The sequence below is a fragment of the Scomber japonicus genome, chromosome 18 (genome assembly GCF_027409825.1).
Source record: "Scomber japonicus isolate fScoJap1 chromosome 18, fScoJap1.pri, whole genome shotgun sequence".
NCBI lineage: Eukaryota > Metazoa > Chordata > Actinopteri > Scombriformes > Scombridae > Scomber > Scomber japonicus.
Window position 1 is genome coordinate 29,593,418 of NC_070595.1, and position 205,643 is coordinate 29,799,060.

A 205,643-nucleotide genomic window follows, 5' to 3' on the forward strand; every position below is an offset into this window, starting at 1 on the left:
ATCTTAATTGAGGTAATTGAGACTAAATTTAATTTTCTTCCAAACAAAGAGATCACAGTTGTAGTTGCTGCTGTTGCTCAGTGATCTTATTATGATTCAGGACTCGGGACTGACTTCAATACTAACCTTCATCATCTTTTTATTGTTATGAAAAGAAATGAAACCATGACTTACTTTAACACAGTCACATGACCCACTCACTTATTAGTCATAAAGCACTTTGCTTTAGATCACACGTCTTTTAGCTTCATGTCAAAGCGGTATAATAATTGTAATAATAACAGTTTCAGCTCCTCTGATATGACTGCTGACACTGATAAATGTGTCTGCTGGTTTCTGACAGCAGACACCTCGAACCTCTTTGGAGAACATATATAAATACATAATATTTATAATTGTTTTCCAATCACCTGTCAACTGTAAAAGTAGGAACTTATTCAGCCAACAGAGGAACCTGTATTATAGAAAGCATGTCTGCAGCAGTTTAGAGGAGGAAGTCTTAATCTAATTGTGGAGATGTGTCAGATGTGTCTGTGTCAGTGGTGTAACAGATTGAACATATTATAATGTACTGTAGTAAATATAGCTCAGAGATTAGAATAATTATTGAGCACAGGTGAAGGATTCAGGTTAATCAGAATGAATTCATTTCCGGGAACAAACAAACAAAAACAAACAGTGATCAGTTGAGTCAATTTGTCCCAATGCAGTAGGTGGCAGTGTGCACCTTTTACATTGGTTTGTGATCTACCAATAAAGAAGAAGTGTCACACAGGTGGCTGCAGGCGAGGTAAGTGTGTGGCTCTCAGCAGTTGGAGCAGCAATCAAGGTACTTTTGTGCACTCAGGTGTTGCAATAAGTAGACATCACTGTTCAAGGATATCACTGACCATCATACCCACCACATATAAACGCCTGTAAATCTGAATAGAAATCACAGAGAAAAAAAGAGGCTTCAGCTGCCTGAGAATCATCATGTTTTAAAGTTTTCTTCAATCAAAGTAATCAGTGATAGTTGTTTGTACATCCATGTGACACTGCAGACAGCAGCTGCTAAAAATGAATTCAGCATACTTTTAATGGAGCCAGTTGGTCAAAATGTAAACAAATATGGACTAGAATTAATTTTGTGAAAGCAGTTAGTGTGCTAATGATGGGATGGTAGTTTAGTCCAGTGGTTCCCAACCTAGGGGTGGGGCCCCTCCAAAGGGTCAGCAGATAAATGTGAGGGCTGCTGAGATGATTAATGGGAAAGAAGAAAAAACAAAGTTCTGATTCACAAATGTGTTTTCAGTTTTTGGACTTTTTCTCTAATCTTTGATTTATGCTGAAATATTGGATCATTTGAACATTTATTGAAATGAAAGCATGTGAGAAGTTTAGAGGGAAGAATCAGTATTTGGTGGAGCTGTTAACAACTCATAGACATCTGAAATGTGAGCCGACTACACACTGCTGACTGGTTTCATCTTTAACAATGTGTTGTATTTTAAAAGCTTGTTATATTTTCCATTGAGTCAAATCTGCATCTGAAAAGTAACTAAAGCTGTTCAATAAATGTAGTGGAGTAGAAAGTACATCACATGGAAATACTACAGTAAAGTACTAGTACCTCAAACTGTACTACAGTAAAGTAGTAGTACCTCTAACTGTACTACAGTAAAGTACTAGTACCTCCAACTGCACTACAGTATAGTACTAGTACTTCTAACTATACTAAAGTAAAGTACAAGTACCTCAAACTGTACTACAGTAAAGTACTAGTACCTCAAACTGCACTACTGTAAAGTAAAAGTACCTCTAACTGTACTACAGTAAAGTACTAGTACCTCTAACAGTACTACAGTAAAGTACTAGTACCTCAAACTGTACTACAGTAAAGTACAAGTACCTCAAACTATACTTCAGTAAAGTACAAGTACCTCAAACTATACTACAGTAAAGTACAAGTACCTCAAACTGTACTACAGTAAAGTAACTCTATAATTTGCTCTCTTGATGACCTGGTTTGGAAGATGGTGGTGCGTTCAGGTACAGCAGCTTTACTCTGTGGATTTTTGTTAGTTACGTTGGTTCATTTGTCATCCAGCAACCCTACACTCAGTGGTGTGAAAACTCAATAACTGCAGTTGTCTTTGGATCATCTGGTCACCAGGAATGGACGTCTAAACCTTGCAGTGCGTCTATGAGGTACAGAGGAGACCGATGAAGAGAAAAATATATTTGAGGAGACAGTTGGAGAGAATTACAGTCAACCTTGAGGGATTTCATTAGCCTCCACAGACTGAATTAGCTAATCGATGAATTGAATTAAAGAGGAGCCACCTCTTCTGCCTGATCTGCATGCTTGGCTGCTCCGTCCTGATGTCCTCTGTGATAACTCTGCAGTCCTAATGACAACGTGGCAACCACAACGCATGAAGCTGCTTCATTTTCAGAGCAGTTTTTTTATTTCATAGACTTCAGGTGTACGTCTGATCAAAAGTCTTCTAGCAAACTGCTGCTTTAGAGCATGTTCATCAGTGAAGGCTAAACGATCCCACATACTGGAAATTCAAGTGTACATCTGATCAAAAGTCAACTCCAAATATCTGTATATAAAGAGCCACACCTGTGCTTTTTAATGTTTTAATGGAAATGCTCTTTCTTGCTTCGAGCTAAATCTTCAGATGCAATGCATGTCTGTATGCTAAATATGAAGGTAACAGCTAAGTAACTTGGTTTAGCTTAGCATAAAGACTGGAAACAGCTAGCCTGGCTCTATTCAAAGACAATTAAAGGCAACAAAATCCATCAACCTGCACCTCTGAAGATGGCTGATTAACTCTTTATATCTAGTTTGTTTCTTCTGTACAAAAACAACACTGTGAATATGACAGTTTGGCATTTTATAAAGATTATGTGTTGCTGGTAGACAGTAGAGACTCTAAGAAATATAAGCGTTAATAAAAATGAACATTATTTTATGTAGCAGAAATGTTTATTTCCTTTCCTGTTGACCATCACAACCTCTCAGATCCTTCTAGCAAACCGCTCCTTGTTCATCAGTGAAGCTAAACGGCCCTAAATACTGGAGATTTCCATGTTTCACTTGCACACCCACACACACACACACACACACACACACACACACACACACACACATTCATATTCAACAGTATCATTATCAATAGAGAAACCATAAATTGTCTTTTTCTAAATGGTAGAGCTCCATCTAGTGGACTGATGAGGAACTGAAAGTATCTCAGACAAAAATCCATTTCTCTTATATAATAATGTAAAGTGCCTTGAGATAACTTTGTTGTGATTTGGGACTATACAAATAAAAACTGATTGATTGATTGATTGAATAATGTGTTCACACCACAATAACACACTATAGTCCAGGGATCCTCAAACAGTGGACTCCGGTCCCGGCCGGACCGCGGGACAACTATCTGCGGACCCTGGTCTAATCTTAAAAAAAGAAAAATCTTACATAAAATATTATTCTTATTATTTTCTTATTATTATTATTATTATTATTAAATACGAGTGTTGGCGCGAGTCGGAATGACCCGTTTTATCCATAGATTGTAGGTTTTATCTCTGGTCTGGATGTGTGACTCCAGTCCGTCACCGTGTGTACTTTGGTCTCCATGGCAACAGTGAGCTGACAGGCTGTGACGTGTTGGGCATGCGCAGTAGCAGCACTAAGAAGTTAACAGCGCTGTAGTTCTTTCCTCCTTTCTTGTGTCCTTTGTGTCTGTATTCTGTATTTTAAAAGAAAAGTGTTGAGATTAGTTTTTGTATTATTTGCAGGGGTTATGAATTTATTTTTGTTTTATATAAATATTTATTTGAATTTATGTTAAAACGGAAAATAAGTTTTGAGATTGAATGTGAGTATTTATTAGATTTTTGTTGTTTTTATGAAAAGGACATTTTGTTTTGTTATTAAAATTAAAAATACATTTTATAGTTGAGTCATATATTCTATTTTTCTACTAGACACCACTGTGTTGTTAAGTTGGTTGGTGGTGGATACATTGATTTGTTGGCTTCACCGACTAATAAACGGATCTTTGACTCATTGAAAAAAACTTTTGTGGACTTTTAATATTTGTATTTGAGGAACACTGCTGTAGTCAGTGCTGCACAGTGGAAAGTTTAGTACTGTAGATATTTCTGAGCTGCATCGCGTCTTCTCTCACATTGAATCTTTGTTGTGTAGTAGTTTGTGTATTTTATGAAGGATTTATTGGAGTTGTTTCTTTTATATGTCAAGTTTTGGACAAACACTGATGAGCAGTTTTCCTCTTAATCTTCATTTTTCTCTATTTTTTTCATGTATTTATTTCTCCTCGTGTGTTGTGTCTGTATGAATTGATGTTTTCTTCTCTCATCACTTGATGGCGTTGTTTCCTTATTTGAATATTGTACTTGAGTTCAGCAATTAAGTTTAACAGTAAAGAAAACAGATAATCTAAAGTCAGCAAATTTCCTGGAAAGAACCAAAGAACCAAATACATTAGCACTAATTTATAGATCAAATAAAGACATTTAGTCAGTTCACAGCAGCTCAGGCAAACATGCAAACATACAATTATAGATATATGAGAATATAGTTTCCAATAATAAATGACTGATTAATAAATATTAACTCATGTGGAAATAGAAATCTATGAATATCATCAAATTACACAATTCTGTCCTGGAAACAAAGAACACAGATTCAATCAAATATGATTCATTTATAAACAAAGACAGAAAAATAACTACAGTAGAAAGATATGTTATACATGAAGCTGAAGCTCCACATTAGAATGTGGTCTTTGTTTAGTATCACCATCATCCCACCACCTTCCCTTCAGATGTGTATAAAACTTCCCAAAGCAATGTTACACAACGCTTTACACAAAACTAACAAACATACAGCAAGAAAATAAACCTGAAAAACACACAAAAGAATCAAATTTAAGATGTAAAGCATATAAAACTAAATAACTGGTAGATCAGTGGATAAAGATGAGTTTTAAAAAGTGATTTAAATGAAGATAAACACGTATCAAACAGGTTGATTAGAGCCCTGACAGCAAAGACCAGGCTCCATATTTATCTGTGCTGATTAACAACACTAATTCATTTCCCTCCACTCAGTGTGAAGTTAGAGAACAACGAGCTGTATTCATGCAAAACATGGCTTAATTTATTGAATGCTTGATGTGTTTAACCTGCTGATGGCAGAGATATAATACAAAGAGCTGTAAGGACACATCAGTCAACAGGAGGTTCAGCTGGAGATGAGTTGGACCGTAAAGATACATTTCATGTTTTTCATGTTTTCATCATTCTGGCTGTGTGCAGTGTTGTGCTATACATGCAAGATGCTGCACTAATGTAGAAAAAAAGATGTAATGGATGCGATTTGATAGGCCTGAGTCACATGATCTCACCAACAAATTTAATTTATAAACTTATTGTTGAAGACGCCTGATTGATTGACCAGTGTTTTAATTTACAATTTGGTGTAAATTACTTGTTATATATTGTTCTGAGACATAAAATATTCATTTAGCATATAAAAGCTAGACACCTTTAATGTTTACACACAGAAAAACTGTTCTGCATCAAACAGCTCATGTACAACTCATCTGTAAAGTGCTGACTTCAGCTAAATCCAGAGATAACTGTTCAGTTTGGAGTCAGTTAAGAGACTTAAGTGAAGACGACAAAATCCAGATCCAGACTCCAGATGCATCATCAGGATCCAGCTGATCCTCTCTCAACACTCCTGGATGTTCACTCTCACTCTGACAGAGATCATCACCAGCTGATGAGAGAAGAAGAAAGAACAGACGAGATAAATGAGTGTTTAGTGAGACTCACTTGATCAGCTGTCAGTCAGTGATGCAGCACATCCAGTATAAAGAGCAGCAGGGACTTCAGTCCTGTTCAGACCAGAAGTGGAACAGCTGTGCAGCGTAGCTTGCTTCCTTTCAGCTCTCATGTTAACGTGTTGGAGGGAACACACTGAGCTCCAAGCTCACACACCTGCACACACTTTTACTATCAAGTGTGTTTCCTCTGCAGATTTCACTCAAGTACACAGAGGAAATAAAGTGCTGAGAATCATGAACACATCATTACTGCAGAAACAGAGACATTCACTCATCAGTTTACTGATGGATTTACTGCTGATACATGTCAACTCTTATCAAAGTTTAAAGCTACAGAGTCTCTGTGGGATATGAACATGTTTCCTGCTGTTAAATCATCACATGCAGCCTGGTCGCCACAATAGTTTGTTTCTACAAACCAAGAACATGAATCTCTACGTTTCAACATATGAATCATATCAACATTTGTAAAGTGATGTAGATCAGGTTTGATGGTGTGACAGTTTGATGATGAAGACCACTGTCTCTATACATCTTGTAAGGCTGTCAGCTGTAATCCAGCTTTATTTCCTGCAGACCTCAACACAACAACAACAGCCGTCTTCACACATCAACTCAAACACATGATCACAACGAGCTTCTGGCTCATCTGATTCTCTCTCTCTCTCTCTCTCTCTCTCTCTCTCTCTCTCTCTCTCTCTCTCTCTCTCTCTCTCTCTCTCTCTCTCTCTCTCTCTCTCTCTCTCTCTCTCTCTCTCTCTCTCTCTCTCTCTCTCTCTCTCTCTCTCTCTCTCTCTCTCTCTCTCTCTCTCTCTCTTGTTTTACTTACATACTGACTGTTTAATATAAAACTGCTGAAACCAGCACAGACTGACTCCAACTCTCTACTGACCTCAGAAACTCCAGTCTGCAGCGTGGACTCTTCTTAAGATCAGACAGCAGCATCACGTCTGAATGCTTCAGGTTGTTGTAAGTCAGATCCAGCTCTCTCAGATGGGAGGGGTTGCACTTCACAGCTGCAGCCAGATAACCACAGCTGATCTCTGACAAACTGCAGTCCATCAGTCTGAATAAAGAATAAAAGATGTCACTTTAAAAGACGATGATTGAACTCATTCAGTGTTTCATTCTGTTCAGAGCTGAAGAAGTTTAGAAAATAGAAACTCCATCAACAGGATGCAGGTTAAAAATTGTCAAATACAAACAGTGAAAAGGAGCTCTCATTAATATTAATGACAACATGCTGCTACTTCAATAAAGACGTAGTGACTTCACCTCTTAAACTCTGCAGCTCCACTGACTCCATCTATACTAACTCATGTTGTGCAGCCAAAACAAGTAAAACCCCCAAAATACTGTAAAATAATGTATATTTTTAGACCTACAAGTGCAAAAAAGATGAGCAAGAATAATAAAAGACCAACATCACTTGCAGTGGTGGCTAGTAACGAGTTATAAGTAACACAAAAGTAGTTTTTAGTACTTTTCATGTACTACATTCTGATCTCACCTGCACAATCTGCTTCTTTGGGATGTTGTTAATTTTATTTGTTTGTTGTATAGTGCAAAAAAAAATAATAAAAACATTGGGTTAAAATATGTTCATACATTTATTACCTGTTGCTTCCAGTAAGTTTCACAATAAAAGCACACTGCCGTTTCCTCAGCAGGAGGATTTTAATGTGAAGTGTACACAGCAGGAAGTGTTATTCCAACATTAGCACTAACTTTACACAGTGATAACATGTTTGGAAACCTGTGAAATCCATCGCCCCTCTAAAAAAGAAGGTAATTAAACAACAGAGAACAGCTCCATGGTACAATTCCCAAACCAGACAATTAAAACAAACTTCACGAAAATTAGAAAGACTATGGCGTTCTACTAAATCAGAAGAATCTCACTTAGCCTGGCAAAACAGTCTTAAAGCATATAAGAAGGCCCTCCGTAACGCCAGAGTCGCCTACTACTCATCACTGATAGAGGAGAATAAAAACAGTCCAAGGTTTCTTTTCAGTACTTTGGCTAAACTGACAAAGAGCCACAATACTACTGATCCATGTATTCCTTTAACTCTCAGTAGTGATGACTTCATGAGTTTCTTTAATGATAAAATTGTAACCATTAGGGACAAAATCAATCACCTCTTGCCCTCAATAAACTCCGATTCATCTTCTAACACAGAATACCCAGACATCGCTGTTAAACCTGATACCTTAGACTGCTTCTCTCCAGTCAACCTTACAGAATTAACTTCAATGATTACTTCATCCAAACCATCAACTTGTCTCTTAGACCCGATTCCAACTAGGCTGCTCAAGGAAGTATTCCCCTCAGTTAGCACTTCCTTGTTAGATATGATTAATCTGTCTTTGGTGACAGGTTATGTACCACAGTCCTTTAAGGTAGCTGTAATTAAACCACTTCTTAAAAAGCCTACTCTTGATTCAGAGGTTCTAGCCAACTACAGGCCGATATCAAACCTTCCCTTTCTCTCTAAGATCCTTGAGAAAGCAGTTGCTAATCAGCTGTGTAACTTTCTCCATAGTAACAGTTTATTTGAGAATTTTCAGTCTGGATTTAGAGCTCATCATAGCACAGAGACCGCACTAGTAAAAGTTACAAATGACCTTTTAACCTCATCAGATAATGGACTTCTCTCTGTTCTCATCCTGTTAGACCTTAGTGCTGCCTTTGATACTATTGATCATCAAATCCTGCTGCAGAGACTTGAACATTTAATTGGCATTAAAGAAACCGCATTGAAATGGTTTAAATCATATCTATCTGATAGATTTCAGTTTGTAAATGTTCATGATAAATCCTCCATGCAAACAAAAGTTAGATATGGTGTTCCTCAAGGCTCAGTGCTTGGACCAATACTATTCTCCTTATATATGCTTCCTTTAGGAAACATTATCCGGAATCACTCAATAAATTTTCATTGTTATGCAGATGATACTCAATTATACCTATCAATAAAGCCTAATGAAACTAACCAATTATCTAAACTACAAAAATGCATTAAGGACATAAAAGCCTGGATGACCTGCAACTTCCTGTTATTAAACTCAGAAAAAACTGAAGTTATTGTGCTTGGCCCTAAACCACTTAGAAATTCACTATCAAACGACATAATTACTCTGGATGGCATTACTCTGGCCTCCAGCTCCACTGTAAGGAACCTAGGAGTTATCTTTGATCAGGATCTGTCCTTTAATTCCCACATAAAACAAATTTCAAGGACTGCCTTCTTTCATCTGCGTAATATTGCAAAAATTAGACATATCCTGTCTCAAAATGATGCTGAAAAACTAGTCCATGCATTTGTTACTTCTAGGCTGGACTACTGCAATTCATTATTATCAGGCTGTCCTAACAAGTCTCTAAAGACTCTCCAGCTGGTCCAGAATGCAGCTGCCCGTGTTCTGACAAAAACTAGAAAGAGAGATCATATTACTCCCATCTTGGCTTCACTGCATTGGCTTCCCGTAAAATTCAGAATAGAATTCAAAATCCTCCTCCTCACCTTCAAAGCTCTTAATGGTCAGGCCCCATCATATCTCAAAGAACTGATAGTACCTTATGTACCTACTAGAAGACTGCGCTCCCAGCATGCAGGTCTACTCGTGGTTCCTAATATCTCTAAAAGTAGAACAGGAGGCAGAGCCTTCAGCTATCAGGCTCCTCTCCTGTGGAACCATCTTCCAGATTTGGTCCGGGGGGCAGACACCCTCCCTACATTTAAGAGTAGGCTTAAAACTTTCCTTTTTGATAAAGCTTATAGTTAGGGCTCTTTGAGCTCTTAACTTATGCTGCCATAGGCTTAGATTGCCGGGGGACCCCCACCCCCATGATGCACCGGGCCTCTCTCTCCTCCTCCTCCCTCTCTCTCTCTCTATCTATCTATATCCATTAACACTCATGTTCTATTAATGCATTCAATAACCTAAACTTCTTCCCCGGAAGTTGTCTTTCTGGTTTCTGGTTTCTGGCTCTGCTTTCTCATCCTACAGGTAATCTGGGCCTGTAGACGTCCGGATGACGGATTCCAGTCCCGGACCATCTGGCTCCATTGTTGATTTTCATTGTGCCTCTCTCCTCTATCCTTCCTTTCTCTCCTCTCAACCCCAACCGGTCGAGGCAGATGTCCGCCCACTTCTGAGTCTGGTTCTGCCTGAGGTTTCTTCCTGTTAAAAGGGAGTTTTTTCTCGCCACTGTTGCTCATGTGGGAATGTTGGGTCTCTTTAAAGTTAAAACCTGAAGAGTTTGGTTTAGAACCTGCTCTATGTGTAAAGTGCCTTGAGATAACTTTGTTGTGATTTGGCGCTATACAAATAAAGATTGATTGATTGATTGAAATGAGTGTCACTTTGATTTTTTGACAATGTAAAGGAAGAGAAAAATGTACTCATAGTAATCTGATTACTTCCTGATATTATATTATTATTTACTGAATATAAGTCTGGTAATATTATGCATATTACAGGATATGGGTAATATACACTGAACAACAATATAAATGCAACCCTTTTGTTTTTGCTCCCATTTTTCATGAGCTGAACTCAAAGATCTAAAACATTTTCTATATACACAAAAGACCTATTTCTCTCAAATATTGTTCACAAATCTGTCTAAATCTGTTAGTGAGCACTTCTCCTTTGCCGAGATAATCCATCCCACCTCACAGGTGTGGCATATCAAGATGCTGATTAGACAGCATGATTATTGCACAGGTGTGCCTTAGGCTGGCCACAATAAAAAGCCACTCTGAAATGTTCAGTTTTATCACACAGCACAATGCCACAGATGTCGCAAGTTTTGAGGGAGCGTGCAATTGGCATGCTGATTGTAGGAATGTCCACCAGAGCTGTTGCCCGTGAAGAAAGAAGAAAGTAGCCTTTCCCATTAAGACATTCAGTGTTGATCAGCATAATATCAGCTTTATGTCTGCAGGTTAGTGTCATCACAACTGTCACATCATATTATTGTAAACACAGAAGAAAAAAAAAGTTGTCTGACCTCAGAGTCTCCAGTCTGCAGCGTGGACTCTTCAGAAGATCAGACAGTAGCTCCACTCCTGAATCCTGCAGCTTGTTGTTACTCAGATCCAACTCTCTCAGATGGGAGGGGTTGTACTTCAGAGCTGAGACCAGAGAAGCAAAGCTGATCTCTGAAAAACTGCAGTCCCTCAATCTGAATAAAGAATAAATGATGTAGATTAAAATCCATTTATAATCCAATCAGATGTGTTCAGATTTTACATGTGTAGTTCAACATTACTACAAACATCATTTAAATGTCACCACAACATTCAGATACATATTGATGTCAACATGAATCATAACAATACTAAACACCTGTATTGGTGTGTGTGTGTGTGTGTGTGTGTGTGTGTGTGTGTGTGTGTGTGTGTGTGTGTGTGTGTGTGTGTGTGTGTGTGTGTGTGTGTGTGTGTGTGTGTGTGTGTGTGTGTGTGTGTGTGTGTGTGTTCTGAAGGGTCAATATCAATGATCAGATAGTATTCATTAAAACACATTAAAGAATATAATAGAAAGAAGAAATCAAGTAAACTTGATCAGTTTCAAACAGATATTAGTTGAGAGGATCTTCTGTGTACAGATGTGACTCTTGACCAACAATTATAAACATTCATTTACTTTAACAACTAACAGTAAACATTTTCTACAGTTTCTTTCAGTGTCAGTTATCTTTTATAACTACAGACTAAACTGTTCAATAAAATACTGAAAGTACAGAAAAAAATAATTTAATAGAAGTTATTTATGAGCATGAATAAGTTTCAGTTGTTAAACTTTAAGATCAACAATAGTAACAGACAGTGAACTGACCTCAAACGCTTCAGTCTACAGTCTAGACTCTTCAGAAGATCACAAAGCAGCTGCACGACTGAATCCTGCAACTTGTTGTTACTCAGATCCAGCACTCTCAGATGGGAGGGGTTGTCCTTCAGAGCTGAGACCAGAGAAGCACTGCTGGTCTCTGACAAACTGCAGCGCCACAATCTGAATAAACAATAAATTATCTGGATTAAAATGTTTTTTTTAATACTGTATTTGTTGTTATCAGATACATAAGAACTTAAATACACAAGATGTAAACCTCAAATGGAAAATGCAAAGAACAAAAGGAAATCATATGTGGGTAACAGAAAAGGAAAAACTAAAGACAAAAGATAAAGCAAAATACATGAATTAAAATTAATAGACTTTCAAAAAAAGACAGTTGCCACAGTAATGAATATAAGTGGAACAGTCTGATCAGGTACCACACCCACAAGTAAGGCTAGCCAGGTCAGAGTTAATGTAAATGAGTCTTTGTGACATTGTGTCAGGAAGGGACCCCATATTTTCTAAAATCTTTTCTGTGTGTTAGTTCTGTGCAATCGCATGTAAAACAGACAGCATCTCCTTGAGCCAGTGTGAGAATGGGTGGAGTAATGGATTTCAAAGTCAGAAGAATGAGTTTCTTAGCCACCAACATTCCTAGATGTAGAGCAGTTTGCACATCATGTGGCAGCCAAAAAAGTCTCTGTGGAGCATCGCCAGATGGCAAGCTTCTGATCAGGCTGAATGTTTCTATCATAAGCCTTTGAAAGCCACCCTAAAATTGCAGTGCAAGCTGTATAGCGAGGGGCAATACCAGGACAGTTGTGTTTCTGAGCCCAAGGCAGAGTAACACCTTTCACATTCAGGAGACACAGATGGGAAAATGCAATTCAGTTTGGTTTGTAATGCAATCTGTGCGTCACCTTGTACTGGATCAACCTGTACCATGAGTTGATAGAGCAGTGGTGAATCTGAGACGCTGCCTCCTCCCAAAGTTCATATCTCAAATCCATGGCCCAGGTTTCCCTAATAAAGTTTGTAGGGGCCACAGAGAAAACAGTTCACAACTGTTGTTATTAGCTGCTTGGAGTCTGGAGGGAGCAGGAGATTTTCAAGAAATGGGGGAGTGGTGGAAGTGGGTCTGAAATGTGGGCATTCTTCTTTGACACAGTGTCTGACTTGGAGGTAGCAAAACAAGTGTGATTCTGGAAGATTAGACTTCGTACTTAAAGCTGCAGTTGGTAACTTTAAGGAGAGAGAGGACTTAGTATCAAATTTGAAGAAGTAAAACTGTCAGATCCCTCCCCCTCCCTCTCCGCTGCACTCCTGCCCTGCCTCCAAAGTCCCTCCCCCAGAGGAGGCTGACGTGCACACGACCACGTACACAGGACCATGTGCATGCGACCGGTAATACATGAACTACACTTCACACCGCTAGATATAAAACGCTTTACAGTGACTTTCACATGGCTATACCTTACCTAGAAACTCGGAGATATGAGCTTGACCGAGCTGAGGAGGAAGGGGAGTTGCTGTGATGAAGGGGAGGAGCCTGTGAAGGGGGAGGGGCTGTGAGGATCAATGGGGAGGAGCCTGTGAGGAGGAATGGGAGGGGGCTGTGTGTGTGAGCAGTGATCGACAGCTGTCAGACTCTCCATCAGACAAAATCCTGGCTCTGATTGGTTCTTTTTTCCGGTCGCTGTGGATTCTGGCAATTTGCAGTAGGAGCAGTAAGCGGAGCTAAATGAGCCTGGATTTTTTTTTTTTTACAGATTACTAGTTTCATGTAATGCTGTCTTTACATAGTGACAGTGCTTTTATAAGACTTACCAACTGCAGCTTTAATTGAGCAAATGACACAAATTGGCCATCAATGGGCCAGATGCAAGAATCTGTGTGCCACGTCGTATTCATCACTCATTCAACACTCATATCACCAGAAAACAGTTGTAAATGACATTCGTAAACATGATGAATCCCACCTGTTCTAAATGAACGCGCGTTCCAGAGAATAATAAATTATGAACAACGCCCCCAAAATACCATCTAAGGTCAGACGTCCGGCAGGTTGTAGAGAAGCTCCATTAATAAAAATGACACTAAAGACTAAGAAGAAGAACTGTAAGAGCTCTCAGACTGAGGTCCTGCTCTCAGAAATAGATAAACAGAAACACAGATTATTATTTAGTGTAAATGGTGGAATTAAAGGTTCAGAGAAAGACAAAGAATGAGGAGAAATTACTTGTGCTGTGAACTACTTTTGCAAACAGAGTAATGTCATAATGATTATGGACGCTTTGCTCTCACACGCGCTGCATTTATAGTCACACAAACACACGCTGTCACTCTCTAGTGCACGCTCTTGCTCATTCACTCCAGATTCCGGGAGATTACGTCTCATTTGCGGTCATCATGGAGACACTATCAATAGACTCCCGGAGCTTCCGGGAGAGTTGGGATGTCTGCCCACAGTGTAAGATGACCGGCTAATGTGTATGTTATTATTACTCATTGTTGAACGTAACCGCTGTGAAACAATCAGAAAATAACGTGTTATTAATCTGATTCACCGGCTTCTTACGGTCACCACTACCTCTTCATCCTCTCTACCTCACTCACCGCTCACTCACCGCTCCCTCCCTCTTCATCCTCTCTACCTCACTCCACCACAGTTAACACAACATCGTCTTGTAGTCACTCTCTGACAAAGCAACTCTGTCCTCCATTCAGTGTTTTGAACTTTTATAAATAACAGGGAGGTGGAATAAAGTAGTAGTATACCCGCATTGAACAGACTGTCTGAGAGCAAAGGAGAGCGTTACCGTCACACACACACAGACACACACACAGACACACAGACACACACACACACACACACACACACACACACACACACACAGTGAGTTAGCTGCTCCTGTCCTCCGTATCAGCGGGTGCAGCTGAGTGCTGTGTGACAGACAGTGGTGTAGAGTTGTAAATTTTCAGCCGTCTCCATCTTTCAAAGGCATCTCCTATACATACCCTTTTGTTTCTCAAATTGTCATAACGTATTTGAGAGTCATAACGAGCCTTTTTTGGTTTTGTAACATCAGACATGATCTGCAATATTCCTAGCTTCAGCTCAGTGGCAACTGGCAACCTGGATGCTGAAACGCTACTGACTTTGTGACGCATCAGGCCAAAACACAGAATGACAACATAAACATTACTTGTGGGCTGCCACTTGGCTTTTCAAATGTGAATATCCTGGCTGGACTACTACTGTCAGTGATATCAGTGTTTGAAAGTGAAATGAAAAATGATTCCTTAATGTGATGGTGACATATCAGGGCCATTTTATGATTACTTGGAATATATTTCTTACATACGGCTACTTTCATAACTAACAGTGAACAGTTTCTTCAAGAATCAGTCATCTTTTATAACTACTAAACTGGACAGATAAATAATTAAAATATTAACATAATCAATATTAGTTATGTATGTAAATGAATTAGGTTCAGTTGTTAAACATTAAAATCAACACTAGTAACAGACAGTCAGTGAACTGACCTCAGAGCCTCCAGTCTACAGGCTGGATTCTTCAGAAGATCAGACAGCAGTTTCAATGAATCCTGCAGCTTGTTGTTACTCAGAACCAGCTCTCTCAGATGGGAGGGGTTGCAATTCAGAGCTGAGGCCAGATAAGCACAGCTGGTCTCTGACAAACTGCACTCATTCAATCTGAGTAAAGAATACATGATGTAGGTTAAAATCCATTTATAATCCAATCAGATGTGTTCAGGTTTTAAATGTGTAGTTCAACATTACTATGTTTTCATCAATGAGCTTTTCCCTAAAATGAGCAGAGTGACTTTGTCATTGTGTTATTGTGGATCATTATAATGTCAGCTTTCTACAGACATCATCCAAATGTTACAACATTCAGACACATATTCATGTCATAAAAATATCTAAAACACCTGCATTTATTTGTGTGTGTGTGTGTGTGTGTGTGTTTGTGTAAGAACAACAATAACAGACAATCAGTGAACTTACTCAAGTGTCTTCAGTTTACAGTCTAGACTCTTCAGAAAATCACAAAGCAGCTCCACATCTGAATCCTGCAGCTTGTTTTTACTCAGATCCAGCTCTCTCAGATGGGAGGGGTTGCACTTCAGAACTGTGACCAGAGAAGTACAGCTGGTCTCTGACAAACTGCAGCCCCACAATCTGAATAAAGAATAAATTATGTAGATTGTCATTGTGGATCATCATAATGTCAGCCTTCTACAGACATCATCCACATGTCACCACAACATTCAGATATATATTATGTCAACACTGAGTCATAAAAATACTTTAAACACCTGCATTGATCTCTCTCTCTCTCTCTCTCTATGTGTGTGTGTGTGTGTGTCTTCTGAAGGATCAATGATCAGACATTATTCATTAAAACCCATTAAAGAATATAATAAAGAAATATTTCTCCTTCATGAAGTATATTTGATCAGTTTCAAACAGATCTTAGACTCAGAGGGTGTGTGTCAATGGGAGCATGTCAGATGTTCTTTTCCCCTGTGCTTTTCTCTCTCTTTACGAATGATTTTGTGATAAATGATAATGATTTTAAACTGGCTAAATATGCAGACATGGCCTTAGTTGGGTTTCTACAAAAAAACAACTCTGTTAGTGAAGCTGCATATTTAGCTAAGGTAAAAGCTTTCGAAACCTGGTGTCACAGCAGCCAGCTTGTCATTAATGTGGATAAAACAAAAGAACTGGTAGTCTACAAAACAGAATGTGATCATTAAAGCCAGAAGCTAACACAGCACCAAGCTAATCTGGATCATCATAATTGAAAGTTTATAGCTTAACTGAATCGCAATCTCAATCGCTTAGTTACATGTCTTAACTGCCATGGAGCCTTAGTACTGATTTGTAGGACTACAACTACTTTTTTCTCTCTTGCTTAATTGAGGATGTCGGGACTTATCCACGGTTCGGTCTGTAGAAAATTTGGACTCTGACGCGTGGCCAACCTTTGAAGGCCCCACCAACAACACAATCTCAGGCAAAGTAGATGGAGTTGTAATAACATTGTGTAATGTTTATGCCCCTCCTGGAAGTCATTTTGCTTTTTATAGAAAGATGTTTGACTTCATGATAGAGGCAACAGGAATTGTTATATGCGGTGGAGATTGGAACATCCACCTTAACCCCACCATAGACTCGTCTGAAAATCAACTGCTACATCACTACATAAGAAAATTAACATCTTAATGTCAGAACTGGGCATATTAGACCTATGGAGGGATCTTTATCCTACAAGTGGTGATTATACCTTACAGAGAGATCGCCATAGAATACGTAGTTGTGATATTGGGTGTATTGATATCTCTGACCATGCTCCTCTAGCCTGCACTATTCATATTAGTAATAATCCAGGAAGATCACAATGGAGACTAAATACAGGTATCCTAAAAAACCCAGAATTTATGTCCCAAATGAGAGAGGAAATAAAGGTGTTCCTGGAAGAAAATGATACAGGGGAAGTCGGTCGAAAATGATATCCTTTTGCACTCATGAAAAGAAAACAACACAGTTACATCTACTAGATCTTGATAACATCTTAAAGAATTCAAAGATCTTGAGACACAACATAAGCAGATACCAAACCCAAACCTGATAAGAAATTTAGGAATAAAATAAATACACTATATTCACAGGAAATTGAAAAAAAGATATTTACAATACAGGACCTGTAATGCTCTTGTATTTTTGTACCTCACACTTTTTATGTATGTATTTTAAGAAACAATGTTATGTAATGTTATGGATTCTATGATATTTATGTAATGATAATACAATATATACTGTATGTCTGTTATTGGTGAGTCAAAGACAATTTTCCACCATCGTGCACAATAAAGTTTTATTCTATTCCATTCTATTCTATTTACTTTTACAACTAACAGTGGACATTTTCTACAGTTTGTTTAAAAATCTGTCATCTTTTATAACTACAGACTAAACTATACAGTAAAATACTGAAAATATTGGAGAAGAAAAATTACTTCAAGCATTTAAGTTATTAATGTATATGAATTAGATTCAGTTGTTAAACATTAAGATCAACAATAGTAACCTCAGAGTCTCCAGTCTCTGGTGTGGACTCTTCAGAAAATCACATAGCAGCTCTACGTCTGAATCATGCAGCTTGTTTCTGTTCAGATATAGCCATCTCCGATGGGAGGGGTTGGACTTCAGAGCTGAGAGCAGAGAAGCACAGCTGGTCTCTGACTTACTGCACTCATCCAATCTGAATAAAGAATAAATAATGCAGATTAAAATGTTGTTTTTTTAAATATTGTATTTGTCGTTTTCAGATTCTTAAGGAATTCAAAACAGAAGATGTAAACTTCAATTGGAGAATACAAGGAACAAAAGAGTGCAGGAAACAATAAAGGACAAACAAAAACAAAAAACAAAAGATAAGGCTGCCAGAGAATTTGACTTTTTACCAACATTTATAAACATTACAACAGTGAACATTTTCTACAGTTTTAGAATCAATCATCTTTTATAACTACACACTAAACTGTACAGTAAATCAAGAAAATATAGAACCATGGATGTAAGTTATGTATGTACATAAATTAGGTTCAGTTATTAAACATCAAGATCAACAATAGTAACAGTCAGTGAACTTACATCATAATCTCCAGTCTGCAGTTTTTACTCTCTTTGAGATCGGACAGCAGCTTTATGTCTGAATCCCGCAGCTTATTGTTTCTCAGATCCAGCTCTCTCAGGTGGGAGGGGTTGTCCTTCAGAGCTGAGGCCAGAGAGTCACAGCTTTTTTTTGACAACCTACAGTCCCTCAATCTGAATAAAGAATAAATGATGTAGATTAAAATCCATTTATAATCTAATCAGATGTGTTCAGGTTTTAAATGTGTAGTTCAACATTACTATGTCCTCATCAATGAGCTTTTCTCTTCTACAGACATCATCTAAAAATCACCACAACATTCAGACACATATTCATGTCAACACTGAGTCATAAAAATACTTCTACTCCTGCATTGATCTGTCTCTACATGTCTGAACCCCCCATCCGTCTCCCTTCCTGGAAGTCATATGTTTGCGTGTGTGTGTGTGTGTATGTTGTAAAATTAAATAAGCAACAAATTGTTGTATAAATTTAATAAATGACTGAAGTAAGATCACAGTTTTTACCTTGTAATTGTGCTGTCTTGTGGAATGTACTCTTTGCTATTAATCAGAAGTCTACTGCTACTTCCTCGTCTTGGTATATGTCTGAATTTTTGGATGTGTGGATTTATGACCGCTGCTTTGACCCTGTAATTGTGTGTGTCCTGAGCGATGCTCTCATTGACTACATTAAAGGGCCCGATTGTCACCAGGTTCCTGACTTGTGTCCTAATAACCTGGGGTCTTGGAAAGGGCAGGAACTCTAAGTAACACCTTTTTAAGTGAGGAAAAGGGGTTAAATTCCTGAAAATCTTTAATTCAACAAATTTGAGCTCAAGCAAATCCTGAAAATCTATGAACTAAACATTTGAAACTTCAGTGAAAGCTTTTAAATGGCTATATGGGTACAAATTTACCAAAGCTACAGTCAGTGAACTGACCTCAGAGTCTCCAGTTTACAGTTTGGACTCTCCAGTCCAGCACACAGAAACTTCATCTCTGGATCATACAGGACGTTGTAGCTCAGGTCCAGATCTGTCAGATGGGGGTTGGTCTTCAGAGCTGAGGCCACAACTTCACAGTGAGTCTTTGTGACATAACAGCGAGAAAGTCTGTAATGACACAAATATTACAACATATATTATCATGAAAGAGGACACTTTATATTTACTTCATGCATTTGATGATGAAACAGTTTGAAGTGAATAAATCCTTTAATGAAAAGCAACAGCTGAGAGATAAACAGGAGTCTCCCGCATATTGATAGCGGCTCCTTGAAGCCGCAAATGAGACACAATGTCCCGGAATCTGGAGTGAGCAAGCAAGAGCGCGCACTAGAATGACTGCGCGCGTGCACAAAAAACATCTATCGCTTTTGCGCTTCATATCAATGATATAATGTCAGTGTGTGGATCATTAACCTTGTTGCAGTGTGCTCCCTGGTTGTAGTTAGTGAACTATCGGCTTCTACCTGCTCAGATCTCACAGTCAGCAGCAGGAGATGAGGAGAGCAGCAGGATATTCTAGCGCACATGGGGCCTGATTTACTGTGTAAAAACGTGTGCAAACTTGACATCACCCTCACAAAATGTGCAAGCTGATCTACTAACGCAGTGCACTGAGGTTTGCGTCTTTCAACTGTGCAAGATAGGCACGCCCTGTCCATTTAGTACTTTTGCCATAATGAATATGTAATGTGTGGCGTTTCAACCCCACAGTGCAAAATACAGGGAGGAGAAAATGTAGCATGTGCATTGTGATTTGTGATGCTAACTGCATCTATAAATTAGGGCTGGGCCAAAAAATAGATTTTTATATTAATCGTGATTTTTTTCTGAAGATTCTCATATGAGAATCGATTTTTATTTATTTTCTTTTATTTTTATTTTTGAATTTTCTAAAGACCAGCTAAATGTAGCGGTGTAGTTTATTGTAAGATGTTGGCGGATGAGAATGTTTTTTGTGAGGGCAGGTCTCACAAACTGATGTGATGTGTGTATCATTGTTTTTTGTAAATATGACTTATGATGTTTTATCAAGTGTTTGGTTCAACCTGTTCTTGTTTAAGGAAAGAAAATCACAATAATTTAAATATAAAATCGCAATACTTGTTTAATCACAATCGCAATTTAAATCGAATTGGGACCCAAAAATCGTTAGAGAATCGAATCGGCACAAAAGCATATCACCCCAGCCCTACTATAAATAATACCTTTGAAGGGCAGGTATTAACCGGCTGTGCACTGCACTCAGATGACTTCTGTTACTATGGAGACGAGGAGACGGAGGCACAATGACAGAATACACACAGGACAGTTTTTCCACCTGTGTTATAATTTTGAAGTGGAATATATTTGGTTTTACAAACAGCATTGACTTTGTCACAAATAATCTCCCATATTTCAGTTTTTCTGGTAATATTAGTTTTTGTTCTAACTCAATATATTAGTTATCCTCTTCCACTAGAACCTGATCATATTTCATTTTGTGCTTGCAGCTTTCTGCTCGTCCAAACTCTCTATAAAGACACAAAACCCTCATTTAAATACTGCTGTCTGCACCCTGTTGCACCTGTTTTCATTTACGCATTTATTCTTAGTAGATCACCCTTGCAAAACACACGCAAACGAAACACGCAATCTATCGCCCTGTGTACGCTATTTACTACCCACTATTTGGGATCTTAGTAAATCAGCCTAATGATGGAAAAAATCACACTGGTAACTACAAAAATAAACCATTATTATTACTTTCTTCATTTCATTGTCTTCATCTTTCATTTACAGAAAATACCTATTTTTGTGTAGCATACATGTGTATGTTATTTTGTTAAAGCTATCAGACATTGACATTTAATCTTTTTGTTTAAATTATTATTTATAATTTAAAATTACTGCAGCTCAGGGACGTCCAAGCAACAACATGTTGTTTGAGCACTTTTTTGCATTGTCAATTTGAAATAATGTTTTTGTTTTTGAATGAAGGGGTGGAAATTAAAGGTTTTTTTTTACCCGATTCATCGATTAATCGAAAAAATAATCGACTGCTTAATCGATTATCAAAATAATCGTTAGTTGCAGCCCTATTATTTTTCAAAAAAATTTTCTGGGGAAGCATATCCCCCGGACCCCCCTAGTGTTGCTAGGTTACCGACACACAGCACCGCGGCTACAAACATTTCTAGGGGAAACACTGTATAATGTTAATCACATCTGGACTTACCGAGCCTTTCTGCAGTTCCTCACAGCTGGGATCAGTCTCTGTCGTCCCTCCAGTGATATGTTGTAATTCTCCAGGTCCAACTCATCCAGAACCTCCTGTGATATCTGCAGCATGTAGGCCAGAGCTGAGCAGTGGATCTCAGAGAGTTCCTCTGATCTGTTCTCTGACTTCAGGAACTCTTGGATCTCCTGATGTACTAAGCCATCGTTCATCTCCATCAGACAGTGGAAGATGTTGATGCTTCTGTCAGGAGAGATATCCTCAGTGTTCATCCTCTTCAGGTTGTTGGTGACTCTCTGGATGGTTTCTGGACTGTTCTCTGTCTGATCCAGCAGGTCTCCTAAGACACTCTGGTTGGACTTCAGAGAGAGGCCATGAAGGAAGCGAACAAACAGGTCCAGGTGGCCATTTTTACTTTGGAGAGATTTCTCTGCGGCTCCCTTCAGGAAGACATCCAGAGATGAGTCACTGTAGTCTTGTCCCAGGAAGTCCTCCAGTACCTTTGTGTTCCTGCTGATGTAACAGTGGTACATGTAGACTGCAGCCAGAAACTCCTGAACACTCAGATGGACAAAGCTGTAGACTTCTTTCTTGAAGATCACATTCTCTCTTTTGAAGATCTGTGTACAAAATCCTGATAACACTGTAGCCTCTGTGACATCAAGACCACACTGCTCCAGGTCTTCTTGGTAGAACATGATGTTTCCTTTCATTAGCTGTTGAAACGCCAGCCTCCCCAGCTTCAGAAGAAGTTTCCTTTCAGCCTTCTTTAGCTCCTGTGGACTCGTCTCATGTCCCCCATTGTACTTGTTCTTCTTCCTCTTCATCTGAACCACCAGGAAGAGTGAGTACATATCAGTCAGGGTCTTGGGCAGCTCTCCTCTCTGGTCTGTAGTCAACATGTCCTCCAGACTTGTAGTAGTGATCCAGCAGAAGACTGGGATGTGACACATGATGTGGAGGCTCCTGGATGCCTTGATGTGTGAGATGATTTTGCTGGACTGCTCTTCATCACTCAATCTCTTCCTGAAGTACTCCTCCTTCTGGGGGTCAGTGAAGCCTCGTACTTCTGTTACCCTGTCCACACATGAAGGAGGGATCTGATTGGCTGCTGCAGGTCGGGAAGTTATCCAGACGAGAGCCGAGGGAAGCAGCTTTCCCTCAATGAGGTTTGTCAACAGCACGCTGACTGATGTCTTCTGTGTGACATCAGACACGACCTCACTGTTGTTGAAATCCAGTGAAAGTCTGCTTTCATCCAGGCCGTCAAAGATGAACAGAACTTTACAGACAGCGAGCTTCTCTGCTGTGAGCTTCTGTAATGTTGGATAGAAAACATGGATCAGCGTGAGCAGACTGTATTTCTTATCTTTGATCAAGTTCAGCGCCCTGAACGAGAACAGAATCAGCAGACTGATATCTTGGTTTTCGGAGCGCTGCGCCCAGTCCAGAGTGAACTTCTGCACTGAGAAGGTTTTTCCAACGCCAGCGACGCCGTTCATCAGAACCACTCTGATGGGTTTCTGTTGGTCAGGTAAGACTTTAAAGATGTCCTGACACTTGATTGGAGCGTCAAGGAGGGTCTTCATCTTGGAAGCTGTTTCAAGCTGCCACACCTCATGTTGGGTATTAACCTCTTCACTCTGTCCCTCTATGATGTGGACCTCAGTGAAGATGCTGATGAGGAGGATTTCACTTCCTGCTTCATCAGTTCCTTGACTCACACATTCACATGTGCTGCTCAGACTGATATGATGTTCATCTAAAAGCTCCAGCAGACCACTTTCTGCTGAAAGAGAAGAAAAAATGGTAGATTTAAACAGAAATCAGTGTGAGTGTTAATGTAGGATAGAGGAGGTAGATTCCTGTTTTCAGAGATGATGACATCAGCAGACAGATCTTCAGTCTTACTTTGTACAGTGCTGATCTGACTGTCTGTCTGCAGTCCAGGTCTGGTTCTGGATCTTTCTGCACACTGGGGACAGGAGGAGTCTCCTGATGAAGCAGACTGGTCCCAGTATGAGGTGATGGACCTGAGGAGTCTCCTGAACCAGTGTCCACTGCTGGTAGAGACTGGATCCTTCAGGACGTTCTGACACAAAGAACAGCAGGACAGCTGCTCCTCCACAGAAACGGCCCTCCTCTTCCTCTCTCTGTGGACATGAACACGTTCTTTATGATACATGACATTAGTGGAGGCCAACCGACAGCTCACAAGCTGCATGCAGCTCTTTCCCCACATAAACAGTCCAGACTGTCAGTATTTACACTGTGTTCTTGTTCTTCAGGAGATTCAACACATTCAATTTGAAATAAAATACTATATACATAAATTCAAGTTCAAAAGTAATTAGGCAGACACAACAATATGCCAACAAAGGCAGAGAAAAAGAAGAAACTGCAGGCTATGCAGGATAGTAAAATTTTGTTTATACCGGAACGATTTTGAATATTTAGCTAATTTTACCCACATTTAGTTCATTTGTTCTTTTGAGACATGAATTAATGTAAAACAACATGTTATATATATAATTGTTAAAAATGAATCTAAATCAAAATGTTAAATCGGTCGCAGAATGTAAAGCTAAATATTTATAAAATATGCAAATTATCTAGGTCAATGCTCTGGTCCACAGCCCTTGTGAACAAGACTCTGAGATGATCGACCGTCATCTGAGAGAGGAAATGACCTGATGAGCTGATCAGTGCAGCTTTTTGGTGATTTACTGCTAGCTCTAATGTGTAGCATATTGATATATGATAGGGGAGAATGGGGTTGATAGGTACACTTTTTATTTTCCTTTGAATTCCTCATAAACATATTTCCTTTCAGTGGGAAATGGAAGCCTGAAGTGTTATTCTCCATAAGCTGATTCTGTTCAGAAGATATGGACCATCGAATATGTCTTGTACACTCGTGACAACTGTCCCCATGGTGAGGTTGGTAGTCTCACACTATGGGTTTGGTTGTCCCTGTGTTATTTTAATGGGAAAATTTAAAATGTAGGCAATCTTAAAAAAATAATTTAAAATGTTAAATTTCATTAAAATATAACAACCTAACACATCGCCTGCATCAAGAGAACATAAACAGGAAAGAAAATTCCTATAAGTGCATTTTTTACGTCAAGTGTTTACTCCAGAAATGACCTTAAAAGAAACATTTCAACCAAATTCAGAAATTTTCAGAAGCAACATTTTTAACAGCACCCTCTAAAGACCAACAACTATTTAAATGTGACAGTAAACCCTGTTCTCCTCTATAATTCCCTTTGGTCTCACAGATTCAATTTAACAGTTGTAGCTGCCTGTCGACATGACATGCCAACTTTATTGTCGAAGTTTCTACTTTAATCTTGACATTTCAAGTTTAATGTCGACACGCTGACTTTAAAGTCATCATGTCGAGTTTAATCTCTTAATCTATTTTTCCTCATGTGGCCCTAATACTCTGTCGTATGCTCATGTACAAGCTCTGTCCAAGTTAGAAATATACACATTTTTAACAATTATATAACATGTCTTACATGAAATTGTGTCTCAAATGAAAGAATTAGGTAAATATGAATAAACTGAGCTAAACATTCAAAATCTACGACCTCCTCCCATATTTAGTGTCTTTGAACAGGAACACGTTAACCACTTAACACACGCCCCTGTTTTTTATGCTGTTAGCCTAAACGACATGCCCAAGTTGTGAGCAGCACAGATCCCACATAGTTTGAGACTCAGAGATGTGTCTGGTATCATTGGAAAGGAAACACTCTCAGGATTCTTGTAAAAGTGTCTGTGTGATTCTGTGACTTACTGACAAAGAGTGGCAGAGGTTACAATGATGGGGTTGTGTCCTCGCCCATAGGTTTGCCTTTACAATGACGTGTACAGACATTCAGGGACCTCTCAGCAGGATATAGACACAATGAGGCCACAGCCACAGGTCTTGGCTTCATGCAGTCCAAATGTGGAGTCAAAAGACCAAAAGATGAATTTTTCAGAGTTATTTTTCAACAGGTATGTCCATGCGTTTTCCTCAGGTCCTTTTTGGAGACTCCAAATGGACACTTGGTTACCAAAGCTGTATAACCACAATCAAACACCTATAACTTCACATCCCCTTTGCCTACAATCAAAATCTTGGTCTCTAATGAAAGCTGACGCCATATTATTATTATTATTAATATTATTATTATTATTATTATTACATATAACCATATTTTTTTGTTTGGCCATATCTATCTATCTATCTATCTGTTTATTTTGGTATAAGTCATATGTTAAGTCGAAGAAGAACCAACCGTGTACCAAAATGCAGAGTGCGTAATGATATATGGTTCAACTCTTTTACGCACCGGGCGCACGTCGGTTACGCTTGGAGTTTGTTTATGGACAGCCAAACTTAATAGCTTAGTGTCATACACCGTTGGAAACCTCTGACTGAACCTCCGAATATTTCCATAGGCTGGAACAGCAGTCAATCAAAGCCATGTCGTCATTGTTGTCGGTCACATGTCCTCATTGGCTTTGGAGACATGTACTGCCTAATCCTAAACACCGATTGGCTTGTGTGTGGTGTCGTCAGAAGCAGGAGAGGCTCACGGTCGTAAACATCTAGTCACGTGTACTCTGAGATGGACGTGCAGGTCAGGAAATGACGTAAACGGACCGTGAATGGTTTGTTATTTGTGTTATTATGTTACGTGTTGGAATAAATACATGGACATATTGAGGAAAGTATTTCGGTTTTATGGAAACGGATTTCATATTTCACAAGAATGGATATTTGGCGAGCTGTACAGAAAGTGCTGAGTCATAAGATGATCGTTGTGGATAAAGAGAAGACTTGGAAGGTATGTAGGCATTATAGCTTTTCTTACTTAGCTGAGTGGCTAGCCGAGCTAATCGCTAATACTATTACGGCTGTGAGCAACCATATGAGTCGTGAGTGGTCTTGAATGAATCAGGAGAATCTAAGCTTTCCAACGATGTACGGCATGAATATATATGTTTAAGGGTTGGTGTTTAAAACATTCAGAAGAACTTGTGGCTACCATCTAACATCCGTCCCGTCCCGTAGACGGAACAGCGTGCGTTAAGTGGTTAAGACACAGTCTGTATTACATGAGAGCAAACATTGTACCTGCAGTCCTTTAGTAAATAAGGACAGACACAGTTTGACTTGTTAGTAAATCCTTAGTAAATATCACCCTGGGTTACCTGCTGCTACTTTACATTTATTGACTGGAAAATCAAACAGCAATAGCAGCCCTGTCTCTGTCTCTGGTTAACATGAACATGAAGATCTGTTGGAGATTACAGCTGAATGGAAGCTACTTCATTATTTCATTCCTTCATATCTACACTACAACCTTCATGAAAGCGTCTCACTGAATCATCTTCAGCTCAGTTTACAGTAGAAACAGTCTCTTACTTTGTGTCTGAGGGTCCAGGTTCATTACTGAACTCTGGAGGATGCTCATTGGACCAGTCACTCTTCATAGACACACAGCTGGATACTCCGTCATCCTCTTCCTCCTCTTTCTTCATCTTCCCCAGGTGCCCCTCCATCACTGTTGGAAATGGTTGATATTCATATATACACATATACAATATTATAGTAGAATTGTTTTCTTATCCAAAACAACATTTTACTGTGATTTGATATTTGCTGAAGGTGCACTGAATGTAATTTTTATTTAAGTTATTGTATTATTGTATTATTTTATTGAGATGTATTAGTTACCACAGGGATTTCTGATTTTCTTCTGTACTCTTGAACGTGACACCTAACGAGCCCTGTGTGTTACGGTCTATGCACTCATGGTAAGTAAATTTAGACTGTGCGTCAAATGCGTTTTATTTGCCATATAAGTTGAAATACACTCCTGACAACACTAACTAATGTTCTGTGATGATGTTGGGTGGTTGAAATGTTTGTGGAGCAAGTTGGCGTACACGTTACTGCAACATGTGGCGCGTGGGGGTGTATTATCACCCAATAATAAGAGTGAAAACTGTACCTGTTAATATCTGTTGGCCACTTTCTTTAATATCCAGGGATACAGAACATTTTTAGACTTGGTCATAAAAGTTTTTCATTAAAGATTATTATTATTATTTGGTTTTAAATATATATTTACTTGCATTAAGACATTTTGAGTGTGTATAGTTCGTCATTATTTAGCTCTAAGCAATTAATGCATGCAATATGTCATATTGTATGAGAGCACAATTTAATAGATAAACTGTTGCAATAATGTTATATTCATTGTGTGACCAGACACTGCGCCTGGTGACCAGTCAGATCATGAAGATGTGGACCAACAGGAGTCTGCCCCAAGGTGTAGCAGCAGTGACACAGAGTACTGTGCCAACCGCAGGGTATGTAATCTAACCATTGTTTTAAGATTAACAAGGAAAGTGTGTTTTCTAGTCATCACAAAGAGAAACTTTGACTTTGGTTTAATTCAAACAGACTTCAGATAAACATGTGTGAGCTTCTTAACTGTGACTTCTCTCTATTTAGAGCTCAGCAGTGAGTCACGTTACATCACTGTGAGGACGCAGAAACCAGGGAAAGAACAACAGGAAACTACTTTTGAAGACGTCAAACTGTGTAATAAACTGTGTATTTTTCTGACAGTTTAATCAACTAAATAATTAAACTTAAAAATAATCATCAGATTGATGAATAATTACTGTGCAAATGTCCCTGCTCTGTCTCACCATCGGGCAGTAGGTGTGCTAATCAAACAGACCCAAAGACTGTTACGTTACTCGTCATAATGGTGGATTGAGTGAGAGATAAACAGGTCGTCAGATACATTAAGTTATGCGTGTTACCTCATGCATCATTACGAGTTGATCAATAATAACAGTAATCATTATTTACAGTCCTGATATTAACACTCACCTGCCTCAGATTTGTTTTCCTTCTGCTCTGATGACTGTGAAATGAAGTCTGTACTTGACATTTTGACATTCACCTTTACTCCCTCCCTGTCTGCTTCCTTCTCTCTTACTGGAAGTCACATGTGTGTATTTATTACTTTATGGGGACCGTTTCTTGTATAATCATTAACCTTGTTGGGATCAGTTGTCCTCATAGGGAACAAAGTCTGGTCATAATGAGGCAGATACAGTTTATCTTTATGGATTATATTGATGCTGAATTGACAATCTGACAAAATTCAGAAGATTACACAGTCAGTGCCTTCATACCAGGTACAGGATATGTAATGTCTCTTTGTCCACTTCAAATCAATTAACTAAGTATGACAATTTTATCCAATCAACTATAAAACCTAGAGGACATTATAAAACATCTGAAATCCTCTTGCTTCCCAAATAATTGGCCTGCAGGCATTTTCAAAATTGTCTCCAACTCTATGACCTCAGATCTTCTACAGACTGTCAACACATCTCTTCTCTCAGGTGTCTTTCCACAGACTGCCGTCATCAAGGCACTCTTAAAGAAGAACAATTTAGACACTTCACTAATGAGCAAGTGTAGACTCATATCAAACCTCCTTTGAGTAAAATCATCGAAAAAAGCAGTTTCTTCTTGGCACTAAACAACAGTTTTGATGTCTTCAGTCAGGATCTCAACCACAGCTCTGATACTGCTCTTGTTAAAGTCTTCAATAACATACGCTTAAACACTGACAGTGGCAGAATGTCAGTGTTAGTACTACTGGATCTCAGAGCTGTCCACCACAACATATTACTAGATCAACTGGAAAGCTGGGTGGGACTTTCTGGCACGGTAATAAACTGGTATGAATCATACTTAAAGGACAGGGACTACAGGGAAGGAGAAATAAAGAGTTCCTCAAGGCTCCATTGTGGGGCCTCTTCTGTTCAACATCTAAATACTCCCTCTGGCTCTGATTAAAGAAAACAACAAAACATCTTGCCAAAATTATGCAACTCACAACTTTTTATAATTATATGACCAGGAGACTATGGTCCAATACAAGCACTGATTGGATGTGACAGAATTTTCTGCAATTAAACAAAGATACAACTGAAGTTATTATTTTTGGAGAAATAAACAATTAAAAGTCAGCATTCAGCTTCAATCAGTGATGTTAAAACACACGAAGCAAGCCAGAGATCTGGGTGTAGTCATCAACTTAGACCTGAATGTCATCAATCACATTAGGACAATTATAAAATCAACCTCCTATCACCTGAAGAATGTATCACGAATTAAAGAACTTAATGTCTGAGCAGGACCTGTCTACTTCTCACCCTTCTCCATTACAGGAAGTCACGTGTGTGTGTGTGTGTGTATGTGTGTGTATTCATTACTTTATGGGGACCGTTTCTTGTATAATAATTAACCTTGTTGGGACCAGTTGTCATCATAGGGAACAAAGTCTGGTCATAATGACGCAGGTACAGTTTATCTTTATGGATTATATTGATGCTGAATTGATCAGAAGACTTTGGACATATGAAGCCTTTTATCTTGTTTCTATTGTTTTATGTTTTTGAGGAAAATTTAATTTATCATATTTCTTAAAGAGAGTTTGGTGTCATATTGTGTTATCTATAGTTTTTATCTTCTACATGTTTGAGGACACAAAGTCTGACATGCAGGCTGTTAAAATGCCAAATAGTAAAGAAATATTTCTCTCACTTTATTTATAGTTGTACAGCGTCAGCGTGTCTCTGTCAGACTGAAGCTCTGTCACACATTCACATTTTATTCAGTTTGAAGTTTTATGACACACTTTTATGTTTTAGTTTTAATCTGGTTTAAAGTTTTCAGTCATCAGATGTTTGTATTTTTAACTCCATGACCTGACTGCAGAGGCCAGCAGTGGACACATTTAGAGATATCAGGCTGAAAATCACAGGACTGAGCTGTTATAGGGAAACAAGTCAGCAGGTTGCTCTTATTTACTGAAATCATTTTAAATGCTGTCTCATTTTTCATAGTAATCTGACCTCTTTTCAACACCTTGGTTTTATGGTTCACTATAAAGATCCATTATTCATTTTAATCCACTAACAAGAGTTTGCTGAGTTTTTACATCACTGTGAGGACGCAGAAACCAGGAAATGAACAACAGGAAACTACTTTTGAAGACGTCAAACTGTGTGATTTCATATTTTTCTGACAGTTTAATCAACTAAACAATTCAACTTAAAAATAATCATCAGATTGATCAATAATAACAGTAATCATTATTTACAGTCCTGATATTAACACTCACCTGCCTCAGTCTGGCTGTTAGCCTGCTCCAGACAAGGCTAACAGCCAGGTTTGATTAATCCTGGTGTATTATTTATTCAGTCAGCTGTCACTCCGATAGGAAATAAATGTGTTTTAAAGTTATATCATTCACGACTGCTTGGCCAGGTCTACTACTAATCACATTGTGAAGTATGCAGACAACACAACGGTAGTGGGCCTCATCCGGGACGACAGTGACCTGGCCTACAGAGAGGAGAACCAACTGATGGACTGGTGCAACAAAAACAACCAGGCCTTGAATGTTGAAAAACAAAGGAGATCTTTGTCGACTTCAGGAGAAACCGGCACAGTCACATACCACTCCTCATCAACAACAGACCAGTGAAGGTAGCTCCTGGGGGTGCAGATAAGAGATTCACACCAAAGCTCTTGTAAAGAGAGCTCAGCAGCACCTGCACTTTTTGCGCTGCATGTGGAGAGCACACCTCCCCTTCCCATCCTCACCACTTTCTACAGAGGCACTACAGAGAACATACAGCTCTGTTTGATCTGGAGCCTGCAGTGTCTCAGACTGGAAGTCCCTGCAGAGAGTGGTGAGGACAGTGGAGAAGATCACTGGGACTTCACTTCCTCCCATCTAGGAGTTTGCACCTAAACACTGTCTGATCAGAGCTAACAGCATCATCAGAGACCCCTCCCACCCCCAACATGGACTGTTCTCCCTGTTGGCCTCTGGGAAGAGGTTCTGCACCGGCGGGGAGTTCCGGTCCTCTGAAATGAGGCCGACACAGAAGTAACTTAGAGCTGCATTCTATCAAAAGGCCACCAGGGGGCGACCGTCTCTATACAAGTCAATGGAGAAGTAACTTAGAGCTGCATTCTATCAAAAGGCCACCAGGGAGCGACCGTCTCTATACAAGTCAATGGAGAAGTAACTTAGAGCTGCATTCTATCAAAAGGCCACCAGGGGGCGACTGTCTCTATACAAGTCAATGGAGAATTCACCAACTTCTCACTTGATTTCTAACCTCAGTAAACGTTTTCAAAATGTGTTTATGGTCTCAATCGCTAGTTTAAAGCCTTCTTCAATGCAGTATGATGTTCATTTGGGACATTTTGGCCTCCCTGATTTTATATGTGACGATAAAGCAGGGTATGCATTAGGGCGTGGCTACGTCCTGATTGACAGGTTGATTGACCAATGTCCTCGAGATCCAGCCCTCGTAACCATAGCAACCTCCCCGCTCCGCCCATGCCCCCGCCTCATGCCCATATAAGAAGAATCCATGTTTTTATTTTTCCCAGCATGCATCTGAAATTTTCAAGATTGCGCAGCCATTGCTACGAAGTTTCGTTTGGATGTGCACTGTATAGTGTGTAACTGCCGACATGTCAGTTCATTTAATTCTCATTTATTTATTTATTTCTTAGTTCCTACCTGCGTTTCAGTTGAGGCGGACGCATTGTTTTGTATTTGTTTCTACACGGTACTAATTTAGTGACACACCACCTGGCAGGGCATGGCAGGGAAACCACACGGTTGGTTGTCTCCACACTCGGTAAAGTTGATTTGAGTTGAGTTACGACATTAAAGGTAAATAAAGAAGACAAAGACAGAAGAAAGGACAAGATTCAGCCCCTTTGGTAGTGTGCAGCCTACGAGGTGTGTTTTATTGGTGTATATGTGTAATATTATTAAGCTGCAAGCTCTGAATTAGCGCATGTATTTACCAGATTGTTTGTTTACTTTCATCTTCTTTAGTTCTCACGGGTTGGTCGGTGAATAAAATTAAACCCTGTCTTGAAAACGAGCTCGGGTCTCATGCTTTACTACCGAGAGGAGCTACAGTGAGAACTCGACTGCTTCGCGTGAGTAGCCGAGGAAAACGCCGCTGGAGCACGGTGATCCACGGGCGGGATGAAGCTTATCCACGTTGCGGGTGCGCCGTTTATTGCCGTCCTCACAGCAACCAAGGAAGCAGCCAGGAGGCTTAAGGTGTTATCGTGTGGATTTGTATGAATAAGAGACTTTGAGTGCTTTGCACAAGAGATTGAAACATTTTTGCATTTTCAAGTTGTACTTACCTTTCACAGCTGAAGTCTGTTGACATTCATTGATGCAAATAATGAGATTGTGTTTATCGATAGTTACACTGTAAAAAATGTGTCAAAACAAGTAATGTTAATATTAAGATAACAGCGCCACAGTAATTTAAAGGCGCATTGCAAGTGTTTATTACATTTCTAACTTACCTGTGCTAGAGTTAACACTCACTGGTGGTAACAAGAGTATAAGTGAATAAGCCAAACTATTGAACAGAAAGGCATAACTATTGCTACATGTTAAAACTGAGTTTGATTCAGCTACGCTAAGGTTATTTTAGTCATTCTGTAAGTAACTACAAGGCTAAGAGTAGTATCACATTTAAATCTAACTGAAGTAATCAAAGTAAAATGTCACACATACAATCTTTCTCTGAGAGTGAGAGAAATGGTGGTGGTGAAGACATACAGCAGCATGGAACAGACACACAACCACAAGCATCTGAAGGCATCGAAGCTGCTAACCAGGCTTCTTCGTCAGAGCCACAAAGAAGTCAAAGAGCTCGCAAGTTAACGGAAAAGGGCCAAGAATTGCACAAGGAGCAACTTAAAAGGGTTGAACACCGTTTCATCAAGAGCTATGACAAGTGGAAAGCAGTCATTAAGGATGCTAAAGGAGTGCTGAGTGAAGAGTGCCCAAACAGCCTGCTGCATGAACACATTACTAAGGTGAATGATGCTGCAAATGATCTGAACGATGTCTATGAAGAGTTGAGACACATTGACATTCCAGACCCTGACACACGTCGCAGAATAGACACCTGTGAAGCAGTAACAAAGACAATAATTAAAACTGCTAAAGGTTATCTACACACAGAAACTGATGAAGATCAAGGGATTGAAAAACAAGACAGCAAAGAGAGAGATGGAGAATCTGTGTTTAAGTCTGCAGCATCAGATAGAACAAGCATCTCTCACCATACCAAATCCATGTCCGCCAGGTCTTCAGTTCATTCTCGAAGTAACTCAAAGGTCACATCCAGACGCTCAAGCCAGTATTCTGCTCACAGACGGGAGGCTGCTGCTGAAGTCGCCGCCAATGAAGCTGCTTTGCAGGTACTGTTAGAGAAAGAATGTCATATCAAAGAACTCGAACAACTTGAGGCAGAAAATGCAGAGAGGCAAAGGGCACTAGAGGCCAAGCGACGAGAAGTGGAACGATTGGAGACAGTGAAGAAGTTAAAGGTTGCCAAGGCACGTCAGAAAGTCTATGACGAAAATGAATGTTCAGATGATGAAATAGATCAACTGCTCCATCAACGTGTCTCCCTAAAAGAGAAGGAAGAAATTAAAGATGAAAGTAACCTGTCTCAACGTCAGCCTCCACCACAAGCGGTGACACTGCTAGGGAGAGAAGACAGCACAGCAGCTCTTGTGAGAGTGTTTGCAGAGTCCATCAGTGCAAGTCGTCTTCCTATACCTGAACCAACAATATTCAGCGGTGATCCACTCAGATTCAATGACTGGAAAGTTTCATTTCAGACACTCATTGACAGAAAAACCATACCAGGTGAAGAAAAGATATATTACCTGCGAAAGTATGTGAGTGGCACAGCCAAGAAAGCCATAGAGAGCTACTTCCTGCTAGGCACAGAGTCAGCCTATCGTGCAGCATGGACTATCCTAGAAGAGAGATATGGCAATCCATTCCTCATCGCCAAAGCTTTCAGGGACAAGCTTGATTCATGGCCCAAGATAAACTCCAAGAGCAGTGTGGAACTTCAAGAACTTGCTGACTTCCTCCGCAGCTGTGAGGCAGCCATGTTTCAAATCAAGGGCCTTGAAGTACTCAATGACTGTAATGAGAATCAGAAGATACTCGCTAAACTTCCAGATTGGCTGACCTCTAGATGGAATAGGAAGGTCATGGAAGTACAAGAGCAAAGTCACAAGTTTCCAAGCTTCAGCAACTTTGTTCAGTTCCTCACACGTGAAGCCAGAATCGCTTGCAACCCAATAACATCTCTCCATGCTCTCAAGCCAAGTGAAAGTGAGAAGAACAAGGTTTCAAGGAACAGAGCCCCTGGAGCAAAGGTGCTAGCAACAAACTCAGGTGAAAAAACTGTTGTTGCCAGTTGTGCTTTCTGTGAGAAGGCAGGTCACAGTTTACTCAAGTGTTACAAGTTCATGGATGAAACAGTCTCTTCACGAGTTAAGTTTGTTCAGGAGAACAAGTTGTGTTTTGGTTGTCTACAATCTGGCCATCGCTCAAAGGAATGTGAAAGGAGACAGACCTGCAACATATGTGAAAAAGGACACCCAACTTGCCTCCATGACAATCGCACTAAAGAAAGAAAGATGCTAACAAGGGCTAATGGAGCAGGTAACCATGACAAGCGGAAGGACGGAAGCACTGAACGGCGACAAGACAAAGCAGTGAGATCCTCATTTGAGGCAATGTCAAACAGAGTCATACAGAACATAAAAGACACTCATACATCCACTATCATTCCGGTGTGGGTGTCAGCCACAAGTGAGCCTGACTGTGAAATTCTTGTGTACGCACTTCTAGATACACAGAGTGACACAACCTTCCTCCTTGAAGAAACTGCAAAGGCTCTGCGCACAAAGAATGAACCAGTTCAGTTAAAGCTGTCCACCATGGCTTCAAGAAACACCATCGTGCCATGTGAAAGAATTACTGGCCTGCAAGTAAGAGGATTTTACTCAAACAAGGTAATTCCTCTGCCAGTTACCTATACAAGAGACTTCATACCTGCAAATAGAGAACATATTCCCACACCAGAGACGGCTAAAGTTTGGCCTCACCTTGAACACATTGCAGCTGAGATAGCTCCTCTTCAAAGTTGTGATGTTGGCTTGTTAATTGGCTACAACTGTCCTCAAGCTCTCGTTCCAAGACAGGTGCTGCCTGGCGAAGGAAATCAGCCGTTCGGACTGAAAACAGACTTGGGCTGGAGCATTGTAGGCTATGGCAACTTCTGTCTTGATTATGGAGATGCAATAGGAGTAAGTCACCAAGTTGTTGTGAAGCAAGTCATTCCAGATTGTCAGTTGGCTTCAGACGTGACAAGTGAAGTGCATTATGTCTGCAGAACACAGATCAAGGAAGTAGTCTCACCTGTAGATGTCATTAAGGTCCTCGAGTCTGACTTCGTTGAAAGAGCTTCAGATGACACAAACATCTCACAAGAAGACCTTCGATTCCTGTCGCAGATGCAAGGGAGCATCCGGCTCAACGATGATGGTCACTACGAGATGCCGCTACCTTTCAAGAAGGAGAGACCTAACTTGCCAAACAACAAGGTATGCGCCATCCATCGTCTCAGATGCTTAGAAAGGAAACTGAAAAGAAATGAACAGTACTACAAGGACTACAAAACCTTCATGGATGACATCATAGCTCGCGGAGATGCAGAAAGGGTTCCTGAAGAAGACATCAACAAGACTCCAGCGTGGTACATTCCCCATCACGGGGTGTATCATCCGCAGAAGCCCGGAAAGATCCGCGTCGTCTTTGACTGTTCTGCAAGGTTTCAAGAGACTTCCTTAAACGACCATCTACTAACTGGCCCGGAGTTGACAAACAACTTAGTCGGAGTTCTTTGTCGTTTTCGTAGAGGTCCTGTGGCGATAATGTGCGACATCGAGCGCATGTTTCATCAATTCTGTGTGAAGGCAGAAGACCAAGATTACTTGCGTTTCCTTTGGTGGGAGGAAGGAAATCTGGAAGCTCAACCATCTATCTACCGGATGAAAGTCCACTTGTTTGGAGCAGCTTCTTCCCCAGGCTGCGCCAACTTTGGACTAAGACATCTTGCTGATGAAGGACGGGGAAGATTCAGTCAAGACACAGTTCAGTTCATCAAAAGAAATTTCTACGTTGATGATGGGCTGGCAAGTGTCACATCTCAAAGGCAAGCCATCCAACTAGTGAAGGAAGCTAGAGAACTCTGCAGCACAGGCAAACTCCGGCTGCATAAGTTCATCTCAACTAGTGAGGAAGTCATGGCCACAATTCCTAAGGAGGAATGTGTTGAGGCTGCCAAGGATCTGGACATGGCGTTGGGTGAATATCATATGGAAAGAGCTCTTGGCATTCAGTGGTGTGTGACCTCAGATGAGTTCCAGTTCCGAGTAGTTGTCAAACAGAATCCACTCACCCGAAGAGGAGTCTTGTCCACAGTCGCCTCAATATTTGACCCACTGGGATTTGTAGCACCGTTCATCCTGGTAGGGAAAAGGATTGTCCAGCAGATGTGTCGCGACAAGCTCAGTTGGGATGACACCTTACCTGACGACCTTCGACCTCTGTGGGAATCCTGGCTCCTAGACCTGAAAAACCTGGCTGGTGTGAAGATCCAGAGGTGCTACGTTCCACCAAACTTCGAAGTTCTGCACTATGAGTTACATCATTTCTCCGATGCCAGTGTGTCAGGATATGGAGAGTGTTCATATCTCAGAGTGATCAGTACATCGGGTGAAGTGCACTGTACTCTAGTCATGGGAAGATCAAGAGTCGCTCCTACTAAGGTGACCACCATACCAAGACTAGAGCTGTCAGCGGCAGTAGTGGCAGTCAGAGTCAGCGACATGCTCAAAAGAGAGCTTGAAGTGGATTGTGTGCAAGAAGTCTTCTGGACAGATTCAAAGATTGTTCTGGGCTACATCAGTAACGAAGCCAGAAGATTTCATGTGTTCGTAGCTAATCGTGTAGAACGTATCAAACAAAGTACAGAATCTGCACAATGGAGGTACGTTACTTCGGAAGAAAACCCGGCAGATCATGCCTCAAGAGGTCTCTCAGCTGACCAGCTGTTAACATCTAACTGGTTCACAGGCCCAGACCTGCTTTGGCAGAAAGAGTTACCAACTGGAGATGTCAAGGTGGGAGAGATCCCAAGTAGTGACCCAGAGCTCAAGAAGGCCCAAGTTTATGACGTGCAGGCAAAGGAGGTGAGGTCACTGTTGGATCGTCTACACAAATTCTCAGATTGGTCAAGGTTGGTGAAGGCCATTGCTAGATTAAAGCGCCTTGCTAGAGAAGTCAAAGGTCTGAAGTCACGGTCCTGTGAAGCCACAAGCCTAGAGGAAAGGAGGGAAGCACAGTTAACCATAATAAAAATGGTTCAAGAAACAAACCTCTCTCAAGAGATCCAGTATCTCCAGCATCATAAGGAGACACCACCGAAGTCTAAGCTGCACAGACTGAGTCCATTCCTGGATGATCAGAGTATCATCAGAGTTGGAGGCCGCTTGACTCATGCTCCCTTACATCCACATGTAAAGCATCCGGCGGTTCTTCCAAGAGACAGTCACATCTCATCATTGCTGGTCAAGCACTATCATGAAAGAGTGCACCATCAAGGTCGGGGAATGACCACAAATGAGCTCCGTTCTAATGGCATATGGATCCTCGGATGCAGCCACCTGGTCTCATCCCATATCTACAAGTGCACCAAGTGCAGGAAATTCAGAAGAGGTTTGGAACAACAAAGGATGTCAGATCTTCCTGTAGACCGAACAGAAGCAACACCACCATTCACTTTCTGTGGCATGGATTGTTTCGGTCCGTTTTACATCAAGGAAGGGAGAAAAGAGTTAAAGAAGTACGGACTGTTACTCACCTGTATGTGCTCCAGAGCAATTCACATTGAAATGCTCGATGACTTGACCTCGGATGCCTTCATTAACGCTCTGCGTTCATTCATCGCCATTCGTGGAGCAGTGCGGCAGATCAGGTGTGATCAGGGGACAAACTTCGTTGGTGCGAGGCGAGAGTTTGTTGAAGCATTGAGAGAGATGGATCAAGAGGAACTCAAGGAGAGGGGATGCGAGTTCATCTTTAATACCCCAGCCTCAAGCCACATGGGCGGAGTCTGGGAAAGACAGATCCGCACCATCAGAAGTGTTTTGATGTCTATCCTAGAAGAGTCTGCCAAACAACTTGACTCCTCCTCTCTACGAACATTCCTATATGAGGTCATGGCAGTAGTGAATAGCAGGCCACTGACTACAGATAACCTGAATGATTCATCCAGTCCAGAGCCATTGACACCAAACCACATTCTGACCATGAAGTCCACAATCATATCACCCCCCCCTGGGAAGTTCATCAGGGAAGACCTTTACCTGCGGAAGAGATGGCGTCGAGTTCAACTCCTGGCCAACAACTTCTGGTCACGTTGGAAGAAGGAGTATCTTTTACATCTCCAAAACAGACAAAGGTGGACTAAGGATCGCAGAAATGCACAGGTCAACGACATTGTTCTTCTGAAGGATGATGGGATACCACGAAACAGATGGAAGTTAGCCAAGGTCATGCAAGTTCATCCTGGGAAGGATGGGAGAGTGAGGACGCTCACGTTGTTACTCAGTGATCCAACACTGGATAAAATGGGAAGACGCACTTCCAAACCAGTCTACCTGGAGAGGCCTATTCAGAAGACAGTTACACTGTTGGAAGCAGACTAAAGACCACAGTGTACCATTCTCGCACTCTCAGTGTTATTAGCTGGCCTTATTGATTGTTATTGACTTGTTACATGATAGTATTTGAAGTAATGTTCATATACAGTATATATGTCTCCCATAAGTCGTTCTAAGAAAATCACTCGTGATTTGGTGGGAGTGTAACTGCCGACATGTCAGTTCATTTAATTCTCATTTATTTATTTATTTCTTAGTTCCTACCTGCGTTTCAGTTGAGGCGGACGCATTGTTTTGTATTTGTTTCTACACGGTACTAATTTAGTGACACACCACCTGGCAGGGCATGGCAGGGAAACCACACGGTTGGTTGTCTCCACACTCGGTAAAGTTGATTTGAGTTGAGTTACGACATTAAAGGTAAATAAAGAAGACAAAGACAGAAGAAAGGACAAGATTCAGCCCCTTTGGTAGTGTGCAGCCTACGAGGTGTGTTTTATTGGTGTATATGTGTAATATTATTAAGCTGCAAGCTCTGAATTAGCGCATGTATTTACCAGATTGTTTGTTTACTTTCATCTTCTTTAGTTCTCACGGGTTGGTCGGTGAATAAAATTAAACCCTGTCTTGAAAACGAGCTCGGGTCTCATGCTTTACTACCGAGAGGAGCTACATAGTGTATAATCTGAATGACAAATAAAATCTATCTTATCTGCCTCATTTTAAATGGCCACAGATACATTGTCATTCAGTTATTTTAACTATAGCTAACAATTACGATTTTTATAATCATACACGTCAGTCATTATTAGTTAGGCTTACTGCCATATCATTTTAATGAAGATTGCGGTTCATACTGCGGTCTGAGATGAATATTACTGCAGTTTTTGAGATAATTACAAACGGCTGATAAAGCAAAGGTGGATTCAGTGAAGTAATTGAGTGTAACAGATTAGGTCACATTACGTGTTTCTTTCTTCACAACAGCCTGCCCTTGTTTGGATGTTTGGATGTCAACGTGTTGAATGAAGAAGCTCTAATACTGAGAGGAGCTTTCTGTGCAGACAGCTGGGACACAAAATTCAGTACAGCGCAGCGCGGAGCCGTCACCATCCACATTCTTATATTCAGTTAGAGATGGTGAAAATCTGAATAAAGGCACTATTTACAGCTCTATCACATTTGGTATTGAAATCACTGGTGCACAACTTCCCTGGTCACGCCCTGTAATTCATGCACACACACACACACACACACACAGAGAGAAAGAGAGATTTGCGCATATGGTTGTAGTATATTCTTTCATTTTTGATAAGTGTTTGTTATTAGTCTTTATGGTAAATTTCCTGAGTAACATTAACTTCCACTGCTCAGTATGAGAGCTTCTTCATCCAACACATTAACATACAAGGGCAAGCCATTGTAAAGAAAAAACACACGTTAATGTGACTTTAAGTATAACGCTCACTAACTTCATTAAATCCATCTTTGCTCATCAGCCGTTTCTAATCATCTGTAAAGCTGCAGATAATATGTATTCATTAAACCTCTATGTAACAACCAGAAGTAGTTTTAAAATGAGCCTCTCTATGACACAATGAGAGGATTCAACACACAGTTTGGACCAGCATCTCAGAAGAACAAGATTCACTCGGGTGAAATGGGCGTCAGGCAGCAAAGGGAACATAAAACACTTATTTATTCTTTATTTATTAGTTCTCTTTTTTTTCTTAGATTTTCTCAAGATAACGTTCACCACATATAACAATAACAATACCACATATGTAAAAATGAATATAAATAAATACAAAAAATAAATAAACTTGTCCCTCTTTTTATTTTTTTTATTTAATCAAGAATCCAACTGTCAGGTAAGTATCTCATTTGTGTTCATAATTATTTAGTTTTCATTTAGTTTTAATATTAAGTGTTGAATTTATTTCTGTCTGATTAAAATGTTTATGTTTTGTTTTGTTTTACTAATTAGGCTATAATTAAACTCTTTATATTTATTTTGGTTTGATCAATCCTATTTTAGTTGTCTCTACCCCACAGGTGGTTCGTTCAACCCTATTCTTCCTTTTCTAAACCCCCAAAAAAACCACTAAATTATCAATAAAAAGTAACAAAACACAACATCAAACTGTTCTGACAGGCTCAGGGGTCGACTCACCACTTCAGTCCTAACTTTGATGTTCACTACAGGAACCAGCTTAGCTGAAGAATGAAGATCTGAGGTGATGAAGAGGATGACGAGGATGAAGAGGATGACCTGCCATTGTAACCACAAAGCCAGGAAAACCATCATTACACAGATAAAATTCTTTTTTTCATTTTCAAAATCACAGTTGTTCTATATTTACAAATTATCATTTGATTTAATATTATTTTAATAAACTAAACAAAATAAAAACTTGCATTCTTCCTTAACATCTTGTCATGTTTTCTCTTCTGTCTTTTTTATCATTAAAACATTAAAAATCAATAATACAATTACACACAAGTTACATAAATTTAGCTTCAGCCCACAAAATATCTTGATCACGGTATAACTAATAAAACTTTAACTTATATAAAAACTGATTTTTATAAACACACACTACTTAAAATAGCTGCTAGTCAGTTTCATAACCAGTAACAGGCTTAAAATACTCAATAATCAAAAATAACAATTGCTAATGTTAGCGCCGTTAGCACCAACGGTTGTAAACGGTTGCTAACGTTAATGGTTGACCTCCTTAACACCCAGGTCATGTTTCTACAAATCTTTGAACCCATTGATTCACAGATTAACATACTCAGGGCTCTCAACTGACGGAGTATTTTCCTAATTTACCCAGCAACAAGAAATACTACTCTCTGATTGGCTGGTAGGTCTCACAAAGTTAATATAAAGTAATAAAAACTCTCACCTACTGTCTTTCTCTCAGAGGACACACGGTGGCGCTGTCTGTTGGGAACCGTTACAGCCGTTACATGTTAAATGATTGAACCTTCCTGCAGGGGGCGCTCTTCTCTCCTCCTTCCTCACTGTCTCTGTACAAAGGCGACTTGGAGATGGTTTTGTCTTTACACATTACACACATACCTTTATAAGATGTACACACATTTATAAAAAATCACAATCTCTTGTTCACAGCATATGGTGCTTAATTTAGGATATGAGACCCCCCTCCTCCTCCTGTAAAATGGTCCCACCCACTTTTCTACTTTTAAAAACCAGCACATTGAATCAACATTGATTTAATGTTGGCATTTCAACCATAAAATTCAACCTTAATTCAAAGTTGATTCAATGACATTTCAACAGTAAAACAATTGAAAGGTTGATTTTTGGTTGATTTCTGACCTTAAACAAAATTTAATCTAAAGTCAACCTTACTGACCACAATTCAACGTTGAATTAACAGCTTTTGCTATGCGGGTACAATACATTATATGTTACAGATAAATAATGCATTTTAATTCATTTTGGGTTTTTGTCTAATGTTAATGTGGGACATAAACTCAGATGGCGTTTCCTGGTGGTTCAGCAAAAAAATCAGATCCACAGAAATCCAAAACAAAGAAGAACACAGATTCAATCAAATATGATTCATTTAAAAACAAAGACAGAAAAATAACTACAGTAGAAAGATATGTTATACATGAAGCTGAAGCTCCACATTAGAATTTGGTCTTTGTTTAGTGTCACCATCATCCCACCACCTTCCCTTCAGATGTGTATAAAACTTCTTAAAGCAACGTTACACAACGCTTTACAGCAAAACTAACAAACATACAGCACGAAAATAAACCAGAAACACACACAGAAGAATCAAATTTAAGATGTAAATCATATAAAACTAAATAACTGGTAGATCAGTGGATAAAGATGAGTTTTAAAAAGTGATTTAAATGAAGATAAACACGTATCAAACAGGTTGATCAGAGCCCTGACAGCAAAGAGCAGGCTCCATATTTATCTGTGCTGATTATCAACACTAATTCATTTCCCTCCACTCAGTGTGAAGTTAGAGAAAAACAAGCTGTATTCATGCAAAACATTAATTTATTGAATAATTCATGTGTTTAACCTGCTGATGGCAGAGATATAATACAAAGAGCTGTAAGGACACATAAGCCTACAGGAGGTTCAGCTGGGGATGAGTTGGACCGTAAAGATACATTTCATGTTTTTCATGTTTTCATCATTCTGGCTGTGTGCAGTGTTGTGCTATACATGCAATCTGCTGCACTAATGTAGAAAAAAAGATGTAATGGATGCGATTTGATAGGGCTGAGTCACATGATCTCACAGACAAATTTAATTTATAAACTTATTATTGAAGACGCCTGATTGATTGACCAGTGTTTAATTTACAATTTGGTGTAAATTACTTGTTAAATATTGTTCTGAGACATAAAATATTCATTTAGCATATAAAAGCTAGACACCTTTAATGTTTACACACAGAAAAACTGTTCTGCATCAAACTGCTCATGTACAACTCATCTGTAAAGTGCTGACTTCAGCTAAATCCAGAGATAACTGTTCAGTTTGGAGTCAGTTAAGAGACTTAAGTGAAGACGACAAAATCCAGATCCAGACTCCAGATGGATCATCAGGATCCAGCTGATCCTCTCTCAACACTCCTGGATGTTCACTCTCACTCTGACAGAGATCATCACCAGCTGATGAGAGAAGAAGAAAGAACAGAGGAGATAAATGAGTGTTTAGTGAGACTCACTTGATCAGCTGTCAGTCAGTGATGCAGCACATCCAGTATAAAGAGCAGCAGGGACTTCAGTCCTGTTCAGACCAGAAGTGGAACAGCTGTGCAGCGTAGCTTGCTTCCTTTCAGCTCTCATGTTAACGTGTTGGAGTGAACACACTGAGCTCCAAGCTCACACACCTGCACACACTTTTACTATCAAGTGTGTTTCCTCTGCAGATTTCACTCAAGTACACAGAGGAAATAAAGTGGTGAGAGTCATGAACACATCATTACTGCAGAAACAGAGACATTCACTCATCAGTTTACTGATGGATTTACTGCTGATACATGTCAACTCTTATCAAAGTTTAAAGCTACAGAGTCTCTGTGGGATATGAACATGTTTCCTGCTGTTAAATCATCACATGCAGCCTGGTCGCCACAATAGTTTGTTTCTACAAACCAAGAACATGTTGAATCTCTACGTTTCAACAATATGAATCATATCAACATTAATAAAGTGATGTAGATCAGATTTGATGGTGTGACAGTTTGATGATGAAGACTTTTGTCCAGTGTTTCCCACACATTCATTTATTCGTGGCGGCCCGACACGAAAGAGTTACGTCCGCCACAAATACATTTTTCGGCTTTTGACCTCGCTCATAAAAGCATTCTAATGGGACTCTGTCTGTGAATGTAGCTTGTCGTTACAATTCCAGTGCAGTAGTTGGCGGTACTATGCAGTAACTCCTGCTATAAAACCAAAGAAGACACATTTAATGCACCTGGTTGACCAGAAGATGACGACGACGATGAAGAAGAAGAAGACCGGAAGCTATCTATCTGTATGTCTATTTATCAATATATCTAATCTGTATATAAATATGTACATGAAGTTTTGTAGTTCTATTCAAACTCTGCTGAACTCTATACAAAACTGCTGAAACCAGCACAGACTGACTCCAACTCTCTACTGACCTCAGAAACTCCAGTCTGCAGCGTAGACTCTTCTTAAGATCAGACAGCAGCTTCACGTCTGAATCCTTCAGGTTGTTGTAACGCAGTTCCAGCTTTCTCAGATGGGAGGGGTTGGACTTCAGAGCTGCAGCCAGAGAAGCACAGCTGGTCTCTGACAAACTGCAGCGCCTCAATCTGAATAAAGAATAAAAGATGTCACTTTAAAAGACAAAGTTCATGTTTGAAATCATTCAGTGTTTCATAATCTGTCCAGAGCTGAAGAAGTTTAGAAAATAGAAACTCCATCAACAGGATGCAGGTTAAAAACTGTCAATACAAACAGTGAAAAGGAGCTCTCATTAATATTAATGACAACATGCTGCTACTTCAATAAAGACGTAGTGACTTCACCTCTTAAACTCTGCAGCTCCACTGACTCCATCTATACTAACTCATGTTGTGCAGCCAAAACAAGTAAAAACACAATAATACTAAAAAATATGACACATGTATATTTTTAGACTATAAGTGTAAAACAGATGAGCAAGAATAATAAAAGACCAACATCACGTGCAGTGGTGGATAGTAACGACTTATAAGTAACACACAAGTAAAAAGGAACGAGAACTTTTCATCTTCCTTTTTTAAACTGTACTTCTACTCTTTACTCAAGTATATTTTTGAGATAAAATCTAAGTTTTACTTTTCTACATTTGCCATTCATAGCTTCATTACATCTAGTCTGCTGTAAATGTGGGGACTGAGTGTAGACCAGAGTTTACGCTCCTTTACGACCTTTTTTATGGCTCCGACCATACAGAACAACTACCGCTCATATACATATGTTAAATACAGTACAGAGCTCCCTGGGGTCACATGCTTTAAAAAAACAAAAACTCAATGAGCATTTAAACTGTGCGCACGGACCTGCATGATTGCAGTGAGAGTGAATGACAGAGTGAGAGAGAGAGAGAGAGAGAAAGAGTGTGTGTGAGAGAGAGAGAGAGAGAGAGAGAGAGAGAGAGAGAGAGAGAGAGTGAGAGAGAGAGAGAGAGAGAGAGAGAGAGAGAGAGAGAGAGACAGAGAGAGAGAGAGAGAGTGTGTGTGAGAGAGAGAGAGAGAGCGGTGGTCCGGTGAGAGTGACTGACAGAGAGAGAGAGAGAGAGAGAGAGAGAGAGAGAGAGAGACAGAGAGAGAGAGAGAGAGTGTGTGTGAGAGAGAGAGAGAGAGCGGTGGTCCGGTGAGAGTGACTGACAGAGAGAGAGAGAGAGAGAGAGAGAGAGAGAGAGAGAGAGAGAGAGAGAGAGAGAAAGAGTGAGTGTGAGAGAGAGAGAGAGAGAGAGAGAGAGAGAGACAGAGAGAGAGACAGAGAGAGAGAGAGAGAGTGTGTGTGAGAGAGAGAGAGAGAGCGGTGGTCCAGTGGGAGTGAATGACAGGAATAAAACAGTTTCCTGATTAATGATGGTTTAATGTATAAACACAGCTGTGTATGATTTTTTATCCGGCCCATAACGGATCCTTCAGATATAACTGTGAAACGCTCACATTTATTTGCAGCGTGATTTCTAAGTGCTGCAGTCAGTGACATGATCAAACAGTTCTCAATGAAACACACACAACTTTCTTGTTGTCGTCAAGGCAACATATCTTATAGGTTATATCACATAATATCATATGATAATATTAGTAGTGAATATGTTATAAAGTTTATACATTATTTATTTATTCAACCTTTTTCCTGCCGGACATTTTGGCCGTTGATATTTTAATCTGCCGCCAATTACACATTATACCGGCCAAAAGCCGCCATATACCGGCTAACGTAACCCTGGTGTAGACTGTGTTCAAGCTAACCGCCTTATAAATTCTGTTGCACTGTTACTTCAGTCATTACGGTAGTCTGCATTGCCTTTAGGCTACCGTAATTTCTGTAGTACCAGCAGTCTGGAAGAAAAATAAGCCCCAGCCACGAGATAGCCTACTTAAATGATACTCACAGTTTACTCAAAAATTCTTTATAATTTTAATATATTTAAAGTTTATGTACGTTTCATGTACGTGTAGCCCTGTCTAAAATCAGTGCATAAAATAAATAACAGCATAAATAGTTGTAGCATTAATAAAGTTCATAAGATTAAAAACTGGTTAAAATATGTGTTAAAATGCATAAATATATGAACAGGTTAAAATGTTAAATATTGTTAAAAAGAATTGAGCTATGTTCCTTTAAAATCCATTGTGGAGAAAAAAGCTTTTTTTAAAAATCTAAAATCAGCCGTGCAACCTGACCTGTCACCACCTTAATGTCAATCAATCTGTTTTTGTGTTGTAATTGGGTCATTATCAAATTAACAGCCAATCTAAGTCGTTTCACCAAAAAAGGGGCGGGACATGTGGCGCAGGTCACGGTGGTGTGTTTTTGCTGTGAGCAGATGTAGTCATAGATATATATAGATGTACTGTTGTCTGGTGAAGGGAGAGAAGAGCAGAGTGTAACGGAGAGTTTTATGAGTTTTATCTGGAAGGTGGACTACCCGTTGGTCCTGATAATAACTTGTTTCATAACCAGAAAGAAGGTAATTAAGTGTATACTTTTTATTCTGTTCTGTAACTAACAGTTATAGTGGTAAAAACATGATTATGTGATGTTAGTTAGCGGCCTGCTAGTTAGCTTAGCATATCATGTACATGTGCTTGATAACGTAGCGTTATTGTAGCTGTAATGTAATGTTAAAACAGTCTTCACGTTAATTTGTCATGAAATAGCGGTGGTATTGTGTCTAAATCTGGTTAATATGCTTAAAGGACGTGTGGAGAGAGAAGAGAGGTCGGAGCGTTTTTTTTTCTTTTCCTGGTCTCCCTGCGGATGGATCCGCGTATTCCCGGTTTCTTCCTGCCATGCCTGTGATCCTGTGATGATGTGTACATGCTTACTGGTGACTGCCATTGCCCCTGTGACTACTATCCTCCACTAACAGTTCATTTGGATTCGTGAGTACTAACTGAACTTGCTGAATTTGAACGTGCTTTTATTTTCTGCTCTTATTGAGTGAAGCGGCCATTACAATTTTTAGGCCTCACCGCACCCCAGCTTCAAATCAGGCCTGCAATGTTTTTATTTGAGTGATTAAAGACTGAAGGTGTGTGTGTGTGTGTGTGTGTGTGTGTGTGTGTGTGTGTGTGTGTGGGCCCACAGGTACATTTTACGGTGGCCGAGAAGGGTCATAACACATGCAAACTCAGAAAACACCTTCATCGATGGTAAAAATATTCACAACACGAGCAAATAAGGAAACGAACTGCAAACTAGGTGAAAACGGAAATGTTTCCAGGGGGACCGTAATCAGCGACGGACCCACACGGGGGAAACAGCGCCCCCTATAAACTAAAAACGAATATAGTCATATGACACACCGTTTTGAACGTTTAACAATTATCTGAGTACTTAATATGTTGGAATTACACATTACACTTACCTCTCTGGAAACAGGATGTGGGTCCGTCGCTGATTATGGTCCCCCTGGAAACATTCCCGTTCTCACCTAGTCTGCAGTTCGTTTCCTTATTTGCTGGTGTTGTGAATATTTGTAACATCGATGAAGGTGTTTTCTGAGTTTGAAGGTGTTATGACCCTTCTCGGCCACGGTAACATTTGAGTGATTGTGAGTACATTTGAATATTTAAAAAGTTACTTAAAACATAAACTCTGATTTAAAAAGATATTCATTTTAGTAAAAAGGTACTTATTGATCACTGTTAAAAGAAAGATAAAAAAGGTATTTTGATACTGAACTTAAAGGTGTAAACTTGAGTTTTTGAAACTTAAAGGGTTAAGGTTTAAACAACTTTAAAAAGCCTGATATTTCATTTTGTACATTTTATTTAAAATATTTTGAGTATTTTATATTTAATATATTATTTCATTAAGAGTTACCAATTATTATTTCATTTTGTAAATAAATGACTGTAAAAGGATTATTGCATTTAAAGGACAGTTGTGTGGTGTCATTAATCTGGTTGAATAAGAGTCAAGAGATAAATTAAAGGGTAACACATAACAAACAGTTCAATAATGAACTCAGGCCCGTTCCATAGTACTAACCACTCTAGATAAATTATTATAAGCTACATGGGACCTGGGTTACATACGGATAGAATATTTTGTTATATTACAAAATAATATCTCTCAAAGACAGAAATTCAGATCAGCTACTCAGAGGTTACTGAACTTTATTTATTATGCCTCAATTGTAAAAAAGAAAAAAAAAAAGAAAATTTTATATATATATATACACACACACACATATATGTATATGTATATATATGTACATATATATATATACACACACACACATATATGTATATGTATATATATATATATATAGTACATAGTACCCCGGACGGGACGTAAAAAGTGGACATGTCCGGGTCAGCCTAATGCCAAATTCAACATTAAGGTCATTAAATGTATCCACTCTGGGGCAGATAAGGAAATAGAAAAGGAGAAGGGGAGGTGAGGAAGAGATGGAGAGAGAGTGTGGTTGTTTATATCTCAGTTGTATAGGCTATCTTTATTTGTTTGATCAGCCTACATGCTCTACGTCAACAAGTGCTGTTTTTTCATTATTTTGCACTGGCCCACACAGCCAAAATATTAAAATTAAATGTTGTAATTTATTAACCAGGTACTTTTGTTACTTTACTTTGAATCATTTTTAATGGGAGTACTTTTACTTGAGTATTGATTTTCAGTACTCTACCCACCACTGATCACTTGCAAGGGCTTCATCATTATGCACATTTAAAACACATGAATGCTATCCCATAAAGCAACACCTGGACTGTCAGCAGCTGCTGTTTCAACTTTCTCACCCTGAGCACAGACAGCAGAAACTGAAAGTTACATGTTAGATTGTTAAATATTGTTCTGTTCTCTGTCTGATAAGCTGTCAGGTGTCTGATTCAGTGCTGCTAAGTTATATAGTTATATTGTTAGTGACGTCACGCAGGTAAAGGTCAGTGATTGGCTACAGGTGAGCAGTGCAGTAATTTATCTGCTGTGTTACTTTAGTGTGAGCTCAGAGCTTATTGGTTCATGTGTAATAATCACTATAGCAACGATAGCCGGTTTCATGTCGGCTAATTAGCACCGTTAGCTCAATGGACTCTGCATGTTGAGTTAAAATATGTTCATACATTTATTACCTGTTGTTACTACTTCTAAGAGAGTTTAATGACTGAGCTGAGATACGAAGTGTTGTTATCTGTTTTCTAACTCAGTGACAGGATGTAGCTTCCAGTAGGTTTTCACAATAAAAGCACCCTGCCGGTTCCTCAGTGGGAGTTGTTTCTTTGACAATGTAAAGGAGGAGAGAAATGTAAGCATAGTAATCTGATTACTTCCTGAGATTACATTATTATTTACTGAATATTAGTCTGGTAATATGCATATTATAGCATACAGGTAATATATGTATGTGTTATCCTTTCTTTATTGAAAACCACACAACAATAGCATCTCAGGGCTCCAGACTGCAACCAATTGGTTGCATTTTTTTATTTTTTTTATTCTAGTTTGTGAACTAGCAGGATTCTACCTGCTGAGAGGATCTTACAGTCACACACAGTGGCAGCTCGTTATGACGAGCACATACTAATTTTTGACATAAACACTACATAATAATCAAAAAAATGTGAATAATTGCTACTTGCACACCTAATATTTTCAGTAAGGGGCTACAGTGCTCCTAGTATAAAAAATGAATGTGGAGCCCTGCATCCAGCTGTTACTGCATGTGTCTCTGTATGTGTTGTTGCTAAAGGAGAAGTACAGGAAATAAACATCACATCTACTTCTCTCAGCCCTTTATTCATCCATACTCTGGAAACATGGCCTGAAGTGTTCTGGCCAACACAGCGGGGTGAACCTAGAGACTAAACACTGAACATCCAGGCTGCTCATTTTATTATTAGCTCCACTACACAAAGTCTGCTCATTAGTTAATGTGCACTGATACTGCAGACAGCTGCTGGCTGCCGTTAGCTCCCCTGCAGGTAGAGACACACTGAATACAGTAGTGTCTGATCACTGTTCAGTCCACTTCCACAGTTTCACATCTAGTAGTCAGAGATAATATAGCTCAGATCAATGAGTGGAGTCTTTTCTCAGTCTGCTCCTCTTGTAGATGTGATCTGTAGATCTTCAACGAGACAGCCAGAGTCAGCTGATCATCCTGAGTCACCACAGTCTCGTAAACTGCAGCAAGTCCACAGACTGAAACTATTCACATCACAGTTTACAGGACAGTCATGACTCAAGATGATTAATATAGCAGCTAGCATCTACGCTACTTTTTGTTAAATTGATAATTAAATGTTAATTTGTGTGTGTGGGGGGGGGGTTGGTTAATTTGAGTTCTGGTTGATGCTTTTGTTTTGAAGGTAGTGGGCAGCTTGGGGCACAGAGGTGAATGTATTTCTATAGATAGACAGGTAGAGGACCAGCAGGCACCAGGAAGGACATATGGTTTTATACCAGGGGAAGAGAGGCAGCAGACGACATTGTTCTTTGTCTGTTTGCTAAATGTTCAAATAAAAAGAAACTTCGTGCTTGCCTGGACATCGCACTTTTTCCTCCTGAGTAAGATTCATTCCTGAGGTGCCTCAGTGGCCGTTTGATCTTCAGTTTATTTATTTATTTCAAGTTAAGGACAAATCTCCACTACAATGCTGCTCTAACTGAAACACTGCAGACACACAACACAGTGCACATGTACACTAGTTTACTGAGTAAAGGCACAATGCAAAGATCCATCTCTGGATCTCAAGAATTGATTACTGATCATTCAAATAAGAATCACAATTAATCTGGAAATCTATTTTTTTGTCCAGCCCTGAAGTTTAGAAGATGGAAACTCCAAAGATCTGAACCCAACAGGATGCAGCTTAAAAAATGTCAAATATAAAATACAAAAAAACAGTTTGAGAGGTTCAGAGTGAAGTATCCAGTGTAGGATTTTATCAATGGACTAAACCACTGAAGAAGAAAGTAGACTTTCCCATGAAGATATTCAGTGTTGATCAGCATAATATCAGCTTTATGTCTGCAGGTTAGTGTCACCACAACTGTCACATCATATTTAAGTCAACACAGAAGTAAAAAATGGTTTCTGACCTCAGAACCTCCAGTCTGCAGTCTGGACTCTTCAGAAGATCAGACAGCAGCTCCACGTCTGAATCCTGTAGCTTGTTGTTATCCAGATCCAGCTCTCTCAGATGGGAGGGGTTGCACTTCAGAGCTGAGACCAGAGGAGCAAAGCTGGTCTCTGACAAACTGCAGTCATCCAACCTGAATAAAGGATAAAAGATGTAAACTTGATCAGTTTCAAACAGATATTAGTTGAAAGGGTCTTTTGTATACAGATGTGACTCTTTACTGGAGGTCAACCAATTAATCAGCCTTTTATCAATAATCTGCATTGGCCAATATAGGGGCATATTAACCCTAACCCAGGCGCATCTGCAGAAAGCCCAGTGTTGTTGTTGCTGTGGGACACATGTGACCAGCCGAGCAGGACTACGGTGAGGCCATCAGAACTTTTGGAAGAGTTTGAACAACGTTGTTCCTGGGAGAAAACGGTAAGGCTTCATTTTTTATCTTTCAAAGGAAGTTCTGTATATTTAATTGGTTAGCTCTGAAATGCTACTTTCAACTTATAGAGCGAAAATTCAGATACAGAGTAATCTTAGGCTGTGTGCAGGCCAGAGCTGGCCACACACCCACACACACACACACACACACACACACACACACACACACACACACAGAGTAGACTCACAACGATGTAGCAGAAAACTAAATGTTCAAATGTGTGATTTCACTTCACTAGAGTTGATGCTGACATTGCCTCATAAATGCAACCAGTCGTTTGCACGTGAGAGAGGAAGCTCAAGCAGTTTGTAGAAATATCTTTCAAAAAGTGCTCATGACTTAGTGCAGTTAATTTATCTCATTAAAGTGCCTGTCTGTGGCTCCTATATACAGTAGCTTCTACAACACCATCACTAGTGGATTATGTAGTCCTTGCATCAGGCTGTGTGATACGAGTAAACACTTATTTTTTTGTGATCACTAGGTTATGGCCACTTGGCTTGTAACAAAAACTAAAAAACTTTCTCCAGGACAGTTTTGTGATGAAGATTTAAACGTTTTCAGTCCTGTACTATAACTACTATTAAGATTAACTGCACCCTACTATACATTTGCTCTAATTCTTTAAATCAGCAGTGTTTTTCAAAATGCATTAGATTGTAATGTGCATAGAATAATGGAATTATTAATGGAGTTATATTAGGGGTGGGACGATATGCTTTGGTCACGATTCGATTGTATCACGATTCTTGATAATTGTGATTCTATAAGTATTGCGATTCATAATTATTAATAATTGCAATTTTCTTTTCCTTCTTAAAAAACAAACAAGTTGAATCATACACTTCTAGAGATGATAAACCATGAATGACATTCCCATAATCAATGCACATCAGTCTGTGTCAATGTAATGAATTGTTCAATAGATGAACTGATATGTTTAAAAATAACAAGTAAAGTGCTCTGACTACTCAGTGCTCTCTGAAGTAGTGTAATGTCTAATAGCTTTAACAAAATAACATACACATATATGCTACACAAAAAGAGCTATTTCCTGTTGTTCAGTCGACCTGAGCTGTAAATAAAAGATAAATAATAAAAGATAAATAATAATAATGGTTTATTTTTGTAGTTACCAGTTTTACTTTTTTCATCATTAGGTTTCCATACGTAGCTACTAGCTGCTGCTCTCCTCATCTCTCCTGCTGCTGACTGTGAGATCTGAGCAGGTAGAAGCTGCACTAACTGTGCTCTCACACTCGCTGCATTGATAGTGACACACACACACGCGCACAGTCACTCGCTCCAGATTCCAGGAGGTTGTGTCTCATTTGCGCCGTCAAGGAGCCGCTATCAATATGCTGGAGACTCACAGGACGTCCAGGAGAGTTGGATTATGAAGGGAAGAGGCACGTTGTGTTATGAAGGGGGGGCAGGTTGTGTTATGAAGGGAGGGGCAGGTTGTGTTATGAAGGGAGGAGGCAGGTTGTGATATGAAGGGAGGGGGCAGGTTGTGTTATGAAAGGAGGGGGCAGGTTGTGTTATGAAGGGAGGGGGCAGGTTGTGATATGAAGGGAGGGGGCAGGTTGTGTTATGAAGGGAGGAGGCAGGTTGTGTTATGAAGGGAGGGAGCAGGTTGTGTTATGAAGCGAGGGGTCAGGTTGTGTTATGAAGGGAGGGGGCAGGTTGTGTTATGAAGGGAGGAGGCAGGTTGTGTTATGAAGGGAGGAGGCAGGTTGTGTTATGAAGCGAGGGGTCAGGTTGTGTTATGAAGGGAGGGGGCAGGTTGTGTTATGAAGGGAGGAGCAGGTTGTGTTATGAAGGGAGGGGCCAGGTTGTGTTATGAAGGGAGGGGGCAGGTTGTGTTATGAAGCGAGGGGCAGGTTGTGTTATGAAGCGAGGAGCAGGTTGTGTTATGAAGGGAGGGGGCAGGTTGTGTTATGAAGCCTACATTGAAGCCAAAAGCAAGTTATATGGTTAACTAGCTGCTAGCAACTTCTAATGAAATCGAGCAAGTGATCAACATAGTTAACGTCATGTTACTTCAAGAACAGTCATTTTTGTAGCGGTGCTGAGAAGGTAGTGCTGTAAGGTAATAAAATAAAACACTTAGCCAAAATAGAGCCTCTAAAATAAAATAAAAATCGATTCCGGGGAGAAAAATCTATTTTTAAAACCACCCTATAAAAAATCGTGATACGTACATGAATCGATTTTTTCCCCCACCCCTAAGTTATATCATACTAAACATGCTAACATTGTTCTTTTTTTTCTTTCTTTTTTAGTAATTGCAGTCTGGCGGCTGCACAAAAATCCTTTATGGCAGCATTTCACTGAGTCAACACCAGAGAAGGCCAAGTGCTATATCTGTGCTGCTGGGTTCTACTGTGTGCAGCAGCACTATTGTTAATATTGGTAATTTATTTTATTTATTTAAGGTTACATATTTGTGCTCTCTGAAACTTGATAAATGTTGCTAAGTACACTAAACTTTATTTTTTGATACAAAAGATTTTTGATGACCAAGAAAAAAATCATATATCGGCCATCAGTTGACCCCGATTTCTAAATATCAGCATTAGCATTGGCCATAGAGAAACCCACATCGGTCAACATCTATTCTTTATCAAAAACTATTCACTATAACATTAATTTACTTTAACAACTAAAAGGGAAAATTTCCTACAGTTTCTTTAAGAATCAGTCATCTTTTATAACTATTGCTTTCTTAAATATTTTATTATATTATTATATTATCTGCATTCATTCATATTTCTAACTCCACTGGGGAGAAGTAGGAGGACTGAGCCCTTTGTGTCTTCCTGTTGCCATGGTGAATCATGTTATCTGTGCTCCATTGATGAAGGCTTAGTATCTCCTCTTGTACCAGCTTCACTCAGAGTTACTTTAACTGAGAGTTGATTGAACTAAATGTTATCACCTGTTCTGAAAGTTAGTCCACTTAGAGTTCAGCTTTTAACTCAGAGTTTGTTAAACCTGTTTTCTGAAACAGGCCCCAGGACACAGTATACATCTACGCTGATTTTATCTGAAGTTCAGTTTAGTTTCAGTTAGTTTTGCATTGTTGTAGTTTTTCATTTTATTTATACTGTCTTTTATTTTTATTTCAGTTCACAACATTTGTTTTTACTGCTAGTTTTAATTTTTGTCTCAGTGTTCATTAACTATAATAAAGCTGGTACAGACGTGACTCTTTACCAAAAATTATAAACATTAATTTACTTTAACAGTGAAAAAGAAGAATCAGCCATCTTTCATAACTACAGATTAAACTAGTAAAAAAAACGAATAAAGGAAAAAAAATGAATTGATGTAAGTTATGTATGAACATAAATTTAGGTTCAGTTGTTAAACATTAAGATCAACAGTAGTAACAGACAGTCAATGAACTTACTGCAGGTCGTTCAGTCTACAGTCTGGATTCTTCAGAAGATCAGACAGTAGCTCCACAGAGGAACTACTCAGCTTGTTGTCACTCAGATCCAGCCATCTCAGATGGGAGGGGTTGGCCTTCAGAGCTGAGACCAGCGAAGTACAGCTGGTCTCTGACAAACTGCAGTCCCCCAATCTGAATAAAGAATAAATGATGTAGATTAAAATCCATTTATAATCCAATCAGATGTGTTCAGATTTAAATGTGTAGTTCAACATCTAGTTAGGACGCCTCCCTGGTGAGGTGTTCAGGGCACGTCCCACCGGTAGGAGACCCTGGGGAAGACCCAGGACACACTGGAGAGACTATGTCTCTCGGCTGGCCTGGGAACGCCTCAGGATCCCCCGGGAAGAGCTGGTGCCCCCGCGACCCCACCCCGGATAAGCGGCAGAAGACGGACGGACGGTTCAACATTACTATGTGTTATTGTAGATCATCATAATGTCAGCCTTCTACAGACATCATCTAAATGTCACCCCAACATTCAGACATATATTCATGTCAACACTGAGTCATAAAAATACTGTAAACACCTGCATTGATCTCTGTGTGTGTGTGTGTGTGTGTGTGTGCGTGTGTTCTGAAGGATCAATATCAATGATCAGACATTATTCATTTAAACACATTAAAGAATATAATAAAGAAATATTTCTCCTTCATCAAGGAAACTTGATCAGTTTCAAACAGATATTAGTTGATCTTCCGTTTACTGCAGGTTTATTATACATGTGAAGTTTTTAATTCGTTTTTATTTTTATTTAGTTTTTCAGTTTCCTTGTTTCTTTAAATTTCAGTTTAGTTTTAGTTAGTTTACAAGTGACAAAGTACTTTTAGTTGAGTTTTTATTGAGTTGTAGTTTCTCAGGTATCAGGAGGAAAGCTTTGATTTGTAGAAGCTGAAAAAGATGAAAGAATGAAGAAGAATTTAACAAAACATGCTTAGTCTTGCTGGTGGGAGGAAGGTAAAAGGAAGCAGATATCGTTTGCTCCATCCATCAACACACACAGTCAGTCTCTCTGACAATATCTGTCAGTTTTTCATGGGTGTTTTCATTTTTAACTTGGGCAGACCCTGGAGCTAGAGGTTAACTCGGATCGGGCCGACAGAAATTACCCGGCCCCGACCCGAGACCCGTACGGGTCCGGGTCCATTTTTTCTGTAGTCAACTAGGGTCCAGGTCGGATTGGATTTTACAACCTCGGGTCCCGGATCTGTTCGCTAAAATGTGTCAAACCGAGAAAACCCGAGAGACAACTATTACGGGTCTGACTCGGGTCAGTCTGTGTAGTTTTATGTCAGCTATGTACAGTCATAGTGGTGCTGGTCTGTTTATATATTCGTTTTTATATCAGATGAGGCTGTTGCACTTTCTTTGCACTAAAGTTACTGTTTTATGCTGTGTTTTTTGTCTTTTGGCCAAAGTTAGCCTCGGGTTATTACGAACCTAAAACGTACACTAAAGCGGTTGTTATCATTATAATGTTGCCACATCACAGCCAGATAAAATATGAATGTTTAGTCAATAAAGACTTTGATGATCAAAGTAATCGTCTGCCTATGTTAACTACATGAAATACAATAAAGTGTAGTCTATTATTAGTTATAGTCTGCACAGATAGTTATAGTTCAGACAAAGTACAGTTACAACAATTATTCATCCTTTTTACGGGTCGGGCATAAATTATCTCAGAACTACTCGGACATCGGAACATATTTCACAGGTCCATAACATCTCGTAAGAGTTGTTAAAAACTAATAAAATCAGTCATCAGAAAAAGTTAAAAGAGAATCCATTCATAAACAGATAAACTATAAATGTAAATATACTTTTCATATTCCATAAAGGGTTAAGATACTTCAGTTATGTGAAAAAGGTTAAAATGGTTAAAAATGAGGTGAAACAGTTATGAATATACCAGATGAGTTAATCTGTGATCGACCTGTTGAACTCTTGATCTAGAATGATTAGTTTTCCCTGCAGAGGTGGGAAGGGGGAGCTCTTGGCCAATATGCTTCACTCCTGATGAAGCTGCCGGAGAGGAAGCCTTGTGTCCGAGTAGTTCATTGATATATTTCCCCTTTTTCAGTGTGTATCAATGGCACTTTGTTTGAAACTGTCAAATGTAACAGAGGGTAAATTCCTAATTTGAAAAACCTGTAAAAACTAACTGATGTCTCTGTGCGTTCCTGTGTGGGTATTGTTGGAGCCAAAATATGTTTTGTTTATGTTTATATTTGCTTCAGCTGCACGTATTGCGTCACATGCATTGATTGACACATGGGTGTGGTTTCCCCTTATTTTACCTGTTCACCTGGGTGGCGGCGGGAGTTTTGGACAAAGGGAAGTTAGTAGAGCTCCGATATTTTCTGTTGACCGTCACCATCGTCATCATCATCACCATCGTCTTTCATCACTTTATTCTTACAGTCGGATCATATCAGGGTTTTTATATGTTTGTGGAACAGCTCCTTGTCGGTCCTTTTTGATTTTTTCATTCAAATAAACTGCAGTAAAAACGTCATCTGGACTTCAATATGATTTTGTGGACGTGTCACAGATAAGAGCCTACTAAGTCTCTCAGCGGCCTTTCAGAAAAGTAGTCGCTACAGGTTTGATTAACTTTTCTCTCCCTTGCAGGTGAAGGCTGGTTGCAGTAACTCAGAGCCCTGCAGCTTATTAGTGACTCTTCTCATTCATGGAGATGCTGTGTGAGAGCTCAGACCTCCCTGTTAACCTTCTCCCCTCAGACCCCACTGTTGGTTCCCAGATATGCAGCTTTAAATCATAGTGATTTTGTCTCCTGTTCCTTTCACAACACACACACACACACACACACACACACACACACACACACACACACACACACACACACACACACACACACAGCATCCAACTCCTACACTAATGATGTTCATACTTCATACATTACTTCCTGTAATTTGGTTTATTTTAGCTTAAATAAATACCTTCTGTTAACAGTCTGCCATGGTGTGTCTCCCTTTTGTTGTGGCCAGTATAGCCGGGTCATAACACTTATTTAAGGTTTCTGAGGAATATGTATTTTTGTAAGGTTTTCAATGTAATAAGAAAAGATGGTAACAATATTTCTTTTTCTTTTTAGCTCTTACAGTGTGTTCACATGTTCAAGGTGTAAAATAAGAACAAGGAAAAGGAAATAAAGTCAAATAAACTTCAGTGATCCATCAGTAAAAAAGAGTCAGACCATCATTCAGGGAGAGCTGCAGGCAGAATTGTTTGAATGAAGTATTGTCTCACAGTCTTGTGGAAAGCTCAGTGTCAGTGAACATTTGAACCACTGCCTGCTCACACTTATGATGATGTACTGTCCTGTAAAGCACTGAGGTAAGGTTTGCTGTGTTTCTGACTGTGAGCTTACGTTAGCTGGACTTTCACATTAGTGGGATTTTTCCCTTTTAGCTATTATCCCACAAATGTTCCCATCACTCTTCATCACCATCATCATCACTCTTCATCACCACACTGTTATCTACTGCGGGCTCAGAGTCTAACTATTCCCTGTTTTTTTTTTTTTTAATGAATAAAATAAAATAAAATAAAACCTCCTTCATCCAGGTTTTATGAACCAACAACATAACATTTATCTTAACTGGATGGCCTAATGCTCAAATAAATTTTAACCTAAAGTAGGACTTCACACACTATAGTCAGTATTTACAAAACTGAAAGGTAGACATTCATTTAAGGGGTCTTTGCCCCCTCTTGCCCTTGTGTAGAGCCGACCTTGTTGGGCTGTGTGTTTTCTGGCGGGGACTTCTTCTTCTTCTTTCTAGAATATTGTAAATTGTACGTCAAGCATCTCTTCTAGTGCGTTACGCAGCAGCAGACGTCCGTTCTGCTGCCCCCTACTGGAAGAAGCCCGTTATCTCAAGAAGTCAAACTGAACTGTTTCAGAAAGCAGGTTTAGTAAAAACTCTGAGTTGACTTAGAGTTGAAGGAAACTCTGGTTTTCCAGCCAGTCTCTCTCTCTCTCTCTCTCTCTCTCTCTCTCTCTCTCTCTCTCTCTCTCTCTCTCTCTCTCTCTCTCTCTCTCTCTCTCTCTCTCTCTCTCTCTCTCTCTCTCTCTCTCTCTCTCTCTCTCTCTCTCTCTCTCTCTCTCTCTCTCTCTCTGCTCACCATAAGTCAACTTGGAGTTCAGCTTTTAACTCAGAGTGTGTTAAACCTGCTTTCTGAAACAGGCCCAAGGAGTACAGTACACATCCAAGCTGATTTTATTCTGAAGTTCAGTTTAGTTTCAGTTAGTTTTGCATTGTTCATTGTAGTTTTTATTCATTTTTTGTTTTATTTATAGTCTTTTACTTTAATTTCAGATCACTACATTATTTTTTGACTGCTAGTTTAAATTTTTGTCTCAGTATTCAGTAACTATAATAAAGCTGGTACAGGTATGACTCTTTACCAAAAATTATAAACATTAATTTACATTTGAAGAATGAGCCATCTTTTATAACTACAGATAAACTAGTAAAAAAATGAATAAGGAAAAAGAATTAAATGAATAGATTAGATTAGACATTTTCTACATTTTCTTTAAGAATCAGTCATCTTTTATAACTACAGACTAAACTGTAAAATACTGAAAATATAGAAAAAAAAAAAATTAGGTTCAGTTGTTAAACATTAAGATCAACAGTAGTAACAGACAGTCAGTGAACTGACCTCAGGTTGTTCAGTCTACAGTCTGGATTCTTCAGAAGATCAGACAGTAGCTTCACAGATGAGCTACTCAGCTTGTTGTTACTCAGATCCAGCCATCTCAGATGGGAAGGGTTGTCCTTCAGAGCTGAGGCCAGAGAAGTACATTTCTTCTCTGACAAACTGCAACCCCACAATCTGAATAAAGAATAAATGATGTAGATTAAAATCCATTTATAATCCAATCAGATGTGTTCAGGTTTTAAATGTGTAGTTCAGCATTACTATGTCCTCATCAATTAAGCATTTCTCTAAAATGAGCAGAGTGACTTTGTCATTGTGTTATTGTGGATCATCATAATGTCAGCCTTCTACAGACATCATCCAAATGTTACCACAACATTCAGACACATATTCATGTCAACACTGTGTCAAAAAATTACTTAAAACACCTGCGTGTGTGTGTGTGTGTTTGTGTGTGTGTGTGTGTGTGTGTGTCTCAAAAATTTGACCATAAATCAATGTTCCTCTTTTGTTGACATTTTGTTGTTGATTTTAAAATATATATTTGTTTTTATATATATTTTTATGGGAAGATTTTGTTTTATTAATTGTGTTTTTATTGTGTGACCTTTGACTTCTCTGTGACATCACTTCCTGTTGCTTTGTGTCTCAGGACTTGCTGAGGAAATAAGCTGACAGGGATGCTCCTGTAAATAAGATGCTAAAATGAGCTAAAAAGTTAAACAAAGGCATGAATATTGTTTTGTGTCACACATGCTGTTCTTTTTTAGAGGAATGTATGTTAGTGTGTATTTTTTATGTACAGCACTTTAGCAGCATAAGTTACAATCTTAGGCTAAGTTAAGTGTTTCTCATACAGTCTGCTGTTTTCTCTTCTCCCTTAAAGTTGTGTGTGAGAACATGTATATATGTATGTGTTGTTTCACACAGGTATGTGAGCTCCCTTATATTTTTGTGTAATGATGTTTATTTTGATTATTTTTATACATATTGTGTATGTTCATACATCTATAAAATACAAAAAAATACCAATAATGGTTGGGAAAATAACTATTAAAAACATTATTGTAATTCAAGCATTAAGCGTTAATGGGCCGCCACTGCCCCGCCCCCAAACAGTGAAATGTGTCGTATGTGCATGTCGGTGCAAATCTGTAGGAGGAGTTCATTAAAGTATGAGGCGTGGAAATGGGGAAAAATAGCGTCAAAATGGCAACTTTGAATCAAAATGGCCGACTTCCTGTTGGACTTAGGGTATGGGTCCAAGAGGCTTTTTTGTGCGTCCGGTCATCATACACATGCTTACCAAATGTTGTTTATGTAGGTGCATGTTGATGTTCCAGAGGGCGCTGTGGAGCCGTTGTGATTCTTGATAAATGTGCAAAATTTGGCGTGTGTACAAAATGCGAAAAGGCATAAGGGGGCGCTACTGAGCTGTTGTGCCACACATAGGGTTATTAGGGTTAAATTAAATTACTCATTAGTTTGAACCTACGTGCCATGTTATGTGAGTCTGTGAACAATATAAATTCCTCTTAACAGTGTCAGAAAAATTAAAATTGATCCATGAAATTCAAGATGCCTGACTTCCTGTTGGGTCAAAAAATTCCACAAAATGAATTTCCAGGTCTACTGATGACACATTTTTAGCCAGGGTCAGGACAGACGAGCTAAGCGTGTGTACTTCTGAGGGACAACATTACTAACTCACAAATTTATATACCACCTCTCAAGATTCAAGATTCCCATTATTGTCATTGTAAAAAAAAAAATACAAAGAAATTTCACTGCACCAAGTGAGGACGGCTCTCACAGCTATAAATACTAAAAAATATAAAACTAGATAAATAACATCTCACTAACCAGTCAGAGACTAAGAGCCACATTTTTTACTGTGTTACTGTGAAGAGCCACTTCATACACACGGGCACACACGCACATCCCTTCCTCTCTGTCTCTCTCTCACACACACACACACACACACACACACACACACACACACACACACACACACACTTTAGGCGAGCTGGGGCCTGTATGTTTGGTATTTGAGACTCTGCTTGTTATCCTAAATGTTACTGTTGCATCACTTCCTTGTTTCCAAACTACAGACCAGAACAAGGGTCAAACACAACATGCACATTAAAGTATATAATAAATATGTCAGTTTCAAACAGATATAAGTTGAGAGGATCTTCTGTATACAGATGTGACTCTTAACCAAAAATGATTAACATTCCTTTTGTGTGTGTGTGTGTCATCCTGTGGCGTGGACACATTTGCAGGGTAAAACCTCCCCAAAAAAACATTATATGGACTTTTTACATTTTCCTGCTTGCCAGGTGTTGCGTTTTTACTGCATTCTCATCTTCATCAAAAAAACTAACAAGGACATTGAGGACTTTGTCCATGTTCTGGTTGGTGGCTTTATCGATATTTAAAGAAAACATGCCGTCTTTTAGCTTTTCCCAAATACGTCTTTTAAACTCTGGTGTTATGCCGTGTGTGTTCAAACAGCTGGCATGCTGGTTGGATATTGACAGTTTTGTCAGATCAATTTTGTCTTTGTCTGGCTATTTTTTGGTATGAATTTACCAGGTGTTGGGCGAGCTGAAAGACAGATCGTGCTCTGTGATGAACGTGCACACGCGTCAGTTATTGACGCCGGTACATCAGCTGTGGTTGTTGTTCCCGGTAACCGCAAAGTGTGTGTGAGAGCGCGAACAGCTGCACTGTGAGCCAGGTCTGATTCATGTGGTAGCACTTTTCTCTGCTAGTTGTGTATACTAGCTTTCTGGAGCATAACGTGCAGGAGCAAGCATCTGCTTCTCCTAACTTTTTACACCAGTTACCAAAAGGCTTATCGTCTTTTCAGACCTCTTCTGTCCACGCTGCCCAGCGCCATTTATTTTTAAATCCTTCATCAACTAGGAGGGCATCTTCCCCAGGTTTCATGAACTTGCTCTCCATCCTACTGTCCTTCGATATGACGTAGTCGTGACCCGATATGAGTCCCTGTCGATGGCATCTATGCAGCATGGCTAATAATGCTAGTTTGAGATATATCATTGGCAGACGAACTCATAAACTCGAAAGTGATGGTGACGATATCAAGACGGTCTTTTTTAAAAATATAATACTTATTTTCCCGCAGCCAAACGCTGCACACTGGAAATCCGGCATGGTGCCGTAATACTTTAAGCCCTGTAAGTTATGTATGTACATAAATTAGGTTCAGTTGTTAAACATTAAGATCAACAATAGTAACAGACAGTCAGTGAACTTACATCAGAGTCTTCAGTCTGCAGTCTGGATTCTTCAGAAGATCAGACAGTAGCTCCACGACTGAATCCTGCAGCTTGTTGTTACTCAGATCCAGATGTCTCAGATGGGAGGGGTTGCACTTCAGAGCTGAGACCAGAGACGTACAGCTGGTCTCTGACAAACTGCAGTCCCTCAATCTGAATAAAGAATAAATGATGTAGATTAAAATCCATTTATAATCCAATCAGATGTCGTCAGGTTTTAAATGTGTACTTCAACATTACTTATGGAAAACCACAAAGGTCACTGGAAAAAGGAATAAAGCATTTCATTAGTTAATAACTAATTGTACAATTTAAAAAGAGGAATTATAAAAAGGGATTTAAAACAACATTTAGGAAATACATTAATGAATTCAGTCCATGTATCATTTCATCATTTTGAGAATTCAAAATCAAAACATCAAAAAATGGGTTGTTATTTTATTATTTGGTTATGATTGTGAAACAAAAGAAGGAAGTTAGGATTTGTTTTTCAGACTTTTGATTTTAGGCTCAGGTCAAAAAAAGATATTTAATTTTTCCAATTTCTGTGGCCTAGAAGTTATTTATTGACTTCTTCTTCAGATGTGTGATGGACTGTATGACACATTCAGGTGCACAGCGGGCGCATTCACAGACTCACATTGAACTTAAAGGTTGGCAGGTTTACACACTGTGGTAATCCCAAAGACAAATGAGTTAAAGAGAGCCTGACTTTATGACAGCTTGTAGTGTACATTACTGCTCTACACTGATATGACTGTGTGTGTTATATTGTTCAGAGCGGAGCGGTGTTTCATTAGAGGCTTTCTCTGAGAATGTTACAGCACTGTGAACTATTTTCACCTGCAGTCTGCTGCTTTTATGGATCTACCCACAAATGATTTTGCTTTAATCTGCAGCTGAGAGCAACACACGGCTGTCTGTATGTCACAGTCAGCTGCAGCTTCATACAGCAACTGAAACAATAAGTGAGTCTCCAAACTGAGAAGGAGGCTGTGCACATTTACGCATGCGGTGCAACGGGTAAATTCATTAACACCAGATAATCAGAATCTAACAGTGATTAATATTCTATGTTCTGCTGCCCATCTATACCGACTCAGGTTTATATGTGTGATTGTTTATAATAAAGCAGAACTTATAGATGAACCCTGAGCTCCAGGATATTTCTATTTTTGAGAGAGAGAGAGACAGAGAGAGAGAGAGAGAGAGAGAGAGAGAGTCTGCGCAGTTTAACACCATCTCTCTGAACACATTAACATCTCCACAGCTGGTGGTAAATAAATAACCAAAGAGCTGCATTGATCAGTTCATCAGATCTTTTTCTCCTTCAGATGATCGGTTCATCATCTCAGAGTCAGATCAGAGGCTGCTAACAGCTGAGATGAGCGGCTGGCTTTACGCATGTCTGAAAACGTCACAGCAGATTTACAAACAGGAGAAGAAGAAGTCAATAAATAACTTCCGGGCCACAAGAATTGGAAAAATTAAATATCAAAAATAAATTTGGGTATTTTGTTAATTTCCCTTTTTTGACCTGAACCTAAAATCAAAAGTCCGAAGAACAAATCCTAATTTCCTTTTTTTTGGACAAAGTCAGAATCGATGCCTATATCTGGATTATGCAATTCAAACTCACTGACAAATTCCGGCTTTAAATGGACATCAAATCGGAAGACATACTTGGGAATCAAACTAAGCAGTGAAGCGCAAAAAAATAAAACTAATTTGGATAAAAGGGGGAAACTTAAGCTTACATTGTGGGGGAAGGTCAATGTGATAAAATGTGCTCATGATGTTGCCAGTAACTATATCTCCTCAGATCTTTAAACAGTATGATATAACAATTAAAGAATTTCTATGGGACAGGAAAAGACCCAGAATTAAATTCAGTAAAATGTGCTCTCCTAGGGACAAAGGAGGTCTGGGGCTGCCAGACCCGAGATTATACTATGTCTCCTTTGAAATGGCCAAACTAGCCAAACACTGGAATAAAGATAATCAGCTAGAGTGGGTTAACATTGAAAATAACCTGTCATCTCCTTTTACTCCAATTGATTATCCCAGTCCTCACATAATGTACTGAATCCTATTGATGAAGGGGAGTTCATGTATTCTCTGACGTAAAAAGAAAATACAGTCTTGAGGGAAAGGAATGTTTTTGGAAATATCTGCAGATCAGGGACTGTATTACCTCCAGGATTCAGTATAAGGATGGAAACCACATCATGGACTATCTCACGTTACCTGCTGAGTGGCACCAAGCCTCTATATTTTATAGAACAACCAACCAACTGCTCAGCGATGGCTGTCAGAGCCTGAAAACAATATGGGAGAAAGACCTGGGATGTCTGATGACTGACGAGGAATGGCTGAGAATTATATCTAATAATGGGAAATACATTAGGGAAGATAAAGGTACATTTACACAACACTAATTAACACACAGGTATTACTTGACACCACAAAGACTCAACAGAGCAGGTATAACAGTAACCTGTGATGGAAATGTCAGAAGGACATAAGTACTCTGTTACACTGCATCTGAGAGTGTCCTGTCATTCAACCTTTCTGGAAAACGGTTGTGGGCAACTTGAGCAACTGGTTGGGAAGTGCCGTACCATTATCTCCCAGATTATGCCTCCTAGGGGACAGAAGCCAAATACACAACATATCAAGTGGAGAATACACTGTAATCATGGCAGGGATTACAACGGCTGCCAGGACAATACTTAAATTATGGAAAACACCCAAACCCCCTGAACTGAAAGAGTAGGTAAACATTATGATAAAAACAGCTTCATACGATTTGATGCTCAACAGGATGAACAACAGAAACAAAAATAAGGCACCAATCTGGGATTTGTTCTGGACTCAAATCACACTGCCTGATGAACCTGCAGCATGAACACCTTCCGCTGAATGGATCCAACATTATAATCTGCTGTGAGGATATTCTACCTAGTTATGTAACTATCAACATACCCTTTACATGAGTGGTTTTATTTATACTGTATTTTTATTTTATTTTTGTTTTTCTATGCAACTGATGGTACATGTAGCGTGTATAACAAGAAATGTCTCACGATGTAAAATGTTGTTAAACTGTCAAACACCAAAGAGAAAAGAAATAAAAACTTCAGATGACTGAAAAATCACTTATCTTTTATAATTACACACTAAACTGTAAATTACTGAAAATATAGAAAAAAATAACTTCATAAATTTAAGTTATGTATGTATATAAATTAGATTTATATGTTAAACATTAAGATCAACAATAGTAACAGACAGTCAGTGAACTCACTCCAGGTCCTCCAGTCTGCAGTCTGGACTCCTCAGAAAATGACACAGTAGCTCCACGTCTGAATCCTGCAGCTTGTTGTCACTCAGATTCAGCTCTCTCAGATGGGAGGGGTTGGACTTCAGAGCTGAGACCAGAGGAGCACAGCTGGTCTCTGATGAACTGCAGTCCTCCAATCTGAATAAAGAATAAATGATGTAGATTAAAATTCATTTATAATCCAATCAGATGTGTTCAGGTTTTAAATGTGTAGTTCAACATTACTATGTCCTCATCAATGAGCTTTCTCTACAATGTGTGTGTGTGTTCTGTATAGATGTGACTCTTTACCAAAAATTATAAACATTCATTTACTTTAACGACTAACAGTGAACATTTTCTTTCATAAAAACACACAAAACTATAAATTACTGAAAATAAAGAAAAAAATAACTTCATGGATGTAAGTTATGTATGTATATAAATTAGCTTTAGTTGTTAAACATTAAGATCAACAATAGTAACAGACAGTCAGTGAACTTACAGCAGATCCTTCAGTCTGCAGTCGGGACTCTCCTTAAGTTCAGACAGCAGCTTCACGTCTGAATCCTTCAGTTTGTTGTTTCTCAGATCCAGCTCTCTCAGATGGGAGGGGTTGCACTTCAGAGCTGAGGCCAGAGAATTACATTTCTTCTCTGACAAACTACAGCCGCACAATCTGAATAAAGAATAAATTATGTAGATTAAAATCCATTTATAATCCAATCAGATGTGTTCAGGTTTTAAATGTGTAGTTCAACATTACTATGTCCTCATCAATGAGCTTTTCTCTAAAATGAGCAGAGTGACTAGTGTTATTGTGGATCATCATAATGTCAGCCTTCTACAGACATCATCTAAAGGTCACCACAACATTCAGACACATATTCATGTCAACACTGAGTCATAAAATGCTGCTGAGTCATGTCTGTCATTAGAGAATCATTGATAATCAGACACGTTAGACTAAAAACTTGTTCATTATCATCTTTAACAGCCGGTGGCATGGTCAAACACATCCTAGCAACCACAGATCATCTGGTATGTGACTCAGTAATCTTAAATTTGTCAATGTTCAGTCACAACCAGTCTCTCTTACCTGTTGCAGAATCACAACAGCTGAAATGAGCTCTTTTAAATATCAGATCATTGGTCAACAAATCCTTTCTGCTTAATGATCTGATAACTGAAAGGAATTTGCATTCTATGTTTTGAGTTGATATCTGGTTCAACAGCACGACTGGTGCAGCAACACTGATAGAGGCTTGTCCTCTAAACTATCTTTTTTTTATATTTTTGGGGCTTTTTGCCTTTAATGGACAGACAAGTAGAGAGAGACAGGAAACTGGAGGCAGAGAGGCGGGAATGACACGCAGGATAACCGGGGTCACCTGTAGTGAGGACTGTAGCCTCAACACATGGGGTGGGTGCTCGACCCACTGAGCTAAACAACACCCCTAAACAATCATTTTTTATCAGTCAAACAGGAGAGGAGGAGACATCGCAGCCATTTTCTCTACACAGTTTGTATATCATGACATTGACCTGGGTGGATTTACGTCATTTGAATATCTTGCTCTGAGCCTCCAAGCAGAATTATTAGTACTTATTATTATTACATTATACCGATCACCAGGATATTCATCATTATTCCTACAGGAATTCTCAGAGCTGATCTCACTTAGTGTCACTAGGTATTAGGGTTGATTCATGTACATATCACGATTTTTTATAGGGTGATTTTAATAATTTATTTTTCTACCCGGAATCATTTGTTTTTGCTATTTTAGAGGCTCTATTTTGGCCAAGGGTTTTATTTTACTACCTTACAGCTCTACCTTCTCAGCACCGCTGCAAAAATGACAATTTCATTAGAAGTTGCTAGCAGCTCTATGTAACTCTGCTTTTGGCTTCGGTGTAGGCTTCTCAACAAAACATGCCCCCTCCCGTCATAACACAACCCAACCCAACTCTCCTGGACGTCCTGTGAGTCTCCAGCATATTGATAGCGGCTCCTTGACGCCGCAAATGAGACACAATCTCCCGGAATCTGGAGTGAGCAAGCACTGCAGTGTGACTGCGCATGTGTGTGTGTGTGTGTGTGTGACTATCAATGCAGCGTGTGAGAGCACAGCGTCCTGATAGTGTGTGTGTTGCTGCTTATTAGACCAATCACACCTAAATCTTCTAAAGTGTAGGAGCAGTTCACACTACGTAAAACTACAAAGTGTGCACGTGCATCCTGCGCACGTATACACGCGCACAGAAAGCTATGGGTTTTCTATCGTTTTTGCGCGTCATATCAATGATAAAATGTCACTGTGTGGATCATTAACCTTGTTGCAGTGTGTCCCTGGTTATAGTTAGTGAACTATCAGCTTCTACCTGCTCAGATCTCACAGTCAGCAGCAGGAGAGGAGGAGAGCAGCAGCTAGTAGCAACGTATGGAAGCCTAATGATGGAAAAAAGTAAAACTGGTAACTACAAAAATAAACCATTATTATTATTTCTCTTTTATTATTTAACTTTTATTTATAGCTCAGGTCGACTGAACAACAGGAAATAGCTCTTTTTGTGTAGCATACATGTGTATGTTATTTTGTTAAAGCTATCAGACATTACACTACTTCAGAGAGCACTGAGTAGTCAGAGCACTTTACTTATTATTTTAAAACATATTGGTTCATCTATAGAACAATTCATTACAGACTGATGTGCATTGTTTATGGGAATGTCATTCATGGTTTATCATCTCTAGAAGTGTATCATTCAACTTGTTTGTTTTTTAAGAAGGAAAAGAAAATTGCAATTATTGATTATATCAAATCACAATTATCAAGAATCGTGATACAAATAGAATCGTGACCAAAGCATATCGTCCCACCCCTACTAGATATGGTCATCTACTGGACAGTTTTGAACTCACTCAACACAATGAAGCCACTCATCAGCATGTTAACACTAGACCTAGTTATCACAAAAGGGCTGAACACTGATAATGTGCCAGTCTCTGACCATCACTGTGCTCTTTGATACCAACCTAACCTTATCCAAGCCTAAAAGGGAATTCTTGTTTCAAAAGAGATTCCCAGATGACGAGGCTGAAATAATGTTTTCTGATGTTATGAGATCACTGGAGCCATACAGACTGCTCTTTAAACGACATGGTCGAGAAGTTCAATATTGCTTTGTCCTAAAATTGGATTATTTATACTAAAAATAATAAAAAGTCGACTGACTGAATCTCCCCATGGTTAAAGTGTTAATGAGATCAAGTGAAGCTGTCGGACAGCTGAAAGAAAATGTAGGAAAACTAGACTCACAGTTCACTGTGATGTATAAGGAGGCTATGACAGCATAAACAAAGCTGTACGTCTGGCCATGGATCGTTTTTCCAAGATTATTACAGAAGATTCGAGGAGGAGAGAGAGACTAGGTGTGTGTGTGTGTGTGTGTGTGTGTGTGTGTGTGTGTATGCGTGTGTGTGTGTGTTGGTGTAAAGATACTATTTCAACGATGACTTTTACTTTGAAATAGTATCGTTGACACTCATCACAACACACAAGCTGCACAAACTTGGCACGATGGATGTGTTGCTGACGTGTTGGATGATGTGCGAACACGTCAGCATTAGAAAATCCCATTGGACACTAGCGCTGTCCATCACAGATTCTGCATCGTGATTGGTTTATTTTGAATCACTTAACGTGTGCGGAAAGACAGCTGGGAGGGATAACGGGAAAAAAAACACGAGTGGACGTCGAGAAAGAAGCGACATTGTTGTTAGTTGTAACTTGAGTGAATTGTTTATAACATTTAGAGGGAAAGTGTTTCCCTATGATGGTATGTAGAGGGAATTTATTTGTAATTTGTGTTTTCTGTCATTCTTGCAGCTCACATCATGCACTGACATCGGATGAGAGGACGTCAAAAAAACTTTGATAAACAAACGAGGGCTGCAAAGAATTATTGAATGTGGCACATTAGAGGGAATAATATTTGTTGAGGTGACCATGGTCAAAAAAGTCATCATGCACTAATGCTCCATAGAGACTATAAGTAGTTAAATGCTTTGCATTGTTGTGCAGACACTTCTTAAATAAGTTTCACTGAGAAGAGACACATTTATAAAGTGTCTTTAGACTGCTATCTGAAACAGTCAGTTGTTACTGGTCTGAAGAGATCACCATTGTCAGAGATTATAAGTCTTATAACGTTTTATGAAGTGCTGCTGTGTTGTATACTAATTTTATATTTTAATATTTTAATAGGGCTTTTTTCAACATTTGTGTTGTTGATGTAGATGACTCTATAATAGCTGTAGTATTGCTTATTTTATTTCCAAAGGAGAAATAAAGGTCTCACCTATTCACTATTTCTCCTTATGAGTTTTAGGAGAAACATATCAGACAAAATAGAGACTAACATGAGAATCAGTTTTTTCTCCCTGAGCTGTAGAGGAGAAGCTTTGAGCAGTAAAAGTTTCCTCTGAGACTGTCTGTGATAAATTACTGCCAGCCAGCAGGAAAGGAAGTTTTCAGTTATTTAAACTGCATGTGCTCAGTGCTGCATCCACAGCTATGTTTAGTCAGTCCTGCCGCTGAATAAAACTCTACACTATACCGTTTGCTGTCTGAGTGGTGTAACACTAACACCATGACAGAAGTTAGTGCTACCAGTTAGCAGGCCCGCTAGCAGCTAAGCAGTACTAAATAATAACAGCTGAAACAGTCAAGCTGTCAGATTAACATGATGTGCAGCAGGTGAGCCGAGCAGGACATTAAAACAGCTGCTGTAGATTTCACCACCAAACGGGAGATGAAGTACGAGGCTCTCGCCGTGTATGTGCTGCTATCTGTTAGCCTCCTGCTAGCAGACTGCGCTGCGTCATGGAGCTGAACTGAAACACTGTAACTGTAGCACGATGCTAACGATCTGTAGAGGCTCGTGGAGACATTTTAAATGTTAAATATTACGTCTTAAATATTACTGCTGCTGCTTATATAAACACAGATTATCAGTAAATCCTGTAAAACTGATATATGCATTATATTAACTGAGTTATACAAGACTGTTAGTGAACGTAACTGCTCCACCTCATGTACTGACCCTGCACCCACAGCATTTATTAAGCGGGTGTTTGACAGTGTTTCAGGTCATGTCTTGAACACCATAAATACGTCACTTCAAAACAGACATCCAGATGCCTTTAAAACAGCTGTGGTTAAACCTTTACTAAAAAACCCAACCTAGATGTTAACGCTCTGTCCAGCTGCAGGCCGATATCCAACCTTTCAGTGCTAATAAACTCCTTTCATGTCAGTCTTGGAGATCACGTGACTGAGGAACATGACAACAGCTTTGAGCTTCCACAGAGGAGCTGCCACTTGGTGACATCATCAGAGAGCATAATGTTTCCATAGTTACGCAGATGATACACAACTGATACCTGTAGCCATAAACTCCATTACAGCCTGTCTCCTGGCAATAAATACATGGATAAACAATACTTTACTACTCTAGTCGGCCCAAAGACTAAAAGAGAAACACTGTACAATAATCTGGGGAAATTAACTTCATGGATTAAATCTGAGGTCACAAGTCTTTGTGCTATTTTAGATTCAGATTTAAACTTCAGGTCTAGTGTTAGTCTTAGTCCAGTGTCAAATGCCCTTATTGGTTTTTGCCGTATTTAGTCATTAAGGTCTTTAGTCTGATTTTAGTCAAAAGAAAAGTATTTTAGTCTAGCTTTAGTCCATGGAACTCATTTTAGTATTTCTTAAACAGATTAATCTTAATTAACATTTCAGTTAATCTAGTACAGTGGTCTCCTGGAGAGCTACTGCATGTTTTAGGTTTCTCTCCACTCTAACACACCTGATCCTGATAATTAACTCGTTATCAAACCCATTGACGAGCTTCAGCTGCTTGATAACGAGTTCATAATTAGAATCAGGTATGTTAGAGTGGAGAGAAACCTAAAACATGCAGAGTTGGAGACCTCGGTTAGACCTGAGGGGTATTGCACAAAAGGAAATCCAGGATAACTGAGCAAGCGCAGCTTGATCTAGTCTGACCGGCGCATCTTGGCTTATTCGGTTGCACGTTTGCTGAGCCAGGATGAAAAGGCGCGGCTATGTCAAGCCAGGTGTAGATAGTTGGGATAAGTGCGTGTTTACGGCATTCTCAAATAGACCCATGGCATCGATCACAGAATCACAGAAAAGTGTTGCGCGTCATTCTTCACGGCCGCTGAACAACCGCTCCTGATGGAGTTTCATGATGAGGTTAAAGAAATTATAAGAAAAAAAGGCAACACAAGCACAAAGCACTGTAATCAAGGAAAGGGAGAAAGCCTGGCAGACAATCGCGGACCGGCTCAATACGTAAGTAGTGCAATTAATATACAATTATTGGGTTAAGCATAGTTCAGTAGATAGAGCACTCGCCCCATGTGTTGAGGCTACAGTCCTCGCTGCAGACGACCCCGGTTCAATTCCCGCACCAAGTACTCCTATCCTGCATGTCATTCCCCCCTCTCTGTCTCCAGTTTTCCTGTCTCTCTCTACTAACCTGTACATCAAAGGCAAAAAGCCCAAAAAATATACTTTTAAAAAAAAAAAGTGCAATTAATACAACAGTGCTCCACTAGAATTGTCAAAATTACAATTAAAGGACTAAAGAAGTTACTGTCTAAGCCCACTAATCAACAGTTTTGATTTAAATTAAATTAAACACTTTGATTTAAATGTGGCAAGTAAAAGTGCATGCTTCTCAGGAAATATAATTAAGTGCAAACAATTATTATAATTATGTGTAGGGCAGGGGGAAGGCACATCTGCAGCTGCAGGATGCACTTCTGCAGATGAGGAGACAGTGTTGCTGGACTCCAGGCTTGAGGTATCATGTCTGGCTCATTTAGCCCATAATGGATATGAAGTCAGCGATTTGGTGCTAATAGAAAATAACGTGTAACAGGACCCAGATGCTGCTCAGCCTCAGAAGCAGCCAAGTAACATTGTGAGTATCAGCTAGTAAATAGTACAAAGTAAATCTACTGTACATTATACACAATAATGATACCACATGAATGACTATAAAATGACTGTTGCAATTAAACAGTCAACAGACTTTAATGAAACAACAATATAGTCTATTATATCAACATATTTAGAAAGACCATGGAAATGCTGTAAAACCCATTAATTTGTCACACGATCGACAGTAGAACTGCCAGATGAATCCCTGAGAATAATCTTAGCCTGGTTGTTAGCCTGGTCTGGAGCAGGCTAGCTGCAGAGAATAAATCACCATAGTAACTGGGCCGGGTTAAATTTAACCTGCTTTCATGCAACCGACTTGAGGCTAAATAAAGCCAGGATAACTAACATATCCCGGCTTAATCCCTTATCCTGGTTTCGTGCAATACCTCTCTGATCTAGTCTAACCAAGAGATGTCATTTTAGTCTTTTTCTTACTCATCTCCCAAGATTTGTTATAATGATGAAGTAGCTACACATGTTGAATGATTAAAGGCGTCTGGTCTGTTAGTCACAGAAATACATCCAGATATTAAACATCTTCTGATTTGCATATTTAGAAAAAGGAACCAAATATCCAGTCGTCTTTTTCTTCCTACTGTTGCTGTCATCAGAGAAAACGTCAAGCTCAACAGAGCAGATCGCACCAGACAGGAAGTCAAACACAGAATCAGCATAAATCACTTCCTGTCAACTGTCAAAATAAAACAACCTGTGCAGCCTCCCGATCGTATTTCAGCAACAAACATAAATAAAACAGATAAAGACAGCATTTATCTACGTAGCTACTGACCCACAATAGAAGCACAAAAATCAGAGAAAAAGACCAAATCAACTAAATTTGAGCAAGTGAACAAAATCGGACTGTTTAGTTGTGCTGCTACTCCAGTAATTACGGTAGCCTAAAGACACTCGTTCAGTTTTTATTGCCATAATTACTGTATTAACAGAGCAACTTTATTTAAAAGGTGGGTTGTTGCCGTGACTACCTCCACTGCTGTAATGCTCCCGGTGGGGTAGGAGGACACCGGGCAGAGGATGGAGCGTTGCCTGGGTAACGCTGTTCCTCACAGAGTCACACACGTCACCATGCACGAGCACAGGAAGCTAAACTAACACACATCCAATGAATGCACTGTTTGGATTGTCATTTAGAAGGAGAGAAACTATTTAATTTGTTTATTTAACTTTTTATTTAATGAAGTAGAGTCTCGTCATCGTCTCGTCTCAGAAATAGAAAAAACGGTCGTTGATGAATATATTTAGTTTCATCTGATGAAATGACCACTATTCAGGGCCTTTTCATCTTAGAAATAGTTAAATGTGACCGTTCATAAAAAACCAAACTGATTCATGCTTTTATCTCAAGCCGACTTCTTACTGAGAGGCTTCAGCTCATTCTAAACTCTGCAGCTCAAATATGAACCAGAACCAAGAGGAGAGAACACAGGAGTCCAGTTTTAGCTTCCTGTCAGTTTCAGAGCTCTTTACATACAAAGCTCTTAATGGACTATAGGACCAAACTACACGGAGAACTGCATGTTAGCTGTTTGCTTTCTATAACACTGCAGCCTTGGTTAATAACTATAGAACAAACTACTTTTAGATATCAGGAAGCAGTTTGATATCAATATTTTTAAGAGGAAGCCAAAAACTTGTCTTTTCACTTTAGCCTTTAATTTTCTCTTCTATCAGTCACTACTGCACTTCTTTTAATAGTTGTATTTTACTTTAATATTTTGTTTTTATTCTTTTTTCTACCTTTACTATTTGTGTTGTTATTTTTATTCTTATATTCCATCATATATTTCATTCATGTTTTTATTCTTTTCTGGGTTTTTATATTGTTTTGTGCTTTTTATGTGAAGCACTTGGTGTGTCATTTCTTTTGTGGTCTAACACAGCTACACTGTAGGAAATGACTTCATAAGTTCATCTGAAGCTAATATGAGGCTTTAACAGTCTGGTAGACTCACACTTGATTTGTCTCGCTCAAATATTTAGTAAAAAACATATTTGATATGTGGAGCTCAGACTCCTGAAGCCTCATATTAGTTTAAACTCTGGAAGTCATTTTTACACACAACAAGACTGTGGATTTTAAATTCCTGAAAACATTTAATTCTACAGATTTGAGCTAAAAGCAAATCCTGAAAATCTATGAACCAAACATCTGAAACTTCAGTGAAGGATTTTAATTGAATATATAGAAACAAATCTAGCAAAGCTACAGTCAGTGAACTGACCTCAGAGTCTCCAGTTTACAGTTTGGACTCTCCAGTCCAGCACACAGAACCTTCATCTTTGAATCAAGCAGGACGTTGTAGCTCAGGTCCAGATCTATCAGATGGGGGTTGGTCTTCAGAGCTGAGGCCACAACCTCACAGTGAGTCTCTGAGAGTCCACAGTCAGAAAGTCTGTAATGACACAAATATTACAACATATGTTATCATGAAAGAGGACACTTTATATTTACTTCATGCATTTGATGATGAAACAGTTTGAAGTGAATAAATCCTTTAATGAAAAGCAGCTGAGAGATAAACAGGAAACAAGAAGAGAGAGACAGAGAATCACATGCAGCCAAGCTCCACTGCTGGAACTGAACCACTGACATTGTAGTTATAAGATATGTGTCTTAACCAGTAAGCTACCAGAACACTCCCAGTTCAGCTAATTGTATCTCAGTGTGTTTAAATGAAACAATCATTCTCATCACTCTCTCTCAGACCTGCAGACTTTAATCTTTGTTTAGCTTGAATCTTGCAGATGAAGGAGAGAACATGGAGTTACATTGAGGCTTCCACAATGTGCACAGTGTGTGTGTGTGTGATCTGATCCCATGTCTGTCTCCACTAAGTTAATATGAGGACATCTTGACTAGAAAACCAGTTTTACTGTCCACTATGTTTAATGTGACTGCAGGATATTTAGACTCAGTTCAGCTCAGTGAACAGTTCCAGTTGATAAAGATCATCTCTCTTTGCTACCTGCTGCTGTCAGCTTCACATCCATAAGCAGCTACATTTACTGACTGATGATGGTTTGACAATATATACACACACACACACACACACACACACACACACACACACACACACACACACACACACACACACACACACACACACACACACACACACATCTATTATCCTGTTCTGGTATTGCAACGGATTACAATGAAATCAGCACTTAAGACACAATAACTAAAATGTATATAGTGGCGTCTCTTATGCACATAAACTTCTGTAACTTCTCATTTTAATAACTCTTCTGTAATAGTCAAAATTACGTCATATTCATATTTTTGTCTTGTACAGCCTTTTGAACCCTTTACAATATGATTACTATTAATTGTTTTCTCTCTTTTATTATCATCTCTTTTTATCATTATGAACTCTCATTGTCCTTCGCAGAGATTCTCTCCATTCCATGGTGGTGCAAGGCAGCAGCTCTCTGCCAACAAAGAGGCGTGGCACACTCAGCCCATAGGAGCATCAAAGGATTGCAGGATGTCACACTGGAATTTAGTATTTTTTATTTTAATGTTTGCCGACTTTTTACTAACCTATGTTTTATATAGGTTGAAGTTGCAACAATGTAAACCTATTGTCTTTTGCCATTTGTTTCATGGTATTAAAGGCCTTCCACAGTAACAGCAGCTCTATAATGGAATTACTCTACTCTTTTTATGACTTCATAGAATATAGCAGTGGCAATAAAATGGCTGTAGTAGTTCCATGTTTAGAAATGGAACTGTTGCCTGTTGTAACTTTAGGTGATGTGGGTGAAATGGGCATCTTATCATGTCTAAATATTTATTTTTATTCCTCTCTCTGTAGATGTGGGACACCATACTGGGATACACCCAGGAACGCTTCTCCTTCACAGACCACCTCGTTAGTGTCACCTTGCTGCTTGGAGACAGGTTTGAGCAGTACAAGGCAGCATTTCCTGAAGATGCACTCAGCAACACCCTGAAAGCTTACCCCATGCTAAATGGAAGCAAGCTAAAGACAGAGCTTGGTCTCCTGTACAGGAAGGATGAGTTCCAAGCCTGTCGTGGTGCTGTGGACTTGTTCCAGTTATTCATGGAGAACAATCTTGAAGAGGTCTTTTCAGAGACTGTCACCCTCCTGAAAATCCTCATCACCACACCCATGACCACCCATTAAGCTTGGAGGTGCTTCTCGACATTGAAAAGAATTAAAACTTTTCTAACACCATGACCCAGGAGAGGCTAAATGCACTGGTCATGCTGTCCATGGAAAAAAGACTGGTGACAGACATGACTGACTGCAATCAAAAAGTCATTGAGAAGATTGCTGGCCAGAAGGAAAGGAGGGCAAAATTTATGTTCAAATAGTGCTACTGGCCTTTGTTTAGGCAACTTTACTGTTAGTTGTATTCTTTTTAGATTGGTTTTACTTTCTGTATTTTTTAAATTTGTTTGGTGAAGTAAGACTGGTGCTACTGTTTGTTTGTTACTGGTATGCAGTAAGAAAAGTAATTGAACAGTATTAAAGTTGATATGGCCTGTATTGGATGCTGTTTGAAGCAACTGAACAGTAGCTGAATGACCTGTGGGAAAACTTCAAAGCTGCTGATGAATGAAGAATCTCAAATCGCCCAGGCCAGAACAAGTCCCGACAAAACCAAGAGTTGGGTGCAGCGGTCACCAAAACAGAGAAGCTGTACCACCATTGTGATAGGTGCTAAGAAGATGAGACCATGTTTTGAAAGAAAGCTGATTAGTTGAAATTGGGGGAGTTGACACCACGGTGGTCAGCAATATTATTGGTATAAAAAGAAACTTTTATCTTAGAGCCATTGTATCATTTCTGCATAGACTCTGTGTGTGTTTTGGTTCCAGGTTTTGCTGCAATAAAGCTCTACTGCACTCAGCTGGTGATGTCTGACTGAATATTCTGAGACTCCAAAACCTTTTGAACAAGTATTTAACAATTTGACCTATAATGTTAATCACATCTGGACTTACCGAGCCTTTCTGCAGTTCCTCACAGCTGGGATCAGTCTCTTTCGTCCCTCCGATGATGTGTTGTACTTCTCCAGGTCCAACTCATCCAGAACCTCCTCTGACATCTGCAGCATGTAGGCCAGAGCTGAGCAGTGGATCTCAGAGAGTTCCTTTGATCTGTTCTCTGACTTCAGGAACTCTTGGATCTCCTGGTGTACTGAGCCGTCATTCATCTCCATCAGACAGTGGAAGATGTTGATGCTTCTGTCAGGAGAGACCTCCACAGTGTTCATCTTCTTCAGGTTGTTGGTGACTCTCTGGATGATTTCTGGACTGTTGTCTGTCTGACCCAGCAGGTCTTCTAAGAGACTCTGGTTGGACTCCAGAGAGAGGCCATGAAGGAAGCGGACAAACAGGTCCAGATGGCCATTTTTACTTTGGAGAGATTTCTCTGTGGCTCTCTTCAGGAAGTGATCCAGAGATAAGTCACTGTAGTCTTCTCCTACCAGGAAGTCCTTCAGTACCTCTGTCTTCCTGCTGGTGTAACAGTGGTACATGTAGACTGCAGCCAGAAACTCCTGAACGCTCAGATGAACAAAGCTGTAGACTGCTTTCTTGAAGATCACATTCTCTCTTTTGAAGATCTGTGTACAAAATCCTGATAACACTGCAGCCTCTCTGACATCAAGACCACACTGCTCCAGGTCTTCTTGGTAGAACATGATGTTTCCTTCCATCAGTTGTTCAAACGCCAGCCTCCCCAGCTTCAGAAGAAGGTTCCTGTCAGCCTTCTTCAGCTCCTCTGGACTCGTCTCATGTCCCTCATCATACTTGTTCTTCTTCCTCTTTGTCTGAACCAGCAGGAAGTGTGAGTACATGTCAGTCAGGGTCTTGGGCAGCTCTCCTCTCTGGTCTGGAGTGAACATGTCCTTCAGAACTGTAGCAGTGATCCAGCAGAAGACTGGGATGAGACACATGATGTGGAGGCTCCTGGATGTCTTGATGTGTGAGATGATTCTGCTGGACTCTTCATCACTGAATCTCTTCCTGAAGTACTCCTCCTTCTGGGGGTCAGTGAAGCCTCGTACTTCTGTTACCCTGTCCACACATGAAGGAGGGATCTGATTGGCTGCTGCAGGTCGGGAAGTTATCCAGACGAGAGCCGAGGGAAGCAGCTTCCCCTCGATGAGGTTTGTCAACAGCACGCTGATAGATGTCTTCTGTGTGACATCAGTCACGACCTCACTGTTGTTGAAATCCAGTGAAAGTCTGCTTTCATCCAGGCCGTCAAAGATGAACAGAACTTTACAGACAGCGAGCATCTCTGCTGTGAGCTTCTGTAATGTTGGATAGAAAACATGGATCAGCATGATCAGACTGTACTGCTCATCTTTGATCAAGTTCAGCGCCCTGAACGAGAACAGAATCAGCAGACTGATATCTTGGTTGTTGGAGCGCTCTGCCCAGTCCAGAGTGAACTTCTGAACTGAGAAGGTTTTTCCAACGCCAGCGACGCCGTTCATCAGAACCACTCTGATGGGTTTCTGTTGGTCAGGTAAGACTTTAAAGATGTCCTGACACTTGATTGGAGCATCATGGAGGGTCTTCATCTTGGAAGCTGTTTCAAGCTGCCTCACCTCATGTTGGGTATTAACCTCTTCACTCTGTCCCTCTATGATGTGGACCTCAGTGAAGATGCTGTTGAAGGGGATTTCATTTCCTGCTTCATCAGTTCCTTGAACCACACATTCACATGTGCTGCTCAGAGTGATATGATGTTCATCTAAAACCTCCAGCAGACCACTTTCGGCTGAAAGAGAAGAAAAAAAAGATAGATTTAAACAGAAATCAGTGTGAGTGGTAATGTAGGATAGAGGAGGTAGATTCCTGTCCTGTTTTCAGAGACGATGACATCAGCAGACAGAACTTCAGTCTTACTTTGTACAGTTCTGGTCTGACTGTCTGTCTGCAGTCCAGGTCTGGTTCTGGATCTTTCTGCACACTGGGGACAGGAGGAGTCTCCTGATGAAGAGACTGGATCCTTCAGGACGTCCTGACACAAAGAACAGCATGTCAGCTGCTCCTCCACAGAAACAGCCCTCCTCTTCCTCTCTCTGTGGACATGAACACATTCTTTATGACACATGACATTAGTGGAGGCCAACTGACAGCTCACAAGCTGCATGCAGCTCTTTCCCCACATAAACAGTCCAGACTGTTAGTATTTAGACTGTTCTTGTTCTTCAGGCTCTGAGATTCAACACATTCAATCCATCCATCCATCCATCCATCTTCTTGCCGCTTATCCGGGGTCGGGTCGCGGGGGCAGCAGCCTAAGCAGGGAAGCCCAGACTTCCCTCTCCCCAGCCACTTCGTCCAACTCTTCCCGGGGGATCCCGAGGCGTTCCCAGGCCAGCCGAGAGACATAGTCTCTCCAGCGTGTCCTGGGTCTTCCTCGGGGTCTCCTACCGGTGGGACGTGCCCTGAACACCTCACCAGGGAGGCGTCCGGGAGGCATCCTGACTAGATGCCCGAGCCACCTCATCTGGCTCCTCTCGACGCGGAGGAGCAGCGGGTCTACTCCGAGCTCCCTCCGGATAACTGAGCTTCTCACCCTATCTCTAAGGGAGAGCCCAGCCACCCTACGGAGGAAGCTCATTTCAGCCGCTTGTATCCGCGATCTTGTTCTTTCGGTCACTACCCAAAGCTCATGACCATAGGTGAGGGTAGAAACGAAGATCGACTGGTAAATCCAGAGCTTCGCCTTTCGGCTCAGCTCTCTCTTCACCACGACGGATCTGTGCAGAGTCCGCATTACTGCAGACGCCGCACCGATCCGCCTGTCGATCTCCCGTTCCATCCTTCCCTCACTCGTGAACAAGACCCCGAGGTACTTGAACTCCTCCACTTGAGGCAGAATCTCATCCCCGACCCGAAGAGTGCACTCCACCCTTTTCCGGTTGAGGACCATGGCCTCGGATTTGGAGGTGCTGATTCTCATCCCGGCCGCTTCACACTCGGCTGCGAACCGATCCAGTGAGAGTTGGAGGTCACGGTCTGATGAAGCCAACAGGACCACATCATCTGCAAAAAGCAGTGACCCAATCCTGAGGTCACCAAACCGGACCCCCTCTACACCCTGGCTGCGCCTAGAAATCCTGTCCATAAAAATTATGAACAGGATCGGTGACAAAGGGCAGCCCTGGCGGAGTCCAACCCTCACTGGAAACAAGTCCGACTTATTGCCGGAAATGCGGACCAAGCTCTGACACCGGTCATACAGGGAACGGACGGCCCTTATCAGGGAGTCCGATACCCCATACTCCCGGAGAACCCCCCACAGGATCCCCCGAGGGACACGGTCGAATGCCTTCTCCAAGTCCATAAAACACATGTGGACTGGTTGGGCAAACTCCCATGCACCCTCAAAGATCCTGCAGAGGGTGTAGAGCTGGTCCACTGTTCCACGGCCCGGACGAAAACCACACTGCTCTTCCTGAATCCGAGATTCGACTATCGGACGGACCCTCCTCTCCAGCACCCCCGAATAGACCTTACCAGGGAGGCTGAGGAGTGTGATTCCCCTGTAATTGGAACACACCCTCCGGTCCCCTTTCTTAAAAAGGGGGACCACCACCCCAGTCTGCCAATCCAGAGGCACTGCCCCCGATGTCCACGCGATGCTGCAGAGTCATGTCAACCATGACAGCCCCACAACATCCAGGGCCTTGAGGAACTCAGGCCGGATCTCATCCACCCCCGGGGCCCTGCCACCGAGGAGCTTTTTAACCACCTCGGCAACCTCAGCCCCAGAGATAGGAGAGCCCACACCCGAGTCCCCCGGCCCTGCTTCCTTACCGGAAGGCGTGTCGGTGGGATTGAGGAGGTCTTCGAAGTATTCCTTCCACCGATCCACAACGTCCCGAGTCGAGGTCAGCAGCGCACCGTCCCCACCGTACACAGTGTTTACGGCGCACTGCTTCCCCCTCCTGAGACGCCGGATGGTGGTCCAGAATCTCTTCGAAGCCGTCCGGAAGTCTTTTTCCATGGCCTCACCGAACTCCTCCCATGTCCGGGTTTTTGCCTCAGCGACCGCCCTAGCTGCGCTCCGCTTGGTCTGCCGGTACCTGTCTGCTGCCTCCGGAGTCCTACAGGCCAAAAAGGACCTATAGGACTCCTTCTTCAGCTTGTCGGCATCCCTCACTGCCGGTGTCCACCAGCGGGTTCGGGGATTGCCGCCCTGACAGGCACCGACCACCTTGCGGCCACAGCTCCGGTCAGCCGCCTTAACAATGGAGGCACGGAACATGGCCTCCCCCGGTACATGGTTGAAGCTCTCCCGGAAGTGTGAGTTGAAACTCTCTCTGACAGGAGACTCTGCCAGACGTTCCCAGCAGACCCTCACAATGCGTTTGGGCCTGCCAGGTCTGACCGGCATCCTCCCCCACCATCGGAGCCAACTCACCACCAGGTGGTGATCAGTTGACAGCTCCGCCCCTCTCTTCACCCGAGTGTCCAAGACATGCGGCCGCAAGTCCGACGACACAACTACAAAGTCAATCATCGAACTGCGGCCTAGGGTGTCCTGGTGCCAAGTGCACATATGGACACCCTTATGCTTGAACATGGTGTTCGTTATGGACAATCCGTAACGAGCACAGAAGTCCAATAACAGAACACCGCTCGGGTTCAGATCGGGGGGGCCGTTCCTCCCAATCACACCCTTCCAGGTCTCACTGTCGCTACCAACATGGGCGTTGAAGTCCCCCAGCAGAACGAGGGAATCCCCAGGGGGAGTGTTTTCCAGCACCCCCCCCCCCAAGGAGTCCAAAAAGGCTGGATACTCTGAGCTGCTGTTTGGACCATAGGCACAAACAACAGTCAGGATCTGTCCCCCCACCCATTTTTCAACACATTCAATTTGAAATAAAATACTGTATACATAAGTTATCAAAGATTCAAAAGTTATTAGGCAGACACAACAATATGCCAACAAAGGCAGAGAAGAAGAAGAAACTGCAGGCTATGCAGGATAGTAAAATTTTGTTTACAGTTTTATAGCGGAAAGATTTTGAATATTTAGCTCATTTTACCCACATTTAGTTCATTTGTTCTTTTGAGACATAAATTCATGTAAAACAACATGTTATATATATATAATTGTTAAAAATGTGTTGACATTAAAAATGAATCTAAATCTAAATGTTAAATCGGTCGCAGAATGTAAAGCTAAATATTTATAAAATATGCAAATGATCTAGGTCAAAGGTCCACAGCCCTTGTGAACAAGACTCTGAGATGATCGACCGTCATCTGAGAGAGGAAATGACCTGATGAGCTGATCAGAGCAGCTTTTTGGTGATTTACTGCTAGCTCTAATGTGTAGCATTTTGATATATGATAGGGGAGAATGGGGTTGATAGGTACAGGTTTTTTATTTTCCTTTGAATTCCTCATAAACATATTTCCTTTCAGTGGGTAATGGAAGCCTGAAGTGTTATTCTCCATAAACTGATTCTGTTCAGAAGATATGGACCATCGAATGTGTCTTGTACACTCGTGACAACTGTCCCCATGGTAAGGTTGGTAGTCTCACACTATGGGTTTGGTTGTCCCTGTGTTATTTTAATGGGAAAAATACAAATGTAGGCAATCTTAAAAAATTAATTTAAAATGTTTAATTTCATTAAAATATAAAAACCTAACACATCGCCTGCATCAAGAGAACATAGACAGGAAAGAAAATTCCTATAAGTGCATTTTTTATGTCAAGTGTTTACTCCAGAAATGACCTTAAAACCCTCTAAAGACCGACAACTATTTAAATGTGACAGCAAACCCTGTTCTCCTCTATAATTCCCTTTGGTCTCAGATTCAATGTAACAGTTGTAGCTGCCTGTCGACATGACATGCCAACTTTATTGTCGAAGTTTCTACTTTAATCTCAACATTTCAAATTTAATGTCCCCACACTGACTTTAAAGTCATCATGTTGAGTTTAATCTTGTTGAGGAATTTTATGTTTTTTTCCTCATGTGGCTCTGTCGTATGCTCATGTACAAGCTTCTTGCAAGTTAGAAATATACTAGGGCTGTCAGCGTTAGCGCGTTAATCGCGATTAGATTAATGCAATCCATAACGCGTTAATATTTTTTAATCGCATTTTAATGTTGCAAGCCTTTTTGTCCCTTCTACTCCCCCGTAGACGGCTCCTCTAGCTGTAGCGCTATGCTTTGAAGTGGCCTCCTGCAGTAAACCTACCGCGCTGATGGAAAGTAAGAGAGCTACTGGACTTTTGAACGGCTTGTTTAACTTTAAAACACTTCCAGACGCTTCAGTTGACAAGTCAAAAGTAAAATGCAACCTGTGTCAAACGGAGTTTAACTACCACCGGAGTACGTGGAGTTTGAGTTAGCACCTCCACGCTAAACACCCAGGTGCAGCCAAGCCAGATTCAGCTCCACCAAAGGACCATTTTGGAGTGTGGGAGTCGCAGCAGAGCCGTGATTGATTCCCAGTTAAGACACTCTGGTAAGAAATGCTTTACATTATGGGCTTAAAACTGCCTTCAAATGGAAAATAAGAGGATTTAAACCCTTCAACAGGCAGGGATGGAAAATGAGATGTAAGTAAAATATTTCCACTCATATTTTTAATATATTGTAACGTCCCTCAATAAACACCGAGACGTTAGCCGGTTTAGCTAGCTCTTTATTCCTTTTTATTACCCAGGCTACTGTGGGCCGTAGCCAACACCAAAACAACCAAACCTAATGTAGTAGCTCCTTAGCCACACACGTGCTGCCGTCTTCTTCTCAGAGGCTAAAGCCCAATTTCCACTGAGTCCGGCAGCGGCGCGTTACAGCTGCGCCGCGGTCACCGGAGCTGATAGGTAACACTATAATCAATGAGAGTATCTCCACCGGGAACGTCTCAGCAGCGTGTCAGCAACGGCTCAGCAGCGGCTCCCGCGCCGCAGCGCTATCGATAGGTAGCATTTCTATTTTTGACGGAGCCGTTGCCAACTCGCGACAAGCTCAACAGAGCAGATTGCACCAGACAGGAAGTCCGACACTGAATCGGCATAATAAAACTTCCGTTTTTCAAAATAAAACAACCCGTGCAGCCTCCCGATCATATTTCAGCAACAAACATGAATAAAACAGACAGATAAAGACTCCATCTAGCTACGTAGCCTACTGACAGATGGGATAAGTACATAAATCAAAGCAAATTACCAAATCAACCAAAATTGAGCAAGTTAACAAATCCGGGCCATTTAGTTGTGCTGCTACTACAGTAATTACTGTAGACTAAAGGCACTCGTTCGGGTTTGATTGTGCTGCCGTAATTACTGTATTAACAGTGCAACGTCATTTTAAAAGGCAGCTTTCTCTACCAGAGCATGCTCCGGTCCGCTGCTGTAACGCTCCCGGTGTGAGTTGACGCCGGGCAGAGGACGGAGCTAAACCGTAGCACAGCCGTTCCGCGCCGCTGACGGACCCAGTGGAAATCCCCAGTTACAACAACAACACACCTGCACGCTGCAAGTCTCACTCTCAAGACGCGTTCACAGACACTCGGGAAAAACAGCACTTTAACTGAACAGAACAGAAACTGGCTTAAACTCTCAAATTTTATAACACAAAACAGTAACATGCCCAGTTTGTTACAATATTTTGGATTTCATGAGTTGTATCTCCACCAGGATGCTTTGCCCTTATTAAGGTATAAAATGGTGATAATGATTAAAATACTTACAAGTGTTATTTAACATAGAAAATTGATACAATCTGGTCATTAATATCACACATACTAGTTTCTTAACTGATTTTTATAAATTCTATCAAAGTATAGACCTACCACAAGCTTCAACATGATGTTAAAGACTCTGTATCTCCTGGTGCATGCTGCCTGTTTAAGGGTTAAACATGCAATTAAAAATGCGATTAACTATGGGAATTCTGCGATTAATCACGATTTTAAAAATTAATCGTTTGACGACCCTAAAATATACACATTTTTAACAATTATATATAACATGTTTTACATGAAATTGTGTCTCAAATGAAAGAATTAGGTAAAATATGAATAAAGTAAGCTAAACATTCAAAATCTATGACCTCCTCCCATATTTAGTGTCTTTGAACAGGAACATGTTAACACACAGTCTGTATTACATGAGACCAAACATTGTACCTGCTGCTGCAGTCCTTTAGTAAATAAGGACAGACACAGTTTGACTTGTTAGTAAATCCTTAGTAAATATCACCCTGGGTTACCTGCTGCTACTTTACATTTATTGACTGGAAAATCAAATAGCAATAGCAGCCCTGTCTCTGTCTCTGGTTAACATGAACATGAAGATCTGTTGGAGATTACAGCTGAATGGAAGCTACTTCGTTATTTCTTTCCTTCATGTCTACACTACAACCTTCATGAAATCATCTCACTGAATCATCTTCAGCTCAGTTTACAGTAGAAACAGTCTCTTACTTTGTGTCTGAGGGTCCAGGTTCATTACTGAACTCTGGAGGATGATCATTGGACCGGTCACTCTTCATAGACACACAGCTGGATATTACAGACTCTGCTCCGTCCTCCTCTTCCTCCTCTTTCCTCGTCTTCCCCTGGTGCCCCCCCATCACTGTTGGAATTGGTTGATATTCATATATATACATATACAATATTATAGTAGAATTGTTTTCTTATCCAAAACGAACATTTTACTGTGATTTGATATTTGCTGAAGGTGCACTGAATGTAATTTTTATTTAAGTTATTGTATTATTGTATTATTTTATTGAGATGTATTAGTTACCACAGGGATTTCTGATTTTCTTCTGTACACTTGAACGTGACACCTAACGAGCCCTGTGTGTTACGGTCTATGCACTCATGGTAAGTAAATTTAGGCTATGCGTCAAATGCGTTTTATTTGCCATACAAGTTGAAATAAACTCCTGACAACACTAACTAATGTTCTGTGATGATGTTGGGTGGTTGAAATGTTTGTGGAGCATGTTGCTGTACACGTTACTGCCACACGCGGCGCAGGGGGTGGGGGGACTGGATCTTTCATTAAAAGCCCAAGATCTTTTTTAAGATTGATCGATTAATTATTATTATTATTATTATTATTGTTATTCTTAAACCATCCTCAGACTGATTAATGGCTCAAGAACATAACCTATTACAGGGAAAATAAGCCATCCATCAATCATACCCCTATTATAAAGAAAACCAAAAGAATAAAATAAATTTGCCACGCTGAACAAAACTGCACCAACTAAACAAAGCCTGATTAAATACCAACATGTCCATCGAGCCTCACGTCAGTCTGCTGTAGCTTAAGTCACTGTCTGATCTTTCTCAGTCATTGAGTGCTCATCACTTCATCAGTCAGAATGGACATAAGGAAGTGTTTCAAGATAACTCCATCCAGTCGCTGTGTTACCAAAATAATTACCTGATATTAACACTCACCTGCCTCACACTTGTTCTCCTCCTTCTGCTCTGATGACTGTCAAATGAAGTCTGTACTTAACATTCACCTTTACTCCCAACCTGTCTGCTTCCTTCTCCCTTACTGGAAGTCACATGTGTGTAGGCTACGTGTAATTATTAACTAATGGGGACCGTTTCTTGTATAATAATTAACCTTGTTGGGCTCAGTTGTCCTCATAGGGAACAAAGTCTGGTCATAATGAGGCAGATACAGTTTATCTTTATGGATTATATTGATGCTGAATTGATCAGAAGACTTTGGACATATGAAGCTTTTTATCTTGTGTTTCTAGAGTTTCATGTTTTTGAGGAAAATGTAATTTATCATATCATATTTCTTAAAGGGAGTTTGGTGTACAGCGTCAGCGTGTCTCTGTCAGACTGAAGCTGTCACACATTCACATTTTATTCAGTTTGAAGCCAAAGTTTTTTTAATCTGGTTTAAAGTTTTTAGTCATCAGATGTTTGTATTTTTAACTCCATGACCTGACTGCAGAGGCCAGCAGTGGACACATTTAGAGAAAAATTAACAAGAGTAGAGAAAGAAATTAAGATAAATAAATAACATGTAGTATGTTAACACCAATGTAAATCGCACAAATAAAAAATAATATTAAAAATAATCCTTTTTTTGCATTTTATTTATTTATTTATTGCATTTTCACATAACCCAATAACTTACATGTAGCTATAACGGGTCTGTATTAATTTTATAAATGTATTATTATTTATTTGGAAGCTGCAGTTTGTGTTGTGTGGCCTGGGATCATAATCATCAGGTCAGTCTATCCCCCCCCCCCCCCCGGGTCATAATCATCAGGTCAGTCTATCCCCCCCCCCCCCCCGGGTCATAATCATCACAAGTCAGTCTACCCCCCCCCCCCCCCCCGGGTCATAATCATCATAGGTCAGTCTATCCCCCCCCCCCCCCCCCCCGGGTCATAATCATCACAAGTCAGTCTATCCCCCCCCCCCCCCCCCGGGTCATAATCATCACAAGTCAGTCTATCCCCCCCCCCCCCCCCCCCGGGTCATAATCATCACAGGTCAGTCTACCCCCCCCGGTTCATAATCATCACAGGTCAGTCTACCCCCCCCCGGATCATAATCATCACAGGTCAGTCTACCCCCCCCCCCGGATCATAATCATCACAGGTCAGTCTACCCCCCCCGGATCATAATCATCACAGGTCAGTCTACCCCCCCCCGGATCATAATCATCACAGGTCAGTCTACCCCCCCCGGTTCATAATCATCACAGGTCAGTCTACCCCCCCCCCGGATCATAATCATCACAGGTCAGTCTATCCCCCCCCCCCCCCCCCGGGTCATAATCATCACAGGTCAGTCTATCCCCCCCCCCCCCCCCCGGTCATAATCATCACAGGTCAGTCTACCCCCCCCGGTTCATAATCATCACAGGTCAGTCTATCCCCCCCCCGGATCATAATCATCACAGGTCAGTCTACCCCCCCCCCCGGGTCATAATCATCGCAGGTCAGTCTACCCCCCCCCCCCCCCCGGATCATAATCATCACAGGTCAGTCTACCCCCCCCCCGGGTCATAATCATCACAGGTCAGTCTACCCTACGCCCCCCCCCCCCCCGGGTCATAATCATCACAGGTCAGTCTACCCCCCCCGGGTCATAATCATCACAGGTCAGTCTACCCCCCCCGGGTCATAATCATCGCAGGTCAGTCTACCCCCCCCCCCCCCCGGGTCATAATCATCACAGGTCAGTCTACCCCCCCCGGATCATAATCATCACAGGTCAGTCTACCCCCCCCGGGTCATAATCATCGCAGGTCAGTCTACCCCCCCCCCCCCGGATCATAATCATCGCAGGTCAGTCTACCCCCCCCCGGATCATAATCATCACAAGTCAGTCTATCCCCCCCCCCCCCCCCCCCCGGGTCATAATCATCACAGGTCAGTCTACCCCCCCCCGGATCATAATCATCACAGGTCAGTCTACCCCCCCCCCCCCGGGTCATAATCATTACAGGTCAGTCTATCCCCCCCCCACCCCCCCCGATCATAATCATCACAGGTCAGTCTACCCCCCCCCCCTTGCTTTTCCTCTGAGAGTGAGACTCACTCACAACCTGCTCACAACCTCTGCAGTCGCAAGTTGACCCCACCCCCCGCCCCCCCCCTTTGCCTTTTCTTCTGACACACACAACCTGTATACATGACTCTCAGCAGCACGTTGACATGATAGTAGGGGCGCCTCATCGCCCACTGCACCAACGTGATGTGGAAATGAGCGTATTAGTCTATTACTCCAAAAACTGTCGATTTTTTGTTTTTTTTCTTTTTTGAGAGCGCTCGTGCGCCCCCAAGTAGATAGCGCCCTGGGCGGTTGCCCACTTTGCCCCTAGCAAAAACCACCACTGAATCCACTAACAAGAGTTTGCTGAGTTTTTACATCACTGTGAGGACGCAGAAACCAGGAAATGAAAAACAGGAAACTACTTTTGAAGACGTCAAACTGTATGATTTCATATTTTTCTGACAGTTTAATCAACTAAACAATTCAACTTATAAATAATCATCAGATTGATCAATAATAACAGTAATCATTATTTACAGTCCTGATATTAACACTCACCTGCCTCAGACTGGTTTTCCTCCTTCTGCTCTGATGACTGTGAAATGGCGTCTGACTGAATACTTTCAACTTTAACTTCCTCCTTTCTCCCTTACTGGAAGTCACGTGTGCCTGTGTGTGTGTGTGTGTGTGTGTGTTAGTGTGTGTGTGTGTCTTATAAAAACTTGATATATTTGCGCGCCTCTACATGTTTGAGAACACAAAGTCTGACATGCAGGCTGTTAAAATGTCAAATAGTAAAGAAATATTTCTCTATAACTTTATTTATAGTTGTACAGCGTCAGCGTGTCTCTGTCAGACTGAAGCTCTGTCACAAATTCACATTTTATTCAGTTTGAAGTTTTATGACACACTTTTATGTTTTAGTTTTAATCTGGTTTAAAGTTTTTAGTCATCAGATGTTTGTATTTGTAACTCCATGGCCTGACTGCAGAGGCCAGCAGTGGACACATTTAGAGATATCAGGCTGAAAATCACAGGACTGAGCTGTTATAGGGAAACAAGTCAGCAGGTTGCTCTTATTTACTGAAATCATTTTAAATGCTGTCTCATTTTTCATAGTAATCTGACCTCTTTTCAACACTTTGGTTTTATGGTTCACTATAAAGATCCATTATTCATTTTCATTTTTAAGAGTTACTGCAGTTAAGATGACTGACAGGGTGCCACCATATATCCAATCTCTGCCGGAAGTCCCAAGCGGAAGTTTCTTCTTCGTGTAATGTAATGCTTTTTCGGTGTCCATAATACATCCATGGTCCATATCGATTAGCGGTTAGCACCATGGTTAGCACGTTATCTAAATATTGCACAGTGATGGTGATAATGGTGATAATGCAGTGAGTAATGGGTATGGACAATGAGAGTAAAGATATTACACAGTATTAAATTACATTAAATATTATGAAGTATTGATAAATTAATATTCATGTGAAAGTAAGTATGACATTTGTTGTGAGTGTGTGTGCATGTTGCAACTGCTGCCTAATCTGAAAGTGCTCAGTTCATTTGGTTGTTTAAATATTTTATTAATCCTCGTTTTATTTAATCTGAGAACTCTTCAATCTTAGTTATTACTCAGTCCTATAGTGAGTGTGTGTGTGTGTGTGTGTGAACTCCCCCTACCACCATCACCGCCACCACCACACAAACATAATATTCACATTTGTATTCATAATTTTGATATTAAAGTTAAATCCATGAAACGTTAACATTATAACTTGATTAGTGTAGGCTTCTAACTAACTTCTGAGTTTTACAGTAGCCTATAAACTTGTGGAGTCAATTATACCGTTACGATAAACATGTAACTGCAACAAAGTTCATAGAATTATGTTTAAAGGTATGTGGGGGTTTTTAGGCTTTTATTTTTGTTTTCGCTCGGAGCAGCGATTGACTTCTGCCTGACACTTTCGGCAAGGATTGGATTTATGGCGGCGCTCTTGCCCAAGAGGTCCTGGCTGCAGGCCTCCACTGTGAGGTCGCTTCCGGTGCAGGCTCCACTCTCAAGCCGCCTCCACTGTGAGGCCGCTACCACCGCAGGCTACTCTCAAGTCACCGTCACTATCAGGACAGGAAATGCACGGGATACGTTTCAAAATAAAATCGCGAGTGCACTTCCGGTTGATCTGCCGGCCATCTTTACTGCAGGAAGGTAAATTTGTGGTTTACCCATAGACATATAGATGCCGCATTGTCTGCTGCTGCTGATTGGAGCGACGTGCCTACACTCCGGCCATGTACAGGGACACTCGCTCCTGATCATTCATCGCTCAATTGTAATAAAAATAGATAAATAAATAAATAAAATTGCTCAATTGTCAACATATATTACCACGTGTTGTCTGTTACAAATTTCAGACAGATAGATAGACAGATAGATAGACACGTTTTTAACAAATCAAACCGTTTGGAAATCGGTCGAGACTTCAGTGAATAATTCTAGTTTGAAACTGTAGAGTACCTCTTACCTCCATTGCTCCATAGAGATTCATGCACTACTGCCTCTGCTAGCCCTGTACCAAGATGGCGGCGCTTTAGGCACGCCTCTCCACAGTCAATGCGGCGTCTACGTATACATGTCTATGGTTTTACCTGCCCCGGGGGGTTACAGGTGTGTATATCGTAGCACCGAGAAGCTTTTGTCGTGGTAGCAGGAGACTTTAACCAGGCTAAACTGACGGACATTTTGCTATGCTTTCGCCAACACGTCTCCATAGCAACCAGGGGAAACATTACGCGGGACTGTGTGTACCATAGACATAATAATCTTTATCTTTAATCTTTAACTGTTGACATGATAACGGTAGCTTCAGTAGTTCTAGACATATTTCTACAAATCTTTGGTTTATTTTACAGTCCATCAAACCCACTGATTCACAGATTAACATACTCAGAGCTCTCAACTGACGGATTTATTTTCCTAATTTACCCAGCAACAAGAAATACTACTCTCTGATTGGCTCGTAGGTCTCACTGTATATAGTATATTAATTTCTGTGCGGTGGGATCTATCTCTACTCAGCGTGAGAATGTCAAGTAAAGTCACCTTTAGGGAAAAATATCTGTCACCATATTCAAGCAAATGTTATCTTATCTCCACATTAAATCAGCAAGGGTAACACTGGCTGCTGCTGCTGCTGTTAAAAAGTGTTAGCGACGTTAGTTAGCGCTAATGCTAACATCAAAGCTTCAAATACTTGATAACGAGACCCTGTTTAAATCTGCAGTGTGAAACGTTTGTCTTCGTCTTATTATCAACATAAGTACATAACAATGTGTTGATTTATCACAAAGTTAATATAAAGTAATAAAAACTCTCACCTACTGTCTTTCTCTCAGAGGACACACGGTGGCGCTGTCTGTTGGGAACCGTTACAGCCGTTACATTTTAAATGATTGAACCTTCCTGCAGGGGGCGCTCCTCTCTCCTCCTTCCTCACTGTCTCTGTACAAAGGCGACTTGGAGATGTTTTTGTCTTTACACATTACACACATACCTTTATAAGATTTACACCATAGACTGTATATAAGAAACAAACACATTTACACACATTTATAAAAAATCAAAAAGCTGTTGTTCACAGCATATGGTGCTTAATTTAGGATATGAGACCCCCCCCCCTCCTCCTCCTGTAAAATGGTCCCACCCACTTAAACGAAGTTAAAAACCAGCACATTGAATCAACATTGATTTAATGTTGGCATTTCAACTCTAAAATTCAACCTTAATTCAAAGTTGATTCAATGACATTTTTTCAACAGTAAAACAATCAAAAGGTTGATTTTTGGTTGATTTCTGACCTTAAACAAAATTTAACCTAAAGTCAACCTTACTGACCACAATTCAACGTTGAATTAACAGCTTTTGCTACGCGGGTATATTTACATTACAGATAAATAATGCATTTTAATTCATTTTGGGTTTTTGTCTAATGTTAATGTGGGACATAAACTCAGATGGCGTTTCCTGGTGGTTCAGCAAAAAAATCTAACAGATCCACAGAAATCCAAAACAAAGAACACAGATTCAATCAAATATGATTCATTTATAAACAAAGACAGAAAAATAACTACAATAGAAAGATATGTTATACATGAAGCTGAAGCTCCACATTAGAATTTGGTCTTTGTTTAGTGTCACCATCATCCCACCTCCTTCCCTTCAGATGTGTATAAAACTTCTCAAAGCAACGTTACACAACCCTTTACACAAAACTAACAAACATACAGCAAGAAAATAAACCAGAAAAACACACAAAAGAATCAAATTTAAGATGTAAAGCATATAAAACTAAATTACTGGTAGATCAGTGGATAAAGATGAGTTTTAAAAAGTGATTTAAATGAAGATAAACACGTATCAAACAGGTTGATCAGAGCCCTGACAGCAAAGAGCAGGCTCCATATTTATCTGTGCTGATTATCAACACTAATTCATTTCCCTCCACTCAGTGTGAAGTTAGAGAAAAACAAGCTGTATTCATGCAAAACATGGCTTAATTTATTGAATAATTCATGTAAGTAAGTAACTCAAATTTGTTTATAAAGCACTTTTCTTAGATATAAGTCACAATGTGCTTTACATAGGCAAGATAAAACATACAGAAAAGAAGATACAGCAATCCACACTCACACAAAATGTCTCTATATACATATATACACATTCCTATACATATACATACCTATACATAGGATTATAATAATAAGTAAAAGTAATAAAAATGAAAGGCTGAAGCTTGGTAACTACAGGTTATCCAAACACCTGTCTAAACAGAAGCTGTTTTAGCTGTTTTTTAAATGCATAAAGAGAATTAACAGCCTCAAAAGCTCGATCACCACAGGGCCTTAGGCGGCTGCGTGGAACACAGAGTGAATCTAACATGTTTGACCTCAGAACGTGAGCTGATGTGTAGAAGGTCTGCCACATATGCAGGAGCCTGACCGTGAATTGGATTCTAAATGCAACAGGAAGCCATGTGTTTAACCTGCTGATGGCAGAGATATAATACAAAGAGCTGTAAGGACACATCAGTCAACAAGCGGTTCAGCTGGAGATGAGTTGGACAGTAAAGATACATTTCATATTTTTCATGTTTTCATCATTCTGGCTGTGTGCAGTGTTGTGCTATACATGCAAGCTGCTGCACTAATGTAGAAAAAAAGATGTAATGGATGCATTTGATAGGGCTGAGTCACATGATCTCACAGACAAATGTAATTTATAAACTTATTATTGAAGACGCCTGATTGATTGACCAGTGTTTAATTTACAATTTGGTGTAAATTACTTGTTAAATGTTGTTCTGAGACATAAAATATTAATTTAGCATATAAAAGCTAGACACCTTTAATGTTTACACACAGAAAAATTGTTCTGCATCAAACTGCTCATGTACAACTCATCTGTAAAGTGCTGACTTCAGCTAAATCCAGAGATAACTGTTCAGTTTGGAGTCAGTTAAGAGACTTAAGTGAAGACGACAAAATCCAGATCCAGACTCCAGATGGATCATCAGGATCCAGCTGACCCTCTCTCAACACTCCTGGATGTTCACTCTCACTCTGACAGAGATCATGACCAGCTGATGAGAGAAGAAGAAAGAACAGAGGAGATAAATGAGTGTTTAGTGAGACTCACTTGATCAGCTGTCAGTCAGTGATGCAGCACATCCAGTATAAAGAGCAGCAGGGACTTCAGTCCTGTTCAGACCAGAAGTGGAACAGCTGTGCAGCGTAGCTTGCTTCCTTTCAGCTCTCATGTTAACGTGTTGGAGTGAACACACTGAGCTCCAAGCTCACACACCTGCACACACTTTTACTATCAAGTGTGTTTCCTCTGCAGATTTCACTCAAGTACACAGAGGAAATAAAGTGGTGAGAGTCATGAACACATCATTACTGCAGAAACAGAGACATTCACTCATCAGTTTACTGATGGATTTACTGCTGATACATGTCAACTCTTATCAAAGTTTAAAGTTGAATCTCTACATTTCAACAATATGAATCATATCAACATTAATAAAGTGATGTAGATCAGATTTGATGGTGTGACAGTTTGATGATGAAGACTTTTGTTCAGTGTTTCCCACACATTCATTTATTCGTGGCGGCCGAAAGAGTTACGTTCACCACAAATACATTTTTCGGCTTTTGGCTCGCTCGACCTCGCTCATAAAAGCATTATAATGGGACTCTGTCTGTGAATGTAGCTTGTCGTTACAATTCCAGTGCAGTAGGTGGCGGTACTATGCAGTAACTCCTGCTATAAAACCAAAGAAGACGCATTTAATGCACCTGGTCGGCCAGAAGATGACGACGACGAAGAAGAAGAAGAACACCGGAAGCTATCTATCTGTAAGTCTATTTATCAATATATCTAATCTGTATATAAATATGTACATGAAGTTTTGTAGTTCTATTCAAACTCTGCTGAACTCTATACAAAACTGCTGAAACCAGCACAGACTGACTCCAACTCTCTACTGACCTCAGAAACTCCAGTCTGCAGCGTAGACTCTTCTTAAGATCAGACAGCAGCTTCACGTCTGAATCCTTCAGGTTGTTGTAACGCAGTTCCAGCTTTCTCAGATGGGAGGGGTTGGACTTCAGAGCTGCAGCCAGATAATCACAGCTGATCTTTGATAAACTGCAGCTCCATAAACTGAATAAAGAATAAAAGATGTCACTTTAAAAGACAAAGTTCATGTTTGAAATCATTCAGTGTTTCATAATCTGTTCAGAGCTGAAGAAGTTTAGAAAATAGAAACTCCATCAACAGGATGCAGGTTAAAAACTGTCAAATACAAACAGTGAAAAGGAGCTCTCATTAATATTAATGACAACATGCTGCTACTTCAATAAAGACGTAGTGACTTCACCTCTTAAACTCTGCAGCTCCACTGACTCCATCTATATTAACTCATGTTGTGCAGCCAAAACAAGTAAAAACACAATAATACTAAAAAATATGACACATGTATATTTTTAGACTATAAGTGTAAAACAGATGAGCAAGAATAATAAAAGACCAACATCACGTGCAGTGGTGGATAGTAACGACTTATAAGTAACACATGAGTATAAAGGAACAAGAACTTTTCATCTTCCATTTTTAAACTGTACTTCTTCTCTTTACTCAAGTATATTTTTGAGATAAAATCTACTTTTTACTTTAATACATTTGCCATTTATAGCTTCATTACACCTAGTCTGCTGTAAATGTGGGGACTGAGTGTAGACCAGAGTTTACGCTAGACCTTTTTATGGCCGGTAATATTCCAGAACTCCGACCATACAGAACAACTAGCGGTCATATACATATGTGTAATACAGTACAGAGCTCCCTGGGGTCACATGCTTTAAAACAAAAAAAACTCAATGAGCATCTAAACTGTGCGCACAGACCTGCATGACTGCAGTGACCTCAGTTGATTTAGCTTTGATTCTACAAATATATTTTATTAAAACGTTTTTAAAAGAATGAACTCTAAACTAACTTGTTGAACTGAGCATAGACTATAATCATAAAATCAAACAATTAGCCATGCTCCGTCAGCGAAGAGAGCTCTGTACAAGCAGCTGCTGTGAGGGAGGACAGAGCCTTGGATGACGTGGGTACATTTATATTAGTTTGATGAAGTTAAAAGTGAAGTAGGCTTTGTTGTTGGCTTCCTGTTTTACTTTAAAAAAGACGAGAGATAGAGAGTGAGAGAGAGAGAAAGTGTGCGTGTGCGTGTGTGTGAGAGAGAGAGAGAGAGAGAGAGAGAGAGAGTGTGTGAGAGAGAGAGAGAAAGAGTGAGAGAGAGTGAGAGAGAGAGAGAGTGAGAGAGAGAGAGAGAGACAGAGAGTGAGAGAGAAAGAGTGAGAGAGAGAGAGAGAGAGAGAGCGGTGGTCCGGTGAGAGTGAATGACAGGAATAAAACAGTTTTCTGATTAATGATGGTTTAATGTAAGCCTATAAACACAGCTGTGTATGATTTTTTATCCGGCCCATAACGGATCTGCAGATATAACTGTGAAACATTTATTTGCAGCGTGATTTCTAAGTGCTGCAGTCAGTGACATGATCAAAAAGTTCTCAATGAAACCGAAGGAAACGAAACTTTTCCACAACTTTGTGTTTGTTGTTGTTAAGGCAACATATCTTATAAGTTATATCACATAATATCATATGATAATATTCGTATTGAATATGTTATTAATGAGTTTATACATTATTTATTTATTTGACCTTTTTCCTGTCAGACATTTTGGCCGTTGATATTTTAATCTGCCGCCAATTACACATTATACCTGCCAAAAAATAAATAACAGCATGAATAGTTGTAGCATTAATAAAGTTCATAAGATTAAAAAACTGGTTAAAATATGTGTTAAAATGCATAAATGTATGTACAGGTTAAAATGTTAAATATTGTTAAAAAGAACTGAGCTATGTTCTCTGTCTGATAAGCTGTCAGGTGTCTGATTCAGTGCTGCTAAGTTATATAGTTATATTGTTAGTGACGTCACGCAGGTAAAGGTCAGTGATTGGCTAGAGGTGAGCAGTGCAGTAATTTATCTGCTGTGTTACTTTAGTGTGAGCTCAGAGCTTATTGGTTCATGTGTAATAATCACTATAGCAACGATAGCCGGTTTCATGACGGCTAATTAGCACCGTTAGCTCAATGGACTCTGCATGTTGAGTTACAATATGTTCATACATTTATTACCTGCTGTTACTACTTCTAAGAGAGTTTAATGACTGAGCTGAGATACCAAGTGTTGTTATCTGTTTTGATGCAGAAGCTATTCTAACTCAGTGACAGGATGTAGCTTCCAGTAGGATTTCACAATAAAAGCACCCTGCTGGTTCCTCAGTGGGAGGATTTTAATGTGAAGTGTAGACAGCAGGAAGTGTTATAGTGTGATAACATGTTTGGAAACCTGTGTAATGAGTGTTTTCAGTTTGTTTCTTTGACAATGTAAAGGAGGACAGAAATGTAAGCATAGTATGTAATAGTAATAGTATGCATATTACATAATACAGGTAATATATGTATGTGTTATCCTTCATTCAGTTTTATATGTTTATCATTTCTTTATAGAAAACAACACAACAATAGCATCCAGCTGTTACTGCATGTGCTACTTCTCTCAGCCCTTTATTCATCTCACTCCTTAAGTGTTCTGGCCAACGCAGCGGGGTGAACCTAGAGACTAAACACTGAACATCCAGGCTGCTCATTTTATTATTAGCTCCACTACACAAAGTCTGCTCATTAGTTAATGTGCACTGTTTGTATTTGTGTTGACATCAGTCTGATACTGCAGACAGCTGCTGGCTGCCGTTAGCTCCCCTGCAGGTAGAGACACTCTGAATACAGTAGAATCTGATCACTGTTCAGTCCACTTCGACAGTTTCACATCTAGTAGTCAGATAATGTAGCTCAGATCAGTGTGTGGAGTCTTTTTTCAGTCTGCTCCTCTTGTAGATGTGATCTGTAGAGCTCCAACGAGACAGCCAGAGTCAACTGATCATCCTGAGTCACCACAGTCCCATAAAATGCAGCGAGTCCACAGACTGAAACTATTCACATCACAGTTTACAGGACAATCATGACTCAAGATGGTGAATATAGCAGCTAGCATCTACGCTACTTTAAACTTTTTTTGCACATTATAATAACTTGGCTTCCACAAAGTAGACATTTTACACACCATGCTTGTTGGAGGTATATATTGGTTTTGTTAAATTGATAGTTAAATGTTAATTTGTGTGTGTGTGGTGGGGGTTGCTTGGTTAATTAAATTATAATATAAGTATCATTTTGGTTAATTTGAGTACTGGTTGATGCTTTTATTTACTTATATACTTATTTTGATGCTTTTATTTTGCTTTTATTTTTACATCAAACAAATACAAATCAGGTGACATTTAGTGCAGAGATAAAGAATAATGAAAGAAAGAAAATAAATAAATAAATAAAAATAAAAATAAATATGAACGTGACTTCAAAGTGCATTAATATAATGAAGATTGCATAGTTAATGGGAGATAGAGTAGGCCACTCTGAATAGGTGTGTTTTCAGGCGGGATTTAAAGGTAGAGACAGAGTCTGAAGTGCGAATGTCAGGTGGGAGAGAGTTCCATAGGCGAGGGGCAGATCGGCTGAAAGCTCTTGACCCCATGGTGGTTACTGTAAGTTGGCAGATGGAGCGAAGAGCTGGTTGGCAGAGGAGGATCGGAGAGTTCGAGAAGGTGTGTAGATGTGAATAAGGTCAGAGAGATATGATGGTGCCAGGTTGTGAAGGATCTTGAATGTGAGGAGTAGAATCTTAAAGTCAATGCGGGATTTGATAGGGAGCCAGTGAAGTTGCTGCAGAGCAGGAGTGATGTGTTCAATGAAGGGAGTTCTGGTTATGATACGAGCGGCTGCGTTCTGTACAAGTTGGAGTTTGTGGAGAGATTTCCGCGGAAGACCAAAGAGGAGAGAGTTACAGTAGTCCAGACGAGATGTGATCAGGGTGTTTACCAGGATAGCGGTGCAGGTTGGTGAAAGTGAGGGACGGAGACGATTGGTGTTACGTAGATGGAAGTATGCAGACCGAGTAACGCTATTGATGTGGGCTTCAAACGATAGTGTGCTGTCCAGGATGACACCCAGGCTCTTTACTTGAGAGGATGGAGGAACAGTGGTATTGTCGATGGACATGGAGAAAGTATTGAGTGTTGCTAAGGTTGATCTGGTACCGATGAGGAGGACCTCAGTTTTTTCGCCGTTAAGTTTAAGAAAATTTAGTGAGAGCCATGATTTAATTTCCAGTAAGCAGTCGGATAGAGCTGTGGGTGGCAGAGTGGAAGTAGGCTTAGTGGAAAGATAGAGTTGGGTATCATCAGCGTAACAGTGGAATTGTATGTCAAATTTCCTGAGAATGTGACCAAGAGGCAGAAGATAAATAATGAACAGGAGGGGGCCAAGGACAGAGCCCTGGGGAACACCACTAGAGACTGGAGAGGAGCCGGATCTCAGGTTTTTGATTTGAACAAACTGAGTGCGGTCAGAGAGATATGATGTGAACCAAGCCAGAGGGATGTCAGTGATTCCAATGTAGGCTAATCTGTCCAGGAGGATGTCATGAGAGACGGTGTCAAAGGCTGCACTCAGGTCGAGGAGAACCAGAATGGAGAGAAGTCCAGAGTCAGATGCCATCAGGAGGTCATTGGTGATTTTCACTAGGGCTGTCTCAGTGCTGTGGAGGGGACGGAAGCCTGACTGAAATTGTTCATAAAGGTTGTTGTCAGACAGATGGGTGTGGATCTGAGCTGCAACCGTTCTTTCAAGTATTTTGGAGAGAAATGGCAAGTTAGAGATGGGACGGAAGTTGTTCAAGTCATTTGGATCAGCGCCAGGTTTCTTGAGTGTAGGAGTTATTGCAGCAGTCTTTAGTGATGATGGAACAACACCAGAAGTCAGTGAGGAATGAATGATGTCAGTTATTAACGCAGACAGGGCAGGTAGGCAGCTTTTGACCAGGTGGGTAGGTAGTGGGTCTAACTGGCAGGTAGCTGACTTGGCTTTATGAATGAGACCACTTATTTCAGAGACAGTTGGCAGTGTGAAGCTGGTGAGCGGAGAGCTGAAGGAAGATGTAGGCCAAGAGTGCAGAGAGGATGCAGAGTTTTTACTAGCAGTCAGTGTCTGGTGGATATTTTCAATTTTGGCATTGAAGAAGGTCATGAAGGTATCACACTGTGTAACTGTGAGTAGATGAGGTGGTAGAGCATCAGGTGGTTTCAGAATGTTGTTAAGAGTTGAGAATAGGGCTCTAGTGTTCCCATCAGCTGTCCTGATTAAGGTTGTGTAGTATGTGGTCTTGGCTGAGGAAAGAGCATCCTTGTATTCGAGTATGTGGTTATAGTACATGTCTTTGTGAACTGCAAGGCCGGTTTTGATATAAAGGCGCTCCAAGCGACGGCCTTTAGTTTTGAGCTGGCGTAGGGCTGGTGTAAACCAAGGAGCAGAGTGAGTAGGGTGCAGCTTGGGACACAGAGGTGAATGTATTTCTATAGATAGACAGGTAGAGGACCAGCAGGCACCAGGAAGTACATCTGGTTTTATACCAGGGCAAGAGAGGCAGCAGATAACGTTGTTCTTTGTCTGTTTGCTAAATGTTCAAATAAAAAGAAACTTCGTGCTTGCCTGGACATCGCACTTTTTCCTCCTGAGTAAGATTCATTCCTGAGGTGCCTCAGTGGCCGTTTGATCTTCAGTTTATTTATTTATTTCAAGTTAAGGACAAATCTCCACTACAATGCTGCTCTAACTGAAACACTGCAGACACACAACACAGTGCACATGTACACTAGTTTACTGAGTAAAGGCACAATGCAAAGATCCATCTCTGGATCTCAAGAATTGATTACTGATCATTCAAATAAGAATCACAATTAATCTGGAAATCATTTTTTTTGTCCAGCCCTGAAGTTTAGAAGATGGAAACTCCAAAGATCTGAACCCAACAGGATGCAGCTTAAAAACATACAAAAAAACAGTTTGAGAGCTTCAGAGTGAAGTATCCAGTGTAGGATTTTATCAATGGACTAAACCACTGTAAGTAGACTTTCCCATGAAGATATTCAGTGTTGATCAGCATACTATCAGCCTGGTGTCTGCAGGTTAGTGTCACCACAACTGTCACATCATATTAAATAAACACAGAAGTAAAAAATGGTTTCTGACCTCAGTGTGTCCAGTCTGCAGTTGGGACTCTTCAGAAGATCAGACAGCAGCTCCACATCTGAATCCTGCAGCTTGTTGTTATTCAGATACAGCAGTCTCAGATGGGAGAGATTGCACTTCAGAGCTGAGACCAGAGAAGCAAAGCTGGTCTCTGACAAACTGCAGTCATCCAACCTGAATAAAGAATAAAAGATGTAAACTTGATCAGTTTCAAACAGATATTAGTTGAGAGGGACTTTCGTATACAGATGTGACTCTTTACTGGAGGTCAACCAATTAATCAGTCGACCAACTGATTTTTGGCCTTTTATTAATAATCTGCATTGGCCAATATGGGGGCATATTAACCCTAACCCAGGCGCATCTGCAGAAAGCCCAGTGTTGTTGTTGCTGTGGGACACGTGACTAGCCGAGCAGGTCTACAGACTACAGAACTTTTGGAAGAGTTTGAACAACGTTGTTCCTGGGAGAAAACGGTAAGGCTTAATTTTTCATCTTTTAAAGGAAGTTCTGTATATTTAATTGGTTAGCTCTGAAATGTTACTTTCAATTTATAGAGAGATTAGTAATCTTAGGCTTTGTGCAGGCCAGAGCTGGCTACACACACACACACACACACACACACACACACACACGCACACGCACACGCACACGCACACGCACGCACACACACACACACACACACACACACACAGCTGCTCACAACAATGTAGCAGAAAACTAAATGTTCAAATATGTGATTTCACTTCACTAGAGTTGATGCTGACATTGCCTCATAAACGCAACAAGTCGTTTGCACGTGAGAGAGGAAGCTCAAGCAGTTTGTAGAAATATCTCTCAAAAGTGCTCATGACTTAGTGCAGTTAATTTATCTCATTAAAATGTCTGTCTATGGCTCCTATATACAGTAGCTTCTACAACATCATCTCTAGTGGATTATGTAGTCCTTGCATCAGGCTGTGTGATACGAGTAAACAGTTTTTTGTGATCACTAGATTATGGCCCCTTGGCTTGTAACAAAAACCAAAAAACTTTCTTCAGGACGGTTTTGTGATGAAGATTTAAATGTTTTCAGCCCTGTACTATAACTACTATTAAGATTAACTGCACCCTACTATACATTTACTCTAATTCTTTAAATCAGCAGTGATTTTCAAAATGCATTAGATTGTAATGTGCATAGAATAATGGAATTATTAATGGAGTTATATTAGGGGTGGGACGATATACTTTGGTCACGATTTGATTTGTATCACGATTCTTGATAATTGTGATTCTACAAGTATTGCAATTCAATATAATCAATAATTACAATTTTCTTTTCCTTCTTAAAAAACAAACAAGTTGAATCATACACTTCTAGAGATGATAAACCATGAATTACATTCCCATAAACAATGCACATCAGTCTGTGTCAATGCAATAAATTGTTCAATAGATTAACCAATATGTCAGGGGTCGGCAACCTTAGGAACGCGTGCCACGGTTGACACTGGCAAAAGCAGTTTCCTCTCGGCAGCATTTAAACTCACCTGTTTACCATGGCACCTGTACGGAAGAGGATCAGGGCCACTGTGGAAAAAAAGTGAGTTCTGACTTTTTTCTCAGAATTCTGACTTTCTGAGAAAAAAGCCAGAACTCATTTTTTTCCCCCTAATCCTCTTCCGTACACCTGCTCCATGCGTGGTCTGTCTTCTTTAGTTGACAGGTGCGATACAATCGGTCTAATAAGCGGCAACACAGAGCTATAAAGACGCTTTGCTCTCACACGCGCTGCACTGATCGTCACACAATCACACGTGCACGCATCACCCTCCAGTGCACGTTCTTGCTCGCTCACTCCAGATTCCGGGAGATTGGATCTCAGATTTGGGCGTCAGAGAATATGCAGGAGACTCCCAGAATTTACGGGAGAGTTGGGATGTCTGTAACAATGTGCAAACATCTGCACTTGATCAAGGAGCCGTTATCAATATGCTGGAGACTCACAGGACAGGAGGGGGCAGGTTGTGATATGAAGGGAAGGGGCAGGTTGTGTTATGAAGGGAGGAGGCAGGTTGTGTTATGAAGGGAGGGGGAAGGTTGTGTTATGAAGGGAGGGGGCAGGTTGTGTTATGAAGGGAGGAGGCAGGTTGTGTTATGAAGGGAGGGGCAGGTTGTGTTATGAAGGGAGGGGGCAGGCTGTGTTATAAAGGGAGGGGGCAGGCTGTGTTATGAAGGGGGGGGGCAGGTTGTGTTATGAAGGGAGGGGCAGGTTGTGTTATAAAGGGAGGGGGCAGGTTGTGTTATGAAGGGAGGAGCAGGTTGTGTTATGAAGGGAGGGGGCAGGTTGTGTTATGAAGGGAGGAACAGGTTGTGTTATGAAGGGAGGAGGCAGGTTGTGTTATGAAGGGAGGAGGCAGGTTGTGTTATGAAGGGAGGGGGCAGGTTGTGTTATGAAGGGTGGGGCAGGTTGTGTTATGAAGGGAGGAGGCAGGTTGTGTTATGAAGGGAGGGGACAGGTTGTGTTATGAAGGGAGGGGGCAGGTTGTGTTATGAAGGGAGGAGGCAGGTTGTGTTATGAAGGGAGGGGCAGGTTGTGTTATGAAGGGAGGGGGCAGGTTGTGTTATAAAGGGAGGCGGCAGGTTGTGTTATAAAGGGAGGGGGCAGGCTGTGTTATGAAGGGGGGGGCAGGTTGTGTTATGAAGGGAGGGGCAGGTTGTGTTATAAAGGGAGGGGGCAGGTTGTGTTATGAAGGGAGGAGCAGGTTGTGTTATGAAGGGAGGGGGCAGGTTGTGTTATGAAGGGAGGGGCAGGTTGTGTTATGAAGGGAGGGGCAGGTTGTGTTATGAAGGGAGGGGCAGGTTGTGTTATGAAGGGAGGGGGCAGGTTGTGTTATGAAGGGTGGGGGCAGGTTGTGTTATGAAGGGAGGAGGCAGGTTGTGTTATGAAGGGTGGGGGCAGGTTGTGTTATGAAGGGAGGGGGCAGGTTGTGTTATGAAGGGAGGAGGCAGGTTGTGTTATGAAGCCTACACCGAAGCCAAAAGCAGAGTTATATAGAGCTGCTAGCAATTTCTAATGAAATCAAGCAAGTGATCAACATAGTTAACGTCACGTTACTTCAAGAACAGTCATGAGAAGGTAGTGCTGTAAGGTAATTAAATAAAACACTTGGCCAAAATAGAGCCTCTAAAATAAAATAAAAATCGATTCCGGGGAGAAAAATCAATTTTTAAAATCACCCTATAAAAAAGCGCGATATGTACATGAATGAATTTTTTCCCCCTCCCCTAAGTTATATCATACTAAACATGCTAACATTGTTCTTTTAAATCCTTTATGGCAGCATTTCACTGAGCCAACACAAGGGAAGGCCAAGTGCTATATCTGTGCTGCTGGGTTCTACTGTGTGCAGCAGCACTATTGTTAATATTGGTGATTAATTTTATTTATTTAAGGTTACATATTTGTGCTCTCTGAAACTTGATAAATATTTCTAAGTACACTAAATTTTATTTTTTGATACAAAAGATTTTTCTACGACCAAAAATAAAAATCGGCATCATATATCGGCCATCAGTTCACACCGATTTCTAAATATCAGCATCAGCATTGGCCATAGAGAAACCCACATCGGTCGACATCTATTCTTAATCAAAAACTATTCACTATAACATTAATTTATTTTAAAAACTAACAGGGAAAATTTCATACAGTTTCTTTAAGAATCAGTCATCTTTTATAACTATTGCTTTCTTAAATATTTTCTCATTATCTGCATTCATTCATATTTCTAACTCCACTGGGGAGAAGTAGGAGGACCGAGCCCTTTGTGTCTTCCTGTTGCCATGGTGAATCATGTTATCTGTGCTCCATTGATGAAGGCTTAGTGTCTCCTCTTGTACCAGCTTCACTCAGAGTTACTTTAACTCAGAGTTTGTTAAACCTGCTTTCTGAAACAGGCCCCAGGACACAGTATACATCTAAGCTAATTTTATCTGAAGTTCAGTTTAGTTTCAGTTAGTTCTGCATTGTTGTAGTTTTTATTTATTTTTTCATTTTATTTATACTGTCTTTTATTTTTATTTCAGTTCACAAAATTTGTTTTTACTGCTAGTTTTAATGTTTGTCTCAGTGTTCATTAACTATAATAAACCTGGTACAGATGTGACTCTTTACCAAAAATTATAAACATTAATTTATTTTAACATTGAAAAAGAAGAATCAGTCATCTTTTATAACTACAGACTAAACTAGTAAAAAAAATGAATAAAGAAAAAAAAATGAATTGATGTAAGGTATGTATGAACATAAATTAGGTTCAGTTGCTAAAGATTAAGATCAACAATAGTAACAGACATTCAGTGAACTTACTGCAGGATGTTCAGTCTACAGTCTGGATTCTTCAGAAGATCAGACAGTAGCTTCACAGATGAACTACTCAGCTTGTTGTCACTCAGATTCAGCCATCTCAGATGGGAGGGGTTGGTCTTTAGAGCTGAGACCAGAGAATCACAGCTGGTCTCTGACAAACTGCAGCCCTGCAATCTGAATAAAGAATAAATGATGTAGATTAAAATCCATTTATAATCCAATCAGATGTGTTCAGATTTAAATGTGTAGTTCAACATCTAGTTAGGACGCCTCCCTGGTGAGGTGTTCAGGGCACGTCCCACCGGTAGGAGACCCTGGGGAAGACCCAGGACACGCTGGAGAGACTATGTCTCTCGGCTGGCCTGGGAACGCCTTGGGATCCCCCGGGAAGAGCTGGTGACCCCGCGACCCGACCCCGGATAAGCGGCAGAAGACGGACGGACGGTTCAACATTACTATGTGTTATTGTGGATCATCATAATGTCAGCCTTCTACAGACATCATCTAAATGTCACCACAACATTCAGACACATATTCATGTCAACACTGAGACATAAAAATACTGTAAACACCTGCATTGATCTGTGTGTGTGTGTGTGTGTGTGTGTGTGTGTGTGTGTGTGTGTGTGTGTGTGTGTGTGTGTGTGTGTTCTGAAGGATCAATATCAATGATCAGACATTATTCATTTAAACACATTAAAGAATATAATAAAGAAATATTTCTCCTTCATCAAGGAAACTTGATCAGTTTCAAACAGATATTAGTTGATCTTCTGTATACAGCAGGTTTATTATAGATGTGAAGTTTTTCATTAGTTTTTATTTTTATTTAGTTTTTCAGTTTCTTTGTTTCTTTAAATTTCAGTTTAGTTTTAGTTAGTTTAACAAGTGGCAAAGTACTTTTAGTTGCGTTTTTATTGAGTTGTAGTTTCTCAGGTATCAGGAGGAAAGCTTTGATTTGTAGAAGCTGAAAAAGATGAAAGAATGAAGAAGAATTTAACAAAACATGCTTAGTCTTGCTGGTGGGAGGAAGGTAAAAGGAAGCAGATATTGTTTGCTCCATCCATCGACACACACAGTCAGTCCCCTAGCCTCTCTGACAATATCTGTCAGTTTTTCATGGCTGTTTTCATTTTTAACTTTTTAACCCTGGAGCTAGAGGTTAACTCGGATCGGGCCGACAGAAATTACCCGGCCCCGACCCGAGACCCGTACGGGTCCGGGTCCATTTTTTCTGTAGTCAACTAGGGTCCAGGTCGGATTGGATTTTACAACCTCGGGTCCCGGATCTGTTCGCTAAAATGTGTCAAACCGAGAAAACCCAAGAGACAACTATTACGGGTCTGACTCGGTCAGCTATGTACAGTCATAGTGGTGCTGGTCTGTTTATATATTCGTTTTTATATCAGATGAGGCTGTTGCACTTTCTTTGCATTAAAGTTACTGTTTTATGCTGTGTTTTTTGTCTTTTGGGCAATGTTAGCCTCGGGTTATTACGAGCCTAAAACGTACACTAAAGTGGTTGTTATTATTATAATGTTGCCACATCACGGCCAGATAAAATATGAATGTTTAGTCAATAAAGACTTTGATGATCAAAGTAATCGTCTGCCTATGTTAACTACATGAAATACAATAAAGTGTAGTCTCTTATTAGTTATAATCTGCACAGATAGTTATAGTTCATACAAAGTACAGTTACAACAGTATTCATCCTTTTTACGGGTCGGGCATAAATTATCTCAGAACTACTCGGACATCGGAACACATTTCACGGGTCCATAACATCTCGTAAGAGTCGGAACCACTCGGATCTCGGAACGAATTTCCTCGGATCCGTTCGGGTTCGGGCACATAATTTTTTTTTAATGTCGGACTCACTCGGATCTCGGAACAAATTCTCTGGGTCCGTTACGGTTCGGGTCTCTCATTTTGTACCCGAGTTAACCTCTACCTGGAGCTCTAAACCTGTGCTCTAACAATCAGCAGTGTGAATGAACTTTAATGCAGCCCAACTTACCCGCAGTATTTACTATATTAATGTTTTGTAAATTATGGCCATTGATAATTTCATTAGTTTATGTTTTGTATTTGATGCCCTTATTTTGAAAGGTTAATATCGCACTGAGCCAAAAACCTGTTAAAAGACCCGTAAAGTGTAACAGTGATGTAAAACCAAGGAAAGGTGAATCGCTGAATTGTTTGCATCAGAAACGTCTCCTGATTGTCAAATACCAAAAAGGTTCAGTATCTGGCTGATAACACAGGGTTGCTTTATTTTAGTTTCTTTTGTTTAATTATTAATTGCTTTGCTTTGTTTTCAATTTATTAGTTGAAATGTGGTATGCTACAATATGGCCACCATGTTAGCGTGTTGCTAAACAATCATGTAGATCTAAACAGAGTAGGTGTGAAGGTTGATTAGCTCCCTGTTTTATTCATGTTTCAGTGATACAACCACTGTTAAAAGTGTGTTATTGTTTTTATTTAGTTTCAACTGTGTATGTAATATGTAAAGGAACAGTAAATGGAGTTAAATATGATTGATAGTGTGATAAGTTGATTTTATAAAAAGTGTTAATTCATAAGGCAGTGAAAACAGTCATTAAAAACAGTCATCAGAAAAAGGTAAAAGAGAATCCATTCATAAATAGATAAACTATAAATGTAAATACACTTTTCATATTCCATAAAGGGTTAAAATACTTCAGTTATGTGAAAAAGGTTAAAATGGTTAAAAACGAGGTGAAACAGTTATGAATATACCAGATGAGTTGATCTGTGATCGACCTGTTGAACTCTTGATCTAGAGTGATTAGTTTTCCCTGCAGAGGTGGGAAGGGGGAGCTCGTGGCCAATATGCTTCACTCCTGATGAAGCTGCCAGAGAGGAAGCCTTGTGTCCGAGTAGTTCATTGATATTTCCCCTTTTTCAGGGTGTATCAATAGCACTTTGTTTGAAACTGTCAAATATAACCTGGTACAGATGTGACTCTTTACCAAAAATTATGAACATTAATTTACTTTAACAGAATCAGCCATCTTTTATAACTAAACACTGAACTGTAAAATACTGAAAATATAGAAAAAAAATAAATTAGGTTCAGTTGTTAAATATTAAGATCAACAGTAGTAACAGACAGTCAGTGAACTTACCTCAGGTTGTTCAGTCTGCAGTCTGGATTCTTCAGAAGATCAGACAGTAGCTTCACAGATGAACTACTCAGCTTGTTTTTACTCAGACTCAGCCATCTCAGATTGGAGGGGTTGCACTTCAGAGCTGAGACCAGAGAATCACAGCTGGTCTCTGACAAACTGCAGTCAGCCAACCTGAATAAAGAATAAATGACGTAGATTAAAATCCATTTATAATCCAATCAGAGGTGTTTAGGTTATCATTGTCATTATCGTTGTCATTGTGTTATTGTGGATCATCATAATGTCAGCCTTCTACAGACATCATCTAAATGTCACCACAACATTCAGACACATGTTCATGTCAACACTGAGTCATAAAAATACTTAAAACACCTGCATTGATCTGTGTGTGTGTGTGTGTGTGTGTGTGTGTGTGTGTGTGTGTGTGTGTGTGTGTGTGTGTGTTCAGTAAAAACTTTTCTTTTAAAAAAAATGTGACCATAAATCAATTTTCCTCTTTTGTTCACATTTTGTTGTTGATTTTAAAATATATGTTTGTTTTTGTATATTTTTTATGGGAAGCTTTTATTTTGTTAATTTTGTTTTTATTGTGTGACCTTTGATCTCTCTGTGACATCATTTCTTGTTGTTTTGTGTCTCAGGACTTGCTGAGGAAAGATAAGCTTACAGGGATGCTCCTGTAAATAAGATGCTAAAATGAGCTAAAAACGCTAAACAAAGGCATGAATATTGTTTTGTTTCACACATGCTGTTCTTTTTTTAGAGGAATGTATGTTAGTGTGTATTTTTTATGTACAGCACTTTAGCAGCATAAGTTACAATCTTAGGCTAAGTTAAGTGTTTCTCATACAGTCTGCTGTTTTCTCTTCTCCCTTAAAGTTGTGTGTGAGAATATGTATGTTGTTACACACTGGTATGTGAGCTCCCTTATATTTTTGTGTAATGATGTTTATTTTGATTATTTTTATACATATTGTGTATATTCATACAGGTATTGTTGGTTTAATGTTCATCTATAAAATACAAAAAAATACCGATAATGGTTCGGGAAATAACTATTAAAAACCTAATTGTAATTCAAGCATTAAGTGTTAACGGGCCGCCGCTGCCCCGCCCCCAAACAGTGAAATGTGTCGTACGTGCATGCCGGTGCATGTTGCAGTCGCAGGGCAGACACAGCGGGCACGTAGACTTCTTGACACCCAGGCTTTTAATGAACATTGTGTGATGGGGCTAAGTCACATTGCATGTGTCCACTAGGTGGCGCTAGAGATCACCCACCAATTATATGTCATGTTGCAGTGTGTGATGTGGAGAACACATCCTGTAAATTTCATATAAATCGGATGTTTGTCATATGAGGCTGACTTCCTGTGTCCAGTAGGTGGCGCTGTGTATCTGACACAGTATTGATGCATAGATGTGTTCAGGGCGGGACCCTCTACATGCGTGATGAATTTGGTGTAGACGGGACAATGTCTGTAGGAGTTATAAGGACTTCCTGCTTTATGGCGAAGCATCAACATTGTCAGTGCTGCCACGCACAAAAGGTTTAACGCACGCAAAAGATTTTTGATAACTTTTCATCTTTTCATGTCTGAGGATGATACTGACTGAATGTGAAGTCTGTGGAATCAAATCTGTAGGAGGAGTTCATTAAAGTATGAGGCGTGGAAATAAAAAATAGCGTCAAAATGGCAACTTTGAATCAAAATGGCCAACTTCCTGTTGGACTTAGGGTTTGGGTCCAAGAGGCTTTTTTGTGTTGTTCATGTAGGTGCATGTAGGAGGCGGGGCTTCAATTTTAAATGTTCCAGGGGGCGCTGTGGAGACGTCGTGACTCTTGATAAATGTGCAAAATTTGGCGTGTGTACCAAATGCGAAAAGGTATAAGGGGGCGCTACTGAGCTGTTGTACCACATTTTGGGACAGTTATCAAAGGTAGGTATCAAATTAAATTACGTGCCATGTTATGTCAGTCTGTGAACAATATAAACTCCTCTTAACAGTGTCAGAAAAATGAAAATTGACCCACGAAATTCAAGATGGCTGACTTCCTGATGGATCCAAAAATTCCACAAAATGAATTCCCAGGTCTACTGATGAGACATTTTTAATCAGGGTCAGGACAGACCAGCTAAGCGTGTGTACTTCTGAGGGACAATATTACTAACTCACAAATTTATATACCACCTCTCATGATTCAAGATTCCTATTATTGTCATTGAAAAAAAAAATACAAAGAAATTTCATTGCACCAAGTGAGGACGGCTCTCACAGCTATAAATACTAAAAAATATAAAACTAGATAAATAACATCTCACTAACTCAGGGGTGGCCAACCAGTCAGAGACTAAGAGCCACATTTTTTACTGTGTTACTGTGAAGAGCCACTTCATACACACGGGCACACATGCACATCCCTTCCTCTCTCTCTCTCCCTCTCTCACACACTCACACTCACACTCACACACACACACACACACACACACACACACACACACACACTTTAGGCGAGCTGGGGCCTGTATGTTTGGTATTTGAGACTCTGCTTGTTATCCTAAATGTTACTGCTGCATCACTTCCTTGTTTCCAAACTACAGACCAGAACAAGGGTCAAACACAACATGCACATTAAAGTATATAATTAAGAAATATTTCAGTTTCAAACAGATATAAGTTGAGAGGATCTTCTGTATACAGATGTGACTCTTTACCAAAAATGATTAACATTCCCTTTGTGTGTGTGTGTGTGTGCGTCGTCCTGTAAAAAAACCCCAAAAAAAACATTATATGGATTTTTTACATTTTCCTGCTTGCCAGGTGTTGCGTTTTTACTGCATTCTCATATTCATCAAAAAAACTAACAAGGACATTGAGGACTGTGTCCATGTTGTGGTTGGTGGCTTCATCGATATTTAAAGAAAACATGCCGTCTTTTAGCTTTTCCGAAATACGTCTTTTAAACTCTGGTGTTATGCCGTGTGTGTTCATATAGCTGGCATGCTGGTTGGATATTGACAGTTTTGTCAGCAATTTTGTCTTCAGCCATTTTTTGGTATAAATTTACCAGGGGTTGGGCGAGCTGAAAGACAGATCGTGCTCTGCAATGAATGTGCACGCGCGTCAGTTATTGACGCCGGTACATCAGCTGTGGTTGTTGCTCCCGGTAACCGCATAGTGTGTGTGAGAGCGCGAACAGCTGCACTGTGAGTCGGGTCTGATTCATGTGGTAGCACTTTTTCCCCGCTAGTTGCGTATACTAGCTTTCTGGAGCATAACGTGCAGGAGCAAGCATCTGCTTCTCCTAACTTTTTACACCAGCTACCAAAAGGCTTATCGTCTTTTCAGACCTCTTCTGTCCACGCTGCCCAGCGCCATTTATTTTTAAATCTTTCATCAACTAGGAGGGCATCTTCCCCAGGATTAATGAACTTGCTCTCCATCCTACTCTCCTTCGACGTGATGTAGTCATGACCCGATATGAGTCCCTGCCGATGGCATCTATGCAGCATAGGACATTTTTCCAAGACCCGTCCCATTCTACTTCTGATTGGCTAATAATGCTAGTTTGAGATATATCATTGGCAGACGAACTCATAAACTCGAAAGTGATGGTGATGATATCAAGACGGTCTTTTTTAAAAATATAATACTTATTTTCCCGCAGCCAAACGCTGCACGCCGGAAATCTAGCATGGTGCCGTAATACTTTAAGCCCTGTAAGTTATGTATGTACATAAATTAGGTTCAGTTGTTAAACATTAAGATCAACAATAGTAACAGACAGTCAGTGAACTTACTGCAGGTTGTTCAGTCTGCAGTCTGGATTCTTCAGAAGATCAGACAGTAGCTCCACGTCTGAATCCTGCAGCTTGTTTTTACTCAGACTCAGCTGTCTCAGATGGGAGGGGTTGTCCTTCAGGGCTGAGACCAGATAAGCACAACTGGTCTCTGACAAACTGCAGTCCTGCAATCTGAATAAAGAATAAATGATGTAGATTAAAATCCATTTATAATCGAATCAGATGTCGTCATCTCCACAGCTGGTGGTAAATAAATAACCAAAGAGCTGCATTGATCAGTTCATCAGATCTTTTTCTCCTTCAGATGATCGGTTCATCATCTCAGAGTCGGATCAGAGGCTGCAGCTGAGATGAGCGGCTGGCTTTACACATGTCTGAAAACGTCACAGCAGATTTACAAACAGTAGAAGAAGAAGTCAATAAATAACTCCTGGGCCACAAGAATTGGAAAAATTAAATATCAAAAATACATTTGAGCGTTTTGTTAATTTTCTTTTTTTTGACCTGAACCTAAAATCAAAAGTCCGAAAAACAAATCCTAACTTCCTTTTTTGTATCACATTCATAAACAAATAAAATAAGACATTTTTACATTCTTTCAAATAGAATATCAAATGAATGAATGATGCACGGACCAAATTCTCAAATTAATAACTGAATTAAGGTAACGACAAATTAAAGAATACAACTACTCTCACAGTGAGACAGTGAGAGTGGAAATGAATCAGCAAATCCATTTTCAAAAAGAATAAGGAAGAGCAAGAAGGAAATAGGAATGTAAACAGAAAAATAAATTTACATTTTAAATGCCTGATTAAAAGTTGTTAATTCAGTTATTAATTTGAGAATTCATTCATGTTTTTTTTCTAAACGGTGTTTTCAGTGACCTTTGTTGTTCTCCATAATTACCATGTTCACTTTTCTTTACTTTACACACCTGTGTGTGTGTGTGTGTGTGTGTGTGTTTGCGTGTGTGTGTGTTCTGAAGGATCAATATCAATGATCAGACATTATTCATTAAAACACATTAAAGAATATAATAAAGAAATATTTCTCCTTCATCAAGTAAACTTGATCAGTTTCAAACAGATATTAGTTGAGAGGATCTTCTGTTTACAGATGTGACTCTTTACCAACAATTATAAATATTCATTTACTTTAACAGTGAACATTTTCTAGTTTATTTAAGAATAAGTCATCTTATACAAAATTAACTGGACAAAGTCAGAACCTATGCCTATATCTGGATTATGCAATTCAAACTCACTGACAAATTCCAGTTTTAAATTGATAATGATGACATACTTGGGAATCAAACTAAGCAGTGAAGTGCAAAAAATTAAAACTAATTTGGATAAAAGGGAGAAACTTTAGCTTACATTGTGGGGGAAGGTCATAGTGATAAAATGTGCTCATGATGTTACCAGTACCTATATCTCCTCAGATCTTTAAACAGTATGATACAATAATTAAAGAATTTCTATGGGACAGGAAAAGACCCAGAATTAAATTCAGTAAAATGTGCTCTCCTAGGGACAAAGGAGGTCTGGGGCTGCCAGACCCGAGATTATACTATGTCTCCTTTGAAATGGCCAAACTACAAAACACTGGAATAAAGATAACCAGCTAGAGAGGGTTAACATTGAAAATAACCTGACATCTCCTTTTACTCCTATTGATTATCCCAGTCCTCACATCATGTACTGAATCCTATTGACGAAGGGGTGTTCATGTATTCTCTGACATAAAAAGAAAATATAGTCTTGAGAGAAAGGAACGTTTTTGGAAATATCTGCAGATCATGGACTGTATTACCTCCAGGATTCAGTACAAGGATGGAAACCACATCATGGACTATCTCACATTACCTGCTGAGTGGCACCGAGCCTCTATATTTTATAGAACAACCAACCAACTGCTCAGCGATGGCTGTCAGGGCCTGAAACAATATGGGAGAAAGACCTGGGATGTCTGATGACTGACGAGGAATGGCTGAGAATTATATCTAATAATGGGAAATACATTAGGGAAGCTAAAGATAAATTTACACAATACTAATTAACACACAGGTATTACTTGACACCACAAAGACTCAACAGAGCAGGTATAACAGTAACCTGTGTTGGAAATGTCAGAAGGACATAAGTACTCTGGTACACTGCATCTGAGAGTGTCCTGTCATTCAACCTTTCTGGAAAATGGTTGTGGACAACTTGAGTAACTTGAGGTTGGGAAGTGCCATACCATTATCTCCCAGATTATGCCTATTAGAGGACAGAAGCCAAATACACAACATATCAAGTGGAGAATTCACTGTAATCATGGCAGGGATTACAACGGCTGCCAGGACAATACTTAAATTATGGAAAACACCAGTGTTTCCCACACATAGACTAATTCGTGGCGGTGCGCCACAGATTCAACACCGGCCGCCACATATTGCGTTTCGTTATTAATTATGTTTTTAACGCTATTTAAAAAATACGCATCGTATTCGTTAAGCTGCATTTCCTTTCCCTGCTCTCCTTGCGTCTCTCTGTCACTCACGCGTCTCTCTCACATAGCCTACACACACACACACACACACACACACACACACACACACACACAGCCCCTCCCCTCCGTGCACACCGTGTGTCTCCATCAGCGAGATCATCCCTAGAAGCGTGGAAGCTGTGCCTTAGTGCAGAGAAGACGGCTGGTGAAATTCAAGAAAGATTGGTATCACGTGCACCTTTATAAAATCACACATTAAAAAGTCCTATAAAATATTTTATATTTTGAATACAATATTGTCCCGACCCGACTCGACCCTTACACCACCTTTATAAAGTTAATTAGTCGCAAGTTTGCGGTAAAATGTAGTTGGGTTGTCGAGGTCAAAACACTAGCAGCTGTGAATCAAATAAAGTTGTTATAAGTACTGTTATGTAGTTTTTTTACCCTTACACTGAATGTTTGCTGCTTCAATCCAGATCCAGAAAATATTTTCCGCGATTGAAAAAGAGACGTGTTGAGGATGAGGACCAGCCTGAACCGGAGGTATCAGTCTGAAACAGAGCTGAACAGTCCGACCAGTGTAATTAGCTATGTTATTAATTTGTTTACAATATTTTCAGGCTTCAACCAGTGCTGCTCAAGCAGAAAGACAGGGTCAGGGAGAGAAAGAGATAGATTCGTTAGGCATTGAAGAAAGAGTAGGAGAGGAGGACAGCATAGTATAGTATTTTGTAGAGGTAAAGACATTTGAATGGGGTGTGAATAATTTGTGATTAATATGATAAAGTTGTGTATGACCAATTATTAATGAAGGAATCAGTGGGCGGTTTACAAAATGTAGCATAATAGGTGTTGTGAAGGTGTGAATATTAATACAATAAAGTTGGGTGTGTTATTAACGAAGGAATTATTATTATTATTATTATTATTATTATTATTATTATTTTTACCCCCCCCCCCCCGGTCGGCCAGCACACAAACCCCCCCCCCCCGGCCTACCACCACACATTGCCTTCAGATCTGTGGGAAACACTGAACACCCAAACCCCCTGAACTGAAAGAGTAGGTAAACATTATGATAAAAACAGCTTCATACGAACTGATGCTCAACAGGATGAACAATAGAAACAAAAATAAGGCACCAATCTGGGATTTGTTCTGGACTCACATCACACTGCCTGATGAACCTGCAGCATGAACACCTTCCTCTGAATGGATCCAACATTATAATCTGCTGTGAGGATATTCTACCTAGTTATGTAACTATCAACATACCCTTTACATGAGTGGTTTTATTTATACTGTATTTTTATTTTATTTTTGTTTTTCTATGCAACTGATGGTACATGTAGCGTGTATAACAAGAAATGTCTCACAATGTAAAATGTTGTACTGTCAAACACCAAAGAGAAAAGAAATAAAAACATGAATTACAAAAAAAATCAGTTATCCTTTATAACGACACACTAAACTGTAAATTACTGAAGATATAGGAAAAAAAACGTCATAAATTTAAGTTATGTATGTACATAAATTAGGTGTATATGTTAAACATTAAGATCAACAATAGTAACAGATAGTCAGTGAACTCACTCCAGGTCCTCCAGTCTGCAGTCTGGACTCCTCAGAAAATGACACAGTAGCTCCACGTCTGAATCCTGCAGCTTGTTGTCACTCAGATTCAGCTTTCTCAGATGGGAGGGGTTGTCCTTCAGAGCTGAGACCAGAGGAGCACAGCTGGTCTCTGATGAACTGCAGTCCTCCAATCTGAATAAAGAATAAATGATGTAGATTAAAATTCATTTATAATCCAAACATGTGTTCAGGTTTTAAATGTGTAGTTCAACATTACTATGTCCTCATCAATGAGATTTATCTAATATGTGTGTGTGTGTTCTGTACAGATGTGACTCTTTACCAAAAATTATAAACATTCATTTACTTTAACGACTAACAGTGAACATTTTCTACAGTTTCTTTAAGAATCAGCCATCTTTTATAAAAACACACAAAACTGTAAATTACTGAAAATATAGAAAAAAATAACTTCATGGATGTAAGTTATATATGTACATAAATTAGGTTCAGTTGTTAAACATTAAGATCAACAATAATAACATACAGTCAGTGAACTTACATCAGAGTCTCCAGACTGCAGTCGGGACTCTCCTTAAGTTCAGACAGCAGCTTCACGTCTGAATCCTTCAGTTTGTTGTTTCTCAGATCCAGATATCTCAGATGGGAGGGGTTGGACTGCAGAGTTGAGATCAGAGAAGCACAGCTGGTCTTTGTTAAACTGCAGCCGCACAATCTGAATAAAGAATAAATGATGATGTAGATTAAAATCCATTTATTATCCAATCAGATTTGTTCAGGTTTTAAATGTGTAGTTCAACATTACTATGTCCTCATCAATGAGCTTTCTCTAAAATGAGCAGAGTGACTTTGTCATTGTGTTATTGTGGATCATCATAATGTCAGCCTTCTACAGACATCATCTAAATGTCACCACAACATTCAGACACATATTCATGTCAACACTGAGTCATAAAATGCTGCTGAAGTCAGTCATGTCTGTCATTAGAGGATCAATATGATAATCTATGGAGTTAGATTTGTTTCATAATGTTGTGTGTGTGCAGATCGACAATCTGTGTGTAAATGTGTAATCTGTAAATATAAACACCTTCCACAAATACAAAAAAAAGATTTGTATACTCACAAAAATATTTTGCAAATATAAAACGGATCTGCAAATACACAAATTCCACAAATATAAAAAATGCATTAAATTAATTTTGTGAACTCAGTTTTTATTTGTGAATCGAAAAAACATTTGTGGATCTCAGTTCTACGCTTGTGGATTTGCTTTTTACACACACAGAGTTTTGAAACAAACTTTCCGCCGGTCCGAACGAAAATCCACTCGTATCACTCGGACATTTTCGGATAGCAAGTGATCGCCTACTGGTGACGTCATTTCCGAATCAAAGTAAGAGCACGCAGTCTTTCTATGAGCTTTTTTAAATGTTTATCAGCGATAAGTGACGTGCATTCATGGTTTCATGTTAATGTCATACAGTGATTATTAGTGTGTGTTTATTTGTTCTATGTATATTATCTAGCACACACTTTCATATACATTTCTGTTTGAGTATGAAAGGCACCAGGATGCTTGTGGGCAATGTTCAGACAATTTTTATCGTTAAAGGCGGGAATGACACGCAGGATAACCGGGGTCGCCTGTAGTGAGGACTGTAGCCTCAACACATGGGGTGGGTGCTCTACCCACTGAGCTAAACACCGCCCCGAAACAATCATTTTTTATCAGTCAAACAGGAGAGGAGGAGACATTGCAGCCATTTTCTCTACACAGTTTGTATATCATGACATTGACCTGGGTGGATTTACGTCATTTGAATATCTTGCTCTGAGCTCGAAGCAGAATTATCAGTACTTATTATTATTACATTATACTGATCACCAGGATATTCATCATTATTCCTACAGGAATACTCAGAGCTGATCTCACTTAGTGTCACTAGATATTAGGGGTGGGGGAAAAAAATCGATTCATGTACATATCACGATTTTTTATAGGGTGATTTTAAAAATTTATTTTTCTACCCGGAATCGTTTGTTTTTGCTATTTTAGAGGCTCTATTTTGGCCAAGGGTTTTATTTAATTACCTTACAGCACTACCTTCTCAGCGCCGCTGCAAAAATGACTGTTCTTGAAGTAACATGACGTTAACTATGTTGATCACTTGCTCAATTTCATTAGAAGTTGCTAGCAGCTCTATACAGTATAACTCTGCTTTTGGCTTCGGTGTAGGCTTCATAACACAACCTGCCTCCTCCCTTCATGACACAACCTGCTCCTCCCTTCATAACACAACCTGCCCCCTCCCTTCATAACACAACCTGCCCCCTCCCTTCATAACACAACCCAACTCTCCTGGACGTCCTGTGAGTCTCCAGCATATTGATAGCGGCTCCTTGACGCCGCAAATGAGACACAATCTCCCGGAATCTGGAGCGACCAAGCACTAGAATGACTGAGCGTGTGTGTGTGTGTGTGTGTTTGTGTGTGTGTCACTATCAATGCAGCGCGTGTGAGAGCACAGCGTCCTGATAGTGTGTGTGTGTGTGTGTGTGAGTGTGTTTGTGTGTGTGACTATCAATGCAGCGTGTGTGTGTGTGTGACTATCAATGCAGCGTGTGTGAGAGCACAGCGTCCTGATAGTGTGTGTGTGTGTGACTATCAATGCAGCGTGTGTGTGTGTGTGACTATCAATGCAGCGTGTGTGTGTGTGTGTGACTATCAATGCAGCGTGTGAGAGCACAGGGTCGTGATAGTGTGTGTGTTGCTGCTTATTAGATCAATCACACCTAAATCTTCTAAAGTGTAGGAGCAGTTCACACTACATAAAACTACAAAGTGTGCACGTGCATCCTGCGCACGTATGCACAAGCACAAAAAACGATGGGTTTTCTATCGCTTTTGCGCATCATATCAATGATATAATGTCACTGTGTGGATCATTAACCTTGTTGCAGTGTGTCCCTGGTTATAGTTAGTGAACTATCAGCTTCTACCTGCTCAGATCTCACAGTCAGGAGCAGGAGAGGAGGAGAGCAGCAGCTAGTAGCTACGTATGGAAGCCTTATGATGGAAAAAGTAAAACTGGTAACTACAAAAATAAACCATTATTATTATTTCTCTTTTATTTACAGCTCATGTTGACTGAACAACAGAAAATAGCTCTTTTTGTGTAGCATACATGTGTATGTTATTTTGTTAAAGCTATCAGACATTACACTACTTCAGAGAGCACTGAGTAGTCAGAGCACTTTACTTATTATTTAAAAACATATTGGTTCATCTATTGAACAATTCATTACAGACTGATGTGCATTGTTTATGGGAATATCATTCATGGATTGGTTTATTTTGAACCACTTATCGTGTGTGGAAAGACAGCTGGGAGGGATAACGGGAAAAAAAACACGAGTGGACGTCGAGAAAGAAGCGACATTGTTGTTAGTTGTAACTTGAGTGAATTGTTTATAACATTTAGAGGGAAAGTGTTTCCCTATGATGGTATGTAGAGGGAATTTATTTGTAATTTGTGTTTTCTGTCATTCTTGCAGCTCACATCATGCACTGACATCGGATGAGAAGACGTCAAAAAAGCTTTGATAAACAAATGAGGGCTGCAAAGAATTGAATGTGGCACATTAGAGGGAATAACATTTGTTGAGGTGACCATGGTCAAAAAAGTCATCATGCACAAATGCTGCATAGAGACTATAAGTAGTTAAATGCTTTGCATTGTTGTGCAGACACTTCTTAAATAAGTTTCACTGAGAAGAGACACATTTATAAAGTGTCTTTACACTGCTAGCTGAAACAGTCAGTTGTTATTGGTCTGAAGAGATCACCATTGTCAGAGATTATAAGTCTTATAACGTTTTATGAAGTGCTGCTGTGTTGTATACTAATTTTATTTTTTAATATTTTAATAGGGCTTTTTTCAACATTTGTGTTGTTGATGTAGATGACTCTATAATAGCTGTAGTATTGCTTATTTTATTTCCAAAGGAGAAATAAAGGTCTCACCTATTTCTCCTTATGAGTTTTAGGAGAAACATATCAGACAAAATAGAGACTAAAATGAGAATCAGTTTTTTCTCCCTGAGCTGTAGAGGAGAAGCTTTAGCAGTAAAACTTTCCTCTGAGACTGTCTGTGATAAATTACTGCCAGCCAGCAGGAAAGGAAGTTTTCAGTTACTTAAACTGCGTGCGCTCAGTGCTGCATGCACAGCTATGTTTAGTCAGTCCTGCTGCTGAATAAAACTTTTTCTACACTATACCGTTTGCTGTCTGAGTGGTGTAACACTAACACCATGACAGAAGTTAGTGCTACCAGTTAGCAGGCCCGCTAGCAGCTAAGCAGTACTAAATAATAACAGCTGAAACAGTCAAGCTGTCAGATTAACATGATGTGCAGCAGGTGAGCTGAGCAGGACATTAAAACTGCTGCTGTAGATTTCACCACCAAACGGGAGATGAGATACGAGGCTCTCGCTGTGTCGGCGCTGCTATCTGTTAGCCTTCTGCTAGCAGACTGCGCTGCGTCATGGAGCTGAACTGAAACACTGTAACTGTAGCACGATGCTAACGATCTGTAGAGGCTTGTGGAGACATTTTAAATGTTACGTCTTAAATATTACTGCTGCTGCTTATATAAACACAGACTATCAGTAAATCCTGTAAAACTGATATATGCATTATATTAACTGAGTTTTACAAGACTGTTAGTGAACGTAACTCCTTCACCTCATGTGCTGACCCTGCACCCACAGCATTTATTAAGCGGGTGTTTGACACTGTTTCAGGTCATGTCTTGAACACCATAAATACGTCACTTCAAACAGACATCCAGATGCCTTTAAAACAGCTGTGGTTAAACCTTTACTAAATAACCCAACCTAGCTGGTAACGCTGTGTCCAGCTGCAGGCCGATATCCAACCTTTCAGTGCAAATAAACTCCTTTCATGTCAGTCTTGGAGATCATGTGACTGAGGAACATGGCAACAGCTTTGAGCTTGCACAGAGGAGCTGCCACTTGGTGACATCATCAGAGAGCATAATGTTTCCATAGTTACGCAGATGATACACAACTGATATCTGTAGCCATAAACTCCATTACTGCCTGTCTCCTGGCAATAAATACATGGATAAACAATACTTTCCTAAAGTTAAATGAGGACAAAACTGAGATCCTTCTAGTCGGCCCAAAGACTAAAAGAGAAACACTGTATAATAATCTGGGGAAATTAACTTCATGGATTAAATCTGATGTCACAAGTCTTTGTGCTATTTTAGATTCAGATTTAAACTTCAGATCTAGTGTTAACTTTGTCAGCATTTTTTAACTTAGTTTTAGTCTTAGTCCAGTGTCAAATGCCTTTATTGGTTTTTGTTGTATTTAGTCATTAAGGTCTTGGCATTTTAGTCTGATTTTAGTCAAAAGAAAAGTATTTTAGTGTAGTTTTAGTCCATGGAACTCATTTTAGTATTTCTTAAGCAGATTAATCTTAATTAACATTTCAGTTAATCTAGTACAGTGGTCTCCTGGAGAGCTACTGCATGTTTTAGGTTTCTCTCCACTCTAACACACCTGATCCTGATAATTAACTCGTTATCAAACCCATTGACGAGCTTCAGCTGCTTGATAACGAGTTCATAATTAGAATCAGGTGTGTTAGAGTGGAGAGAAACCTAAAACATGCAGAGTTGGAGACCTCGGTTAGACCTGATCTAGTCTAACCAAGAGATGTCATTTTAGTCTTTTTGTCACTCATCTCACAAGATTTGTTATAATGCTGAAGTAGCTACACATGTTGAATGATTAAAGGCGTCTGGTCTGTTAGTCACAGAAATACATCCAGATATTAAACATCTTCTGATTTGCATATTTAGAAAAAGGAACCAAATATCCAGTCGTCTTTTTCTTCCTACTGTTGCTGTCATCAGAGAAAACGTCAAGCTCAACAGAGCAGATCGCACCAGACAGGAAGTCAGACAGAATCAGCGTAAATCACTTCCTGTCAACTATCAAAATAAAACAACCTGTGCAGCCTCCCGATCGTATTTCAGCAACAAACAGGAATAAAACAGATAAAGACAGCATTTATCTAGGTAGCTACTGACCCACAATAGAAGCACAAAAATCAGAGAAAAAGACCAAATCAACTAAATTTGAGCAAATGAACAAAATCGGACTGTTTAGTTGTGCTGCTACTCCAGTAATTACGGTAGCCTGAAGACACTCGTTCAGATTTGATTGTAATTACTGTATTAACAGAGTAACTTAATTTAAAAAGGTGGGTTGTTGCCGTGACTACCTCCACTGCTGTAACGCTCCCGGTGGGGTAGGAGGACACCGGGCAGAGGATGGAGCGTTGCCCGGGTAACGCTGTTCCTCACAGAGTCACACACGTCACCATGCACGAGCACAGGAAGCTAAACTAACACACATCCAATGAATGCACTGTTTGGATTGTAATTTAGAAGGAGAGAAACTATTTAATATGTTGTCTCTTTGTTTTTTGATGAAAAAAGAAAGATAGATATTATATTTAAGTTTTATTTAATGAAGTAGAGTCTCGTCATCGTCTCGTCTCAGTTATAGAAAAAACGGTCGTTGATGAATATATTTAGTTTCATCTGATGAAATGACCACTATTCAGGGCTTTTAAATGTGACCGTTCATAAAAAAAATGGATTCATGCTTTTATCTCAAGCCGACTTCTTACTGAGAGGCTTCAGCTCATTCTAAACTCTGCAGCTCAAATATGAACCAGAACCAAGAGGAGAGAACACAGGAGTCCAGTTTTAGCTTCCTGTCAGTTTCAGAGCTCTTTACATACAAAGCTCTTAATGGACTATAGGACCAAACTACATGGAGAACTGCATGTTAGCTGTTTGCTTTCTATAACACTGCAGCCTTGGTTAATAACTATAGAACAAACTACTTTTAGATATCAGGAAGCAGTTTGATATCAATATTTCTAAGAGGAAGCTAAAAACTTGTCTTTTCACTTTAGCCTTTAATTTTCTCTTCTATCAGTCACTACTGCACTTCTTTTAATAGTTGTATTGTTGTAATAATATAATAATAATAATAATGTTGTAATATAATATATTGTTTTTATTCTTTTTTCTACCTTTACTATGGACTATTTGTGCTGTTATTTTTATTCTTATATTCCATCATATATTTCATTCATGTTTTTATTCTTTTCCTCTTTATTTTCTGGGTTTTTATATTGTTTTGTGCTCCTTTTTATGTGAAGCACTTGGTGTGTCATTTCTTTTGTGGTCTAACACAGCTACACTGTAGGAAATGACTTCATAAGTTCATCTGAAGCTAATATGAGGCTTTAACAGTCTGGTAGACTCACACTTGATTTGTCTCACTCAAATATTTAGTAAAAAACATACTTGATATGTGGAGCTCAGACTCCTGAAGCCTCATATTAGTTTAAACTCTGGAAGTCATTTTTACACACAACAAGACTGTGGATTTTAAATTCCTGAAAACATTTTATTCTACAGATTTGAGCTAAAAGCAAATCCTGAAAATCTATGAACCAAACATCTGAAACTTCAGTGAAGGATTTTAATTGAATATATAGAAACAAATCTAGCAAAGCTACAGTCAGTGAACTGACCTCAGAGTCTCCAGTCTACAGTTTGGACTCTTCAGTCCAGCACACAGAACCTTCATCCTTGAATCATCCAGGATGTTGTAGCTCAGGTCCAGATCTGTCAGATGGGAGGGATTGGCCTTCAGAGCTGAGGCCACAACTTCACAGTGATTCTCTGAGAGATAACAGCGAGAAAGTCTGTAATGACACAAATATTACAACATATGTTATCATGAAAGAGGACACTTTATATTTACTTTATGCACTTGATGATCAAACAGTTTGAAGTGAATAAATCCTTTTAATGAAAAGCAGCTGAGAGATAAACAGGAAACAAGAAGAGAGAGACAGAGAATAACATGCAGCCAAGCTCCACTGCTGGAACTGAACCACTGACATTGTAGTTATAAGATATGTGTCTTAACCATGGTCTTAACAATAGATATATATACTGTATCTATGGGTCTTAACTAGGGCTGGGGCGACGCGTCGTTTGAAAACAAAAAATGGCGGAAGCGGGTAGCAGTAGAGGCAGCAGCAACACCAGTGAGTCAGTTGACTCTGATCAATGTAAAAAACGAACTCGTAATTCTGTACCTGCCACATCAACACCATCTGAAAGGCTTTTTTCAGTTGCTGGAAACATTGTCACATTCCTCCACTCCAATGCATGACTACATCATGTCTTGGATTAAACACACACATAGACACACACTACACACCGTATTCTAGAGTGAAAAGGCAGAGTGTATGTTCCTGTGAATGAAGAGCAGTTCATCCTCTGTTAAGAGGATGAACCGCTCTCCTCTGATTGCGGGATCAGTCGATCTCAGATCAGCACCCGCCTTTTGCTCCATAGACTGAATGCACAGATAGTTCTGCACCACATATCTCAGTGGAGGCGCGGTTTGTGATTTGTAGTTGAAGGAAACAGAATCTGTGACTCGTGTGGAAGATTCGAGCAGTTGTACTTGTCGATTTGTGTTTGTGTTTTAAAAGAACACAAACATTTTCGTGAGAAATTATTTTAAATAATTTGAATATTTATTGAACTTATTCAAATTTTATCCACGACTTCACATTTTTTGTTACAGGTACACAAATATGTTTTGCACCAAATGTACTACAACAATAGGAGCAAAAATGTGAGCGTGTCAGTTTTTTAATCTGTGACTTATAAAATAGGATTTGTGCACCTGTAATTAAGAATTTGTGAATGTGTAAGTGTTGTGTTGTATTTGTGGAGAGAAAAAAAATCTACAAGTACACAACTCATAGAGTATGTGACCTCAAATTTACTGACACACATACACAATCACTGTACACAACTACAAATTCCACTGTTACAGGTGCTCAAACCTTTTGCACCAATAATACCTTCATAGGCGTCTCTTATGCACATAAACTTCTGTAACTTCTCATTTTAATTAATGAATTGTGCCCAAACTCATCTGTAATAGTCAAAATTACTTCATATTCATATTTTTGTCTTGTACAGCCTTTTGAACCCTTTACAATATGATTACTATTAATTGTTTTCTCTCTTTTATTATCATCTCTTTTTATCATTATGAACTCTCATTGTCCTTCGCAGAGATTCTCTCCATTCCATGGTGGTGCAAGGCAGCAGCTCTCTGCCAACAAAGAGGCGCGGCACACTCAGCCCAGAGGAGCATCAAAGGATTGCAGGATGTCACACTGGAATTTAGTATTTTTTATTTTAATGTTTGCCGACTTTTTACTAACCTATGTTTTATATAGGTTGAAGTTGCAACAATGTAAACCTATTGTCTTTTGCCATTTGTTTCATGGTATTAAAAGGCCTTCCACAGTAACAGCAGCTCTATAATGGAATTACTCTATTCTTTTTATGACTTCATAGAATATAGCAGTGGTAATAAAATGGCTGTAGTAGTTCCATGTTTAGAAATGGAACTGTTGCCTCTTGTAACTTTAGGTGATGTGGGTGAAATGGCCATTTTGTCATGTCTAAATATTTATTTTTATTCATCTCTCTGTAGATCTGGGACACCATACTGGGACACACCAATGAACGCTTCTCCTTCACAGACCACCTCGTTAGTGCCACCTTGCTGCTGGGGGACAGGTTTGAGCAGTACAAGGCAGCATTTCCTGAAGATGCACTCAGCACCAGCAACACCCTGAAATCTTACCCCATGCTCAATGGAAGCAAGCTGAAGACAGAGCTCGGTCTCCTGTACAGCAAGGATGAGTTCCAAGCCTGTCGTGGTGCTGTGGACTTGTTCCAGTTATTCATGGAGAACAATCTTGAAGAGGTCTTTTCAGAGACTGTCACCCTCCTGAAAATCCTCATCACCACACCCATGACCACCCATGAAGCTGGGAGGTGCTTCTCGACACTAAAAATAATTAAAACTTTTCTATGAAACACCATGACTCAGGAGAGGCTAAATGCACTGGTCATGCTGTCCATGGAAAAAAGACTGGTGACAGACATGACTGACTTCAATCAAAAAGTCATTGAGAAGTTTGCTGGCCAGAAGGAAAGGAGGGCAAAATTTATGTTCAAATAGTGCTACTGGCCTGTGTTTAGGCAACTTTACTGTTAGTTGTATTCTTTTAAGATTGGTTTTACTTTCTGTATTTTTTTAAATTTGTTTGCTGAGGTATGACTGGTGCTACTGTTTGTTTGTTACTGGTATGCAGTAAGAAAAGTAATTGACCAGTATTAAAGTTGATATGGCCTGTATTGGATGCTGTTTGAAGCAACTGAACAGTAGCTGAATGACCTGTGGGAAAACTTCAAAGCTGCTGATGAATGAAGAATCTCAAATCGCCCAGGCCAGAACAAGTCCCGACAAAACCAAGAGTTGGGTGCAGCGGTCACCAAAACAGAGAAGCTGTACCACCATAGTTATAGGTGCTAAGAAGATGAGACCATGTTTTGAAAGAAAGCTGAATGGTTGAAATTGGGGGAGTTGACACCACGGCGGTCAGCAATATTATTGGTATAAAAAGAAACTTTTATCTTAGAGCCATTGTATCATTTCTGCATAGACTCTGTGTGTGTTTTGGTTCCTGGTTTTGCTGCAATAAAACTCTACTGCACTCAGCTGGTGATGTCTGACTGAATATTCTGAGACTCCAAAACCCTTTGAACAAGTATTTAACATTAATTTGAGACTTTTCACATAGAAACTCAACATTCTCAATATATGACCCAATATATTATTTATATTTAAAGAACTAAACTACTAATCTACACTGATTTATAATGTTAATCACATCTGGACTTACCGAGCATTTCTGCAGTTCCTCACAGCTGGGATCAGTCTCTGTCGTCCCTCCCGTGATGTGTTGTACTTCTGCAGGTCCAACTCATCCAGAACCTCCTCTGACATCTGCAGCATGTAGGCCAGAGCTGAGCAGTGGATCTCAGAGAGTTTCTTTAATCTGTTCTCTGACTTCAGGAACTCTTGGATCTCCTGATGTACTGAGCCGTCATTCATCTCCATCAGACAGTGGAAGATGTTGATGCTTCTGTCAGGAGAGATTTTACCACTGTTCATCTCCTTCAGGTTGTTGGTGACTCTCTGGATGGTTTCTGGACTGTTGTCTGTCTGACCCAGCAGGTCCTCTAAGACACTCTGGTTGGACTCCAGGGAGAGACCATGAAGGAAACGGACAAACAGATCCAGGTGGCCATTTTTACTTTGGAGAGATTTCTCTGTGGCTCTCTTCAGGAAGTGATCCAGAGATGAGTCACTGTAGTCTTGTCCCAGGAAGTCCTCCAGTACCTCTGTGTTCCTGCTGGTGTAACAGTGGTACATGTAGACTGCAGCCAGAAACTCCTGAACACTCAGATGAACAAAGCTGTAGACTTCTTTCTTCTGGAGTTTCTCTGTTTTGAAGATCTGTGTACAAAATCCTGAGAGCACTGCAGCCTCTGTGACATCAAGACCACACTGCTTCAGGTCTTTTTGGTAGAACATGATGTTTCCTTCCTGCAGTTGTTCAAATGCCAGCCTCCCCAGCTTCAGAAGAAGTTTCCTGTCAGCCTCCATCAGCTCCTCTGGACTCGTCTTATGTCCCCCATTGTACTTGTTCTTCTTCCTCTTTATCTGAACCACCAGGAAGTGTGAGTACAGGTTAGTCAGGGTCTTGGGCAGCTCTCCTCTCTGGTCTGGAGTCAACATGTCCTTCAGAACTGTAGCAGTGATCCAGCAGAAGACTGGGATGTGACACATGATGTGGAGGCTCCTGGATGTCTTGATGTGTGAGATGATTCTGCTGGACTGCTCTTCATCACTGAATCTCTTCCTGAAGTACTCCTCCTTCTGGGAGTCAGTGAAGCCTCGTACTTCTGTTATCCTGTCCACACATGAACGAGGGATCTGATTGGCTGCTGCAGGTCGGGAAGTTATCCAGACGAGAGCCGAGGGAAGCAGATTGCCCTTGATGAGGTTTGTCAACAGCACGCTGATAGATGTCTTCTGTGTGACATCAGTCACGACCTCACTGTTGTTGAAATCCAGTGAAAGTCTGCTTTCATCCAGGCCGTCAAAGATGAACAGAACTTTACAGACATCGAGCTTCTCTGCTGTGAGCCTTTTTTGTAATGTTGGATGGCATTCCTGGATCAGCATGATCAGACTGTACAGCTTATCGTTGATCAAGTTCAGCGACCTGAACGAGAACAGAATCAGCAGACTGATATCTTGGTTTTCGGAGCGCTCTGCCCAGTCCAGAGTGAACTTCTGCACTGAGAAGGTTTTTCCAACGCCAGCGACGCCGTTCATCAGAACCACTCTGATGGGTTTGCTTTGGTTGGGTAAGACTTTAAAGATGTCCTGACACTTGATTGGAGCGTCATGGAAGGTCTTCATGTTGGAAGCTGTTTCAAGCTGCCACACCTCATGTTGGGTATTAAGCTCTTCACTCTGTCCCTTTGTGATGTGGACCTCAGTGAAGATGCTGATGAGGAGGATTTCATTTCCTGCTTCTTCAGTTCCTTGAGTCACATGTTCAGATGTGCTGCTCAGACTGATATGATGTTCATCTAAAAGCTCCAGCAGACCACTTTCTGCTGAAAGAGAAGAACAAAAAGATTTAAACAGGAATCAGTGTGAGTGTTAATGTAGGATAGAGGAGGTAGATTCCTGTTTTCAGAGATTATGACATCAGCAGACACATCTTCAGTCTTACTTTGTACAGTGCTGGTCTGACTGTCTGTCTGCAGTCCAGGTCTGGTTCTGGATCTTTCTGCACACTGGGGACAGGAGGAGTCTCCTGATGAAGAGACTGGATCTTTCAGGACATCCTGACACAAAGAACAGCAGGACAGCTGCTCCTCCACAGAAACAGTCCTCCTCTTCCTCTCTCTGTGGACATGAACTCATTCTTTATGACACATGACATTAGTGGAGGCCAACCGACAGCTCACAAGCTGCATGCAGCTCTTTCCCCACATCAACAGTCCAGACTGTCAGTATTTAGACTGTTTTCTTGTTCTTCAGGCTCTGAGATTCAACACATTCAATTTCAAATAAAATACTGTATTACCAAAGATTCAAAAGTTATTAGGCAGACACAACAATATGCCAACAAAGGCAGAGAAGAAGAAGAAACTGCAGGCTATGCAGGATAGTAAAATTTTGAATATTTAGCTCATTTTACCCACATTTAGTTCATTTGTTCTTTTGAGACATACATTCATGTAAAACAACATGTTATATATATAATTGTTAAAAATGTGTTGACATTAAAAATGAATCTAAATCTAAATGTTAAATCTGTCGCAGAATGTAAAGCTAAATATTTAAAAAACATGCAAATGATCTAGGTCAATGCTCTGGTCCACAGCCCTTGTGAACAAGACTCTGAGATGATCGACCGTCATCTAAGAGAGGAAATGACCTGATGAGCTGATCAGTGCAGCTTTTTGGTGATTTACTGCTAGCTCTAATGTGTAGCATATTGATATATGATAGGGGAGAATGGGGTTGATAGGTACACTTTTTATTTTCCTTTGAATTCCTCATAAACATATTTCCTTTCAGTGCGTAATGGAAGCCTGAAGTGTTATTCTCCATAAACTGATTCTGTTCAGAAGATATGGACCATCGAATATGTCTTGTACACTCGTGACAACTGTCCCCATGGTGAGGTTGGTAGTCTCACACTATGGGTTTGGTTGTCCCTGTGTTATTTTAATGGGAAAAATAAAAATGTAGGCAATCTTAAAAAAATAATTTAAAATGTTTAATTTTATTAAAATATAAAAACCTAACACATCACCTGCATCAAGAGAACATAAACAGGAAAGAAAATTCCTATAAGTGCATTTTTTATGTCAAGTGTTTACTCCAGAAATGACCTTAAAACCCTCTAAAGACCGACAACTATTTAAATGTGACAGCAAACCCTGTTCTCCTCTATAATTACCTTTGGTCTCAGATTCAATGTAACAGTTGTAGCTGCCTGTCGACATGACATGCCAACTTTATTGTCAAAGTTTCTACTTTAATCTCGACATTTTGAGTTTAATGTCGACACGCTGACTTTAAAGTCATCATGTCGAGTTTAATCTCTGAATCTATTTTTCCTCATGTGGCCCTTATACTCCGTCGTATGCTCATGTACAAGCTCCGTGCAAGTTAAAAATATACACATTTTTAACAATTATATACAACATGTTTTACATGAAATTGTGTCTCAAATGAAAGAATTAGGTAAATATGAATAAAGTGAGCTAAACATTCAAAATCTATGACCTCCTCCCATATTTAGTGTCTTTGAACAGGAACACGTTAAGACACAGTCTGTATTACATGAGACCAAACATTGTACCTGCTGCTGCAGTCCTTTAGTAAATAAGGACAGACACAGTTTGACTTGTTAGTAAATCCTTAGTAAATATCACCCTGGGTTACCTGCTGCTACTTTACATTTATTGACTGGAAAATCAAACAGCAATAGCAGCCCTGTCTCTGTCTCTGGTTAACATGAACATGAAGATCTGTTGTAGATTACAGCTGAATGGAAGCTACTTCATTATTTCTTTCCTTCATGTCTACACTACAACCTTCATGAAAGCGTCTCACTGAATCATCTTCAGGTCAGTTTACAGTAGAAACAGTCTCTTACTTTGTGTCTGAGGGTCCAGGTTCATTACTGAAGAGTGGAGGATCATTGGACCAATCACTCTTCATAGACACACAGTTGGATGTTACAGACTCTGCTCCGTCCTCCTCTTCCTCCTCTTTCTTCATCTTCCCCAGGTGCCCCCCCATCACTGTTGGAATTGGTTGATATTCATATATATACATATACAATATTATAGTAGAATTGTTTTCTTATCCAAAACGAACATTTTACTGTGATTTGATATTTGCTGAAGGTGCACTGAATGTAATTTTTATTTAAGTTATTGTATTATTGTATTATTTTATTGAGATGTATTAGTTACCACAGGGATTTCTGATTTTCTTCTGTACACTTGAACGTGACACCTAACGAGCCCTGTGTGTTACGGTCTATGCACTCATGGTAAGTAAATTTAGGCTATGCGTCAAATGCGTTTTATTTGCCATACAAGTTGAAATAAACTCCTGACAACACTAACTAATGTTCTGTGATGATGTTGGGTGGTTGAAATGTTTGTGGAGCATGTTGCTGTACACGTTACTGCCACACGCGGCGCAGGGGGGTGGGGGGGGGGCTGGATCTTTCATTAAAAGCCCAAGATTGATTTAAGATTGATCGATTAATTATTATTATTATTATTATTGTTATTTTTAAACCATCCTCAGACTGATTAATGGCTCAAGAACTTATAACCTATTACAGGGAAAATAAGCTATCCATCAATCATACCCCTATTATAAAGAAAACAAAAGGATAAAATACATTTGCCACGCTGAACAAAACTGCACCAACTAAACAGATAAAGCCTGATTAAATACCAACATGTCCATCGAGCCTCACGTCAGTCTGCTGTAGCTTAAGTCACTGTCTGATCTTTCTCAGTCATTGAGTGATCATCACTTCATTCTTTATTTACTGAAATGTTTGTTAAAAACCCTGAAATGTTTTGGGACTATGATGATATCAAAATGGACTGGTTATTTAATTGTAATGTTTTTAAGTTTGCTAAATATGTAACCGAAGCCTGGAAAAAGCGTCAGGACAATCTATATGTTTAGTTTCTATAATGCCTGTTCTCCCGTAATCTGGTAATTATTAACTAATGGGGACCGTTTCTTGTATAATCATTAACCTTGTTGGGACCAGCAGTCCTCATAGGGAACAAAGTCTGGTCATAATGAGGCAGATACAGTTTATTTTTATGGATTATATTGATGCTGAATTGATAAAAGACTTTGGACATATGAAGCGTTTTATCTTGTGTTTCTAGAGTTTTATGTTTTTGAGGACACGTAAAGGAAAATTTAATTTGTCACATTTCTTAAAGGGAGTTTGGTGTCATATTGTGTTATCTATAGCTGTAAACTGGATATATTATATATTTGGTGAAAAGTTTTTATCCTCTACATACACTTTATAGTTGTACAGCGTCAGCGTGTCTCTGTCAGACTGAAGCTCTGTCACACATTCACATTTTATTCAGTTTGAAGTTTTATGACACACTTTTATGTTTTAGTTTTAATCTGGTTTAAAGTTTTTAGTCATCAGATGTTTGTATTTTTAACTCCATGACCTGACTGCAGAGGCCAGCAGTGGACACATTTAGAGAAAAATACTGCTGTATATATAAATATACATACAGCAATGCTAATAATGTCCCCCCCCCCCCCCCCCCCCCCCCCCTCCCCTTGCTTTTCCTCTGAGAGTGAGACTCACTCACAACCTGCTCACAGCCTCTTCAGTCGCAAGTTGATCGCTCCCCCCCCCTCCCCCTGCCCGGCCCCTCCCCTTTGCCTTTTCTTCTGACACACACAACCTGTATACATGACTCTCAGCACGTTGACGTGATAGTAGGGGCGCCTCATCGCCCACTGCACCAACTGGATGTGGAAATGAGCGTATTAGTCTATTAGTCTAGAAAACTGGCGATTTTTTTTTTTTTTTTTGAGGACGCACTTTTTTTCTTTTTTCTTTTTTGAGAGCGCTCGTGCGCCCCCAAGTAGATAGCGCCCTGGACGGTTGCCCACTTTGCCCCTAGCAAAAACCACCACTGAATCCACTAACAAGAGTTTGCTGATAACTGAAGAAGTTTATTGTAATTGACAGTTTAGCAATTCTGACATTTTTAAATGTGAGAATTGTCTGTCATGTTGGGTTTGTTTAGATTAAAGCTCTGATATATGTTATACACAGGTTACATTTTTTTGTCTTGCATTCCTCAGGTCATAATGCCCAATACTGCTGTTACTCCACCATGGCAGACTGGCAGATGCTGTGTGATGGAAGGAATAACACCAGGAGCTACTCTTCAGACTCTCCGTCCTGTCCTCATCACGTCCTCATCAGTGGCTTTGAGCACAGCAGGCCACAAAAGCAGACAAACCATACTGAATTACACTCTGCATGCTGCTACTTTGTCACTACTGATCATAAACCTTACATGGTGTCATTATTGTCATTATTTCTGAATTTGATTTGCTTTTGATCTGTTGTCTTCAGTTTGTTATAAATTGAAGGGGCAGTAAACCACATTTGAGATGTTAAAACCGAACTGTAATACATCAATGTGTATGACAGTGGAGTTTTGTCTTCATTTTAACTTCAGTGTAGATTGTACAGATACAGATACAATTGACTTTTTTTTTTTTTTTTGTCCAGATGGTTACAGCAAGAAAAGTGATACCTCTAAAAAATGTAGTATTTATGATTATTTTCTGGACTTGAGTGTGCAATACTGCTCACCAATAAACTTGACATGATTTGAGATTATATTCATGCTTCATCCATTTCAACATTATCCTTTGTAACACTGTAGATAACACTGGCTTAGTCCACTACTGCTTAGAGAGTGTAATTCAATCACTGACCATACACAAGTGAAATGTAAATTGATGTACTGTTTACCACAAAGCAGAAAACTTATGGTGTTTTACAATTCTGTTATTAGTGAATGAAGCAGATCCACACATCATTTTTTGAAGAATATTTGTTTACTCATTAATGAACAATAGGCTAAACAATAACTTCTGAACATAAATTATTATACATGATTAATTAAACATGTTAGGAGTCTACTGAACAGGACTGAGTTGCCTTTGATCTCTAAATGATGCATGTTCCTGTAAATGTGGGGTGCATGTTGCTGCAGATGTCAGAGGTAGGTATGGCATGGCAGTTGAGCATCATGATGGCCCTGCTGCATCATCAGAGCATCAGAAACCAGCCCTGGCCTCAGGTCCAAAAGGCTCCTTCCAGGGTCAAGTCTTGAAGCAGGCTCTGTAAAAGATGAACAACACGTACACTGAAAAGTAAATCATGATGTAGACACACTGGAAAAACTGGCGTTTCACACTATGTTGATATTTTACAATTGACTTCAAATGGATAGAAACACAGATGATACAAACCTCTGTTTCTTCTCATATGAGCAGCTCACACCGGCTCCTCTGAGGAGGCAGACACTCTGCAGCTGCCTCAACAGACACGATGCTGCTACTGCTGCCCTTACCAAAACCAAAACCAAGCTATCAGTTATGAAGAGAGCAGCAACAATTATAATACAACGTTATAATTTTATAAGGAACAAACTTAGCATTAGCTACCTTAGAGACAGTTGATGAACCAGACTCTGGCTACATTACACTAGCAACACATGTCTTGGTCGATATTTTCACAATTGCACAAAAACCCAAATGTCTGTTAGCCAGCAGTGCTCATAAAACCCAACAGAAATGATCAATGTGAAGTTGTTAGCTTGGCTACTATGTTCAGCTTGTTAATTTTCAACTACTAGCAGTTAGCTAACGTTAGCATCGGAAAGCTAATAACTGTTACACTACTTTAGAAATACGTTACTAATACGTTACTCTCACTTGTATTACTTACTTCGTTACTTGACGTCACACCGGTCCGTTGTGTCCTGAGTCAGCTGTTTCATCACGGATGGAAAGTGCTTCACTGAAAACAGGCAGGTAGAGGAGGAGGAGCGGACGGAGAGCGAGGGGGAGGCGAGCGGAAAGGAGGGGGGGGGGGGGGGGGGGGGGGGGGGGGGGGTGTACCCCTTAGCAAGTTTTGTTTTGGTTGCACGCAGTCCAGAGCTGCGGCGTCTAGCGGTGAAATTCAAATCGCATTTAGCCCCTTTAATCAACTAAACAATTCAACTTATAAATAATCATCAGATTGATCAATAATAACAGTAATCATTATTTACAGTCCTGATATTAACACTCACCTGCCCCAGACTGGTTCTCCTCCTTCTGCTCCGATGACTGTGAAATGGCGTCTGACGGAATACTTCCAACTTTAACTTCCTCCTTTCTCCCTTACTGGAAGTCACGTGTGCCTGTGTGCCTGTGTGTGTGTGTGTGTTAGTGTGTGTGTGTGTGTGTGTGTGTGTGTGTGTGTGTGTTTTATAAAAACTTGATATATTTGCGTGCCTCTACATGTTTGAGAACACAAAGTCTGACATGCAGGCTGTTAAAATGCCAAATAGTAAAGAAATATTTCTCTATAACACTTTATTTATAGTTGTACAGCGTCAGCGTGTCTCTGTCAGACTGAAGCTCTGTCACACATTCACATTTTATTCAGTTTGAAGCCAAAGTTTTATGACACACTTTTATGTTTTAGTTTTAATCTGGTTTAAAGTTTTTAGTCATCAGATGTTTGTATTTTTAACTCCATGACCTGACTGCAGAGGCCAGCAGTGGACACATTTAGAGATATCAGGCTGAAAATCACAGGACTGAGCTGTTATAGGGAAACAAGTCAGCAGGTTGCTCTTATTTACTGAAATCATTTTAAATGCTGTCTCATTTTTCATAGTAATCTGACCTCTTTTCAACACTTTGGTTTTATGGTTCACTATAAAGATCCATTATTCATTTTCATTTTTAAGAGTTACTGCAGTTAAAATGACTGACAAGGGTGCCACCATATAACTAAGCTCTGCCGGAAGTCCCAAGCGGAAGTTTCTTCTTTGTGTAATGTAATACTTTTTCGGTGTCCATAATACATCCATGGTCCATATCGATTAGCGGTTAGCACCATGGTTAGCACGTTATCTAAATATTGCACAGTGATGGTGATAATGGTGATAATGCAGTGAGTAATGGGTATGGACAATGAGAGTAAAGATATTACACAGTATTAAATTACATTAAATATTATGAAGTATTGATAAATTAATATTCATGTGAAAGTAAGTATAACATTTGTTGTGACTGTGTGTGCATGTTGCAACTGTTGCCTAATCTGAAAGTGCTCAGTTCATTTGGTTGTTTAAATATTTTATTAATCCTCGTTTTATTTAATCTGAGAACTCTTCAATCTTAGTTATTACTCAGTCCTATAGTGAGTGTGTGTGTGTGTGTGTGTGTGTGTGTGTGAGTGAACCCCCCCTACCACCATCACCGCCACCACCACACAAACATAATATTCACATTTGTATTCATAATTTTGATATTAAAGTTAAATCCATGAAACGTTAACATTATAACTTGATTAGTGTAGGCTTCTAACTAACTTCTGAGTTTTACAGTAGCCTATAAACTTGTGGAGTCACTTATACCGTTACGATAAACATGTAACTGCAACAAAGTTCATAGGATTATGTTTAAAGGTATGTGGGTTTTCTTTTATTTTTGTTTTCGCTCGGAGCAGCGATTAACTTCTGCCTGACACTTCCGGTAAGGATTGGATTTATGGCGGCGCTCTTGTCGGCCATCTTTACTGCAGGAAGGTACTCTTGGGGTTTTACCCATAGACATATATACATAGATGCCGCATTGACTGCTGCTGCTGATTGGAGCGACGTGCCTACACTCCGGCCATCTTAGTCCAGGGCCATTCGCTCCTGATCATTCATCGCTCAATTGTAATAAAAATAGATAAATAAATAAATAAAATTGCTCAATTGTCAACATATATTCACATGGGTTGTCGGTTAAAAAATTCAGACAGATAGACAGACAGATAGATAGACACGTTTTTAACAAATCAAACCGTTTGGAAATCGTTCGAGATTTCAGTGAATAATTCTAGTTTGAAACTGTAGAGTACCTCTTACCTCCATTGCTCCATAGAGATACATGCACTACTGCCTCTGCTAGCCCTGTACCAAGATGGCGGCGCTTTAGGCACGCCTCTCCACACTCAATGCGGCGTCTACGTATATATGTCTATGGTTTTACCTGCCCCGGGGGGTTACAGGTGTGTATATTGTAGCACCGAGAAGCTTTTATCGTGGTAGCAGGAGACTTTAACCAGGCTAAACTGACGGACATTTTGCTATGCTTTCGCCAACACGTCTCCATAGCAACCAGGGGAAACAACACGCTGGACCGTGTGTACCATAGACATAATAACGATTATTATGGCTTTAACTGTTAAGATATGATAACGTTAGCTTCAGTAGTTCTAGACATATTTCTACAAATCTTTGGTTTATTTTACAGTCCATCAAACCCACTGATTCACAGATTAACATACTCAGAGCTCTCAACTGACGGATTTATTTTCCTAATTTACCCAGCAACAAGAAATACTACTCTCTGATTGGCTGGTAGGTCTCACTGTATATAGTATATTAATTTCTGTGCGGTGGGATCTATCTCTACTCAGCGTGAGAAAGTCAAGTAAAGTCACCTTTAGGGAACAATGTCTGTCACCATATTCAAGCAAATGTTATCTTATCTCCACATTAAATCAGCAAGGGTAACACTGGCTGCTGCTGCTGTTAAAAAGTGTTAGCGATGTTAGTTAGCGCTAATGCTAACATCAAAGCTTCAAATACTTGATAACGAGACCCTGTTTAAATCTGCAGTGTGAAACGTTTGTCTTCGTCTTATTAACAACATAAGTACATAACACTGTGTTGATTTATCACAAAGTTAATATAAAGTAATAAAAACTCTCACCTACCGTCTTTCTCTCAGAGGACACACGGTGGCGCTGTCTGTTGGGAACCGTTACAGCCGTTACATGTTAAATGATTGAACCTTCCTGCAGGGGGCGCTCCTCTCTCCTCCTTCCTCACAGTCTCTGTACAAAGGCGACTTGGAGATGGTTTTGTCTTTACACATTACACACATACCTTTATAAGATTTACACACATTTATAAAAAATCAAAAAGCTGTTGTTCACAGCATATGGTGCTTAATTTAGGATATGAGACCCCCCTCCTCCTCCTGTAAAATGGTCCCACCCACTTTTCTACTTTAAAAACCAGCACATTGAATCAACATTGATTTAATGTTGGCATTTCAACTCTAAAATTCAACCTTAATTCAAAGTTGATTCAATGACATTTTTTCAACAGTAAAACAATCAAAAGGTTGATTTTTTGTTGATTTCTGACCTTAAAGTTAATTTAACCTAAAGTCAACCTTACTGACCACAATTCAGCGTTGAATTAACAGCTTTTGCTATGCGGGTATATATACATTACAGATAAATAATGCATTTTAATTCATTTTGGGTTTTTGTCTCATGTGAATGTGGGACATAAACTCAGATGGCGTTTCCTGGTGGTTCAGCAAAAAATCTAACAGATCCACAGAAATCCAAAACAAAGAAGAACACAGATTCAATCAAATATGATTAATTTATAAACAAAGACAGAAAAATAACTACAATAGAAAGATATGTTATACATGAAGCTGAAGCTCCACATTAGAATTTGGTCTTTGTTTAGTATCACCATCATCCCACCACCTTCCCTTCAGATGTGTATAAAACTTCTCAAAGCAACGTTACACAACGCTTTACACAAAACTAACAAACATACAGCAAGAAAATAAACCAGAAAAACACACAGAAGAATCACATTTAAGATGTAAATCATATAAAACTAAATAACTGGTAGATCAGTGGATAAAGATGAGTTTTAAAAAGTGATTTAAATGAAGATAAACACGTATCAAACAGGTTGATCAGAGCCCTGACAGCAAAGAGCAGGCTCCATATTTATCTGTGCTGATTATCAACACTAATTCATTTCCCTCCACTCAGTGTGAAGTTAGAGAACAACAAGCTGTATTCATGCAAAACATGGCTTAATTTATTGAATAATTCATGTCAGTAAGTAACTCAAATTTGTTTATAAAGCACTTTTCTTAGATATAAGTCACAATGTGCTTTACATAGGCAAGATAACACATACAGAAAAGATGATACAGCAATCCACACTCACAAAAATGTCTCTATATACATATATACACATTCCTATAGAAAAAATACACATACCAATACAAAGGATTATAATAATAAGTAAAAGTAATAAAAATGAAAGGCTGAAGCTTGGTAACTACAGGTTATCCAAACACCTGTCTAAACAGATGCTGTTTTCAGCTGTTTTTTAAATGCATAAAGAGAATTAACAGCCTCAAAAGCTCGATCACCACAGGGCCTTAGGCGGCTGCGTGGAACACAGAGTGAATCTAACATATTCGACCTCAGAACGTGAGTTGATGTGTAGAAGGTCTGCCACATATGCAGGAGCCTGACCGTGAACTGGATTCTTAAATGCAACAGGAAGCCATGTGTCTAACCTGCTGATGGCAGAGATATAATACAAAGAGCTGTAAGGACACATAAGCCTACAGGTGGTTCAGCTGGAGATGAGTTGGACAGTAAAGATACATTTCATGTTTTTAATCAAGTTGTTCCCACATTATTCCTGTGTGCAGTGTTGTACTATACATGCAAAATCACTGACTGTGGTAAAACAGCGACGTCTCGCTCTCTCCCAGCAGCAGAGCAAGTCCAAGTCAAGTCTCAAGTCTTTGAGCAAGAGTCCGAGTCAAGTCTCAAGTCTTTGAGGGTTAAGTCCAAGTCAAGTCTCAAGTCTCTGGTTAAGAGTCCAAGTCAAGTTTCAAGTCTCTCGCAAACACTAAATCAAATTCAAATTCTATAAGCTCTGTAAAATCCTCTATATAAGACAGTATTGATGAATCTACAGCAATGTGATGTGGAAAAAATACAAAGGATTGTTTCAATTTCATAACTGCATTTTTCTTTAACAAGAGTTTTTTAACAATGCTGTAAAATACAATAAAAGAAATATGTTGCACCAACAATGTATTTTGATAACAGGCACGCAGCACACAATATTTTGCATTTTAACAATAAATGAAAAAACACTACCACAATGGTGCAAGTAAATTATGAGTTGTACTCATTTGACTTACTAACTTAAAAATGAAAAACTGGTTCTTTAAAACCTCTTTCACATTCCTGAAAAAAACATAAATATTTTCTTTAACAAGAAATAACTGTATTTTAGCAATATTGTAAAAGATAACAAAATGAAAAAACACACCCACAATGGTGAAAGTAAATTATGAGTTGTCCTGTTGGGCTTCTTTCACTCGCCATTGTCTTGAAATCAGAGAGATTCTAATACAGTATACAGTAGTAGACGGGCTCTGCTCAAAATGCGCGCGTACACACGGCGCGTGCGTGATGTTGGTGATTACTGTCAGGATCAGTCACAGCCAGAGATCACTTCCCAAATGCAAACAGAGAAGACGAATGACAAATAATAAATAATGAGAATATAAATGATAATATGAAAATAATGGTAATTAGCGAGTCTCCAGCCTCGAGTCCGAGTCGGGTCTGAAGTCAATGTGTAGTGCGACTTAAGTGCGACTCGAGTACGAGTCACAAGTCCGAGTCACCAGCTCTGCCCAGCAGTAATCCTTCTCCTGCTGAAAGTCACAGTCAATTCTCTTCTGATGGCAGAGATATATTTCAAAGAGCTGTTTGTAGTCAGTTAAGAGACTTAAGTGAAGACGACAAAATCCAGATCCAGACTCCAGATGGATCATCAGGATCCAGCTGATCCTCTCTCAGCACTCCTGGATGTTCACTCTCACTCTGACAGAGATCATCACCAGCTGATGAGAGAAGAAGAAAGAACAGAGGAGATAAATGAGTGTTTAGTGAGACTCACTTCATCAGCTGTCAGTCAGTGATGCAGCACATCCAGTATAAAGAGCAGCAGGGACTTCAGTCCTGTTCAGACCACAAGTGGAACAGCTGTGCAGCGTAGCTTGCTTCCTTTCAGCTCTCATGTTAACGTGTTGGAGTGAACACACTGAGCTCCAAGCTCACACACCTGCACACACTTTTATTATCAAGTGTGTTTCCTCTGCAGATTTCACTCCAATCCAATCCACTTTATTTATATAGCAGGGTTTTAACAAACACAAGGTTTCCAAAGTGCTGCACAACTAGATAAAACACAATAAATAGATAACACAATAGAAGCACAATAACAAGATGAAGTAGTCAATAGAAAGATAAAAGCAATAAAATAAAATATAATACAATAAATACAATGCACTGTCTGCAAAAGATAAAAATATCTTGTAGTACACAGAGGAAATAAAGTGCTGAGAGTCATGAACACGTCATTACTGCAGAAACAGAGACATTCACTCATCAGTTTACTGATGGATTTACTGCTGATACATGTCAACTCTTATCAAAGTTTAAAGCTACAGAGTCTCTGTGGGATATGAAGATGTTTCCTGCTAAATCATCACATGCAGCCTGGTCGCCACAATTGTTTGTTTCTACAAACCAAGAACATGTTGAATCTCTACGTTTCAACAATATGAATCATATCAACATTTGTAAAGTGATGTAGATCAGATTTGATGGTTTGACAGTTTGATTATGAAGACCACTGTCTCTATACATCTTGTAAGCCTGTCAGCTGTAATCCAGCTTTATTTCCTGCAGACATCAACACAACAACAACAGTTGTCTTCACATCAACTCAAACACATGATCACAACAAGCTTCTGGCTGACTGTTCTCTCTCTCTCTGTCTTTCTGTCCAATATTGAAGCCTGTCACCATTCTCCTCTCACAGCTTCACTGAGGAAAGCAGCACTGAGAAGTTTGGAGATTCACCAGGAAATACTGGATCTTTGCTTTCATACTGACTGTTTAATACAAAACTGCTGAAACCATCACAGACTGACTCCAACTCTCTACTGACCTCAGAAACTCCAGTCTGCAGCGTGGACTCTTCTTAAGATCAGACAGCAGCTTCACGTCTGAATGCTTCAGGTTGTTGTAACTCAGCTCCAGATCTTTTAGATGGGAGGGGTTGCACTTCAGAGCTGCAGCCAGATAATCACAGCTGATCTTTGACAAACTGCATTCACGCAATCTGAATAAAGAATAAAAGATGTCACTTTAAAAGACAAAGTTCATGCTTGAAATCATTCAGTGTTTCATAATCTGTTCAGAGCTGAAGAAGTTTAGAAAATAGAAACTCCATCAACAGGATGCAGGTTAAAAACTGTCAAATACAAACAGTGAAAAGGAGCTCTCATTAATATTAATGGAAACATGCTGCTACTTCAATAAAGACATAGTGACTTCACCTCTTAAATTCTGCAGCTCCACTGACTCCATCTATACTAACTCATGTTGTCCAGCCAAAACAATTAAAAACACAATAATACTAAAAAATAAGACGCATGTATATTTTTAGACCTACAAGTGCAAACCAGATGAGCAAGAATAATAAAAGATCAACATCACTGCAGTGGTGGCTAGTAATGACGAAGTAATTAGTAGTAATTCATTATAACTAGTCTGCACTAAATGTAGGGACTGAGTGTAGACTGTGGCCAGTTGCCTTTTAAATTCTGTTGCACTGTTACTTCAGTCATTACGGTAGTCCTTCTGCATTGTCTTCAGGCTACCGTTATTACTATAGTACCAGCTGCCTGGAAGAAAAATAAGCCCCACCTGTCTTTTTACTGTGATGAGATTTTTCATGTGTAGTCTGTTGGACTCTCAAATTGGTTTTCATTAGAAAGGGTTAGGGTTGCCAAATTCGACATTAAGGTCTGGGGCAGATAGGGAAATGGAAAAGGAGAAGGGAGATGAAGAAGAGACGGAGAGAGAGTGGGAAATTGATGATATCTCAGTTTTTGAGGCTATCTATTTGTTTGATCAGCCTATCTGCTCTACTTCATTAATAAAAAATATATTTTATTAACAAGTGCTGTTTTTCATTGTTTTGCACTGGCCCACACAGCCAAAACTATTAAAATTCAAAGTTGTATTTTATTAACCATTTTTTTTACTTTACTTGAGCCATTTAATGGGAGGACTTGCACTTTTACTTGAGTATTGATTTTCAGCAATCTACCCACAACTGATCACTTGCAAGGGCTTCATCATTATGCACATATAAAGAAAACATGAATGCTGGAGCACCCTGGTAGTTGAGTGGTTAGAGCGCATGCCACATAATCGCAGCATCCCTGGTTCAACTCAGGCTAAAGACCTATGCTGCTCCAATGACCTGAACTCAACAGTATGCAGGTTAAAAACCGTCAAATGTAGAATTCAAAAAACAGGTTCAGAGTGAATTATCCAGTGTAGGATTTTATCAATGGACTAAACCACTGAAGAAGAAAGTAGATTTTACCATTAAGATATTCAGTGTTGATCAGCATAATATCAGCTTTGTCTGCAGGTTAGTGTCACCACAACTGTTACATCATATTTAAGTAAAGAGGTCAAATAAAATTGTTTCTGACCTCAGAGTCTGTAGTCTACAGTCTGTACTCTTCAGGAAATCACACAGGAGCTTCAACCCTGAATCCTGCAGCTTGTTGTTACTCAGTACCAGCTCTCTCAGATGGGAGGGGTTGTCCTTCAGAGCTGAGACCAGACTAGCACAGCTGGTCTCTGATAAACTGCAGCCCAACAATCTGAATAAATAATAAATGGTGTAGATTAAAATGCATTCATAGTCCAATCAGATGTGTTCAGGTTTTCAATGTGTATTTCAACATTACTATGTCCTCATCAATGAGCTTATTGACTTTGTCATTGTGTTATTGTGGATCATCATAATGTCAGCCTTCTACAGGCATCATCCAAATGTCACTACAAAATTCAGACACATTCATGTCAACACTGTGTTTGTGTGAAAATAAATTAACTACATGGATGTAAGTTATGTATGTACATAAATTAGTTTCAGATGTTAAACATTAAGATCAACAATAGTAACAGACAGTCGGTGAACTGACCTCAGGGTCTCCAGACTACAGTGTGGGCTCTTCAGGAAATCCCACAGCAACTTCACATCTGAAACCTGCAGCTTGTTTTTACTCAGACTCAGCCATCTCAGATGGGAGGGGTTGTCCTTCAGAGCTGAGACCAGAGAAGCACAGCCGGTCTCTGAAAAACTGCAGTTTATCAATCTGAGTAAAGAATAAATGATGTAGGTTAAAATCCATTTATGATCCAATCAGATGTGTTCAGGTTTTAAACATGTAGTTCAACATTACTATGTCCTCATCAATGAGCTTTTCTCTAAAATGAGCAGAGTGACTTTGTCATTGTGTTATTGTCGATCATCATAATGTCAGCCTTCTACAGTCATCATCTAAAGGTCACCACAACAGTCAGACACATGTTCATGTCAACACCGAGTCAATCTGTGTGTGTGTGTGTGTGTGTGTGCGTGTGTGTGTGTGTGTGTGTGTGTAAATAAATCAACTTCATGGATGTAAGTTATGCATGTACATCAATTAGATTCAGGTGATAAACATAAAGACCAAAAGTAGTAACAGTCAGTGAACTGACCTCAAATGCTTCAGTCTACAGTCTGCATTCTTCAGAAGATCAGAGAGCAGCGTTAATCCTGAATCCTGCAGCTTGTTGTCACTCAGATCCAGTTCTCTCAAATGGGAGGGGTTGTCCTTCAGAGCTGAGACCAGAGAAGCACAGCTGTTCTCTGACAAACTGCAGCTCCTCAATCTGAATGAAGAATAAATTATGTTGATTGAATTCCATTTATAATCCAATCAGATGTGTTCAGATTTTAATGTGTTCAGAGTGACTTTGTCATTATGTTACTGTTGATCATCATACAGACTTCTACAGACATCATCCAAATGTCACCACAACATTCAGACACATATTCATGTCAACACTGAGTCATAAAACTACTTTAAATGCCTGCAATGATCTCTGTGTGTGTGGGTGTGTGTTGTGAAGGATCAATATCAATGCTCAATCATTATTCGTTGAAACACATTAAAGATTATAATAAAGAAATGAACTTGATCAGTTTGTTAGCAAATCTCAACATTCTCGTCTTGATCTCCTTGCATGGGGAAACAAAGCTTTTGCCACGTCTGAAAAACAGTTTTCTCTGTCTGACATCAAGATCAACAATAGTAACAGACAGTCAGTGAACTTACCTCAGAGCCTCCAGGGTACAGTCTGGATTCTTCAGAAGATCAGATAGTAGCTTCATGTCTGAATCCTGCAGCTTGTTGTAGCTCAGATTCAGCTCTCTCAGATGGGAGGGGTTGTCCTTTAGAGCTGAGACCAGAGAAGTACAGCTGGTCTCTGTCATACTGCAGTACCTCAATCTGAATAAAGAATAAATGATGTAGATTAAAAATCCATTTATAATTCAATCAGATGTGTTCAGGTTCTACAGACATCATCTAAAGGTCACCACAACAGTCAGACACATTCATGATAACACTGACTCATAAAAATACTATTATGGGGCCGTTCTGCCAGGGAGATTTAAGGCCTGGATTTACTATCACTCCATCTTAACCCGGACCCTTTGGGCCCTCCTGGTATATGCAGTGCCCATTACAACAGTTGAGGTGGCATCAGCTGGCATTCAGGTGCGAACAGGCAGGAAATGGAGTGCAGACAAATCCCACGCGGTGGCTGAATCAAGGCTGAGGGAGAAGGCGCTGGTGGGGTTCATAGCAACAGGGTGTGCAGGCATTGGCTACTTCATGGTAACCAGGTTCTACAACCTCAAGGCAAGGAGTTGCAACATCTCTTCCAGGCGGAACTGCGGGCAGGCGTGGAGGCAGTATGAACGAGCAGGATGGTGGGAATGAGTCAGCAAGGAGCATGGACTAAGTGGTAAAATGTTCTGCAATGAAAGATGACCTGGGCCAACAACTGGAAAGCAGACTTCCACTGTATCAGGTTCTTAGTCCAAGCTGTGTATGATGTACGACCAAGTCCACCAAACCACTACGTCTGGGGAAAAAGTGAGACACCCTCCTTCCCCCTTGGAACATCTCCTTAGCAGCTGCCCAAAAGCCCCTTGGAGATAGGCGCTATCCAGGGATGGGCATAAATACATCAAAATGTATTTCCAAATAAAATACCAAAAAATCTAAATAATCTACAAAATACAGCAGTCAAAAAATGTATCAAAATAAAATACTGTATTTTTGTATTTTCAAAATATTACAAAATACTTCTTTCCCCAAGGCAGTTTCTTAAGCAACCTTTCTCTAATAGCCTTTTGCATCTATCCCTTAACTTGTACACTACCTGGAAAAACATCTCAAAAGAGACTCCTTCCATAATCAGTCAATATGCTGACCCCTCATGTTAGAGACATCCCAATATAAACCTCTGCCCTGAGAAATGTTCGGTAACTCAAGGAACCCTTCCTTAAGTATACTTATTTACTCTTTTGGTGTAATAGATTGCCCACCATGAATCAGTGACAATAACTCAAAGACAAACAATCCAAATTGATGATTTATTTGGAAATATAAACTAGGTAGCATTTTAACCTTTTCAGTTATTTAACACCATCACTTCCAAACTTATGGTGAGTTTCATCACAGTTGAATAATTTTGTATACATCTGAAACTGGTGTGTGCACAACCTCTATCAATGTCAATAGAAAAAAAATCTGGTTGTCACATTAATACCATCCATCCAGTTAAGCCAATTAGAAGCCAATAATTATGACATTATCAATCATTTCTTATTTGAAATGTGCAAGAGGTTGGAAATGTCCTTGTTTGAGGTAGGAAATTATCTGGTCATATCACCATAGCAATGAAATATTTCACAGGTCAGAGAACATAGACAAATTTAAAGTCTAGAAAAAAATTGTAAAACAGAAAAATGAAAAAAAAAGCAAACTCAAGTGTTGCTATCAAAGCTTGTGAACTTAAGTCCTTGTGCGCCTATGGGGCCTGTTAATCAGTCCAGCAAAGGAAAATAATCGCCCGCCCGTAGCGTGTGCAATGTGCATGCCCATAGCAAGTGTGAAACAGCGCCAAAAATTCCCAGTGGCCGAGAGCGTTATCACAGGGGCATGACCATGCGAGGGTGCCACAGACAGACAGAGAGACAGAGATTTTATAGATAGATAGATAGATAGATAGATGTCATCACAGTGTTTCACAGAAAGTATTTCACAGTATTTTGAAAATACAAAAATACACAGCAAAGTATTTTGATACAAAATACGAAGGCATTTTCATAATCTCAATAAAATATAAATTACAAAATAGTATTTTGTATTTGAAATACGTATTTGAAATACATGTATTGATGTATGAAATACTGCCCATCCCTGGCGCTATCGCTGGCACCACGACCAGGTGCTTAGGGCAGTTACTGAAAGCATTGCCATTGCCATCATTACCATCAAGGGCCACCACAAGCAAAAGACCTTCACTTTCCTCAAAGCCGGAGAGCAGCCCCATGCACAACAAAGTCTGGCCTCCTTGCCACTGCCACCAACTGGAAACTGATGATGGGCAGCAAACAGCTAAAGTTCCCAGTCTAGATAACATTAACACGACTCAGACCAGACATGATCATTATCTCAGTTTCCACCAAGCAACTGATCATTCTGGAGCTCACAGTTCCCCGGGGTAGAGTGCTTGGGCAAACCTAACGAAAACGTAAGCGTGCTAAGTAATCATAAACATTCATTTACTTTAACAACTAACAGTGAACACTTTCTACAGTTTCTTTAAGAATCAATCATCTTTTATAACAACAGACTAAACAGTACGGTAACACACTGAAATTAAAGAAAAAATAATTTCACAGATATAACTTATGTATGTACATAAATTAGGTTCAGTTGTTAAACATTAAGATCAACAATAGTAACAGACAGTTAGTGAACTTACAGCAGATTCTTCAGTCTGCAGTCTGGATTCTTCAGAAGATCACACAGCTGCTCCACGTCTGAATCCTGCAGCTTGTTGTTACTCAGATCCAGCTCTATCAGATGGGAGGGGTTGTCCTTCAGAGCTGAGACCAGAGGAGCACAGATGGTCTCTGATGAACTGCAGTCCTCCAATCTGAATAAAGAATAAATGATGTAGATTAAAATCCATTTATAATCCAATTAAATGTGTTCAGGTTTTAAATGTGTAGTTCAACATTACTATATCCTCATCAATGAGCTTTTCTCTAATTTCTTGAGACCCGGGCTTTTGTTTGGTATACATTTTTAATTTCTCCTAGATATTTGGTATTAGTAGGACCTAATACGTACAATAACTAAGCATGGTCTTTTTTTTCTGAAAAAAATGATGTCCTCAAATAAGTACTTCCTGATTGGCCGTGTTGTAGCTTCTTGCTGTTGCTAAAATTAGCCAAATCTTTACAGCATATTAAACTACAAACATTATTAAGCATAAATAAACAGGATTCAATCATAAGATTTGATAGGGTTTTGCACCTGGTCCACTTTTATCTGGGGATCGGCTGTTGATCGATTTAGCTAAGATACCTGTCATCCCGTTTATACACTGATTGATATAATGTGCTGTTGCTGCCACTAGGTGGCACAAAAAAGATTGCACTGACAAGGACAACGGAGGCCTGTACTACGAAGCTGGATTTTCTCTTATCGAGGTAAATTCAGGGTTAACCCTGGGTTTTCCGTACTACGAAGCTGGTTCACTTTTTACCGGGGTAAATCACCATGGTAACTTATGCTGAACGGCTAACCTGCTCCGGAGCAGGTTATGTTCTGTATAAGAGATCAACGAGTATGAAAGCACCACCTCCTGACCAATCAGCTCTCCTAGAAAATGACCTGCCCATTCTTAGAAGATCCTGTCAACATTGGTGCGCGGATCGTGAGAGGAGCGCTTAGGAGAGAAAGAGTTTTTAGTGATAGATGCAATTTTTTAATTGGCCAAAATATATATTTAAAAAATAATCATTGAGGCACATGAGGGATATTATTCTGTAGGTTTGACATCCTGAGATCAAAGGGTCAGGGAGCATAATAACTGTATTTATTTATTGTAATTGTAAAAAATTGACGAAAAGATATATTTGTAAAATAAGCCTTGTGGCACATGAGGGATTAGTCTTTTATACAGTTGGTTTGACATCATTCACTCAAATGGTTGAAGCGCATAATAGGTTTGTATTTTGAATGTTGAATATTAAACTAACTTAATGTGTCTATGAAAGGATCGGGCACTGAGGAAGCGCTCTGCCCCAAACGTCTGTGCCGTGATAAAGTGGCATTGTGTGATCAGAGTGCTGTCCGTTAAAATTGCCCAATAAATTAATATTGTATGATCTCATGAATTTACACATTAACAGAGTCGGCAATTTTCTGCCAGCATTCCTTCCTGGCTTTTGCTGCAGCAACAGTGTTGCTTTTGGCCTGGATGATGTGTTTGAATTCTTCATATTGTTGAAGAAAAATTGTCTGCTCCTCCATGATAAAGTAGTCTGCTCTGCAGGGTTTCTGCATGTTTGTGATTGGTCAGACGCTGCAAACACCTCCCCTTTATGTGAGTGCGCAGAGATCCAGATTGGTAAACCCTGGGTTCAATTACCGAGTTGATAACCAGCTTCGTAGTACCGTTTATCCTAGATTGCGAATGTCTGGATAAGTCAACCCAGGTAACGGAGAGATATCCTGGGTAGGTTAATCCAGCTTCGTAGTACAGGCCTCGGGTCAGTTATGCAGAATGAACACAAAACACACAAAATGTAATGTCCCCACATGAAGACGCAAAGTAGCAGGAGTCTAATGTGAGTAGAGTGACTTTGTCATTGTGTTATTGTCGATCATCATAATGTCAGCCTTCTACAGACATCATCCAAATGTCACCACAACATTCAGACACATATTCATGTCAACACTGACATGAAAAATACTTTGAACACCTGCATTGATCTCTCTCTCTCTCTCTCTCTCTCTCTCTCTCTCTCTCTCTCTCTCTCTCTCTCTCTCTCTGTGTGTGTGTGTGTGTGTGTGTGTGTGTGTGTGTGTTTTGAAGGATCAATAAAAGATTAAAGAATATAATAAATAAGTTGAGAGGATCTTCTGTATACAGATGTGACAGTTTCTTTAAGAATCAGTGTTACATGCCGTAATGTTTTTGCTTTCTATTTGGTGCTCTGTTGGGGTTTTGTTTTCCTTTCTCTGGGGAGGTACCACCCTCTTTCTCCCTCATCTAATCACCACAACTGTGCCCCATTGCAATCAGCCTCAATAAAAAGGCTCCAGCCTCTCCTTTCTCTGTACTAGTGAGTCATCCAGCAGTGCAGTTATTGTTGCCTTGTGTGTGACTCTGTGATAGTGTTTAGTGACTAGTAGTGGTGTTGTATCATATCAACTTCCTTATTTTAAGTGGAGTCCATCCTTAGTTGTTTATTGAGTTTTTGTTTTGTTGTTGATCTGATTTGTTAAATAAATTATTAGTAATACCAATCGTTACTTCCCTCCTCCCCTAGACGTTTTTGGGTCATAACAATCAGTCATCTTTTATGACCAGGATATAAACTACAGGGGAGCCAGGGGGAGCTTGTCCCCCCTTAATAAGACATGAGCTCCCCTGAAAACATGATTTGCAAAATTTTGGAAGGTCTCTAAAATAATGAAATGATGCTATTTATGCTGCAGATTTCTATTTTTTGGCATTCTTGTTATCATAGATCATGCGTAACATTCGTCTGTTATGCTGATTTCATACACCCAAGGATGCTTCTCCTTCAGTCATTGAAAAAATGACTGGAGCCTTTGGCCAGGAGGTCGTGTCATCAGATGGTTGCCAACAATCACAGAGTGTTTCAACCCTTAACCATAACACTCTCCTGTTGGTGGGTCAGTAGTGGTGGCCAGCCACTACTCACTTCCTCCTGGCTGCCAGCTCAGCTCCTCTCTCCTGCTCCAAATCCAACATGAGGCTCTCTCTGCTGCCTCCCCCAGTTTTCGCACTGCTTTCTTTCTTTCTCTTCCCGTCAGCCCCACAGCTGTCAAGAACTTCCATACTGACTGTGCAGGGAAGCCTCTGCATCCAACCTCGACCGGGTACAACCATGCCTGCCACCCTTTGTCCCTGCAGTCCTGCACCAGATCTTTGTAGCGCTCAGATTTTCTTTCGAATGCCTCCTCGAACCCCTCTTCCCATGGCACAGTGAGTTCTACCAGGATGATCTTCTTTCCTTCAGGGGAGAACAACACTGCGTCAGGTCTTAGGGTGGTGTGGACGACATCTGGGAACTGGAACCTTCTTTTCAGGTCTGCCCTAAGTTCCCACACTTGGGCTGACTGCAGGAGACTTGCCCTGGTTTTATTGGGTCCTGGTGGCTTTGCTCCCTCCTTGACGAAGGTGGCGGCTTGTTCTTGTATTGACGTTTCCTGGTTCTCTCCTGCTCTAGGATGTCAGCGAGCACGGCCAGTACTTTGTCGTGGCGCCACCTGTATCTGCCCTGGGTCAGAGCGGTCTTGCATCCTGTCAAGATGTGGGCCATGATTCCCTTTTTTCCACAGAGCTTGCATGTTGGGTCATCTCTCATGCCCCACCTGTGCAAATTCACAGGCGTTGGGAGGGTGTCATAGACAGACCTCAACAGGAAGGAGATCCGGAATGGCTCGAGCCTCCAGAGGTCAGCCCAAGTCAAATTCCTCTTCGGGAGGTCCCACCTTGTCCAGGCTCCCTGGGATGCTAGCTCCACAGCTCTTGCTTTCCTCCGCTCTTCCTCTAGGTCCCTTATTTCTGCTTGGACCAAGGTTCTCCTCTCGGTTGGGTTGGATTTTCCCCACCTTTGGAAGTGGGTCATTCCCAAACCTTGCCTTCCTGTACATGCTGCTCCGATGATGTCCTTGAGTTTGAGGTTCCCCTCTGCTTGCGCCAGTGATGCGGAGGCCTCCCACTTCCGTCCTGACCTGGTCTTTACTCCAGCTTCCCTGACCTTGATGTCTCTTGAGTCCCTGAAGGTCATGGCGGCCCTGCACTTTGCCACTCAGAACTCTTCAACCAGGGATGAGAGGGGTAGTTGTAGTTGCCCAGATCTGATGTACAGCCCGACTGATGTGAAGCTTGGAGGGATCCCCAGCCACCGTCTGAGGTATGTGTTGATCTTACGTTCCACTCCTTCCACTGCTGTAAAAGGGACTTCATAAACAGTCATCAGCCACATCAGTCTGGGAAGCAGGCCGTGTTGATACAGCCATGCTTTAAACTTTCCTGGGAGTCCAGATTTCTCAATTTTCTTGAGCCAGCCTTCTGCTTGCTTCTCAGTGCTGCAGACGTTGTTACTGTCTTTTAAAGATTCATCGTACCATTTTCCCAGATACTTGATAGGATTATCCTTGATTGATGGGATGACCTCGCCTTGTATGAGCAGATTATACTTTCCAGTGATGTTGCCCTTCCTAATAATCATGCTTCTAGATTTTCTTGGCTTGAATGTCATTCTAGCCCACGTTGCCACCTCATCAAGCTTCCTTAGGACCCATCTTGCCTGCACATGGGATGATGTTGTGATTGTAAGGTCATCCATGTAACCCCTGATCGCTGGTTGTCGGACCCCCGAGTCCATCATTGGTCCTCTGGTTTCCTTTTCCCCTGCTTTGATGATGAGGTTCATGCCCATGACAAACAAGATGGGGGAGACTGTGCATCCCGTGACAATTCCTCTCTCAAGGTGCTGCCACTGTGTGATGAAGTCATTGGTTTTAAAACGGAGCTTGATACCTTCCAGGTAACTGCCGATCATTCCCTTGATGTGATCTGGGATGTGGTAGTGCTCCAAAGCTGTCCTGATCAAGTCGTGGGGAATGGACCCGTAGGCATTAGCCAAGTCCAGCCAGACTACTGTCAGGTCACTCTTCTTTGACCTGGCTTCCTGTATCATCTGGCTTAGGACTCCTGTGTGTTCCAGGCATCCTGCAAAACCTGGAATCCCTCCCTTTTGGACAGAGGTGTTCACATATCCATTTTCGATCAGGTACGTGGTCATCCTCTTTGCCAGCACTGAGAAGAAGATCTTACATTCGACGCTGAGTAGGGAGATGGTACGGAATTGGCTTATACTTGATGAGCCTTCCTCTTTACGGACAAAGCATCCTTCCGCCTTCTGCCAACTTGTTGGAACGGTGCCTTTATTCCAGATCCTCCACAGCAGTTTCCATAACCGCTGGAGGAGCTTTGGGCACTTCTTGTATACCCTATAGGGTATGCCACTGGGGCCTGGGGCTGAAGCTGCTCTTGCCTTTTTAACCACATCCTGGACTTCCTTCCAGGTTGGTCCGTTGGTGTTGAGAGTGATAGTGGGGGGCTCTGTCGTGCCAATTTCGGAATGTTCGTCTAGGGGTAGACGGCTGTTTGGGTCCCTGTGTGTCTCCTTGAGAAATGCCTCCACATCCTCTTTAGGGCTAATCAGGATCCCAGATTTTGCTTCTCCCAGCAAGGACCTGGTGAAGTTGTAGGGATCCTTTATGAACTGGGCCCTCCTCTTCTCCTTCTCCTTGCTCCGCTTCCTTGCCCTTTCTGCCCTTCTTAGTCTGCAGAGGCGCTCCCGAAGGCAGCCTGTGAGATCTTTTATCCCTTCCCTTTCCTCAGCACTGCTTGTTTTGTACCTCCTATTAATGCTGTTGATCTCTTGCCTTATGTTGTGGATCTCCCTCTCTCTTCTGTTTGGTTGTTTTCCTGCCTTGATGTTGAGCTTTCTTTCTACTGTTCCGAATCGTTCTTTTGCTAAGTTGTACGTGATCTCAGTGAGGCTTCAAGTTCACTTTTCGCTCTGCTGTTCCCGCTAGTGTGGCTTCAAGGATTCTATCCACGTCCTCGTCAAAGCTGACCCACTCAATGTTGGGCATCTTTGGCCACTTGATCCTCTCCTTCATGGGTTCAGGCTGGGGTATGGCCTCTATGGCAGTACTCCCTTGGGATGTGGGTAACAATGGTGCCGAGAACTCTCCAGCACTGTGGGGTGCTTCCTGACTGGAGATTTCCTGCGTCTCACCAGACTTTTTAAGTCTGTGCGCAAAGTGGATATATGATTCATGCTAGAGGCCTGTTTATCACTAATTAACTTTATAAAGATTCTGGCATGCATGCTATTCTTGCCATAAATTAGTTTCAGTTCTCAAATCTTACAATCAACATGAGTAAAAGACAGTAGGTGAACTGACCTCAGAGTCTCCAGACTACAGCGTGGACTCTCCTTAAGGTCAGACAGCAGCTTCACAGTTGAGCTCTGCAGCCTATTGTTACTGAGATCCAGCACTCTCAGATGGGAGGGATAGGATTTCAGAGCTGAGGCCAAAGAAGCACCGCTGATGTCTGACAAACTGCAGCCACACAATCTGAATAAAGAATAAATGGTTTTGATCAAAATCACCATGTCAGAATCTATTAAATCAAATCATCTTCCTGTATTTGGTAGGTATGTGTTATTAAAACATGTTATTGGTGGCAGTAATCATTCCTCATGTCCATGCTGACTGTGAAGTGGTCTCTTCCTAACACAGCTACACTGTAGGAAATTACTTAATAAGTTTAGCTGAAGCTAATATGAGACTCACACTTGATTTCTTTGACTCAAAGCTTCAAAAATATTTAGTAAAAAATTCCCTCTTTGCGTTTGGATCCCTCCACTGCAGCTCAGCAAGGAAACACTGAAGACACACAAACATACTTGACATGTGTAAGAGTTTATGTGTACGCGTTTAAACAAGACTGTGGATTTTAAATTCCTGAAAACATGTAATTCTACAGATTTGCACTAAAAGCAAATCCTGAAAATCTATGAACCAAACATCTGAAACTTCAGTGAAGGATTTTAATTGAATATATAGAAACAAATCTGGCAAAGCTACAGTCAGTGAACTGACCTCAGAGTCTCCAGTTTACAGTTTGGACTCTCCAGTCCAGCACAGAGAAGCTTCATCTCTGAATCAACCAGGTTGTTGTAGCTCAGGTCCAGATCTGTCAGATGGGAGGGGTTGGCCTTCAGAGCTGAGGCCACAACTTCATAGTGCGTCTTTGAGAGATAACAGCGAGAAAGTCTGTAATGACACATATATTACAACATATGTTATCATGAAAGAGGACACTTTATATTTACTTCATGCATCTGATGATGAAACAGTTTGAAGTGAATAAATCCTTTAATGAAAAGCAGCTGAGAGATAAACAGGAAACAAACAGAGAGAGACAGAGAATAACATGCAGCCAAGCTCCACTGCTGGAACTGAACCACTGACATTATAGTTATAAGATATGTGTCTTAACCAGTAAGCTACCAGAGCACTCCCAGTTCAGATAATTGTAACTCAGTGTGTTTAAATAAAACAATCATTCTCATCACTCTCTCTCTCAGACCTGCAGACTTTTAATCTTTGTTTAGCTTTAATCTTGCAGATGAAGGAGAGAACATGGAGTTATATTGAGGCTTCCATAATGTGCACAGTGTGTGTGTGATCTGATCCCATGTCTGTCTCCACTAAGTTAACATGAGGTCATCTTGACTAGAAAACCAGTTTTACTGTCCACACCACTATTTTTACTGCAGGATATTTTGACTCAGTTCAGCTCAGTGAATAGTTCCAGCTGATAAAGATCTCTCTTTTGCTACTTGCTGCTGCCAGCTTGACATCCATAAGCAGCTACATTTACTGACTGATGACAAATAAAAAACAAATAAATGTTAGACCTGTACATTATCAAATATCAGAAGAAAAAACTGTAAAATCCAACAATTACTGAGTTCATTAACTTAACAGCTAAAAAACAACCAACTGAAAAATCAACAATTACTGCACTCACAAAATTTGAAACAGCTCTGATGTTATTTCAGCTATAAACAAGTAGCGCACTATTTTAACAATACAAAGAATTTTATAATTCAGTGTTATTTATACAGCACCAAATCACAACAACAGTTACCTCAATGCCCTTTTCACATAGAGCAGGCCTAGACTGTACTCTTTAATTTAATTTAAAAAAACTCAACATTCTCAATATATGACCCAATATATTATTTATATACAACAAAACTACTAATCTACACTGATTTATAATGTTAATCACATCTGGACTTACCGAGCCTTTCTGCAGTTCCTCACAGCTGGGATCAGTCTCCGTCGTCCCTCCTTTGTTGTGTTGTACTTCTCCAGGTCCAACTCATCCAGAACATCTTCTGACATCTGCAGCATGTAGGCCAGAGCTGAGCAGTGGATCTCAGAGAGTTCCGTCCCTGATCTGTTCTCTGACTTCAGGAACTCTTGGATCTCCTGATGTACTGAGCCGTCGTTCATCTCCATCAGACAGTGGAAGATGTTGATGGTTCTGTCAGGGGAGATATCCTCACTGTTCATCTCCTTCAGGTTGTTGGTGACTCTCTGGATGGTTTCTGGACTGTTGTCTGTCTGACCCAGCAGATCTCCTAAGACACTCTGGTTGGACTCCAGAGAGAGGCCATGAAGGAAGCGGACAAACAGATCCAGGTGGCCATTTTTACTTTGGAGAGATTTCTTCATGGCTCCCATCAGGAAGTCATCCAGAGATAGGTAATGGTTATCGTCTCTTCTGAAAAAAGCAGTAATCATCTCAAGGAAAGACTTTGTTTTTGATTCACTATGTTTGTAGTCTTCTCCCAGGAAGTCCTCCAGTACCTTTGTGTTCCTGCTGGTGTAACAGTGGTACATGTAGACTGCAGCCAGAAACTCCTGAACGCTCAGATGAACAAAGCTGTAGACTGCTTTCTTCTGGAGTTTCTCTCTTTTGAAGATCTGTGTACAAAATCCTGATAGCACTGCAGCCTCTGTGACATCAAGACCACACTGCTCCAGGTCTTCTTGGTAGAACATGATGTTTCCTTTCATCAGTTGTTCAAACGCCAGCCTCCCCAGCTTCAGAAGAAGTTTCCTGTCAGCCTCTGTCAGCTCCTGTGGACTCGTCTTATGTCCCTCATCATGCTTGTTCTTCTTCCTCTTTGTCTGAACCAGCAGGAAGTGTGAGTACATGTTAGTCAGGGTCTTGGGAAGCTCTCCTCTCTGGTCTGAAATCAACATTTCCTCCAGAACTGCAGCAGTGATCCAGCAGAAGACTGGGATGTAACACATGATGTGGAGGCTCCTGGATGTCTTGATGTGTGAGATGATTCTGCTGGACTGCTCTTCATCACTGAATCTCTTCTTGAAGTACTCCTCCTTCTGGTCGTCAGTGAAGCCTCGTACTTCTGTTACCCTGTCCACACATGAAGAAGGGATCTGATTGGCTGCTGCAGGTCGAGACGTTATCCAGATGAGAGCCGAGGGAAGCAGGTTCCCCTCGATGAGGTTTGTCAACAGCACGTTGACTGATGTCTTCTGTGTGACATCAGTCACGACTTTCCTGGTGTTGAAATCCAGTGAAAGTCTGCTTTCATCCAGGCCGTCAAAGATGAACAGAACTTTACAGACAGCAAGCTTCTCTGCTGTGAGTTGTAATGTTGGATAGAAAACATGGATCAGCATGAGCAGACTGTACTGCTCATCTTTGATTGAGTTCAGCTCCCTGAATGGAAACAGAAACAGCAGACTGATATGTTGGTTTTTCAAGTCCTCTGCCCAGTCAAGAGAGAACTTCTGCACTGAGAAGGTTTTTCCAACACCAGCGACGCCGTTTGTTAAAACAACTCTGATGTGTTTGCTTTGGTTGGGTAAGGCTTTAAAGATGTCGTGGCACTTGATTGGAGCGTCATGCAGGGTCTTCATCTTGGCTGTCTCAAGCTGCCACACCTCATGTTGAGTATTAAGCTCGTTACTCCTTCCCTCTGTGATGTAGACATCAGTGTATTTATCATTGAAGAGAGTTTCACCTCCTGGTTCATCACTTGTTTCAGTCACATTTTGACATCTCCTCCTCACAGTGACCTTACATAGACATAAACCCTTCTGCAGATCATCATGTGCTGAAAGAGAAGAAAAAATTATTTAAATAACTATCAGTGTTTACATATTTATGCAATCAGTTTACTCAGGGAAACCAGGTTACATGGGTAATCATGGAACATGTTAACACACATATTAAAAACTTTGTTTCTGTAAACCTATATGTACAACAAATCAGTGATGAGATTTCTCCTCTACACTGACCTTATTCTCAGAGCATGCCTTTCTTATTTCATCAATATTAGTGACAGAAGATGTGTGTTATTCCTGACTTTTTGTTCTGTTTTGCTCTGTGTGTCTGAGTCAAAAGTTTTCCTCACAACATGAACGTGTGTTCAACAAACAGTTTAAAATGTGGTGGAAACCAACTTATTTAGACTTCTAGAGGATAATTTGTGTTGTTATTTAAACATGCATGTTAGGGTTGATACTGCTGTCAGAGTTGTACCCTGTGTACCCAGTGGCCCACTACTCCTAGTGTATAGGATGGTTCAGATCAGTTCAGATGCAGAGGATATATTTTGTGTCAGTGTATATAAGTGCTCAGAAATGACAATAAAAAAACTTAATCTTAATATAAAATGATTAACAAAAAAATAAAAAGACAGGCTGTTGTGACAGAGCTGCTGTCTGCATATGATGTCATGTTTGTCTCTTCCTGTGACTGACCTTCTGATCCTGAGCTGATGTTTGACAATTTCTTCACCAGATCATTCCTGTTGATCTTCTTTAAAACGCTCTTCATCACCTCCACAGCTTCAGCAAATTCATATTTCTGCACCATCAGATCTACAGCATCCTGCCTCTTTGCTTTCTCCAGCTTGCACCTTTTGATGGGTGGGATTTCGTCCACATTTTCATTCTCCAGGTACCACACAAACTTCTCAAATACATCATCTGTTAAATCTTCCAGAAGGTTAAGGAGGTCCGCCTTCTTCATCTTGGCTGTCTGGTAAAATCAGAGAACAGATAAGAGAACAGTTGTGTTTCTGTCTGTCAGTAGAAACTCATTCTGTATTTCTACTGGATCTGACTGATTTCACATAAAGCCAGCAGTTCTCCAATAAAAAGTGAGTGAAACACAGAGACTGTCCTCCTGTAACATCACACTTTTTCATCCTGTTTCATCCTTCCTGTCTGTCTCTGGTTATGATTAATCAACTACTAGTCATAATGATGTTGATAGCAAGCTCTTTGAGGTCTCTGTGACATCAGAGAAAATCTATAAACTCAGCAGGTTCAGACTGTGATTTGATGATTGTGTTTTCAGGACAGAAATGCCGTTTAGTTGTTTTCTTTAGTTTTCTTTAGAAAACTGGGGTTTAGTGTCTTGCCCAAGGACACATCGACATGTGGACTGGAGGAGCCGGGAATCGAACCAATCTTCCAATTGAAGGACAACCGCTCTACCTCCTGAGCCACAGCCACCCCTGTGAATACTGCTAACATTACATAGCTGTTTTATGTTTTAACTGTTAATATATGTTTTATAGATGTTTTCATGTTTGTGCCATTTGTACTACAGCAGGCTCCTGCCTCATGTAACCCAGATATTTTTGCAGAGTCTTTAGTGTGTTAGCATCCATTTCCTCATTAAATTATGTTATTTTACCTGTTTAGGAGCAGAGGTGCAGAAATAGAGTCCAGAAAACTAATATATTTTTTTAAAATTGTGTTCTGCAGGTACTTTTCCTTTGTTTAATGTAATACTTTTCACTGTCTCTGTTCAGTCTTTACTACATATATACACTGCTTTTCTTTGTCCAATAGGTGTCACTGTTTCCACAATAGTATATTGTTTCTCGTAGTTTTGGGGCAGCACCGAGTGCCACTGCAGACAGTCCCGACAACCATATGAAAGGTTAACATGATTAAAACAGTTTATGAACAATATTTAACACATATTATGGAGATGACATGGATCAGGTTTACATACTTTCAACAATTAAAACCATGTTACTACATGACTGAACAAGACTATTTTTAAAGATAACCAAAATTGTAATGAAATGATAAATAAATGAAAATAAAGCACCACGATGTCTGTGTGGTGCAGCTGCACGGTGACCTGACGACCTGACGGGAGGAGATGTGAAAATATGCAGCACAGAGTGTGTTGTTGGTGTTTTTGTGGAGAATGGGTCTCAGAACAACGTCTGCTTCTGGAGGAAAGACGCTCCGCTGCCACTTAAAGCATCTGTATTAATCTGTTAATGAACGTGGCTGATTCTTACAGTGTCTGTTATCAACAGCTGTTTATACTGTAGGACTGATATGTTGATAAGTCTGCAGCCTCTGAGATGCTGCACAGAGCGCAGTGCCATTACACACAGCCTTACTGTTTATTAAATCAGCTGATGACACCAGGCTGCTGTACACCTCTACACCAGGGCCAGCCCGTGGCATTCCAACAGGCACCCTGATGCATTTTAGGAACAGACAGATGCCTTCAGCTAGTCATGTATCTCTCCCCAACTCAGTTGACTCCCCAGAAGGAAAACTATGTTTCTCATCACACTCCCAAAAAAACAATAATAAAAAGATATGTGCCTTATTCCAAAGAAATATCATCACTACCCCATATGTCACTGCATATTGGAGCTGCTTTGTTAATAATATTGACTGGAAAAAAGTTTGGATGCTCCCCCACAAATTTTTAATTGTAAACAAGGTTAGGGAGGTGTCTTTCAAAATTATCCACAAATACAACCCTGCCAACCATTATATGCAGAAATTTAAAAAAGACATTAACACAAACTGTTCTTTTTGCAATTTACACCCGGAAACCGTTCTATAGGCCTATCTATTTTGGCACTGTCCCTTTACAAAGAAATTATGGGCAGACCTCAGCAGATTTTTTATTGATCATCTCCTCAAAGATTTCCTTCTACTCTGGGAAAATGTTGTGTTTGGCTTCCATGATATATACCCTCTACCCTGTCGTTTGGTGGATATTCTTTCACCTGTTGCTACTGCTCACCGAGGCTACCGACCAGAGCAGGTTGCAGTACACCAGGGATGAGCTAATGCAGCTAAACTTGCCACTCGCAGCTTGCATGACAGGTATCACAGAGCTACCAGACTTTATCCGGGAGGACGTTTTCAAGCGTACCCGCGGATCGACGGCTGTGAAGGTGAGGAAGCGGGGCAAACGAGCGGGCGTCAGGCTGCGACTGAAGAAACAACAACTCGACCGGATTCCCCTGCCCTCCATGATGCTGGCGAACGTTCAGTCTCTGAAGGGAAAACTGGACGAACTCCAGGGAAACGTGCGGTATCAGAAAGACTTCAAAGACTGCGGGGTCCTGGCATTTTCTGAATCGTGGCTTACTGAGAGCGACCGGGACAATGACCTGGCCCTGGACGGCTTTGGAGCACCATTCCGGATGGACAGAGATGCTGAGGTGACGGGGAAATGTCAGGGGGGAGGTGTATGTCTTTATGTTAACAAACGATACTGCAGCAGCAGCTCTGTGACTGTCAGAGAGCGTATTTGCACTAAGGACGTTGAAATCCTTTCTGTATCCTTACGTCCTTTTCACCTCCCCCGAGAGTTTCCACAACTTTTCATCACAGTGGTGTATATACACCCTAAAGCAAACGCTGATTCTGCCTGTGGTTCTATTTTCGAGGTGGTGCAAAAACTGCTGTCAATTTCGCCCGACGCTCCCAATTTTATTTTGGGTGATTTTAACCATGTTTCTCTTAAAAAGACACTTAGGAACTTTTATCAATATGTGTCCTGCCCAACCAGGCAGGACAGGACACTTGACCTTTGCTATGGGTCTGTGAAGGACGCCTACAAATCTCTTCCTTTGGCCCCGCTGGGCAGAGCGGACCATAACTGTGTGCACTTGCTGCCCATATATAAAACTCTCTTAAAGAGAGAGAAGGTCCAGACAAAAGACATTAGGGTCTGGACACGGGAAGCTGAAGAACGCCTGCAAGCGTGCTTCGACTGTACAGACTGGGACATGTTTAAACAGTCGAGTGGTGATAACCTGGACGTCTTGGTTCATGTTGTGTGCTCTTACATTGTTTTCTGTAGAGACATGATTATTCCTTGTAAGCGGGTGAAAACTTATCCAAATAATAAACCATGGGTAAATAAATCTGTGATGGCCAGTCTACAGAAAAAAAGAGCTGCTTTTAAAGAGGGAGCATCCTCCTCTGACTTGCACATAATTAACAGAGAACTGAAGACAGAAATCTCAAAGGCCAAACAGAAATACAAATCTGTGCTAGAGAATAAGATGGCTACAAATAATCTTGGCTCTGCTTGGTCAAGTATGAAAACCATAGCAGGCCTCCAAAGCTCAAAGAGTAGCCAGATTACTATGGATGGCTTCAACTCAGACACTGAGCTTGCAAATGCTCTTAATGGGTTTTACAATCGTTTTGACGATAAGCATGATTTTAATACAGAGGTCCAGGAGCTGAGGCATGAACTGACGGATGACCAGCATTTTAATATAGACCTCAGAGATGTGGAAAAGGCCTTTTTCTCAGTTAAAGTAAACAAGAGTCACGGTCCAGACAACATATGTGGACGTGTACTTAAATCTTGTGCCAGAGAACTGAGCCCTATCTTTCACTTTATTTTTAACAAATCCTTACAGTCTCAACATGTCCCTGCAATCTGGAAGGATACAGTAGTAGTCCCTGTCCCAAAGGTCAGCTGCCCCAAGGTCCTATACGATCTAAGACCGGTGGCTGTCTCATCAGTAGTCATGAAATCTTTTGAGAGACTTGTCAAGACCAAGATCCTGGAAGTAGCAGGGCAGGCATTAGATCCAATGCAGTTTGCATACAGACCAAATAGAGGGGTAGAGGACGCTACAGTTACCCTGATCAACCAGATTGTCAAACATGTTGAGCAAGTCGGCTCACACGTCAGACTTTTATTTATCGACTTTTCATCGGCTTTTAACACAATGCAGCCCCACATCTTAGCAAAGAGGCTCCTAGAACAGTTTGGCCTGAGTAAGAATATCGTGGGTTGGTCCCTTGACTTCCTGACTAATAGAACACAGAAAGTGAGGGTTAATGGATCCTTATCTGACCAGGTCTGCTCCTCCACAGGTTCCCCACAGGGTTGTGTTTTGTCCCCTGTATTTTTTATTTTGTACACTAACATGTGTCAGAGTGGGTTTGATAGGAGAACCATTATGAAATATGCAGACGACACAGTCATCATCAGCCTGTTACAGGCAGGAGAGACAGGTCATGGTCCGGTTGTCAACCATTTTATAGAGTGGTGTGAGGAGTCCCATTTAGAGATAAACACAAAAAAGACCAAGGATATGAAGATCGATTTTAGGAAGCAAGCCCCTCCACATGAAGTCACATACATCAAAGGTCAGACAGTAGAACTTGTACAATCTTACAAGTATCTGGGTACAATCATAGACACTAAACTTACCTTTGATGAAAATTGTGAAGCTGTGTGTAAGAAGGGACACCAGCGTCTTTTCTGTTGAAGGAAACTGTCTCACTTTCATGTTGACAGATCACTGATGAAGCTGTTCTACCGTGCTTTTATTGAGTCTGTCATTTCTTTTTGTATGGTGGCATGGTTTGGCAACCTGTCTTTAAAAAGCAGGAACTCACTGAGCCAGGTCGTCAAATGGGCTAGCAGGACAATCGGTGAGACACAGCTTAGCCCAGAAGCCCTGTATATAAGACAGCTGCAGCGGCTCACTGGTTCCATCTTAGGAGACAGATCTCACCCCCTCTATAGAGACTTCCTGCTCCTCCCATCTGGCCGCAGGTACACCGTACCTAGGACCAAAACTAAAAGGCACAGGTCTAGCTTCGTCCCTGCAGCCATCATACATCTCAATAAGAACTTGTGATCCCTTGATGATGGTTGGGGAGTTGATGATGATGATGATGATGTTGATGTTGACAATGACTGTGTTGATGATGATGAGTGCACTTATGCACTTACGCACTTTATGCCATGCACTTTTAGGGTAGCCACCCTACATATTTAATGCACTTTATGACGCAGCATGGAATGATGATGGGGATGATGATGAGTTGTGTGGCTATTTTACTGTTTTCATTTTTCTGTTTTGTATGAATGTCTCTCACTGCGAGCCAAATTTACCTGCGGGTACAAATAAAGAAATCTAATCTCTAATGATTATCCTAAGACGAAAGAAAAATGTTATTTCTTAATAAATTTGATTTTATTTCTGGCAAAGTTTCATATCCATAAGAGTAAATTTAATAAGAACCTTGTTTTGTTATTTTTCAGAAAGAAATCGAACATTATTTTAAATTACTTGATAATTTGACTAATCAAAAGGCTATTAAAACGTTAAATATCTGTACACATTACAACATTTTTGTCTTATAACTACCCCTGGCTCATCTATTATTTGATGTCTTACTTGTGTACTGTTCACTATATACTGTCTGTATGCTAAAATGCTAAAAAAAACAAAACAAGTACGTCTGCCGGTTGAGAAGCTAACTTCCGGTTAGCTATCTGCTAACTTCAAACGATAAAATAAATGAATTATGCGGCTCTTCAGACTGTCCAGATGTTACAGGAAAGATGGATACATTCTGCTCATAGCGATACGAGTCGTTTCGCGGGAGTTATATGAAAACGATTTATTTACTGTTTTACAGGCAACAATGAACTCTGTGTAACCATGGTAACCAAGATAAACAGTAGGTGTAACCATGGTAACTAAAATACACAGTAGGTAATGCTACGGTAAAGATGTCATAAGAACTATTAAGACTCACAGGCAAGGCCGCTTTAATGCACGGGCTTGCACGGGCTTACCTGGGCTGAAGCCCAGGAGCATCCCATCTTCAGGGTCATGATGAGCTGAAAAGATCATATTGTTTTGTAACTTGTCAGGTTCTGTCAATCACTTTAATCGCACGTTAAATAATAAATCAAGGGGATGGCCTAAAAACCTCTCAGCCCTGGGGCCTAACATTAGGTTAAGGCGGCCCTGCTCACAGGCCTCTTTATATTAATTTAATCAACTATATAAATGTGATATTTAAACACTTGTGGTGTTTTAATTTTTCATAAATCACTTTAAAGTCCAAATGAAGAAGAGAGGAGAGCCTCTGCTGTCCAGGAGGGAGAGTGTGTTTCTATCAGCAGAAAACTGGAGATAGAAAACTGTCACAGTATAAAGGTTTGTTTTTGTTTATTGAATCTGATCAAATGACCTGACAGTCATTTTCTTGCATGTTACATCACTGTGAGGACGCAGAAACCAGGAAATGAACAACAGGAAACTACTTTTGAAGACGTCAAACTGTGCGATTTCATATTTTTCTTACAGTTTAATCAACTAAACAATTCAACTTAAAAATAATCATCAGATTGATCAATAATAACAGTAATCATTATTTACAGTCCTGATATTAACACTCACCTGCCTCAGACTTGTTTTCCTTCTGCTCTGATGACTGTGAAATGAAGTCTGACTGACGTTCACCTTTATTCCCAACCTGTCTACTTCCTTCTCCCTTACTGGAAGTCACATGTGTGTATTTATCACTTTATGGGGACCGTTTCTTGTATAATAATTAACCTTGTTGGGACCAGTTAGGGAACAAAGTCTGGTCATAATGAGGCAGATACAGTTTATCTTTATGGATTATATTGATGGTGAATTGATCAGAAGACTTTGGACATATGAAGCTTTTTATCTTGTGTTTCTAGAGTTTTATGTTTTTGAGGACACGTAAAGGAAAATTTAATTTATCATATTTCTTAAAGGGAGTTTGGTGTCATATTTTCACAGGGAGCTTCAGTTGGATTAAAACCGATAGCATTAATGTTTTTTAACGTTTTATCAGCACTGTAGAAATAGCAGGTAACTGGTAAGGTATGATGAGGTTGTCTGATGGTGACTGCTGGAAGTTATTAAGTTGCAAGTTGCTCTTATTTACTGAAATCATTTTAAATGCAGTCTCATTTTTCATAGTAATCTGACCTCTTTTCAACACCTTGGTTTTATGGTTCACTATAAAGATCCATTATTCATTTTAATCCACTAACGAGAGTTTGCTGAGTTTTTACATCACTGTGAGGACGCAGAAACCAGGAAAACAACAACAGGAAACTACTTTTAAAATGGAGTCTGTTTACTTTCAACTTCAACTCCCTCCCTTCTCCTCTACAGGAAGTCACGTGTGTTTATGTGTGCGTGTCTGTTATCTACAGCTTGCAGACTCAATATATTTGTGTGAAGATTATTCATCCTCTACATGTTTATATTATTACCTACAAACAGTGTTTGCTGAGTTTTTACATCACTGTGAGGACGCAGAAACCAGGAAAAGAACAGGAAACTACTTTTGAAGACGTCAAACTATGTGATTTCATATTTTTCTGACAGTTTAATCAACTAAACAATTCAACTTAAAAATAATCATCAGATTGATCAATAATAACAGTAATCATTATTTACAGTCCTAATATTAACACTCACCTGCCTCAGACTTGCTGTTCTCCTCCTTCTGTTCTGATGACTGTGAAATGGCGTCTTTCAATTTAAGGGTTCCTCCCTCCTTCTGTACAGGAAATCATTGTGTGTGTGTGTGTGTGTGTGTGAGAGTGAGAGAGAGAGAGAGAGAGAGAGAGAGAGAGAGAGAGAGAGAGAGAGAGAGAGAGAGAGAGAGAGAGAGAGAGAGAGAGAGAGAGAGAGAGAGAGAGAGAGAGAGAGAGAGAGAGAGACTTGAGAAACTTGGAGACATTTGAATAATCAAAACCCACACAGTAATTAAAGTTTAACAAACAAATGCATGTGAATTGTGTATTCATACTGTGTACTGCGAGTGATAATAATAATAATAATAAAACATTTTATATATAAAGCACTTTACATTTGCAAAGCCATACTCAAAGTGCTACAAGACAAATTAAAACAAAATATAAAACATCAGAAAATACTCAATATCCTATACTACTAAAAATAAATGTTTTAAATCCCTTTCAAAAGTCTCAATAGATTGTGGTGCCCACAGCTGTTCGGGATGCTGTTGTGATGTGTTCATGCTTTCGCACTCATTAGGATCCTTGGAGCGCTGTTCTGATCATACTGTAGTCTCTGGAGACATGGACCAGCGTTTCAGCATCAGATGAGGTTAGTGTGGGACAGAGTGACAATAATTCTAAGATCTTGCAGAGGTGTTTGTTATGGGCTTCAAAGGTGAGTTGAGGGTTGTCATGACCAGAGAAAGTAATGCTGGTTATAGAGGACCTGGTAAATAATGCAGCATTAAAACCAGGAAAAGACGACTCTGATGACACATCACGATATTACGATATCCAAAATCTAAGACGATTTCTAGTCTCATATCACGATATCGATATAATTTCAATATAATGTCCATTAATATTCACTGTCCCTGACAAATAAACTAATTAAATATGATGATTAACATGGGCGACATAGTTGCAGGTGTTCAGTTATGATTCGTTTCCTTCCAGTTTTTCTTCGTAAAAGTCCAACAAAGGTGAAATGTCTCTCGTTGTTGCTCTCCTCCATGTTTACTGTTATCAGGCTGAATCTGTCTTCAGTGTGATAATCATCATCTGGATGCTGTGCCTGCCTGGCAGAGTTGATCCAGCCAATCCAGGTTTATCGGCGTTAAAACTTTCCAGCCGAACGTCGACACAGTTCAGTTTCCATCTGTGGAGCAACGAGTGGATCGACCAGTCGGCGCTGAAACACAGAGAGGAAGAGCAGCTGTGAGAGTTAAAGCGGGGACCAGATTCATCCACGTCAGAATACGAACAAGAGAAAAGATCAAAAAATAACCTGCATGAGTGCAAACGTTATGTTATAATTGGCTCAGAATCAACCAATCACATTCAAACCCAAGTTAAATTGTCATCAGGTATAGAACCGCAGTAACTCAGCTGCTGTTTAAAGTGGAACGTTTAAGTTTATTTTTCACTTGAACGTCATTTAAAGTAGACGATCAGCTTCTGTTGAGCTTCAGCCGTTCCTCTTCCTGTCTTTCTTTCTTTCTTTCTCCTCTTCTCTTTCTTTCTTTCTTATAACTGAAGCTTCATATTAGCTTCAGATCAACTTTTAAATCCACGTTTCCACAGAAGGAGGACTGTGGATTCACTTCCATTGTAAACATTATGACAGTAAGGGCAAGCGCAAATCGTGGCAGCGGCAGCTTCCGGCGGCAGCTTCCGGTGGCAACCTCAGTTGCCACAGAGATGCCGCAGCAGCTGAGGCTGTTTGAGGCAGTTGCTACAGAGATGCCGCGGCATCCCGGTGGCAACCTCAGTTGCCACAGAGATGCCGCGGCATATATATATATATATATAATCCTATATATATAATATAATAATATGATATTATAATAATATAATATATATACAAAATCTTAACAATTTAAAAAAAAAAAAGAAAAACATTTCATTACCATAGTAAATATTTTAAAAGGCAGGTCTGTGGCAACTGAGGTTGCCACCGGGATGCCACGGCAGCTCTGTGGCAACTGCCTCAAACAGCCTCAGCTGCCGCGGCATCTCTGAAGCTGCCACCGGAAGTTGCCACTGTAAGACCGGGAGCTGCCGCGGCAGCTGAGGTTGCCACCGGAAGTCATTATGAAGGATCTTCTAATGGTCAGTATGAACAGGAGGAATCACATCATATAATATTCATTTGGTCTCCTGACTGCTGCTTTAAGGTATTTATCTCCTCGCTGCAGAGTTGAACTTCCCAACACACGTACCTTCTTTCCTGGTACGTCGTCCAGAACTGAGCTGTTGGGTTTTTTCTGAGGAGGAAAGCAACGGTCACGAGGACGTCTTCGAAATCTGCAACAGGTTTTAAAACGTAAGAAAGGTCAGTTTGATATTTTACACTATGAGCTGGTTCTTTTCTCCATTGAACATGAAATAGTTGATTGTGACCAGTTAAAGCTTGTTGTGAATACTGAAAGTGATTTATTATTTTTATTATTATTATCTATGTCGTCATGCAGCACCGACCGGTTAAAGACTGACGCAAACTCCTCCCATAAACATGAACTGTGTCGTCATGCAGCAACGACCGGTTAAAGACTGACGTAAACTCCTCCCATGAACATGAACTGTGTCGTCATGCAGCACCGACCGGTTAAAGACTGACGTAAACTCCTCCCACAAACATGAACTGTGTCGTCATGCAGCAACGACCGGTTAAAGACTGATGTAAACTCCTCCCATAAACATGAACTGTGTCGTCATGCAGCACAGACCGGTTAAAGACTGATGTAAACTCCTCCCATAAACATGAACTGTGTCGTCATGCAGCACCGACCGGTTCAAGACTGACGTAAACTCCTCCCACAAACATGAACTGTGTCGTCATGCAGCACCCACCGGTTAAAGACTGGCGTAAACTCCTCCCATAAACATGAACTGTGTCGCCATGCAGCACCGACCGGTTAAAGACTGACGTAAACTCCTCCCATAAGCCTTAACTGCTAACTGTTTATTAGTTTATTTAAAGGATCCTCTTCTCCCTTTCTTTCTTTCCTCCTCTCTCTTCCTTTCTTTCTTTCTTCCCTCCTCTCTCTTCCTTTCCTCTTCTCTCCTCCTTTCTTTCCTCCTCTTTCTTTCTTTCTTTCTTTCCTCCTCTCTCTCTCTTCCTTTCTTTCTTCCTCTCTCTTCCTTTCTTTCTTTCCTCCTCTCTCTTCCTTTCTTTCTTCCTCTCTCTTCTTTCTTTCTTTCGTTCCTCCTCTTTCTTTCTTTCTTTCCTCCTCTCTCTTCCTTTCTTTCTTTGCTCCTCTCTCTTCCTTTCTTTCTTTCTTTCTTTCCTCCTCTCTCTTCCTTTCTTTCCTCCTCTCTCTTTCTTTCTTTCCTCCTCTCTCTTCCTCTCTTTCTTTCTTTCTTTCCTCCTCTCTCTTCCTTTCTTTCCTCCTCTTTCTTTCTTTCTTTCTTTCTTTCTTTCCTCCTCTCTCTTCCTTTCTCTCCTCCTCTTTCTTTCTTTCTTTCTTTCTGTCCTCCTCTCTCTCTTCCTTTCTTTCTGTCTTCCTCTCTTCCTTTCTTTCTTTCATTCCTCCTCTCTTTCTTTCTGTCTTTCCTCCTCTCTCTTTCTTTCTCTCTCTCTCTCTCTCTCTCTCTCTCTCTCTCTCTCTCTCTCTCTCTCTCTTCTTTCTTTCGTTCTCTCTCTTTCTTTCTTTCTTTCTTTCTCTCTCTTTCTTTCTTTCTTTCTTTCTTCTAACACCAGAGGCCTGTACTACGAAGCTGGATTAACCTACCCAGGATATCTCTCCGTTACCTGGGTTGACTTATCCAGACATTCGCAGTCCAGGATAAGCGGTACTACGAAGCTGGTTATCAACTCGGTAAATCAACCCAGGGTTTTCCAATCTGGATCTCTGCGCGCTCACATAAAGGGGAGGTGTTTGCAGCGTCTGACCAATCACAAACATGGAGAAACCCTGCAGAGCAGACTACTTTACCATGGAGGAGCAGACAATTATTCTTCAACTATATGAAGAATTCAAACATCATCCAGGCCAAAAGTAACACTGATGATGCAGCAGCAAAAGCCAGGAAGGAATGCTGGCAGAAAATTGCCGACTCTGTTAATGTGTAAATTCATGAGATCATACAATATTAATATATTGGACAATTTTAACGGACAGCACTCTGATCACACAATGCCACTTTATTACGGCACAGACGTTTGGGGCAGAGCGCTTCCTCAGTGCCCTTCCTCTCATAGAGACATTAAGTTAGTTTAATATTCAACATTCAAAATACAAACCTATTAACCTTCAACCATTTGAGTGAATGATGTCAAACCAACTGTATAACAGACTAATATCCCTCATGTGCCTCAAGGCTTATATTACAAATATATATTTTCGTCAATTTTTTACAATTACAATAAATAAATACTGTTATTATGCTCCCTGACACTTTGATCTCAGGATGTCAAACCTACAGAATAATATCCCTCATGTGCCTCAATGATTATTTTTTAAATATATATTTTGGCCAATTAAAAAATTGCATCTATCACTAAAAGCTCATTCTCTCCTAAGCGCTCCTCTCGCGATCCGCGCACCAATGTTGACAGGATCTTCTAAGAATGGGCGGGTCATTTTCTAAGAGAGCTGATTGGTCAGGAGGTGGTGCTTTCATACTCGTTGATCTCTTATCCAGAACATAACCTGCTCCGGAGCAGGTTAGCCGTTCAGCATAAGTTACCATGGTGATTTACCCCGGTAAGAAGTGAACCAGCTTCGTAGTACGGAAAACCCAGGGTTAACCCTGAAGTTATCTCGATAAGAGAAAATCCAGCTTCGTAGTACAGGCCTCTGGTATTACAATCTCAAGTAAATATTACAATATATCCACTCAATCGAATAAGCTGATGATATAATGAAGGTGTTGAGATTAAATACATTCTTAAACTCCTTTTAAAATCAGACTTTCCCTTAATTTCACAAACCTCCCCTGGAAGACTGTTCCAAAAATTCAATACTGACAACTTCATAGAGTCAGACTTAGGTAGTGGTAAAGTGATCAGTCTACAATTCGCCCCTAGAGTGTTATAAGAATGAGTATTTGAGCAGTAAATTATATTATTATAAAAGAATGCAGGAGTCTGAGTGTTAATTCTTCTATGCAAGTATATTATTACATTAGCAGAGAGTCTGTCCTTATAATTAGTTTAAAAGGCTGTTAGATGCAGCAGACCAAAGATGACATTAAACTAACCGGTGCACATTTACTCTTCATGGCAACAGCTCTGTTGATCAGACCAGAACCAAGAAGCTTCACAGTTTTTACTTGCTGTATTGTTTGACCATCTATTTACCAAATAACAACTTTAATACCAAATATTAACTATAGCAGTTTCTCAAATGTGGGAAAAATAAAAACACGGATTTTACTTATATGGGCATGAGGAGGGGCCATGGGCAGAGAAGGCTTTCAACTAGCGATTGAGACCATAAACACATTTTGAAAACATTTACTGAGGTTAGAAATCAAGTGAGAAGTTGGTGAATTCTCCATTGACTTGTATAGAGACGGTCGCCCCCTGGTGGCCTTTTGATAGAATGCAACTCTAAGTTACTTCTGCGTTGGCTTCATTTCTGAGGACCGGAACTCCCCGCATGGGTTTTACAGACAAATTGAGAGAATCATAGGAAGATGACTCAATGATAACTCGTCCTCAGCTTCCTGTACGTTTTTATCTGTGTTGTTTCTACACTGGGAACGCACCGTCCGGCTCGTAGAAAACATCTGATCCCAGGATGATGTCCACTTTGGGAAGCAAGACCAGGTCAGGTGACACTTCCCCCCAGGTGAGACCCACCACGCGTACATCGCTGAGGCCGTTGGCTTCACAGCTGCGCCTGCAGTTCTGCAGACATGGCGGCCTGTTGGCGTCATCGGACAGGATCACCGTCGCGCTGCAGCTCGCCGCCACCACACCTGGTAGACTCACACCTGCGCCGAGCTGCCGACAGGAAACATCCGTCACGCTGGTAAACGTCAAACTGCTTTTTTAAGACATTTATTGCACGAGAAAATGTGAAAACTGGTTCACGATATTATCCAGATAATCATCAGAATATACTTTCACCTTCATGTTATCCTCCCCCCGTCTAGTTTGACTGTTCCTTCTTTCCTCCCCCCACCTTCTTCCCTTCCTTCTTTCCTCTGTCCTTCTTTCCTTCCACCATTCTTTCCTTCTTTCTCCATTCCTTCCTTCTTTCTCCATTCCTTCCTTCCTTCTTTCCTTCCTTCTTCCTCCCTTCCTTCCTCCCTTCTTTCCCCCTTCCTTCCTCCCCCCCCTTTCCTTCCTTCCTTCTTTCCTCCTTCCTTCCTCCCTCCTTTGCTTCCTTCTTTCCTCTGTCCTTCCTTCTTCCTCCCCCCCTCCCATCCTTCTTCCTCCTTCTTTTCCTTCCTTCCTCCTTGTCTCTTTCTTTCCTCTCTCACCTTCCTCCCTTCCTTCTTCCTCCCTCCTTTCCTTCATCTTCCTCCCTCCCTCCTTTCCTTCCTTCCTTCCTTTCCTTCCTTCCTCCTTACCTTCCTTCTTCCTCCCTTCTTTCCTTCTTCCTCCATTCTTTCCTTCCTTCTTCCTCCCTCCCTCCTTTCCTTTCCTTCCTTCCTTCTTTCCTTTCCTCCTTCCTTCCTCCCTCCTTCCCTTCTTCCTTCCTCCCTCCTTTCCTTATTCCCTCCCTCCTTTCCTTCCTTCTTCCTCTCTTCCTTCCTTGACTTGAGGACAACAGGAGGGTTTAACTATAAAACTTCACCTAACCAGGGTTATTATAGTTCACTAAACTAAAACTAACAGTGTAGTATAGAATAATTTAGTTAACTGAAATAAAAATAAAAACAATGAACAATGTGAAACTAACTAAAACTAAAGTCTTAGTCTTAGTTTTAGTTTTCTTTTCATTTTCTCCTAAGCTCACTAAAACTAAACTGGAATAAAAAAAAGCAAACTGAAAAACTAAATAAAAATAAAAACTAATGGACATGTCCATGCACCTTATATTCTTATTGCAGCACAGATAAGGAAATAAGTCATAACATCATAAATCATAAAGTCATGCATGGATAAAAGGTTAAGATTTAGCCCTTGTGAATGTCGGCATGCAGTGAATATTCATTTAGTGTGTGTGTGTGTGTGTGTGTGCAAACTAAACTATGACTGGAGAGAGACGTGAGCTCCACCTTGTGGCCAATCCAAATACATCAAATACATCAGGACTTAAATACTGCAATTTAGTATTGATGCACTGTATATAACTAATTTCAATTCAACTGTGCAACATGTATACTATCATTTACTTTTTTCTTCACTTTAATCTGTGCAATTATTTTTTTTTTTTCATATATTTCTCAGTCCCTTCAGGATTTCGCGGGATTTTTTTCTGATTGTTGCCTAAAATGATTTTGCGACAGCATTTAAAAAAAATTGCGGTAAATGTTGCGATGTTTTAAGCACTTTTGTTGCAATTAAATTGCGGGAGACACACATCATCTCTGATCTCATTGCACATTCAACTTGATATTTTGAAGACAGTTTTCACACCGTTAACATTTTATTTGACAATATTGATCTCTCTCACAGACACATGCACACACAACACAGAAACACAGATACAGACACACAGAGTTAGTTGAGTTTACCGTCGCGGCAGACGGTATTTTTTGCCTCCAATTTGCGGAAAAATTGCGGCCCACACATAATCGCGTGGATTGGTTGAATTTGCGTTAATTGTTGCGATCACGCCATCGCGAATTCCTGGAGGGACTGATTTCTACTATTATTGTTGTTTTTCATATTTATTTATTGGTGCTCTTCTATTTTTACTGTCCGCTTGCTGCTGTAATAATGCACATTTCCCCCACTGTGGGACCATTGTTGGTGAGTCCCAGCTTTCCCAAACATCAGACCGTTACAGAGGATTGCTTTTCCTATTTTAAATGATGACTCTCACTCAGCTTCTCTCCTCCAGACGGAGCTATTTGGTCCCTGAATGTAAATGTGAACAGTTTTAATCCTGCTGTCATCATTGAGCTGAATAAACTGGAACTATACACACCTGGCACATGACTTATTTATTTATGTATTTATTAGGGCTGTCAAACGATTAATTTTTTAAAATCGAGATTAATCGCAGAATTTCCATAGTTAATCACGATTAATGGCGTTTTGAATTGCATGTTTAAAATCCTGTTATTTTCCATTTGAAGGCAGTTTTAAGCCCATAATGTAAAGCATTTCTTACCAGAGTGTCTTAACTGGGAATCAATCACGGCTCTGCTGCGACTCCCACACTCCAAAATGGTCCTTTGGTGGAGCTGAGGCTGGCTTGGCTGCACCTGGGTGTTTAGCGTGGAGGTGCTAACTCAAACTCCACGTACTCCGGTGGTAGTTAAACTCCGTTTGACACAGGTTGCATTTTACTTTTGACTTTGTCAACTGAAGCGTCTGGAAGTGTTTTAAAGTTAAACAAGCCGTTCAAAAGTCCAGTAGCTCTCTTACTTTCCATCAGCGCGGTAGGTTTACTGCAGGAGGCCACTTCAAAGCATAGCGCTACAGCTCGAGGAGCCGTCTACGGGGGAGTAGAAGGGACAAAAAGGCTTGCAACATTAAAATGCCATTAAAAAACATTAACACGTTATGGATTGCATTAATCTAATCAAGATTAACGCGTTAACGCTGACAGCCCTAGTATTTATGTATTTCTGTAGCCAAGAATCCAGGTCATTTTATTATATTCATTTTATGGGTCATAGGAAATCTGTGTGTTTATTGGTGAAGCCTTTTATCTTCATCATGTTTCTCTCTTTTGGTTCTCTTTTGGATGAATGGATGACAACTCACTGCAAATCATGAAGACCCTACAGGTCTGAAGAAAGTAACCTCCATCCCATAATAATACCCGTCTCACCTCCAGCACCGTTTTGTCTCTCAGCTCCTCTCGGCGGCTCCACAGATACTGAGCCAGCACCACTGCACAGGGCCACACGTACATACCGTACTGTGGATCCAGAACCTGAGAGAAACAAAACATCACATGCAACTATTTAAGGATCACATCATTAATGAGCGAGTTGACCTGTTCAAGATACAAGTTGGCGTCTTCCAAAAAACAGCATATACACTCAATCCAAGGACTCGATGTTGGCTTTTATATCCGATATCCGATATTCCGATATTGTTCAACTCTTAATTTACGATACCGATATATGTAGGCTTTTTACACCAAAACTGTAACAACATAAAATATCTCCTATTGTGGAATTAACACATTATGTCGAATTTTACTGTGATGCCCCACTGGATGAATGAATGCAACATGGAAACACTGTCTGTGCAAAATAAGAGAACAACTTCAATTTGAGTTATGGAAAATTATTTTTTAGAGTGCAGTGCCTCAAACAACACAACAGCTAAGGCAAGGTTGACTTCTTCACACATGGTTGACAATATCAAAACAAGGCAGATGCATCTCTATCTCATAAATTTGTACATTTTAATATATGAAAATGTGTATCAGCTACACAAAAAATAAGGTCGCCTATAATGACTGAATGTTGTGTTGTTTAAACTCAGAAATAGTATCTGAGTAATGCTGCTTGTAACTTCTGAGGAGTCACTGGTATAACTGTCTTTTTCTGATTGTATTTCTATATTCTAATGTATGTATTGTATATTGTTGTACTTGTACTTTACTGTAGTATTAAAGATCCACAGCTCCATGGTGATTATATTTTTGATAAATGTATTGTATCTTGTTTGTGCTGTATGTTTTTCTAATGGACTTTAAGCTTTTAAGACAATAAAACTGAACTAAACTCAACTAAATCTAGTTCAACTGAACATGTTTATGTAATGGCTGTATGCCGAATAGAAGAGATGACTCAAACGTATCGTATTTAGTCTATATTTGTTTGTTCTATGATGAATATACTATTTAAATACCCATGATTAACTTAAATCTCTATATTTTAATGGCAGTTTGGTGCTATAGCAGGACAAGAAGGCACGAAAGCTAAGTTGTATGCTCCACGCACATATATGACGAACTACTTTACACGTATAATAATAATATAAACATAAATACTTAAACAAACCTCAGGTATGGAGACAGAAAGTGTATTTTCATTTTCTTCAAAGGTGAAAACTTTGGTTGTTTCGGCTCCGCTGTGATCCATCATGCACGTAAATTAAATAAATGAATCTCCTTCTAATCCGCTGACTATTCTTCTTCTTCTGAAAATCATGTTAAACTATTATTTTTATGGATATTTATGTTTTTATCCTATCAGTATCAACCACGCGTTTCCTCCCCACGCTGTTCTAACGCTTAACATCAAACACAAGAGTGACGCGCTCACAGCCAATCACATCCACGCGTTGAGCCTGGCGGGAAGGCTCATACTAGATTTCACCCAATCACGGCTTTTCTCTTGAGGTCGCTGCAGCCAATGAGCTTTTCTCTCGGCATGCCAGGGGGCGGGCTCTGAGGAGTTGCAGAAAGCATTGTGTCGCCGGCTAACAAGCTAGCCGCCGCTGCTGCTGCAGGCTGTCAAACTGCTTCTAACACGCAGGGTTTCAAAGTGACACTGATATTTTGTTGGCACCGACCTGAAAACGTGTTTTAAACATCAGCTGACTTGTGTGTTTGTTGATTTGTCCCGTGGTTGCGGGTAGAGTGGCAGCTAGCCTCGGGTTAGCCGTTAGCCGAGAGATCAGTGAGGAGGAAATGAACCACAAGAGTAAGAAGAGGATTAAAGAGGCGAAGCGGAGCGCCAGGCCCGAGCTGAAAGATTCACTAGACTGGATAAAACACGATTATCACGAGACTTTCGACCTGTCGCATCACACCGTGAAGGTAACTAATGTAGCATCCTGAGCTAAGCTAGCAACAGCTAGCAGCAGCAAACAGCCGTGCAGGTTGTCACGTAGACAGAAACATGAAGAGCTGACTGAAGGAGTACAAGTACTATACTGTAGTACAGTTTGAGGTACTAGTACTTTACTGTAGTACAGTCTGAGGTACTAGTACTTTACTGTAGTACAGTCTGAGGTACTAGTACTTTACTGTAGTACAGTTAGAGGTACTTATACTTTACTGTAGTACAGTTTGAGGTACTAGTACTTTACTGTAGTACAGTTTGAGGTACTTGTACTTTACTGTAGTACAGTTTGAGGTACTAGTACTTTACTGTAGTACAGTTAGAGGTACTAGTACTTTACTGTAGTACTGTTTGAGGTACTAATACTTTACTGTAGTACAGTTGGAGGTACTTATACTTTACTGTAGTACAGTTAGAGGTACTAGTACTTTACTGTAGTACTGTTTGAGGTACTAATACTTTACTGTAGTACAGTTGGAGGTACTTATACTTTACTGTAGTACAGTTTGAGGTACTTGTATTTTACTGTTGTACAGTTTGAGGTACTAGTACTTTACTGTAGTACAGTTAGAGGTACTTATACTTTACTGTAGTACAGTTTGAGGTACTTGTACTTTACTGTAGTACAGTTTGAGGTACTAGTATTTTACTGTAGTACAGTTTGAGGTACTAGTACTATACTGTAGTACAGTTTGAGGTACTAGTACTTTACTGTAGTATTTCCATGTGAGGTACTTTCTACTCCACTACATTTATTGAACAGCTTTAGTTACTTTTCAGATGCAGATTTGACACAATGGAAAATATAACAAGCTTTTAAAATCCAACACATTGTTAAAGATGAAACCAGTCAGCAGTGTGTAGTCGGCTCACATTTCAGATGTCTATGAGTTGTTAACAGCTCCACCAAATACTGATTCTTCCCTCTAAACTTCTCACATGCTTTCATTTCAATAAATGTTCAAATGATCCAATAAAGATAATAATCAAATAATATCATAATACTGCAGTACTTTTACTGTAATACTTTAAGTGTATTGTGAATTTAATAAATAAATAAAATAATATAATGAATAATTTTGTGGTGATCGGTTTGTTCACAGACTAACGATTAATCGGATAAATGGATGATGATATAATTGTTGGTTGTAGGACAGATGAGTGTGAGTAAGTATAACGATCCTCTGCATGTCTGTACTGATATTTGCTGTTTCAGGACAACGTAGAGCGAGTGGACTCCCTTCATGTCAGTCCTGAAGAGTTCATCCAGCGCTTCGAGCGGCCTTACAAGCCCGCCGTCCTGCTCAGCTGCCAGGACACTTGGCCCGCCCGCGAGAAATGGACTGTGGAGCGCCTAAAACGCAAATACCGCAACCAGAAGTTCAAGTGCGGGGAGGACAACGACGGCTACTCTGTGAAGATGAAGATGAAGTACTACGTGGAGTACCTGGAGTCCACCAGGGACGACAGCCCGCTCTACATCTTCGACAGCAGCTACGGTGAACACGCCAAACGCCGCAAGCTGCTGGAGGATTACCAAGTGCCGCTCTTCTTCAGAGACGACCTGTTCCAGTTCGCAGGGGAGAAGCGCAGACCGCCGTACAGGTGGGACCTTTCTCTGAAGCTTAATTAGATTTTTTTTTTTTAGTTTTTGGGTGTAAATGAGATTTTCCAGACTCGTAAGGGAGTAAGGGAGGAGAGAGGAAGGAAAGGAATAGAGAAGGAGGCAGGGAGGAAAGGAAGAGAGAAGGAGGGACGGAGGGAGGGAGGAAGGAAGGGAGGAGAGGAAGAGAGAAGGAGGGACGGAGGGAGGGAGGAAGGACAGATGGAAGGAAAGGAGGAGAGGGGAAGGGAGAGAGGAAGGAAAGGAAAGGGGCAGGAAAGGAAGAGAGGAGGAGGAGGGAGGGAGGAAGGAGGGAAGGAAAGGAAGAGAGAAGGAGGGAGGAAGGACACATGGAAGGGAGGGAGGGAGGAAAGAAAAGAAGGAATGGAGGAAGGAGTTGGCAGCGGAGAAGCGCAGACCGCCATACAGGTGGGACCTTTCTCTGAAGCTTTACCCATGTTTAGTTTTTGGGTGTAAATTAGATTTTCCAGACTGGAAGTGACAAAACAAACTTACTAACAATGAGCACAAACACACCCCAGACCCGTAAGCGAGTAAGGGAGAAGAGAGGAAGGGAAGGAAAGAGGGGAGGAAAGGAATAGAGGAGGAGGGAGGGAGGAAGGAAGGAGGGAAGGAAAGGAATAGAGAAGGAGGGAGGGAGGGAGGACACATGAAAGGAAAGGAGGAGAGGGGGAGGGAGAGAGGAAGGAAAGGGGAAGGAGAGGAGAAGGGGGGGAGGAAGGACAGATGGAAGGAAGGAGGGAAGGATAGGAAGAAAGGAGGAGGGGTAGAAGGACAGATGGAAGGAAGGGAGGAGAGAGAAAGGAAAGGAGGGAGGGAGGAAGGACACATGGAAGGAAGGGAGGAAAGGAAAGAAGGAGGGAGGGAGGGAGGGAAGGAAAGGAAGAGAGATGGAGGGAGGAAGGACACATGGAAGGAAAGGAGGAGAGAAGGAAGGAGGGAAGGAATGGAGGAGGGAGGGAGGAAGGACAGATTGAAGGAAGGAAGGAAGGATAGGAAGAAAGGAGGAGGGTGGAAGGATAGATGGAAGGAAGGGAGGAGAGAGGAAGGGAGGAAGGAAGGAGTGAAGAAAAGGAAGAGAGATGGCGGGAGGGAGGGAGGAAGGAAGGAGGGAAGGAAAGGAAAGAAGGAAGGAAGGGAGGAAAGGAAAGGAGGGAGGGAGGGAGGAAGGAGGGAAGAAAAGGAAGAGAGAAGGCGGGAGGGAGGAAGGAAGGAGGAAAGGAAAGAAGGGAGGAAGGAGGTAGGGAAGGAAAGGAAGAGAGAAGGAGAGAGGTGTCACAGGTTGTAATCAGCTCCCCCTTGTTCTCCTCCTCAGGTGGTTCGTGATGGGTCCGGCTCGCTCCGGCACCGGCATCCACATCGACCCGCTGGGCACCAGCGCCTGGAACGCTCTGGTCCAGGGCCACAAGAGGTGGTGCCTGTTCCCCACCAACACCCCCCGCGAGCTCATCAAAGTGACCCGAGAGGACGGAGGCAACCAGCAGGACGAGGCTATCACCTGGTTCAACGTGGTGTATCCGCGCACGCAGCAGCCCACCTGGCCCGCAGAGTTCAGACCGCTGGAGATCCTGCAGAGACCCGGAGAGACGGTGTTTGTGCCTGGTCAGTGAAGCCTCTAAAGTCGGTTATGATTCTGTGTGGGGGTGGGGAGCGGGGAGGAATCGGAGAGCGGGACCGGGAGGTGTCGGGGAGCGGGAGGAGTCGGGGAACGGGAGGGGTCGGAGAGCGGGAGGAGTCGGGGAGCGGGAGGTGTCGGGGAGACGGTGTTCGTGCCTGGTCAGTGAAGCAGCAGCGTTTCTCTAAAGTCTCTAAAGTCGGTTATGATTCTGTGTGGGAGGAGTCGGGGAGCGGGGAGGAGTCGGGGAGCGGGGAGGTGTCGGGGAGCGGGGAGGTGTCGGGGAGCGGGAGGAGTCGGGGAGCGGGAGGAGTCGGGGAGCGGGAGGAGTTCGTGCCTGGTCAGTGAAGCAGCAGCGTTTCTCTAAAGTCTCTAAAGTCGGTTATGATTCTGTGTGGGAGGAGTCGGGGAGCGGGAGGAGTCGGAGAGCGGGGGGAATTGGGGAGTCGGGGAGGAGTCGGGGAGGAGTCGGGGAGCGGGGAGGAGTCGGGGAGTGGGAGGAGTCGGGAGCGGGAGGTGTCGGGAGCGGGAGGTGTCGGGGAGCGGGGGGAATTGGGGAGCGGGGAGGAGTCGGGGAGCGGGAGGTGTCGGGGAGACAGTGTTCGTGCCTGGTCAGTGAAGCAGCAGCGTTTCTCTAAAGTCGGTTATGATTCTGTGTGGGGATGGGGAGCGGGAGGAGTCGGAGAGCGGGAGGAGTCGGAGAGTGGGAGGAGTCCGGGAGCGGGAGGGGTCGGAGAGCGGGAGGAGTCGGGGAGCGGGAGGTGTCGGAGAGACGGTGTTCGTGCCTGGTCAGTGAAGCAGCAGCGTTTCTCTAAAGTCTCTAAAGTCGGTTATGATTCTGTGTGGGGATGGGGAGCGGGAGGAGTCGGAGAGCGGGAGGTGTCGGGGAGCGGGAGGTGTCGGGGAGCGGGAGGTGTCGGGGAGCGGGAGGAGTCGGGGAGCGGGAGGTGTCGGGGAGCGGGAGGGATTTCGTGCCTGGTAGGTGAAGCAGCAGCGTTTCTCTAAAGTCGGTTATGATTCTGTGTGGGGATGGGGAGTGGGAGGAGTCGGAGAGCGGGAGGTGTCGGGGAGCGGGGAGGAGTCGGGGAGCGGGGAGGTGTCGGGGAGCGGGAGGTGTCGGAGCGACGGTGTTCGTGCCTGGTCAGTGAAGCAGCAGCGTTTCTCTAAAGTCTCTAAAGTCGGTTATGATTCTGTGTGGGGATGGGGAGCGGGAGGAGTCGGGGAGCGGGAGGTGTCGGGGAGCGGGAGGAGTCGGGGAGCAGGAGGAGTCGGGGAGCGGGAGGAGTCGGGGAGCGGGAGGAGTCGGGGAGCGGGAGGAGTCGGAGAGCGGGAGGTGTCGGGGAGCGGGAGGAGTCGGAGAGCGGGAGCGGGAGGTGTCGAGGAGTCGGGGAGCGGGAGGAGTCGGGGAGCGGGAGGTGTCGGGGAGCGGGAGGAGTCGGGGAGCGGGAGGAGTCAGGGAGCGGGAGCGAGAGGAGTCGGGGAGCGGGAGGAGTCGGAGCACTTTTCCACTTTACAGTTCCAGCTCTACTCGGCTCGTTTCCATCAGGGATAGTTCCTGGTACCTGCTGCTTCTTTAGTATCTGCTCTGCTGAGGTTCCAAGCGAGCCGAGCCGATGCTAAATGTGACGTCATCAGACTGCCGGCCTCTGATTGGTCAGAGAGTCGCTGGAAGAGTCATGAGCCGTCTCACACAAGAATCAAAGCCGGCATTTTTAAATACCAACAACATCGTTACAGAGATTGGTTTCTCTTCTCTTTGCTTTGTGTGAGACAGAAAGACACATACAGCAGCAAGTACACCATCACCTCCATGTCCTCCATTGGTTATGTGTTTGTGTCGTCACGGCAGTTTAACGCAGCGTTGCTATGACGACCCAGCTCACGTTGAGGAGGAACTATAGTAATGGAAAAGCTTCCTAGTACCAAGTCGAGTCGAGTAGAGCTGAAACTGTAGAGAGGAAAAGCTTCTTTTATAAATGTCGTCTGATTCTCAGCCGTCAACGACTGTGGATTGAGTCGAGTCGGCTCTTAACCGGGAAGGCACCGAAACTTTGGGGTGGATATCAGAAGTGTGACGATACACTGAGCTCACGAGAACGAGACGAGTTTGAACTATTTTTAAGAAAAGTGAAATTTATGAGTGGAAAAATAGTTTTTATTTGACTGAAATTCACAAAATGTAAAAGAAAAGGAGCATTCTGCAAAGTTTTAACTAATCATCATTTAACCCTCCTGTCGTCCTCCCAGGTCAAATTGACCCCATCTCTTCTTTCCTTCCTTCTTCCCTCCTCCCCTCTTTCTTTGCTCCCTCCCTCCTTTCCTTCCTTTTTCCTTCTTTCCTTCTCTCCTAAATTCCTTCCTCTGTTGTCCTTACTCCCTCCCTTCCTTCCTTCCTCCCTCCCTCCTTCCCTTCCTTCTTCCTTCCTTCCTTCTCTCCTAAACTCCTTCCTCTTTTGTCCTTACTCCCTTCCTTCCTTCCTTCCTTCCTTCCTCCTTTCCTTTCTTCCTTCCTTCCTTCTCTCTTTAATTCCTTCCTTTTGTCCTTACTACTTTCTTTCCTTCCTTTCTTTCCTTCCTTCCTTCCTCTTTTCGTCCTTACTACTTTCCTTCCTCCTTTCTTCCTTCCTTCCTTCCTCTTTTGTCCTTACTACTTTCCTTCCTTCTTTCCTCCCTCCCTCCTTACTCCTTTCCTTCCTTCTGTCCTTCCTTGACCTGAGGACAACAGGAGGGTTAATCATTAGCACACATGAGCTTACACTGGTCCTTCTATGGAGTCTCAGCTCAGCTGCTTTTATTTTACATATTTTATCTCCTAGGCAACAAAACCATCCGTCAATAGACCCTTCATCACTAGCAATAAGGAAACTATCGGACGGTCATCAAAGTGAATATGCAAAGTGAACCTGCACGAACACGCTCGGCTCATAAGCGGCCTTTTCATACCCGTCGTTAATCATTGAAGAGGCGCGTTGTTCTGTCGCTGCGTGTGTTTGATCAGTCGGTCAGTCCAGGACGGAGTTTCCTCAAAGCTGGAGATGCTCGGAGACTCTCTGTGAGCAGCCAGAAACAGCACAGGGAGGTTCACTGTGACTGTTACAGGTCCAGCTCTACTCGGCTCGTCTCCATCAGGGATAGTTCCTGGTACCTGCTGCTTCTTTAGTATCTGCTCTGCTGAGGTTCCAAGCAAGCCGAGCGGAAGGAAGGAAAATAAGACCAGAAGGAAGAAAGGGAGGGAGGAAAGAAGGAAGGAAGGAAGGAAGGAAGGAAGGAAAAGAAGACAGGGAAGGAAGGAAGAAAGGGAGGAAGGAAAAGAAGACAGGGAAGGAAGGAAGAAAGGGAGGAAGGAAGGAAGGAAGGAAGGAAAATAAGACCAGAAGGAAGAAAGGGAGGGAGGGATGAAGGAAGGAAGGAAGAAAGGAAGGAAGGAAATAAGGAAGAAAGGGAGGTAGGAAAGATGGTAGGGAGGAAGGAATGAAGGAAGGAAGGATGGAAATCAGGGAGAAAGGGAGGGATGAAAGAAGGAAGGAAGGAAGGAAATAAGGACGTTTAACACAGCGTTGCTATTGTTATATCTTTCACTCTTCCATGTTACTTAATATAACAATGATAATCCAGACTCCGACGTAATGTTAACTATTTATTAGCATAGCAACATGACCTGTAGCACATGGCTGAATAACAACAACCCGGGAGCAGGGGTTACCCAATATGCATTGCGTGATCAAACTACGGGTGTCATGGTAACTCAAAATACACCACAGCTATGACGACCCCGCTCATGTTGAGGAGGAACTATAGTAATGGAAAAGCTTCCTGGTATCGAGTAGAGCTCCTTTATTCAGTTCAGTTCAAAGCCTTTATTGTCATTGCACAGACAGATAGTGAGACAGACAGACAGTGAGACGGACGGACAGAGAGACAGACAGACAGACAGACAGAGAGACACACAGACAGTGAGACGGACGGACAGACAGACAGAGAGACAGACAGATAGAGAGACAGACAGACAGACAGACAGACAGACAGTGAGACAGACAGATAGTGAGACAGTGAGACAGACAGACAGACAGACAGACAGTGAGACAGACAGACAGTGAGACAGACAGATAGTGAGACAGTGAGACAGACAGACAGACAGACAGACAGACAGACAGTGAGACAGACAGACAGACAGTGAGACAGACAGACAGTGAGACAGACAGACAGACAGACAGTGAGACAGACAGATAGTGAGACAGACAGATAGAGAGACAGACAGACAGACAGTGAGACAGACAGATAGTGAGACAGACAGACAGACAGACAGACAGTGAGACAGACAGACAGTGAGACAGACAGACAGACAGACAGTGAGACAGACAGATAGTGAGACAGACAGATAGAGAGACAGACAGACAGTGAGACAGACAGACAGACAGTGAGACAGACAGATAGTGAGACAGACAGACAGACAGACAGACAGTGAGACAGACAGACTGTGAGACAGACAGACAGATAGTGAGACAGACAGACAGTGAGACAGACAGACAGACAGACAGACAGTGAGACAGACAGACAGACAGTGAGACAGACAGACAGTGAGACAGACAGACAGACAGTGAGACAGACAGATAGTGAGACAGACAGATAGTGAGACAGACAGACAGACAGACAGACAGTGAGACAGACAGACAGACAGTGAGACAGACAGACAGTGAGACAGACAGACAGACAGACAGACAGTGAGACAGACAGACAGACAGTGAGACAGACAGACTGTGAGACAGACGGACAGAGAGACAGACAGTGAGACAGACGGACAGTGAGACAGACAGACAGTGAGACAGACGTATCAACATGATGTGACCTGGATTCATATAACACCAACAGAGCTGATAGTAATGAAGCTGATTAGACACTCAGCTGCAGGATTTAGACTTCACCTGTCTGTCTGTCTGTCTCACTGTCTGTCCTCACTGTCTGTCTGTCTCACTGTCTGTCTCACTGTCTGTCCTCACTGTCTGTCTGTCTATCTCTGTGTCTGTCTGTCTGTCTCATTATCTGTCTGTCTCACTGTCTGTCTATCTGTCTGTCTCACTGTCTGTCTGTCTCACTGTCTGTATGTCTCACTGTCTGTCTCACTGTCTGTCTCTCTGTCTGTCTGTCTGTCTCACTGTCCCTGTCTGTCTGTCTGTCTGTCTGTCTCACTGTCTGTCTCTCTGTCTGTCTGTCTCACTGTCTGTCACTGTCTGTCTGTGTCACTGTCTGTCTGTGTCACTGTCTGTCTGTCTCACTGTCTGTCTGTTTTTATCTGTCTGTCTCACTGTCTGTCTGTCTCTCTGTCTGTCTCACTGTCTGTCTGTCTCACTGTCTGTCTGTCGGTCTCACTGTCTGTCTCACTGTCAGTCTGTCTGTCTTGCTGTCTGTCTCACTGTCTTATTGATCACATGACTGATCACATGACTGATCACATGACTGATCACATGACCGTGTGAACTGAGGGACAGATGAGTGGATCATGAGTTGTGGTGTTTCTCTGGTGTTAATGGTAACTAGCTGTGTGTCCGCAGGCGGGTGGTGGCACGTTGTCCTCAACATGGATACGACCATCGCCGTCACTCAGAACTTCGCCAGCAGCACCAACTTCCCCATCGTGTGGCACAAAACGGTCCGAGGCCGACCCAAGCTCTCCAGGAAGTGGTACCGGTACGTCCTCCTCCGCCTGAACTACCAATCAGCTCGCCTCACTCACACACTAGGGAAAAATCATAATCACGATAATTTTGATCGGTATTATAAAACACGATTATTCATAGATGTCATTTTAACCCTCCTGTTGTCCTCGAGTCAAGGAAGGGAGGGAGAAGGAAGGATGGAAAGAAGGATGGAAGGGAGGGAGGAAGGAAGGAGGGAAGGAATAAAGGAAGGAATGATGGAAGGGAGGAAGGAAGGAATGATGGAAGGGAGGAGGGAAGGGAGGGAGGAAGGACGGAAACAAGGAAGGAAGGAAGGAAAGATGGAAGGAAGGGAGGAAATGAAAGAAGGCAGGAAAGAAGAGAGGAAAGGAAAGAAGGGAGAAAGAAGAAAAGGAGGAAGGAAGGAAAGGAGGGAGGAAGGAAGAAGGGAGGAAAGGAAAGAAGGAACAAAGGAAGGAAGGTAGGAAAGAAAGAGAAAAGGAGGGAGGGAGGAAAGACACTTCAAAGAGCTAATTCTGTAAAATGCATTTTATTTTGAAAGGATTACACTGTCTGAAGGATTTAGTGTTGATGGCCGTGTGTGTGTGTGTGTGTGGTGTGTGTGTGTGTGTGTGTGTGTGTGTGTGTGTGTGTGTGTGTGTGTGTATATGTATGTGTGTGTGTGTGTGTGTGTGTTCAGTATCTTGAAGCAGGAGAGACCTGATCTTGCTGCTCTAGCAGACAAAGTCGACCTGCAGGAATCAACGGGCATCGCATCGGACAGCTCCAGTGACTCTTCATCGTCGTCATCCTCCAGCTCGTCTGACTCCGACTCTGATGTACGTACACACACACACACACACACACACACACACACACACACACACACACACAGATCTGGTGATTATGGGCTAAGGCTATTCTTCTTCTGACTTCTCTGCAGAATAAAACATTTTTTTTAGTTTATTTCTTGCAAATTTACAACTCAAAATATGAACCCCCTCCTCCTCCTCTTCCTCCTCCTCCTCCAGGCCAGTATTATTATTTTACTGGGGGTGGGGGGGGGGTGGGGGGGGTAGGTACAGCACAGTATCATGATATCTTGCGTGGTGATACATTTGTGTGTTTTATTATATATAAACTGCAAATGAAAATGTAAGTTTTTGGAGCTAGAATAATAAAAATCAGTTGCTTGTTCAGTCCACTAGAGGGCTCCAGTTAGTTTCCTGGTCAGCATGCAGGAGGACGCTTTCCTTTCCTGGACTTTTTTCCCCAGCCCCAAACTGTAAAGCTCCGTCGTGTGTAAGAGATGAAGCAAAGCAGCAGTTTTACAGACGCAGTGAAGCTTCATCTCTTTCCACTCGTTCACTTTTTTGGGTTTTTTTTTTTTTTTTTGCACTGATCCAGAGAAGATGTGTTTCCTCTCTGCAGCGTGTTGGATGTAAAGTTCTGCTGAGTGTGAACTCTGTTTCAATCCCGGCTTATTTTAAATCCCCCCCCACCCCTCCCTCCCTCCCTCCCCCTCCCCCTCCCGTCAGGATCACACCTGTCAGTCTGGAGTCAGCGCTGCCAACAGGTGCTCACATGTGACCGATATCTTCATGTCTGTAACGTAATCCGCTCTTCTTCTTCTTCTTCTTCTTCATCTCCTCCTTCTTCTTCTTCTTCTTCTGTGGGTGAGAAGAGTCTTTGCTACTTCTCCAGAGTGAAGATCATTATAAAAGACTCTTCTGACCCCCGATCGCCTCTGTTTTGACCCCTCTGCCTTGATGGAGGAGCGACAGGTCGATAAAAACACGCACCAACTGACTCCAGAACAGTTTAATTCCTAAATCCATCCAGTGCTTTTATGTTTAGTAGTTTAGTTTAAGTAATTAACTAGTTGAACTTAGATCATCACTACTGCTTTCCTTTGTTACAGAGCTTAGATATTTGTAGATGCACACACACACACACACACACACACACACACACACACACACACACACACACACACACACACACACACACACACACACACTAGGCATGAGCCGGTATGATAACCTCAGGTAAAAATATCACGGTTTCACGGTTTTATGATTACGGCTATAAAATGTGATATTTTGAAACGTCTGTATTTAAAAACAAAAAGTAAGATTTTTTTCCCATTGAACGGTCTTTTATTTTTAGTAAATATGTATTTAAATAAATAATAATAAATAACTGAATTATTTCTAAATAAATAAAAAAAAAAATAAGTGCAGTCCTTTAACTGAGGCTAAACCTGCAGCTCAAGTCGCGACATCAATGAATTATTGTTAGTGGAAAAAACACAAAATGCAAATAAATGCAATCACTGAACCTGCGGCTCAAGATCAGAACATAAATAATTGAAAAAAGTTAAAAAAAAAGATAAATATAAATAAATAAATGCAGCAGGAGCTTAAAACTTGCTCACGATCATATTGGATGTATTTCCTCCTTGCGCCGCTACTGTCCGTCACCTTCTTCCTCCGAGCCGCGGCCGTCTGTCTTTTTACGATAGCCGAAGTATAAATACAGCCGACTTGGTCCTTTTTAGACGGGGGGTAAAGTTCGGGGGGGCTCGCCTCCTTCAGCCATCATACAGCCTGCAGAGCTACCTGCTTGTAACAGCAAGCGGAGGAGTACGGGAGGGGTTGGACTTTACGCTGCAGCTGCACGCGACCTCCACTGTCTCTCTGACGAGACGTCACGTTAAAAAAAAAAACGTGACTTTTTCATACTGTGGTAAACCTTGAAACCCGTAACCGGCCCATGCCTAACACACACACACACACACACACACACACACACAGACACACACAGACACACACTCTCCATTAGAACTAGATTTGTTCTTGCTCTGTGAATAGCAATACATTTTATTTTATTTTGAAAGTCATTCTGGGACTGTGATTTTCCTTACTTTTTCCTACTTCGTGTAGATCTTAAATTTAGTTCATAAGAGTCTTAAAAAGTCTTATATTGACCCCCTGAGTGTTTAAACTTCACCTTCGTAGGTCAAAAAAAAGAGCTACAGATGAGCTCTGGCGTGTGTGTGCTCCGTATGACAGTGTTCACACATGTCATACATGGGGCGACTATGGCTCAGGAGGTAGAGCGGTCGTCCTCCAATTGGAAGATTGGTGGTTCGATTCCTGGCTCCTCCAGTCCACGTGTCGATGTGTCCTTGGGCAAGACACTTAACCCCAAATTGCTCCCGTTGCTATGCCAACGGTGTATGAATGTGAATGGTTAGATCCCTCTGATGAGCAGGTTGGCACCCTGCGTGGTAGCTCCTGTCATCAGTGTGTGAATGTGTGTGAAAGGGTGAATGACATGTGATGTAAAGTGTTTTTTAAGTAACTTCTCCTTCTTCTTCTCCTTCTTTTTCTTCTTCTCCTTCTTTTTCTTCTTCTCCTTCTACTCCTCCTCCTCCTTCTTCTTTTTCTTCTTCTTCTTCTTCTTCTACTCCTCCTCCTCCTTCTTCTTTTTCTTCTTCTTCTTCTTCTTCTACTCCTCCTCCTTCTTCTTCTCCTTCTTTTTCTTCTTCTCCTTCTACTCCTCCTCCTCCTTCTTCTTTTTCTTCTTCTTCTTCTTCTTCTACTCCTCCTCCTCCTTCTTTTTCTTCTTCTCCTTCTTTTTCTTCTTCTCCTTCTACTCCTCCTCCTCCTCCTTCTTCTTTTTCTTCTTCTTCTACTCCTCCTCCTCCTTCTTCTTTTTCTTCTTCTCCTTCTTTTTCTTCTTCTCCTTCTACTCCTCCTCCTCCTTCTTCTTTTTCTTCTTCTTCTTCTTCTTCTTCTACTCCTCCTCCTCCTTCTTCTTTTTCTTCTTCTCCTTCTTTTTCTTCTTCTCCTTCTACTCCTCCTCCTTCTTCTTTTTCTTCTTCTTCTTCTTCTTCTTCTCCTCCTCCTCCTCCTTCTTCTTTTTCTTCTTCTCCTTCTTTTTCTTCTTCTCCTTCTACTCCTCCTCCTCCTTCTACTCCTCCTCCTCCTCCTTCTTTTTCTTCTCCTTCTTTTTCTTCTTCTCCTTCTACTCCTCCTCCTCCTTCTTCTTTTTCTTCTTCTTCTTCTTCTTCTTCTACTCCTCCTCCTCCTTCTTCTTTTTCTTCTTCTCCTTCTTTTTCTTCTTCTCCTTCTACTCCTCCTCCTTCTTCTTCTTTTTCTTCTTCTCCTTCTTTTTCTTCTTCTCCTTCTACTCCTCCTCCTCCTTCTTTTTCTTCTTCTTCTTCTTCTTCTTCTACTCCTCCTCCTCCTTCTTCTTTTTCTTCTTCTCCTTCTTTTTCTTCTTCTCCTTCTACTCCTCCTCCTCCTTCTTCTTTTTCTTCTTCTCCTTCTTTTTCTTCTTCTCCTTCTACTCCTCCTCCTCCTTCTTCTTTTTCTTCTTCTTCTTCTACTCCTCCTCCTCCTTCTTCTTCTTTTTCTTCTTCTCCTTCTTTTTCTTCTTCTCCTTTTACTCCTCCTCCTCCTTCTTCTTTTTCTTCTTCTCCTTCTTTTTCTTCTTCTCCTTCTACTCCTCCTCCTCCTTCTTCTTTTTCTTCTTCTCCTTCTTTTTCTTCTTCTCCTTCTACTCCTCCCCCTCCTTCTTCTTCTTCTTCTTCTTCTTCTTCTTCTTCTTCTCTGCAGGCCGAGTCGGGCTCCGAGGGCGACGCCATGTCTCACCGCAGGAAGAAGAGACGCACCTGCAGCACGACGGCCAACGGAGACGCACGCAGCAACCAGGACGACTGCGTCAGCAAAGAGAGGAGCTCGTCACGGTGACCCTCGGCGGTTCCTCCTCCTCCTCTTCCTCCTCTTCCTCCTCCTCCTCTTCCTCACGAACACACCTGCGTCTCCCAGCTGCTGCTCGGCTCGTGTAGGTTTAAGAAACGCCACCAACCCCTCCGTGTCTGTAGAGGAGGACGAGATCCGCCACCACTGTGCTTTTCAACAACTGTGTGTGTGTGTGTGTGTGTGTGTGTGTGTGTGTGTGTGTGTGTGTGTGTGTGTGTGTGTGTGTGTGTGTGTGTGTGTGTGTGTGTGTGTGTGTGTGTGTGTGGCGTCGGGAACACAGACAGGACGGACCGCTGCAGGTTTTTCGGGAGGCTTTAACCTTCGTGTCGTCCTCCCCCCGTCTGTTTTGACTGTTCCTTCCTTTCTTCCTCTCTCTTTCCTTCCTCCATCCCCCTTTCTTCCTTCCTTCTGTCCTTCTTTCCTCCCTCCCTCCTTCTGTCCTTCTTTCCTTCCTTCCCTCCTTCTCTCCTCCCTTCTTTCCCTTCCTTCCTTCCTCCCTCCCTCGTTCCTCCCTTCTTTCCATCCCTCCTTCTTTCCTCCCTTCCTTCTTTCATCCCTCCTTCCTTCCCTCTTCCTTTCCTTCCCTCCTTCCTTCCTTCCCTCCTTCTTTCCTCCCTCCTTCCCTCCTCCCTTCCTTCCTTCCATCTGTCCTTCCTCCCTCCTCCTTTCTTCCTTTCCTTCCCTCCTTCCTTCCTTCTTTCCCTTCCTCTCTCCCACCTCCCTGCCTTCCTTCCATCTGTCCTTCTTCCTTCCCTCCTTCTCCTTTCCTTCTGTCCTTCTGTCCTTCCCTCCTTCCTTTCCTTCTGTCCTTCCCTCCTTCCTTTCCATCCCTCCCTTCTTTCCTCCCTTCCTTCTTTGACTCGAGGACAACAGGAAGGTTGTTGTGCTGCTTTTTAACTGTAAGAAAGATGAAAACGATGACGAGGCCGAAACTTTAACCAGTTAACACAAATCTGAGCTGCGGACTAACGGTTAGAAATGTTCATCAGTGTCTTAAAGATAATTCAGTTTACTGTCAAAAACCAAACTGTAAATATTCACATCAAAGAGTTTGGATGTAAAACGGTTTATCGATCGGTCGACTCATCGCTGCTACATGTTGAGATTCCTTCAGATTAGATATTAAAATTATTTCAATCTGACATTTAATCAGATATCAAATATTCAAACTTCAGCAGCTGAAACTGACAAGTGTGTGTGTGTGTGTGTGTGTGTGTGTGTGTCTGTGTGTGTGTGTGTGTGTGTGTCTGTCTCTGTGTGTGTCTGTCTGTCTGTTTGTTTGTGTGTGTGTGTCTGTGTGTGTGTCTGTCTGTCTGTCTGTGTGTGTGTGTGTGTGTGTTTGTGTGTGTGTGTGTGTGTGTGTGTGTGTGTGTGTGTGTGTGTGTGTGTCTGTTTGTGTCAGTTTGTGTCAGTCTGTGTGTGTGTGTCTGTCTGTTTGTGTGTGTCTGTCTGTATGTCAGTGTGTGTGTGTCTGTGTGTGTCAGCCTGAGAGTTGAAAAAGCTTTTGTGCAGTCGGTGTTCATCTGTTGCTAAAGTGCCTCTAAAGAAGTGACTGTGTGTGTGTGTGTGTGTGTGTGTGTGTGTGTGTGTGTGTGTGACTGACGGCAGTGTGATTTTAATCTGTGCTTAAACTGATTTGAAGGCGCGACTGTATGTTGGTCTGAGGTCGGTCACACGGTGCCTTCCTGTCTCCTCTCCTCTGGTCTGAGCTGATCTGAGGGGGGGGGTGGAGTCGTTTTTTGGGGGCTGCAGGTCGGACGCTGACGCTGATACTGAACGTGAGAATGAGCCGAGGAGCCTCTTCACGTTAGAGACGGGACACTCACACTGAGCCTCGTGTGATTAAAGCTCATTTTGTTGGTGAATAAAAATCTTTTCTATGACTCCAAACGTGTGTGTGTGGTCACTGGTGTTAGGAAGGAAGGAAGGAAGGAAGGAAGGAAGGATTTAAGATAATGCCAAACTAGTTGATATGGTGTTAGGAAGGAAGGAAGGAAGGAAGGATGGATGGATGGATGGATGGATGGAAGGAAGGAAGGAAGGATGTAAGATCATGCCAAACTAGTTGATATGGTGTTAGGTAGGAAGGAAGGAAGGAAGGAAGGATGTAAGATCATGCCAAACTAGTTGATATGGTGTTAGGTAGGAAGGAAGGAAGGAATGGTGTAAGATCATGCCAAACTAGTTGATATGGTGGTAGGAAGGAAGGAAGGGTGTAAGATCATGCCAAACTAGTTGATATGGTGTTAGGTAGGAAGGTAGGAAGGAAGGAAGGAAGGAAGGAAGGATGTAAGATCATGCCAAACTAGTTGATATGGTGTTAGGTAGGTAGGAAGGAAGGAAGGAAGGAAGGAAGGAAGGATGTAAGATCATGCCAAACTAGTTGATATGGTGTAAGGTAGGAAGGAAGGAAGGATGTAAGATCATGCCAAACTAGTTGATATGGTGTTAGGTAGGAAGGAACGAAAGAAGGAAGGAAGGAAGGAAGGATGTAAGATCATGCCAAACTAGTTGATATGGTGTTAGGTAGGAAGGAAGGAAGGAAGGATGTAAGATCATGCCAAACTAGTTGATATGGTGTTAGGTAGGAAGGAAGGAAGGAAGGTAGGAAGGAAGGAAGGATGTAAGATCATGCCAAACTAGTTGATATGGTGTTAGGAAGGAAGGAAGGATGGATGGATGGAAGGAAGGAAGGATGTAAGATCATGCATAACTAGTTGATATGGTGTTAGGTAGGAAGGAAGGAAGGAAGGAAGAAAGGAAGGATGTAAGATCATGCCAAACTAGTTGATATGGTGTTAGGAAGGAAGGAAGGAAGGAAGGAAGGAAGGTGTTTTATTGACTATTTACTGTTTTTAAGCAACGTTCAATTATTTGGTACAAAGTTTTTATGGTTACACCACTTAGACATTTTTGCTATAATCCTCTAATATATTCTCCTTCCTTCCTTCCTTCCTCCTCCCTCCCTCCCTCCCTCCCTTCCTTCCTTCCTCCCTCCCTCCCTCCCTCCCTTCCTTCCAAAGTTTTTATGGTTACACCACTTAGACATTTTTACCATAATCCTCTAATATACTGTATTCTTCCTTCCTCCCTTGCTTCCTTCCTTCCTTCCTTCCTTCCTCCCTCCCTTCCTTCCTTCCAAAGTTTTTATGGTTACACCACTTAGACATTTTTACCATAATCCTCTAATATACTGTATTCTTCCTTCCTTCCTTCCTTCCTTCCTTCCTCCCTTCCTTCCTTCCAAAGTTTTTATGGTTACACCACTTAGACATTTTTACCATAATCCTCTAATATATCCTTCCTTCCTTCCTTCCAAAGTTTTTATGGTTACACCACTTAGACATTTTTACCATAATCCTCTAATATATTCTCCTTCCTTCCTTATAATATTTATTCCACATTCTAATTCACATTTATTTTCTTGTATATAACCAGCTTTTTATTAAAACACAATGGTTACACCAATTGGACACTTGGTCGCGTACCACATCTTTTACTCTGAGAGCTGTGCAGGTGTTTTATTTTGTAGCCTTGTATTTTGTAACCCGCTCTTATTGTGGAAGCAGGCCGGATGTGTGAGCGGCTGTTATGTAGTGATGAGGCACTGGAAGCAGCTCAGTGTGTGTGTGACTGCAGGCTGATCACACGCCGTCCTCCTCTTCCTCATCTTCATCACTCTTTTTAATTATAAACCTTCACATAAAGCCATCATGGATCTGGACCCGACCGTCATCCTTCCCGCCATCATCTTCACGGTCGTTGCCATTTATTTTGCATCGTCGCTGCTCAGCAAGAAGACCGACTCCTCCTCCTCTTCCTCTGCCGGGAACAAGAAGCCCAAAGTCGGATACGGAGACGACGTGCCTCCGTCCAGAGCTCTGGGAGTCCCGCCCCGACACGAGCCTGAAGCCTCCCCGCCTTCCGAGCCTCCTACTCCGGCTGTGGAGGACATCGGAGCCGCGGAGAAGATCCAGGAGCCTCCGGAGAAGGTAAATAATTTAATTATCTCTTTAATTGATTAATTGGTTAATTGATTAATTGGTTTATGGATAGCTGTCATACGTCACCACAAGTTCAGAGTGTTAAGCGAACAAATTACTATCATTGATTTTTAATAAATAAAAAATAAAAAAATAAAATAAGATTCATATCGCATTAAATAAAACAAATAGTATTTAAAGTAATGTAAAAAATAATTATCTCTTTAATTAATTGGTTTATGGATAGCTGTCATACCTCACCACAAGTTCAGAGTGTTAAGCGAACAAATTACTATCATTGTTTTTTTATTTTTAAACTAAAATAAGATTCATATCGCATTAAATTAAATAAATATAGTATTTAAGTTAAGGTAAAAATGTAATGATCTCTTTTAATGAATTAATTGATTGGTTTATGGATAGCTGTCATACGTCACCAAAAGTTTACAGTGTTTAGCAAACAAATAACTAAGATTCATGCACAAAGAAATATTGCAGTAAATATAAAAATGTATAGTATTTATATAGTATATAGTAAAATATATAGTATTTAAAATTTCATTATCTGATTTTTTTATTTTCTAAAACTAAAATAAGATTCATATGGCATTAAATTAAAAAATATATAGCTAAAAAAAAAGAAATACAATTTATGTTAATATAAATGTAGAATAAAGGGAGTTTTGATAATATATAAATTCATTTTTATTTATAATTGTCTGAGTCTGACCTGCCGATCAATTCACTCAGACAACAGGAAGATGTGCTGCTGACGTTTCATGGACTGTTTCACTTTTATTCTCTTTATATAATCAATCAATAACAAAAGTTGATCAATAATGAAAATAATCAGTAGTTGTAGATGAGATAGATATAAGTTTGCCAATATCGTAAAACTGCAACCACGAAGATTAATCAATTAAATTATCTGACATTTTATAGATTTTTGTGTCTTTGGGGTAAAATATCTCAACAGTTACTGGATGGATTCATCTGAGATTCACGTCACAGTAAAACTCTGCTGCTTCACAGAGTGAGTCTTAAACGTGACTCGTGTAGAAGAACGGATCAAATCTGAACGAATAAATCCAGTTAATACAGTAACACGCCATTAGAGGGCAGCAGAGAGTAATTATCTCTTCTTCCCGACCCGTACTGGATTATTTTGGGGCCGATACCGATTTATTTATTATTATTAAGAAGTAAAAATAAAGTCCAATATCGATATGAATCATTTTTTATATATATATACATACCATGGGCGAGCGGTCATAATAAGCTATAAATGCAGTGCATGCCCTTCAATAAAAATAATTGAAAATATTAATCTGGCAGTGTGTTCAATTATATAATACCTTAGTTCTACTGGTTTGGTCTTAAATCCTAATCTGTGACACAGAGTAGTACAGTTACTGCTAGAGGCTGTTTACTGTAGATGAAGCAGTTTATCTTAACGTCAAGGGGAGATTATGTGTATTTAGACGATCCCCACCGAGGGAGGACCTCATGTTCTGTGTACAACATCTTAATTTTTCAACAAATTAAACAAAAATATGTTGGCACTCTCACCTCTTGCACATTTTTTGTTTATCGGTAACGTTGTCTGAGTTACCGGTACCGGCAAACCGAGCGGGCAGCTATGCTCGGGGTCCGACATGTATGACGTCGTTGCAGTTATTGTCCAATGACACGCCTCGAAATTTCCCGGGAGTGTAACTTATTTTTCTTTGTTTGTATGGTTACCATGGTTACCATGGATCTGCTGCTGTCAAGCCTCATGTCAGTGCTGAATATTTCTGCTTTCATTTAGCCTACATACACTGTAAACTCCAACACATTGTTGTTGGTAACATGGGGCAAGTGTGAGTTGATATAGTAGTTATATATAGTATATATATAGAGATATATATATATATATATATATATATATATATATATATATATATATATATATATATATATATATATATATATATATATATATAGTAGTTAAAAAACATATTATATTTTTTATTAATGAATAAATACCCCCCTTACGGGCGCGCATGGTATTGACACTTCAGCATGACCACAGTAAAAGGTCACCGCTCGCCACTGATGTATACGTAAACATTAGGGCTGTCAAACGATTAATTTTTTAATCGCGATTAATCTCAGAGTTTCCATAGTTAATCACGATTAATGGCGTTTTGAATTGCATGTTTAAAATCCTGTTATTTTCCATTTGAAGGCAGTTTTAAGCCCATAATGTAAAGCATTTCTTACCAGAGTGTCTTAACTGGGAATCAATCACGGCTCTGCTGCGACTCCCACACTCCAAAATGGTCCTTTGGTGGAGCTGAGGCTGGCTTGGCTGCACCTGGGTGTTTAGCGTGGAGGTGCTAACTCAAACTCCACGTACTCCGGTGGTAGTTAAACTCCGTTTGACACAGGTTGCATTTTACTTTTGACTTGTCAACTGAAGCGTCTGGAAGTGTTTTAAAGTTAAACAAGCCGTTCAAAAGTCCAGTAGCTCTCTTACTTTCCATCAGCGCGGTAGGTTTACTGCAGGAGGCCACTTCAAAGCATAGCGCTACAGCTAGAGGAGCCGTCTACGGGGGAGTAGAAGGGACAAAAAGGCTTGCAACATTAAAATGTGAACATCTGGTCGATTAGGATGAACTGGAGCCGTGATGTTGTTGATCCGGTCTGATCGATTTATTGGAGTCGCTGGTTCACCGTGTTATCAGCTTAGAGTCGGACGCTCTCTTAATTCAATTTACCAGATTAGACAGTAAAGGACATTTCCCTGCTATTTGTAGTTTGGTTATAGATTGACTTTGGCTGAGGTCTAATTTGCTTGTGCACACAGCAGAACAGTCTGTTGTTTTTTGGCGGGGGGGGGGGGGGGGGGTGCCGAGTCTCTCCGGCGTCTCCCAGCTGAAGCATTTGAATGTTACTGCAGCTATAAACATGTAAAGAGGCAGCAGGATAGAAACTGAGCAGGACTGGTGGACACGGTTACGGCGTCCTCATTGCTCATTTTTCGACCTTCTTCCGTGTCGAGCCGAGGCCTTAAAAGCCTGAAGAATGCGTCCCCCCCCCGCCCCCCCCCCCACCGACCTCCACAACCCCCCCCCCCCCCCATCTGCTGGTATAACATGCAACAGACCCACCGGCTATATTTGGTGCCAAACATGAACCCTATATATATTTACACACCTATGTCGGCCTTCATGGTGTCACATGGCTGAAATGGAGTCTGGTGCTGCAGGCAGGGAGCGGTGGAGGTGGAGGTGGAGGTGGAGGTGACTCCTGTTTTAACGTTGCTTCGTGTGATGTTTGACAGCTAGGGAAGGTTCGCTCTGTTATTTCATCCTGACCTTGGAGAGCTTTGAGTGATTCCTTAAATACAAGTAAACAGATACGATTACCGTGAAGGTCTGAGATGAGGCCTTCGAGCCTCATCTCAATCCAATTTTAAAAGCAGATTGTTCCAAGTTTAAGGTGCATTATTATTATTATTATTATTATTATTATTATTATTATTGTTATTATTATAAGAGCAACCTGTTCTGTGATCAAGTACCAATATCGTGTGATTTCTGGGTTAAAAGTGATGAAATATAGTGTGGCAGTAACTGTAGTAAAGCTTTATATATATCAGTGAAAACCAACACTAGCCAATCTTTTGTTAGAGAGGATAGTGTTGGGTCTGATTCCCTTCGTTAGTGTCCAAAAACTATTAAACGTGTCACAAACTCCTCGTTATGAAGAGTTTGGTCACTTAAGTTTATTTAGAAACGGCTCCAAAGACTAACGACAGTGATCATGTTTTCAGTCTCAGAGAGTTGTTCTGTGTAATGCAGACGCTACTGAGCATGTGCAGAAACGTCATCTTACATCTTACATTGTAAATAACTTTAAAACAAAGTCAAGACGTCGTGATAAGTTGCTAGATAAGTTCACAAGCTAAGTGAAGCTCTATAAACGGAGCCAGAGAGTAGTTCAGTGTGCTACTTCTTGCGCTACTTATCACAACCTCTGGACTTATGAAACATCATGAAGAAAGAGCTACCGGACAAAGTCAAGACATTATGATCTGCAGCACAACAAGCTAAGTGAAGCTGTATAAATGGAGCCACGTTCCTGCACATGTCTCTGCCTTACACTGAACAACTCTCTGGAGATGTGTGCAGGAACGTGGCTCCGTTTACAGAGCTTCACTTAGCTTCTTGTGCAACTTATCACAGACCTCTGAAAGAAAGAGCTTCAGCACAAAGTCAAGACGTTGTGATCTGCAGCACAAGAAGCTAAGTGAAGCTCTGTAAATGGAGCCACGTTCCTGCACACGTCTCCAGAGAGTAGTTCAGTGTAAGGTCGACACTACTGAGCATGTGCAGAAACACATCTTACATCTTCCATTGTAAATAAGTTTAATATAAAGTCAAGACATTGTGATAAGTAGCACAACAAGCTAAGTGAAGCTGTATAAATGGAGCCACGTTCCTGCACATGTCTCTGCCTTACACTGAACTACTCTACTCTACTCTACGTGTGCAGGAACGTGGCTCCATTTACAGAGCTTCACTTAGCTTGTTGTGCTGCAGATCACAACGTCTTGACTTTGTGCTGAAGCTCTTTCTTTGTAATGTTTCATGAGTCCAGAGGTTGTGATAAGTGGCAAAACAAGCCAGTGAAGCTCTGTAAACGGAGCCACGTTCCTGCACACGTCTCTCTGGCTCCATTTATAGAGCTTCACTTAGCTTGTTGTGCTACTTATCACAATGTCTTGACTTTGTATTAAAGTTATTTACAATGTAAGATGTAAGATGTGTTTCTTGTCTTGTTCCGATGATTGAACCGGGACAGTAACTCCTCCTTCCCGATGTCGTCTCTGCTCCGCTGCTAAACCTCAGAATCCAAACTAAACCTGGAGAAGCAGCGTTTCACTTTTTATGTTTTCATGCTATCTGAACAAACGGCAGCTTTTTAAGACGTTTCTATTTGCTGCTTGTTATGAACCCTCCGACTGTTAAGTGACCCGTGAAGACAACAGGTCATGACCAAACTGACATATGACTGATCTACCAGTTTGTTATAATCGTCAACATATTTTCCACAGATCTTAAATTCATCATTTCTGCTTTTTTTTTTAACTAAAAAAAGAGGTATAATCTTATTTATATGAAGCCTATTGACTATAAGTTCCTAAAATATGTGTAAGACTTGGTGGTAATTAGCTGGACTGAAGTTAACTGGGTGATAATTGAACGAGGTCACTTCCTGCACAGTGGACAGGAAGACAATCCTGATTCTTAGGGTTAATATCTCACACTGCACTCTAACTCTTTATTCTTTTAGTCTTTAATCTATTTTAGCTTCATTTGAATTTCAATTTCAACACTTTTAATCGTGTTTAAATTTTTTAGGCTCTTACAGATGTATTTTTATGTTAGATGTTCCTCCTTTCCTTCCTTCCTTCCTCCTTTCCTTCCTCCCTCCCTTCCTTACGTCCTTCCTATTTTCCTCCTTACTCCATTACTCCCTCCCTTCCTTCCTTCCTTCCTTCTCTCCCTTCTTCCTTCCTCCCTCCCTTCCTTACGTCTTTCCTATTTTCCTCCTTACTCCCTTACTCCCTTCCGTCCTCCCTCCCTTCCTTACATCCTTCCTATTTTCCTCCTTACTCCCTTACTCCCCTCCTTCCTTCCTTCCTCCTTTCCTTCCTCCCTCCCTTCCTTACGTCCTTCCTATTTTCCTCCTTACTCCCTTACTCCCTTCCTTCCTTCCTTCCTTTCTTCCTTCCTTAAATTACATTTTTTAGGCTCTTACAGATGTATTTTATGTTAGACGTAAAAAACTTGGTTGTTTTTACTTCCTGAAGCGGTAAATATGATGAGCTCAGATGGCAGAGCGATGGCAGATCGTGACCGGCTGCTCTGAGCCAAATATAAAGCGTCTCTCTGCTCTTCTGTCTCCTGTTCCTGAGTATCAGCAACATGAATCTTGTGGTTGAGTTACTGAGTCACGCCCTCCTCTCTCTCTCTCTCTCTCTCTCTCTCTCTCTCTCTCTCTCTCTCTCTCTCTCTCTCTGTCTCTCTGTCTCTCTGCTCTGATAACGCTGTTTACTGCTCAGCTGTAAAATAACATTAGCATCATTATGTCTCTGTTCTATTTTCATGTCTGAGGTAAAACATGATGTTGTGTGATAGATGTTTAGTCTCTCTGCTCTGAAACATGAATCAAGCTTTAATCACATTTATTGATCAGTCAGATTATTGATTAGGGTTGGGTATTGTCAATGATTTCCTGATCCGATTCACAGGGTCCCGATCCGATTTTTGATCCGATTCAATATCGATTCAATTTTATGTTCCCAGAGTTTCTGTTTTGTAAGTCAGACATGATTTTTAACACTCATCATGTGTGGACACCAAATTGTTCAAGAGTAAAGTTAAATGATGAGTCTGATCCAACACTGGGATCTAGCATGATAGCATCTATGTGTATTTACCCTTAAGACCAGTTAAGACTTCCTTCCTCCCTCCTTTCCTTCCCTCCTTCCTTCCTCCCTCCTTTCCTTCCCTCCTTCCTTCCTCCCTCCTTTCCTTCCTATGTGTATTTACCCTTGAGACCAGCAGCATTTTAAGGAAGGAAGAGGGAAGGAAAGAAGGACGGAGGGAAAGAAAAAGGAAGGTAAGGAAGGAAGGATGAAGGAAGGAAGGATGAAGGAAGGATGAAGGGAGGGAGGGAGGGAGGGAGGGAAGGAAGGAAGACAGAAGGAAAGGAGGGAGGAAAGAAAGAGAGAAGGAGCTAAGGGAGGAAGGAGCTAAGGGAGGAAGGAGCTAAGGGAGGAAGGAAGGAAGGAAGGAAGGAAGGAGAAAAGAAGGAACAAGTGAAAACAGACTGGGTCAATTTGACCCGGGAGGACGACACGAGGGTTAATGACAGAACTAAACTAACTCTGGAGGAAAAGCTGCGTGTGTTGGACTTTAACTCCACGTAGTTGTGTGAAGCTGCAGCTCTGAATGTTCCCTGAATGTTCCCTGAATGTTCCCTGAATGTTTCCCTGAATGTTTCCCTGAATGTTTCCTGAATGTTCCCTGAATGTTTCCTGAATGTTTCCCTCCCTGCAGAGCTGACTGTGTGCAGATTTACGACGCTGCAGACGCTCCGGAGCCAAATGTGGCTCTCTGACATTTATGTGCTTAGCATGTTCTGTCCTGTTCCTTCTTCTAGAGTTACAAGCTGCAGCGACTCCTCCTCCTCCCCTTCCTCTTCCTCCTCTTCCTCCTCCTCCTCCTCCTCCTCTTCCTCCTCATCCTCCTCCTCTTCCTCCTCCTCTTCATCCTCCTCATCATCCTCCTCCTCTTCCTCTTCATCGTCCTCCCTCCTTCTTCATCCTCTCTTCCTCCTCCTCTTCATCTTCCTCCTCCTCCTCCATCCTCTTCCTCCTCCCTCCTTCCTCCTCCTCCTCTTCCTCTTCCTCCTCCTCCCTCCTTCTTCCTCCTCCTCTTCATCCTCTTCCTCCTCCCTCCTTCTTCCTCCTCTTCCTCCTCTCTCCTAATCCTCCTCCTCTTCCTCCTCTTCCTCTCCCTCCTTCTTCCTCCTCTTCCTCTCCCTCCTTCTTCCTCCTCTTCCTCCTCCTCCCTTCTTCCTCCTCCTCCCTCCTCCTCTTTC

At 40.8% G+C, this 205,643-nt stretch overlaps 4 protein-coding genes across 4 annotated transcripts; 1 reads left to right on the plus strand and 3 right to left on the minus strand.

Moving 5' to 3' along the window:
- Positions 1-4,153: 4,153 nt before the first annotated feature.
- Positions 4,154-27,140, minus strand: LOC128378577 (NACHT, LRR and PYD domains-containing protein 12-like). The gene is made up of 10 exons (XM_053338144.1): positions 27,073-27,140; positions 23,556-23,797; positions 21,645-23,433; positions 19,364-19,534; positions 15,765-15,938; positions 15,279-15,449; positions 11,730-11,903; positions 10,900-11,073; positions 6,772-6,945; positions 4,154-5,812 (listed from the first exon to the last, which is right to left on the minus strand). The coding sequence occupies exons 1-10, from the start codon at positions 27,138-27,140 to the stop codon at positions 5,806-5,808; spliced, it is 3,144 nt and encodes a 1,047-aa protein (XP_053194119.1). The 3' UTR covers positions 4,154-5,805.
- Positions 27,141-43,132: 15,992 nt separating this feature from the next.
- Positions 43,133-161,816, minus strand: LOC128378569 (NACHT, LRR and PYD domains-containing protein 14-like). Its single transcript, XM_053338133.1, has 16 exons — positions 161,613-161,816; positions 159,112-160,963; positions 157,902-158,075; positions 119,749-119,922; positions 119,205-119,378; positions 115,110-115,283; positions 108,149-108,322; positions 103,795-103,968; positions 97,561-97,734; positions 67,416-67,589; positions 64,088-64,261; positions 60,801-60,974; positions 56,063-56,236; positions 52,171-52,344; positions 45,018-45,191; positions 43,133-44,013 (listed from the first exon to the last, which is right to left on the minus strand). Exons 1-16 carry the CDS (start codon positions 161,725-161,727, stop codon positions 44,007-44,009), a joined length of 4,236 nt encoding a protein of 1,411 aa, XP_053194108.1. The 5' UTR covers positions 161,728-161,816; the 3' UTR covers positions 43,133-44,006.
- An 8,509-nt stretch (positions 161,817-170,325) lies between these two features.
- On the minus strand, positions 170,326-179,754 carry mettl23 (methyltransferase like 23). The gene is made up of 5 exons (XM_053338168.1): positions 179,551-179,754; positions 178,365-178,469; positions 175,177-175,414; positions 171,684-171,768; positions 170,326-170,653 (listed from the first exon to the last, which is right to left on the minus strand). The coding sequence occupies exons 1-5, from the start codon at positions 179,632-179,634 to the stop codon at positions 170,488-170,490; spliced, it is 678 nt and encodes a 225-aa protein (XP_053194143.1). The 5' UTR covers positions 179,635-179,754; the 3' UTR covers positions 170,326-170,487.
- Positions 179,755-179,969: 215 nt separating this feature from the next.
- Positions 179,970-194,521, plus strand: jmjd6 (jumonji domain containing 6, arginine demethylase and lysine hydroxylase). Its single transcript, XM_053338156.1, has 6 exons — positions 179,970-180,311; positions 181,553-181,941; positions 183,276-183,562; positions 189,125-189,260; positions 189,930-190,068; positions 193,855-194,521. The coding sequence occupies exons 1-6, from the start codon at positions 180,183-180,185 to the stop codon at positions 193,987-193,989; spliced, it is 1,215 nt and encodes a 404-aa protein (XP_053194131.1). The 5' UTR covers positions 179,970-180,182; the 3' UTR covers positions 193,990-194,521.
- The last annotated feature ends 11,122 nt before the right edge of the window (positions 194,522-205,643 follow it).

What these genes read in the sequence shown, in the direction of transcription:
- LOC128378577 (XM_053338144.1), bottom strand. Translation starts at nt 27,140, where the DNA reads ATGAAGAGTGACTGGTCCAATGAGCATCCTCCAGAGTTCAGTAATGAA. An exon ending in TGTAAACTGGAGACTCTGAG is followed by an intron (nt 15,939 to 19,363) that starts GTCAGTTCACTG and finishes TTCTTTATTCAG; the next exon opens with ATTGTGGGGCTGCAGTTTGT. An exon ending in TGTAAACTGAAGACACTTGA is followed by an intron (nt 15,450 to 15,764) that starts GTAAGTTCACTG and finishes TTCTTTACTCAG; the next exon opens with ATTGAATGAGTGCAGTTTGT.
- LOC128378569 (XM_053338133.1), bottom strand. Translation starts at nt 161,727, where the DNA reads ATGGTGCAGAAATATGAATTTGCTGAAGCTGTGGAGGTGATGAAGAGC. An exon ending in AGGAACTGCAGAAAGGCTCG is followed by an intron (nt 158,076 to 159,111) that starts GTAAGTCCAGAT and finishes GTGTCATTACAG; the next exon opens with ACTTTCTCGCTGTTATCTCT. An exon ending in TGCAGACTGGAGGACCTGGA is followed by an intron (nt 64,262 to 67,415) that starts GTGAGTTCACTG and finishes TTCTTTATTCAG; the next exon opens with ATTGAGGGACTGCAGTTTGT.
- mettl23 (XM_053338168.1), bottom strand. Translation starts at nt 179,634, where the DNA reads ATGATGGATCACAGCGGAGCCGAAACAACCAAAGTTTTCACCTTTGAA. An exon ending in TTTCTGTCTCCATACCTGAG is followed by an intron (nt 178,470 to 179,550) that starts GTTTGTTTAAGT and finishes TGTTTCTCTCAG; the next exon opens with GTTCTGGATCCACAGTACGG. An exon ending in ACGACGTACCAGGAAAGAAG is followed by an intron (nt 170,654 to 171,683) that starts GTACGTGTGTTG and finishes TCTGTGTTTCAG; the next exon opens with CGCCGACTGGTCGATCCACT.
- jmjd6 (XM_053338156.1), top strand. Translation starts at nt 180,183, where the DNA reads ATGAACCACAAGAGTAAGAAGAGGATTAAAGAGGCGAAGCGGAGCGCC. An exon ending in AAGCGCAGACCGCCGTACAG is followed by an intron (nt 181,942 to 183,275) that starts GTGGGACCTTTC and finishes TCTCCTCCTCAG; the next exon opens with GTGGTTCGTGATGGGTCCGG. An exon ending in CGTCTGACTCCGACTCTGAT is followed by an intron (nt 190,069 to 193,854) that starts GTACGTACACAC and finishes TCTTCTCTGCAG; the next exon opens with GCCGAGTCGGGCTCCGAGGG.